This window comes from Thermobia domestica, chromosome 8, assembly GCF_964235325.1.
Source record: "Thermobia domestica chromosome 8, izTheDome1.hap1.1, whole genome shotgun sequence".
Classification (NCBI taxonomy): Eukaryota; Metazoa; Arthropoda; class Insecta; order Zygentoma; family Lepismatidae; genus Thermobia; species Thermobia domestica.
The window spans coordinates 205,493,505-205,781,862 of NC_137461.1; the positions used below are offsets into that span (position 1 = coordinate 205,493,505).

Here is a 288,358-nt window from a genome sequence, read left to right on the forward strand (position 1 = left end):
GGGCACAGTCCTGCGATGAGACATCTAAATTTTCTTCATTAGAACTGAGCCAAGGTTTGGCCCGTGGCAACAGTCGTCACCCTCGCGCATAATGGCTTGGGGAAATGTATATCAGAAGAAAACGAGATTCTTCGTGAGAGACGAAGTAGCATATGGGGAGTATATAAAATTAGCTTAAGGTGAGAATCAAGTAAATATCAAATTTAGATTGAAAATGAAGTACTACATCACTACATCATAAGCTAGAAATAAAATTTTGAAATGTACTTATAGTTGGGAATAATATCATTTTATAATCAACAACAAAAGGTTTGATACAGTTTACAGAAATTGCTACAGAAATTTATAAGAATACAGTAGATTACAATTGATTCATTTCCGATTATTTCTCCTTTTCTTCGATTATTTAAATGCTTTTATATTATTTTACTCGGCATGGAATACAGTAGGAACAGAGTACTATTATCTATCAGGTAGCATTTTAATTCAGTTGTTTAGTATAAAAAATCCATTATTTTATGTACTTATTTACTTATTTATTTATATTTCTTCTTTAATTCCAGGTTTTGGTGCAGATTTTCCACGACGTTTCCATTGAAGATCTCATTACATAAATGGTAAGTATACGACTTCCATACTTTTACTTATTTCTTTATTTTTAATTACGTTTTATTTTCCCTTTTCCATTTATATTAATTATATTACTCTCTCTTTTCTCTCTCTCTCTCTATACATAAATCATATATTATTTAATCTATACTTACAATTATTCTTTTTCTTACAATATTAACTAATATCCTTTTTCTTAATTGTAGGTTAGTCGGCGTTCCACTAAATTAGTAACTGAGTATTTCCTGGTCAAAACAACAACTAATGTGGATATTGATACTTCTAGGTAACTTGTTTTATACAACTATCATGATCCTCAACAATAAAATAAATTGATTTTCTTCAGTTTACTTTTCGATTAATAACTTAATTATATACCAAAAGTCCTACTATACATTCCTGTCTTGATATTCAATAAAATTTATTGAAATTCCACTGTCGTTTTATTGTATATTCAGCATATTTAGGATTCAGAGTGTGAAGATTTGATTTAGATGTAAAATTTAAGAAGTTTAGTTATACTTTATATTTCAATTTTCATATTTCACGGTACTAGATGCTTTACGAAAAAAAGTCTCTCCCGACCTAAAATGTGAAATTAGTGCCTCATTTTAATTACTTCTTACTTCTTCCACTTACATGTATTACCTGTCGTAGTTTACTGCTTGAAATCTCTATTAAACAGGTTTTATTATACTAGGACTTACAATAATATATATTTATTTAATTCAAACACACTTAATCTTGAAACTTTCTTAAAATGTTTATTCTGTTCTAATTTTCGATTCGATAAATTTAGTTGCAATTTAGATTTAAACCATAAGGTACAGACGAGAATGCAAATCGCCACCTTCCAAAATATAGTGTAATGTAATGCGGCGTACGGCGCATTACAAACATGCTCGCTGACTACTGTTGGGTGTTAACACGAGATAGGCCTGAGATTGAACATAAAAGAAGAACTTTAAAAAGGAGTTTCACCTCAAAGAGAAGTTTCAAAGGAAATAGAGTGTGTACTTAGAAAAGACACTTTTGGTTGTTTTGTTTTATCTTGTATTTTGATCAGTGTAAAAATTGTTTCAAACTTTCATGTACACATTTGCTACTCTTGGTCAATAGTCTATCTTATGCAAGTTACCTTAATATAATAAAATTACAATTATATGTTGGTGATCTTTTAGAAACTGCACCGTAATTTGATGTTAAAAGTTTAAACTCAAGGAAACTTTTTGTTTTTCTCTATACCAAAGGTGGCTCGTGCGGTCTGGCAACAGTGGTTTTCATCCATTTTACCCTATCATACAAAGGTAACCAAGAAAGTTCTGTTGCTTTTTCAACCACTATCTTCGAACATCGACATGCCACCTAAGAGGTACCTCGAAGATCAAACATAATCCCCTTCAGCATCGGTGACCTTCTGCCAACGTTCTGGAAGGTCATGGATTCCATCGCGGTAGAACTTCGTGGGCCGTGAAGCGAAAAAGGTATCAAGTGCATTTTGCACCTTTACTAGGGATTTGAACTGGTGTCATCTAAAGTAATACGCTGCTGAGAATTTTACTGGACGCAGCCATATTGGTTACAAATAATCTGTTGCCAAGGTAGTTGCTGAGGCAGTTTCAATGGCGTTGTATGTGGCAGCTGTAAGTCTTGTGAAAGACAAGCTTAAAATTATGGGAAAAGGCTACATTTCACGAAGAGCAGTGAATATATTTACTTTATGCGTATAGGAAGGCTATATTTATCATAATATGAAACAAAATTACTCTACATTTTAATTCCTTCAATCGCCAATAATTTGCTGGAAAACAAGTGAGTGAGAATCCCAAGCATGTACATGAACATCCCTTAATAATAATTTTAGATTGAGTTTAATTAAAATTATTGAAAATTGTTATGCTATATACTTCTGTCATATTGTTTGTTTAGCTTCAGTGAAAATGTTTAATATGGAAGAAACTTGATTTTTATAAAATAGTGATCAGATATTCGGAACAAAGGAGTACAGCGCTAGAATAATCAATGCATTTTAAAGCACATAATTACGAATACATAATTTCAGAAACTTAGCATCTTCGTGGAAATAACTTCCTAATTTACCCTTCATTCTTTTGTTAGCGGGTGTTCATTCTTTGCTTGGCACTGGTAAAGTTGAAATACGCCACCAGAAATAATTAAATAATTTAAAAGGTATAACTCTCTTAACTATCCTATATAATGTCCTAATGTTATCTGAATTATTTTCTTTGCGTCTACCACAAACGACGTACAGATTTGTAACATGCCAGTATATACATGTATTAAATTTCATGAGCAGAACACATACCAACTTCACGCAACACCTATGATGATTAAGGGCAGCTTGAAGCTCGAGGGCATGTCAGGATTCATCTATATGGAGCAGGCGGATCAGCGAAAATAGGTATGCGTGAAAGAAAGACAGGTACGAAAAGCGTACACTAGCCAAAGCTAGTAATCACTACAAGTGGATTTGCATTTCAATTTCTTAGTAACCATGACACATTTTTAACGCTGTTTCTATGTTCTCGCTCTACATAAATAATTTTCTTGCACGAAAGTATTTTTGTGGATTAGACAAGTTTTACACATAAATTTTCAAATAATGATCCCGTATTTTTCATGCGTGCTTAGCGTAGAATTTTACGTCAAACGGGATGAGACAAATTAACAAGTTCGGTTTAAACTTTACTATATTGCCTGTACTATATTCTTACCAAAATTCATATGCGGTAAGGTATGGTTAGGTTAGCTTGTGATTACTTAAATGCGGTTGTCTTACATATATGTGCAATGCCGATTTACCAATTTTAAAATCATCCATTGCCTGCAAATCTCAATTGTATCAAGCAGTGAGACGGTATGCGGTGGTATGCCATACCACCTCTGGTTTTTCAATGATCAAAACATACCGTCACTGGAAAGTGGATGCTAATATACCTTTAATATATCCATTTTTATACACAGTAAATCACGAAGAGCCTTGCGCATGAAGATTTAAGGGATTTCTTTTGTGCCTACAATGATAAAGAAATACATAACTAAGTCCGATATTTAAGAGGAAAAATACAATTTATGCAATCAAAAAATCTGTTGTTTTAATCAAAAAGTATTTTTGCATCTTTCTAATAATTGGATAACACTGTGAATACGTGTGCGGTGATTGTCGGTATGCGTGAGTTTATCCCTAACATCTAGCTCTTTGTGACGATTGCTTTCAATTCAATCTGATATTTTTACTTAATGGAAGTTTTCAATATGGAGAAATTTAAAATAAAAAAGCAGCTCTCTTACATGCTTTCCCAATAAATTTATTTGTCGGAAAGTTAATCCTCATGACATGAATTTCGATGCATTTTCTGATTATCTTACTGAAGCACAAGGAGAAGCCAAATTTAAAGAACATACGGGGAATGGCGGATTTGGTGCAGGTGCGAAGGAAACTTTGGGTGTATTCAAATCTAAAAATTTGAGCATGGGCGGATTTAAGGGTTGTCTGCTCTAGAGGAGGCGAACCTTCCGCGGCTCTGAAATACCCGTCAGTCGAGTGGGGACCCGGGAGTTGTACAGGAAAAATTGTTTATATATTTTCGTGTATAATTCTCTAAAATACAACACAAGGGGAATTTTTAATTTTTTTTCCTCAAGAAGTTAAAAGCGGGGGCAAAGCTATTCCATGCTCCCTTTTCCCGTAGCTACGGAGAAACTCTTCCATGGTTTTGAGTCATTACGTAAAATGCAATCTTTTAGGCAACATACCCTCACTGTATTTCAACATTTAGATAGCCGTTATGTCGAGACAAAATTGTAATAAAACATACCGCCTCCCCTTTTTTTCCACTTCGAACACTGGTATCAAGAGTTTCAAATTTTTACACATACATGTAATTACAAAGGTAAAATTGAAGACTTTGGGGCAAAAACTCGTTAACTTCAAAAAGTGAAAGTATAAAGGAGGTAGCTTCACAAGGGAAAAAAAAATGCATGTACCTCTTAAACTGTTACGGTTATATCCGAAAGCGAAACAAACCATTTTCATAGACGAGTATCATGTAAACTTATTCATATAAACCGCTCAAAGCTGGTTTGTTTCTAACCAGCTGGCTGAACAGGAAGCGGAAATGATGTTTACTTCACCAGCGTATTATCCAAGGAATGGAACACGTGATAATCGGATGGTGCAATGTCCGGGAAGTATAGCGGATGCAATAGTATTCCCCGGGTCATTCAAGGCGTAGAATGGTGTCCCGGGTCATTCTAGCTACGTGGGGCTCAGCGTTGTCCTGCAGCAGGAGGACCAAGTGCTGGCTTCAGAGTTTTGAGTTTTTCTTGAACACGGCTCAACTGCTGACAGTACACAGTTGCATTGATGTTCTGACCAGATGGTAACAGTTCTCGATTTCTCGATGCACGATGCCACGAGCAGTCCACGAAACACACAGGAGGATTTCTTCTAGTGCAGTGCTGCTTTCGACTGTTTTGGAACCTGTTCATCGGATGTTAACCAATGATGATGGCGCTGTGGAGCTTCGTATGGGACCCACTTCTCATCACATGTCAACACCCTATCCAGAAATGGCTCCTTCCTCAGATAAATCAGCAAAGAAACACAGATGTCTACTCACGTTGCCTTGTGGCTCAGAGTCAAATCATGTGGGACCCATCGACCCAACTTGTAGTGCTTCCCAAGTTGATAAAGTGCTGCCAAATTGTTTCTCCACTCACACTGAATTGTAGTCCCAGTTCTTCACATGTCTGGTCACTGTTCGCCACAATTGCTGTCTGAAGGTCTTCATTTTGTACAATCCGCGGCAAAAAACCTGCAACATGAGCATATAAGTTTATTGTGAAATGACGAAGTCTTTTGCTCCAAAATAAGTGTCCACCAGGAGGAGGCCGAGGTTTATTCTGGCGTGATTCGTTCCACTTAGACGTTATGTTCATTCCGTGTGCTGTTGGCGTAGTTTCACAATAAACTTACATCCTCATGTTGCAGGTTTTTTGCCGCGGATTGTACATGTGTTTGTCTTCCGGCACATAGTGCGTTTTCGAGTGTTTCGTTACCGTCCTTAAACTTGTTAAACCACCGCTGCACTGTCCGCGTAGTCACGACACCCTCACCAGAGACCTGACATATCTTCCGCCCCGCTGTAGCGGCGTTTGATTCCCGTTGAATCCGTACGTTATACACGCCTTTATGTTTCTCTGTGGTGGTCCCATGTTCACTCTGTCCTTGTGCAAGTTCACGGTGTAACTGAACTGCCACAACCAGGTAGTGTGTTGGATATAACCACACCAACAACTGACCTTCGCTTTATGTCCATTCGCATTTAACTCATGGTGTGAGGGCCAATTGAACACAGACCTCTACAAAAAGCGACAAAAGTTTCTTGGTTAATTATATGATAAATCAATTGCTGACAAATGAATTTGCCTCAATTGAATTGTTTATTTTACATAGATTTAAATGGATAAAAACCATTGTTGCCAGATAGTACATGCAAGATTGGGACGTTGTTAGAGAGAATTTCTTTTCAAATAGGATTTTAGCAAAAATATTGATATCGATTTTACAAAAAATCCTGACATGATGGACAAAAATGGAGGTCATTTTCGAAATCAGATCACATACAACTCAGCGAAAACTCTTGAATTTTTCAAAAAGTCAATTTCGCAGTTCTGTGCTATTGTTACACGTCCAACAGTGTAATTTCAGATTTTGCTTGGTAGTGGAAGGGAACAAGGTTTTTCATCAAAATAAGAATTTCACTTATTTTATTAGTATATTAGTATACAATTCATTAAAAAAAATATGTATGCCGCAAACTCATGAGGGCAATTGCCTTTCTCAAACGACGTCCCTGTTCGTGAATATTTTTATGAAAAAAAAAGTGAAGTTAACAGTGCCAGAAAAACAAGCAGCTCACCGAAAGTTTGGGACCTTCATAGAGAATTTGTAGGTAAAAGTGTGAAATATGTGTATTAGAGGGAACTATCTTCGCACTTTGCAACCGGAGGTACAGTGGTAAATGAATAAGACAAAAATAAATATATTATTTACATATTTTATTATGTAACTTAATACCTAACGAATCTAAAACTACACTAACTTTCAACTTATCTTTGGCCGTTATCAATCGAAGCGTTTGATGCTTTGAAAAAAAATAAGTAGGAAATTACAATAATTACAATAATAATAATTAGCATTAATGAGTGGCTTCATGTGTGAAGTTATGACATGGAAAATGAATCAAAGCCTTGACAAAATCCATTATGTTCATTCGTCAGGAAGCAGCATCTTTAATGGAAATTGTTGCGTCACTTTATTGCTAATTCCTTGGAAAATCTGGGCTATTGCTTGTTCCACCACTGGTCTGATCTCTGGTTGTAGCTCATGGAAGTGTTCATTGAAAAATTTATTCATGGACTCTCCTGAAAAGATGCAATGAAAAATTTGTATAAATATCAACTTCAAAACATTAATATATTATTAAAGTTTAGTGCGACTCTTTAGATACAAATTCAGCTCCCAAGTGTGGGTAAGACTCTCTAACACACCCAGGGGGTAGGAGGGGTGACAAAAATGATCGAAACTACTTACAAAACTACGTACAAATAAATTACACGGATTGACTGCTATGTTACTGGCGCCTATATCCTTACACGAAATAGCTCATCATTATAAAATAATAACGCATATTTTACTATAATCTTTATATATATATATATATATATATATATATATATATATATATATGGATGTATTGTGTGTTTGTGTGTTCCAGCATAACACTGGAATGCTTGGATCAATTTTTAAAAAATTACACATTTTACTAATTTGTAAGCAATTTGGTACACATATTACTTACAGTCTGGAAAACAGTGTTGTTAGGGTAAGATCTTCTAGCACAACTAAGTGGGAGTGGAAGGGGGAAGACACAAAAGTCATCCAATATAACTGATATTGGTGAAAGTTCCGAGGTCTTTTAGTTTCAAGTTCAGCTCCCAAGTGATGGTAAGACTCTCTAACACACCCAGGTGGTACGAGGAATGACAAAAATGATCGAAAACGGCCGATATCGGTGTTCAATCTGTAGTTTTCGGGGTCCATAAGTTAATTGGTGGCAGTTCCGATTATAATGTTATTCTACACTCTAAAATACGAATCGGAAGAAGTTCCAGTGTTGCTATCCATAGAAATTACAGTGTGACCAGAATTTGAATTACCCAAAAATCTAGGTTAAGGCAGCGATTAGAAAAATGAGCTCAACGGTAATTGATGACTTATCATGTTGTCTTGGTTCCTTGTTATCTGCATTTTAAATAATATTTGTATTTATTGTGTAATAACTTATTTATTTTGCATTTTATTTTGTATTAACTTATGTAAGTTATCACAAATAAATACAAATATTATTTTAAAAGTAATTAACAAGGAACAAAGACAACATGATAACTCATCAATTACCGCTAAGTCCATTTTTCTAGTCGCTGCCTTAATCTAGATTTGTGGGTAATTGAAATTCTGGTTACACTGTATTTTCTATGGATGGCAATACTGGAACTTCTTCCGATTCGTATTTTAGGGTGTAGAATAACATTATCTATTATTGTGGTAAGTTATATTTCATTATCTTTTTTCACTTACGAAAAACGGGCAAAAGAAAAATTGTTAGCTTTCGAAAAATATTTAGTAGTCCGTCCCTTTAAGTTCAAGCTCAGCCTCCAGTAAGGTAAGACCTCCTAGTACACCTAGGGTCGCTGAGAAATAACGACACTCCCGATGCTGTTTCAATCCAAGTTCAGCTTCCATTAGTACCCTTGGGGGGAATGATGATATGAAAAATATAATCTAAAACTACTAATATTAGTGTTGAATTCATAGTTTTCAGGATCCCTAAGTTGATTGGTAACATTCCCTAAACCATTTAAGTCTACATTTAATCCCCATTAGCACTCTTAGTGTGGGAGGAATTCGTTGACATATAAAAATAATCGAAAATGACCGATATTAGTGTCGAATCCACAGTTCTCGATATCGCTGAGATTAATAATCACACTCCCGATAACGTTAAAGTTCAAGTTCAGCTCCGATCGGTATGGGGAATGAGAAGGGGTGAAAAATAAAATCTGAAATGACTGGGATAAATGTCGAACCCATAGTTTGTGTTCGTCAAGCTTTTAGCTTACAATCGTGATGACATTTAATCCCAACTTTAGATATGAAAGGACATGATAGCTAGATTGGGAATTTAGGGGCAACGCCGAGGGTGTTGCTTGCGCATCTATACATATTTGAACGTATGTGTATGAATGTGGGCCTATATTCCAGCGTAACTCTGGAACGTTCGGAGCGATTTAACCAAACTGAAAGACAGAACTTTCAATCTGAATATTTCTCTCTCTCATATATATATTGCTAAAATTTTAAAAATAGGTTTGTAAATTATTTTAAACGTGATTGGTTTTGTGATGTAAAAGATAATTAGAAATTTTTGGAGGCATGATGAATGGAGACTTTTTGTTTGGGTTGCGAATTTTAAATAATTTTTATATATGAAAACTATTGAATGGCTTTAACATTTATTTAGTTTTTGTAAGAAGTAATTTAAATTAATGCAAGTTTTGGGGGTGTAGATAGCGTAGCTTAAAATTAATTAGAAATATGGGAGTAGAATTTTAAAGATAAAATTTGATAATACAGAAAAAATTTAGAATAAGAATTTAATGAATTGATTTTGAATGATTGAATAATTATAGAGCATGATGCGGACTGGTATGATTTAAAGATTAGAGAAGACAATGCATAATTATTTATTTTTGGTAATGATGGCGAGCAGAATTTTTGATGGATAGAATGACGGAGTAACAAAATTAATTGTGAATAATTTGATTTGCAGAGTTTTGATGTTAAAATAGAATTTTTTATATTTGGAAGAGAATTTGGTAGTATTTATATGATTTTTTTGTTATGTTAATATTTTTGTATATTTTTGTATATTATTTTGAGTTTTTTAGTTTTAAAAGTTATAGCCGGTTATTTGAATTGTAGAAGTTAAGGTACTTTAAATTTTTTTATTGGATTATGAATTTTAAAGAATATTTAAACTGCTTCCACTTCATACATTGCCTAGTTTATACACATTTTTAAAATTTAATTAAATATTTTGTTTTATTATATTGTGGTACACAATAATATATATATATATATATATATATATATATATATATATATATATATATATATATATATATATATATATCAGTGGCGTATTTAGGGGGGCTTCTTTTTTAAGCCACCCCCCCCCCCGAAATCTTACTTACTATAATAAAGTATATGAAATATCTTGCAGAATTTTCACATTTTCAGGTAAAGCCTCTCCGAATGTTAGCAAAGCCCCCCCGAAACAAAATCGTAAATACGCCACTGATATATATATATATATATATATATATATATATATATATATATATATATATTGAAAATAAGGCACCAAAAAGGATGTAAGTTGAAAGTAGTGACATGTAAAACGATGTAAAATGACTGATATAATGTATAATCTATAATTTTCGGGATTGCTGAAATAAATAATGTCGCTCCTAATACCATTAAACATTAAAGTCCAAGTTCATTACCATGGGCAGAGGATAAAGGGAGGGAGGTGAAAAATATAATGTCAAAAATGACTGAGATTTGTGTCGTATTCATAGTTTTCTGGATTGGAAAAACGTCTGACCCGTTTGAAATGTCTTTTTGAAAGATAGTACCCACTTAAGGCTGAGTTTTTTTAATAATATCAATTTGATTAAAGGTATATTCTGTGGAGATAAGATGTTTCAGTATTATGTCGAAAGTAGAACATCCTCTGCATTTTTATCATTATACTTCAATTAAAATAAATGTTCTAAGGGAAAGATGATTCAAATATTTCCTATAAAATAGATCAGGTAGTTTTATATAAAATATCCTTTAGAGAAAACTAAGGAAGTATGATAAGAGACAATCATAAGATAGAAATCACTAAATAAATACTGTAATCGATTATGCTTAACGAAATAGTAAAAATGTTACGTACGAGCATGCACGATGATAGATTTTGTGGTGACGCCAGTTTATCTATGTGGATATGTGTTTTGAGAAGATAATTGATTTCCGGTTGTACAAGTTTTGTGCTGAACCAAAACCATGTGAGTTGTTTAACGTACTAATGAAATGTTCTTGTGCTGTAAGTATTTATCACTATAATCCACGGGCGTCTCTGGCGGGGGCACGAGGGGGACGCGTTCCCCCAACATTTTGAAGTGCAAAATACTCAATATTTTATTCTAATTTAATTTAGTTACTAACGACAGAATATCATATAAATAATAATAATTATATTTATTTGGAATATAATATTTAGGCTGTGAAACGATTGTAATCGAGTTCTTGATATACCTTAGGGGGTCCGTGAAGGTAAGCAGAAAGGTAACAAATAGAATCGAAGTTAATAAACAAGTTGGGCTAGGTAGTACCATTTAAATCACTTTCTTTGATGTCCCCCTCCCCCAAATTTTACATTCCAGAGACGCCAGTGCTATAATCAGTGGTTGCTTAGGATATTTTAAGAAGTAAAGATAACCATTGTTTCACAAAGCACTGCAACTTTCTGCTGTATGTTCTCTACATAAGGCAAACTCGTTCAAAAACATGTGTACAATTTGCTTGTCTTTCTGGGAATGGAGCATCACTAAACAATCAGTTTTTATGTGTGTGGGTGTGCGTGAGTAGTTGCAAATAGTTTTGTTTGTTTCCGTTTAAAAGTAAGAGGGCATAAAGACTAGTGTACGTTTGTAGTACAAACAACTACATTAATCAATTTCTTTGTATTTCATTTCCCAAATCATTATATGTTATTGAGAGGTCCAAAACAATAAAGTACTATGATTTAGTTTCAAGCGTAATTACATTGTTGACGTCATAAAGAAGTCTGACTGAAATACCTCGGCCCGTCTCTATAAAAAGTCAGCAGTTAGTGCAGTGGCGGATCCAGGGGGGTGATCGGGGCGATCCCTCCAGAAGAGGACACTTTCTTATTTTATATATATAAATAAAACTCATTCCAGAATTTGAAGCTGTTTAAAGTAGCTCTAAGTAACAATATGACAACCTACCGCCCCCCCCAGAAGTCAGTCCTGGCTCCGCCCCTGAGTTAGTGTAACCAATTTTGTTGTAAAGTTTGGTCAAATTAAACAAAGAGAGTTTCTTGTTTTCTGTTTATACATATCAAAGCCCTTACATTTACTATTCTCTCTAAGCACGAAGGAATTTCACCACGTTATAAGCTTAAGAGCTTCACATACTAAAAATAATTTTAAAAATACCATTTTTCTTTCGCTTGTTTATTCATAAGTGAAAGAAAATAATTTAAATAGCATTATTTAAAAAAAATTAACATCTATATGTTAAAACTATTTTGTTTGTTACAACTAAATACAACTATTATTTAAAAAGTAGTTCACAGAATACCAAAACAACAGGATATGTAATCAAATGCAGGTTGAGTTCGTTCCTCTAGTTGCTCCCTTAAATTAGATTTTGGGGGAATTGTTATTCTGGCAACACTGTAATTTCTATGGATAGTAACACTGAAAATTCTTCAGATTCACATGTTCTGTTGTAAATAACATAATCTATGATTATGCTAAAATGCACTTCAATATCTCCTTTCACTTATGAAAAATAAGCAAAAGAAAAATGATAAATTTTGTATTATTTCTAGTATGTCAGATTCTTAAGAAAACATTTTCAGCAAAGTAAAAAAAGGAACAAGATAAAAAGAATCATAAATTTGCTTTTGTATCTCACATCTTACACATTTTAGAAATTGTGGGAAAATACTTCCAAAAAATGAGAGATTAAACTGTATCGCTCAATGTCCAGTCCGGGAAGATTGATAGCCAGTCATCTTTAGCATCGATTAATTCCTTTATTTCTAACTGAAATTAACTTCTCTCTTCTTTGAAGTTCAATCATACTTCCTATATTTTTTATTTATTTTTACTAGAGATACTGAACATGAATCTTCATACGCTTTGTTTTATTTTCAGAAATTTGTATATTCCCGACAAGGATCTTGATATGAAAGAAATGCTATAGCCCCTATAGATTAATTTTCAAAGATTTTTTTTTTTTTTTTTTTTTTGAGATTTCAGAAAAATATTTTACTTATATCTCCTACAATATCTCAGAATCCGTTATGTATATATCATTAATAATTTGTGATTTTTAAAATTTCAAGGTTTCACTATTTTATTCCAAGGTTATCCTATTTTATTTCAAGATTGTTCTAATTTATTCTAATGTATTCTCATTTATTTAAAGAATATTCTATTTTATCTCAAAGCTATTCTATTTTATTTCAAAGTTATTCTATTTTAATCCAAGGTTATTCTATTTTATTTCAAGGTTATCCTATTGTATTCCAAGGTTATCCTAATATATTCTAAGGCTACCCTATTTCATTCCTAGATTATCTTATTTTATTCTAAAGTTATTCTATTTTATCTCAAAGTTATTCTGTTTTATTCCAAGATTCTAAGTTAGAATCTTATAGAACTATTTTATTCTAAGTTTATTCTATTTTATTCGAAGATTATCCTGTATTAATACAAGATTAAGCTATTTTATTCCAAGATTATCTACTTGTTTACCAGCCTCTTTTGTGTACTTTTTTATTACCTAAAGCTTTGTTGCCATTAAAGAGATTTCCAAAATAAACTGTTCCGTTTCCAACATAGAAGTCAATGTTTATTTCTGTCACATTCATGTAGGTTTCTCCATTCTTTTCAAACGGTTGTCCTTTCATAACAGTGTTGCTAGTAACATTATCTGAAATAGAAAGAGAAAAAAAGTTGTTTTAAATTTATTTAATTTCTAAATTACACGTTAAAAATTGAAAAGCAGAAAGTGAGGAATTAAATGATTTCCTGTAAATCAAATACAGGGTGTCCATTATTATTACTCTGATTAAGGCATGCAATATACAAGACATGGCAATCTAATTCCCAGAATGAGCCGTCAGCTATGGCCATAGGCAGCTCTACCAAAAAAAAAAAAAAAAGATCAAGTTTTGCCTTTGAAGTATTCCTCTAATGTACCTACATAATAGTTTACACAATATTCTCAGTTTTGGAAACAGGTTTTATGGAATACTTTTTGTGTCATTACGTTGTTAGATATCATCGTCAGAAAATTTTCGGACTTCAAGTAGGAAAACCTTAGGAAATCGGCAGGACTTACCGGGGACTAAATTGGATAAATATACCTAATTCACTAATATAAATGCGAGAGCCGTCTGGAAAATAGTATTCGTTCGTGTGTGTGCAGTGTTAGCGGCTCGACAGCTGCTATTTAGGATCAAGTGGACTCAGACGTCTCTCTGCTCATTGTGTGAGGAATATGTTATGTTATGAATGTTTCACCTGTTTCAGTGAGTGTTCGAAATGTTTTAAAAATTGACAATCTTCGACTCGGATTCTGAAGGTAAGAAATATGCGACCATGTCATTTTCATCGTAAAATTAAATTAGCGCCATGTTCCTCCAGAATGTCAGAAGTCATGTTATAATTATAAAACACGACATCCTCTTTAACACTTACAGTGAGAATTTTTTGATCATCTATCCCAAATCCCTACTTCTGATTTTCATCTATGTATGAACTAGGAATGAACCTGAAAGAAGATAACTTCTTTTCTGAAGAAAATAATGCCAAAGAATATCATATTGGGAAGTAAAACAAATGTTCCACAGACTTTGTATGAGATGATAATTTAGAATTTTAAAGCAATTTAGAGTGTTATTTTAGACAAATACAACGAGGAAAAAATCATAATTTAACAAAAGCTAACTAATGTATGATTTTAAAAACACAAACACTTGTATATATATATATATATATATGTATATATATATATATATATATATATATATATATATATATATATATATATATATATATATATATATATATATATATATATATATATATATATATATAAATGTCTCTCTCTCTGTGTGTGTGTGTGTGTGTGTGTGTGTTCACTATGATTATGTTTCATTGAGGAAATAAGTCCAGAGAGAGTAGTCAAGGTTTACCTCCCCCTCAATACGATATAAGTCTAAAAATACAGCATGGATTCAGAAACTCATTAACGAATTGACAAGTGTTTGAATTTACATGGTGACTAAATAGTGAAGTAGTGTAAAGCATGTTGTAAGATATAAAGTTTTTTCCTTTTTTAAAAAAAAATTTACTTGGTTAGTATTTAATTATGATACAGGTACTAGTTTTCGAACGAAAGTTAGATATCCATTCTGTGGAAGTTAAGCAACTGCGATCATATTATATCACTGTTTTTACATTACATTCAAGTTGAGAATTATTAGTATACCCCAACTTTATTAAGAGGAAAAATGGACTTTTACTAGTAATAGAATAAAATATTTCGCGAAAGCAATTTTTATTTAACATCACTAAATATTACTTTGCCCTAATAACATCGCATAAAGAGTGTGATAAGAATTAAAGAAAAGGCTAAGACTTTAATACCTTACATTGTAAAAAGAGTTTTAGAAGTTTAAAATTTTTGTTCTCTATCTCATTCGTTGTAGGAAAAAAAAAAGCTCATAATTTTCACTTATTCCTTCAATCTTTCATCAAGATTCCTTTCTAAAACATTCAATCCATCTGACGCCAACTTCATTTTTCTATACATCTCACAATCCTGAGCATCTACTTTACCCTTTACAAATCGATACAATCGTGCTTCCTGTCTACACTTCTTGTTGAAAAAAAAAAAAAAAAAGCAGGTGCCAAAGTAGGTTTATGCCTCTTTCCCACAACACATTTCGTATCTCAACATCATCAGATCCTACTACTTTTCCACTTTCAACATCTTTGTTATTTTCAATATTTTTTTTTTTCATAAACTCAAAAAAAGTGTTCTAGATAGAGAAAATATTTAGTCTTATATTTAGTGAGCAATAAGTCCAATTGAAACATAATTAAAACCAATGATGTAAATTACACTTCATAAAATTAACAAGAGCTGCAAAATATGCTTTCAGATAATGATTCTTTTGAAAGTTCAGTCAATAGTCTATACTTGGTATTAAGTATTTTTGATGGATACTTTTATTGGGTGCTAGTTACAACTTATCAATGAAACTTGGCTGAATTTATTATTTTTTAGTACGAATATGTCCAAGATAGCCTCTCAAATATAACATGAAATTTCACAGTATTAATAAAACACAACTGGCCAAAGCACCAAATATATACAGGGTGGCTCATAATTACGTATATGTTTTTGGATTGACTGTAGTATTTGTAATTCTGGACAAAAGGTTTCGATATGACAGTCTCAGAGCCTGTGTCTTCTAGTCTGAGCCACTGTGTAGCCTGAGAGTCGGAATAACGGCCACTAGACCTACTGGGGATAACGGCCAGACAGGATGAACGAAACATTTCCGAACCGCTGGATCGGTCGACGTGGGTCTGTGGAATGGCCAGCTCGATCTCCCAACTTGTAACCAACTAACTTTTTCTTATTTTTTTTTTAAGAACAAAGTGTATCAACATCGCATACGCAATTTGACCGAACTACAGGAAACTGTCGCAGAAGAGTTCCACAGGATAACAGTACAGGTCTTTCAAACTGTTTATGACAACATTGCTCTTCGTCTCCAGGCAAGTATTGACTTTGATGGTGCATTAGTGGAGAAATGCAATGGAGAACAGGAAAGATATGAAAGTAATGTGATTATGTTCAGTTTTATGTTCAAGTTATGTTGCTATTTCTTTTTACCACAGTCTTTGAAACACCGTATACATAATTATGGGATTTATAATACTTTGTAACAGTTTCGGCAATATAACATCGCCATCATGAGTCACGTTATGAAAGACTAATCCAAGAATAACAACTTTAATATAAACTCTTTAACACATATCTATTTTATTAGTACTGTGGAATATTTTCAAAGCTTTAATGAACAAGATACAAGATGAAATTTTCAGCAGACGATTTCTTAAACCAGAAGCTCTCAACCTATTTCATATCACGATCCTCTTTTATCACATCCTCTTGCCAGCAAGTCCCTTAACTAATTACCGGTTTGTATGATTATTGCTGCTTATAGTTTGCTATTGTATACTGTATATATTGTAATGTATCATGTGTTTGTGTTTACAAATACCCAACATGTGCTTGTGTTTACATACATTCTACAGGTGCTCCTATTTCTAAACAACAACCACGTGAACCATACTATGGAGTACTACAGTTGCAGACGACGGAGACAACAACAACATCACAAGCCCCATGGCGACAAGGGAATAGCAGTGTCATTGCCTCACCCGGAACGCCTATATAACCGAGAGCATTCCATGGACAGCTATCAGTCTAGACTGATGAATCCCTCCTTTAGTTTACCCGGAGCTCTAGAAAATACAGAACCCAAAGTCTTTAGTTCCCTTCGGAACTCTAGGCTTTCCTTCCTCTCGCTTAGCTTGCTCAGAGCCCTATGACTCTTAACCTTCTCTCTGCTTGCTTCGGAGCATTCGTGATTCCTAATCCACTCCACCTAGCTTGCTTCGGAGCTCTGTGAACATCCTGCCCTAGGCTGCTCGGATCTTGGGTTGACTTTCTCTACCTAATTAGAGAAGTTACATATTTCTATAAAATACTGTTTTCAGAGTATTTTTTATAATAAAAACCAGTAGTGAGAGACTATTGCGGACTATAATTTAGTCTAGAAACTTTATCTACCCGTACATAGGGAGAACTTTACAATATGTATGTAGCCTTCATTTTGAATTGTATTTCAATCTGCAGTTTTTGTTGTATATTTGTAGTTTTCTCGTATGACAATCTGCAGTTTTTCATAAGTTTCATTCTTCTCTTATTCAAGTTGTTTTTCAAATGATTCTTTAATAATTTAAAATTTTGTTTGATACGTTTTGCTGTATTTGACAATCAATTTGGACATAAAAATCAGGGGCGTCATTTGGGGGGGCAGGGAGTGGCATTTGACCCCTCCTGAGTTTGAGATATGCATATAGACTTTATTAGTAGAATAGTAGTAAATCAGTGAAAAACGCGAAATTTTACTTATATCAAGGGGTCTTGCTCCCCAAGCAAAATCCGAAATGACGCTTCTGATAAAAATACGCCCTTCAAAATAAATAATAAAAGAAATCTTTAAAATATATATTTTCCTGCTACTAGATCCCAACCATATTTATCATTTTCATCTCGTTTGTGACCATCAGGTTGAGAAACCGTATCTTATAACAAATAATAATAACATAAGAAATAAAATGTACCATTCAGAGCTATTGATACCGAAAGTGGTAAAAATAAAAAGTTTTAAAAGTAATGTGGACAGGAAAATATAAATTAAATTAAATTTATAGTTTAATGTGCTACAATTATGCCCTTTTGGGCTAAATGAGACAGACAATTAATGAAAGTTCATGACTGGGAAAGAATTAGTGGCATGAGAATGTGGATGGAAACGGAACAAACTCGAGAAAACCCACGGACACGATATTGTTTACCACGAAACTACTTGGTCTGAGATCGAACCAACAGACTCCTAACATTACGATACTATAACAGTTAAACTTATCTATACAGGATTTTACAAAAATTTCCGCAATATTTTTGGAATAGAAACTCATATCAAAATAGGAAAAAGAAATTTCATATGGACCTGTGGTTGGAAGTGCATAGTTTCGTAGTTACAGGATGCTGAAAATGTGAAAAAATGAACTTTAAAGGTCCATAGTTCCACTACTATAGGACCAATCGTAGTCAGGTCAAGACATCACTGATGAACTAGTAAGTGAACTATCCAAATATCCATCTTTCACAACTTCCGGTACGTGCACAATCATTTTTTTAGAGAGGCTGTTTGTGTTTGGGTGTATTTGATCGTTCTCCACCTACCTATCTAAAAAATTGGTGCGCAAGTACTGGAGCATTCTTAAACATAGATATTTGGATAGTTCACATACCAGTTCGTCAGTGATGTTTTGATCCAACTACGATAGATCTCATAATAGTGGAGCTATGAATTTTCGAAGTTCACTTGTTTCACGTTTCCCGCACCCTATAACTCCGAAACTATCCACTTTTGAGCACAAGTTCATATGAACATTTTTTTTTTTTCTGATTTTGATGTAACACATTTTTGTAACACATTTTTGTATAAGTGCAAGAAATCATAACCTTGTAGATAGCTATGAAAACCTGTGTAAGGATATCTGTTTGCGAACCTAAAGATACCGATACAACGAATTTATAAGACAAATATGTGACGTTCAGATTACAAGGGGTTCAAAGCCCAATTATCAAATTTGTGAGTAAAAAAGACAAAATTTGTACGTTCTGTTCAAATACATGGAAAAGTAATGACTGATTTTTAAAATACGACTTATTTACAATATTTGAACATAAATCTTTTAAGTATCTAAAGAAGCGTCAAGCAGGACCAATAGCAGACTTGAATTCTTTGTGAACTGAGTGTCCCTAGTTTTATGTGTAACATGTAACAATCCTTCCTATACCCAAATATATTCATTTTCGAACAATATATAATTCTGAAAGATAGGTGTTTAAAGTAACGGTACATGTACAGAGGGTGTGCAGCCTACGTTTGGCCGATTTCGTTCCTTCCCCCTCCCGGGAAGAATGGACTCACCCGACCTGACTCGTGGCGTCCTGCAGTGTTGTGCAGTGGCTTCCTGGGAACGGAGTTGTTTTTAAGCACGGGCGACAATAACGCACAAAACAGGACCATTGTTGTAAGTGTTGTGTTAAATTTGTTTCCAAGTGTGTGGGTTTCTGCTCTATGACCAAAATGCAGGCCAAACTAAGCCGGTTTTGGGAAGGCTATGTTGCGGCTCTTTATGACGCCCACTTTAGTGTTTCTGTCATTAGAAAACAGTGCAAGAAGAATGGTTGCAACATCAGTTTAAGTGGAATAAAAATGTTTTTAAAAAGTACAAGGGCAACGGAGTTCCACCATTTGGATCACCAATGAAGTTGCCTAGGAAGCGGAAATACACCAAGGCCATCTCCACCATGCAAAATGGCAGTGCAAGAAAATCCGCCAACACAAAGGTATATCGCTAATCGTCTTGACGTGTCTTTGGGGACTGTGAGCCGGACCTTACACCATCAACCCAAGCTGGAAAAAGTCATGAAAGCTCGCGGCCATCTTCTCACGGAGGCGCACCAAAAGGAACTAGGGATGGCCAGATCCGGATATTTTTGGATCCGGATATCCGGACACTGGATCCGGATCCGAGATTTCGGATCTTGGATCCGGATCCGAAAATCCGGATCTTAGATCCGGATCCGAAAAACCGGATCTTGGATCCGGATCCGAAAAACCGGATCTTGGATCCGGATGCGAAAAACCGGATCTTGGATCCGGATCCGAAATTTCGGATCTTGGATCCGGATTCGAAACTCCGTGTCAGAAAATTCGGGTGTTCCGAATCAGCAACATTTTCGAAATTATTGACAAAGTGATTTTCATTCCTATGCTTAAAATAAGATTTTAAGACACTTTTGGTATCTGATCGTGTGACAGCCTTGCGTTCTCTTCATTCTGTTGATATTTGGTTTTCGTGCCTTAATATGTCACAATTACTCCAAATTTGATTGAGTAAAACTGTCGAGTTAGGTGAGAGCAATCTCATTGTCAGATTCGATTCTAGTGGAAATACTTGACCGAAAAGGTAGTAAATCTTTTTTAAAGCGGTCGTCCTGATTGAAATTTGTCCTTTGTTTTCTGTAACACTAGTCAAATGCTGGGATGAAACCTTAGTCTCAAGCCCAAGCTTCTTCATTAGACTCAGGCTGCTTACTTTTCTAATTCTTTCTGAGTTATTGTGGTCACTGAATGAGGCCATTTCCTAGTCGTGATGGGCTAGGCCATTGCTAATAGAACAGCCCATAAAATATAGATCAAATCAAATTAAGGAGCAACTTCCTTTTCTTGCTCTTGATGAGCTTTTATTCTTTCTTTAAAAATACGTTTCTCTGTGACCGTACCACTCCAGTTAGAATTAAGAATTGTAGTAGAGATGAAGTTCTAAATGGCAATTAATGTATCAAAATCAATGTATTAATGTACTGTATGTGTATACAAAATACCATATGGAGCCTCGAGCAGTAACACGTATCTTTGTACAGTAATTAGTAATCCACTACTATTAACTCTGCATAGGTTGTATAAGGAGCTATATCATTCATGTAAACACATAGGCGGATGCAGGGGAGGGCGAAAAGTCGTTCGCCCCTACCCAGCGCCACCATTAACAGTGTACTTTAGTAGTAATTTGTGGCAACTTCAGATCATCTAAGTAATTTTTCACTGCTAGCATCCCCAACCGCCCCCTAAGAATCCATCCGCCCCCTCCAGGAGTCCGTTCTGGATTCGCCCCTGCGCAAACATAATTTTATACAACTCATTCAAGAGTACATTTTGATAGCTTTTTAAAATTTTTATCTTAAAGGATTGTCATTTCTCGTGGCTACTTATGCAATTTTGTCCACAGGCATACATGCAATTTCCAGTCATTACGCAAATACATGTATATACTTAATAGACCTCGGCTAGTTGGGGGCTTCGCCACTAGACCCCCGTTACTAGGCCTCGCACCACAACAGCCTCTAATCATAATCAATTTAAAAAGAAATGTCTGGGGATTTGCCCTTAGACCCTCTGATATCTCATTTGATCGGCCTATGACCTCGTACCTCGTAAACCTACAACCATACCGAATCTCAGTTCAAATATCAAATTGTATGTAATAACATTCCGGTATCCCGAGACATACCGAATTTCAGTGCGAGTCCCTGGTTCGATCCCAGCTCGCACCGTGTGGACTTTGTGGTGGACAAACACCGTGCTCGTGGGTTTTCTCGGGGTTTTCCCGTTTCCTCCCACTTTCTTCATTTCATTTATTTCTCATAATCACCGTCTCCTTTAGCCTAACCGGCATAAACGTGGGATGTAAAACTCAAGCATTTCATTTCATAACGAAGTTTTGTTCAAATAACAAGTTTCATTTCTCTAACATTCCAGTATTCCGAGATATAAAAGTCTTTTCTCCCCGCCCCTTTGCTTCCCCTCTAAGACATACATCAAAAAACGCTTAAGTACATACCTAATTATTTCAAATGTAAAGTCCAAATACCAAATTCTATGCTCCTAACCTTCAGAGGTTCCCAGATATCGACATGTTATTATAATAATTACAATCCCCACCCTCTTTCCTTTCCTTCTCTTTTCTTTTCCTTTTTACTAAAACGTCAAAAAACACTGAAACACATGTCAAATTATTTTCAATGAAAAATGCAAATACCAAATTTCAAGTCTCTAACCTTAAAGGATATAACATATTAATTCAATAATTGTAATCCCCACTTAATTTTTTTCTCGCCCTTTTTCTTCCCTTCTGGGCCACACATAAAAAAAACGTTGAAATACGTATCTAATTCTTTTAAGTGAGAAGTCCAAATACAAAATTCCATGTTTCTAACCCTTTAAGTTTCCGAGATATAGGCATATTATTATACTAATTGCAAAATTGCAATTACCACCCGTTCTTTTACTTTCTACATCTTCCCTGCCCCTTCTAATGTAAATATCAAAAAGCACTTAAACAAGTATCAAATTATTTTCAATGAGAAACCCAAATACCAAATTTGAAGTATCTAACGTCAAGAATCATCAATATTTTCCACCTCATTTCCCCCCTTTCTCGTCGAATTTCCCAAAGTCCTTCCTTAGTGGTATCCTACGTCACAAAGCCTATAAACTGTCCAAATTTCAAGTTTGTAGCTTAAGCGATTTGGTCTGTACGGTGATTTGTCACTCACTCACTCAGTCACTCAGGACTTTGCCCTTTTTATATAGAGATATTTAAGATTTTATGGGAAAGCCATGGATTTTGTCCTAAGGCCGCCAGTGTCTTAGAAATGTAATAGCTTTGCTATAAACTTTAAGCAATCAACTGACTGATCTGCGTCTATATGTATTATGTAAAATACCGCTTATGATATTTATTTTGCTTGTGTAGAGACTTTTATTGTGAGTTTGTATCATTGTCATTATATTTGCATAACGTTTCTCTTTTGTTTTTAACAGTTAGTGTGTGTGTGTGAGTGTCAGCAAGTTGGGCACCAAGAGATCCATACAAGACGGTCCTCCGGAATTCGTAAAAAAGACAATATAACAGTAAGTTGTAAGTGTTTCAGTTGTTGTGTAGTTAGTGCAAATAAACATGTATTCATTTATCATAATTAAGCTGTTTTGTGAACATTTATTCATCAAAAGACAGAACATTGGTCAGCTCCGACCGGATCACAGTGAACTAGCGTGTGATACAAACTGTGAATGTGTATGTGAACAATTGTTACATTGCTCTTTGTTTAGTTCTGTTTATGTGTGCAGTGACGTTTATTAATTCTTCTGGAAACTATGTGAATAGACATAAGTGAGAACACGTTCATCAGTGTGGACTTGTGTTTATTAGTTAGTGTGGACTTACAATATTTTTCAAGATGGAGGACTCGGACAGAAGCAAGTTAGTGAAACAACGTGGTGTGTGCAAAAGTCAACTGACAAGAATTCAAAACTACGTAAGTAATATTAATTCAACAACTACAATTAGTCAGGTGAAAGTACGTAAGACTGCAATGATTGAGTTGTATAAAAAGTTCGATGAAGTACAATCACAGTTAGAAATAAATTACGAACAAGTAGATTACGATGCATATAGGGAGGAGTTTGAAACCAGTTACTATGATGTATTAGTGCAACTAGAGGATTTTATTATTCAGCGTAGCCAGGAATCTCATTCAAACAATTCCTCAAAAAATGAGAATCAGGTGTCAAATGATCAATTAAAATTGCCTCGTGTTGAATTGCCATCATTTGAAGGACGATACGAAAATTGGCTTTCATTTTCAGACAATTTTAAAGTTATGATTCATAATAACGATAACGTGTCAGTGTTGCAAAAGTTCCATTACCTTAGAAGTGCATTGAGAGGGGAGGCGTATGATTTAATAGCGAATCTGCAAGTTACAGAAGCTAATTATAAAATTGCATGGCAATTATTGAAAGACAGATATGAAAATAAGCGTTTGATTGCAGCTACTCATGTCCGTAATTTGTTACATATTAAATGTATCACAAAGGAAACTACATCAGAATTAAGAGAATTTATTAATACAGCTACTAGTAACTTGAATGCATTACGAGCTTTAGATTTGCAGACACCACTAGAAGAGGTTTTGTTAGTTCAACATTTCGTTTCTCAATTAGACAGTAACACTAGGCGTGCGTGGGAGTTACAAATCACAGATCATTCTTTCCCTCCCTTATTAGAGTTCTTTGCTTTCTTGGAACGTAGGTGTCAAGCATTTGAAACTATAAAAAATACACCATCGCAGGAAGTAGTGTCAAGGTCAAGGGGCGATAAAAATAGACAGAGTGCTGAACCAAAACAAAAAGAAAAAACAACCAAATCATACGTGACAACAACTCAGTCTTTCTGTAACTTTTGTAAACAAAACCTAATACATCAGTTGTTTAAATGTCCTGCATTTTTAAACGCTGAAGCAAAAGAAAGACAAGACTATGTTCGAGATAATTTATTGTGTTTCAATTGTCTCAAAAAAGAATGTAAAGTAAAGACGTGCAGATCAGGTGGCTGTAAACGCTGTTCCAAAAGGCATAATACCTTGCTGCATTATGACGTAATGTCAAAAGCAGATGAGAAATCCAGTGTTGCTAATTCACAATCAAGAAATTTTTTGAGTCATTCTAATACGAATAGGGAAAATATGACACAAGGTTCTTATTGCATTTTCAAGGGAAAACCAAATGTTACTGTTCTGTTATCTACTGCTATAGTAAATGTACGAGATGCAAATGGTAAATTACATCCATGTAGAGTATTATTAGATTCTGCCAGTCAAAGTAATTTTGTGACAGAAGATTTAGTTCAAAGGTTGCGTCTACCTAAAAATAAACACCGAGTTCCAATTCAAGGTATTAATAGTGTGATTAGTGAAACAAAGCATTGTGTAGATGTACATATAGAATCAAGAATTCGTGAATTTGCAATTGATGTAAACTGTTTAGTTTTGCTCAAAATAACAGATAACATTCCAAGTAGGCCAATAGATCATGCTGATTGGAACTTGCCGACAGACATAGTGTATGCAGATCCTAACTTTCACCAACCAGATACTATTGACATTTTGTTAGGCGCGGAAGTGTTTTTGGACATTTTGCGATCACATAAACTGACTAGACCAGGGAATTATCCAGTAGTACAAGAGACTGAATTTGGGTACATTTTGGCGGGTAAAGTTCCTACAACAAGAGATTCTAGTATACCACAAGTGTCATTTTTTGTGCAAGAAAGTAACCTTGATAGACAGTTACAGGCATTTTGGGAGCTCGAAACTATACATTCAACAGTCATGACTCAAGAAGAAAGGCAATGTGAACGACACTTTGAGGAAAACACTACCAGAGATAGAAGTGGTCGATTCGTTGTACGTCTGCCAATTAAGCTAAACCATAAACCATTAGGAGAATCATATAATTTAGCTCTTCGTAGATTTTACCAGCTAGAAAGACGGTTGCAGCAGTGTCCAGAAATTAACGAGCAGTACTGTAACTTTATGAGGGAATATGAAGAATTAGATCATATGAAACCAGTGAAAGAAAAACATGAAGATAGTGGTATGAAATGTTACCTGCCACATCATGCAGTATTGAAACCATCCAGTACCACAACAAAGCTAAGAGTGGTTTTCGACGCTTCTGCAAAGACTTCAACGGGGGTTTCATTAAACGACATACTTATGACAGGACCAACAATCCAGCAAGATTTACATTCAATTGTCACGAGATTTCGAACCTTTCCTGTTGCTTTTACGGCGGATATTCAGTCAATGTATCGAATGATTAAAGTTCATGAAGATGACATTGGACTTCAAAGAATTCTGTGGAGATATTCATCAGTGGAACCAGTCAAGATTTATGAGTTGCAGCGGGTCGCATATGGTGAAGCATCATCATCATATTTGGCGACTGCGTGTCTTCGAAGGTTAGCGGAAGAAGAAAGATGTAAATATCCTCAAGCAGCGATAGTATTGGAACGCGATTTTTATATGGATGATGTAAGCTCAGGATGCCATAACGTTGAACAGGCGTTAAAGCTTCAGCAAGAACTTATTCAATTATTGCAAAGCGGTGGGTTTACTTTAAGAAAATGGTGTTCGAACGAGCCAGCATTGTTGGAAGCAGTGCCAGAAGAACATAGGGAAATTAACTTACCGTTTGAATTTGAGTCCGATTCAGGTGTTTCAACATTGGGTTTATCGTGGAATCCTACATCAGATAAGCTTCTCATCACCAACAAGTCAGTTAAAGAATGTCTCACGACCAACATACCAACCAAACGTCAAGTGACTTCGACCATAGCAAAAATATTTGATCCTTTAGGACTTATAAGCCCTGTAGTTACTCCGTTCAAGATTTTCTTACAACAAATGTGGATCCATAAGATCAATTGGGATGATCAAATACCATCAGAGCTCTACCAGCAATGGTTAGACATGTGTCATCATCTTCCAAGTGTTAACGAAATACAAATGGATAGATGTGTAGTATTGAAGAATTATGTTCATGTCGAGATACATGGATTTGCTGACAGCAGTCAACTTGCGTACGGCTGTTGCATATATGTTAAAACTGTAGACATTTCAGGCAAAACTACTGTTAAACTTTTGGGTTCTAAATCGAGAATAGCTCCTATTAAAAAGGTAACGTTACCAAGACTTGAACTTTGTGCGGCAGTACTTTTGAGCAGGCTGTATCGAAAAATAATTCCGATATTAAACATTTCAGTGAATAGTACTTACTTCTGGACCGATTCAAAAATAGTGCTTGCATGGATATCATCTCCAGCTGCCAGATGGAAGGAGTTCGTGGCAAACAGGGTTGCAGAGATACAGGAGATCACATCAGTCAACCAGTGGCATCATGTGTCGTCAATGGACAATCCAGCCGACATTATTACACGGGGAATGGATCCGAAACAGTTGAAGGAAGCAGATATTTGGTGGCATGGACCCGCATGGCTTGAATCATCTGCATGGCCCGAACAATCAGAAGTGGTAGACGAAAATGTTCCAGAAGAAAGGAAAGTAACGAGCATATCTTTAGTCAGTTATGAAGGTGACATAAGCTTTCTGGAAAAATTTTCATCATTGTGGAAACTATTGCGAGTTATTTGTTTGTGTCGTCGTTTTATTTACAATTGTAAAAATCACAACGAGAAGAAAGTAGGAACTATTTCCACTACTGAAATTGGTGATACTTTACAACAATGCATTAAGTTAATTCAACAGATCAGTTATTCGCAAGAATTCAAGGACTTAGCTTCATCAGGCCAAGTTTCATCCCAAAGTGAACTTAAATCTTTGTATCCATTTATAGATAATGAACAGTTGCTACGAGTGGGAGGACGACTAAAAAACTCCGACTTACCGTATGATAGCCGACATCAGATCATCTTACCACCTAAAGAGCATCTCACCAAATTGATAATTGAAGCGGAACATAGAAGATTGTTACATGCTGGACCGCAGTTATTGATTTCATCATTGAGGCAAAAATATTGGATCCCACGAGCTAAACAAGTCGTTCGATCTATCATTCATCAGTGTCTAGTTTGTTTTAAATTGAAAGCGTCAGCCTCAGAACAACTCATGGGTCAATTACTATCAGCACGAGTACAGCCAGCTCGAGCTTTTATTCACGTAGGGGTGGATTTCGCCGGTCCCCTAATGATTAAGCAAGGAACTAGATCTCGTAAAGTGACAAAGGCGTATGTTGCAATATTTGTGTGCTTAGCAACCAAAGCGATTCATATGGAGTTAGTGAGTGATTTGAGTAGCCAAGCATTTTTAGCAGCTCTTCGAAGATTTGTATCAAGAAGAGGTAAATTTGCGAACATCTATAGTGACAACGGAACCAATTTCGTTGGAGCGCAGCGAGAACTTAAGGAGCTTCAACAACTACTCAGTTCACAACAATTTCAAAACTCAATTCAAGATGTTGCAGTGCAAGAAGGATTTACATGGCATTGCATTCCACCCAGAGCAAGTCATTTTGCAGGCATTTGGGAAAGTGCAGTGAAGTCATTTAAGTTTCATTTAAGAAGAATAGTAGGTTGCACGATTTTGACATTTGAAGAACTCAACACAGTCATAACACAAATAGAAGCCTGTTTGAATTCAAGACCAATCACGGTTCTATCCAATGATCCCGATGATCCTTCATTTTTGTCACCAGGACATTTCCTTATTGGTGAACCTTTGATGAGCATTCCTGAACCAGATCTAGTGGACATTCCGACCAACCGATTATCAAGATGGAATCACCTTCAGAAGATGAAGCAGCATTTTTGGAAAAGATGGTCTCAGGATTATCTACATGAACTACAGCAGAGAAGAAAATGGACAACAAAACAAACTAATATTTCTATTGGAGATGTGGTTCTAATCAAAGAAGACAATTCTCCTCCATTGTCATGGAAATTAGGCGTTATTCAACAAGTGTTTCCGGGAAAAGATGGACTAGTGAGAGTAGTGAGTGTAAAGTGTAAGACAGGGACTGTTAAGAGACCAATTACTAAAATTGTACCTTTACCAAAAAATGATCATGTGGATTGTGTGTAAGTTGATTGACTTGGTTCAATCAAGAGAGGGGAGAATGTAGAGACTTTTATTGTGAGTTTGTATCATTGTCATTATATTTGCATAACGTTTCTCTTTTGTTTTTAACAGTTAGTGTGTGTGTGTGAGTGTCAGCAAGTTGGGCACCAAGAGATCCATACAAGACGGTCCTCCGGAATTCGTAAAAAAGACAATATAACAGTAAGTTGTAAGTGTTTCAGTTGTTGTGTAGTTAGTGCAAATAAACATGTATTCATTTATCATAATTAAGCTGTTTTGTGAACATTTATTCATCAAAAGACAGAACAGCTTGTAATAAAAAAAAAATAGAAATGATGCCGAAAATTCAAAAACATCCATGATTTTAGCGTAATGCTGCAGGAGTTCAGATCATTGATTTAATCATAAGAGCCGATTGTATAAGATAGACTACATTAAATTCCAATGTGGCACAAAGAAAATATGCAGCATTACTATGCAGTTTTTCAACGTTATAACTCATTCTGAAAATATTATCATAGGTCTCACAAACAATCGAATTTTAATCCTAACTCGATTAATATATAAAAAAGGCAGATGTATACAACTACTGACTTCAGATAAAAGTGGCATACTTGTAGTACGTTTAAAGATATACTAAACACTAAATGATGGGGTGTGCGGAACAATGGTCTAACCCCGAAAAATGTGAAAATGAGAGTTTCATGTAATCTTTTGTCATTTAAATTGAATTGTCTTCCCACTGAGTTAGATAAAATTCCCCTAGTAAATTTTATACATATGGATATTTTAGTTCTGGGTCTCAATCTAAGGCCTAAAATATTCAAAACAGGAGTACGAATCTGAACTTCGAAATTTCGGGTGTGGATCCAGGAACCGGATATCCGGATCCGGGTCCAAGATCCGAAATTCCGGATCCGGATCCAAGATCCGAAATTTCGGATCCGGATCCAGGAACCGGATATCCGGATCCGGATCCAAGATCCGAAATTCCGGATCCGGATCCAAGATCCGAAATTCCGGATCCGGATCCAAGATCCGAAATTTCGGATCCGGATCCGAGATCCGGATCCGTCTGGCCATCCCTAAAAGGAACGAAAGCGTAACGCCCGGAGGCTGTACGAACGGCATCTGGTAAAACAAAGGTGGATGTACGTCGTAACGCTCGATGAAGCATGGATTTACCTTTCCGACTGCGGCAAACCTAGAGAAATCATGTACCGAGAGAAAGGCGCCAAGAACTTCAGAAAGTGGGTCTGTGTCTGTAAAGAATCCATCCCAAAAGGGTTCATTGTCGTTACTGGCTACTGTTACCGAGGTAAACTGAAGATTCGTAGGGTGGCGAAGAACTGCAAAATAAATTCACAGTATTTTCAGGAGCAGATCATGCGGCCGATCTACGAGCATGAGATTTCAAGAATGTACGGAAATGACGCCAATCTGGTGCGCATTCACATGGACAAGGCCTCATCACATACCTCACGCTCGTCCCTCGCATTCTACAGGGAGATGGAGGAGGCAAGTGGTATACAGGTGATACCTTTCAAAGGGTTACCTGTTAAATCTTCAGATGCAAATCCTATGGACTATTGTGGATTTGGATTGCTGAAGCGGGCTTTGGGAAAACGGCGTGTGACGACTGTAGAAGGACTTTGGAAAGCTGTGCAAAGGGAATGGGACAAGATGCCCGTCCCAGTTCTTCAGAGAAGCCTATTACAGTGGAAATTACGTTGTCGGGCTATTGTTAGGAACCAAGGGAAGCACATCGAGCGCTTACGGATCTGACGCCATGGATTCTTCTAAATTTTTAGGTAAGTCGAAATTGGCCAAATGTAGACTGAACAACCTCTGTATCGCTTTAGGATTAGCATTCTCGTTTTTATGGAAGATGCTGGTTTAATTCCCGATGGAAGTGATGTAGTTTTGAATTCCATGTGAAATTGTAGGAAACAAATGTATTTAAAATCTACTAAATAGAGACTTATAAGAGTAAATATGTTTACTTACAATAGATAGAATGAGCTTTTCCCCTTCCTCTCACGGGAAGCAATAACACTTTACCATCAACATCGTAGAATGATGACATCTCCAAGTAAGGGATGAACAACTCAAATGCTATGGTAAAGTTGTCTATGTTAGCTCTAAAAATGAAAAATTACCAAGATTGAAACAAATAAATTATAAATGAAACGTTTCATAATATTACAATTAGCATATATGTACAGTTAGAAACAACATTAAGTATAGGTTGGAGGTATAATTAATGACAGCTCCAACCTATACTTAATATTGTTTCTTACTGTACTATGTAGCCTATCCCTATAAAATCCACATCCAGCAGGAATTTGTTACTATTTCATTCTTAAAAGTTATCAAAATTATGAAAACTATTCTTCTCAACCATTTTACTCCGTAAAGTAACCATATTCCCGTGTAATTCAAAATCTTTTTGCTTAACTTTGTGAATGAAAATTAGTTCTTTTAAGCTTAATATATAGAAAATCGAACTTTGCTACGAGAAGTAAGAGATAATTTTATACGTTTTTTTTTTTTAATTCATTACCAAATGAATATTCCCTACAAATATTGCCCAGATTAGCTGAATCGCTTTCTAGCATCCCATACCAAGAAAATCGTTACACACCCTTCCGCAGTGAACTTTCCCAAATTAGTTTCTAAATAACTTCTTCTATAATCACTTCTAGACTAGTTTCTCGAAAGTCGAGATCTTTCCAAAAATCTCTTTCTCACGTCTCAAAGTAGATTTATGAAAATTGTTTGGCTAGTTTAAATGATATAATTTACAACCAATCAACCCATAATTGTTCGATACACAATGTTTTCTCAAAGTATATGTATCCTTTAAAGAAGACTTCCCTTATCTTAGGTTAAACACTACTTTTCTTAAATATTAGTCAAATGGAAAATAACATATCTTTCTATGTATAATTAGTTCGTTGGAAAAAAGTAAAAGAAGAAAAAAAAATTGAAACAGAACTTACGTTTTTCTTTTCAGGTATAAATTACTGTACAAAAATAATTTTCAAACTTTTAGATCTATACCTCAAAAAGATTATTTTCGATTTACTATCATTAATGCTGCTCATGAGACAAGACGAGAGGAGAAGGTTTTCTCGTCTCGTAAATGTTTGTAGAAGTCTTGTCTCGTCATGTAAATGTATATACAGTAGACCCTCGACTATTCGGCCTAGTATGACGGGAGAGAAGACCGGATAACAAAAAAAAAAAAAAAAAAAAAAGCCAAATAACCCGAATTTCTATAATTACTTATTTCATGCCCCATCCTTATCATTTAAAGCACACTTTTCATACCAAATGATGCTCTCATAAATATTTTCTGATCTCTTAGTACTTTATAAGTATTTCTTATGTATTATACTGTATGTATATTATATATATATATATATTGCAGATAAAGTAAGTCAAAGAATAAAAATATTGTATAGTGTGGTTCAGAGACTTTGACATTATGGAAGTTAGAGAATAAATGTTTAGAGAGCTTCGAAATGGTGTGTGGGAAGAAGGTGGAGAAAATAAAAGGGACGGAGAGAGTAACAAACAAAGATATTTTAAAACGAGTAGGAAAGAAGAAGACACTTTAAGTGAGCATCTTCGCAAAGGCCAATTGGATTGGCAACATTTTACGAAGAAATTACCTTTTTCATACCACCATACAGGGAAAGATGGAAGAGAAGTGAAAAGTAGGAAGAACATAACTGATCAATGGTTTGAAAAATAGAAGAAAATACTGGGAGTTAAAAGAGGAAGCTAAAGATCGAGAAACGTGGAAGAAACATTTCTAAGCCTGGCCTTAAGAAAAAAAAAAAAATTAGTCCCAGGATTTGCCAACAGGCAGCATATGTAATAATGATACATTTTAAGATAAATTTAATTTAATTGCAGGAAATATTAAATAATGTAAACCAGGGGTTCTCAGCGTTCTCAGGAAGAAAGTAAACCAGGTTCTCACTGGCGTACTACCCAGCAGAACCACAGATACACAGGTTGAGAAAATATGATATACATTGTGCGTAGGTACAATTTTAAAATAACAACGTTAATGTTGATAAATGATTACACAAATGTGAAAAGGTAAGTCTGAAAGAGTCAAAACTTACAGCTTTTAGTTTTAGAAAATGTCCTTGATCAATGGCTGCTTCACCTTGGCACGGTTGCGTTGTTTCAAAAGTGTTACAAGTCGAGTAGATCGTTTAAACAATTTCATATTACTGAGTTTTTTCTCTCTTTCTCTTTAAATATATATAAAACTAGGTCGAATAGTTTCGAGCCAGATACTCGATACTTTACAGTACTTCGCTTCTGGAAATAATGCGAACACATAGTTACTAAACTAACCACTAGACTCGTAATACAAGAGTGACTTTGAAAATAATACGTCGTCGAATTAAAACTGTCACTAAACATGATAACGCGCCATTCTTCCTCCATTTACTACTTTCGTGATACCATTGGAGGCGTAAGGAGTCTGATGAGCAGCACTTGTGATGTAGACATGCGTCCAGAAAACTGATACATGTTGCAGCTGACACCCTGGATATGACACTAGTCCTAATCTACGATGTGGTTAACGTGAGCTGCGCTATGACAACTTGTCTAATGCTGATGCCTAAGGATGTATCCGTATGCCAATGGTGTTTATAGCGGGAGGCCAGGTAGGGACGGGCTTACCCAAAAAAATTGAAACATATATAAACGCTAAAAGATACAATAAATACTGTAGTAAATATATTTTCCACTATTTATATTAATGGTAGATAATTATTGAACAAATAGCATCAACCATACTGTAAAAGTAATTTCCTACTGTCATTAATCAATCAAATGTGTATATGTTTCGATAAGCGAGGGAGCGGGCCTACCCAAAATTAAAATCCTAAAGCCGCCCCTGCCGTATGAAGGTCGGAACCAGAGGCAGACAGGCCATTTTCTGGAGGAGAGATTTCTGGTCGTAATCCGACTTTTTTAACTTTTTGTTGTCGACATATCTGATGTGGAACTGCAGTTGTCGCACTGACCTACGGACAGTGAGCGTTAAGCGCACCATCCTCAGCCCAATAGTGCCAATGTTCATTCACAATGGATATTTTCCATGAACTTGCATGGTTCTGCCGAATGACCATCTTCACCTTAGTGAACACTGCGTTAACTGCACAAACTGAGTTTCCTTACACCATCTTAGCCTGTTTTCAGGGTTCAGAACCAATTTCAAACGCAGTGTGACGCGGGAAACAATCAACCACTACTTTTGTACGTCTACCACTGCTTATGAGCTCTTAAGTTTCCATGGCCAATATTCGGTATCTACTGCATCCATAGCGAGGCACTGTTGATCATAGCATTCATTGCCCTCTACCGGTAATCTACGTGAATATAACATCACCTCTTTGTAGGTATTCATTATCCCTTTTCTATCGGTGTATTTTGGACTAAATTAAAATTTTTCCTCCTGTAAATAAGAGATTTACAAAAAAGATCTAACTTTCCCGATGTCCCGTGTAATTTCTAGGAAGCTGTGATATTTTCTTCCCTTCGACATCTACATTTGTAACACCTTCCTTTTTTTCTAATCGCAATCGTAAACATTTTTTAAAATTTTATTTATTTTCATCCCATACTCTCCACAGCTTTCTCACAAGCGCTCTAATATATTAATTTTTAATTAAAATTCAGCAACGCAACAAGAATCTTAAAATGTATAAGGATAATATATACAACACATCTACATTCTTCCTAATGTACTATATCCTAACTAAACTATTCTTCACTATTTCTTCCACTTAAATAATGCTGGTGACAGGCAACATATTTTCAATATCCATTCCAATTAATGTCTTTATAATTACACCCTGCTTACATTTTTCTTTTAATCCTGTTACTTTTAGCTGATACACAATTTTACGAACCTTCGATCCTAACATTCCGTCTCAACCTTCTTAGCCCCTATGAAAACTTCCAGCTTATTCGCTTGAAATCTTTTTCTACATCAGTGATCGCCAAACTGTCTATCGCGAACTGGTAGCTCGCGGGGACATTTTTGGTAGATCGTGTTAACGCTTCGTTTGGTTGACCTTGATTCCTCCACTGAGTTGACGCTAACGAGAGGAGGTGCTGACAACAACAACTGCTTGTTTCTTCCGCGCAACTGCCATTGTCAGCCTCATGTCACAGTTGATTGTATACGCTGGGCTTGTGCACGTTATGTTTTTCGTTTGTATATTAGACATTTGCTAACTTGGATAGTTTGATTTCATATATATATATATATATATATATATATATGCGAGGGCTCGAAAGAAAAAGTGGCAACACTGTCCCATCCCCGCACAGGGAATTTTGAGCGAGCTGCAGTTGGCAACACTTGTAGCGGGTGGGTGGAGCTATACAACGCAGGTGGTGGCGCTAGTGTAGGCGCGGCAGTGATCGTAGTGAAGTGTGTTGAATGCAGGTTGGCAAAGCACACAGCTCTAAAGGCGATGCTTTCCAAGTTAGAACAACGTTTATGGATAAAGATTGAAGTGGCCCGTGGTATTAAAAAAAAAAAAAAAAAAAAAAAAAAAAAAAAAAAAAAAAAACCACGGAATGTCACTCCGGACTACGTGAAGCATGCGGGAACGACACATTGCCGTATCGGACTGTGGAACGTTGGGTAGCAGCGTTTAGTGCAGGATGTGGCAGTGTGCAACAGGAACCAGGTAGAGGACGCCATGTGGTCGACAACCGAGTCGTTGAATTGATGCAATCGTTGCTGCATGTGGACAGGAGATGGACTGCGAGGGAATGGGCGAACAAGGTAGGAACATCCCATACCACAGTGTTGAATGTGTCGCACAATGTCCTTGGGTACCGAAAAATTGCATCTCGGTGGGCACCGCACCAACTTACAGACGTTCAGAAATGACTGAGATACGCCCTCGCAGGTGATCATTTGGCACGGTATAGACGGGAAAGTCGCGCGTTCCTAGACAGGATTATCGCACTTGACGAAACATGGGCGCGCTCGTATGAGCCAGAACTGAAGCGCATGTCAAATGAATGGCGCCACACATCATCTCCCTGACCCAAGAAGTTGCGTCAGGAACCTGGGAATGTGAAGGTAATGCTGATAGTGGCATACGATGCACAGGGTGTCATTTTACGGCATGCAGTTTCTCTGAACCAAACCGTCAATGCAGTGTACTACCGCAGGTTTCTGGAAGAACATATTCGTCCTGCACTCGGCAGGAAATAACCCAACTTCATCAGGGATCTATCCATTGTTTTGCATGACAACGCCCGTTGTCACAACGCAGGTGTTGTGAGGGACATGTTTCCACGATGGGGGTGGGAGGTTCTAGAGCATCCATCCTATTCACCGGACATGAGTCTACGTGACTTTCATGTGTTCCCTTTGATGAAAGAACCACTGCGATGGATGCGTTTCCGCAGCAGAGATGCATACTTCGAGCTATAGGGCGCTCTCTTTCAGAAATCAACAAACAGGGCACCGCTGCTGGTATCCTGCGACTTCCCCACATTTGGCAACGGGTGCAACATGCTGCAGGGGATTACATTGAAGGAATGTAGAAGATTCATGATTGTCGAATAATGGGTTCGTGAATGATTTATCTGTTGCGACTTTCGTCTTGGTCTGAGGCCTAGACCAAGGTACCGTGACCAAATTTTTGTAACTTGGTCCGCTTGTCTGGTCCCCAGGCTGCACATAGACACAAAGACAACAAACTTACAAACAAACTCTATTTTATTTATATTAGATTCTTCGCTCAATAATTGTAGATACGGCAAGTACAATATCAATATTAGATAAATCATTGTTATCTCCTAAAACTAAATTGTCACAGGAGATTACGAAAGTTGTTGGTGTTTCATGTGAACCTATAGAGCTGAAACACACAGCCATAAAACATTTCTACTTACCTTTATATAAAGAAGAAAAGTAAACGCATTTGAATCAAGATTTCTTCAGATGGCTTTACACCTTTAAGTATAATATATAGCTACTTATGATTATTATTTTTAAATATTAGCTCTAATAAAAAAGAATAATTACTCGTACTTACTTTATACTTTTTATATCAAAACCGCTTCCTCCAATAGCTGTAACATTTCTAAATGTTGCCTGGAAATTAACTGCTGATGTTCCCTGTTGCTTCAACTCTACCTCCGGTATTATTAAAGGATCATACGGAGGAATGTCTAATTCTGGAATTCCTGGGAAGAAAAGAGAAAATTCATTGTTGTCAATACTTTACTATGGTAATAGGTACTATTTTGAAATTAAATTTATGGTTATGTGTTGAGTAATGTCAAACTTGTAATTGCTTTGTCCTCTTACATAGTTTAGTCTAGTTTACCGTATAAGATATTTTCTTTATATGGGGTGTGTTCAAAAAGTATCGGACCTTTGGTTGGCAAAACTACATTTATTGATTTGGAAATCCGGAACACTAATCCTCTTCGAAGTAGTCCCCTTGGTAATAGTCACACTTCTCCCAGCGCAGTTGCTGGAAACACTTCTGAAACCTAGTTTTTTGGAATGGTGAGCAACTATGCCGTCGCATTCCGCAAGTCTTCTCTTGATTCAAATCGAATCCCTTTTAGTGGGATTTTCAGCTTGGAAAATAACCAAAAGTCACACGGAGCCATATCAGGTGAGTAGGGAGCCTGACGACACACAGGAATGTTGTATTTGGTAATGAAAGAATGCATCAAATTTCATGGACACTCTCCTTATGCCCAAATTCTTGCTCAAACTTGAATGTACCGATCCGATTAAATGGTTTCCACTTGAGTATCGCCACACTTTTGGCAAAATTTGATGCAATGTCGTTGCTTAGGTTTTTCTGTCATTAAAAAAAAACTGAAATCCGATGACCACTCACTACACGTCTTAACTCGTCAGCCGACTGCCAGTGACTGACGCTTTCTGCGAGCAAAAAAAAAAAAAAAAAAAAAGAAAATCATGACTGCGCATGAGTGTCCGTTCTACATCTTCATTGAAGAAAGTGCTCCGCGCTTCATTTATTTACACGGGAAAAAATAAGGCTTGATACTTCTTGAACACACCTCGTATGTACAAATATATGCTGCAGATATTGTGTGTACACTCATGTCCAAAATGATTGTCGCATATCTATAACTGTCTTCTTGTAAGAATATAATTTGATAATGATTTTTGTAGAATACTTTCAATACTGATACTATGTGTATAATCGGGAAATGTATATTTGTGGTAAATTTCATAGGAAAAGAATTATAAATACGAAAATTAGAATGAGTAAAACAGAATGTTGCTAAATGGACAAGAAAGTTTTATTTTCGTTCTATTGTTCTTATTTACTGCTCTTTTGACATGAAATTTTCCACACACATGTCTTTGGCGATTATACAAATACTAACATTATAAGAAATAGCGAGCGAATTCGTTATCAAATTATATTCCTACCATAGCATATTTATAGACATGCGACAATAATTTTGGACATGAGTGTACATAGGATTTCATCTCTACTAGAATAGAATAAATATTAAAGAGTGATTATTTTCTCTCTTTCTCTCCATCTTTTCTCATTTATTTGGGGTGGACGTTTCTGATGAATCTTCTCCATCAAATCTTGTTCAGGGATCCTTCCCCTTTTCCCCTGAAATCATTTCTAACCATATCCATCCATTTCCTTCTTAATCTCGCTTTACCTCTCCTCTGACTAGATAGTTCTTTGTTCATCTCATTAGATGGCTACACCATTGCTATCCTTTACCTTGGATCTTAGATATTCTACTATCTTAGTTGTTCCCTTAGTCTCTTAATCTCATACTGTATTATGAGTAATTCATATAATCAAGGTCGTACCAAAAGATCAACAACTTAAGAACACAGTTAAGCCTATTCTGTTGATCGGTAATTGAGCTCATAAATTCTTGAGTTCTGTCCATAAAGATTACAATTTTCGTCAAAGTAAAATACAGTTCTTCCAACGGAATTAATTTTTAAATCATTACTGTTACTACCACTAAATTATTATTATTATTATTATTATTATTATTATTATTATTATTATTATTATTATTATTATTATTATTATAAACTCAAACACTAAGAATTGGGGATGGAATAGAAATTCTGACCTGAGCAAGTAAACTTATTTTGTTTTTAAAATATTAGTTTGAGAACTCTAAGTATTTTTATTATCTTTTTCTTTAATATCGAATATTAAAAATACATATTTCAAATTATTAAGAAAATTGAATCTGATATATTTCCATTTCTTCTCTTCTTCAAAATATGGAGATAAAATCAGGAAAGATAAAACTTACATACAGTACTAACAATAGATCGTTGTAATCGGGGTTCGAAATCTTTGTCGGTGAACAGTCTTCTAGACAAAATTATATCCTACTAAAGTATGCAACGAAGCAAGGTAATTCAAATTAGGTAATTACGTTTGTATACGAGAAGTGACCAGAGAGTAAGGTTACAAAGCCTGCAGTGAAACGTGTAATATATCATTTCATACAACCAATACAGCCAACAGATAGTGCATACATTAGGTTATATTCCGAGATAGTATCCATATCGGTTGAGGCACTTGTCGTGTCGTGGGATAAGTTTCAAAATTCCCTCCTGGTAAAAATAAATAAATAAATAAAATAAAATAAAATAAAATAAATAAATAAAATAAATAAATAAATAAAATAAATAAAATAAAAATAAAATGTCCTTGCGTGCTCAGCCTCGTTGTCACGAAGTGTTTCACCTCCTCGTCTGAAAAGAAGAGACGCCTGGTAGGTGCTCCTTCCGGTCACTTGGAACGAGGTCCGGGATGTAGGGAGGGTGGTCGATAATGTCCCAGGGAAACTGCTTCAACAACATGATGGTGTTCTAGACTGTACGCGGTGACGTTTTCTCCACCAGCCGCAAAATTTCGTCAGTATGCTGCGACATGTTGACGAGACATTACAGACTCTTTGTAAATCTCTACCAGCTGCTGGTGAATTTCAGCCGCGGTTACATGTTTCGCCCACAGAAATCGAATAACTGAGCGGACTTCTTCGCGAGATCAATTTTCCAAACAAGTCGCCATTTGTGTTTACCTATAATTAGCGCCGTAGGTTGTGAGTGGCTGAAACTCTCCACAGTTGCCAACTCCATGTATTAAAATTACGGCACACTCCTCATTTCTCTATAACAGAACTCAAGAAATATCGACCTTGTAACCTTAGTTTCTGACTCACCCTCATACTTTTATATGCGAATTAATTACAATAAAGTATATTATGTAATTAACATGTATTTCTTATGTAATTAACCTGGTGGTAAACACTCGATCGAAAAAGTGTAAAAAGTTTTTTCAGGCAAGCCATCCTGAATGGGGTTTTCCTGGGTTTTCCTCATTCACACCAGGCAAATGCCGAGGTGGTATCTAATATATAGGTCCCAGGCCGCTTCCTTACTTCCTTCCCTTTCCCCGGATACTGTGTTCACCGAGGGATGTTATCGCTCATACGTGACGGGCTAAATGGCCATAGATGCCGAGAGTCCAGAAATCTAAATCCTAAATCTTATATAAAGTGTAGTAGTGATTAGCGATATCCGTAATCTTGCATAATTTAATAACTATGGATATTCAAATATCTTAGCTCTCTATGTCGAAACGTTTTAGTACGAAGTTTTTAAATAATAATAATAATAATAATAATAATAATAATAATAATAATAATAATAATAATAATAATAATAATAATAATAATAATAATAATAATAAAACAATTATTTTCTATAACTCACCATTCTCCACTTCAATTTATGATTTTGCATCTAGGGATGCGCACGAGACAAGATTTGTGGCTGTCTCGTCTCAAAAATGTGCTGTAAAAGTGATGTCTCGACTCGAAAAATGTATATTTTTCTATTGGAAGAGCCGTGTCTCGACTCGAATTTTTTCAAGAAAATCCTGTCTCGACACGTCTCGTGCGCATCCCTATTTGCATCCTGCCCGGATACCACATGAAAATTTACATTGTCACAAAAAGTGAGTGACAGAGAGTATATTATTCCTATTAATTGAATATCAGTGATTAATAAAAGTGGTAATTAAGTGTCACAGGAATAATATTAACTTGAAGAAAAAACAAAACATTTGAAGTTCTGAACAATTTTTGGAGGTACAGAAAATGTAACTCCTGAACTTTCTCCACTAAAGCGGGACATCTGTGGGTCCTATTCAACGGCCGTCATTGCTTCCAATCCAAATAGCCTCGCTGCTAATATCCCCATTAAACTTACCAATCACTTTACTATCAAATATAAGGATAGGTTACCGTAACGTGAAAAATGAAAAACTGGGATTTTCTAAACAACAGAAAGATTATATTTTATAAAATAATTAAGATTTCTAAAAGCTTACCATACAGCATAGGCCTAATTCATGTTTATTATTAGTAGTAGAGCAAACCAAAAGCATAAAAAGTAAAATAGCAATTTACACATATGGTTGGTACTTTCAACAAAGTTATGGCTGTCTAAGGGCCCAGAAGAAACTAATTTTAAAAGCATAATAAAGCATAATTTTATAAAATAAAGCATAATTTTAAATATACAGCACAATTCTTGGAAAATGCTGTTGAATATTTTTTTAAACCAATATTTACAATGCAAAATCATTGAGAATACAGTATAACAATGCAACAATGAAAAGCTTATTTTTATTTGTGTAAACTTTCCGGTGTAATCCTTTGAAGTGCAGAAAAGAAAAAGAATAAAAAAAAAACTTTCCGCCAACAATGAATAAACAATAGTTTTCTTCTAAGGGCGGGGAGATTTGCTGTGGGGAAAATAACCTCTCGTTTTTAGTAAAACACTAGGTATTTTCCCCCGAGGTATTTTTGCGAAAACCCAGGGTTTTTCAGTGAAGAGATTTGCTCATTATCAACTGTGGGGTGAAATACCCAGAGTTTTTCTTGAAATCCACCAACTTGCTGTACATGTGACTGAAAAGTATTATTTTCCCTGTCTGTCTAATCGAATAGAACCCAGCGAACGTTTCTTGCTTTCCTGTGAGCATGGTTATATCTTTCGTCTGCGACGTTTTTAGGATTTGGAATAGGCGTTAACATGTAGATTGTACAAGCATAACCACCGTCAGCTATCAATAATCCAGGAAGGTTTCTTTCTTCGGCTATGACTCTCAGGGAACAGTTCCTCCAAACTGTTGAATCATGGGTGGAGCCAGGCCAACGTGCAACGATATTTAATATTTTCATATTAGAATCACAAATTAGCTGTGTATTGATACTATGTACCCCTTTTCTGTTTCTGTACAACTCTGTAGTTGGACCAGAGGGTGACAGAATTGGACTATGTGTGCAATCAATTGCTCCAATTGCACCAGGGAATTGTGAGTCCTCATAGAACTTCAGTTTCACTGCAGGCACTTCTGTCCCTGCAGGCATTTTTATGAACTGGGGCCTTCTTCTAGCTATAATTCCAACTACACTGTGAAATATTTTTCCTGCAGTTGTGCGATGCACATTTACCAAATCACCACCAACTCGTTAATAAGTGCCTGTGCGAATGCGTAATGTAATCAATATCTGTAAATCTGCGGAGCAGTCCTGCATACGTACTGGTTTGTGTAGATCTTCTTCAATCAAATGCATTAATGTTCGGGAAGTTTCTTTGGTATAGCCAAAACTATCTCCAAATTCTTCATTACTGTAGACTGCCAAAGGATCTACTCTGCCACTTATTGTATAATTTCTTTGGTGTGGCTGGTTCTCAATAACATCACCCATGTAATCGATGTGGTCTATTTCGCCCAGGTTGATTACAGGAAATTATTCCTTCTAAAAAAAACACTCCTACCAGTAGGATAAATTTCCCCAGTAAAGTGCTAGGTATTTAAACCTTGGGTTTTTTCACTGTAGACCAAATATCTTCATTTTTAAAAACCCTAAGGGCGGGGAGATTTGGTTAGTGGTTTTCAAATCCCCTGGGTTTTCTCATTTAGGTTTTTAAAATTGGAGAGATTTGGCTTGTGTGTGTCAAGAAAACCCGAGGTTTTTGCCCCCTTGGTTTTGGTAAAAAACACCAGCAAAACACCAGTGGTTTTTCGTCTGGAGAGTTAAATATCTCTGGGTTTTTAAAAATGGAGATATTTGGTCTACAGTGAAAAAACCCAAGGTTTAAATACCTAGCACTTTACTGGGGGAAATGTATCCTACTGGTAGGAGTGTTTTTTCAGACGGAATACTTTCCTGTAATCAACCTGGACGAAATAGACCACATCGATTACGTGAGTGGCGTTATTGAGAACCAGCTACACCAAAGAAATTACACAATACCTTGCAGAGTAGATACTTTGGCAGTCTTCAGTAATGAAGAATTTTGAGATCGTTTTGGCTATAGCAAAGAAACTTTCCGAGCATTAATGCATTTGATTGAAGAAGATCTACACAAACCAGTACGTAAGCATGACTGCTTACAACGAAATGAATGTGTTGTTGTTGTTATCACCAAGACGACATATTTAGTTATTGCTATGGTGACAGAAGTAAAATAAGATTTAATTACCTTGTAAGAATTATAACGTTTATATGAAAAGAAGATATACAATAAACGACATTTTGCATTATGTCAATTTAGTGTACTCATTGTGTGCTCAAATAACAACGATAAAATAATATCGTTAAGGATCAGGAGGTGGTATATCAGTTATATAATATATATGGTGCCGAAACCCGGGAGACCTTGTGTATCGCTCCGAAGTTTTAGTAAGATGATCACAATTGAGCCAAATATTAATTTCACTATTTTGAAAAAATGAAATGAAATCTTTAGTTTCACGTCCCACGGTTATGCCGGTTAGGCTAAAGGAGACGGTTTCACTATTTTGAGAAGTGGCACAAAAATAGATAGAAGTGCCAAGATGATCGATATTGAACACGAAGTGGTTGATAACAGTACGAATGAGACTGAAACAAATCGTACTAAGAGTATGATGGATCTATTCAAACAAATTACGGATGAACTCTCTGAACAGCGACAACAACGTAAGGATGAGCTACAGCAACGTAAGGATGAATTTTCTCAACTTAAGAATGAACTCTCTCAACAGCAACAACAACACATTCATTTATTTAATACATTGACTTTATAATATATCTTTTTTTTTCTTCTTCTTAATCCAGCTGGCTAGTGCATATTTTATATACAAGATCAGACATTTTGCCCAAAGAATATAATTAAAAATACAACATATCGTTGTATGCTCCGCAGATTTACAGGTATTGATTACATTACGCATTCTCCGCACAGGCACTTTTCAACGAGTTGGTGGTGATTTGGTAAATGTGCATCGCACAACTGCAGGAAAAATATTTCACAGTGTAGTTGGAATTATAGCTAGAAGAAGGCCCCAGTTCATAAAAATGCATGCAGGAACAGAAGTGCCTGCAGTGAAACTGAAATTCTATGAGGACTCACAATTCCCTGGTACAATTGGAGCAATTGATTGCACGCATATTCCAGTTCTGTCATCCTTTGATCCAACTGCAGAGTTGTACAGAAACAGGAAAGGGGTACATAGTATCAATACACAGCTAATTTGTGATTCTAATATGAAAATATTGAATATCGTTGCACGTTGGCCTGGCTCCACCCATGATTCAACAGTTTGGAGGAACTGTTCCCTGAGAGTCATAGCCGAAGAAAGAAACCTTCCTGGATTATTAAAAGCAGACGGTGGTTATGCTTGTACAAGCTACATGTTAACGCCTATTCCAAATCCTAAAAACGCTGCAGAAGAAAGATATAACCATGCTCACAGGAAAGCAGAAAGCATGTTCGCTGGGTTCGATTCGATTAGACAGACAGGGAAAATAATACTTTTCAGTCACATGTACAGCAAGTCGGTGGATTTCAAGAAAAACCCTGGGTATTTCACCCCACGGTTGATAATGAGCAAATCTCTTCACTGAAAAACCCCGGGTTTTCGCAAAAATACCTCGGGGGCAAATACCTAGTGTTTTACTAAAAACCAGAGGTTATTTTCCCCACGGCAAATCTCCCCGCCCTAAGTGTAACTGCGCAGTTATGTATGGTGATTCGAAATGTGCAAGAAGTGCACAAAAACTCCACACTATATTGTTATGTGTACCTCTTGAACTTGAACACTTTCTGTACTTTTTGGTGCATCTTTTACTTTTTCCTTTCTGTATATATGCACCTCTAAGGCGCACAGAAGTGATCAAAAAACTGATTCGAGTAAAGCATATCTCTTTACAGTGCATTAAGTAGAAAGTTCATTAAATATGAAAGAAACTGGTTGCATGAAATACTTATAAATAGATAATATATTTAGAATATTTCATGTATAGTAAATATTATACATTATATACGATTAATGTAAAACAATGATTGAAATTAACAATAAAGCATAATAAAGCATAATCTGTAAGAAAATAAAGCATAATATGGGTTGCTCTAATTATTAGTTTAAATGTTAGAAAGAGTTATGATGTGTTTTGTAACAATAATTTTCTAGAAAATAACTATAATAATTTTCTTGATATTTTAAGAATAAAAATTTTATTATTAACCCTAGAATACAGAATAATTAATTCGTTTCTAAAGAACCGATAAAGGGTGCCTTACCTTTAAGTAAGTTTCTTTAAGACTAAGTTATACAAAAACCTCCACTACAATTTTGTATACAAAATGAAGACGGCATTTCAGTGCGGGGTAGAATGATTAGGTCTATACGCTTTGCAGATGATATAGCGCTTGTTGCAAAATCTGAAGAGAAAGATCAATAAGATGTTAGAAAACTTGAGAAAAGGCTGTGAAGAATATGGAATGAAAATAATTCATGGTGATTGGAACGAAGCGGTCGGTGTTAAATATAAAAGTACAATGGGAGAAAATAGAACAGGTGACTAGTTTTCGATACTCGGGTAGTATTATTAGTAATGATATGAAATGTGAACATGAAATAAAAGCAAGAATTGAAATGGCGAAAGAAGCCTTTAAGAGGAAGAAAATTCTATTTTGTGGGACCTTGAATAAAGAGTTGAAAAAAAGACTCGTAAAATGCTTCGTGTGGCGTATTGTACTGTATTGGTCAGTAACATGGACATTACACAAAAATGATACAAAACTACTGGAAGCTTTCGAAATGTTGATGTCGAGAAGAATGGAGAGAATTAGCTGGGTCAAGCAGAAAACGAATAAGAGTGTGTTAGAAATGGTGAGGGAGAAAGAACAATTTTAGATATTGTTAAGAAGAGAAAGAGAAACTGGTTGGGACATTCTAACATGAGAGATGTGCTAGAAGGTATGGTAGCAGGAAAGGAAAGGAGGGGACTAAGGAGACTACAATTAATGGACGATATCAAGAGGAAATTCGTATGTGAAGACGAAGAGCTTAGCGGAAGGTAGTGGAGCATGGAAGCTTCTCAGTTAGAGCAAGCGACCTGCCAATAATGGCTGTATTCCTATGATGATGATGATGTTGATAAGTTTGTACAAATTTTATAAATAAATACCTATTTTATGCAATGATTTATGATTTAATTTTAGAAATGGGATCAAGAAAATTTAATAGAATGCTTCGTATCTTTTTATTTGAACAATCCGATGAAGTGGCCGGTGGGCCTAGGCCTGCCCAGTTTTTTTGAGTGAAAAAATAACTGGAATTATTATTTATATACAGGGTGGTAGGTAACTCAACCGAAAAACTTTGGGAGGCGGTTCCTAATACAAAATGAAAGAAAAAAATTCTAATAAACATGGACCGAAAAACGTCTCCTTTCAGAGTTATGAACTACAAAAAATTCGAAATATCACATTCCAAAACGCCCTGGCTTAGAAACTTTAGGGCCTATCCCAAGCGGTTTAAGGAATTACACAGGAACTGGTATACTCTCTATCTAAATATCTGTTTCAGAATTCACCGATACCAGCGAAACGAACGCACCATTATCCCTATACCTCAACTTCCTTTTTACAGTTCCGTGGCTAAGCGGTTAGCGTACGCGCCTTTGGCGTGGGAGACCCGGGTTCGATTCCCGGCGGGAGCTCATGTGGTTCGGATTCCACGTTAATCAGTAGGTCCACGTCTCATATAGCCTCGTTGCTGAAAGGGACGCTAAACTAAAATCAACTCAACTCAACTCCTTTTTACAGTTCCTTTCAACGATAACGGAGGATGATAAAACATGGATATTTAGATAGTTCATGTGTAACTCCTTAAACCGCCTGGAATAGGTCCTATAGTTTCTAAGTTAGGGAGTTTTGAAAATTAATTTTTCGAATTTTCAATGGATCATAACTTTGAAAAGAGAAGCTTTTCGGCCCATGCTTATTAGAACTTTTTCCTTTCATTTCGTATAAGGAATCGCCTCCCAAAGTTTTTCGATGGAGTTGCCTACCATCCTGCATATTCGAAAGTTTATAGTAAACTCTGTATAGTATGGGATCTGGCTGCCCCTCCCCCCCCCCAGATTTTATCTTCTAGATTCTCCACTGGTTCGATGGACTTTAGAAGGTTATGTCTTCACTTTATCCAGTGATGAGTAGAAACTGAGATCAAAATCTGTGGTTTTAATTTGTATTTGCTGAACGTGGGAAGTAGAACTAATTTGTATCACAGATAGCGATATGCTCTTTTAATTATAATTAAACTTTTAAAACATTTTAGTTGTTTCATACAGGTACCAATGTTAATAGTGAGAATAGAATATCCCACAATTTTAATCGTAGGAGCTTGGAATTCCGTCTGTGCGTGCTTAAAATTTACATGCCTTAAAAAAGAAATTTTAAAAAGGTCTCTCTGAGATCATATCGAGCACGTGGAAAAATCGTATGAATCAATTCAGTCTGTAAATCACAAATGTACTATTTGACACAAATAAGGAGAAAGTTCTTCCAAAAATACGATATATCTAAAAAATATAAATTACCTTGAAATAGTTGTAAATACCTACCTCTTAGTAAATACGGCCGTAGTTCGTTGACGGAATTTTTAATGCAGTCTGAGATGTCGGGATCATTGCGCTTGCATACTTTTATGTAACTGGCTGTAACAAAAGAAAGAAAACGAAAGTTAAAATAAAATTAAATTGATTGGAGTTAATTGAAGACCTATCACTCTCACATGATGTAACATTTATTTAAGAAATTTAAAATAAAAAAGTAGAGAATGTAAATGAAAGTAATCCAACAGCGTGCATTACGACACTTTCTGATTGATTTATGTCACTATATAATGTTCTATTTGCAATCGTTATAAAGTTTTTTTTTTCCCTTGAGATATTCTACATTGATCTGTGTCGATGTTTAAAGATATCAAATATTCTAAAGTGAAAAGTTCTTGAATAGTATTTTAGTTATGGTAGGTCCCGGTGTAAGCATACGGGAGGCTTATAGTTTTACTCCGGATGTATTCACGTATATGGTGTGTCTGATACTTTATTTCTCGATAACTACCGGCCTAATCTAAACTAAATTTGGTGTACAAGTAGCCCATCGTCAAAGAAATAAGGCTCGCTATTCTTGCTGATCGAGTTCGTCCATAGGGTAAACTTCAGGCTTGGCTTGGCTCGGCTCGGCTCGCCTATCCTTTGTATGTGGTATTTTATTTCTTGGTAACTACTGACCGGAACGAAATTCGGTGGACAAGTAGCCTATAAAGATCGCTACATTTTGTGGTCGGAATTTAGCGAGTTCATGATTTAAGGAATAAAAATTGCTATATTTGGTGGTTGAGTTTGGCCACGGACAGATTCAGATAGGGTTCGGCTCACCTTATATCTGCTACTTTGTTTCTTGGTAACTACTGACCGAATCTGATCAAAATTTGGTGGGCAAGTAGCAATTGTCTAAGAAATAAAAATCATTATATTTGGTGGCCGGGCCCGGCAAGGGATAGGCTTGCCTCGACTTGCCTTGTGTGTACTAATTTATTTCTCTAAATTTGTTGGGCGAGAAGCCAAAGCTCTAAGAAATTAAAATTGCTCTATTTGGTGGCAAGGACAAGCTCAGCTCGACAAGAAATACTGTGTTCCACAGCTTTGCATGTCGCTAGCTTTTGAGTTCATTTCACCCCGGCTTGAATTTTTAATCTTGAATTTGGGATTAGCGATTTTCATGAAATATGTGTGACAAAAGGATTTAGTTTAGTCTTGACTAAGAATAGTAAACGTAAAAATAAATTTAAAAAATGAAAAGCAAAGCTTTATTTCATAAAATACGTAAAAAAGTATAAATATTTTTGGATTGAATAAAATGCAGAAATGGGACTAATATATATATATATATATATATATATATATATATATATATATATATATATATATGGAAAAGCGCTTTAATTGATTCGCTATAATCCATTATAATCATTTACATCCAAACTTTTACAGTCTTAGTCCCATCTCTTCACTTTAGCACATAAAAAATCTCATATTTGTACATGTTATAGAATCATTATTTTAAAAGTACTTTTACAGTTATATATAAGTTTTTGTATAGATATTTTTACATTCAGGGCACAGTGGCTCAGTAGTAAAGCTTTCACCTCCGTTACGTTGGGTACCTGGTTCGATCCCAGGTCACGCCAAGTGAAGTTTGTGGTGGATCATGTGTTTTGTCGGATTTCTCCCGTTTCCTTCCACTTTATTCATTCCACCATTCCATTCATTTCTCATAATCACCGTCTCCTTTAGCCTACACGCATGAGCGTGGGACGTAAAACTTCAAGAGTTCATTTCACATTTATTCACATTCCATCAGTTCTTTATGTATGACTTCACACTAGATCCTGTGATCCACTCCCGTCAGCTGCAGCTTTACATTGTCTTAAATGTACGCCTTCACACACGCGCTTCGGTACAAGTAAGCCGCAGCACTGAGCTGTTATGAAGATCACCCCGCCAGTAGCCGGCTAGAGCGGGCTGCTGGCGGGGAAGAAAATAACACGCTGTCTTATGAGAGCCCTTCACACGTGAGCGGCTCACAAGATCTAGTGTGAAGGCGCACTACATATATTTGAAGTAGCATTTACACTACATATACTACACATTACATATGAAAATTTTCTCATTTTGGTGTTACTCTGATGAAATGCACATACATATAAAGAAGAAGAAAATAATATAATGTCATGGATAATGTTATTTTGTAGATGTTATATTGTCAGTCGATAGATATCAATGTTTGTTGTTCGTAAGGACAATAGTGCGGTTACTATGATAACAGTTCCGTTGCCAGATTTGTTTATCTATGATTGTTAAAAATGTAATGTAAGAGGACGCCATGTTATTATCCAGAAGTGTACTGAATCGTTGTGAAACAAATAGCAAGTATTCTGAAATATAATATATTACATTTAAATGATTGCAAATAGTGTGTAATCAATATATACTTACTGTAGTAAGTACGAGTGATATTTTTATATGAGTTATACTACAAAAGTAAAATCGAACTGAAGCAAAATATAACACTTGCTATACTGTAAAATGAATTATTTCAGTCTTGATCGATTTATAGGATGTATCCTCATTGTTGTATATCTTGTTTTTTTCTTTTTTCTTGCAATTTATCGCCAAGATAGGGCCGCAGCTTCATCTAGCTCTAGCATGGCAGCAATTTTGATATCACGATCTTTTGAGCAGCTCAGAAGTATTCAATGCCTTCACACTACAGGTTCACATGAGCGACTCAGAAGATCTAGTGTGAAGGCGCCTTAAATCTATCGTAGTATCTGAATGTGTAACATAATTCACGAAGATCGCCTGGATGTTATACTGCACATACTAACTCTACAGCATGTTTGGTTGCATAACAAAATGGATATATAACTACTAGAAAATAAAATAAAATTTTTCAGTTCTACGTCCCACCTGCATATGCCGTGTAGGCTAAAGGCATATCTGTGGGATGAGTGAAATGGAGGATGATGATGAGGGATGAATAAAATGGCAGAATGAAGAAAGTGGAAAGAAACGGGAGAACTCCGAGAAAACCCACGAACACGGTGTGTGTCCACCATAACACCCACTTGGTCCGAACTGAGATCAAATCAGGGAATATACTAGCTAGTAGAGAAAATTCAATAATAATTAATTTTATAGCAGAACAATAAATTATAGCGAAAATTATGTGAAAAGTGTAAATGTAATGTGGTTCGATTCTGCCCTAAGGTAACTAGGAGTGAGCATACGGGGCCCTGGCGTACCCAAAATGTTTGCCATGCGCCCCGCAATGCTAGAATATTGAATTTATATGAATAATGCTTTAATAGGTGAAAGTTTTGAAAGCAATTAAAAAAGGGGTTAAATTTTGAATAACATCTCCGTCTCACACTGACATAAAATTTCCGTTCGATATAGTAAAGAAACAAATACATATGCACAAAGAAATATCTGATATAACTTTCACTTTCCTTATATTGTCGACAGGTCAATAATTATGACATATTTGTTTAATTCTTATTTTGGTCTACTGTGCATGTTAAAATATTGTTTATTATTGTTTCCTGAAACAGTTATAACTTAATTCTACCTTTGAAATAAAATTCACGTTTATTCTTATTAATAGTATTATTACGTTGCCGCATTAAATGCTCCGAAATAATCTAAAATAAAGAAATAATCCAAAGGGTGAGGAAGTTATGATTAAACGTATTGTAGGAATGTGCCACGCCTCGATCTACTTTCCTTTCGCAGGTATTTATATGACCTGAGGCTGTGTGTGACATTCGTACAAGTCTTAATGATACATAAAATAGCACATTAGCAACAAGTATACACAGCATTCATTGATTTCACTATAAATATGCGAAATTTAAAGGAAATAGCAACAAAAATATGGCGCTGTTGTGTAGATATTGTAGTTAATTGCCGCTAGATATATATTACTCAATTCATTACCGTCTTTAGTAAGACAGAAAAAAATGTTTAGCTATAGTACTACTGTTACATCGGGGCTGACTTACTTTCTCGCGAAGTTAAGTCGGTCTCTAGTGAGAGCCAGAAATCCAATCTTGTGATATATAGAAAGTGTTCTAATACGTCTACCACCGAAACTTTTTTTTTTAGTTATTTAGCTTATATGTGAAGTAATTTAAAGCAAAATTATGGAAATTTCATGTGGCCACCTTAAAGTAAGTTACGTCTTCCCAACAAAAATATCCTTGTTGAAGCCGTTGATAATAATTTACCATTTTTAAGTACAAGATAGCGTATTATTAGCTATTTCTCGACGCTGAGGAAACATAAAAGTGCGACTTCGAGAGAACTCATTTTCTATGTGGACTAACGATAAGGAAAATTGTTTAAAAAAAGAAAGAACAATTAGGAACAAGTTTGTCTCACTTTAAAGAACGAAGTGTGAGAGCAAGGGCGCATTGACGGGGGGATCTGCTTAGTCCGGACTCCTACCAAAATTTCCTAACTCAACATAAATTTGTACACTTTCTCAATAAACCTACACAGAGAAAAATCCGTTCTCCGGACAGCGGTATATTGTACAAATATACGGTATCCTCTTGCTTACTATAGAAATCAGTACGGAGCATACGTTATCCGTATGATACATAGGCACTGTCCTTAGATGTTACATCATGCCGTTGCAGGATGTCTGGCATCTAACAGTTTTCCGTAGATCACATGCATATACTTATGTTACCTTCGTCCCATTTGTATGTGAGATCCTGACCGCCTATATTGTTTCATACGGAAAGCACGTATAGATGGAACAGTTATACAGAAAGTATTATAAAACATGCGTTTTTAGTTATACGTCTGCTGTACGTTAAGTCCAAAAACTACAGGAATTACGCATGTAACCTATCTTTTAAAGTACTCCACCTACAATTTTTTTTCTCAGTGTATACTTGTTTAACAGGGAAATTACTGATGTGGCATGAAAATTTGATCTTACACTTCATCTGTACTCGTTCTCTTATTTTTAAAAAAATGATCTAGTTTCATTTATATATATATATATATATATATATATATATATATATATATATATATATATATATATATATATATATATAAAGGCCTTGTGTCCATCTTAAACATAAATTAAACATAACTTTCTTACAAGGCTGTCTGTATTCTTTATTATAAATTAACGAGAAATGTAACAGTTTCGGAAGTATATCACTTCCTTCTTCAGACTACTATTTCAACTGAAATCCTTGAATTCAGTTGAAATAGTAGTCTGAAGAAGGAAGTGATATACTTCCGAAACTGTTACATTTCTCGTTAATTTATAATAAAGAATACAGACAGCCTTGTAAGAAAGTTATGTTTAATTTCATTTTTTCTGAAAATATAGGTAGAAGTATTTTACAATTACTTATCGTCTTTTCGGGTACAGATGAACACCTATTCAGTACTACATAGACATAGTGGCATATACTATTGGATCATCCCGCCTCAAAACTTAGGCCCATCTCAAGAAAAACTTCTGGATGGGCGCCTGTATGAGACGCATTCATTTTAAAATAAACTGAGAACAGAACTCTCCACTGGTCTAGTGGCCAGTGCGGGTCTTTGGTTGATGGGATTCTGGCTTCGATTCCAGATGGGAGAGCCTTGAAATTAGAATACTATTACAGTGGTTCGGTTTTCAATTTAAACTGTAGGTCTGTGTCATGCAGCCTTGGCTAACAAAGGATGCTCAAATTCAATCCAATTAACGAACCTTCTCTGTACAGAAACAGAAAGGAACTAAACTAACATTCACGTTTTAACAGAAACTTTTAAATACTGCATGTTTCCCACCAGGAATCGACCCCAGATCTATAACAAGGAAAGGGAAAGTGTTCAGCATTTAGTAACAATATAGATGAATCAACTAGTTAAGTTACGTAGATTGACGGTGTATTACATATTTGGAAAACTGGTTTTGGTATTTGGAAAATTCTTCCTGTTAGCTGTAGAACTTGTAGTGAATTTATTTCTTTTATATTTTGACCTTGTATTTTTTTGACGTAAACAAAAGGTGTCAGTGACCGATATGATAGAGAACCCACTCATATAGCATTCTTTGAGAATATAATCACAAAGTTATTACGAGATGGGAGACCTTGATTGGTATTCATAACTTTTTTTTTTTTTTTTGTTCCTTCTGTAAAGATTACACTTTCGTTATACAATTTTCTTTCAAGCTTCTTTTCCTTAGGTTGCGTAATAGTTCATTCACCACGCAACATCTGTTCATTGACTCTCTAAAGGGTTCTTTTGTTTCCAAACTGACTAAAATAGCTTGAAAGTTCTCAACTTGTTCATTTACAGCAACAATTTTGACCTTCAATTGTAAAACTTGAGAGACTGTTTAGAAGAAAATTGTTGGAAGCCTATAAGTAAACAACAACATTACAAGATGACAAGGAACAATGTGTCTCGAAATACCAAATACATTAGATGCCCTGACTTACAATGATGATGACAAATGATGAGTTTAAAATCGTAAATAAGTATACACATTTTTCTACCTCACTCCTTAAAAATTCTGTGTATTATAAAAGCAAATACATTTATTATTCAAATTGTGTCCTTGAAGTAATCACGTGCTTCAAGTGTATTTCCATTCAAAGTCGGTAGAAAAAAGTATTGATAAAAGGTTGTCCTTTAAAATAAAAAGGAGGGAGGGGGCCTTCCGCGATGATGCTATGTGTAAGTAATGAAAGTCTTATAATATGGCAATGACCTTTGTCTATTGACAGGTATCAGAAGATACAGTTTCTTCACATGTACTACGAAACGTCCCGAGAATAGGTTCTATTTCCGTCTTTATCCCTGTTCCATTTGGAAGTGATAGAATTTCCGGTTCCAATGTTCATCACAATAGAGCAACAACATCAGTGGCGGATCTAGAAGGTAAAAACTGGGGGGGGGGGCAGCCAGAACCCAGACCATGATAGGTATATCATGAGTTTACAATAAACTATCAAAAATATATAGTTTAAATTATTTTTATCGCTCAAAAAACTGGGCTCCTAGGCCCCCCCGGTCCCGGTCTAGATCCGCCTCTGAACAACGTTAAAAAATAGTGAGATAAGAGTGATTTACCAAAGCTCCTTTTACGTAGTTAAACTGTCTGTCTGTCCGTGCGGGAGAGAAAAATCTCAAGAACCACTCCATTAATTTTGGTTAGGTTAGATTAGGTTAGGTTAGGTTATGGTCAAAATGTAGGAACTGGTTTCTTTAATGAAGGTAATCCATCCAGCGGAAGTGCTAGAAATCAATCATTTCCGGAGTTCAGTTGATCACTACAGAGTAAAAACAGTAATAGATAGCAAGAAGCTCTTTCATGTAGGTCATTAAGCGTCCCACGTAAATGTTTGATCTCCATCCTTAACTCCATACTAAAACCGGAAGTCATAGAAATCCGGTACAACTTCCTATTTCAAAATTGATTTACATATACAGCAAAAAACGATAACAGAGAGCGAGAAGCGTTTTTATTAATTTTTCGGAATCGATTCAGCGTTTTAAGAATTGGTATCATCTTCTATTTTAAACTTATATTAAAACCGGAAGTGGCGCAAATGAATCACTTCCGATTTCAACGTTGATCGCTGTATAGTAAACCAGTAATAGATAGAGAGGAGTGGTTTTCTGCAATCAATTACACTTCCTAAGAATACATTCTGTCTTCATTATAAGCTATCTACAAAAACAGGAAATGGTAGAAATTAACTACCACTTGCAGTTTCAACATTGATTGAGAAAAATATCGAGCCATTGAAACCAAATATCTTCACTTGATGTTCACTTGACACTGCTACTCGTTCTGATCTTAATTTAGTGTAACAAAAATAGGTTCAATCTCGGCTCTAATCCCTCTATTACAATCGGAAGTTGCAAAAAGCTAACATTTTTTGTTTCAATATTGATCGGTACAGACGAGGAACCTTAACAGATAAAGAAAAACTGTTTTAATATATGGATTCTACAAGGCATCCCTAATAGCACAAGATGTGCTAGGCATGTGCCATTTAGGTGTTCCAGCTACTTTTTAGGTACCCGACACTTGGCACATATGATATTCATGTGCTAAGTATGTACTTCAACTAGCTACAGTTTTAGGTACTTGTTACACCTAATTGATATTTGCAACTATGTACCACAATCTGTAACAGTCATTTGTTTTTATGTCGTCACTTGGGACATATATCTGTCATGTTCTAGGTACGTCCTTTAAGTACAAATCGTTTCATGTACCCTAACAGCACAGAATATGCTAGGGATGCGACATTCAGTTGTTCTAAATTCATCTGCCACATTTGATGCATTTGTTGCTTCTTTTTCTAAGCGATTGTGTACTAGAAGCAACTAAGGCATCAACTTTATTAGATGGTAACTGTCGCCGATCATTTGAAAGTGCATATGGAAGAACCATGAAATAAAGTACATAGATACTCGTCAATTTGTTATAAAATTACATGGTGAGCAGATTTTATTTGATCCCAAACGGTTATAGTCGAATATATGCGATTAAAAGAGCACTCGGATTAGCCGAATGCAAAAGACTTCAATAATGTGTCCCTCCACAAGCGACGTTCTCTTCATCGCCTCTGTGGCCAAGTCGGAAGAGCACGCGGCTACTAATCCAAAGGTTGGTGGTTCGCGTCCATCTAAGGGTAGTCCCCCCTTTTTTTTTTACGTGTTTAAAGTGTTGTTTAGACTCACCTTCATGTAAACACATTACGCATATAGGCGATTTAACATATTTTGGAGGAGTACTTTTGTGGTTCATTGACGTTTACGGCATGGGGAACATACTAGGCACGTTCCCCAGGCACATGTCAGTCATGTGCCCAGGGGCGGACATAGACTGTGATTATCACTTGCCATCCAAGTGATTTCTTTCTCAAAAGTATATAAGGCACATATTGGACACATTCCCATGTACCTGAGAGAACATTATGGGCATATGCCTGCTCTGTAATTGTGCTGTTAGGGACATTCGAAAACTAACCTCCGTTGGTCGCTTTGTGTGAAGTGGTGAGGACAGCGCTACCATCTTTGCATAGACGTGTGCTGTAGATCAGTCTGCATCCAACCGTGGAAGAGCGAAGGTTGTCTGATCATTAGTTTAACTTTTTTTGTAGCGTCTCAAAATGTGTGCTACAATAGAAAATCCTGCCAAGTGCAAGGTGCGAGCTGTTATACGTTTTCTTACGGCAAAACAATATTCAGCACCAGCTATTCATCGGGAACTTTGTGCCGTGTATGGATCAAGTGTGATGAGTGAAGAAGTTGTTTGTTCATTTAAAAGTGGACGAACAAACTTATGACGAAGAGAGGTATGTCAGACCACCACTGGTCACTGATAAACTCTTTCAGAAAATTGATGGAAAAATTGCCCATCCCAAATTTGGCACCCAGCAATTGTCATCTCTTAATGCATATGAAGAAGTGGCTTGGATCTCAGCGCTTTGGTGATGATGAGGAGCTGAAACATGTGGTCACAGGCTGGCTCAAGTCACAGGCGGGAGATTTTAATGCTGATCGAATTTCTAAGCTAGTGTGCACTGAAAAAAGTTTTGTAATTAAATTGCCAAACATCAATGTAAAATGATTTATCCTTCATTTTGTAAGTTGATTCACATTTCCTTAGATTAAATTACAAAATTTGCTGTTGTTTTTACAAATTTACACTAAATTTATAAGAAAATATATTTTTATTGATAAAAATGTAATTTTACACTATTTCACATTAGTAATTTTACTTTATAGGTGTAAATTGATTTACACATAGGAGTGGCAAACAGATTGCCACCATTTTTTGTAAATTTACCTATGAATTTTCTTCAGTGTAGATATGATAAAGTAGTAGTGGTCCCGTTATGTCCAGCCGAGTCAGCAAAAATTTTTGTGACGTCATAGGTCAAAGGTCAATGACCTTGGCCCGGGGTCAATGACCTAGGGGTACCTAGGACCACCCCCTCTAAATTTTGGCAGGGGTACAATGGCCCACCCCCTAAATTTTGGCAGGGGTACATAGGATCACCCCCCTTAAATTTTGAAAATTGTCAAATCTAAAAATTTGGTATGGTAGCCTAGGACCATAGTATGTACCTCTATCAGTATTGGGTGTCTATGTCGTTCCCTTTCATGGGTAAAAAATTGCCAAAAATTCAAATTTCGGAGGTTTTTGACCTAATTTATCCCCTTTGATGAGGTGTTATTACCCTATATAGTTATATGGGCGTATACAGGGGTCCATTACCTTTCATAAGACATGTGAATATTAATGCACCCCTTTAAAAATTTGGGAGGGGTACCTTGGCCCACCCCTTCATTTTTAGAAATTGCCCAATTTAAACATTTGGTATTATAGTATAGGACGCTAATATGGATCACTATAAATTTGGGTGGTCCACCTCGTTCCCTTTTAGGGGTACAAAATTGCCAAAATATAAACGTAAGCAATACGTTGTACCACGTGTTTGGTTTTCGACCTAATTTATCTCCTTGGATGAGGTCCTATTACCTTATATGATTATATGGTCATGTATAGGGGTCCATTCCTTTCATAAGACATAGGTACATTTGTGCACCCTTTAAATTTTTGGATGGCCCACCCTCTAAATTTTGGCAGGGGTACATAGGACCCCCCCTTAAATTTTGGAAATTGCCAAATCTAAAAATTTGGTATGGTAGCCTAGGACCATAGTATGTACCTCTATCAGTATTGGGTGTCTATGTCGTTCCCTTTCATGGGTAAAAAATTGCCAAAAATTCAAATTTCGGGGTTTTTTGACCTAATTTATCCCCTTGGATGAGGTGTTATTACCTTATATAGTTATATGGGCGTATACAGGGGTCCATTACCTTTCATAAGATATGAGTATATTTGTGCACTCCTTTAAAAATTTGGGAGGGGTACCTTGGCCCACCCCTTAAATTTTGGAAATTGACCAATTTAAACATTGGGTATTATAGCACAGGACCCTAATATGTATCGTGATAAATTTGGGCGGTCCACCTCATTCCCTTCTAGGGGTACAAAATTGCCAAAATATAAACGTAAGCAATACGTTATACCACGTGTTTGGTTTTTGGTCGATTTTATTCCCTTTGATGATGTGTTATTATCCTATATAGTTATATGGTCATGTATAGGGGTCCATTACCTTTCATAAGATATGGGTATATTTGTGCACTCCTTTAAAAATTTGGGAGGCGTACTTTGGCCCACCCCTTAAATTTTAGAAATTGCTCATTTTATATATTTGGTATTATAGTACTGGACCCTAACATGTATTATGATAAAATTTGGGTGGTCCACCTCGTTCCCTTTTAGGGGTACAAAATTGCCAAAATATAAACGTAAGCAATACGTTGTACCACGTGTTTGGTCTTTTGGCCCAATTTATCCTCTTGGATGAGGTTCTATTACCTTATATGGTTATATGGTTATGTATAGGGGTCTATTCCCTATCATAAGACATAGGTACATTTGTGCACTCCTTTAAAAATTTGGGAGGGGTACTTTGGCCCACCCCTTTAATTTTGGAAATTGCCCCTTTTACATGTTTGGTATTATAGTATAGAACCCTAATATATATTACTATAAATTTGGGTGGTTCACCACGTTTCCTTTGATGGGTACGAAATTGCCAAATTTTAGTACAACCACGTGTTTGGTTTCGGCTCAATTTATCCCCTTGGATGAGGTCCTATTACCTTATATGGTTATATGATCATGTATAGGGGTCCATTCCATATCCCCTTAAATTTTGGAAATTTTCCAATTTAAGCATTCGGTATCATAGTACATGACCTCAACATGTATCATGATAAATTTGGGTGGTCCATCTTGTTCCCTTTCATGGGTAAAAATTATTAAAATATAAACATAAGCAATATGTTGTACCATGCGTTTGGTTTTTGGCCCAATTTCTTACCTTTGATGGGGTTCTATTACCTTATATTGTTATATGGTCATGTATATGGGTTCATTTCCTATCATAAGACATGGGTACATTGACGCACCCCTTGAAAAATTTGGGAGGGGTATCTTGGCTCATCCACTCGGTTTTAGAAATTGTTTTAATATAAGCATTTGGTATCATAGTACAGGACTTCAATATGTACCACTATAAATTTGGATGGTCCACATCGTTCCCTTTCATGGGTAAAGAACTACCAAAAATCGAATTTCGGAGGTTATTGACACCTATTTAGCACGTTATATGGTTTATTACCTTTATATGTTTATGTTCCCTTTTAAATTTGGGAATTATCAAATAACAAAATTCGGTAAACGTTTTCTAGGACCCGTTGGTATTCCTCTTATGGCCAAATATTCAAAATTTAAATGTTATTGACCGGCTTTATTATTGAATAAGTACAGGATTTATTACTTTTTTCATAAGACACAGGTGTATTTGTGTACCAATCTTAAATTTTGGGAGGGGGTACATTTCTTATTGTCATATCAATAATTGGTAATTGTTCTTTGGGTAAATCATTGTGATCACGTGATCAGTTATTGACATATGATGGGATTAGGAGTCCAGGACATTGGTACATTGAAACTTTGTAGGATAATTTGAGAATGCGTCATTGGTATTGATTATTACAGCCAAATATAAACGTAAGCAAGACGTTGTACCACGTGATTGACCTTGAGTTTTAGAAATCTGATAGCTAACCTTATTGAAACTTATGACTCATAGTCTTAAGGGAATACATGCTACAACACTGGCAAAGTTATTGTTGATGCAATTTGATTGGCTGATCACTATCTTTCCTGCAATCTGATTGGCTGATCACTATCTTTCGTGCAATCTGATTGGTTGATGAGTTTCAAATCTTTGCTGAATTCAGTTTTGTTTTAACATTTAAAAAGTTTTTGAATTTTTTGTTTGAAACTTTGGTTTGACATTTTTTCGTGTGATATTTTTAGTTTAAAAATTTTTGTTTCGAAAGTTTTGTTTGAAAATTTTGTTTCAAAATTTTGTTTGAAACTTTTCGTTTGAAATTTTTGTTTGAAAAAATTTTTGTTTGAAATTTTTTTCAAAATTTTGTTTGAATTTTTTTTGCTTGAAACATTTTGTTTGAAAATTCTTGCTTTCAAATTTTTTGTTTGAATTTTTTGTTTCAGAATTTTGTTTGAAATTTTTTTTGACAACTTTTGTTTCAAATTTTTTTGTTTAAAATTTTTTTGTTTGAAATTTTTTCGTTTCAAAATTTTGTTTAAAATTTTTGTTTGAAATTTTTCGTTTCCAAATTTTTTTTTGTTTAAATTTTTTTAAGTTTGTGCACTCATTAGTGAAGAACCGAAACTGCTTAAAAGAAAATTTGGTTTGAAATTTTTTCGTTTAAAAAATTTTGTTTCAAAATTTTGGTTTGACATTTTTAAAAGTTTGTGCGCTTATTAGTAAAGAACCGGAACTGTTTAGAACAAAAACCTTTGTCAATATTTGTTTTCATGATGCAATAGTACACGTCAGAACATGTGGTTTGTTCTTGAAATGAAAAAACACAATTCATTGAAATGGATCATTTTATTACACTCCACATACATCCATACCAGATAGTGGTTCTGGATATTGTCGATACAATGTATTTTGAACTTCTTGCACTAGTTTGTCTTTAGCATATAATTTTAATTCCAATTGAAGTCTTTTAAGGTCTAATGCAATATCAATTGGTGGAAACTCAATGCCCATTTGATCACAAATAAACTGTTTATCAATACAGGTATGCACCCACGAACGATGTTGACAACCATCACAATATCTAGATACATGTTGTACAATATGCATAACACATTTTTCAAAATAGTACTTTTTCAGGAATATACTAGTTTTGATGCAGACTTCCACTGCATGTTTCACACACTGAAATACGCTGATGAATTTGTTTCATTCAGTTTGTGTTAGATACACCATGTTGCGAGGGACATGGAATGTACTCTTTTTACGTAACAGCACCATCTTCTCTTCGAGGACTGTACGCAGCACCACTTCATGATTTGAGCCTAATGATTTGACTATGGTCACATTTAGCTCATCATGAAAATAATCGTTCATTTGGTCGATTCGTGAACATAATATTTGCCATTCTTCACAGGTCAGTTGTACACCAAATTGTTCTGCTTTGCCCAATCGAATCACAGGTTCAAATGTTCTAGCACTGATACCAATCATCACATGTTTTGTTTGAAATATATTTATTGGATAATAGCTTGCGAAGATGAATTCTTTATCGTTAGAAGTACACATCTTTCCTCCTGAAAAGCACTTGCTCAAATGATTTCGTGGGATGACACTGTATTTGCTGGTTTATAGTTATTGCTGACGTCATTGGTAAGGAATGTGCTGACGTTTGAATTCATGATTTCATCACAGTTGCTGACGTCATGCCGACCAACCAAATTCATACAACTACAGCTGACGTCATTGGAAAGAAATGTGCTGACGTTTGAATTCATGATTTTGCTGACGAATCTGGCTGTGTACTAAATTCAAGTTGATGACTTCGACTCAAAAATCCTTTGTAACATAAAGATACAGATCCAGTATTTAAGAAACGTAACAGTTCTTCTTGTTTTGATGCTTCCATGGGTAAATATCTTGCTGGTAAAATTATATTCTTATCATTTTCAAGCTTCACTACGATTCTTAATCCAAACTTTGTAGGGATCATTTGGCTAGCTAAGATTCTATAAGGTACATTCTGTTGTAAATCAGTAATCTTGGTAAATGATTTCATCACATCACGTGTGTTTAGAAACTGCAGACAAGTAGCCATGATGATGTTATCATGAATACTAACTCGAACGATGATGCAAAACTGATGACGTTGCATTATCATGTTCTGACGTGCACCACAACGTTGCCAGATGTTTTTGTTCTAAACAGTTCCGGCTAGTGCATACCTGTATTGATAAACAGTTTATTTGTGATCAAATGGACATTGAGTTTCCACCAATTGATATTGCATTAGACCTTAAAAGACTTCAACTGGAATTAAAATTATATGCTAAAGACAAACTAGTGCAAGAAGTTCAAAATACATTGTATCGACAATATCCAGAACCACTATCTGGTATGGATGTATGTGGAGTGTAATAAAATGATCCATTTCAATGAATTGTGTTTTTTCATTTCAAGTACAACCCCAGGTTCTGACGTGTACTATTGCATCATGAAAACAAATGTTGTCAAAGGTTTTTGTTCTAAACAGTTCCAGTTCTTTACTAATAAGTGCACAAACTTTTAAAAATGTCAACTCAAACTTTGAAACAAAAATTTCAAACAAAAATCTTTGAAACAAAATTTTGAAACGAAAAAAAATTCAAACAAAAAATTTCAAACGAAACAAATTCAAACAAAATTTTGAAGCGAAAAAAAAATTGAAACAAAAAATTTGGAAACGAAAAATTTTAAACAAAAAATTTTAAACAAAATTTTCGAACAAAAATTTTCAAACAAAAAATTTCAAACGAAAAAAATTTCAAACAAAAATTTCAAACGAAAAAATCTCAAACAAAATTTTGAAACAAAAAAAATTTGGAAACGAAAAAATTTTCAAACAAAAAATTTCAAACTAAAAAAATTTTACGTTTCACGGTTAACCGTCAAACTTTATCCGGTTTTTAACTATTCGATTAACAAATAAACGGTTTTGATCATATTTATCAGTGAGTGCAAAATGTTGAACGAAACCAAGATTTTTAAATGTTAAACAAAACTTAAAACTGAATACAGCAAAGATTTGAAAATCATCAACCAATCAGATTGCACGAAAGATAGTGATCAACCAATCAGATTGCACGAAAGATAGTGATCAACCAATCAAATTGCATCAACAATAACTTTGTCAGTGTTGTAGCATGTATTCCCTTAAGACTATGAGTCATAAGAATCAATAAGGTTAGCTATGTATCCCTGTACACTACCTCATCAAGGTCAATCACGTGGTACATCGTATTGCTTACGTTTATATTTGGCGGGAATAACCAAAACCAATAACGCAATTCTCAAATTATCCTACAAAGTTTCAATGTTCCAATGTCCTGGACTCCTAATTCCATCATAGGTCAATAACTGATTACGTGATCATACTCATATTTCACAATGATTTACCCAATGAATGAGATACTATCCAATTTTAAGAACCATTACCAATTATTGATATGACAATAAGAAATGTACCCCTCCCAAAATTTAAGATTGGTACACAAATACACCTGTGTGTTATGAAAAAGTAATAAATCCTGTACTTATTCAATAATAAAGCCGGTCAATAACCTTTAAATTTTGAATATTTGGCCATAAGAGGAACACCAACATCTACAATGGGTCCTAGAAAAAGGTTTACCGAATTTTGTTATTTGATAATTCCCCAGATTTAAAAAGGGAACATAAACATATAAAGGTAATAAACCTCTGTACATACCCATATAACATGTACCCATGAAAGAGAAACGAGGTAAACCACCCAAATTTATCATAATACATGTTAGGGTCCAGTACTATAATACCAAATATATAAAATGAGCAATTTCTAAAATTTAAGGGATGGGCCAAGGTACCCCTCCCGGGGTGCACAAATGTACCTATGTCTTATGATAGGGAATAGACCCCTATACATAACCATATAACCATATAAGGTAATAGGACCTCATCCAAGAGATAAATTGGGTCAAAATGTCAAACACGTGGTACAACGTATTGCTTACGTTTATATTTTGGCAATTTCGTACCCATGAAAGTGGACGATGTGGACCATCCAAATTTATCATGATACATATTAAGGTCCTGTACTATAATACCGAATGCTTAAATCAAAAAAATTCCAAAAATTTAAGGGGCGGGCCAAGGTACGTACCTCTCCTAAAATTGAAAGGGATGCACCAATGTACCTATGTCTTATGATAGGAAATGAATACCTATACATTACAATATAACCATATAAGGTAATAGGACCTCATCCAAGGAGATAAATTAGGTCAAAAACCAAACACGTGGTACAACGTATTGCTTACGTTTATATTTTGGCAATTTTGTACCCCTAAAAAGGGAACGAGGTGGACCACCCAAATTTATAGTGATCCATATTAGGGTCCTATACTGTAATACCAAATGTTTAAATTGAACAATTTCCAAAATTAAAGGGGTGGGCGAAGGTACCTCTCCCAAAAAATTTAAAGGCGTGCAAAAATGTACCTATGTCTTATGATAGGAAATGGACCCCTATACATGACCATATAACCATATAAGGTAATAGGACCTCATCCAAGGGAATAAATTAAATCAAAAACCAAACACGTGGTTGTACCTAAATTTGGCAATTTCGTACCCATGAAAGGGAACGAGATGGACCATCCAAATTTATCATACATAATGAGGTCCTGTACTATAATACCAAATATATAAAATGAGCAATTTCTAAAATTTAAGGGATGGGCCAGGGTACCCCCTCCTAAAAATTTAAAGGGGTGCACCAATGTACCTATGTCTTATGATAGGGAATGAACACCTATACATGACCATATAACCATATAAGGTAATAGGACCTCATCCAAGGAGATAAATTAGGTTAAAAACCAAACACGTGGTTGTACTAAAATTTGGCAATTTTGTACCCCTAAAAGGGAACGAGGTGGACCACCCAAATTTATAGTGATCCATATTAGCGTCCTATACTATAATGCCAAATGTTTAAATTGGGCAATTTCTAAAAATGAAGGGGTGGGCCAAGGTACCCCTCCCAAATTTTTCAAGGGGTGCACCAATATACCCATGTCTTATGAAAGGGAATGGACCCCTGTATACGCCTATATAACTATATAAGGTAATAACACCTCATCAAAGGGGATAAATTAGGTCAAAAACCCCCGAAATTTGAATTTTTGGCAATTTTTTACCCATGAAAGGGAACGACATAGACCCCCAATACTGATAGAGGTACATACTATGGTCCTACCCTACCATACCAAATTTTTAGATTTGGCAATTTCCAAAATTTAAGGGGGGTGGTCCTATGTACCCCTGCCAAAATTTAGGGGGTGGGCCATTGTACCCCTGCCAAAATTTAGAGGGGGTGGTCCTAGGTACCCCTAGGTCATTGACCCCGGGCCAAGGTCATTGACCTTTGACCTATGACGTCACAAAAATTTTTGCTGACTCGGCGCAATATACGTCGGGGACTACTACTGATAAGCACTTGAATGTTTATGGAAAATATGTTGAAAAATAGAGCAAAGAAGTTATTTTAAGATGTATATAATATATTCTTCGTATTGACTTTGGTGTTTCTTTTTTAACGAACCGGAGGTTACTTTTCGAAAGGCCCTCGTACATTCTGAGATCATATCTTATGTTTGCCAATAATATTCTGTTGGAACCGGGAGTGGTTGACATTTACTACAATTTCCGGTTTCAGTATTGATCCGCATGAAGCAAAAATGGTAAGTTATTTGCTGGCATAGATTTAGCATCCCGAGAATAGATTATTCTTCCCCTTATTTGTCTACTGAAATCAGAACTTACAAATCTGTTATTTTTGGTTAGAATATTGAATCCATATATTTCGGAAGTCTGCCATAGTTTCATAACGGAAACAAAACTCACTTGTTCTTGTAATGAATACGTGTATATAAATAAAGTTGGTAAACACGTGATTGAAAGTCTGGAATGATCATCATTGGGTCGCTCCCGCAAAGTGACATGCTTCAGTGCAAAACTCTTCGTTCTGACATAAGACCTGATTCCTTTAATACCATTCATCCACTGCAATGTTCTTTCTTTTCTCTTTCTTTTACCTTCTATCACATTCCTACTAAAACAGTTTCTTCGCAAACAATGTTCCGTCAATGATTTAGTTTGAAAAAAAAAATTACCGGAAGGGATGCAGAAGTCTTGCTGAACATAATCTCGTGAGAACAGGATATTATTATTATTATTATTATTATTATTATTATTATTATTATTAGTAGTAGTAGTAGTAGTAGTAGTAGTAGTAGTAGTAGTAGTAGTAGTAGTAGTAGAAGTAGTAGTAGTAGTAGTAGTAAAAATCTGAGAATTCAAAGCTATATATATCTGAATTCGCAGAAGAGTTCAGCCAAAAACCAAATATCACTAACGAGCAAAAAGTACTGGGGACGGGGCGTGAAATTTGCAAGGCTTATAAAGGGGCGCTAGGTAAACAAAGTTGAGAACCACTGGAAAAGAGAATTAACGAACGGAGAAGATAAAATCTACTCATGGGACGATGAATCGATTGCAAAAATCGCATTTCGATATAACTTACATTTTTTGTTCTGATACCTATCAACAGACGGACGGGACAAACCCTTCCTATGTATAAGACTTCTGGTACTTACGTATAGTATATATATCACAGCGTTATCTTTTCAGACTTCCAAACTATATTATGCGTAAGTGTCAGAAATCTTATAGAAAGCCTTTGTCTGTATTAAGCATTATGTGGCATTACATAACTGGCCTGGGAAGGTCACAAATAAAGTGTTGGAAGCAGACTTGGCAAAGTAATTTCCTCGCCATGTGTTTTTTACGTAAATTACGCGTAACTTACTCACAATTAACGTCTCGTAGAAAACCAGCCTTTTACGCAGATGCAAAAAAATATTAAAAATTAAAAAGTTAAAACTACTCAAAAGCAGGACACAGTCAAGAATAGTACACAAAATACAATTTCTTCAAACTTGCTAGCATCAATTGAAGCGAAGTTTTACTTTCAGACTAAAACTTCCCGGGCAAAATCTTCGGCTTGGAATTTCTTACGGGACAAAGTGTCGCGTGGCCAAGAACCTCGTGGAACGAAATCTCGCCTAGGATAAAACCTCGCCGTCTAAAATCTAGCGGTACAAAATTTCGGCATAGCGATTTCTGCAGTGTGTTCAAAATATTGTTGATGTATATACACTGAAAATAGCTTGACCCTTTGTGGTCCAAGCAATGAAGTTATGAAGAGAAAGAAAAGCTTTTATGAAATGTGTTTATTATGATACTAAAAGAAAGAATATTTCAATAAAATCTTGGATAAATAATTACAGTGTTGCCAAATACCGTGTTTTTTTTTAGTCTGAAACCACTGGGCAATAACTGTTATTACATTTTTACTCTACTACATGGTAAACATTTTGCTAAGTATTTGATGATACTAATATAATAGCAATAATATCACAATAATGTATATATTGGGGCAAAATGTACAGGGTTGCTAAATGTCTCGGTTCATATTGCAATCACCAGACCTATCTAGCATAACACTTTCTTACAGTGGTACTGATAAAAACAGTTCTTATGGTAGTATTTGGTATACAGAATGCAATATTGAAGATATTCCACGTTGTTCGCGTTCGAAAATGTATGAATTCTAATAAAAATGCTACAACCTGCGGGAAACAATGTGTGCTGTAACATGTCATTGTTGTCCGATGGTTTCAATTTGAAACCACATATATTTTCAGAAGAATATAACATATTTAGGATAGCTAATGTTCCTATGTTCCAACTGTACATGCACCTAAACAACGGTTATCCATAAGACTCCCTATATGACCTCAATAATTTATACAACATTGATAAATGGATATGAAGTAAAACAGGAATCAATATCAAATAGCTAGAATTTGTCCAAGTATATATATATATATATATATATATATATATATATATATATATATATATATATATATATATATATATATATATATATATATATATATATACTTCGACAGACAATTATTAGCTTCCTAGATGGGTTTCTGACTACGTCACTGGACTGACATGAGTAACAACGGGACAAATTGTTCCTTAAATTCTGGGATCTGAGCTGCGACTAGAACAGTCAAGAGAGGAATTCGACGGAGTAGGTCATAGGTGCCGCTTGACATCCATACAACTTCAGAAAATCGGTCATATAAGCCACATGACACATATGGTATTGATCATAGATGCCAATGGTCACTGCAGTCACAGAAATAATGGGTATAACTCTAACTAAAAAACTAACTCTATGGCCTATGGAGACCGGAGGTTCAACGCCGCGTTCACAAAAGCTCTCTACTGGCTTCTATCCTTAGCCAACTGGATTCAGTTTCTACTTTGTATTACTATCTCTGCGAGATCCATCTCAATATTGTCCTCCCATCTGCGTTTTCCGATTGGTCTTTTCAAGTCAAGACTTTGAAAGCGTTTCTACTTTCTTCCATCCTGGCTACATGACCTGACCACCTAAGCCTCCTAGACTTGATGACCCTAACAATGTTTGGTAAACCGTATAAATTAAGTAGTTCCTCGTTATGAAGTTTCCGCCATTGCCCATTCCCGTTTCTCTTGGGTCCGAATATTCGTCTTAAGATCTTGTTCTAAAATACTTTCAGTCTATGTTCTTCCCTCAGAGTAAGCGACCATGTTCAGCAACCATACAGAACTACAGGCATGATTATCGTTTTATATATTGTAAGCTTCAAATTCCTCGACAAAATTCGGGACAACAAGAGATTTTGAACTGAATAATAACACGAATTCCCTGCTTTTAGTCGACATTTAATTTCTTCGTGAATATGATTTTCGTCTGTTAATATTGATTCTAGATATTTGAAAGTATCCACTTTATCAAGGGTATTATTTAATATTTTAATGCATGCATCCATAATTTGCTGTATTACGATCCCGACGCTAAAAATGTTATCAAATCATAACTATATATATATTCAATATTATTATTAGTTTTCTACGATGTTCTGTGTTATATATCTGTAGCTATGTAGGTTGATCGCTTGATTAATTAATTGGAGCTTAATATCCTCAAAAATCCTCATGTAAAATATCCTCATTAAACACTTCGTTATGTACTACCAAGACAGCAATACATAATGTAAGTTTGTTTGATGAGATATGGCAATTACTCAATTATAATTAACAATTATTATTAACTCGTAAAATTTAATTTCTGTTTTAACTAAAATATTGTTCAAAGGAAAGGCATATATCAAATCTATATCCAATCATATCCATGTCTAGCCGATGAATAGCATCAAGCTGAACGAACTAATATGCTTGAGAGTGCATTCTTATGTGTAGTTTTGTGTAGTTTTTGAAAAAAGCGAACTTTTGTGGTGCTAAGAAGTACTGTATATTATTCGTTGCCATAATAATGGACAGTTTTTATTTTGGTGGAAAGAAATAGTTAATTGTGTGTTGTACATTATGTAGCTAAATACAATATTAACCAGGATTGTATACAGAGGTGATACATGCATACCGTCCTTTCCTAAGTGACACATACACACTCCTTTACGCACATGCACTATCGCCAATTGTGGAATATTAGAAAAGAAAAAAACGATGTATTATTTTAAACCTGTACAAAAACCGTATTTTGCGTCACAATTTCCAACAGACGATTAAACTGGCATTCCAGCACTCCATTTTATGGCATCATTAAGACAATGAATTGAGTTCTCACACTAGACAAGAACTTTTCTCAGCTTACGACAAAGGAGCAGAAATTGTTTGCTTTAGGATTTAAAAAAAAAATCATTTAAACATCGTTTGGTTGTAAAGTACACATTATCATTGAGTGTGTTCTACAGTACATTTACATGGATCTTTATTGTAGACGAATTTATTGTAGAAATTAACAAGATGCAAGTGTTATATTAATGATGGAGATGGGGATGATTATAGTTATTGAGGAAAGATTCAGATTGCTTACCTTCGGGAATATACGTGTTGCTTCGAACTTCACGTCTCATATATTCAGTACTGAACAGGAATGTTAAACCTCAAACGATCAAAGAAATAGGTTAACATTTGGAGTATTGATCAAGTAATCCATCCTCACCTAAACCAGAATTGATTTCATTTGAGTTTAGCGTCCGAGCCTATATCAGACGTTCGCCTACAGATTAATTTTGGATCTGAACCACATGAGCGCGTGCCGAGAATTAAACGTTCTTTCTTTCCAAAGATGCGTGCACTATAACTACGTGCAGCTGAAAACCTCAACTGAGATAACACTATTTTGCTAATATGTCGTCTAAAATGAACACTCTAATATGTAGTCTAATCGCTTATAAAAGATACGTGCTTCAGGAAATATTTTCTGAGACGAACATTTTGTTAACAACATACAAATGATCTTGAATTTCTTCTTTAACACTTTAAGCCCTAGTATTATATATCTCAAATGTTCCTAGTCCTGATCATTATTTTTTTCTAATATTAATATTTTATTTATTAACGTTTCATAACAAAACTTCTTCGGTTATTTCTCCTTACCTTAATCGATTTCCATATGCATACATTCACTACTGGAGTGTTTTCTGTAAAGCTACATCAAAAGACAGTGTATTTACAAATGAAATAAAACCTGACTTTAGTGAAAACAAACGGGACACGCAGAAATTTCCGCTATATATATAGGATGTTTCAAAATAACACCGACAACATTTGGGTGATTCCTGACACCATCATAAGATCAAAAGTATAGACCAACCTGGGTGCACAAACAAATGCTTCCTTTCGGAGTTATAGGGTGCCAAAAACGAAACAAATTAACTTAAAAGGTCCAAAGCTCCAATACTATGAGACCTACCGTAATCGGGTCAAGATTTCACTTAGGAACTAGTATGTGCCCTATCCAAATATCCAAGTTTCACAATCCTGCGATACTTCTACAACATTTTTATAGAGGTGGTTGATGAGTAGTTCCGATTATATGCCAAACTCCCTGTTGCGTGAGTACCTTAGGATTCTGAAACATGTATTTTTGGATAGCGCACATATTAGCTCCTAAGTGAAGTCTTGACCCGACTACGGTAGGTCCCATAGTTTTGGAGCTATGGACCTTTAAAGTTTATTTTTTATGTTTTTGGTAGGCTATAGCTCCGAAAGAAAACATTTGTATTGGTCTATACTTTTTGCCTTATCTTGGTGTCAGGAATCACCTCCTAAACGTTGTCAGTGTTGTTTTGAAACACTCTGTATATTGATAGAATTGTTTACTTTAAAAAAGTATTGAATACATATAAAATATGTAAATCAAAAATGTTTTCCCATTTCTTAATTCTACTTTACAAGTTCAAAAATAAAAATGTAAGTAGCGAAAGGTGAGGTATCCATTAAACAGATGAAGAAAAATTCTAAAACCAGACAAGAAATTAGAATATGGAAACACCTACGCATATATTAAAAAAAAAAAAAAAGAGCTAAATATCCCTCATGTATTTGAAATTTGTTTCATTTAAAAGGCAGAGAAAGGTTGAAAACAACTAAAGAAAATCATAAAACAATGATACTGGTGACATTAAACTTTTTTTTTTAAAAAAAAAGATAAGTAAATATGCATAGCTAGGAACTTAAGCTTTGCGGGGATTGATATACATCGAAAAGATCAGTGTTTTAAAAAATGTGGAGATAGATCAATCTTGCTCTCCTCCGTATAATATACTATATAATAATTTGACTATCTCTTTTCCCTACTCGTGAACCTAATATTATTAATAGACGTATTCTAGCTATGAAGTATCTTGAAGTAAACGATGTGAATTAAGTACATGTCTTACCACACAGGAAATCCCATGAATGGTTATTATGTAACCAAAGATATAACCCAATTATCGGCATTTTTTTCTGGATTCTTGTCTTGGGAAATACGTTACCTTTAGGGAAGGTATCATTAATTACGATGATATGAACAATTAATCTTTCTGTTCATTTTTTGATAAAAGGTCGATATGTTGTCAAGGGGAGCATGTTTGTATGTGGCTTTAAGATTATGCATTTTTTAATGTAGTAGGTACGTCATTTCAGTGTATAATATATGATTGTTGATAATCAAGGTGAACCAGACGCGTCACGATCGTCACTGCTTAACATTCTAGTCGACGATTTCTTACATAACGCTCGAATTAATATTCTGTATTAACTTGCTTAATTCAGTTGTTTCAGAATTAGAACTTACCAGTTACATGACATGATGACAGCCTTGTTTTGAAGATCGAAAAAATACACAAATGTCAGAAAATGGAAAATTTTCCTGTGTGGAACACCAACATGATTTTTCCGTGAAAGATGTTTCAATTTGACACACACATCAGATCAAAATAAATCAGTCGGTTATGAAATTTTCAATAAAGTATGAATTGTATGCCCATGCATGAACCTGCACCAAATTTTGATGTCAGACTTTTTTCTTTATTTCACTCCTAGTTTAACAGTGTTATTACTATGAGTAATGTAACCTCCTGTGATATGCTATAATTAAATATTTTGAGTTCTTTTCTAAAGTATAGCACTAATTTTATGTACCGGATCTTTTTTATGGACCTCTATGTATTTATTACGAATTGAGAATATTATTTGTATTAGCCTTGCATATTATCATCATCCTTCAAATTTGTACTATAACAGGTATATCCCATTGAAATCCAAGGAATGTCCGGTGGATATTTCCACCATCCTTAAGCTTTATTGTGTGACAAACACATCCCATCGAAACTCAAGGGAAATCCTATGGATATTTCCACTAGCATTAAAGTTTACACTGAGACAGGTATATCCCATTGAAATCCAAGGAAAATCCCGTGGATATTTCCACCATCCTTAAACTTTATTGTGTGACAAACACATCCCATTGAAACTCAAGGGAAATCCTATGGATATTTCCACTAGCATTAAAGTTTACACTGAGACAGGTATATCCCATTGAAATCCAAGGAAAATCCCGTGGATATTTCCACCATCCTTAAGCTTTATTGTGTGACAAACACATCCCATTGAAACTCAAGGGAAATCCTATGGATATTTCCACTAGCATTAAAGTTTACACTGAGACAGGTATATCCCATTGAAATCCAAGGAAAATCCCGTGGATATTTCCACCATCCTTAAACTTTATTGTGTGACAAACACATCCCATTGAAACTCAAGGGAAATTCTATGGATATTTCCACTAGCATTAAAGTTTACACTGAGACAGGTATATCCCATTGAAATCCAAGGAAAATCCCGTGGATATTACCACCATCCTTAAACTTTATTGTGTGACAAACACATCCCATTGAAACTCAAGGGAAATCCTATGGATATTTCCACTAGCATTAAAGTTTACACTGAGACAGGTATATCCCATTGAAATCCAAGGAAAATCCCGTGGATATTTCCACCATCCTTAAACTTTATTGTGTGACAAACACATCCCATTGAAACTCAAGGGAAATCCTATGGATATTTCCACTAGCATTAAAGTTTACACTGAGACAGGTATATCCCATTGAAATCCAAGGAAAATCCCGTGGATATTTCCACCATCCTTAAGCTTTATTGTGTGTCAAACACATCCCATTGAAACTCAAGGGAAATCCTATGGATATTTCCACTAGCATTAAAGTTTACACTGAGACAGATATATCCCATTGAAATCCAAGGAAAATCCCGTGGATATTTCCACCATCCTTAAACTTTATTGTGTGACAAACACATCCCATTGAAACTCAAGGGAAATCCTATGGATATTTCCACTAGCATTAAAGTTTACACTGAGACAGATATATCCCATTGAAATCCAAGGAAAATCCCGTGGATATTTCCACCATCCTTAAACTTTATTGTGTGACAAACACATCCCATTGAAACTCAAGGGAAATCCTATGGATATTTCCACTAGCATTAAAGTTTACACTGAGACAGGTATATCTAATTGAAATCCAAGGAAAATCCCGTGGATATTTCCACCATCCTTAAACTTTATTGTGTGACAAACACATCCCATTGAAACTCAAGGGAAATCCTATGGATATTTCCACTAGCATTAAAGTTTACACTGAGACAGGTATATCCCATTGAAATCCAAGGAAAATCCCGTGGATATTTCCACCATCCTTAAACTTTATTGTGTGACAAACACATCCCATTGAAACTCAAGGGAAATCCTATGGATATTTCCACTAGCATTAAAGTTTACACTGAGACAGGTATATCCCATTGAAATCCAAGGAAAATCCCGTGGATATTTCCACCATCCTTAAACTTTATTGTGTGACAAACACATCCCATTGAAACTCAAGGGAAATCCTATGGATATTTCCACTAGCATTAAAGTTTACACTGAGACAGGTATATCTAATTGAAATCCAAGGAAAATCCCGTGGATATTTCCACCATCCTTAAACTTTATTGTGTGACAAACACATCCCATTGAAACTCAAGGGAAATCCTATGGATATTTCCACTAGCATTAAAGTTTACACTGAGACAGGTATATCCCATTGAAATCCAAGGAAAATCCCGTGGATATTTCCACCATCCTTAAACTTTATTGTGTGACAAACACATCCCATTGAAACTCAAGGGAAATCCTATGGATATTTCCACTAGCATTAAAGTTTACACTGAGACAGGTATATCTAATTGAAATCCAAGGAAAATCCCGTGGATATTACCACCATCCTTAAACTTTATTTTGTGACAAACAAATCCCATTGAAACTTAAGGGAAATCCGTGGATATTTCCACTATCATTAAAGTTTACACTGAGACAGGTACAGATGGTGATCAGAACAATGGAAACACCTATAGTTGGCAACACTTCAGATGTATGGGTTGGCAGTGGTGTCGTGGCGCCCGCAGCGCCGTACCCATGGTGGTGGTGTCCATAGGTCGGTCTCCATACTACGTCAGGCGCAGTGGAACAGCAGTGACCAGTGGCTGCAGCAGACGGAGGTAGTGTAAAATGGAAGATCTCTCAGATTTTCAAAGAGGGCAAATTGTTGGTGCTCGGTTATGTGGAGTGAGAGTGACGGCAGTGGCTACTGTGTTAGGTGTGTCGCGTGGGACAGTGTCGAAGGTGATGACGGCCTACACAAAACACGGGAAACCCACATCGGGAAAGCGGAACAGTGGGCGGAAGAAAATCATGAGTGACAGGTCACGCCGGGTATTAAAGCGCATTGTCACGCAGAATCGTCGTGCCACTGCGGAGCAAGTGACGGAGGAACTCAATCAGCACCTCCCCCACACAGTTTCGACAATCACAGTCCGCCGCGAATTACATGACATGAACTTACGGGGTCGTGTTGCACGGGCCAAACCGCTCATCACGCTTTCGCACGCCGCAAATGGTGCCGCGACCATGCCACTTGGACCGTTGAGGCCTGGAAACGTGTGATATGGTCGGATGAGTCATCCTTCACCCTATTCCCAACCACGGGCCGTGTTTATGTGTGAAGAACGCCCAAAGAAGCTTATGATCTGCAGTGTCTCCGCCCAACTGTGAAACATGGCGGCGGCTCGGTGATGCTGTGGGCCGCCATATCATGGTTTTCATTGGGTCCTGTGGTCACACTTATCGGACGAATCACTGCCAACGATTATGTCGCAATTTTAGGAGACCACGTGCATCCTATGGTCCGGATGTTGTTCCCGCCAATGACACCATCTTCCAGGATGATAATGCACTCATTCACCCAGCTGGCGTTGTTGCAGCGTGGTTTGAGGAACATCGGGATGAAGTTCAACACCTCCCCTGGCCCGCCCAATCCCCGGATCTCAACATAATTGAACATCTGTGGTCCGTCTTGGAAACACGACTCCGGCGACGATTTCCACCTCCATCCTCTCTCACAGAACTGGTCGATGCCCTGCATGAGGAATGGTGTAAAATTCCACTTGCTACCATTCACGACCTCCATGCCTCCATCCCAAGTCGCATCAAGGCTGTTGTGAAGGCGAAAGGTGGCCCGACACCATTTTAATCTGGTAAGTTGCAATTTCGTTCAGGTGTTTCCATTTTTCTGATCACTATCTGTATATCTCATTGAAATCCAAGGAAAATCCCGTGGATATTTCCACCATCCTTAAACTTTATTGTGTGACAAACACATCTCATTGAAACTCAAGGGAAATCTTTGGATATTTCCACTATCATTTTACACTGAGACAGGTATATCTCATTGAAATCCAAGGAAAATGCCGTGGAAATTTATATTGTCCATAAACTTTCTACTATTAGTGTGACTGTTCCAGGACATGTCTGGCAACTGTGGGACAGTCAAAGGATGTTCCGTTGTCCGTTGAATATGTTGTTGTCGACATGGCAGAAACGTATTTATTTTGAAATGACACTATCAGGTTACTATTAACAATGCCCGCATAACAGTGAACAAAATACACATCTCTCACATAAGACAACACTGTACATTTTGAGAGAACAACAATTACACAAATTGTTCATTCCTCGATGATGGCAAAATATTATACATAAGTGATGCCTAGAGGTCTTAGTGAAAGTAATTTTGAAGAGGATTATCCTATTTTGACTTTCAAAGATATTCAGATCGACTGAATTGTTTGCTATGTATAAAGACACGAATTTCAATAATTTTGTAAATATTTCAAGCAGACTGTTCCGAACTTGTATTATTGTACGCGTGCTTAGAAAGTTTTTATTTGGTGCACGCGCATTAACAGATTTCAATATTCCGATCAGAACTACCTGCATCAAGATCAATATATTTTTTGACGCATTTGGCAATCATGATCAAGGAGTAAAGAATCTGTTCTCTAGTTTTTTCTTCTCAAAGTTTATAGTTTTGCTTCCAGTAAAAGAAAGATTTTGTTCATCGTTGTACAGCCATCCTATATATGTAATAACTTTTACCTACTGTCGTTTCAAAACAAGTAAGGTTCTATCGACTTATCAACACTGCATTACTTAAAATATTTTAGCGATGATATAATGTATTAGTGTGTTTAAATATCGAGTGCATCAAAAAATGTATACATACTGTACGTTGAACTGTCATAAAAAAAAAATCATCCTACAAGGTTAAATTTATGAGAGACCTCTCTCGTGGCTACGCGGTCAGCGTACGCGCCTATAGCATGGGAGATCCGGATTTGATTCACGGCAGGAGCTCATGTGGTTAAGGTGTAAGTACATGTCTGATATAGCCTCTCTGCTGAAAGAGACGCTAAACTGAAAAACAACAACAAATTTATGGGAAGAAGTAACCTTATGTTCGCAGAAGTAACGCAGAATCATTGCTCTAACTGCGCAAGCTACCTATTGCGAAGAGAGTAACATCATTATGACAGACAGACGTTTGAGCTTTGAAGAGCGGAAAGAGTTTAGTAAGTAGTATTGGAAGTTTGCGAACGTTGTTCAGAGACAGTGGAAACATGAGCACAGGACTGATCCACCTTCAAGAGTAACAATTACATGTCTATGAGACATATTCGAGGCTCATGGAACAATGTGTGGATGCGTAGAAAGACTGATCAGGGCTACAAATGATGACCCGTCAATTCCGGTGCTCGAGCTGTTTCAGCGTTCACCACCAAAATCTTCATGGCAAGGTTCACGTGAGAGCACTAGTAATGTTGGACATACTGAAGAAACGCAACTTGGGTGTGTAAATTTCAAGGCTGATTCAACAGCAAAGTGTCGATGACCCAGGACATAGGATGCAGTTTTGTGAATTGGTTCAGACGATGGTTATCCGTGAACCGGAATTTATAGGTAGCATTGTTTAATGAAGCACAACTCAAACTTAATGGAATTGTCAATAGGTATAATTGCTTGTACTGGGCTGCAGATATTCCCAAAATTACTGTTAAAAAGGCTGCGAATTTACCTGGTGTAAAAGTGTGGTGTGCTTTGTCTCCTAGAGGATTCATTGGACCTTTCCGTTTTGACGATACTGTAGCTGGAGAAAACTACCTAGCAATGTTTGCTAATTCAATTTTCCCTGCCATTTGTGCAGTGTACGGTAGTGACAAATTTTATTACCAACAAGATAGCGCCCCGCCTCACTAGCATAAGTATATGCGAACATACCTGGAACAAAATGTACCAGGGGACCAATTGAGTTTCCTGCACACTCTTCAGACCTTATACCGTTCGGTTCTTTCTTATTAGGCACAGCAAAAGGTGAGATGTGCTGTCGTAAACCACATAACCCAGACACACTTTGGGATGAGATTCAAACGCGCAAAAATCACATTAGACATTTGATGCAAAGTACGGAAGCAGTCGCGACTAGTACTCAGAAATGTATCGCTGCTGAAGGCCACCATTTTGAACATTTATTTTAACTGCCATATGAAACATTCAGATTAACAAAAAAGTACTCTTATTTTTTAAATTGGATTAGTCTTACTTTTTACAGAAACTTAAACTTGTAGGTTGGAAAATGAATTTTCTATAATAGTTCAAAGAGTTTTTTTTTTTTTTTTTTTTTTGCATGCACCCAGTATAAAGTTTATCAACGAACATTATTACTATCTAGATTCAATTCTCACAGCTTTATTGATGAAACTTTAGTTATCTATAGTAGGTACAGACTTGGAAGGAAAACAGATCTTTAATTGGTCTATTAAATTCACTTTTTAGATTTTATAATCCCATTTTCACTTACGAACCATTCCTCGTAAGAGGGAATACTTAAGATTTTATCCGACACACCCCTCTTCCTTTCCAATATATACAAGGTGTCCCAGAAGGAAGGAGCAATACTTCGGAAAATGGTAGTATGGATGATTCTCAGCAAAAAAAAAAAAAAAAAAAAAAAAAAGTTCATATGAACATGGATCCTAATCTCAATGGTTTAAGACCTACAGGTAGTGAACCATTTTTGACTTTATATTGCATATTGCTCATCCTGTAGTTTTTCTACAGAGATAAGACATAGCGGATTACAAAGGTGATGGAATAGTCTTTCCAACAGTATGCAATATGTGGCAGTGGTGTCTGTGGAACATAAGTTATTGAGGGATATTTGGGAATCTGTGTTGCCATCCAATTTCTTCAAATAATCTTAACTTTCCCAAATTTCCCTCAATAGCTTTCCTTCCAAAAACAACACTACCACATGTTACCGTTGGAAAGGTCATTCCATCACCCTTCAAATCCGCTATGTTTCACCTCTATAGAATAAATACAGGTTAAGCAACAAGCAACATAACGTCAAAAGTAGTTTAGAACATGTAGCTCTCAAACAGTTGAGATTAGAACCCATGTTCATATGAACCTTTTTGCTTAGAATCACCCATACTACCATTTCCCAAAATATTGCCCCTTCCTCCTGGGACACCCTATATATTAAAATCTTTCTCGTCATCCCCACATGGTCAAGGAGTAAAGCAACCACTATATTACAAAAACGAAAGTAAAAAGCTAATTACCAACTTATTCCCGTTCAGTTGTGATATTTTTACCGTATTGTACGTAGCTTCATCTTCGATAGTAATCGAGGCTGCACCAAATAAATTACCATTAATTGAAACTATTAAAACAACCTTGAAATTTAAGCAATCATTTAAACAACATATATTGATCACAGAGAAACATTATTTTGAACAAAATCAATACGCAAGCAAGGTAATAACTTTCATTAGCATTTTTATTCTTCAATTGACCTTTAAACAACTGTTATTAAATACAGTTATTATGTTTGGAACCGTCCCATCAGCGTACAAAGAAGTTAAAAAAAAATATTTTGGAAATTAATCACATTTTGAAACCATCAGCAGCGTGTGAATCCATTACTGACCTAGATTCGTTTCGTGTCAGTAGCCATTACTCGTGTGTTATGATCAATAAAGACATTATTCTAAATTACATGTTTGGTAATCAATTTAAATCTAAAATGCATAACGTATAGTAAATCCAATGTCAACATTAAATTTTCATTTATAATCTTTATATGTGAAAGTATGAAATAACGTTTTGGTGAATCATACATAATGACCTTGACATCAATTGCTCTATATTGGAGTTAGCCTTTTTTTATGTTCATAGAGGATTGCCAGAGGAGATCAGTAGTAGATTACATGCAAGGGCGCACATCAGGGGGGGGCAAGGGGGGGCGCTTGCCTCTCCCCTAAGAGGAAATCGTACTTGGGAATATCGAAAGCCCAATAAAATTTTTACATTAGTTATAGCAAAATTTGAAACTATATTTGAAACCTCGCTTATATCCCCCCCCCTGGAAACCACAACATGGGTGCCCTTGATTACATGTGATCTGATGGAAAAATTGCTATAGGCCATTGCAGGGTTATGTACGTTTGTTTCTGAATCAGTAGCCGTTTTTTTTTTTTAATCAATTTTTCGTATTGTGATTTTTTCCTGGTTCGATCCCAAGCCATTTGAGTTTGTGGTGGACAACATCGTGTCTATGTTCTTTTTTGGGAAGGGGGGTTCTCTCATTACCTCCCACATTCTCATTTCGCAAATTATTTCATAATAATACACTTTCAAATCACCTTTTTTCCTTAAACTTAAAGAGCATATACGTTAAAACGAAATATATAAAAATACTTCGCTTTAGCCCTGATTCGTTTTACGTATCTTTAAATTATCATGTTATTATAATAAACATATCAGCTACTAATTACTAACCATAAATTGCATCCAGATATCGTCGATTTATTCTTCTGTTTTATTCGTACATTAAATATCAACAGCAACCATATCTTTCGTATACGTATCCTCTAATTTCGTGTGTATATCTCCGTAAAGAGCTTTCCCATAGCAACTAATAATCTCGACAATAACAACATGTTCTATCAATAACAAACTAATAATCTTACTCATGACAACATGTCCTGTCAATAACCGCGTTCTTTCTTTTAATTATATCTAAGCTATATGCTTAATTATTGCGCCTCTGATCAATGTTGATAATATAGGTACAGATTAATTATAATAGGGATATATCGCTGTAGATGTCGCCCAGAACGGGAATTCCGTAACAGTATTACAGAGAAGGAAAGAACCCTGTATATTTTCAAAACATTCACTTTTTGAATAGCCCTCGTACTAATTATTATTACATCAATCCTCGTATTAATTATTATTATTACATCAATATAAATATTTTTCTTTTCTCTTCTTTCTCCATATATATATCAATTCATTTATAACAACATTTTTCTTTTATTACTAATTACGTATCATAAAACGTCGATTCATTATAAATATCATTTATGGATCTATTCAAAATTATAACTAATTGATGACTTACGCAGAGTTACTAGTTAGTTGTTCCTCTTTTACATTGAACGATAACATCCATATACAAACAACATTATTTATAATTAAGATCGTCATCTTACCAAAACAACAACAAGATCAGAAGGCAATAATTACATTTAAAGGCTTCAATTTAAAATCAATGTCATAGATTTCAAGTTAACATAATCAAATCTCTTTTGAACATGTAAAGTAAAATAAAGGTAAACATAACACTCAAAGTTAATACAAAGATAAAATAAATTAATCACATCATAACATGTTGCAGAAATATAAAGTCCAAATGAAGTATTCACAACACAACTCGTAACATCTGAGAGAATAAATTAAGAATTGTTATCCAAATTTAATTTAGTTAACATATCAGGGTTGAAATTTTAACCAACTTTAGCCGTTTACCTGCTCCAGCTTTTCATATCTAAATTATATTTATCATCAATATTATTCACAAATAAATTAATAGACGAATTTTGCGTCGAATAACCGTGGGAACCTTCGGCTGGTATGGGATTAACCCCAACCATATCAGCGGGTTTTAGTTTAAATTATGATTAACAAATGGGTCAATCAAAGTACATTGAACACCACAATCTTGGTTATTTTCACTTGATCCATTTCCTGTTTCATTTATTACTTCGGTCCTATTCCGACAGTTCCTGCCATCTCGAGATCTCCAATTGAATCTGTTTTGGGTCACACTGGTATGCATGACATTGTTACTGTAATTACGTCTTCCACGAAAGTTTCTTCCGTTCGTCCAACTGTTCCTCGGATTATTATAATTCGTTCCATTTCTACCGCTAGAATTGAATCTTCCATTAGCTCCAGTTCCAGTACGTATAACAGATCTTTCACTAATTCCAATGCCAGTATTGTCACGTGACCTCTCATCGCTGCGAAGATTTTCGGTATTTTCATTAGTTATATTCAGGTTTCTGACAGGAATTGGATTGGGTGGATTACGATTACTTCCGCTAGGGTTCGGGAATTGATTCTCGAAGTTTTGAACTAAAATTATCAGATGATTGAAGTTTACGCATTGAGCAGACAACAGAATCTGTTGTAATTTATACGGCAATAAAATGCGTACGGAAGCGATTATTCTGGATTCTGGCTGAAACGGATTGACGAGTTTAAGTTCATTATATGCATTGATTGTAAAATCCGTAAGAGATTTATCGACCCGAGGTGAATAGTGTCGGGTTCGCACCATCGCATCACGGTTAGCTAACAAGAAATCATTTTCGTAATTAGCCAACAGGGCCCGTTTAAATTCTTCGTAGGATTTTATATGGTCGCGAATAGCTTTAAACCACAAGGAACAAGGAGGAAGTAACAGATGTGGTAACAACTTCATAAATTTAGATTGATCTACACCCATAATCTCGCACTCTGCTTCAAATTTTTCTAAGAACGAGCTTGCGGTTTCGTCACACTTACCGCTGAATTTAGTCATGGCCTTAATTTCACTGACCTTAACGTTTATTTTGCTATAGTTATGTTTTTGTTGGCGTTGATAATGGTCTGGAACCCTTTTGTACTTATTTATCTCCTTTCTTCTTTTGCGATCTGGACTTTGGAATCGCCTACTGTGGTTTTCCACAACTAAACCATCATCAGTAGAACTCTTAGAAGAAGATATCCCGTCAGTTTCTATTAATGGAGTTCTCGGGCAGTTATGCAATGTTTCCTGTTGAAGATGCAATGTTCCCTGTTGATGATGCAATGTTTCCTGTTGATTGGGAGTACCCAAAGCCTCCTTATACATAGGATTATTGTAGTCACATTCCCTCTCTTGTAACGATCTGATTTCCTCTTGTATGTTGGATATCAGTATGCTATGTGAATTGACCTGGGCAGTAATATTCACTATCTGATTTTTTTGTTGGGCTGTCGTCGATTCCACGGCTTCAACGGCTTTCTTTATCGACTCTGTTTCTAGAGCTAGTTGATCCTGTCTATCTTGCCATTTGTTACTAAATTGTTGAAACCTAGTATCAACTTCTCGCGTCATATCATTTGTAATTTTGTTGGTAACTTCATCAGCTAATACTTGCAAATTTTCTTTCAAATTGTATTGCAAGCGATCAAAATTTTCTTGCACACCTTGTACTTTATCTGAAAGAGATTTATGCTGCGCTAGTATCTGTTCTAGCTTTTGATCGTTCAATTTCTGCATCTGTTCTAACTTTTCATCATTCAATTTTTGTTGTTGATCCAATTTAGTTTGTTGTTGATCAAATTTAGTATCAAGTAGTTGACTAAACATATCAATAAGGTTAGAATAGGAATGTTCAGACAGAGTTACGGCATTTCCAGGTATGGTTTCATTTGAAATGCTGGGTACTTCTTCAATCTCGGAATTCTGCATATTAGCAATTCTTTGTATTCTCTTCCCACTTCTCAAAGTAGTGAAACTCATAAAAAGGCATATATACGTATGCACATAAACTCAGTTCTTACTATTCTTCGGAACTAAATAGTATAGTATAGTCCCGTGTCTTCGGCACCAGATAAAACGAAATATATATAAATACTTCGCTTTAGCCCTGATTCGTTTTACGTATCTTTAAATTATCATGTTATTATAATAAACATATCAGCTACTAATTACTAACCATAAATTGCATCCAGATATCGTCGATTTATTCTTCTGTTTTATTCGTACATTAAATATCAACAGCAACCATATCTTTCGTATACGTATCCTCTAATTTCGTGTGTATATCTCCGTAAAGAGCTTTCCCATAGCAACTAATAATCTCGACAATAACAACATGTTCTATCAATAACAAACTAATAATCTTACTCATGACAACATGTCCTGTCAATAACCGCGTTCTTTCTTTTAATTATATCTAAGCTATATGCTTAATTATTGCGCCTCTGATCAATGTTGATAATATAGGTACAGATTAATTATAATAGGGATATATCGCTGTAACGTGGAACGTTTAATTAGAGATTTCATTTTATATTTTTGCTACTATGATTTCTATCAATGGATTAATTATTGATACAATGATATCACATGATTAGGACTACACCAATGTGACTTAGAAGATTGTAATAATAGTATGTCCGTACTTCTGCTACTCCACACGATAACTCTTGAACATTTTTGAATTCTGTTTTTTTTTTTTTTTTTTTTTTTTTGAATAGCTATAGAACAAATTATCTCGGCCAAATTTATTAATGGAGTTAATCCCCTAATATATTCATGGGTAACGGTGACTTTAACGAGCCTATTCATATCCTATTTTGTACTATTGAAACAAAGGTGCATAATGGTAGGAATGCTGTAAATTACACATCACACTGTTAGATGACAGCAAAATTCCTTGATGTTAGATGTCAGCGATTGACATTGACCAGATGAAATTGAAACTTCTACGCATGATTCTCTTTACTGTCTTAGTAGAGTTTATCTCGCTTATGTCATATTTACGTATATTAGTAATTGCCTCCAAAGCATTTATTATCGTAGAAATCTTCAACTTAATTGTAATATTGTTTTGTTGTTTATACATATATTTTTACATCATGCTTATATAATCATTAATATGTGCATCTATGTCCCTCAACAGAAACGTAGGGTACAGCATATGTCAATTATGTTATCATTATTCTAATTTAATATTAAAAAAATATCATAGATAATGCAGTGCATAAGGCGTCTCCATACTAATGGGAGGGCTGGGTTTGATCCCGGCAGGTTCATATTTCCTCGTTCTGCTCTCGTTCCAATACAGCTCAGGTGTGCTTCCAGCTTCTGTAAAATGAATAGGTGGAGAATGGAGGGGGTAAGTGCAAGTAGAATGTGGTGCCAAAGTCTATTAATGCACCCAGCCCTTCAGCTTACTATGGTTTATCCCGAACAAAATACCATTCTTTACTTGGCTTTATCTTTACTCTCCAAAGAGTTATCACATTCTCATAGGTTACCGGCTCACATGCAGGTAACAGTGGTTACATAATAATAGTAGTAGTATCATAGGCGGATCCACGGTAAATGAAGTTTTCCCTTTTAAATATCATGCCAACATACTGTAGTCTCTCCGTTTTAAGTAACATATTCTAACAACAGGCAAGCAGGTAACGGTGCTTCTGAAGAAAAACACGTATATAGAAATAGGTAGGCGATTAATCAGAATTCCCGTGCATGCTTTGCTTGCGGAATATCTACTGTAGCTCACGCCAAGTGAACTTTGTGGTGGACAAACACCGTGTGCATGGATTTTCTCGGGGTTCTTCCGTTTCCTCCCGCTTTATTCGTTCCATCCATTTATCATCACCACCGTCTCCTTTAGCCTAGCCAGCATAATTTTGGGACGTAAAACTCAAAGATTCCATTTCATATCTACTGTATCTGTTGCGTAAATAGTTTGAGCTCAACAAATCCATAAGCTAAGTGCGTTGTGCATTGCAGATGCTGTGAGGCGTTATTGCAACTCAGACTCAAAGTGTACAGTTTGAGCAAGTAAGAAAAATTACTTTTTGGTTTACGATAACTGATCTAAAATTTCGTGTTGATGAATTCGTTCCAAAGTTACAAAAGAATACTTATATAAAATTTTTCGGTAACTGATATAAAATTACGTATTTACGAATTCGTTTCCAAGTTACTCGGAAAAGAATAGTTATAGGAAGGATATGTATATTTTCTATATCAATGTTTTTTAAACAATATTGTATTGCAATTTGCTACACCAAATCATAGAAATGCAATGCAAATAAAAAAAATTGTATAGCAAAATGCGATGCATATATGACCATAATGTACTACCACAATTAATGTTAAAAAACAGCATTTTTTTTCTCACATGACAAGATGGATCTGTTTCAATCTCCGATGCTCCCTTGAAAACCACACGGTTTCCTTTAGAATTCTTTTCCTTTCTTAATAACGCAAACCAATTCACTACTAACTACACACCATATTACTGGACACTGGTTGCAGAATTGACGAAAAAGAAACCGTGTGCACTTCGATATTTTATTGCTTCAAGAAAAAAATTCACTTCTAGGTCTTTCGGGATGCAAGTGTCAGCTTACTTTTCGGCAACTAGGTATAAGCAGCAAAAACACGCGACTTGAGCAGTATATTCTCTTCTGTTCTTTTATCATTTCATACTTGTTTTAAGTTCAGTTAAGAGATTCGTATATGACACATCTTTGTTATTTTGACTTATATATTCTTTTTGCTATATTCTCTCGTTTTTTGTTGAAATGACGAAAGAGGTGTAGTGTACATTAGAAAATGTAAAAACGAACCGGATCTGAATATCATTTGGCCACACAACGAGTTACACAATGAACATTTGTGCTCAGTTAATGCGCTTTGTCATAAAAATGAAGGTTCATTTTGTGGATTGCGTAATTCAATTCCTTGTTGCTTGACAGCATTATAGAAATCAGCGAGGAAAAATAGAAAATAAAACTACACATAATCACATTCAAAACAAATGCCAGCTTAGACACTTGTAGAATGATGAAGTTACGACTTTTGTTTCAGTATAATTGTTTTTACCTTTCTCTACCTGACTTTCAATTATTATGTTTGTGTGTAATATACAATAATTGTTTATTTTTATCGTTTCGTGTTCGCGTAAAACAGTAAAATAAACATTAATGATTTCCTTCGGAAATGTTATATAAAACTTGTAAAAGCTGTGCAAAAATATTCGCAAAAAATTCACTACGCAAAAACCAAATCTAAATATAAATAATAAAAAAGCGCTACTTTGTAACTTTCTTTGAGGACTGTATGAGTAGTGTATAATTAGGCTTAAATGAAATTAACTTAATAGATTGAAGATTCTGATGTACAAACATGTGAGACACAAACTCATCTAAACTGTCACTTTCAAATGGAGATACTTATCGTGTGATCTTAAATTAGGTTTTAGGTACAAATAAAATGCGTACCCATTAATTCCGTTCTGGGACAGAGAAATTAAAGAGACAGGGAAAGTAGAGCTTAAAAATTAAAATTAAAAAAAAGAAACCACACATGTAATACAATAATAAAATACATAACCTACTTGCAACAAAAGAAAGAACTGCCTACATGTATCTAAATCTATTTCGAGCAATACTCTAGTCTTACATTCAGCTGACCTTCTAAAAGAACGCTGCATGCCTGAACAAGTTTTTCACACATATGTCGGAGGAGAAAATATCTTACGTAACAAATTACATATGTTCAACATTGTTTGATTGCTAATAAATTGGATTAATTAATTTTTGGTGTCTCAAGTCAATAAGTATCTTCAGTGGCGGCGATTGGAAGTTAAAAGTGTGGGGGCAAGACATGATCTGAATATTTGCACATCAGTGTTAGTTTCCCTGGTTGCTTCTAACACTTTGCTTGACGAAAGGTTGTATTACTAAGAGGGAACTATCTTTTTCAGTTAAAGTACCGTATATCGTATTTCATATTTAAAGTAAATTGACAAGAGCAACGCAAATAGGTACTACTTCTTTGTACTCTTAAACAACGAAAATGTAAGAAAAGATTTGATTCCTTGCTTATGAACATCTTAAAATCCTGTCTGGAAAATTATGTGATCAGATTATTTAATAACAAGTTTGCAAAACAAATAAAAGTTTACTGAGGTGCATAATTTTAGTTGCAAACACTATTCAAGAGCTGTTTCTTTGTGGGTATATTGGTTGGTTAGCACGTTAATGTATTTTCGGGAAATTCGCTTTCTCTTAGTTCGTCTGATGCATTCCAGAAAAAGACATGATGTGTGCTTCGAAGAAACAAGAACATTGTTAAGTTTCACAGAAATATTTTATTAAGTAATCCCCTCTTCTCTTTTGTTTTGTATACAATTCTCCAGTATATGTTGTTATCACATAAAACTCATCCCAAGTGATAAAGATGTCTTTCCGTCCATTAGTATGGAGTACAGTAATGAAAAACTAAAATAGTGTAATCCTTGTTCTTTTGCAAAATATTGAAAATGGTCCTCCTGATAATGCAGTTTTAGGTATTTTTGAATGAAAATGGATCTTTTGTTTGTTTTGCACTTTTTTCCGCAGTTGATAATATATATTCTTGAATGAGAGAATGGCGTTGTAACCAGGGAGCTTCTAGTTAAGCCGTTCTGAATGCCAACCATTTGTGATGTAAGAAGTGTGAGAAATTTTAGCTGAAAATAGTATGAAGAAACGCTCGTTCATTTTGTCACTTAAAAGAACTTCAGTGCCACAATTCCGGAATTTACGTGTTTTCATCCGTGGTAAAGTCTCCCCAAACTTTATATCTATCCCTTTCTTTCCAATTTATGAAAACATTGGGTTCTACAATTATTTGAGAAATACAGTGAAATATTAGAATTATTTTCTCTTTTCTTTCTTTCTTTTCCTTTTCTCTTTCTTATTTTCTTGTCTCCTTTTATGTGGATGCTTAGCACTCGCATAAAGATTCTCGGGGATGCTCGAGCACCGGAGGATCCCCGGAGTTAGTACTCCTTGACTGTGTTTCTTACTTTTCTAGATATTTTGTTCATTGCTTCTACTTACAGCTACAGTAGGCCTACTAGCGTTGAGTTACAGCTGAATAGTTCACGATTGAAGTAATACACTATATATACGTAGTATGATTGAAAAGTTTGAAGACTGGGCTTGTAATTTAAAGATGACAATACTTACAGGATATTGCAATGGATCTTCTTCAAAGTAGTCCCCTGCTGCTTGAACACATCTATTCCAGCAGTTTTTCCACTTCTGGAAGAATTCCTGAAAATTATCTTTCGTAAGGATGTTAAGAACTCTCTCCGTGTTTGCCTGAATGTCTTCACTTTAGTTAAATCTACTCTCTTTCAGCGACAGTTTTAATTTTGGGAATAGGTAGAAGTCAGCAGAGGCCAAACCAGGGGAAGAGGGGGTTGCGGAAGCATAGGAATGTTGAATTTGGTCAGAAATTCCTGGAACGATGACGCATAATGCACCGGTGCGTTGACGTGGTGGAGAATCAATTCTTGTTTTTCCAGAGGGCAGGCCTTTTCCCCCGCAAATTTTCACGCAAAAACTGAAGGACACTTTTGTAGTACTCCTGGTTGACTGTCTGCCCCCTAGGGGCAAATTCAAGATGCACGATACCCGCAGAAACGAAAAATCACCAACATTGTCTTCACATTCGACAGACTTTGTCGCGCCTTCTTCGGTCGTGGTGAATCTGGGACTTTCTTTCTAGGTCATACCCATAAATCCATGTTTCATCCATCACCTGTTATTACCCTACTTAACAATTCTGGGTCCGTTTCAGTCCGAAGTTTTAAGCAGGTCTTGGGACACTTCAGGTTGGTGTTGTTTCTGCTCGTCTGTCAACTATTTCGGAATGAATTTCACAGACACTCGATGCATGTTCAAATCGTTAGTTAAGATTGACTGAACCGCTTAGAAACTTAAATTCAGGTCGTCAGCCATATCCTTAACCCTTTCACAGAGGGAGTCGACTTTTGTCGACAGAAACAAAATTTCCTTAACTTGCGAATGTCGACTATAGTCGACGTGTTAAAATTTGTTTGTCCGTATCTTGCCTTTGTCGTGAGTAGTCGCCAAAGTTGTACCGTTCATTTTTTTTTTTTTGTGTTCTATTGTTTTCGATAAACAATAGAAATCACACAGAAAACCTTTGGCGACTACAATCGACGAAACCAAGATACAGACAAATTTTAACACGTCGACTATAGTCGACATTCGCAGGTTAGGGAAATTTTTTTCCGTCGCCTTCCACAGTGAAAGGGTTAATTGAAAGTCTGTGGTCCAAGCGCACTAAATCGCGAACTTTCACAGTGTTTTCCTTGGTTTTTGACGTGGGAGACCCGGGTTCGATTCCCGGCGGGAGCTCATGTGGTTCGGATTCCACGTTAAGCAGTAGGTCCACGTCTCATATAGCCTCGCTGCTGAAAGGGACGCTAAACTAAAAAATCAATCAATCAATCCTTGGTTTTTGACGTAGAAGGCTACCGAACGGACAGGGGGTCATCTTCCACTGAGTCTCGGCCATCTTTGAATCTGTTAAAACCAGATAAACACGTTTGGCCTGCTGAGACATTTATCTCCAAAAGCTGTTTTTAAGATGTCGCAAGTCTCTGAAGCAGATTTCCGTTTTTCTAAAACAAAATTTCACACAAACGAGTACACTGAAGTTTTGTATCGGGGGGGGGGGGGAGCATTGGCATACTCTGTGATACTACCGGGCTAACAGTGTTGCCAACCCATTATAAAGGTGCATTTTTTTAAAAGCACTACCTCAGGTACATATTTCAAATCTACGTGTAATAAAATATACAGTATAATAACACATTTGTTATGCAATGTTGCAAACTAAGGACGTTACAGTATCACAACAATCATTCAAAATGTGATGGCATCTACGGCAGTAATAACGCAAATGAGAGAAGTGGGGCAATGCAAATTTAAAGTACTTTAGAGTCTAATACTATGATCATGCTATGACGGATTTCGAATCAATACTAAGAAAGTTATAAGGGATTGAAAATTTGACTTTCTTCAAAAAATTCATTTCGAAAAACTGCTTAGTTAAGTACTTCATTCAATTGCATAGTTGGCTTTTAATACATGTGAAGAGCGTAATTCCGTTTACACCAATTTGATATATTAAATCGTTCTGAAGATATAGGAGAAACTGTTAAAGTTTGCAACACTGTTTAAAATTATGTAATTCCAAAAATGTATTGTGATTGCATGTACCAAAAAGTATTGTTGTAAAGCTATAGAAGCAAAGTAAATAAAAAAACTGCTTTAAAAAGTTCCCAGAAATATGCCATTGTAAGTAATATATCAAATTTTACATTTTTCTTTTTTTCATATTTCACGAATGACTTGGAATATAAAATTGCCACAAACGGCATGATGACCTTTATGTTTATTTACATACAACCATTAGTAATCCAATCTAATCTTACCTGAAGAGAATTTTGAAGTTAAGTTCTTTGAAGAAAAAAGTAAAGTTTTCAATTCTTTGTAATTTTATTTCTACTTGCTCGAAATACATCATATGAGGACCGCAGTATTCAACTTTAAAGTACTTTGGATGCGCGTTATCCCCCCCCCCCGGTTTCACTTGCGTTATTACTATTGTAGAACCCTCCTAAATTTGCCATTTTTCGATATTTGTGATACTGTAGCGTCCTTAGCTTGCAACACTGCATGGCAAGTGTGGTACTGTAAGTTTTCGGTTTACATGTAGATTTGAAATATGTAATCGAAAAACGAGTTTAGTTCATATATTCGAGAAATGAATTGTTCGAATTTTAACGGCATTATTGAGTACCCTTTATGGAAAATTGTAGACCATGCATATTTAGTAAGTATGAAGATGTGTTCTAAGTAACCAAATTATGTTATGAAAACCTTTTCATTGATTTTAGAAAGGCTTATGACTCTGTTAGGAGAGAAATATTGTATAATTTGGAATACCGAAAAAGCTAATTAGATTAATTAAATATGTTTAAATGATTTCCAAAGTAGAGTCCGGATAGGAAAATTCTTGTCCACACGAGCTTTCAGGTCGGGAATGGCCTGAAATAAGATGCGTTGTCGCCATTACTATTCAACTTTGTCCTGGAGTACACACGCCATAAGGAAAGTCAAAGATAGCAAACAGGGCCTAGAGCTGAATGCTATTCACCAGATTATGCCGCGTGCTAATGTAAATTTAATAGAAGATTACGGAAGAACAATAGAAAGAAATGGAGAGGTCTTATTAAACTCTTGCAGAGAAATGGGTTTAGAAGTGAATGCAGAGAAAACTAAATACATGGAAGTTCTTCGAGATCGTAACACACTGCAAATTATGGATGCGTTAATATGTCAAATAATACTTTCGATAAAGCGGGCATTTTCAAGTTTCTAGGATTAATATTAATGGGCCAAAACCATTATTATAAAGAAATTAAATGTCGAATAAAAGCTAGGAATTCGTATTACTATTCAGTTCAAAATCTTTTGTAGTCGCAAATTTTGTCGAGGAATTTGAAGCTTAAAATATATATAATGCCTAACGATAATCATGCTTATTGTTCTGTATGGTTGCGAAACATGGTCAGTTACTTTAAAGGAAGAACGTAGACTGAAAGTATTTGAGAACAAGATCCTGAGATGAATGTTCGGACCCAAGAGGAATGGGAATGGTGAATAGCGTAAACTTCATAACGAGGAACTACATAATTTATATGGTTTACTAAACTTTGTTAGGGTCATTAAGTATAGGAGGCTCAGGTTGACGGGCCATGTAGCCAGAATGGAAGAAAGTAGGAAAACACTCAAAGTTTTAACTGGAAGTCCAATGGGAAAACGACCATTAGGAAGACCTAGGTGCAGATGGGAGGACAATATTAAGATAAATATTGTAGAAATACGATTACAAAGTAGAAACTAGGTGCAGTTAGCTAAGAATAGAAGTCAATGGAGAAGTTTTGTGAACGCAGCATTAAACCTCCGGGTTCCATAGGCCATTGAATTAGTTAGTTATGAAACCCTTGATTATATCATAATCAAATGCTAAGTGGAACAAAGTTGGATTAATATGTAGAATTTTATAACATAAATATACGAGTAATATGAATAGTGGCTTGTATGAAGTTGTAATTCAAAAGGACAACTGTAATGTTACGAGTATTATAATTTCTAGGAAGGTAGAAAATAATGAGTGTGGTGCGAAAAGAGTAGATTTTATGTTTCTTTCAGCTGGTAATGTGGTTCAACTATAGTTACAGCAAGAAGATATAAACATCTTTAGAAAACGGCATTGACTGCTACTATATTTAGTCAGATGATGAAAATGAAAGTACCTAACCTTGCCTTACTGGGTTACAAGTTTTAAACAGAACAGGGTCCATGAAAATAGATATGCCACTGAAATTTTAAGATGAGAAACAATTCTTGAAACATTTCAACTAACTACAGCAAAAAAATAAAAAAAAATGTGTTGTAAGTGTAAACATTTTTTAATTATGGATAGGGGCAAAGGGTATTGCAATTCCAAACCATTAGGTAAGATTAACTGGCTCAGCCTTTCAACACAAAGACAATACATATTGACGCAGCTGATAGACAAGAGCGTAGTAAGCAAACGTTGTTGACATTACAAATACGTTCAAATGATCGGAGTAAATTGTATGTGGTTTATGCCATGTAATGGTACGTGCGAACATACCGTGGAATAAATTAAATAATGAACATTCTTGTAGTTTTTTACAGAAATACTGAAAATAGAGCATTCCGCAAGATTCCATTTCCCATAAATACAACTTCGACGAATGTTATAGCAATCGAAGAGAGTCGGAAGAAATTTGACAATTGTTACATATGAGGGGGGGGAGGGAGTTTTGTATGCGAAATCTCAGTCGTTTGCTGTCGATATGCTGCAAACATAGTCATTGGGAAGCTCTGCGAAAATAAGCCCGGTACGCCTTATCTTATTGCATCGCAAGCTGTAGATGGCTCATTTTATCAATCGATCTTTGAAAATTTTGTAGGCAACACGTTCCCGTAGAGATGAAACGTTTCTTCAGTTTTTCGTCCCACGGTTATGCCGGCTAGGCTAAATGAGACGGTGATGATGAGAGATGAGTGAAATGGTGGAATGAAGAAAGTGGGAGGAAACGGGAGAATACCGAAGAAACCCACGTACACGGTGTTTGTCCACCAGAAAGTTCACTTGGCGGGAGCAGGGTTTGAACCCGGGACCCCAAGCACCAGAGGTGAACGCTCTACCACTGACCCACCTCGGCCCCAAAGGAAAAAAAGAGAGGGAAAATTACTTCGAATATGTGTATGGGACCATCATCTTATACTCTCGCCCCGGGCGCTGATTTTCCACGGCACAGCATTCAAAGACGCTTTCAATTGTTAAGATGTGATAATGGTAAAGATTCATTTTAAGATCGTGTCGACATCAATTAGAAGTTAGAGATGCGGGGGATGCTACTCAGTGAATGTTTAGCTATACTTGATTAAGTTAGCACAAGCCCCTAGAGAATACGGACGCTCTGCAGAGAAGAAATTGAGGCTATTCTTGTGAGAAACTCCTACTACGAAACAATTGAAGCCATGAGAAAATACCTTCAAAGGTTAAATTCCAACTTGCCAGAATATATATATATAAACTTGCTCCTCTCTGTAAATATTATGCGGCAAGGTCTATTGATGTTGAGAGGTTATTTTCTGGACAGAAACTTATTCTAACGGATAAACGTCACAGATACCAGAAAATATAGAAAAGTATCTCTATATATTTTAACGCTTATTACGAGAAGAAATGAACCTACAAAAGCACTTCTTTTTGTACAGTGGAGATATATAGAAAAGAAACTAGTGTTATTTCGTGTAAAGTAAAGAAAAAAAACACAAAAATACACTTGTAAGGCCTACCGCTCACTGGCAACATTTTGTCGGGCAACTATCTTGTTGCTCTGGCTAAATGCATTGAGTCTTATGGGAGTCCGCTCACTGAGGCGACAGCGACAGAAAAGTTGCCGAGGTGTCGCCAAGCAGGGCAACAGCTCGGCGACGGAACAGTTGCGCAACATCTAAAAATGCATTGAGTCTTATGGGAGTCCGCTCACTGAGGCGACGGCGACAGAAAAGTTGCCGAGGTATCCTCCAAATAGAAAGGTAAAAAATAAATGTTTTCTACAGTTCGTTCCGTGTGTAGCGCGTGAAAAGAAGTGTTCGCGATGGAAACTAATACATTCTTTGATTAGTGACTAGCATGTCTTTAGTGATAAAGAATATGAAAAATTAATTGAGGATATAAAGAAACGCTCAGCGTTAAAGAAGAAATATATATAAAGAAGAAATTATGGAAGGAAGTGTGTTTCGCTGTTATAAGAAACTAGAATGAGCTTTCCAGCCAAGAAAAAACAACACAGGTAGGTACATTTTTCGATAATGACATATCACTGTCATACTACACACTACTACTTTCATTAATTTCCCACAACTAGAAAAAAATACAGATATAATTATCATTTTCAAGTTTCTTTCCATTTCAAATATAAAAAAGAAAAAAATGTACTGTATAAAAATGGCAGATTTTAACACGTGAAGAATACGCGGGAAGAACGAAAAAAGCCAATTTTTATTTTATGGCTACACGTAGAACATTGATAGTACAGTTACTGTACAGTGTTGTCGGATTGCCGCTTTTGTTAGTTTCGTTCTGTTAGTTATTTCCAGTCGTTTTATATTTTCGTTGTTCTTGTTATCTTTTGATTCGAATAATTGTTCCCGTTGATATTAGCTCACACAATGCTGTTATTTTTGTCACTCATTGACGTTCAGGGACGTCATTTAGGGGAGGCAGAAGGTGCAATTGTTCCCCAAGAGTTTGAGGAATATATATACTTTAATCAATTGTCTACTAATATACTAGTACAAAACATGAAAGTCTTATATCGGTGGTGCTCTTGCCCCCTCAAGTTGTCTGAAATAACGCCCCTGTTGACGCTACCTTCGAAAGTTTATTTAAATTTATTTATTTAAACATTGGAATGGGCGGTAGTTTTTTAATGTCCGAAACCAGCGATTATGCAAACTGTTCCGGTTGCCGATTATGTAAATTGTGATATAAAATGCTCGGCAACTTTTCTGTTGCCATCGCCAGTGAGCGAGGGTATGGCAACAAAACTGTTTTGTCTCCGTGAAGTTGCTGACTGCAGGCGACAGCGACGAGATAGTTGCGCAACTGTTTTGTCGCCAGTGAGCGGTAGGTCTAAAGTAAAACTAGATACAGATCGTGTTCTCAAATCACTTTGTTTATTTCAATCTCATAATCTATGTGTATTTTTTAATCAAGAGTACATACATTTTAAACATCACAATAATGAATTCAGAGGTAAAATAACTTTAGATCTTATATTTCACTTACAAAACTCTTATCACAACTTTGTTGCATTTTTCAAAAATGCTCTTTTATTGTATTGTTAATGTATATTGAGTGCATATTTTAACACATTTAACAGCATAGTTACACGTACAGGGCAATTCAAAGAAACGGGAAATTTTAAAAGTCGTGTTGGCAACAGTGGACGTTTGGAGAGGGCACGTAGAGAATTCCGCCATCATTTTAATTTAAGATGCCACGATCGTGTTCCATCAGCACATGCAATTAAAACATGGAAATGTAATTTCGAGCAAACTGGTTCAGCAATTAAAAAAGGCCGTATGCGAATCGCTCGTACATCAAACAATATCCAAGCCGTTCGAGATGCTGTCATAAGAAGTTCACGTCGGTCAATCCGTCGTTACGCATCTTTACAGTTGCATAGTTCAAGTATTCGAAGAATATTAGTACAAGACTTGTAATGCCATCCATACAAGTTGCAGATCGTTCAGGAACTGAAACCCAACGATCATGTTATGAGACGACAATTTTGTGAATTAATGCTTCAAAACATAAAAGAGGGCGAGGAGTTCTGGAGGGTCATCTTAAAAGCAAGTGTTTCCTAGTCGACCTGCTACAATGGAAGAATTGAAAGCCAAAATTCGAGAAGCAATTGCCGAAATTCCAGTTGAGATGTTACATCAAGCCATGAACAATGTAGTGAAGAGACTGCAGGAATGTTTTCGTAGAGGAGCTCACTTGGAAGATACTATCTTCAAAAAATAAATTGTACTGTATGTGTTCTAAAAGGGCATTATTTTTACTGTTAAATGAAATAAATAATTTTAAAAAATCTTTATGAAATTATTTAATTTTCAAAATTTCCCGTTTTTTAAATCACCCTGTATATTTCATGAGTTTAAGTGCACAAAAATCCGATGTCTACTTACTACATAGTAGTGAAAATGGTCACTTTTAATCTCAACTAATTATTTTGAAGTTAATTTGAATTTTATTTTGAAGTTAATTTGAATTTTATTTTGAAGTTAACTTGAATTTTAACCGTTACTTTTTTCTAGCGTTATTTTTTTAATCAAGTATTTTTTCATAGTCTTAGTTTCTAATTTGAATCCAGTAAGATCTCTATTAATTTTTCCAACTATACATACTCTTATTGTTGGATTTTAACGCATACGAAATTACTAGGGATGGCCAGAACCGGTTCCTAGTGGAACCGGTTTTCGGGTCTGAACGGATCCGGTTCTAGAAGATCCGGTTTTTCGGATCCAGGTCTGGAACCGGTTTTTCGGATCCAGGTCTGGAACCGGTTCTTCGGATCCAGGTCTGGAACCGGTTTTTCGGATCCAGGTCTAGAACCGGTTCTTCGGATCCAGGTCTGGAACCGGTTCTTCGGATCCAGGTCTGGAACCGGTTCTTCGGATCCAGGTCTGGAACCGGTTCTGACACAGAACCGGTTCCGCTGGAACCGAAACTTTGTGACCATCCCTACGCTAAACCCGAGCTGCTGGCAAGATTTGAACAGTATGCTAGATGAAATGGTGGAAGCGACAGGCAGGCGCCCAGGCGGCGGCAGCTTGTCTCATTTGGCTAAATAAACTGGGTAACTGGCAAACTCATTGGTTAAACAGGCAAACTGGCCAACTCATTTGGCTAAACACCCACTGGTGGACCAAATTTTTTTTTTCTGGGGGCACAAGCCCGAGGAAGGCAGAAGCGCATGGTCCTCTTTGCATTATTTTTGAAGGTGAACTTTATGCCTCCTTTACGGGTCTTTGGGGGCTTTCGGATCCAGGTCTGGAACCGGTTCCTAAGATCCGGTTCTGGAACCGGGTTTTCAGATCCAGATCTGGAACCGGTTCCTAAGATCCGGTTCTGGAACCGGGTTTTCGGATCCAGATCTGGAACCGGTTCCTAAGATCCGGTTCTGGAACCGGGTTTTCGGATCCAGGTCTGGAACCGGTTCCTAAGATCCGGTTCTGGAACCGGGTTTTCGGATCCAGGTCCGGAACCGGTTCCAGAACCGGTTCTGAAAACCGGATCTCCAAGAACCGGTTCCTCCCGGAACCGGTTCCGCCGGAACCGGAACTTTGTGGCCATCCCTAGAAATTACGTGATGGGCTTGAGACCTCAATGACGGCAATGTCCAGAAATATGCATAAATATATCACGTATATCAAGTTCGAAGTAACTGGCTCTTCTTCATAGTAAATAACTATTCGTCCTTCTTACTGTACATTAGTAATACAAATATGGTGTGGTCAGAGAAGAAATATGTAGCTTGAAAACAGTAAAGTCTCATGGAAATCCAGTTCTGCGACATTACCATGTCTTCTTCAATCATCCATTATTAACTTTCTCCCCTCTAGAGGCAAAGTGTCTTTGGTACTCTATGTCGTTCTCCTTGGTCACTTTCACTGCTTTCCCTTGAATCAAACAACTACGAAAAATGTTGCTTTTATATTATGATGTAGAGTTGAAATTGGTTGCGCTTACGATAACGTGTGAAGTTTCAGCGAGTTTTGTATTCAAATTAATTACGATTTAAGCGTAGTTACATGCTTATTTTAACGCTCATGTGCGGAAATAATCTTTCTGGAACTGAAATGATATCACTTCGACGATCTTAATTGTTCTTCTCAAAGGGAAACATAGCTACTCAATGATAGAGCTCTCACCTTTGGTGTGAGGCGTCTCCGGTTGAATCCCAGACTATGTGAGTTTGTGGTGGATAACACTGTCTCAATGGATTTTCTAAAGGTTCTTCCATTTCTTCCGTCAAAGTCATTCCATCAATTCTTAGATAACACAGCCACATTCAAGAAAACAAAAGTTCTCTGCAGCGGACCCCAAAGTATCGTTTCCATGTATTTTGTTATACAGAATCCAAATTTCAAAATCACAGGACGATTGACCGTATCAATGTTTTGTTACGGGCGAAAATTTTGAGATATTTTGGATAGGAAGAACACACGTTTTCCGCCCAGAAAACAAAATTGAGACGATCAATCGTTCTAGGATTTCCAAATTTGGATTCTATGTAACAAAATACATCGAACCCGTACCTTTGGGTCTTTCATTTTTTTTTTTAATTATCCATCTCATTTAGCCTATAGTGTATAATTGTGGGAAGTAAAACAACAAAAAAAGTTTTCAATAATGAATAATTGTTCATGTTCTTACAGTACATATTACTATAAAGTACAAAATTAATTGTGAAGGCTATCAAAATATTTTTTTTTTAAGAAGTAATGTTAAGTACATTTTAATCCTATAACCTATTGAAAAAACAGAATTATACAACATCATGACCACATATATACACAGGATGGCGTGTCAAGGTATTTTCAAACATCAACAGATGATTGATCTAATAGACAACGAAAACGTATATATCAACATATACGTGATACCGCATCACTCCGGTGATATACAGGGCATACTAAAGACACGATACAAGCTGGAGACTATGGATGTATAGGTGAACATGTCATCGGTAAGCCAGAGAGACATTTTAGTATGCTGGAATCATTGGAAACAGTCATCTGCGTACCGTAGGCAAGGGTAAGGGACGAGCGACGACGACGAGTACTAGGAACAACATTTATTTAATAAAACCTTGCAAATGCACATTTGTCTACGGAGGAGGAAGGGACATGGTCCCACATTATGCACATCGTTGCTAGAGGAATTGTTTAAAATACGATATGTGCAGAGAAAGACATGAATGCAACACATCATGGATGCACACACATATTTAGAGACCTAGCGTTACTCGAATGGTGTTGCATTCTCGAACGATGCGCTCCTCTAGATCAGGGATCAGCACGCGATCAGCAAAATTTTGCTCATCCAAGCAATGTTAACTTTCGGTGCGGGCAAACTGTGCAATAGTCAGTAATGAACTCAGTGTTACCAAACAATCAAACGTAAAATATGCTTGTAGTCGTTCAAATTTCCGATCGAGGTAACTGAGTGAAGCTAGGAACAGCGTGTGTTTTTATCTCGCTTCCTCTATCTAAATTTGCGTTAAGACATACGACCAAACGAGTAGCGAATATTCTACTATATTGAAGTATGTTTGCAATGGCTGATCAAAGTGAATCCAGCAAAACGAGAAATTTGGAAACCCAACCAATTAGTCCATGAGAAGACAAATATCTTGCAACAGTAAGTAATGTGCTTCATGTCTGTTGCGTAATGAACCTTATGAACCGAAAAAATATATTATTGGAATACATTATAAATCTAAAGTAGCGGGTGAATGTGATGCTGAGTGACGAAGAACGTTAAAAAAATTTAAAAACTTCAAGATAAGTGAAAAGATACATTACATTGATATTTAATTTTTTTGCTATCAATGTTGTCATTCAAAATAGCTAACAATGAGATCAGTGAATAAATAATATTAATACTGCTATTATTTGATATTGAAACTGCAACATAAAACTTCAGCACTCTGCTCGTATAATGATTAATATTACATTTTAAAGCTTTGGATGAGGTACCAAACTTTTAAGCACTCTGCTTTATTACTACATGCTGAAATCTAATTCTTCGTCACGATGTCCCAAAGGTTATCTGTCGATTCAAATTGGGAATATAAAGTCAGCACATCGCACTCTTCCCCAACCCCACTCATTCATTTCTAAGTTTTAAATCGAAATTCGATACTTTTCAAACACAAATACCTGCAAATTCCCTCATAATACTTACAACAGCAGTAGGCGAGTTTGCAATCAAGAAAAGTTGACCTAATTAGTGCACTCGACAGAGCTAAGGAAAACTAATCTCGATTCGGTTTTTGAGAAACTCGCTCTCAAACATTTTCTGCAATTGTGACTGGAGCAGTGCTTATATTCCTTTCAAATCATCTATTAACGAATAATCCATCTGTTGTTTGGATTTAATTTTGGCTATGAAAACTGTATTAACTGTAATATCATTGTATTCATCCAATGTTCTGGGTGCAAACACAAATTTTGTTCCTCGTTATTTTAACCAATGGAACACAGTTTTCATTACTGCAAAAATTGTGTTAAGACACTGAGTCACACAAGGTCTGTCTCGAAACATAGCTTACATACATTTTAAGGGGTCAGACTACTAAAACTGTTACAAAAGCTAACCATTTTTCTTTTGCCCATTATTCGTAAGTGAAAAGAGAGGATGAAATGCAACTTACCACAGTGATAGATAATGTTATTCTACACCCAAAAATACGAATCAAGATAATTTTCAGTGTCGCTATCCATAGAAACGACAGTGTGACCAGAATATGAATGATCCAAAAATCTAGGTTAAAGCAGCGACTAGAAAAATGAACTCAACGGTAATTGATGACTCATCATGTTGTCTTGAAAGATAATTTTAATAACTTTCCATTTACTACAAAATAAATACAAATATTATTTAAAAAGTAGTTAACAAGGAGCCAAGACAACATGATAAGTCATCAATCGTCGTTGAGTTCATTTTTCTAGTCACTGCCTTAATCTAGATTTTTGGGTAATTCATATTCTGGTCACACTCATTTCTAAGGATGGCAACACTGAAAATTCTTTCGATTCATATTTTCGGGTGTAGAATAACATTATCTACTACTGTGGTAAGTTATATTTCATTATCTCTTTTCACTTACGAAAAACGGGCAAAAGAAAAAGTGGTTAGCTTTCGTATCATTTTTAGTAGTTTGCTTCCTTAAGCTCATTTACTACATTAACCGTCAAACGGATAACAATACCATTTACTATGAATAGCAACTGCTTTCATACTGAAATACTGAAGTGTTTCAACGTGTTTCAAATGTTGCTACGAAGTGTAGCTTTCGAATTTTGCTATTTCGAGAATTGTCTTTGTACCAAGAACATTGGATGAATGCAATGCTATTGCAGTTAATACAGTTTTCATTGCCAAATTTAAATTCGAAGTTAAAAGGTGATTCGAACAGAATATAGTCAAATGTCCCGTTCCAGTTGTGGAAAATATATGGGAGCATTAAAAAAATATACAATCGATATTATTTTTTTCTTTTACAACAAGTTATATAGCTTCATTAACTCAATCGAATATACTAATTAGTTCCACTCATCTTAGTGGCTAATTGATTTGCTGTCCTTGTTAGCCACGCCAGGAAATATGTACCCCACCAGAGAAGGAAACTGGAACTACGACTATCATACATGTTCTGGCTATTTTGTAAGACATCAAAGATATAGTGAGTGATACACTGTGCAAATATTTTATTAAAAAATCTCCAGAGCTTCTAACGCAAAATCATGTTGTGATACCACAAACATAGGTCCAATTATTTTAATAGAGTTGCGAAACCAAAAAGGATATATGTAGACGTAGGATTATGTTTTCAAGGCCTCGTCCTGTCAATGTTCAGGGCCTGGGGTAAAACTAAATTGCGGGGCAACATTATAGTTGACAATTTCATGTCTAGCATTAATAAGATATTTTGTGCCGATTTTGACTTCTATATATTAAAGATAGTGACATCCCACTGTGAATGCACTTCGCAGGTCTTACAAGTTAATCAGGGGTAAAAGTGAGAGGGAACACGGGAGGACGCCGTCGCCCTACGTCCAAAAAAATATATATGGCGTCCCCTCACTTCCTTAAAAAAAAAAAAAAAATCAATGGGCAAAGATAGGCACGGGGGACGGCGTGACATCCGTTCCCCTACCTTTCCAGATCCACTTTTATCTCTGAAGTTAATGATTCATAAGCTTTAAATATTTTAAATCCCAAGAATGAATTAAAAATACTAATTTATTAGTTTTCCTGAAGAGCCTATTTTTTCATTCTATGGCGCGGAATGCCAGGAGCATGAGACCTAAGGCGACTGACTGTCTCACCCACAGAATGATCCAGTTCGTTTTTAAAACAAAATATTTCAAACTCAAGCAATTGTGTGAAAATCATTTCAATAAAATAATTTTAAAATTATATTTATATGCATTTCTGTAATTATTTGTCACAGGAAAAATGTCATAGCAGAATATTCTCCAACACGGAATTCAGCACTAAGATTCATATATACTACTTCATTCAGTTTCCCTTCCTTGTATAACCCCTTATTCTTACTGAAAGCAATATCACTAACTGCGTTAGAGCAGTAAAGCCTTCTATCCCGTTAATCAAAGCTAAAGTTTTTTTTTTTTTTAATATTTTTTAAAGAGAGGAATTGGGAATAATCAGACCCCTCTCAAATTGAGAAGCTTACACGTAATAAAATAGTAAAATTTAAGATTTTTTGATGATCTAATCCAGATTTGACAGACATATTCACCCGTAACGTTTCTGTGGTAGGTATGACTTTAATATTTCATTGTAACATTTTTGGGAGCCGAGCTGACTGACATCCAATGAAAAACAAGAATAATACTTCCGCTGTCTCGAGAACTTAACAACTTAAACGGAAATTTTCAGACGTTTTACGATAAACTGCGGCATCTTTGTTGCAATATATACATTCTTTGCATATGTTCATTCTTTGTTTCAGAAATATACTAGGAAAAACAAATCGCACTTTCGTGGTCTCCTAACTTCTATGAACGTTATACCTCTGACGATATCAATATAAATTCTTCTAGGGATGGCCACATTTTTTTCGAGAAATGGCTTTTTCGAAAACGAAAAACGAAAAATTTTTCGAAAAAGCGAAAAACGAAAAGACGAAAAAAGAAATTTCTGAAAATCGAAAAACAGATTTTTCGAAAAAGACCATCCCTAAATTCTTCATCTATTGTATTTATTTATTGAATATCTACGAAAGCGTAGTTTGCCGTAAAGGTGTTATCAATTTACAAGCTTGGGATTCGAATACTACCGTCGGCCATCTTAGCTGAAATTGTCCTACGCTTCTTCTTCTTATGACCAGATAAATACCAGGAAAGCGCCTTTGGACACATTTCAGTTAACTAAGAAGATGGAAAGATAGTATGTAGACGGAATCATGATTGGATTGCATGACTCGAAACTTTTGAATAGACTTCTGTATCTCTGGCGATGAGACTTTGGATACCTTAAAGGCATCTATGACGTCCACGAGGAAGGTTGTTTTGTTATTACTTTCGTTTCTCTCGAATTTATAGTACTTTTCTATGTATTTTGACTACTGAGTATTTTAGTGTAAACTAAATTTTACATTTTTTAAGCTTCACTGTTCTTGTCTTCGTGCATTATATTCAATTTAATTTATGACACGTAAATCAACTTTTGTTTCATTTACGTATTGCTCTAGTTGAGGATTTTTTTGATAAACCATCTGTTGATTCATGATTCTTATAATATTAATTATTTATGTTTCTCAATAATTCAATGTAGATGCGCTATCAGGTTTATAATATCATAATCACAACTCAGCACGAACCTAGAAATATAAACAAGCTAACAATGGCATGACTAATATACAAAATAAATGATAATGTAAAATAATAAGAAGATTCTTTCTTGCTCTTTGTGTTGTAATGTTCTGACACGTTGAAGCCCATCGTCAATTTACGTGGTTATGGTTTCAGAAACAAATCTATATCTTGTTCTTATCATTACAGAATATTATCTGATGATAACGCTTTTCTGGATTCAACAAGTAAAATTATGCTAGTTTCATTGATAATGAAATTTTTACTACCAGAAACATTTCAAAATAGCATTATTATACTAGGATTGGCATCATTGAAATGTGAATAAAAATATTAGTAGAAGGAGTAACCGTCATTTGCGATGTGCGTGCACGGGGCAATCCTATAGCGCCCGACCACGAAATAGGTCTTGATTGAACATCCTTGACAGGTGACGGAATAGATAAGAACGGTTCCGGACCTACCCCTAAACTTCCTAACTTAACTTTCACAATAAAACTATATTTGTTTAGCAGGGAAATGATGTAGGATGAACATTTGATCATACACTTCATCTGTACTCTTTCTCTTCTAAAAACAATCTAGTTCTATCATTTTTTTCTGAAAACATAGGTGAATTATAGTGTTGGACCCCAAAAGCTTGGTCCCCTTCAACAAAAATTTTTGAGTGTGCGCCTATTTTGACATGCCCAAAAGTAAAATTTCTCCACGATATGCGCGCGCCCTAACGTCTAATGAGCATACTCTGTATATAGCAAAAATGTGTATTTTCGCGGGACATCTTAGAGAATCTAAATATTTGTTAATAATTGTCTCTCCTGGTTTTGGCCTCACAGAGTTCAGATTATCGTCAAATAAATGAAGTTAGTTTCTATCTGGCATTGTGGAATCAGGATCAGAATATACATTTGACACTCAACCGAGAGAGAGATGCTTGCAAGATTTCCCCAGGGCAAGGGAAGCTAAAAGACGATCACATATGCATATTCGCGAATCCACACACATCTTGATACACGCTTGCAAACTTTATGTAAAATATCAGTTATTTATGCACATTGCATAATTTTATTATATAACTGCAATAAATATGTTATATTACTATAGAATTTAAAATAATATTAAGTGCTATAGCATGTGAGTAAACAAATCTAGTACATTTTGATATGTATTTCGAAGAACTAAACCTCATTCGAAAATCTCGAAGTGGGCAATTGTCTTCTCTTGCCCCACCTTGCGGCTGGCCATGCACCTAGCGTTGGCATTTCGGGAAATTTTCCTTTTTCTTTTAGGAGAAATTCCTGAGGAAAACATCTATTCCTTCAAATTTCTTTTATGCTTTCACACATCCTTCAACTTGTTGACTCAAATTCAATAACAGCCAATATTTACTTAGATTCCCCAATCTATCTATCTCTCTTTTTCTTTACACCCATGCCAAAATTCACTTTCTTACAACTCTCTGATTTATTTCAGATCTCTCTTTTAAGAAGAATTTTTAAAATGCCTTACTACCCCGTTAACTGTCATTTTTTTTTTTTTTCATTTTTATAATTATGTGGATAAATATTTAGTACTAGATTAGAAATTGTATTTTACTGTGCTCTTATTTGGAAACTTTTCGTGCTATCTTCACAAATGAATTATTTGCCCAAAGTCCCATTTAGAGATCGTAATAATTCCCAAAGTCGAAGTACAATATGTGTTCATATAGGTTATTAACAATTGACATGTTCATGATAACAGATACTTCCAGTCCTTTTATATTGGCCTTATCTTCCTGTTATCCTTCATAAAGTTCAGCATGGAGGTAACACATCGCCTATTGCCTGAATCCGAATATTATACACACATGTCCTCTGCGTGACACCTATTGATCACCTCGTAAACTAATACATAATCTAGAAGAATTTTGTAGTTACAGAAACACACAAATACGGATGATTGAGTTGTTTTATAATTATAATACTTTGCAAACCAGCCACGATCTTCAAATGGGAATGTCGTTTGAAACTACAATGGACTAAATAATACAGAATAGAGTGATAGTGTCATGTTGTTTTCCACCCTGCAATACCCGCTGTTAAAGTCAGCCTAAGCATGCCTGGGACTAATGTCAAAATAACCGTACCAATCACTATGATTTTCGCCAGTTTGGCTACTGTTTGAACTGCTGCCTTCTCCCTATATACTGTTTGTCTGGCTGCACCATTCAGAGCAAATCGTATATGTTTCCTTTCTGGTAGTGCATTACTGTTGAAACATAGCTCCAAATTTCACAATAACACGCAATCCTCACCACACAACACACAAAAATGTTCATAAATATGGTGTTTATCGAGGAAGATTGGGACTCTAAAGATTCCTTTCTCTGTGGTGTTCATCGGCGCCGTGAGAACAGTTGGAGAGTTATTTGAACGAGATAAATAGCGAGTCCATTCAGTAAACCGCCATTTATTTTTCTAAGTCAAGACGAGCATTACACCCTAGAATTTGGTAATCAATATCCTTCAAACACTAATAACAAAGTAAGTTCATATACACTGCCCTCCGTCCTCTTTGTATTAAGGTCTAAGGAATTTAATTATTTTCTTGTTTTCTTTCTTATTTTGTTTCTAAAGTACAATCTTAAATTATTTGGTATGTGACTACGGATCAAATCGTCTTGTCCGCGTATTGAAAGCAGAAATACAGAAATCTATAAAACTGCTACCAGAGTAATTAACCAAGACCCTAGAAGCTTCATAAGCACAAATTGTATGTTCCTAAAACTGAATCATAACTACTTTCTGTTTTAAAACCAGTGAATTATGCCCAGAAATGAGAAGTACTAAGCTCTGCTTAAAGACAGCAAAGGGGATCATGCAAAAGGTATATTTATTTCTATTCCTAGAAATTTCCATTTTCCCATTACATGTCAGGAGCTGGAGGATGTTTGCTGCCATCTAATGCGTGATGTGTAACTTCCACCATTCTACTCTTATACAGGTTTGTTTCAATAGTAGAAACGGGTTGTGCATAGCCACCGTTAAAATTAGCACTATCCGTAAAGATGTTAACGGATTTACTTCATTAACAAACTCGGTCGAGATAATCGCTTTAGCTGTCTATTGCAAATAAATAAATAAATAAATAAATAAATAAATAAATAAATAAATAAATAAATAAATAAATAAATAGGGGCTTAATAAAATTTGAAAGTTCGTTTTTGTACAAGATTTATCCTGTGCAGCAACGGACGTACTAACATTACAATCTTATACGGTTCGGGGCACGGTAACTCAGTGTCAGAGAGCTTACCCTGATACGTGGGGTCCCTGGTTCAATTCCCGGTGAAGTTTGTGGTGGACAACATCGTGTCCGTGGGTTTTTACGGGATACTCATATTTCCTCCCACATAATCACTCCACCAATTCTTCCGCCAACATTCACTTGCCTTAATCATCTGTCTCCGTTAGCTTAAAGGGCATAATCGTGGAACATTAAACTCAAGGATTTCGTTTCATTTCATTCAACTAGTATGATCCTAATAAAGAATATAGGAACCTAAAATGAACGATTGAGGAGTGAATTTGATATAATAGCGTAATGTGTAATAGTATAATAGCACATATAGTTCGGATACAATATTAAGCTGTATATCCACGTCTCATATAGCCCCGGTGCTTAAAAGTGACGTTAAACTTGAAAACAATCAATTAAATTAAAGAAAAGAGATGAAATTTCTAGGAACGGAATACAATAGATCGTATAGGATCTGATTTGCCCTTGTACTCTTCAATAAGAAAGATGCGGAAGGATCTGTATTCATCCGAAATATCACAGTCATCCTCAAATAAGTTTTTCTTTTTTTAAATTTGGTTCATAGTTAACTCACTGTTTCGAGTTAAAGATTCACTCCGTCTCTCCGAAATCAAAATGAATGGATATGATCGTTTTCTACACAACTACACAACTAAATAACCTAGAATTGTTAATCTTACAGTTAGTTCAGAGCTGGCCAATTTGCAGTAAATTGAGTATCATTTTTATGTGTGAAGTTTTCAGCGTACGAGTATAGTGAAGAAAATATAAACATTAGTACTGTAGTTTTAACTCCTCGTTCGCCTTTCTTCTTTAGCGCGTTGGCTGCCATGTGTATGGATTTCCATACACACGGCTCCTTCATGCAGCGCCTCGTGTATGGTTTTCCATACACACAAATATATATTGCACTTTTTCACGTTCACTCTATAGGTGTGTATGCTATTACATACATATGGCATAGAAGTCAAAATTTAATATATACGCCGCGTGTATGCAAAACCATACACAAAGAAAATTATACATTTATGGGATAAAAATAAAGGCGAAAACAAAGTATTAGTGGAGGATTGTTGCCCGTGGCGCACAGATGAGAAAGGTAAAATATATAATGGCGGTCAACGTGCTAGTTTGGTAAAAAGGAACACGGAAAGGACAAATTGTGATTCTATAAAGAGAACTTGTTTTGCTAATTGAGTGGAATACTTCTTTCTAAACTTCAGGACAAAATATAATTACGTGCAAAGTTTCCGCGTACCCAGTAATGATATTCAGCAGGTTCATACCGATTCATCTCAACCCGTTATTAAACTTTATTAGATTTAATGATGTGAGACGATTGTCAAAGTAATTCTTTACTTCTAGATCCAGTACTTACAAAAAAGAAAAGTTCATTATTATTATTTTTGAAAATCAATGTACACTCATGTCCAAAATATTTGTCGCATATCTATAACTGTCTTCTTATAAGAATATAATTTGATAACGATTTTGCACGGTACTTTTAATACCGATACTATGTGTATAATCAGGAAATGTATATTTGTGGTAAATTTCATAGGGAAAGAATTATAAATACGAAAATTAGAATGAGTAAAAGAAAATGCTGCTAAGTGGACAAAAAAGTTTTGTTTTCGTTTTATTGTTCTTATTTACTGCTCTTTTGACATGAAATTTGTCACACGCATGTCTTTGCCGATTATACACATATTAACGTTATAAGAAATACCGGCCGAATTCGTTACATTCCTACCGTTCAAATTACATTCCTACAGCAGCACATTTATAGACATGCGACAATAATTTTGGACATGAGTGTACATAATATCAATATAAAGATGTACATGACTTAATCCTAGTCACTAGTAGTAGTATAATTAGAAAAATAATAATATAAATATTAAGCCAACTAACAATACCGATCAAGAACCGGTTGTTAAATGGTTTGGATGACACCGCTGCGTGTACAACGTCTAAAATATCCTCATGCCACAATGGCACGCTGACCGTTGGTTATTCGCCGTTGTTTCATTTTCTTGCCCCAAAAAGTTTTGTGTTCTTTGACAAACGTTTAATTAAATTTCATTAACAACTGAAAAACGTACTAATTAATGCAGCAGAACAATAAGCCGAAAACCCGTGTTCGAACTCCTGCCCAGTCACAGAGTTCCATCTTCTTTAAATTTCATTGTATCTATAGGTCTACAAATAATTTTCTATAAAATATATTGATTGCTTTCTCTGTCTCAACGTAAGATCAAATCAATTAATTGGTTTTATAGTATGAGTAATTTCTGATGGTCGGAAAATACCTACTAGGAAGAAATAAAAATTTGCAAGGTCAATTAGTTGTTTTGTTTGGAGGCAGTAGCCTCGTCTCGAGTGCAATGTACACAAACGTATACAGTAGATGTCACTGTCAACATTCAATGGCATCACGGTCAGCACGGTAGAGGAAGGAAATGTAGTTGAAGGGCGAAAGTAAAGCAGATATACAACAAAAGGATAAGTAGCCTTCAAGCAATTTTAAATTGAAGAAAGAAAAACATTTGTAAAATACCACACGACTTACGATCATAAATCAATTAAGCTTAAAAAATAGATTAAATTCTAATGTCTACGGTGAATGATAAATTTTAAATGAAAATGTTAATTTCACTGTTAAGGTTCATACAAATTAAAATAATAATAATAATAATAATAATAATAATAATAATAATAATAATAATAATAATAATAATAATAAATAAATAAAATGTCTTTTATCAGATGTCAGGATATATTAATTTCACAGGAAAATTTCAGATATATATGTATTTGTTATACAGATAATAACTGTAAAGTTAAATTTAGAAAAAAAGGAAAGTAAAAAAAGTAAATATGTGTTTTAACCTTTGACAAGTGTTCTTTCATTAATAGAATGAACTTTTTAGTTTTTGGGGGGGCCGCGGTGGCTCACTGGTAGAGCGTTCACCTCTGGTGCTTGGGGTCCCAGGTTCGATCCTAGCCCCGCCAAGTGAACTTTGTGGTGGACAAACACCGTGTGCGTGGGTTTTCTCGCGGTTCTCCCGTTTCCTCCCACTTTCTTCATTCCACCATTTCATTCATTTCTCATGATCACCGTCTCCTTTAGCCTTACCGGCATAACCGTGGGACGTAAAACTCAAAGATTTCATTTCATTTCATTTCATTCTAGTTTTACGTCCCATAATTGCCCTTTAGGCAAAAGGAGATGAATTAGTAACAAAAGTGAATACTAATGAAGTAATTCGTGAAACATTAATGTGACAGGAAACGCAAGTATCCGCAGAAACAAACCGATGCGATGTTGTCCATCACAAACTCACATGAGCTGGGATCGAACCAGCGACCGAACCGAACAATTAAGATGATGACAAAATAAAGTTTATGCTTAGCGGAACTATAGTCTATCAAAATTTGTTTGAAACATCATTAATACGATCTCGTACATTTTACGTTGTATTGTCATTAACTCTGCGTTAAGCGTAAACTGTATACCTAGGTACAATGGAAGTACATGATAGTGCTTCCTGTAATTTCATCATAAATTGCTCGTAGTAAAACCTTGTATAAGCTTAATGTTACAGAAAATATATGAACATGCAAAATCCAAATACAAAGAGGAAAGTAATTTTACATTGGGCACTGAACACTGATATACAAGCGAAAACCAGAGTGCAAAACACTGAAAATATACAACATAATAGAACAATTAAATCAGGGATCAGGAAATACTGTATTTTGTGTTCAGGCGCCTTCGGATTACGTCCTACACGCACGGAGCAAATAGCACATTTTTTGTCACGTAGTTTCATTTCCATTTCAACATTGCCAATCCTAGTAAATATATGCTACTTTGAAATGTCCTATCACTGATGATTTCAGTACTACCGTTATTGATGAAATTTACTTGTTGAATCCATCTGATAACATTCTTTAATGATAACGATTAGATATAAACTTGTTTCAATAAGAATAATCACGATAACGTGTCTGTAAATTGGCGGCAGGTTTCGACATATAAAAACATTATAACATAAAGGGCAATAATGCATTTCCATAAATTATTCATAAAACCGTATCTTTTATATTATAATTTATTTTGTGTAGTGGTCACGCAGATGTTCACTGCAAAAACAATACTTCAGTCTTTCTTCTTTATTCTCTATTTTCTTCCATCATTATTAGATTATTCATATGTCTAGGTTGTGATTGTGGTATTGTTAATTTGATAGCGCACGTACACCTACATTAATGAGTTAAAACAAAAACATTGTAAGAAGTACAAATCCAGAGCACAAAATTTTCACACGTAAATGAAATAAATAGTTGATCTTAGCATCACAAATTAAACTGAATGTACTTAATAAAGAGAAGAACAGTAAGTATTGTGGTTTACTAAAGTGCATAGAAGTGAAGATACATAGAAAAGTCCATAAATTAGAAAGCATTAGCTGAAATGTCCTTTCTTCGCACGGGAAAAGAGTATTATGGAAAGTATCTGAACCCCTCCCCATAAGATACGTATTTTAATGTAAGATTTATTACAAAGTTCGTAATGTCGCCTTCTTTTCACACACAACCCTCACTCCTTCTCACTTCCATGCCGATGGGGGCTGAAGTTGCACTTTTCATGTGAAGACTCCGAAAAATATGGATTGGACACTACTATACGTCGTTTTCGATTATTTTTAAATATCACCCAACTTTCACATTCACCCCTTACACCCGATGACAATAGGAATAAATTTGACCTTGAACAGCTTGGAAGTGTTCATCTCAGTGACTCCAAAAACTCGATTGTTTTTACGTCATCCTCTGACACACTATGCCAAAAAGTGAGCAACTCGGACGAATAAAATGGTAAGAATTGTTATTAGGTGGAATGAGTTGGGATTAGGTAGATTAATTTCGAAAATGTGCCTGCAGATGGTGTGTGTCAATGCACTGAATTGCATGGGAATGATGAACCTTCCTTCCCAGTTGACTCGAAAGTTAGAAAATGTTACATACCATTGTGTTTTACCGACCCGCTCAATTATTAATGTAATATCATAAGATCATTTCGAGGCCGAAGGTTGATAATCACGCTAAATATTACTGTAATTGGTTTAGTAGTTAATGTGTAGTGAAGTCACTCACAACTCACATTTTACATGTGATTACAGATACAATGAAAATTATAATAATACTTAATTTGTTTAGTTAAAAGACGCACGTTTAACTGATTGAGTCAAAGGATCAGTTCCCGACATCATTCTGTGATTTTCTGATCCGTAGTTAGCTTTATTTCTAAATTTAATTCGATTACCTCTCAATTCCTTCATGACACTTAGTCAACATAGAAAGTTATATCCGTTTGCTAGGAAATGAACTCAGAATCACAGGCACAAAAGACACACACATTAATTATTATAATGTGTGTGTGGGGGGGAGAGAGTATAGGATCCTTTATTGTCCTCAAAATAAATAAATAAATAGTAATTATTAGGATTAGAATTAGGAAGTAGATTTCTGGGCTTTCGGCATCTATGGTCATGTTAGCCCGTCACGTATGAGCAATGAAGTCTCTATCCGACCACAGTGTCCGAGGAGAGGGAAGGAAGGAAGGAAGAAAGCGGCCTTGGACCTTACGTTAGATACCATCCCGCATTTGCATAGTGTAAATGAGGAAACCCTCATTCAAGATGGCTGGTCTGAAAAAACTTTTATACTTTTTGAACGGATTGTTCCCACCATAATTATTATTAGATGGAAAAGTCTGGTTAGTATAACTTACACCTTTGTTTCTTCTGGAGAGCAGCACGAACGATGTCTATATAAAGACAAAGAATTGTCTTGTCTGTCCTGTTTATATTGAATCAAATTGAAGCAAATTCTAGCTAGAATGAACTTCTAACTAATTAGAAATTAAAATCTAGCGCTACAGCACACGAAGAGGTATATTGAAGTGGGTGTTCGGCTATTGCGCAGATCCATGCGTTATTATTTCCGGCTATCTATATTGTAGTTCGATATATGTATTTTAATTCATTTAACTTCCCAATTGCCTCGTGATGCTGGATCAATGTCGAAAAATTTTACCTCTACCAAGAATTGAAACCCGGATGACATGCAGACTACTAGCTGGAACACTGACAGAGAAAAACCGAATTAATATTTTGTGGAGGGTTATGCTATTACGTGTTAAGAATAAAAGAAAAGCATTTGATATGCTTTGAACAATTAACACAGTTTAGTAACAGCTTCCGAAAATTAAAAATTGATTACAAAATTAATACCGTACTAGTTCTATCAAGTGAATATAGCCTACAGCGTGCCTGCCTGCAGAAAACAAAACTATCTGGAATTTTGATGAAAAGAAAAAAGGAAATACTAGGACAGCCAGATTAACAATGCAACTTTCACCTTTCGAAGAAACATTTGAATCTGTGCAAACAAGAAATGGCTAAATGTATCCTTTCTTTAGTTATGCAATATTGTGAAGTCAATAAAAACAGAAGCTTCCACGAGCCAGACATACTAAAATTTTAAACTGGGTTTTCTATACCTCCCCGCAACCAAATCGGAGGTTTTATTTGTATGTTTGATAGTTTGCCTCTTTCATCTCCAAGAAAGTAAGGAATAAAAATTTATTGACTCTTTATCCTTTGAACATATATTTATCTAAACAAACAACTCAAACTAGATGAATCTCATTTCCTTGTAGATACGGACCTGCTGACATGAATTAGTAGGGTTGTCAGACATATGTATTTTGAACGGAGAGTTTGTATTTTAAGACTTGTGTCCGTGCTAATACCTAATCTTTAAAAAGTGACTAAATATCATACTTTGCTTCTCGGAAAATAGATTGATTTGTTATTTCCTTACCACTGCACCGATCACACATTCATCAAGGAAAATAGTGTGAGTTCTGTACTCTTTCGTTTCAAAGGTGCACTAGCCTTCGGCTAGCTGAGGACTTCGCCCTTACAGCCTCGTATTTACTCAGCCTACCGACCTCGTATTATTTACTGTATCCCTAAGATATGCCTAATCTTAAGGGATTTCGAGATATGGCCATGTTATTTTAACAACTACAACTTCCATCGTTTTTTTCCTTCCCTTGTAAGGGAAAATATCAAACAAACGCTTAAACACGTTCTTAATGATCTAAATACCAAATTTCATACCTCTAACCTTAACAAATTTTGAGATATGGAAATTCAATTATAACAATTCTAACTCTACCCCCTTTTTTTTTTTTTTTTTTCCTGCATTTTTAGTCCTCTTGTAGGACAAGTATTAAAAAACGGTAAAACACGGATCTAATCATTTGAAATGAGAAGTCCATATACCAAATTTAGAATCCAACCTTCAGAAATTTCGAGGTATGGGCATTTTTTAAGAATAATTGCCACCCCTCTTTCCACAATCTTCGTCGAATTTTCAAAAAGCCTCTCCTTAGGGGGATCTTAAATCACAAATCCTGTCCTAATTTCAAATTTCCAGCTGAAGTAAGAAATAGTAATAAATTTTAACTCCATTTTTAGAGCCATCTAGTGAGTGAGGTGTGAACCAATAAAGTAATTAGATAACTATTGCTGAACAGTTATAAGTATCATGTGAGTAGTTACGAATATGTGTTATTGGTAAGGGTAATGTGTATGTCATTATAAGGAAAAGACAAATAACACGAGATTCAATATGATAGTTAACGGTGTATATTCCCTTACGTATGAATATAGAGTACGTAAATATATAAACAATAAAAACTACCAATTGAGAGCGGCAACAAATGTTTACATTTTTAGCGCCATAAGAATTAATTTCCTTTGATTTTCTCGAAATCTACTCATGAGAATTTACCCTCAAGCATGTCATTTTGTTCAGCTTAATCTCCTATTACGGCTGATACATAGGGTGTTTCAAAACAACACCAACAACGTTTGGGAGGTGATTCCTCACAACAATTTAAGACAAAAAGTATAGACAAATTTGAGTGCCGAAATCCGTCATAGCTCAAATACTATGGGACATGCCATAGTCGGGTCAACACTTCACTCAGGAACTAGTATGTGCCCTATCCAAATATCCATGTTTCGGGATCATGCGGTACTTCCGCAACAATTTTTATAGAGGTAGTTCATGAGCACTTCAAATTATATGCCCGTAGCCGAACTTTCCCTATAAAAATTGTTGCGGAAGTGCCACAGGATTCTGAAACATGTATTTTTGGATAGTGCACATATTATTTCCTAAGTAAAGTCTTGACCCAACTACAGTAGATTCCATAGTATTAAAGCTGTGGACCTTTAAAGTTATATTTTTCATGTTTTCGGCAGCCTATATTTCTAACTCCGAAATGATGGGTTTCTGCACCCAGATTGGTCTGTACCTTTTGTCTTATCTTGGTGTCAGGAATCACCTCCCAAACGTTGTCGGTGTTGTTTTGAAACACCCTGTATATGTATCAATTTCGGATATTATTTTAGTTAAACACATTTTACAGTTTACGAGTTAATCATAATTTTAGACCTTATCTAATTAATCAGAATGCTTTATATGGTCGTTTTAGTAATATCATAATGAAGAGCTGCATATGTGTGTACTTTAGTATCATTTCCGCCTTAATACATGCTATGGTTCTTGTGCAGCATCAAATTTTAGGTTTACAATGTTTTTCCTTCTTAATTTTCTCGAAAACTACGCATGATATTTTACACTCACCCATATATTTTTTTAAAGCTCAATAGGATATATCTATTGCTATCTCTCTCTCTCATTTTTTTTTTGACATTTTCGTGGTTAAACGCTAGTAATATTTTAAAACTATTTAAAAAAATTACCAGCCGCGTTGTAAGAATATAATATGTTCCGTATGCGACTTATAGAGCATATTATGTGGGTCGTTCAGTATATAAGTTTTCATAAGCTGTAAAAATTTTATTTTTAAATATACATTTGTAAACTACACATACATGTCTGTGCTAGTCCCTTCTCACCTCTCCACATAGTTCCCATTGAGATTCATGCATTTGTCTCACCGTTGCAGCAATTTGTTTAAACCCTTTGCAAAAAAAAAAAAAAAAAAAAAAAAAAACTCAGGGCTCTGGCTATTTAGAACTTTCCTTACATTTCCATTTAGCACTTCACTTCTTCATCACCAGTTGACAAGAGATCAAGTCGCTTATGTCGAACCTGAACTCTTCTTCAAGGAAACTCAAATCGACATAAGCGACCTGGTTTTTTATTCTTGACGATAACGCCCACCACCACTTAGCACGCAACAAGACACAATATTGAAGAGTTAGGGTGGAAACGGTTGGCCCCCCTCTCCATACAACCTGAATTTAGCGCCGAGTTACTTCCATCTTTTTTCGGTGTTAAAAGTCTGCATTGTAAGATGAACGTTTCGAAACATATAAACTGAGTATAATTAACTTCCTGCACTATTACTGAACTCTTTAAAGAAAAATGTGATAAATCTTATGTTATGGTAGAAGTCCGACTTATGTACGTAAAAGCCCTGGAATGACCTATCTACATACGTCGAGGAACTATGCGTCTTTCTCTGTTTTTTTTCTTTGTTTAGTTTAAAATAAAGTCACAAAAAGAAGGAAAGTCTAGTGGGTAGTGCACGTGCCTTAAGTGCGCGAGGTCCCAGATTTGATTTCCGGTGGCAGAGCATCAAATCTAATACTATGGTTGAGATTCTATCCTTTAAACTGCAGATCTCGTTCTATATAGCCCCACTGCTGACGAAGGACATTAAATAATAATTGATCAACTTTCCAAAGAATAGTATGCCCAAATGTTCTACCTTCATGTGGGTATATACTTAATACATGCTGATACCTCTAAAAACGGCAAGGTTTTGTAAATTAATTATAATTTTTGTCATATGTATTGTAGAATTAAGAAAAAAATCTAAAGCTTGAAGAAATCTACTGTGTAACTCAAAAGAATGTACTAAAAATTGAAATCACAATTGTTCTTCAACCAGTCTGTTCCTAAGGCACCTTTCACTGTTGCTCAGCGATGGAGAAAGATCTAATTGAATTATTGTGTTTCGTGTTAATTATACAACACGAAGGTTATAAAGAACAGTATTTAAATTAACGTTGGATTCTAATCACGACCAGGACTTAAATCAGGTGTATTTGGTGGGTGCATAGTAGACTGTATCCCTCAAGTGTAAACCGTTTTCCATTATACTTTCTCGCTTGCTAGACTATAGAACCACGCCGTCCTTTCCGGCTGAGAAAGTCTAATATTCATAGTGAAGATATCTCAGTGTGAGAAAAAGCCGATTTACGAATTCACCACAACAAACCAATTTTAAAAAGTACCCCGTTCATAGTAAATAGTTGGGACTAAGGGAATATCTCACCCAATATTCAGATAATAACAAAGAAAGTTGAAATGAAAAAAAAAACATTTATTTTGATAGACCTGGGTTCGATTCCAGACGAGAGCTCATGTGGTTCGGATTCTATGTTAATCAGTGTGCCTACGTCTCATATAGCCTCGCTGCTGAACGGCGCGTTAAATTCAAAATCAATCAACTTTTATTTTGAGCTACAGCAGAAGATAAGAACCCAGATCATCATACAGAAATAGGTGCTTAGTCGTGACTAAATTCTTATAACTTTCCTTCAATTGTAATGAGAGGCCCAGGTTCGATTCCCAGTCTCATCCCTCGTTACATCGTAGGTTAGCATCTCATAGTAGCCTCAATGGTTTTTAAAAAAGAGTTAAATTCCAAACAAGCAAATTGTATTCTAAAATATACACAGTTTATAATGGATATCACGATCAAATACTGCAACAAATAATGGTAAAAATGTAGAAGAAGAAGAAGAAGAATCTACTTACGAAGTCGTCTGTTGATCTTTCCAAACGCATTGTGGAGAACCGCTAAAAGCGAAAGGACAAGAAAATACAGGTAAAGGCAATTCATTGTTCAGGAATGTTCTTAAAAATCAAGTAAGTATCTCTTTCTTTTGTATCAAATTGAAAAGTGGTCACACTACTTAATTAAGACAAAACCAGAAAATGAATGTCTCTAAGCACTATTCCACACATGTAACTGCACTTGCCGTGTTTGGATCAAGTCTGAGCCATAGCACAGTCGCTCCAGCGCTTAAAAACGGATTGGCCTCTCAGCTGGAGAACCGACTTGATGACTCAGGGATGTGGGTGCGTGTGTTGTGTTGTGTTTTGCAGATCTGCGAAGGAACAGGTTCCGTCCGGTCAAGGACATTTCTCGCTCTTGCTTGGATAGCGAAAGTGCAATACTATTAGTGGACCACATCTCTATAGGAGGAAACAGTTAAAACAGAATGACCTCTCTAGCAGAAGCTCTGTAATTAATTCGTAATAGCTATGATTTCCCCATATCCACGTGTTTTTTAAGGGAGAGGAGGGGGTATTTTTCAAATGAAAGAAAAAAGAGAAACCATTTTAAATGTGTTTTCCCAGATTTTTTCACATTGTTCTTTCAAAATTATTTCTTATATCATTTTTCCTTGTAGTAATATAATTACATCCCATGATCGTCTTTAAGATGACCTTCTCTATATCATAACCTTAACCATGAGTCTTGTACGGTAGATTATTGCCAAGGATTATTTCTCCTGGAATAGAATATAGTCGATTGTGTCTTCAAGCGTGACACTAATTTTGGTGTTGCGTAACTATACACTTATAATGAAACAAATTTTCCGCTGACAGGGAAAATTGTGTTTGTGATTCACGAAGTTCACATGCCAAACATAAATTCTTTCTTCTTTTTCTTCCGCTTCGAAGGAATATTAATCTGAAAAGAAGTTAAACAGCTAGACACCGCGAGCTCTCCTTATAATTAAAGTTTTAACACCTAATCACGGGTTTTACACTTTTGCTCCAGAGCTCATATAAGTATGGAAATTCCAGTTTCCTGTCGGCTTAGTGTATTTTTAAAATATGTATATACATAAATCACGTCGTTAAGAAAAAAGATAGGCATGTGAAATACATGAAAAATAAATCTTTAAACATTCTATTTTAATTGGTTGTTAGTTTGTCTGGAGTTTAACGTCCTTTTTAGCACCAAGGCCATGTGAGACGTGGACCTACAGCTTAACGAGAAACTTGAACAACATCAGCTCCCACTGGGAATCGAACCCAGTCTCAGGCGTCGAAGGCGTGTACGATAACCTTATAGTCACGAGGAAATTCATTTATTGGTGTTGCTAGCTGGAATTGCTACAATATTATTTCAAACAAATACTCTTTCACTTACATGAAATAAATCACCCAATTATTTTTACGACAGAGATTTAGCCAACATTAACAATGAAGCACTCTTGCGTGATGCTGCGTTATTGCCTTGGCATCTAATAAGTTCTTTTCCTTCTGTGGATGACCAACTATCTTATTTCAATGAGTTAATATTTTATCTTCTGAACATTCATGCCCCCTTGAGAGAAAAACGTGTTACTCGTTCTCCTTCGCCCTGGATTACAGATGAAATTCGAAGTTTAATGGCTTGTCGCAACAGAGCGTATAGCAAATTTAAGAAAGCACGTAAATTGAATCTACCCAACTTTAATGACAAATTTGAGGAATATAAGATCCTTAGAAATAGATGTAATCAAGCCGTGCGTAATGCGAAATTAAAATTTTCCTACACCCTGTTTGAGAACAAGAATCCCTCCCATCTTTCGAGAAATTTGAAGCTACTTGGCATTCGTAGCAGCAAAAGAGTCAATCCGGATGTAGCTGCTCCTTTCTCTGCCGATTATCTTAACAATTATTTTTGTAGAATTGATAGTTCTAGCTCACAGATAAATGCAAGATCTGATAATACGGGACAAATCCCTAATTTTGAAGAAAATGTTTTCTCTTTCACTTGTGTTACCCCACAGGATGTAATGAAAGCGATTAAGAGGATAAAATCCACTGCTATAGGTGCTGATGAAATAAGCATTAAATTGATCAAAAAAATATTACCTTTCGTCCTCTCCCCAATTACCAATTTATTTAATCTTTCCCTTACTACCGGAACATTCCCAGTCTTGTGGAAGACAGCACGAGTCCTGCCTCTCCCTAAGACTAAGGATGTAAGGTCAGCAGAACACTTAAGGCATATTCCAATATTACCTGCCCTATTTAAAGCTCTTGAATATATTGTAAGTGATCAAATATGTGAGCACCTTCGAGCTTATAACCTTTTAGACACTTTTCAATCCGGGTTTCGCAAACATTGCAGCACTTCTACAGCTCTTACCAGTATTACTGATGATATACGTTCTGCTTTGGACAAGAGAGAGATAACCATACTTACCTTACTGGATTATAGCAAAGCATTCCAGTCAGTAAACCATGACATTTTGCTACAGAAACTTGTACAAAAATTTAGTTTCTCTACTTCAGCTACTAAGTGGGTCCAAAATTACTTGTGCCACCGAAAACAGTATGTGGTGGTTGCCAACTCAGTTTCTGGTCAGCGTAACCTCCCTTGTGGGGTTCCTCAAGGTAGTGTTTTAGGGCCTCTTCTTTTCTTTTTTATATTAATGACTTAGCACAATCTCTAAAACACTGTAAGTATCACATGTATGCGGACGATGTTCAATTGTATCTATCTTCTTCACCAAAGCAAATAGATACTTGTATAACAAAGATGAACGAAGACTTGAGTAATTTGGCTAAATGGTCACCAAATAATTGTTTGATTATAAATCCAGTCAAATCAAAGTCAATTTTAATTACTTCCAAACGTGCAACGACGTTAATAGATGCTTCACTTGTTCCCAATATAACTTTAGAAGGCGTAAATATTCCCTTCTCTTCCTCTGTGAAAAATCTTGGCGTCATACTTAACAAATATTTAACTTGGTCCGATCAAATTAACGCATCATGCAAGAAGGCTTTTGGAATTCTTCATTCTCTCAGCAAATTAAAAAACTTTTTACCAACACAGTTGAAAAAAACTCTTGTTCAAACCCTAGTAGTACCACATTTGGAGTACTGTGACACCGCCTTAAGGGTCTTCACTACAGAGAAATTAAACTATCGTTAATTTTATAGTTTTTCTGTAATATCTTCAAAACAAATAATAATATTCGAAAAGCAGAAACGTAGTGAACTAGACAATGCGATTTTGCATATGATACCTTTACTACAATTCACCTATCTGCTTTTGGTATGCCGCTATTGACAGAACCCGTAAAAAATGCTAAATCTATCTACAGTTGCAAATCAAAAGCAGATAGATGAGTTGTGATAACGGTATCAGATGTAAAATCGCATTGTCTAGTTCACTACGTTTCTGCTTTTCGAATATTTTTATTTGTTTTCAAAATATTACAGAAAAACTCTAAAATTAGCGGTAGTTTAATTTAGCTGTAGTGAAGACCCTTAACTGACGCTGATATACATTTACAAAAGCGTTTGCAGCGAGTACAAAATGCTTGTATACGTTTTATTTTTAACTTAAAATTCTCAAATCATGTAACGCCATTCTTTAAAAAGCTGCAATGGCTGAAGATGCAGCAACGGCGAAAATTGCACTCGTTGGTGGTTGTACTGGCTGTATAAAACACTTACTTTTACAGAACCTTCTTATCTTCTAAAACACCTTAATTTTTAAAGCGATTTCCATGAGAGGGACACAAGATCACGTTTTAATAGCCAACTTGCAATTCCTTTTCATAGATCAACTTATTCCTCCAAATCATATATAATTTCAACGTGTCATGATTGGAATACTTTGCCAACCTCGGTACGTGAGTCAAAATCTTTAGCATCTTTTAAAAGAGCAGTTTATAATTTATTGTTATCCAAGCAGGTTGAATGGACACAGAGACAGAAAAGCCAATAGGGAAGCTTGTCATAGAGATATGAAACTCAACATTTATTACATATTGTAAGATGTATGTACTTTCGTGTAGCACTATATTATATTTGTGTGTGTTATGTGTGTGTGTGTGTGTGTTCAAGTGCCGTCTGTTTCTTGTTTTTTTTTAACTTTCTAACTTTTTTTTCTTTTGCTATTGTTAGGTATATTCTTTGATTTTTCAATTTTGTGTCATGTTTAGGTGGTAGATAAGGCTACATATAGCCTTAACCTCGACATGTAAAATAAGTCGAAATAAATAATGTGAAAAAGATGGAAAACTTACTTATTATTATCATTGGGACAAACTGCTATAAACTTCGCTATTTGTTTTTCATCCATTTAGATTTATTCATGTATTACTACAGAAAAACACAGTAAAACGATTTTAGTACAAAACTTAGCTATGCTTAGCATAGTCTATGCTTAGCATAGTTCGGCCAAATTAGGCATATTTTGAGTAAACTAGACTTCGAAAGCAACTGGAATATGTACTATTATTTACATCATTTTCTCGCAAAAATAAACAAATAAAATAAATAATCCACAAGAATTCTGTTGTGGGCTTTCAACCTATGACATCATCAATATGACTAACTCAAAATTGATAGTGAACTCTCTAAACGGATACAACTTTTTACATAATGAAGCCAAACAATTCGCTCTTATGACAAAATGAAAATAATGGTTTGCAGTTTTGTGGAATAAACTACAATTGAACGTTTCCTTTGAAATGTTTCCACATAAATGATCTTTTTCTTTTTAATATAGAGTATGCATATTTTGAATTTTGAACATAAGTATCTTCTGACTATAGGGTACAAGCAATGCTTCTGCATTAATATTATAGACCATTCTAGTCATTTTTAAACGATTTCTGTTTTATATCTTTATTACAAAAAATAAGAGAGTTATTTTATGTTTTGGAGGATGCTGAATGAGGTATCGTTTACGTCTGTTTTAGACTTGAAGATCAAATCCTTTTCACAACTGCTTCAAATTACAGTGAATCCAAAAATAATATAAACAATTCTAAACCTTATAAATAACATAAATTAGCGCAGGTAAGGTAATAGACTAAATATCGACCATATATGATACCTGTACAAGAACTGTAGTTTTCAATCTCATTTTGTGGCTGGTAGATCAACATGTCTCCACTGTTGCATTTATAAATAACACACTTAGAAAAAAATTGTAGGTGGCGCACTTAAAAAGATAGGTTACATGCTTAATTCCTGTAGTTTTTGGATTTAATGTACAGCAGACGTATAACTGAAAACGCATGTTTTATAATACTTTTCGTATAAGTGTTCCATCTGTACATACTTTCTGTATGAAACAATATAGGCGGTCAGGATCTCACATACAAATGGACGTATATAACATAGAGCTGACGAAGGTAACATACATATATGTATGCAATATAAGGAAGACTGTTAGATATCAGACATCCTGCAACGGCATGATGTAACACCTAAGGGCAGTGCATATGTAGCATACGGATAACGTATGCTCCATACTGATTTCTGTAGTTAGGAAGAGGATTCCATTTATTTGTACAATATACCGCTGTCCGGAGAACGGATTTTTCTCAGTGTAGATATAAGAAAAAGAATTTGCACTATTGGCACAGGTACGAGGCATTTTCTTCTTCCGAATGACCACAACACTCAAATGTCACTAACCTAGAACAACATGCAGCCACTTTCCACGCTATCAGAATGCTGCGACACAGGTGGCAAGAATCACAAGGCAATTCTATATGATCAATATGGCTCACCGACAATGCTGCAAAACGTCACTCATCTCCTGGAGTATGTTCCTTGACTTCAATTGCATGCATCGGAATTTCTTGCACTATTCTCGATTTTATCTCACTTTCTCTCAACTTTATTTCAATCAAAAAATCTGCAAGTTACTTAAATTCAATCATGGCAGAATAAACCATATGAAGCGTTTTTACCGATTTTCAAGGATTTCAATGAGGTTGGAGTAGCTTATTACAAGAAAACTGAGCCCGATAGACAAAAACTGATTTCATTTTCGAACACTATTCAGATACCTTGTGACGAAAACCTTGTTGACCAGTGTAATTATATAAAATCTACATTCTAATATACATTAGAATATATCAATTGGGTATAATATATACATTCATACGATCATTGCAGGATAATCATTATGTTTAAAATTAAATATCTTACCAGTTAGATATGGTGGGTTTTTGACATAATGTTGGTATATACATTATATGTGAATGTTAAATACAAATTAAGTTTCCACAATAGCAGGAATCAAAACATTTTCAAATTAAAATTTAAAAACAAAAGTGTTTAAACCGTGAACAATATTTTAAAACTTTTCAGAAGCTTTTGAAGAGTTTTAAACAGTGATTTAAAAGTGATCAACCAATCAGATAGCACCAATAATAACTTGTCACCAATGATTTTAGGCTATTAATTGTAAGTATAGTTCGAAGTGTGAAATTGTTGTTGCATATCAGTTGGTTTTAATAATTACCTATCAGGTACTACAAAACTTTCAGTTTGAAAGCTCAGCTACATTCCGTGCGAAACAAAGATTGACAAGTAGAAATATTGTGATAAGAAAAGCGTTTCACGGTTAACTGTCAAAAATTTATTAGATTTTCAATTAATCAATTAACAAATAAATTGTTTTCAACTCTTCGACTTATTCTGTGAACTTAGACTATAAGATAAATCCTAAGGTTCAAAGTGTGAATACACTGAGAAAAAAAGGACTAGGATTTCCGTGTGGATACATCGTATTTACGCGGGTGCGCTCCTTAAGTAATGTAATTTCATGTATAAAAGTACAGCAAGTGGGAACACCATGCCAAGTCTGGAGTTCGGCGTCGAACTAGACTCGCTGTGATTGGATAATTTTATTCACATGATTGGTTTCGTGTTGAAAACTATTACTCTCGTAAGGTAGGGAGTCACAGATTTAGAAAGAAGCAGGAGGGAACAATCGTAGGAAGGTGGTAACAACATTATATACGTAAGTTACCACCGTCGGAATGGGTATGGCGTTAATTCTAGATTTGAAATGGTGGTCCTACAATACAAAATTTTCGCTGGACGGTGGTGTAGACAGTACTACGGATGAAACAACATTACTTAATGAGGTGACGCGCGTAACCTGGTAAAAACAGCATTTACATGCCGACTGGAGTATGCATTTCTCTCAGTGTAGAAATCAACCAATCAGATTTTACCAAAGCTATCTTTCCAGAAACGATCTTGGTGCTACGCCTACAAGACCTAATGTAAAATTGCTTTTACTGCATACCAATTGTTTTTAATGATTACCCATCAGGTTTCAAGTTTATGGGATTTACTTTGGGGAGAAATATGTTATATGGCGTCAGATCGCATGACTCAGATTAATCCTGAGCCTAATTGCCCGTGTTAATGACCTATTTGGCTGCCTAGTGCCTACACGCTGGCACCTTATCTTCCCCGGTAGAGGATCTTCATCACCACCTCCACTTTATGTCCATCACCTTTTAGTAGAACATTTACCTTTGTAAGGTGATGTTTTAATTTTCCACAAGATTATGATAGATAGGATTGCATGTAAGGAAATCTGTTACTTAAAGAGGAAATTCTTTCTCTTGGGGTCTCTTCCCCTTTCTCAGCACGGACTTGGGATGGGCCATGGCTGAGTTTGATTAAGGAGTAATGAAGAATACTAAAAATAATGATAAAATATTCAAAATACTGCATTAAGAATATCAAACTTCTCTAAGTAGCAAAGGGCTTCATGTCACTGTTTTCCATAGGTTTTAATTTTTATTTTCCGTTCGGAACCTGTACCATTTGGAACTCTCTCGTAGCTATTTGATTAGCATGCACTAATTGACAGTTCCAATGATTAAGGGATCAGTGGTGTTTTATATTAGTATTCTTTTCTATTGTCCCATGTAACCTTTATCAGGATCTAAAGATAATCTTCGGAGTTAGATCATGAAACTTCTCAATGGCAGACAGTGTTCATGTGTATGATCACGCATAACTTCGATGTAGATGCACCGATTTTGATTATTATTTTTTTATTTGTTTCTTTGAAAGAGTATTCTTTCCTTTTGGTTCTATGTAAACAGTAACATCAGGTTCCTATTAACCTCTGGCAATGGAATTTTCATATAGAATCTCAAAACAAAATACAGCCGAATCTTCAATTCAAGATTCGCCTGACGTGAAATTATGTTGGTAACACTGGCAAGAAATTACACAAAAAATTATATTTTTTAAAGTACGAATGTATGTGCAGTTATATAACTAGCTAGGCTTGACACATCAAAATTTATAAAATACAGTTGACATAAACCATAAAATAAAGTTCAATAAATAAAGTTCAAGTGAACCATAAAGTTCATAAACCATAAAATAAATCCTACTCAAATCATCAAGGAAATACGGTAGCTCAGTGGTAAAGCGAACACCTATGGTGCGACGGATTCCTGTTTCGATCTCAGGCAATGTGAGGTTGTGGGACGACATCTTCCATCGGTTTTCTCGAAGTTGTCCCGTTTCCTTTCACATTTTCCTATCCCAGTTCTTCAATAATAATTAACACTAATCATCCGTTTTCTTTAGCCTTAGGGACATACTAGCTCGACTCAAAACTACACTTTTCATTTCATTTCATTTATAAATAACCAAAAACTGCTAATCATGTAAATGAAAGGCAGTCAGACACTGCATTACTTCTTTTCAGTTCCACAATATGCTAATTAAGACAACACTACTTTTCTTTCAGTAACTGGTCTTGAGGCAAGTCCTAATTCTTGTTAGGACATTAGAAATTTACTACTCTTAGCTTATAAAGAGAAAACATTAATTTTTTACCGATGTGTACTCTCAGAATTCGCTTTCTTTGATTTAGCGATTTGCTTCATAGAAGTTGATCCAATGCCATTTTATTCTCTAGTTGCCTCTGCTTTAAAAGATTTGTAAATCTATACATGTTCAGGTGTAGGTTTCCTGCTCTGTTCTTAATTTTCTAATACAACACTTCAGCCCGATTTGTCACCTTATACATTGTTATCGTGTTAATTCCACAGTCTTCTCCTCTTCTTCTAAGTCTTTTATTCAGTTAGCTAGGGTAGGTTTTTGGATCACTATCCTTCACCTGTTTCTATTTTGTGTCATATGCTCTGTGACATCACACTGCACAATATTGTACTTAATACAATCTTCCCACTTCTTAGGTTGGCCTCGGGCTCGTTTCCCATTCACATCTAAAGCATCAACTCTGTGAGCTACGTATCCTATCTTCTTATACGCACAAAATCATCTCACAAGCAACTCCTTGAGTGCGAGATCGTAAGTGCAATCTCTTTGTGAGTCTAATTTGAAAGTGTAGTGTGAACAATGATGACAGGAAAAATATTAGCTGCTAATGACTCACCATGTGCATCAGGAGGGCGACAGAAAATACGTGTCCGGGAGGTGCAGAGATCAACCTTCTATGGAATATATGTATTACACTTCACAAAATGAACATTGTCGACATTCACGAAATGTTGAAAACAAACTATTAAGTTACACCATGAACACCAAATGAAATATGACTTACCACAGTGATCACAAACGTTCACACCATCAAGATCGAAGGCAAACTTCTTGGGAGTTACAAACCGTTCTTGGGAGTTCTTGGGAGTAGGACTTTCAGCTAGGTATCCACTTTTAACAGATGTATATAGAATCATATTAGTATAACAGGGAGATAAGAAATGATGGAATGTGATTGCACCCGTTACACCAATATGATTCTATATGCATTCTTTAAAAATGGATACCTTGCTGAACGCTCTAAACGATTTGTAACTCCCAAGGAGTTCGCCTTCCATCTTGATGGTGTGAAAGTTTGTGATCGCTGTGGCGCGTCATTTGTTCATAGTGCAAGTTAGTAGTTTTACGTCCCACGCTTATGCCGGCAAGACTAAAGGATAAGAGCTTCAAATCTTGTTTCGTGCGCATCCTTAAGCTTAAAGAAATGTATTGTTATTAATCTTAGTATTTTATAGTGTATTCTTAAGCTTAAAGTAATGTATAGTTAAATTTTGGGTTCAGTTAACATGTTTTGTTTCTAAAATCGCTTTAAAAAGTATGAATATTTTTATTTTCATTCTTGAGTGCTTAAAGTAAAATATAGTTATGACATTTTTTATATTATACTTTCAAGATTAAAGTGATATACAGTTAACTTTTTAATTCAGTTAATATTTTTCTTTCTACAATTGCTTTTAAACTCTGTAAAAATATTTTATTTGCTTTCTTGAGTTCAAAAGTGATGTACAGTTCTTAAACTTAGTATTCGATACTCTATTCTTAACCTTAAACTGATCAACTGTTAGTTTTTTTTTTTTAAATAAATTATGTCAACTTATGTGAGTGACGGACATTGGCACAAAACCCTGACGACTACTGGAACAATTCGATTTTGAGGTGACGGATACTGGTGCAAAACAAGGGATATAAAAATATATGATCTTTTCTTCAACGGCTATTCGACTTTGAATTGTAACTACATGGTCATGTATAGTAAGAATTAATGTTTCCAACTATGGTACAGCTCCAAAAGATGCTCACAAAAGTGACAAAAGATTAATATTTCAACATTAAAGTGACGGGCATTGGTACTTTTACAATAATTGCTATATACCAAAACTGTTATAAAATATGACAAAAAAGACAAGTGAAAAAAAATCTTGGTTATTGGGTGACACAGAATACATAGTTTCATGGAGGTGTAGATCACCAAGGTAATAATATACACAGAGGAATGCTTGTTGAGTAAAGTCTTCTTAGTGTAGGGTTAGAATAAGAGAGTTGTGTACTAAACGTCATTTTAGTATAGGTTCGAATCCTATTTACATTTTTTGAACAAATATTCTATGTTCTATTCCAAAAGAGTATGGATGTAAGACAATTATATCTAAATACGTCACAGCTGTGTAATGTAGTACATTACATCTTATATATTAAACCAAATCATAAAGCCTTCTCCTTTTGTCCCTAATGTATATTCTTGAGGCGAAAGTTACATAGAAAATGTTAATCTAGTTCTTCAGTATTTCGCGCAAAGGGAATCATTATGTAAGAAAACAAACGGTCACTAAACTATATCCATAGTTTTAACTGTAACCAATCAAATAATCTGATTGGCCTGTAGAAAACACATCCTCTGATTCAAAAGCAAGAATACGTTTAATTTTTAAAGAATATTCCAAATGGAATAGTTTCTAATGTAACATAACAGATTTGATTTATCGTATCGAAATATTTGAATTATAGACGCCAAAGAATATCATAATGAATTAAAGAAAATAATGATCAAAGAATCAAGCAAGGAAGAGAAAGCAACGGGAAATTCACTAATAGGAATTGTGTTTACTACTTTGCTGCATAATCAAGTGGTTAGCGTAACGAGTTACCACGTTCTAGATAAGAGTTGGAATCTTATTCTCTTTACTATTTTTTTAAAGTTTGTTTTTTCCATTCAACTAAAACATTGTTGTAGAACAGTCAAAATCTTCATACCCATGCGAAATATTGACAACTATTAACATCAAGCAAATAGTGTCAAATTAAAGTAATCCGTGGAGAGAGGTAAAGTATGAAGAAACACAAGAAAATATGAAAATCGAAAGTCCAAAATATGAAAATATAGGTTTACACAATTATTTCAATAAAAGCTGAAATTAATAAATTTAAACAAAATTTCTAGTTTGATTCCATGATTATGCTCTTTAGATTATTAATAATAACTTGTGCAAAGTAATAATCCGGAAAGTGAAGTCGGAAAAAATTCTGATTTCGGAAAAAAATTGAGAAATCCTGAAAGTGAGATTTCTGATTCCCGAAAATAAATTTTCCGGAATCCGTATTCTGGAAAAATTTGGCCATCCTTAATATATATATATATATATATATATATATATATAAAGAAGGATCTATATCTACCTATCTGTCTTTATATATATATATATATATATATATATATATATATATATATATATATATATATATATATATATATATATATAAGATGTATCAAAAGTGTGGACACGAAAAAATGGGAAAAGAGGAAAGTTGTTCCAAATAGATTTTTTTACATCTAAAATGGTGGATTTTTTCTAAACGCATAAGTCATTTAGGCTACGTACTGGTAAGGTACTCTATGATAAATGAAGAAGAATTGCCCTTTGTTTGGAAACGGATTCGAGATACTCCAGATTACGTCACATTGAAACCAACTATATAATCGAAATATTACTGTCCACTGAAATAGAATATAGAATAACGTCTTTAATAACATCAGTTTGTAACTATAGAAAGATGTGGAAAAATAATAGTGAAAACATTATGGGCTTTTGAAGATAAGTTTTCCCATAGGAAAATAATGAACGACTATATTAATTAGAGCAATTTTACTTTCTTTCAGTAAAGCAAATGGGAAATCCATATAACAACAAAACAATTTATTTCACTTGGAATTCACAGTTCTTTACACACCGGATACATTACATCATACTTACGTATCCGCTGTTTTTTAGATAAACTGATCAGAAAAACTTATGGAATCTACCAGATGTTCATCGAAGGACACAGGAAAGGTATGCATCAAAAACGTTATTTTATTAAGTACAACGTTTACAAGGCTTCGAGTACTATTATTTTTAACCTCTTGTTTTAACGTATGTAAGTTGTTACAGAATAAATTCAAATATTATTTTGTAATAACATATGTAAGTTATTAGAGAATAAATTCAAACATTATTTAAAAAGTAGTTAACAAGAAACACAGACAGCATGATAAGTCATCAATTACCGTTGAGTTCATTGTTCTAGTCGTTGCCTTAACCTAGATTTTTGAGTAATTCAAATTCTGGTTACACTGTAATTTCTATGGATGGCAACACTTAAAATTCTTCCGATTCGTATTTTCGGGTGTAGAATAACATTATCTATTACTGAGGTAAGTTACGTTTAATTATCTCTTTTTATTTACGAAAAACTGGTAAAAGAAAAATTGTTAGCTTTTGAGAAAATATTTAGTAGTCTGCCCTCATAAGCTTATAATAAAATGATTACATTCTATGTCTATATCATAGGAACTTTAATTTTTGAATTATATAATCAGATTTAACGTTTGTTTTCCTCTTGCATGATTCCCAAAATATGTTTCTGGTACGTAGTAGTTTTATCTTGCATCAATAAACGTGACTAATTAAACGTAACCAATAAACAAAAATTATTGTAACAAGAAAAATATATACAGTATAACCCGGTTAACACGAACTCGCTTAAGCCGAACACTCGGTTAGGACGAACAAAATTTCGGTCCCGGCATCGCTGTACGTTATCTTATAGGAAGTTTTATCGGTTAACACGAATTTCGGTTAGCACGAATTACGAACTAATTTTTAGTCCCTTGAGTCAGTAAATGTTTCCATTTAACACGAACTTTCAATCCTTTGTTTTTTAGATCATTTTTCTTATTTTAGATTCCAATCCAGATCAGTTTTTGTCATACAGTATTTATACACACGAGAATTGCCTTGTAAATAAGAGAAAAACGGGTATCTTTCTACTCTTATGAGGTGTTGATTCTGTCCTCCATCAAGCGCTGAGCATGCAGGTGCTTGGCAGACGAGCTGGCGACAGATCGAGACAAAAACATCTTTTCTCCCCTGTGACTCCAAACTGGTGACAGCAGTCATAAATACCTTTCCGTTACTAGCGGTACCCATCCTGCTCGCGGAGTTGTCAATTTTATAATTTGACCTTGATTTTCTGCGTGGAAATTCCATTTGCGGAGGGCGCTTATGCTCGCTGTTTCCACCACTTGACCTTTCGGGAGTGGGTAGTTTTGGCGCTATTTTTTCCAAGTCGTACCCTTGGAATAAAAGAAGACAAGTGTCATGGTGGAGGGCGCAGTAAACAACGTTTGACTGTTGTCCTTGTATGTAATGCAGACGGCAGTGACAAACACCGTCCTTGGGTGATCGGTAAGTCCGAGAAATCACGCTGTTTTAAGAACATACACGTTGATTCTTTACCTTGCATCTATTCTCACCATAAGAAAACTTGGATTGACAGCTCATCATTTCGTAAGTGGCTTCTTCGTTTCAACAATCGAATGGTGGCTCAGAATAGGCATGTTCCTCTGACATTAGATAGGTGTACAGCTCATAACATACATGATCTTAACTTAACGAATGTCAAGGTTCACTTCTTCCCCCCAAATGCAACGAGTCGTCTTCAGCCTTTGGATCAAGGCATCATTGCCCTTATGAAGAGGTCCTATCGAAAGCGACTTGTGAGAGCTGCAATTCACGCTGTTGAAAAGGATATGGAAACTCCAACTTGGAGTGTGCTTGATGTAGTGAAAGCTATCGCCGCTGTTTTACAAGAGCCTGGAGACATACAGACGCTAATCCTGTTGACGATTTAGAGGGTGACAACGACAATACTTTAAATGACGAATGGAATACTCTACAAGATGTTGCGAACCCTGGAGTTAGTTTTGACGAGTCTGTTAGTGCAGACGATGATGTTCACGTGTGTGCTCCAGTGGAGTCTGGTGTACAAGCAGTTGTGTCTGAGGTGCAAGAAATGTCATCAGAAGAAAGTGAGGAGGACAATATCATTCCTCCTACACGCCAGGATGTGCTACACGCCAGGATGTGCTACACGCCAGGATGTGCTACACGCCTTGGAAACTTTAGAACGTTTTGCTGCAACATCCGAAGTGACCGCGAATTTTACGGAAGCTATGAGTACAGTTGGCCGTGAGGTTACCAGACATTTTCGTTCCCGTCTGCGACAGATGAATATCCAGGAATTTTTCACCAGAAAATGATTAGTGAGTACATTTTTTCAAGCTGCAATATAGTTATAGTCAGTATTGGAGTATTATTGAAATGTAAAACCTTTTATCCTCAAGTGAATTTTCTGTGTTGTTGCAAACTGATGTCATAAAGAGGATTGATGGACGTAGTAGGAATGTAAACTTTTTTTTTAAATCTTCTAAGATAGGATAATAAACTTGCTGTAGTGTTTTCACTTTTCAGAGGATGGTACCGAGACCGAAACTAGTCTCGATCTCAATCTCGTCTCGAATTTGAGACCGAGCCGTGCTTTTCGAAATCGAGACGAGACCGAAACTGTCTCTCAGTCTCGTCTCAATACCATTCTGTGGATGGTATCAAGACGAAGAATAGTCTTGGTTTCGTCTCGAATTTGGAACTGAGACGTGCTTTTCGAAATCGAGACGAGACCGAGACTACTCAGTCTCGTCTTGATCCATCTCTAGTGTTTTGTATGACATATATAATATACTGTAGTGGTATGTATAGTCTGTATACTGTAGTGCGTATGTATGGAGAAAATGTATTCGAATAATAAAATTTAGATCCCCGGTTAACACGAATTTTTTTAAGACGAACTCCTGATTTTTCAGTCCCTTGGAATTCGTGTTAACGAGGGTTTACTGTAAATCATTACTACAAAGTAAATCGAGTCACAAAAACTGATCTAAGATGAATATGTATTGAACTAACCACGCACTCCCAATCTCAAATATGCACTTCTCACCTGTGATAAGTTAATATAAGCGATCAACACTCCTACAGCGTGAAACATCCCATTTTCTACTAAACAATAACATTGAATCAGAGTACCAAAGAATTGGTACGTTCTGTTTCAATGTTTTGCAGCATCTTATCACGATTCAAATCTTTGATGACAACAACTCTGTTCTTAGTAGGGATGGCCACAAAGTTCCGGTTCCGGCGGAACCGGTTCCGCGAGGAACCGGTTCTCGGAGATCCGGTTTCCAGAACCGGTTCTGGAACCGGTTCCGGACCTGGATCCGAAAACCCGGTTCCAGAACCGGATCTTAGGAACCGGTTCCAGACCTGGATCCGAAAACCCGGTTCCAGAACCGGATCTTAAGAACCGGTTCCAGATCTGGATCTGAAAACCCGGTTCCAGAACCGGATCTTAGGAACCGGTTCCAGACCTGGATCTGAAAGCCCCCAAAGACCCGTAAAGGAAGCACAAAGTTCACCTTCAAAAATAATGCAAAGAGGACCATTCACTTGTGCCTTTCCCGCCCAGACCCGCTTGTGCCCCCAGAAAAAAATTTTGGTCCACCAGTGGGTGTTTAGCCAAATGAGTTGGTCAGTTTGCCTGTTTAGCCAATGAGTTTGCCAGTTACCCACTTTATTTAGCCAAATGAGACAAGCTGCCGCCGCCTGGCGCCTGCCTGTCGTCTACCATTTCATCTAGCATACTGTTCACAGCTTGCCAGCAGCTTGCGTTTAGCGTAGGGATGGTAACAAAGTTTCGGTTCCAGCGGAACCGGTTCCGCGAGGAACCGGTTCTGTTTCCAGAACCGGTTCCAGATCTGGACCCGAAGAACCGGTTCCAGACCTGGATCCGAAGAACCGGTTCTAGACCTGGATCCGAAGAACCGGTTCTAGATCTGGATCCGAAGAACCGGTTCCAGACCTGGATCCGGAAAACCGGTTCCGGAACCGGATCTCCAAGAACCGGATCCGTTCAGACCCGAAAACCGGTTCCACCAGGAACCGGTTCTGGCCATCTCTAGTTCTTAGCAGAGGTAGAGTAGGTTTATGGAAAATATTTGGATCTCCTTCCTCTTTTGTATACGCATTTCATTGAGAGAGTAATGATAAAAATCCATAAGGTACTCTACTTTTAGCATAATTTTAAAAAACACTCTACGTCCCTAAAATGCACCCTTTAATCAACATGACATGACAAAGAAAAACTTTCTTAAGGCAAGTAGTAGATTCCAAAAAATATTTCAAATTGGTCAGCCGTTTTCCAGACTCCAGAAATAATGGATTTCACACTAATCTAAGCCATTTTGGACATTTTATTTTTAATCTCTTTGCACTCTTATCAGGAAGGGGCCTATACTTGAACTTAAACGGAATCGAAAGTGTCACTATTTATCTCAATAACTCCAAAAACTATGGGTTCGACACTAATATTGGTCATTTATGATTATCTTTACATGCCTTCCCAACCCTGCTACTAATATTTTATCCCCACTAAGAGCTGAACTTGCACCTAGATGTCATCAATTGGTCGGTCGTTTTCGATTATTTTTACATGTCATCCCTTTACATCTCCAACTGTAGGGGTAATAGAGTATCTTGTCTCCCAGTATCTTTTCTTCAGATCGTAAATCGTATGTGTACCAAGTTTAGTGAAAATTCCTCCAGTCTTGAGTTAAATGCCATCAAAACTGTCATTAATGAGCTCGATAACTCCGAAACTGTAGATTCGACACTAATTTCGGTCATTTTGGACATCTTATTTCTCATCTCTTATGCCAATCGAGGTACAACTTGGGCCAGAACGGCATCGGCTTGTCACTATTCTTCTCACAAGAAAATGCAAAACATACACTGACACAGAAAGAACTTCAAAACGATTAAAGTAATCAAAATTACATTTACACAACAGTATAGTAAACAAACATTGTACCCGCAGACATGCTCAATAACATATATAATGCAGTGTTTCCAACTGACAAGGGAACCTTCCGAAAATGATAGTTGCAGTGAAAGATGTAGCCTATGCCAATTGAAAGAGCTGTAACAGAGATGTTCATTCCCAAAAAATTAGCTGCCCATAGCAATAGGTTCAAGAAATATAAGGGGTTGAAGTTCGGGAAACAGCAAGGTTGGACAAGGGGGGAAAGTGCAAATTCCGCAAAAAGGGGGGCAGGGCAAAGTACAATGCTGACAAGTGATGTATAGAAAGAGACTTGCCACAATAGGGAACAAATGAAGGCCACCAGTGGGGATAACAGTGTTGCCAACTGCAATGAAAAGTACATGTTTTGCAAAGAGCACTATATGAAGTGCGTGCAATATTCAGTGTCATGTAGAACATAAGATATAACGTGTATAATCAGTGGTACAATCTAACAAAAGAGAATAGAAAAACAGAAGTACGAAAAATGTGGAAAAGACGAAGTTGGCCATAATGCGCCACATTTGATCACGAGCTGTGCATATTAGAATGAACAAAACAAGAAAGCACCAACTATGCAGGAAACCGACGTACCTAGAGTCGAAAAGAAAAACGAGTTCCAAAGTTGGCAACACTGGCCATGAAAATCCAGTCAAGTCTAATATAGTTAGGCCACTCCCTTCACAAAAAGAAAATTCCGGCAAGAGGCATCACTCGGAATGCATCAATACTAGAGTGATTGACGCAATGTCAAGTCGGGGAAAATGAAATGGTTGGGTTGAGCCAACAACCGATAATAGAAGTAAACATTATGTCATGGTTGGGTCGTATGTGGGAATATACAGGGTGTCCCACCAAACTTTGTGACCTGAAAGAATTGCGAAATGAACTAAAATGTGACGGATCCAGTTGTGCAGGAATGTACCAATGTCAGGAGGTGATAAAAGTCTGTGAGAAGTAAGTGCCCCCAGAATCCCCATCATAGGGCCCCAGGAGCCAGCTTCAAACTTTCAAATGGCAACAGAAGCCAAGTGATACCTCTTTCGATAGATCATGGAATGTGCAACTACATATATAGGGAACATTTGCTATATGAAGCACGGGTTTCAAAATGGCCGCCAAAAATGCACGTTGTTCTTGTCACCGAGCAGATATTTTTGGTGGCCATTTTCAAATCCCATATAGTAAATATTTCTGATATGCGTTGTTGCATATTCCAAGATATATTGAAAGAAATGTAACTCGACCGATGGTGCTATTTGAAATTTTGAAGTTGGCCCCTGATACCCTATGATGGGGGACTTGGAGGCACTTGCGTCTCCCAGAAGTTTGTCGCCCGCTGACATGGGTGCATTCCTTCACAACTGGATGTGTCATATTTTTTTTCGCTTTGAAACTATTTCAGTCGCAGAGTTAAGTGGGACACTCTGGATATATCATATAGGCGGTGATAGTACTACAGACAGCAACACACAGCAGATCAAGCTTTTGATTATGTTTGCTTTCTACAGGTGTGGATATGTGCCAGAAAGACCACCAAAGGTTCCGACACTTCTAGAGTACTGTTTCGAGACATTCACAGGCGATCATTGTACCATGTTTGACGGATTGGCAGTATTCTGCTGTCCTCACTCCAAATGTGTCTTCTGTTTGGACCATTGTCTCATCGAACAATTGCACGTACAATGTGGACGAGCATGTACAAATGATGCGAAGGCTAATGCCTCTTGCCGGGATTTTCTCCGTGTGAAGCGAGTGGCCTAACTATATTAGACTTGACTGGATTTTCATGGCCAGTGTTGCCAACTTTGGAACTCGTTTTTCTTTTCGACTCTAGGTACGTCGGTTTCCTGCATAGTTGGTGCTTTCTTGTTTTGTTCATTCTAATATGCACAGCTCGTGATCAAATGTGGCGCATTATGGCCAACTTCGTCTTTTCCACATTTTTCGTACTTCTGTTTTTCTATTCTCTTTTGTTAGATTGTACCACTGATTATACACGTTATATCTTATGTTCTACATGACACTGAATATTGCACGCACTTCATATAGTGCTCTTTGCAAAACATGTACTTTTCATTGCAGTTGGCAACACTGTTATCCCCACTGGTGGCCTTCATTTGTTCCCTATTGTGGCAAGTCTCTTTCTATACATCACTTGTCAGCATTGTATGTTGCCGTGCCCCGCTTTTTTGCGGAATTTGCACTTTCCCCCCTTGTCCAACCTTGCTGTTTCCCGAACTTCCAACCCTTATATTTCTTGAACCTATTGCTATGGGCAGCTAATTTTTTGGGAATGAACATCTCTGTTATAGCTCTTTCAATTGGCATAGGTCACATCTTTCACTGCAACTATCATTTTGGGAAGGTTCCCTTGTGAGCATAAAATGAAGTTTTGTTAAATAGCACAGAACACAAATTATAACATTTAGAAAATCTAATTAAGAGTAGAACCACACCTGTGAAGTCTTGATGTACAGTGTTGCCAACGTTTGAGGATAGGCCTATATGAATTCCTATATGAATCTTGGATGTAGAAGAGTACATACAGTACACGACTCGAAGTAGTTGGAACCAAAATATGAGGCCACAAACAAGAATATAATCACTGAAGTACGAAAATAACAGACGAAGCACAGTGTCGAAGTAGATTTGCGCAAGTGGAAAAGCAGAATAGTATCAAAATAACACACAAAACTGAAATGATGCATGCTCTTGAATTGACTATTTATAAGCAGGCTCACTTTTCTGATGCACTTAATATTGTATCACCTCACACATTATTGGTAGTCAGTTTTGCAGCGTTGCTGTTGATAAAGCGCACCGCAATAGGTTGGTCCCTAAGAGGAGAGGGTCGCTTAAAAAGAGCGATAAACTTACAGAAAGTACATTAGTAAGCCAGGATGGTCTCCCTGATATTGAATACTAATAACAATAAAGGCGTAAAAAGTAGCTAGCGTATTTTGCTTTTGGAATATTGTCTTAATGGGGGATTCTAACTACTACTATGTTGAAGAACGCTCCAATCGGAAATCAAACATTTGCACCAGCAGCGAGCCTGCGGAACACTTTGTCTTTCATGGGCATGGGTAATTTTAGCTTATGTGTTGTATTTTGGTACTATTCTGACATTTTAGTTTGGCAAAAGGGCTTCGACACTGTGCTTCGTCCGTTATTTTCGTACTTCAGTGATTATGTTCTTGTTTATGGTCTCATATTTTGGTTTCAACTACTTCGAATCGTGTACTGTATGCACTCTTCTACATCCAAGATTCATATAGAAATTCATATAGGCCTATCCTCAAACGTTGGCAGCACTGTACATCAAGACTTCACAGGTATGATTCTACTCCTAACTAGATTTTCTAGATGTTATAATTTGTGTTCCGTGCTATTTAACAAAACTTCATTTTGTGCTCAGTTGGAAACACTGCATTACATATGATGTTATTGACCATGTCCGTGGGTACAATGTTTGCTTACTATACTGTTGTGTAAATGTAATTTTGATTACTTTAATCATTTTGAAGTTCTTTCTGTGTTAGTGTATCTTTTGCATTACTATCTTCACATGATCTCCATCTTTCTTTCCTCTGTACCTCTTGTGTTTCTGGGTGTCGGCCCGTAAAACTTTGGATTTCTCACTTTTCTTCACTCCTTTACTCATTTTGACTTTTCTCGCCTTCTGCTGATGACGGCATTCTTCACCATAGTGCTGCTGTGAGTGGTAAGACAGTGAGTCACAACTAGAGGAAAGAAAGGAGCGTGAGAGCCTTGACTGCACTAGCCATTCATCCTACTTTATTTTATTTTACAACAACGAATTTCCAGTTGAATTTGTGAACAAAACACCTCCTACAGTATGATGTCATTCCTTAATACATTGACCTCCTTCTTGTACAAAAACACAAAACCCTCTTTGTTGTGTGTTATGGTATGCTAAAGGAGTAACTACTGTATTCCCAAAATTTCAGATGTTTTTATCCAGGCCCATTAGAGATATTAGACAGTGAAATATGTCAAATTGGCGTAATTCCCCAAATTTGCGATATTGTTTCAAGCCTTTGGGAGCAGCTACAGGTCTGCAAATTTTTAGTATAAATGTATGACCTCGGACTACAAGCACACAGAAATTCAGACCTCTACGGCAGTTACTTCCTCTTCCAAAACATGTCTTCATTGTCCAAAAATGTTGCTACTGTAGGACCTGATTTCATCCCTTTGAAGTGGTTTTAGGCAAAAATGTTAAGAGGACAAAGTTTTAACTCTCTACAAGTTGGGCAAGACCAGCAATTTTCAATTTGCTAGGACAAATACATGCTGAGATATTCAAAACAACGTAAATACCTGAAATCTAGAAAACGCAAAATGGCAGCAGAAGCTGCGTCGCTACGAGATGTTTTAAAAACTAATCAATTGTGGTTTTGAAGTACCCTGATATAGTATAAACATTCATGAAAAAATTAGATGTTTTTGGAGATGGTCGAGCAGCGCGTGCTTGATCACAGAATGGATTGACTCGATAATGAAGTAACTTGACATGATTAGCCCTGAGATACTTCACTGTTTGCTTTGCAGTGTGTGATGAGGTATTATCGTGGTGGAAGATTTAATTTTCAGTGAGCAAAGTGGCTGGATTTTTAGTGATATAAGCACTTAGGGTAAACACACTGTTGTGTACTACTTTGCTGTCTGCGATTAAAGGAATGCTTCGGAAAAACACAATGTACATGACTTTCTTCATTGATCATTGGTTTTTCACAGTTGTTGGTGTCAAATAATCTTCATGAATGCATATGCGGCTTTCCTGGTGAATGAATCAGAAATAAAATGGTATATAGATTTGATTACTTCCATCAATTTTAGAAGTAATCTGGTATCCACCTGGTTAATATATCAAAGGTTTCACATGCAATTCTGACCCTCTCTGTGTGATACCCACTGAGGAACTAGCTTCTGAGTTGCAGATATTCCTTTAAAATTGTGTGTACTGACGAGGATCCAATGCCTAAAGCATCCTCTATCATTGCATAGATACATCTTGGATCTTAGAAGACAATGTCTTGCACAACAGCCACTAATTCCGGCATTGCTGAACATTTAGATCTTTCTTCACGGGCTTCATTCTACAACGATTTCCAACTCCTTTGAAAATTCTTGTACCATCTAAATACTGCCGTATATGGTGAAGTAGCATCACCAGACGATTACAGTGTTTCTTTCGTAGACGAACGCAAAATTCAAAGTAAACTGTTGTTCGGAATGCTTCACGTGACAAGATCCGTTTCAATTTTATACAATGTACATATTAGCTACGTATGAAGGCAAAATGCTTCCCCAGATTCTGGCTTCGTAATACACTTTCTCCTCCTGAAGTATTTGTTTCTCGGCGGAATCTACAACTTCATTCTACGGACTTGCCTTCTCCAAGCAGATTGGAGACATTCCAAACTACACTCTTTCATAACTATAAAAAATGCCTTTTTGAATTTAATCTTACAGTCCAATTATTCTAGCACTTTTAATAAAATATATAAGCACAGATTAGTCCTTCGTCTTTATGCCCACTTTTATATATACTATTTTCTATTCCTCAAATTGGCTTTCCTCTCAATTTGCTACATTGAATCAGTTACTGTGTCAGCGTAGAAACTTATAATCAATTCCTCATGTAACTTACATCCATCATGTGAAACTTCTGATCTTGAGAAGTGTTTTATTTTTTTCCCTCATGCGATCAATCTATTACTTTCTTATTAGTCAAATAGATCACATTTCTATCAATAGTGATTTTCCAATCTCCTTAAAAGGAGTTACAGACAATCATCATTATTACTCTTTTCATTACTCAGTTTTCTATTAATCTTGTTTCCCTTGAAAGGAGTGAACCATAGACACTAGCACACAATCCACTTTGGATGCATTCATTCAGCGGTGTACTACCTGATTACTTTAAATCAACTCTACTAGAACGTAAGCATTATAGTTCTTCTACCTTCTGAAAACTATCTCGAGTATTTCGTAATTTCAACCGTTTATAACGCTCAGTAACCAGATCATGTAGGATTATAATTTATCTTCATATTGTTTTTTTTTTTAATGTAAAACTTGTTTTGGATTCCTTAGCTTCTCAAAACCATATCCTAACCCGCAATCGAACAGGGAGCAGATCAGAATAGCTTTGATTTGATAACTGCAATCAAATGAACTCGTCATAACCTCTCGATCGAACCTAAAATAAAAACATCAATGACTAGAAACATCTTGTTTCACGCTGACCAATTTTACCACAAATGTTACGAAAAATGTAAAAGTAACACCTACAGGAAGTAGACAACTGCTTTACATGTAATTTCACTGAGATTTTATCAATATGTATGATGTATTTACTCGAAATCATCACCTTGAAGTTACCAAGCTGGAACATTGCATCAAACACCTTAATCTCGGCAAACGATTAAAAAACTGGTTTCACATTTGAATTACCATAACAAAATATGATTTATTGATGCTACACCATACACTTGCAGTTAGTAAAATTAGTAGAAAGATGCATACCGAAGTTAGTTAAATCACTTTCGATGACGAAATGCTTCAAACAATAGGCGTTTCTGCACCAGAATCATCGTATACTAGCAAGCGACCCACATAATACCATTACTGAAACCTAAACTTCACAGGGTTCACTAACAGGATATACCCGTCACGTGTCCGATATCCTACCTGGCAGTACTGAAACAAGCCAATGCACCGGGAAGACCTAAATTGGTTGTGCATGATTGACTGAAGCCAAGTTTGTCTCTGTTTGGAAATCCCTCATCGTCAATTTCAAATGGTGTTGAAGAGTGAACATGTAGTTCTTTTACGATTCAAATCCAAAAATATTCCACGGCTACATTAGTCTGGTCGGCTCAACAATGTCTCTTTTATATCAGCTTCAAATGCCTCGTTTATATCAGTCTTGTCAGAGAACGGATCCACTGATCAAGTAGCTAAAGCTTCTCATGCTCCGGATTCGCTGCTCCAGCAAAAATCTCTTACTTGATTAGACATGTGTCTTTCATTATATCCTATTATGAGGGGTCGGAAACTAGATTCAGTGCTTTCGACATACTTATATTTTGCGGTTTGCCAAACAATAGGCCTAAGTTTCCGACTGAACTTTTGATAAGTAATAACTAGTGAACAAATTTGACTTTCTTTCTTTCCAGAACAGAAACCACATGAGAACAGAAACCACACAGCTGAGAACAAATGCATGATTTTGTGTGCATATATAGGATGTTACAAGATGATCAGATGATCATGAAGTTTTGAGTAAAAAAAAATCTTTAAACTTTGTCACCGTTAAACGGTGTGTTCTAGGTCGATTCGAATTTTTACTTTGGGTTCGTTCCAAAGCTCATGACAAGTTTTTTCGATGTAATTATCCTGAAATGCTTTGTTGGCACGTCGTAGATTATCAAAAGTCAAATACCCGTTAAAATCATAAAAATTTTATGAGGCTAGATGTATGACCATACTTCACACCCTCTGTTCCGCCGAAAGCTCTACCAGAAATAGCTTTACCTCTCTGTTTATATACAACTACTTCACTTCATGAGACTTCTCTACAACAGAATAGATTTTCTAGCATTTTGCTTGAACTTTTAGACTAGAAACCACACTATAACTCCAAAGCAGTGTATTTTATAATATGGCCTTAAATTAACTATGGCACTTCTTTACAATATGTTATGGTATTGTATGAAATACACAAAAAATTAAAAAGTTCAATTTCATTTGGAATAATAGAGTAACAAAATCCATAGCTTTCTATTGGTAAAGAAGTGAGTTTCGTTTCACAGTGTGAAACTACCGTATATTTCCAAACTATGAGAATTCAATACTTAATCTTGAAGTACACTAGTACATCTATGACTACTTTTTGCAATAGAGTAATAAGATGAAAAATAGATCCAGTTTCTTGGATGCTGAATCCACACCAAAAGCCATTTCTCGCTGTACCTTACTGTTTTTGTTCTCAGCTATTAAAGGTTGAATCCAGAAATCGTTAATTTGAATCAATTTAGGATTGAATAGATGGTTAACGGAAAAGACAGCATCTACTCCTGGGAAGCTGGATCTATTGCAAAAAACTGCATCTCGGTATCTCTTACCGTTTTCGCTCTACGAAAATCAGTATGGAAAGCAGAAATAGTAGATAATTTCTACGACTTCGGTTTTCGTAGAGTATTACGACTTTATATGGTATGGTACTTCAACCGATATGGCCCGGGTCCCTAATATGGCCCACCCACCTTATCTCTGCAGATTTACGTTGGTGCTACTAGATGACAATATAAACTATGTCCTCTGAGCTGCGCAAATATGTTTACGCTTGTCATGAGGACACAGTTTATACTATCATCTAGTAGCACCAACGTAAATCTGCAGAGATATGATGGGTGGGCCATATTAGGGACCCGGGCCATAATCGGTACAAGTATCATATGTTTTCGCAGAAAACCGCTTGTCACTATATATTACCACTTTTGTTCTATGGTCAAACATGTTCAAACTGGAAATGGTTAACTTAAACCACTTCCGGTTTGAGTGTACCTATAGGTTTAAAGAAGTATTCAGAACCAATTCTTGGGAAGCTGAATCAATTGTATAAAACTGCACCTCGATATCTCTTAACGCTTCTGCTATATAGAATCAGTATTGAATCAGTATTATTAATCTGAACCACTTCCGGTTTAAATAGATAGTTAGTTTAAGAGATGGGTCATATTATTAGGACGGTGAATCGATTACAAAAAGGCTCACCTCCATATCTCTTACTGTTATATCTCTGTGGAAGTCAGTATTGAAAATGGAAGTTCTCGTAGCATAAAATTTAAACCAATTCCGATTTTGGTAGAATCTTCGGGATAGTTATGGTATGTTGTTTTGAGTCTGAATCGTTTACAAGAAACTGCTTCTCGCTATTGATTTTTGACAAGCTCTATCAATGTTTATTTACAATAGGTGGTCGAAACTGAGTCATCTCTAGCTATTGATTTTCTCATTTGGCTCTGTGACTGTTACGGTATATTTAGCTATAGTTCCTACGCGTCTGGCGATCAAGTCATTCTTATCTGTTTATAGCAGCGTTTCCTAACCTTTTTCAACTTGCGGCACACTACGAGTCTAACTTGAATTCTCGCGGCACACTAATAATAATAATAATAATAATAATAATAATAATAATAATAATAATAATAATAATAATAATAATAATAATATAATTATTATTATTATTTGTAAATATAAAAACCGTGATAAATTTGTGTGTGTGTGTGTGTGATTACTGATCATCTCCTCACAGAGAAGAAAGTTGATCACTGTTTTTTCCCCGTGGTAGATCATTATGCTTATTTTTAGTTCTAATTTAAAAGCAGAAAACAATTGCAATGAATTATAGGACTCAGCTTTTAAAAATAAACTTTCATTTTTCGAAAACTATAACCAACCTTTCACTAAGAAGGGAGATCATTAAAAAACGAACGAACAAACAAATATCTTATAATTTAAAACGCAAATGTAGGTAATTTGAATGCATGTTTGCTTCGCCGAAAGGATTGAATGATATTTTAAAATTTCAAGTTTCGATATAGTCTGCAACAATAAAGAGGCAATAATGGTCATAAAGATAACAAATACTTTTTTCAACATTAAAAATGCACAGAAAAGTAGCGTAGTATGAAACTTAAAATGTATTAAAACGGTTAATATATGTTACATTTTTTAAATATTATATGAAGGTTAGAATTCTTCAATAATATTAGTAATGTAACAATTTTTCAATAATATCTATTGAAGGTTACAATTGTTTAATAATAATGTATGAATGTTACAATTTTTCAAAAATAAGTAAAACAAGTTGGGGGGGTTCAGCGGTGACCTCGTTAATGACAACATCTCTTGGAGTGTTGTGGAGAAGAGGAAGTGATTACAGTGATAAGTGTTCATCTTACATTTAACATACACATACACATTTACTCATAAACACATATACCTTCATCCACAACTATTCTTTTCATCTATATTTAATTTATTTTCACTTTTTTCAACTTTTACATCCTGATCAACTGGGTAGCTGTCCCTTTTCGTCCCGTTGGACCTCCTCTTCGATTTTGACTTTGATATTTCCCTATGACAATTTTATACTTCTCCTGATTTTGGCATACTACACACTTCACGATTATACTGAATTTAATTTTTTAACTCATTTAAATTTTTAACAATATAAATCAGGCAATTCGACTCTCAAGTCGGCCAATAATTGCAAATGGCGGCGTCCGCCATTTGTAAATTTTTTATACAATTAATTCTATATAAATAATTCGTTTCTACACAAATAATTCTCTATTTCTACATTTTTAGCACATAAAACCTTAGTTGTTAGTGCATAAAATAATTCAACATAATTTATGGTGATGAAGACAAAACAAGACAAGTTGGTGCACGAAGCAAAATTAATGTGCAACATGAGCTTGATGTTCTTTCATAATCTAGTTCAATTCTGGAATGATAATTGATAAACACACCCTTATATCGTGTTCCGGAGTTAATAGTTATGATCTGTTCCTACACTTAATTGTGTTCGTTGCAGAAAATCCTGTTTTACTTAAGTAGGATGTAGAAAAGGGAATATGAACTTTCTAGAAATAGCTGGATATTCTCTCCGAAGAGAAATCCAAAATGATGCCATGCCTTGCTGTGAGTACTTGAACTTCAAACCTCGGTCATTCCTCACATCGACCAATTCCCTTTCTTCCTGGACATTTAATTCTGCTGACTGTAGAACAGAAGGCGCGAAAGGGTCCCTCACCCAGTCAAATTAAGTCAACTGAAGCATCAACATTGATGTGTGTGAAGCTCCGACAATTAAAATTCTGTTTCCGAAATACTGTCTCCTACACAGTAATGTATGTACAATAATGTGTTACAGTTACCGTATTTTTTTTTTTTTTTTTTTTTTTTTTTTTTACGTTGTGGAAGTTAATAGCAATGTGAAATATTAATATACACTTTTTTCCTATGTCTTGCAATTTGGTTGCTATAGAATTAGTAATTTTGTTTCGATTTCCTCGCGGCACACCAGCGGCTCATTCGCGGCACACCGGTTGGGAAACGCTGGTCTATAGGCATGAATAGATAAGATTTGAAAGATCTCTATTGCACCCAATATATAGTTTTTACAAGGAAGAAATTAGTTAACATACAAAATCTGCAGGAAAATAGGGGACTATCAAAATTTTCCTATCTTTTGCACGTGGCTGTGTATTTGCGCGTCCGTTTTCGAAGAAGGAAAAGTAAAATACTAAAATGAAGGTGAGACGTTTTGTACGTGTATAATGCATTTCTGCGAAACACGTTCTTTAATTGCATTACAATGAACGTTTCGTACAGGAAATGTATATAAAATGAATTATGCACGTGTTACCGCTGTCGATGATTTCTGACAGAACTTCCTCAACGAATTATGGGCGTCATGGACATAATGAACGCAGATTCGCTCACCCATTCTTTTTAAAGATATAATTAACTCGACGACAATTTTTTTTTTCTGTATTTAGCTTGCATATATGTGTGGATAACCTCATTTATGTCAATTTATGTTATATTATTGTAGTGTATTTCAATTAAGCCTGCATTAAATATTGTTCCAATAAATTTCAGAACAGCGTTCGTAGGTTTCCTTAAGAAACTTTCAGTCGACTGACGCAAAATTTCCACTTTTATTACCAAATTTTCCCTAATTTGTTTAGTATTCGACTCCTATGATAAAGGTTATGTGATAAGAATAATTTAGCTATATTAAAGGAAGTATCAATCACATTTGTTTTATCATTTGCTTCTTCTTCTTCTTCTTTTTTTTTTACTTTTTCCTTCACTTTTTCACAAAAAATACCAACAATAGACGCAAATTATGCTATATTATAGTATATTCGTCATTACTACAATATATTTTGTTTGAAATTGATCAAATGCTTTATTACCGTTTCACATATTCGTGTTAATTGACACTTTATAACACGAACTTCCTGAAATTTGTGGTGGGAGCTACGACACTTATCTTTGCTATGTGTGGTCTCGGGTTGGATTACCAAACAATTTAGTTTTAAAGTCCAATTAGCTATTGCTAATGTATTGGTGTATTTCTGAAGAACAGCATTTATATTGGTCAATCAATCAGCACGAGAATTTCATTGGGTTTTCACGTTTTATCAACAACAACAACAACAACAAAAAATCCCTTTTATATCTTTTCGCTAAATTTACCTACGACATTTCCCTAGATAAAGAAAATTTTCCTCAAACTACGAATACTGTTGCAGAATGATTCAGTTCTGTCCGAGCTGTTCATGTAGCACCTTTAACGGAAAAGTTAGGAACTATTGTTTTCTACTAGTGTTCTTTCACATACTATGCACCAGTAGCGGATTTAAAGAGGGGGCTTTGGGGCTGAATCCCCAAAATATCAGAACAAGTGGAATTTGAGGTCATTCAAACTAAAAATGCTGAGCATTTTGTTAAAGTGATAAATAAATGTTCATCTGAATTATGGAAATGGATGATGGAGGCTTCCTCTTGAGTTTGGAATTAGATGTTAACTACTGGCTTTTGAAATTACGAGTGTCGGTAGCCTTAACTAGGGATGGTATCGAGACGAAACGAGACGAGACATTGTACAGTCTCGGTCTCGTCTCGGTTAATAAATAGCGATCTCGATCTTGGTCTCGTCTCGAGTCAAAGGTCCCTGTCTCGGTCTCGGTCTCGTCTCGGTCAACAGATGCTTGTCTCGATTTCGGTTTCGGTCTCGAGGACCAAGTCTCGGTCTCGTCTCGAAAGTCTCGAAATAAATAGTGTGAAATTAAATTGTGAAAGTATTATTATCGTACAATCTGTCGTTTCCGCTTCTTATTTTGTGCCTTCCATTTTTGACTTGGAATTATGGTATGGCGTACCTTTTCATAGCTAATTTGCTAGCGCTAATGCATTCCATGCGTGTGTCCAGGTTCGGTCATCAGTGGGTATATCATACCTGGGATAACACCCTAATAGTAACCCATATTTCACTTTCAGTAATCGACTTTGTCTCATATAACCTCAGTACTGTCTATACAATTAGACTGTATTAAATTACCTCCAGTATAGTGCGACACAAATGACGTTATGTCTGAACACCAATTTCTGCGTGGCGCTAGGGTCAGTTACGCACTCTGTGTACTCCCCACTTTCTCTCTGACAAGGCGGTGTTGCCATGTTCTCACCCTACCCTCCTTCTCCAACCTTCGCTCTTCCTTTTACACAAACGCCAAAAATTGGAAGGGTGAAAGATTCTGTTCATCCAGGATCATTTGATATTGTGTTTGTAGTGGATACAAAATTTAATTTCAGTTTGTTTTGTAAAACTGCAAATTACATGTGTCTGTTAGTATCTAGGATCTGTATGAGTTTTTTGCACATTAAGGATATATACCGGCACATTTACGTATACATTCTGCTATTCTTTTATTATAATAATGAATTTAAATTCTCATGCACTTTGATTCCTTAACACAATAATCATTGAAGATAAAATACTACGAAAGACTTACTAACGATACAATAAACTGGGCTTTCTCATCTCATTTTATATCACGACCCCTTTTATCACATCCTCTTGCCTGTAATCCCCATAATTAATTTCCGGTTTCCAATAAGTTTTTCATTATTGCTGCCAATCGCTTACAGTTGTAAGTTGTATTTTTTTGCTTCTGGTGTTTCAATTTGCAGTTTCTCACCAGTTTCTCCTTCTTTTATTCCAAATGTTTTTTTTAACTAATCTTTATTTGTTTAATATTCTTTGCTGTATTTGGTAACAAAGTATAGAAATAAAAATATGTCTATCAAAATAAGAAGTTTAACATATATATATTTTTAAAATACATATTTTTCTGCTACTAGGTCCTAATTACAAGTATCGTTTTCATTTCCCTTCGCGATCCCAAGTTGAGAAACCCCCCAAGGGACAAAGTGGACAATTTATTGCGAAAAAAAGGATGAGTTTTTTAGTTTAACGTCACACACCTATGCCCTTTAGGCTAAAAGAAACAGATGATTGATTAAAATAAATATTTGACAAATTATTTTTTTGCCGTCCCACCGGAAATGGAACCAAAGGCTACGTGCACCAAAGCCATACGCGCTAACCACTAGACCACCGGGAAAGGCTAATTTGTGATATAAAGAAAAATGAATTATGTTTGCAAAATAACTTTCAAAAGGCATAGCCCTATTTGTTTAGTTTATGTAGTGGTGATAAAGAATCGATCTGAGGAAAGAATGGAGAAATAGTTACTTTAGGGCAACACAATATGGATGTCGATTTGCTTCATATAATATAATATCATCGCACGCCTTGATTTTTATTAATATTAACGTGTTACAAGAAAAATGCAGTCGACCAATGTTTTTGTAAAAAAAAAAAAGTTTTGTTTTAAAAAAAAAGTAGTAGTACGGAAAACAAATGTTATAATATTACTCCACCACGAAAACAACAAATATTACGAAAACACTTCTAACTTTTCTAACCTCTATTTACACACTGGTCTGTCTAGATCAAAATGCAAGGGGGGAACTCCTGAGGAATTTTCTCTGTGGAAGCAAAGTTCTGGACTAAATTTTGAACACTGGAATTAATAATACGGAAGAAATAATACATATGCATACATACATGAAATACCTTATCTTGCTCTAGGAAAAATGTTTCAATGATTTTATCATTGGTTTTAGACATAATTCGGTCCTTATCATGTGGGACCAGTGACGTACACAGAATTTCATTAACGACGTCCAAACTTAAATAGTTTCAACTTTCAAAATACGCGCGTTTTTGTATGCCTAAGTACATATCTTGATATGGTATATATTTTTTCATATGATCTAGTTGAGGTGAGGGTTAAAATTGGAGAATAACCTTAAGCCACTGTATGCGACTGAGCAAGAACATTGAAAATGACTCGTATGATCGATCTGCGTTTCAAATCAGAGTTTATGAATAGTGCGATCCTTTGTCCTCCCGAATCATAGAAATTTACTTTATTGCTACAAAGATATGAAAATATGAACATGAAATCAAATCATGCCTTACCTTGGTTGATATTATTCCGTCGGTAAAGGGCTGATGCCTGACATATCACATCCTGATTCATCTTCTTCATCATCTTCTGTGGAACTCGCACTCACTTCGGAATCAGCACCAAGTTCAATTACAAAATTTTCGACGGCTTCTTCAACTAGTCCATCTCGTTCCCAGTATTCGTCTTCAAGTTTCCTCACGTGGCTGCATTGTTTTCTCCACTCATCTGGTGTAATGGACTTAAACACATCTTCCGTTATATCTTTAATATTTGCACCCGATTGTTCAACGTTTCTTTCCGCCACTCGTCTTTTCACCAAACTCCAAATTAATTCGATTGGTGACAAGTCACAGTGGTACGGTGGCAATCGAAGAACAGTATGTCCGTGTTCTTTCAAGACATTGTCAATCACATATTCTGGTTCCCGGCGGTAACACTTCACTAAATTCAATAGTTCACTTTTTCGAAAATCACTTTCAAAGGCAATGGTATTTGCCTTTAACCAATTTTGAATATCAGCTTTAAGAGCAGATGATGTTGGAGGTTTGTTTGTTTGCACTGAATGGTATGACGCATTGTCAAAGCAGACTATACTGTGAGGCGGTAAGCCTGGAATCAACTGCTCACGAACCCATCTAAGAAAATTCTGTCCATTCATTTCATCGTGGTAATCGCCGGATTTAGTTCTTGCTTTGAATATGCAGAGAGCGCCCGGCACAAATCCGCTTTCTCCTCCAGCATGTATAATGACCCACCTTTGGCCAACACGTTCAGTGGTGTAAATGCCATTTACATCATCTGATTGCCAGCATTTCTTAACTGTGTAGTTTGGATGAATGTATGTCTCATCCAAGTACACAACTGGCTTTCCGATTGCTCCATTAGCTCTCATTTGCCTAAGAAAGTATGCTCTTTTGGCAACTATGTCCTCCCTTTCTATAAGCAAGTGCCTGTTCTTTTTGCACTTAGCGAACCGTAATCCTATCTCTTTGAGAAGTCTTCGTAGAGTTTCTTTGCTTCCAGTAAACCCAATAGCTTCTCGAACAACAGGAAGCAATGATCGTAAGGTCGGCACAGTTTTACGGAAAACATAAAACTCGTGCACTTTTCTCCTTATGATGCATTTGTCCATATCATCTAATTGGATTTTTTCAGGCTTACCTCTGCTTGATTTTCCCGGAGTTGATAACTTTTCACCGGTTACTTCGGCTTTTCGTCCTTCCGCTCTTATTCTTTGAATTGTTCCTTCGGATTTTCCAGTCGCTGCTGCAGCACGTTTCGTAGCCTGATTTATTGTGAAAAGCCAGTGACCCGCTTTTTTCTCCTCGTCACAAAATTTAATTACGTTATTAATTATTTGTCTTCCTTTGGAATGAATTACAGGCTTTTTCTTACTTGCCATTACATATAGTAAACGCGCGCGGGCGCGCACACACACACACAAAAAAAAACAGCACTTAGCACTTACACAAACAAAATAAACTGCTTCAACATCAGTTGTTAAGATACTGTACTAAAGCCGGCCAAAGAGCAAACACCGGAAATGTTTCCAGAGGTCATGAACCACGCCTCTGTTTTAAGCGAATGGAATGTCCAGAAACAGCAGGGGTTGTCGAAATGCCCCATATGTTCTCTGGACCAAGAGATGTGGTGGAGGTTACCAAAACGTCAAAAATTTGAAGGGGGAAAGAATCATAGGAGAGGACATAGGGTACGCAAATAGGGAAAAATAGGAACATAAACTTTACAAAGCAGAAATGTCCCGATGATGTAGATAAATACGCGGCATGCTTTGTTCACCTCATGTATTTAGGTTTCTTAGACAAATGATAAATAAAGATCGATCAGGATTTTGTATTTTGTTAATTTCATCGAGAAGTTATTAGAACCCTTCTGCGTTACAAGAGGTCAACAAAGAGTGTGATATAACAACATTTCTAATTTTAATATAATGATTTGTATATATTTGAACGTTGGTAAATGTTCTTCACTATATTCGCACAGTAACTTTAAAAATGTATAGTTTTTATACTATAAATCATGTAACACTAAAACAATTTTTGCGATCTAAGCCTTGGGTGAACTAGTTTCCCCATTACATTTGAAAGATCTTCATAACGATACAAGGATCATTACTTGCATGTTTCTTGTCTCCTCTCTAATTTGAAAATGCACTCGTCTTGTGCGCAACACAGGCCCCCAACCAGCCTCAGAGGTTTGGGGGGGCATGAATATGTTAGGGGGGCCAAGTCATTAAAAAATCTGTTACACATAACTAAATTGTTTTTTTTTTTTTTTTTTGTATTAATAATAGCATTTGGTGTTAAGGTCTAGGGGGCCACGAAAAGTTTGGGGGGAAGGTTCCTTAGCCCCCCTCTAGTTGTGGGCCTGGCGCAACACTACTTACAGTCCTACATAAAACTGCCATATCGATACAATTGATATGATAAGGTTACATTTAAAGAGTTATGTAACACGAAAGAACACTAATTTTGCACTAAAGGATGTCGAAAAACTTTGTTCTGATGCAATAGGCAAAGTTGACAATTTATTCTGGAATAATGTAATGAAACATGAATGGGACTTAATACAAAAGGCTTGGACAACGCGAGGAATTTTTAAAAATTGTCAACAAACGTGTCACACTGTTAGGAAACAGTGACAGCAGCAATGATGATGATGATGATTAATATTAGCTCTCCATTTTGGAAAAGGCGATGATGATTAATATGTACTGCACATCAAGTGAGTTTGTCGCCACGGCATTTTATTTTTCATTTCTCAATAATAAAAAAATGTCGTTTGTTAAAATTGCATGTTCATTTGTATATCATTTTAAAACACTATGTTCAAATGATGATAGTAAAAAGTTTAAATTAATATTCTTGGCGAAAGGGTATTTGTGGTTACGGAGTACTCCGCCTCTCTGCCCATTTTTTCTTTTCCTCTTTTCTTTTCATCTGTTGAGAAGAGCGCGAGGTAAATCAGCCCGCTCGAATCTTAAAAAATGAAGCAGAGTGAAGTCGAAGGAGATGTGTAAGCATGGCAACTCAGCTCTGTTGACAGTCGCTCTGGGGGTGTGTAATGTGTTTACAACCCCTATTGGTTGAAACTTTCTTGTCGTCTTGAAGAAGAGCGTTGCAATAACTGAGAACATTTCACTACTCTGATATAGAGTGATACTGACAAAGCTACAAATTTACGATGAATTTCATAGTACATTTAAACACTGACCGGTATTTTAACAAAACTTCTTATTTACTCATATAATCTTTATCAAATCGAAAAAGGACTATTATTTTCAATATAGGCCTATTTTAATTTCAAACAACTTTTGTACTTATAATGTGTTTCGGGTAGTAAGGACAAACATTATTGGGTCTGCTTTTTTATTTACTCAAAATGAAAGGAAATAAAATCTTTGAGTTTAACGTCCCACGATTAAGCCTGTTAGGCTAAGGAAGACTATGATTAAAGGAAATGAATAATGGAAGAATTGGTTGAATGAGAAAATAGGAGGAAACGGGAGTACCCCGAGAAAACCCAAGAGCACGATGTTGTTCACCACAAGCTTACTTGCCCTAGCATCGAACCAGGGACCTCACACACTATAAGTAAGCGCTCTACCACTGAGCCACCGTTCCCATCTTGTTTACTCAAAGAATTAATAAAAACAGAACTTAAACAATACTATTAACTATTTGGCGCGGTAGATCTGGATTCGATTCTCGTGGAAGCTCATGTAATATTGATCCTATGCTAAATTCTAGGTTCACGTTTCACTTAACTTTGGTGCTGAAAAGGACGCTAAACTCAAATCACCACCAATAATAATAACTAATTGATCGCTGAACATTTTGTTGAATATGCTCTTATGAAAACATTTTAAAATGCGCTTTCACCAAAGTAAATTTTTGTTGAGTTGACCATAACACCTCATATCTTTTTGCATACATTGAGATTATATCGAACACTAATGTTTATTTATATACTTAATCAAGTTCCTGATACATTCTGAGACGGTCATTTATACTGGAAAAAAGCAACAATCAACAGCATAAAACGACGTGGAAGAAAGTTGGTCACTACTTACTGAAACGTTTCATTCGTCTAATGAAGCTTGAAGAAAACATCTTGAAAAATCTCAGACACGATAAACGGACTTGAACATGGGATCATCAGATAAAGAACCAAGAATGCTAATATATATATATATATATATAGGAAACGGTGGTTTAGACAAGTGAATAACGATAGAAGAATTGGTGGAATGAGAATCTGGGAGGAAACGGGAGTACTCCGACAAAACCCACGGACACGATGTTGTCCACCACAAACTTACTTGGCCGGGAATCGGAAAAGGGACTGACGTCGCCAACGCTCGCTCAGTTCCCTCTCTAGCAACTGAGTTACGAATCAAATCTTGTTCAAACATACTAAGCGAAATTAAAAAAAAAAAGTGATTAATAGATCAAGAGATTTTAAATAGACAAGGAATTAATTTTATTCATAACTCACTCTATTTATACTCCTTATATGACATATGGGCCTGCAGATCGTTCAACCGAAAAGTAAAAGGATATATTTCTCGAGTACAACTCGACAATGAAGCGGAAGGGAATAACATGAACAACAAAATTGAACATCTTTTTTCTTTCTGCATTAATAGCACAATATAATTCTTATAACAACAGTAACTACTAGAGTTCATAAATTTGCAACACTGTTTTTAGTTCGCATATTTTCCGTCGAATTTGTCATCTGTGTCGCAATATACTATTCAGAAGTTTATTTCCTTCCTTTGAATCAGAATTGTTCAACACCTTTTAACGGATAACACAACACACAGCAACACGAATGTATTTAATCGTACCAAAATTGAAAGTACCAAAATTTCTCATTTATTATCCAATATATTCTGATTTGACTGTCATTTTAAAAACAGAATTAACGTTCATTATCCTAACAAATAGGGTAAATTATTACTACAATATATTTTGTTTGAAATTGATCAAATGCTTTATTACCGTTTTACATATACGTGTTTAATTGACACTTTATAACACGAACTTTCTGAACCTTGTGGTGGGAGCTATGACACTCATCTTTGCTATGTGTGGTCTCGGGTTGGATTACCAAAGAGTTAGTTTCAAAGTCCGATGTTTCGCATAATCGCGTCTCATTAAGTACATTCTGTTTCTTATAGAAGTTCATAAGGTCGTAATGCATTACATAAGCATATATCCAGTGCTGTAACATAGATTAAGCTTATTCCTGAGCTCTCACTGGTCCATGCGATCATTATTCGAGAAAACTTTATTGTGCGTTAATTACGTTGAAATTTTATATTGATTGAATATTACTTGTGAAACATACAGCGATCTCGTAACTGTTCTGTGAATTACTTCCATTTTTGTCTTGTAGCTATTTTGGGCAACGGTGCTTAAAAGTGGACAATCTGTTGTGAAAAAGAAGAAGAAAGATATAATATGTTGTTGATTTTAAATGTAGAATGAAAGATTACTCTCAGTGGCATTGAATATATGATGATTTTATAAAGTTAATCTGTAATTGTAGGGACCGTACCCATAGATAGTTGTTTGTTTAGAGTTGCTATGACAACCGAACATAAATAAATGGAGATTTTGAAAAATAAAAGGTAATTGTGAGACAGGGGACTCTTGATTCAGCTTTTCTACTCTCATTTTTCCCAGGATACTTTGAGGCCGGTGACGTCACGTGGAGGTATCGCTTTATATTTGAGCATAACAAGTGAAATCCTGGAGAAACAATTACGCTACTGTTTAAAGATGTGTAAAAACCATTTTAATTGCGCAGCAGCTCATTTTAATAACAGAGGAAGCAATATAAATGAAATAATGTTCCATCGATTCCCTAGAAATGATGAACTTCGAAGAAGATGGATTTGCCATTGTAAGCAAAAGAATACTTTTAATATGGATAAAGCACGAATATGTTCTGCTCACCTTTCATCACAGGATTATCAAAGGGTTTGAAAAATGAGCTTCTAGATTTCCCGCAAAAGTAGTGTTTAAGATCTGACGCTGTTCCTTCATTGTTGATACCAAACTGGCATGAGGAAAAAATAGATTAGACGTTAGTCAAGTTGAAAACAGATGTGTGACAACATTAATTTATTTTACTTTATTGACATTTGTTTCTGAGGGCCTGAAACTTAAGGAGTTTATGTACGTAAAGCGAGGTGGAAGGGGGTAACAAGAATATAAATGCATACTCTCATATATTATTTAGTTTAAATTATATGCTTAAGTTTTGTTGAGTATCTGTATCATTATTCTGGCAAAGTGCTCAAAGTACACTTGAAGCAGAACATTCATAGGAACCTATTACGAACCGAACTTAACTTACCTAATCTAATCTTGTCTGAACGAAGCGTACTTGTTACGTAAAAAATACCTTGATTTTATTCCATCTTCAATGCCACTTCGTATGATAAAATCACTTGTTCTGCTCAAAGTGCACTCTAACCATTATTCATATAATTGAAGGGCTGACCGACAGAGGGGGATAAGCTACGAAAACTAAATGCCAAGAAATCGAAGGGTAGAGCGCAGGACGAATAACTGCAAATTTTCCCCTGTGAAGGTGGTTCTTTTATGTACGTATACCACTCTATAGATATCTGTGCAACTTGTAACCTGTAATACATAGTGTAACGTGTGTTGTATTGAGTAATAAACAAATATTAATAAATGTAAAGGAAATATTTTGCAGTGACGATATCTGACAGTTTGATTAATACAGACTAAATACAAAAGGTTAGGTTAGGTTTCTAATTTAACCTAACCAAATTAAGTTAAGTTAGGTTCGGTTATGTTAGGTTAGGGTAGATTAGATTTCTAATGTAACCTAACCTATCCTAACACAACCTGACCTAATTTGTTATTACATACCCGGAATCTCTGAATACTTTAACTTATTTTTGCTTAAGGTAGATTAGATTTCTAACGTAACCTAACCTATCCCAACACAACCTAACCTATCCTAACACAACCTAACCTAACTTGTTATTACATACCTGGAACCGAATCTCTGAATAATTTGAATTATATTTGCTTTATGTATTTTACTACCTGAAATGCTCTCATGGAGAGGATTAGTTTATGGAAAGTATTTGAACTCCTTCCCCCCCCCCATCATAGAATTCACGTTTCAAATGAAAGTGTAATGACAAAATTCTATAATGTCACCCCTTTCCCACGCCCAAAGAGGATGAATTTGGATTTAAATCGTATTGGGTGGGGTCACTTTTTATTTCAGTGATCATAAAAATTATGGTCTGGACACTGATTTAGGATTTTTCGATTATTTGTAGTGTACTTCGTATCTCCTGTCACACCCGAGCCGAAAAATGATAAGATTCTAAGTTAGGTCTGGGCAGGGGCGGATTTAGGATTTTAATTTTGGATAGGCCCGCTTCCTCACTGATGGATATATATACACATTTGATTGATTAATGACAGTAGGAAATTACTTTTACAGTAGTGGTTGATGCTGTTTATTAAACAATTATCTATCATTAATATAAATAGTGGAAAATATATTTACTCTTTAGTGTATCTTTTAGCGTTTATATACCGAGTTTCATCTTCCTAACTTAATAGGTTTGTGAGATACTGTATTTTAGGCATATATTTTGAACCTTTTCTAGACACTTAAGATTTGCCCTTTACTCAAAATAATGTGATAAAAATCTTAGGCCAGGTCAACTCATGTACTAAAAATTATAAAAATCGGTCCAAAGATCTAGGAAAAGTTAGCGACCAAACATTATATTAATTTTTATTTGTAAAGATAATTAATCATTATTGACGGTATTTATTTATTTATTATATAATATTGTGTCATCTGTGAGTAGAAAAAGACTCATTCTTTGCATTTGGTGAGACAAGGAAATTTATAATTATATTGTTTTGAATCCAGCTTTACGAGTAAAGCGCGAAGTGTTACAAGCAGGCAAGCGAAAAAATCTTCACCGATATCTCCACATGACGTCACGGACAGGGAGCCAATCAGAACGCTAATCACGAACTGGGGCTATATACCTTGATTGTGAGATATATATGTGATATGTCTAATTTTCTGGTTATGCAATCATTAATTATTGCGAATTTTCGTGTTAATTAAGTGTAGTTAAACATATCTAAATATTCGAACTGTGGGCAATAAATGTAGCGAAAGAGAAATACGTAAAAATAACGTTACATTTATAGATGGTGTTTGCCGACCGGGATCCTTGAGATTGATTTCAAGTTGAGTAAGCAATCTCATAACTTTCAACACGGAGTTTACTATACTAAGGAGCATGGGCGTCTCTGGCGGGGGGGACGAGGGGGACGCGTCCCCCTCAATATTTTGAAGTACAAAATATTCAATATTTTATTCTAATTTATTTACTAACGACAGAATCATGGGCGGCGATTAGGGGGGCAGTTGCCCCCTCACTTTATTGAAGTGACCTATTATTGTATATCATTTGGAAATGTAAAGTTATTGTATGTATTACTGGTTCATAGAAAAAATGATGCCATATAATATTTGCCGTTACGTGAGTACGTATTGGTTGTCTTCCAGTGGAGTTATGAAAGCTGCACGAATTACGTTTTAATTGCCATGGAAAATGGCCCAAAATTAACCTATTTTAGATCCACAATTCCAGTGTACTTTCATTTCTTCTTACAAGGGCTCGATATGTTAGTCAGCCGCTTTGAAACTAATTGAGATATCATTTCGAAAAAAGAAAGAAAGAAAAAAAGGAAACGTTTTTCACAAGTCATTCTTTAATTGCACAAAAATTGATAGTTCCTGAAATGTCTTTTCTTCTTTCTAATAGTAAGGAATATTGATTAAAAAGAGAATAACAAGAAACAACTTCTATCTTTTGTATTGTTTTGCAGTGTGATATACTACTGAAGTGACGTGTTTAGGGGTGTACGAGTGTATAAACAACTAAATTTAGTGAATTCAACAGAATTCTAGATTTTAGGATTATTTTGTATAATTGGAGTGTGGAGTAATTCTAAGATTGTTGAGTTTAGATGTATTCCAAGAAAGTGAAAACTGCACCTAATGGCAACGAACATGTTTCGGGAAGCTGCAAATGTATTTATTTAAATGTCGTAGCATATGCTTGTAGTATTTACTGTCTTTCTAAGAGTAATAACATACATTTAACAGCACGTGTAGAATTAAAAATATAAGATGCTCATTAATCTCCAGTTTCAATATAACTTTTGCAAAACAAGGCTCATTATTCATTATTGTGATTAATATTATCCTTTATATTTACTTGTTTTGCAAATTTGTTAATAAATAATTAGGTCATACAATTTTCCAGACAGAATTTTAAGATGTTTATGAGTAATGAATCAAATTTCTTCTTATACCTTCGTTGTATGAGTACAAAGGGCTAGTACCTACTTGCGTTTCTCTTGTCAATTTACTGAAGAAGATAGTATCCTATTAGTTATACAACCTTTCGTCAAACGAAGTGTTAGCATCAACCAGGAAATCCAACATTGATATACAAATATTCAGATCATGCCTTGCCCCCCACTTTTAACGTCCAATCGTCTCCACTGGACAGAATAACATATAAATAATAATTACGCTATTTGGAATATAATATTCAGGCTATGAAAGTATTATAAGGATTATAACAGACTAGTTGATATACCTCAGGGGGTCCGTGAAGGTAAGTAGAAAGCTAACAAATGGAATCGAAGATAATAAACAGGTTGGGCTTGGTAGTACCGTTTAAATCACTTTCCTTGATGTCCCCCCCAAATTTTACATGCCAGAGACGCCAGTGCTAAGGAGTAAAAAGAAAATTTATAGAAACATTAAAATGGATGTTTCCAGAAGTGAAAATATAAATGAGGATATTGGTGATGTTGCAATATCAGGTACTGACACATCAACGAACTTGGCTGATCTTAGTATAAGACAGCTTGGTCAGCAAATGTCGCAGCAACTGAAGCAGATGTCACAACAAATGACAGAAATAAAACAGCAGATGGATGCTAAGTTTCAGCAAATAGATGCCAAGTTTGAGCAAATAACTTAACAGATGGACATTAAAATGGATAATACATTAGAACAAATAACTCAACAAATACACTCTAAACTAGAACAAACCGATGGTAAGATGGAACAGATTTTGAACCGATTCACGGATGTATACACAAAGTTCAGTAGAAGGTGTTGAAACTAGTGAATGAACATACTAGTCAAATTAAGGAATTACAACAAGAAATAAATACCATCACAGAAAAGTTTAGTATTACTAATGGTGATCCAGTTCCAGCTATCAATACAGAACATGTGACATATCAACCCGGAGTAGCTGTAGAAGATAATGATTCACATGAAGGATATTCAAAGAAGGGTGATATTGATGCTAGTATCAGAAAAGAAGAAAGAGCACCTCAATTTTCACATCGTAGAAAAAACCAACACGTAAATTCTAAACGCTTAAAGTATGCTAGTAATAACCATTTTAGATTTAGTGAGATTAGATCTTTAACAAAATTTAGCGGAAGGTCGGAAGACATATCGGCCAGCACATTCTTAGAAAAGTTCGAGGAAGAATGTGTTTTGATTGACAAATCTAAATTTTTGAAAATTCTTCCACACGTTTTACTACCACCTTGTACCGTATGGTTCAAAGCGATCAGAGGTAGTTTACGCAATTATTTAGATTTTAAAAATGCCTTACTTTCTAATTTTGAAAACGATTTCATGTTGGCCAATAGAGACGCCTTAGTTTGAAATAGACATTATAACCCAAAATTGGACAAGAGTCTCACTGATTTTGTGATATCTGCATATAATGAATTGAAGTTAATTAATCCATACCAACAAGAATCAAGAGTAATAGCATCAATTCGAATCTTGTTATCTTTTAAGTTGCAACAAATGCTGATTTCTGCTCAATGCGTTAATTTCAATCACCTTATTATGATAGTGCAAAATTTTGAAAGTCAATCTATGTTGCAGGCTAATAGTAATAGAAATCAAGCCAATCCTAATCTAAATCAAGCTAATTATGTACCTGTTCGAAACATCAATGACAGGGAAGAAAGTGATCTTACTGTGAGAAGTAATGATAGATTCAATTATACCGGTAATAGAACCGAACCCAATTTTCCCGTTAATAGAACCGAATCCAATTTTAGGAGAAACAGGAACAATAATCGTAATACATTTTGGAATCAAGCGAGCAATAAGTTTAATTATCCTCGAAATAGATTTCGTAATAGGTTTATAGATGGTAGAAATGCTAGAAACAGAAATCAAAGTACTGTTGAAATACATAATAGGCAGACCATACACAAGATTGTGGCGTGCAATGTAACATAACTGAATCGTTTGGTAATGGAAATTTAAACTAGATGTGGCTGACGTGGGATGGGTTGAAGCCACGTCAGCATATGATTCACAAAAATGTTTTTCTGTAAATGAAACTCATCTTAAGACTTTGGATCTTAATAGTAATTACCAATTCGATTCCCGGTGGGAGTTAAGTTGAACGATCGAAGTGCTTCGGATTCCACTATAATCAGTAGCTCCACGTCTTCTTTAGCCATCCCCATCATAATCGTGGGACGTTAAACTAAACCAAACCATATAAAAAATGAACACAATCTGTACTACTAACTGTAAGTCCTTGAATAATTGCATATAGCTATATGATGGGGCCTCCCCGATAAACACCACCTTTACGAAGACATTTATGTGTCGGGTGGGGAGGATTGCGTGCTACAGTGAAATTTAGAGCTGTGTCGGTGGTAGTTCACTACCAGAAGGGCCACCCCTACCGAATTGGTCTAAATGGAGTAGCCAGACGAAGAGTGTTCTGGGAGAAGGCAGCAGTTCTCCAGTAGCCAAGTTGGCGGAAATCATAGTGATTGGTACGGCAACTTGGACATTAGTCCCAGGCGTGGTCAGAGTGACTTTAACGGCTGGGATACTGCGGGGTGGAAGGCAACAGGAAACCACCACTCTATTTTCCCTAGTTTGCTGATAGAAAAAATAGAACATATGAACAATGGTCTTTCACATGTCAAAATGTAGTTCCGGAGGTAAAATATCCCCCCATTCGGATCTCCGGGAGGGGGATGGCTTGGGAAGGACTATTGGACGAGAAAGTAACAATGGGAGGAAGACAGACAGAGAAAGAAATACAGGGAAGAGCAAAAGGGTTAGGATAGGGACATGGAACGTACGTACTATGTTACAGGGAGGAAAATTAGAAAATCTTAAAGAAGAAATGAAGCAAAATAATTTAGATTTGGTAGGCGTTTGTGAAGTTAGATGGGTAGGTAATGGGGTATTGAACAGCGAAGGATATAGAATGTTTTACTCAGGTAATGAAAAGGGCGGTCATAATGGCGTAGGAATAATTCTTGGAAAGCGCTTAAAGGAGAAGGTAGTGAAAGTAGAATTTATTGATGATAGAGTTATGATGTTAAGACTTAAAGAGAAAACGAAGGGTCTAGTAGTGATACAGACATATGCACCGACGACTTTGCATGCAAATGAAGAAGTAGAGGAAAATTATGAGAAAATAGAAGAAATTATAGATAGGGAGAAGAAGGGTGCATGCATAATTCTAATGGGAGATTTCAATGCAGTTGTGGGAGAAAAACAGGAAGGTAGTATCGTAAATTTAGGCGAAATAAATGAAAGAGGAGAGGGATTGGTGAATTTCTGTAGACAGAATTCACTAGTAACTGGGAACACTTGGTTCAATCAGCACAAGAGAAGAAGATATACATGGAAAACACCAATAGACGGCGGAAGATATCAGATAGACTATGTTATGATTCAGGACAGGTATCGGAATAGCTTAAAGAACGCGAAGACCCTTCCCGGGGCTGATATTTTCTCTGATCACAATCTTGTGCTGGCCGAAGTAGATATTCAACTGAAAAATGTAGGCAGAAGAAAAGTAGGTAACAAAGTGTTGAATACTGGAAAGTTGAAAAACGAGGAAATAAGAAATCTTTTCGCTGAAAAATTCGAACAAAAATGTTCAAACGAGGAAAGGATAGGCGCAGGTAGTAACGCACGGTGGGAACATATTAAACGTTGCTTACAGCAGGCTGCAGAAGGAGCAGTAGGTTATCGCGAACACAAAACTGTTAAGAAACCATGGGTTACAGAGCAGATGTTGCAGAAAATGAGGGAGAGGAAGATGTGGAAACAGGTTGATACAGAAGAGGGCAGAAAGATGTACAGAAAGTTAAATAATGAATTACGAAGAGAAACAGACAGAGCGAGGGAAGAGTTTTACAAAAGAAAATGCGAGGACATAGAAGAATTAGAAAGAGTTGGGAAATATGAGGAAATGTACAAGGAGGTGAAATCTATGGAATTTCGGAGGAAACAAAGGGGTATTATGATGGCAGTAGAAAATAAGAATGGGAAGGTAGTCAGCGAGAGAAATGAGGTCATAGGAAGGTGGAAAGAATACATTGAAGACTTATATGAGAGTAGGGATAGACCGTGTAGCCTAAATGTTGAAGGGAAAAATGAAGTAGGCGAGGTTGATAAAGGATATAGTATTCTTCGGGATGAGTTTGAAAAGGCTATATCCGAGATTAGAAATGGAAAGGCAACCGGAATAGATAACAAACCAATCGAATTCATTAAAAATATAGGAGACAAGGGAAAGAAAGAATTGTGGCGAGTATGCAATGAAATATATGAAACAGGAGAATGGCCAAAAGACTTTCTGAAAACGATCATGATACCGATGGCTAAGAAATCGAACCCAAAGAGATATGAGGATTATAGAACTATTAGTCTCATATCTCATGCAGTTAAAATTCTGCTCCGAATACTGAACAGAAGGTTATATGGAAGAACAAATAAAGATGTTGAGGAGGAGCAGTTCGGGTTCAGAAGAGGCAATGGCACAAGAGATGCTATTGAATTATTAAGGGTGATCGGTGAAAGATTTATAGAAAAGGGGAAAGAGATGTATGTTGTATTTATTGATCTAGAAAAGGCTTTTGACCGCGTGAATTGGGAATTGTTGTTGGGAGTTCTAACAAAGATAGGGTTGGAATGGAAAGATAGAAGACTCATAAGAAACTTATACATGAACCAACAAGTAAGTGTTAGGATAGGGGAAGAACTGACGGAAGAGAGTGCAATTGGAAGGGGAGTTCGACAAGGATGCTGCCTCTCGCCAACACTATTTAATGTCTATCTAGAAGAGATAGTGAAAAAGAGTTTACATGATGATGATGGCATTTCGGTAGGAGGTAGAATGATTAGATGCATAAGATTTGCAGACGATATGGCGCTTGTTGCAGAATCTGAAAAGAAAATCAATAAAATGATAGAAAAAATGAGAAAGGGCTTTGAAAAATATGGGATGAAAATAAATGTTAGAAAGACAAAAGCCATGGCGATTGGAACGAAGGGGTCTGTGTCAAATATAAAAGTAGGAGGGGAGAAAATAGAACAAGTGAATAGTTTTCGATACCTCGGTAGTATTCTTAGTAATGACATGAAATGCGAACGTGAAATAAAAGCAGGGATAGGAATGGCGAAAGAAGCCTTTAAAAGAAAGAAAAGTATGTTTTGTGGGACCTTGAACAAAGAGTTGAGAAAAAGACTCATAAAATGCTTCGTGTGGAGTGTTGTACCGTATGGGGCGGAAACGTGGACTTTACGTAAAGGTGACGAAAATCAACTGGAATCCTTCGAAATGTGGGTGTGGAGAAGAATGGAAAGAATTAGTTGGGTCGAGCGGAAAACGAATGAGAGAGTGTTAGAAATGGTGGGTGAGAAAAGAACACTTTTAGATATTATTAGGAAGAGGAAGAGAAACTGGTTGGGACATTGCATAAGAAGAAATTGTATCATGAGGGACGTCCTAGAGGGTATGGTGGCGGGAAGGAGAGGGAGGGGGCGAAGGAGACTACAATTAATGGATGATATTAAAACAGAAAGATCATACGCGAAGACGAAAAGGTTAGCGGAAGACCGTGAAGCATAGAAGCTTCTTAGCTGCGGCAAGTGACCTGCCAATAAAGGCAGAATACCTATGATGATGATATGATGGGGTGGGTCTTTGAATAATTGCATATAGCTATATGGATCGAGTTTGAAGTGGTCGGTGGTCAAACTAAAGCAAGTGAAGTTTAATTAGAACTTATAATTAACGGTTTTAATCTAAAGTGTAGACCAGGCCAAAGACTTAGGAGGAACAACGAGTGTTACTGAAAATTTACCAGTTTCATTTAATTTCAGTTACAATTTGCATTTACGTGTAGCTATTGCTGGAACGAAAACTTTGACATTAACATTATAAGTAGGCCAAATACTATGAAAAACGCCATCTTTTGAAAACATTCTTGCATCATAAAATAAATTACTAGTAATTTAAAAATATTTTGCAGTTTAGCTCGTTATTTGCACTATATTTAGAATAATATTTGCAGTTTAGAATAATACTTGCAATATTTAGCGATTTATTTAAGTGGGCAACACTGCTTAAAAATAATAACTGCGACTTCTTGTAATTAAAACCACCACACACTTTTCTTGTAATGTCATAGAAGCAAAGAAAAGCAACAATCATAATAAAAATCTAACATAAATACGTAATTTTAAGCAGTATAACAATCACTACCAATGTGTTTGGTATCTCTGAAACGGTTTGAAATAGCAATTGTTGTAAATGGCATTATGGTCGTTTAAGTCTTTTGGAATCATCTACATGATGAGACGTGATATGTCAGCACGTTTTCGAAGTAAAGTCTTTAGAAAAATTTTAATTTTACATTTCTTGTAACTTTGTTTCTTCATTCATTCGAAATACATTACACCATAATCATAGTATTTGACGCTATGCGTTACCAACACTGCTTGTTTATTTACTGGTACTGCAAAGTATCTAGAAGAATTTCCTCTTCAATATTTTACACAACTTGGTACAAAATTTCAGCATTTTTAATATACATATATCGCGGATGCAAGGGGAAGGCTATAGGGGCTATTGCCCCCCTTCACGCTCAGGTATACACTCGATAAAATGGATGGGAGGTCCAGGTTCGGATTCCACGTTAATCAGTAGGTCCCGTCCCATATAGACTCGCTGCTGCAAGTAACGTTAAACTTACAATCAATTTAACTCGATAAAATGGACTTCAATCCTACTTGCTTAACACTGGATAAAGCGGCAAACTATGGTTTAGCCCTTCCCTTGATCATATCTTGAATCCGTAGCTGTATATACAGGGCCAGATCAGGATTTCTTGAACGGGGTTGCACCAATAACTACTACTACATTTGATTTAAATTTTTAAGTTTTTAAATGCCTTTAGGCATATGTGGGTTAATGAGGAACATTACTTTGTTCAGTGAATCCTTTTCCTTCAACCTTCAGAAAATTGCTTTTGCAAAACTAAGCTTTCTTTTAAGCCACAAACTGACACATAACAGCAGAAAGTTTTCGAAAATGTTGCTTATTCACTGCTAGGTTCTCACTTTAGATAGTATATATTTACAGTGAAGGGGAATGCATTTATAACATTCGGGACATGTATAAGGGAATCAGCGAATTTAAGAAATGCTATCAATCTCATGCTTATATATTAAAGAAAGCTGACGGTACAGTTCTCACTGATACGGATAGCATCTTAAATAGATGGAAAGATTTCTTTGACGATCTGCTGAACACGCAGCTAAAAACTAATTAATGTGCGTGGAGAAAAAGAGATACACACCGCAGAACCGTATATTCCAGAACCCAACCGAATAGAAGTAGAAACCGCTATAAAGAAACTAAAGAAACACAAATCTCCGGGTGTAGATGAAATTCCGGCTGAGTTAATTTTAGCTGGAGGAGAAAAATTGTGTAACAAGATACACAAACTCATTCTCCTTATCTGGAACAAGGAAGAATTGCCACAAGAGTGGAAAGAATCAATCATTGTTCCAATTCACAAGAAAGGCGACAAAACTGACTGTAATAATTATCGAGGCATTTCTCTTCTGTCAACATCCTATAAAATCCTTTCAAATATTCTATTAGCAAGACTGACCCCATACGCAAATGAAATTATTGGAGATTATCAGTGCGGATTTAGACGAAATCGGTCAACTATCGACCAAATATTTACCATTCGCCAAATACTCGAAAAAATTGGGAATACAATACCCCGGTACATCAACTATTTATTGATTTTAGAAAGGCGCACGACTCGGTTAGGAGAGAAACATTATGCATCGTTCTTACAGAACTTGGAATACCGAGAAAGCTAATTAGATTAATTAAGGTATGTTTAAATGAACCCCAAAGTAAAGTCCTGGTAGGAAATTTTTTGTCCACAGGCTTTCATTAAAAAAAATGGCCTGAAACAAGGAGATGCGTTGTCGCCATTATTATTTAACTTTGTTCTGGAATTCGCTATAAGGAAAATCAAAGCTAGCAACCAGGGCCAAGAGTTGTACGGTATTCACCAGGTTATGGCATATGCTGATGATGTAAATTTAATAGGGAATGATAGGAGAACAATAGAAAGGAATGCAGAGATCTTATTAAACGCTTGCAGGGACATGGGTTTAGAAGTAAATGCAGAGAAAACTAAATACATGGAAGTGCGTCGGGACCGTAATACGGCAAATTGTGGATGCGTTAAAATATTAAATAATACTTTTGATAAAGTGGATAGTTTCAAATATCTAGGATCAGTATTAACAGACGAAAATCATATTCACGAAGAAATTAAATGTCAACTAAAATCAGGGAATTCGTGTTACTATTCGGTTCAAAATCTCTTGTCGTCGCGAATTCTGTCGAGAAATTTGAAGCTTAAAATATACAAAACGATAATCATGCCTGTTGTTCTGTATGGTTGCGAAACATGGTCGCTTACTCTGAGGGAAGAACATAGACTGAAAGTATTTGAGAACAAGATCCTGAAACGAATATTCGGACCCAAGAGGAACGGGAATGGGGAATGGCGGAAACTTCATAACGAGGAACTACATAATTTATACGGTTTACCCAACATTGTTAGGGTCGTCAAGTCTAGGAGGCTTAGGTGGGCAGGTCATGTAGCTAGAATGGGAGAAAGAAGAAACGCTTTCAAAGTCTTGACTAGAAGACCAATCTGAAAACGACCATTAGGAAGACCTAGCCACAGGTGGGAGGACAATATTAAGATGGATCTCGCAGAAATAGGAATACAAAGTAGAAACTGGATCCAATTGGCTAAGGATAGAAGTCAGTGGAGAGCTTTTGTGAACGCGGCATTGAACCTCCGCGAGAGAGAGAGAGAGGGAGAGAGAGAGAGAGAGAGAGAGAAGGCTGTATCTATCAGTAGTGGACTTTGTTTTGGAAGAGCCTTGAGGAACGAGAAAGTAACATTTGTGTTGCATGTACAATGAAAAAAAAAAAAAAAAAAAGATCACTAATTTATTTCGGGACGAGTTTGAGCCCGATAACCACCACCTAAATACGCCATTGTATATCGGTCAACCGTTCCCGTATTATCTAATACAGCAGAAAAACAAATTTCGAGTAAAGGCAATTTTAATAGCTACCAGTATCAATATTAGATACGAGACAGAGACTTTCGAGACTGACCTAGGTCTCGTCTCGATTTATAAAGGCCTGTCTCGGTGTCGGTCTCGTGTCGGTATATCCTCTTCAGTCCTGAAAGCAGTATGAAAGGATTAATTATATTTTTCTTACATAACTTTAATCTTTGGAGCCTATGATACAAAAATTTAGTGTTTCTTTTAGTGTAAGTGTGTAGGTGGCGCTGAAGGAATATGTCCACATATGTGGACATTAGGTCATTATTACTATGAATATTAATGTCCACATCTGTGGACAAATGAAGAATTTATCTTCTTTTGAGAAAACAATGAATTTTTAAACCTTATGCTTTTATTCTTTCAAAACGTACATTTAGTGTTTTCTTTATTAAAAGAAACTAAAAGAAAAACTGCTAAAATAAAAAAAAATATACATGAATAGGGACAATGCAAAATAATCTTTTTCTTCAATAACAAAAAAATCAAGGAACACACTTATTATAAACCTTCACACATTTCAACATGCAGATTTTTTCCTTAACTTCAACTATAATGAAATTCTAGGGAACAGTTCTGTTCTTTTAGAATGCGTAACTATATTTTGCAAGAAGTACACATAAGTCTACCTCTTCTAGTTTCCTCTTCACTTCTCATTTCTGCAACGATTTGCATTTGGTATGTCCATAACTTTAGGTAAGTGAAGATTTTCAACTTTTCTTGCGTCAGGTAGGCAAGTGCACGTTTCCAGGATGTCCTACTGGTACTTATCTTGGAAGTTCTTCGTCTTGCTCTAAGAAATGTATTGGTGTATGAGAATTGTCAACATAATGAATCAAAGATTGGGTTACGCGAAACAGGAAGTAGTGAAGATCAAGAATATTTTGTTCTCTGACACCAAGTACCTTGCAGTCATCTTTGTACTGCAACCAACTGTTTACGATAGTAGCGTCAAAGAAATATTCCAAAACACGAACAGTCCATTTATTCTTCGATGATAAGAACGGTAATGCGAGATAAGACAGTGATCAAATTCACACGTCCCATGTTTTCATTGTATTATCAGTGGCGTTGAGTTCGTGATCTGTACATACTGTCTATCTTTGTTGGAATATTCGGAAAAGTGCTCTAAGGATCCCCAATCCTTCCTATCCTCTTGATTTCTCTCTGGATAATTAAATTTAGGAAAATAGTTCTTTTAGAGTCTTATCACTCCAACCTCCATGGATAGGTCGTGTGCTTCCAACATTCTTACCCCTTTTTAGTCCCACAACGTTCTTTCATCTGGCGGGGTTTACTGTAAGACACAGTTTGTGGAGAATGTTACAATGTCTGTAGATCACAAATATTTGTGGCACCATCCTGCTGTAGAAGCATCTTCGTGTAGACCTAATGAGGTTAATTCCCATAAATTATCACTACTTCCATAACTGGAAGCATTGGTGTCAGATAAATGGTTCATAGTCATTGTGCTTGTCTGAGATACCCCTAATAAGATCGAAATTACTATCTGAATCCTGTCATCTTACACTTTCAAAAATTCTTCAGTGGGTTGTCCGTGTTCAAAAACATTCAGCAAGAACATTCAGGAAGATCCTGCAACAAATAATGGTAAGAATGATAAGTATTGCAGAATAGCATTTTTCTACACTAATAAATACTTATTGCACTAAATGGTAATAATAAGTTTCACTAGAATTTTTAATGCTAATTCATTTGAATTTAGGAAAAAAAACTGCTTAAAATAGTTGGTCTAGGTTCCATGCAAGACAAACATTTCCGAAACAGAAAACACAACTCAGACCTAATGTCCACATACGTGGACATACTGCCTCCTTGAAGAATAATAATACAGTCCCAATGTCCACACTTGTGGACATATTTATTTCATTTGCTACAGCTTGTCAATAGTTGAATTGAATGTATTTATTTTAGGAAAAATATCCTCTGACATGATCATTTTAATATTTAAATACAATAGAAACCATTAAAAAAGAAATTCAAGCAAAATATCAAACAATAATTACCTGGAGGTTGGAAATATGATCGTGTTATTCTCTTCATTGTATTGTCCATTGTTGTAGTTCATTCCATAGACGTGCAAAGTTGCTTGATTTTCTCCCTTGCGTTGTGTGATCTATAGATATTACAATAAGACAAGCAGTAGTACCAACTGCGAATTGTTGTGTCTAGAAAACACTAAAATAATTTGTCCACAGATGTGGACATTAGGACGGTAGAGGATATAAAAGTCCGTCTAGGTATCGGTCTCGTCTCGGTATATAAAAGCCCGTCTAGGTATCCGTCTCGTTTCGATAATTCGAGACGAGACCGAGACTAATCTCGGGCTCGATACCATCCCTACTTAACAGCCAAATCGCTTACTAAATTGTAAATTGTTACCCACAAAGTAGCAGTGGAGAACTTTTGTTTGGTGATTTTAACTGAAGAATTTTTTTACTGTCCCAAAGTACATCGAGCGATTCTTCGAACTTCCATTCTGTACTAGGAATGGCCATACCTTAATATCCGAAACCCTCATGCAAGAAATTTGAAGAAATCCTCTTTCACACACTTTATTGTGTAGTCAAATAACAATTGTTTCGATTTCTCTTTACCCTTCCTTTAATTCTGAAGAGACTGATGTAGTTCCTGAATTGTATTTGATACGTACAGTTGGACTTGTAAACAGGGTTGTTTTCGTGAACCCAGAAAACAAATTCACTCCTACGCAGGGATTTATTTGTAGCCAGGGAAGCCTGGGAATTTCCCCCCTTCTAAGTTTTGGTTTCCTTGTCTTTAGGTTTAATTCAATCTTCCCAGCCTGGGAAGATATTTTACACCTTTCTTCGGTTATACAATCTGTTTTCAAATACAATAATTCAACTCCATATTTTAGTAACAATTCTTTACTTTTTTAGTATATTTATTGTCGCGAGCTATGCTGGTCTTGTTTATAGAATTGTTTTCCGAAGAAAAATCTTGCAACTGATACCACTGATTATCATACTTCATCTGAGTAGCACAGTAATAATAATAATAATAATAATAATAATAATAATAATAATAATAATAATAATAATAATAATAATAATAATAATAATAATCTTTTCAGTTATCAGTGAGCAGTCACTGCTGTTGTGAATTGGTAGTTTCTTTGTTGACAAGCACCTTTAAAAGAACATCAGGAAATGGATATTAGACTATATTTTAATAAAAGAAAAGCTCCTGACGATTAAAAGGCAAGTAATTTCGGTACACAAAGTAAGAGACTTTCGTGTTAATTGTGAATGAAGTTCGTGTTAAGAAGACAACTGTGATATTTAGAACTGTCTATGTTATTGCCCAAAATTGTCTGTCGTTTACCGTGCATCTTATTAAATAGTAAGAAATAAATGGAATGAACCTCGAACAAGTTCTCTACTCTAATGTTACGTGTCCAAATATTATTGACTTTGTAGCTACAGAAATGAACGAAAAATGACCCAGTATCTTGCGAATTCCGATGAACCCTTCGCGCTAATGATGGACGAATCCTCCACTATGTCTCATAAATCTGTTCTCATTGTGTATATCCGTACTGTAGTTAATCAGGTGTGTAACAATATATTTTTAGGTTTATTTGAGTTATAGGTAACAACAGGCAGAGGGGTTTGTGATTCCATAGTTAAAATATGTGAAAGTATGAATCTTTCCAAAATGATATTACGGGAAAGACTTACAGTAGTTTGTGTTGATGGCGCAAATAACATGCAAGGCAAAATAAATGGTGCTGTTTCTTTACTCCAGCGAGAATTGGACACCAATTTATACGTGTTTTACTGCATGAGTCATAAGCTGGAACTGGCTGTTCACAACGTTGCAAATACGATTTCAGATATGGTTCATTTTCAAAGCCTTGTAGAGCGATTGCACAGTGTTTACTCAATGTCCCCGAAGAACAGGAGAGAATCGAATTAATATCATGAGAACTAAGTATTAGGTTCTATAATATTACTGAAGTTTTTGGTCCTACCCTGCGCTAGTGGCACACTTTCGAGAAGCTTCTACAAATTTGCAGAGAAGCTTTCAGCAGCGTGCAATATTTTCAGACCTGTACGTAAAATTCTCTAAGTGGAATTTTGTTTATGAAATGTCCATGATCCGAGATGCGCTGGAACCTCTACATATCCTTAGCCTGTTTCTACAAGAAAGGTCTGCATCCCTTGTACAGGTAATAAGCAAAATTTAAAAAAAAAAAACTGTAAATGGTCTAGAAGCGTTGAAAGAAAAATGGGCATATCCATGGAACAATTACGTCAGTTTGAAGACTGTTCAGTTTTGTGGAGTCTCACTGGCAAAACCCTTAGACAATTCTCTTGAGAAGTACCAGAAAATAAAATTGCAAGGGTCTAGCAGATAACATACGCTCGAAACATTCAGTGGGGCCGAAGTTTTGCTACAATCTAATTGGCGAGAAGAATTGTCTGCAAGAAAGTTAAACGGCAACAAAGAAGTAATGCAAATTTCGAAAATAAAATAAAATAAAAAATAAAAGAATTAAAATTTTCCTCTGATGATTCAGCCAAAATTCTGCAGTAATTTCGAGAGCATAAGATCATGCTTCAGCTTAACCCTGTTTTTGTTCAATTCTGGATTCATTTTAATGCCAATATGTTTTGTTGGCCAAAAGTTTACTTTAGCAGAACATTGATAGGCGCACACACCCCTGAATCTAATTTTATTAAGTACAAGGAGCAAAATGGTACTAAAAGTTATTTATGATAATGAGGAATAGCGTCTTTCTCCTTCTATTTAATAAAATTAGGCTCTAGTATATGTGCACCTATCACTGTTCTGCCCAAAGTAAACTCTTACCTTTTGTTGTATTTATTGTTCGGGCGAGGAATTTGGTCTTCAAGGACCAAATTAGAAAAGACTAAAGAATTACTTGTCATAGCAAAACCGTTTTACGTAGGAGTGTGACACTTGTTATGACAAGGTGTGCAGATTGCAATGCAACTATAAAGCTTTTACTGGATGCTCTACACTTGTCCTTAGCAGTAGGACAAAAAGTAGTAAGGTAACTAACGCATGCAATATAATCTATCTAACTAAATCTCATCTAACGTACCTATCCGCATTTATCATAATTTTTTTTTAAATAAAAATTATGAACTTGGGGGTCTCCTATCAAACTAGTACCATAATTTCAATGTAGGTAGGTTTAAAAATAACGTCCCAACTCCACTTTAAAGTTGTTCTGTTATACAGAACACAATCTTGCATAAATATCCCCCCTTCTACAAAATCCACAAATAAATCACTGCTCCTACGTGAAAGGGGCTGTAGCCAGTATTGTTTCAATACAATCTACATGACCAAACATAAAACGACTGCTACATTTCTACCGGTAACAACATATTCTACAGAAAGAAGTTTTTGTACTTTAAAATTGGTAAAATCCTATCTGAGAACAACGATGGATCAAGACAGACTTACTGGGCTAGCTCTAATGAATATTCACAAAGATATTCCAATTGATGTGGCTGAAGTAGTAGATCTATTAGCCCAGAAACATTCTAGAAGATTGAAATTTCTGTATGATTGAAGCAAAAATATATAAATTTTGAATGTTTTAGTTCTGTTTTGTCGTGAAGTTTGTGATATGTATTCTTTATTACAAAATATTTTATGTATCTCCTAATTTTTTTAAAATCCTAGCTCATTAAGAATACATAATAAATATTACAGTGAGATGCATTGAACAATGTAACAATATTAAAAAAAATAAACCTTTTAAATAGATGAGGTATAATATCAGGTAACGCCACTTCTTTGGTTCCATGAACTAACCTATTTATAACTATATGCAAGTATATTATATATTACTATCAAATTTGAACAGTAAAAATGAATTCCACTGGTTTTCTAAATTATTTGGTTCCACCCCCTCAAAAACAATTTCTGTATCCGCTACTGTTATGCACATCAAAAATCCGGGATCATAGTAGGCCAACTCTATTATCAGTAAAGATATGGGGAAAAAATAGGAAGGTTTTGCAAATAAGTGTTTGTGAATCTAAAATGATGGAATTTTTCCATGTGCACCAGCTAAACACTGGGAAAGTGCCCAATGTTAAATGAAAAAGCAACGTTTCCGGTTCAACAGACTGTTAGAACGGAACGTTAGTGCATGCAGAAATGACAGGGAACGTGCACATTGTTGTGTGAGGAATGTAGAACATTTTGAGTCCGTTTCCCAACAATGCTATATTGTTGGAATGGTCAGGGCCGAACGGAATAGCCTACTGAACTAAAGTGACCGTGATAACTAGTGAAGCCTGGACTCTGCACAAACCATAGAAATACTTTCCCACCAGTAACGTACGCAGAAACTTATTTCGGGGTGGGTCCAAACTCAATATGAGGGTATTTTATATTAAAATTTTAAAATTGCCCCTAACATTAGGCTAAATTTACACAAAAGTCGAAATTTCGGGGGGTCCGGACCCCCAGGACCCACCCCCTGCATACATCCCTATTTTCCACACGTGTGATGCATGTTAAGAATTAGGTAAGATTCATGGAGCTGCTTTCTGAACGCACACATGACATAAAAGTGAAATAGCAGAGGTATACCAACAACCTTGTCAAACTTACAAGACATGGCGAAAGACGAGAAAACAACACTTAAAGAACTATAATACAAACTCTAACAATTACACTGGTCGTCATGAAAGTCCTCCCACGAGGGTGAAAGAGTGTACCGGATAGATTTCGAAACGCTGATTACGAATATCTCATCGAGAAAGTTCCAGCACGTAAGTTTCTTTTTCTTTTCTTTTTTTCTTTTTTTCTTTTTTTTTTTTTTGGCGGGGTGCTGTTTCCATAATTGACAGAAAAATCGTATTTTTCGTATTTAATATGTGTTTTCCGTGTCAGGAGTACATAATTCTGAATTTTTATCTTAATCCAAGAACTGTTACTAGGCTATATCCCAGGAACATTCTTTTCTCTAGCTCGCGACCAACCGGAAACGTACCCCCTCCCCTTGGGTTGCAAAGATTTATTGTCGTTCCACACTGCATACACTAAAACCTAGGCGTTATTGACGGAGAAAGGTTTCGTAATCAATTTACGATCATTCGTCAGCTCCCTTTTGTCTAGACGACAGAGTGTTGAAAGAAAGGCGCCAAGACATACCACGTTGTCGCGTGAAACAAATATTTCAGTTTCGAGTTGATCTTCGTGTTAGAAAGTGGTGTTACGCTGTGTCTGTGCATACCGTAGGAGAAAATTATTTCTGCGTGAAATATTGACGTGTCTGTTAAACGAACATGCAGAGAACTTGCAACAATTCAACTGATTCATATGCGGGGAAGTTTATGTAGCACATACATTTGCTACATATGTGGGGAAGTGATTTTCAAGGAACAAAGTAGGCCATTGTCATCGTTCCTGAAGACAGCCTACCATCTGTATTTCGGGTGTAAAATCGGCGACCAGGATCGCGTTTGAGCTCCGAAACAAAGTTGTAACTCGTGTGCGCGTACTCTCACAGCATGGTTGAAAGGTACATATAAATCGATGTCGTTCACCGTACCTATGGTTTGGTGCGAGCCCCGTGATCATGTTTCAGACTGTTACTTCTGCCTGACTAATATAAAAGGTTTCTCAAAAAAAAAAAAAAAAAAATGAAGCATAAAATACAGTATCCTAACTTGGATTCCACGAAGAGACCTGTGAAACATGATGTTTGTCTGCCTGTACCCGTACCACCAGGCTCATACACCCTGTTCAGTGTTTCATCCGATGAAAAACCTGCTGCTTGTGAGGATGTTGCACAATCTTCGAGTACACAGTCAGATCCCAATTACACTCCAGTGCTTGACACTAATGAACCACATGTGATAAGTCAGGAAGAGCTGAATGATCTGATCAGAGACTTAAGCCTTCCCAAGTCTAAGGCCCTGTTGCTTGTATCACGACTTCAACAATGGAATCTACTAAACCAAGATCTGAATATATCGATGTATAGGAAAAGAGAGGTGAGCCTAGTTCCTAATTTTACAAAGGATAGTGATTTAGTGTATTGCAGTGACATTCCCTCGTTTATGGGACAACTGAAGTTGAACTACAACACTGAAGATTGGAGGCTATACGTAGATTCCTCTAGGATAAGTCTCAAGGCAGTGTTACTAGACAATGGCAATGAAAAGCCAGCCATCCCTATTGCTCATGCTGTACATATAAAAGAAACATAGGAGACAATGCGAAACCTATTGCAGAAAATAAAGTACGAACAGTTCCAGTGGTCTAGATGCGCTGACCTTAAGGTTATTGCCATCCTCACCGGTTTACAAGGAGGTTACACAAAGCACTGCTGCTTCTTGTATCATTGGGATAGTCGAGCCAAAGATCAGTACACCATCACACAAAAATTGGCAGCCAAGGAAGCAACTGGTCCCAGGGGAAATGAACATGGATAATGAACGTCTTTTGGATCCGGAGAAAATATTCTTACCACCCCTTCATATCAAATTAGGGCTCATGAAGGTCTTCGTTAAGGCCCTGAACCGGGATGGTGAAGCATTTAATCATCTCAGAAAACTATTCCCAAGACTCAGCAAGGCCAAGGTGAAAGAAGGTGTTTTTACGGGACTTCAAATCAGAGACGTTTTTAAGGATACTACATTTTCTTCTTCACTTTTAATGAAGTGAAAAGTGAGGCTTGGGAGGCCTTTCGAGGAGTGAGCAGTAAGTTTCTAGGGAATCATAAGTCACCTGATTACAAAGACACTGTGGGCAGGTTAATTACTTCATTTCGTAACATGGGATGTAATATATCCCTAAAGTTACACTTCCTGCATTGCCACCTGGACTTCTTCCCTGAAATTTACAGCTTGGGGGAGGTCTCTGACGAACACGGGGAAAGGTTTCACCAGCAAATAGCTACCATGGAGAGCCTCTACAGTGGTAAATGGAATGTGAATATGTTGGCAGACTTCTGTTGAAATGTGACACGCAAGACACCCTGTAGAAATTACAAGAGGAGTAGGAAAACGAAGTGACACGTAAGTGTTAAACGGTAACTTTTTCATGCAATTTTATCTGCATAATTTATATTGATATTTAAATTATAACGTGCAAATTATTATGGGTGGAGAATAGCATCTTTGGGCGGATATTGAAACATCCCCCTCCTTCCTGAAAACTGGTACGTCCTGGAGATAAACGGGTTACGGATTCGAACTCAGGAGCTTGAAACCTATAGGAATCACCTATTTTCGTTCGTGGGAGCGGAAAAAAAAGTTTCATTTTGCCGACCAGTGTTATTCGAATTAAACGACAACAACAATAGCAAGAATATAAAACAACGTAAATAATAAACAAAACGAATCTTAACGGTAACCCGACAACTCTCAGGAGATGTTTCCCGTAAAGCGAGAGAAACACTTGCAAAATTTCACGGGTGGGGGTTGACGACCGGGACACACCTTTGCGGGAGCACTACCTATAGTATTTGGGTAGTGCAATTGGTAATAAATCTACGTCAAGTTTCCCGTGTCCTCATGATCACTATAGTAACATGCTTTTTCACTAAACATAGGGAACTTTACTAGAGCGAAGCCCAAAACAGCTGGTGCAGTTCCACCATTTTAAGTGAAAACTACCTGTTTCCAACAACTGTCCTCTCTTCCCATTTCTTCTATCTTAGCTCATAACGAAGATCACCTATGGTTTCGAATAGTTGGTACAACCTCTATATATTTTATTTCAAAGATTTTCAATGAATTCTTCTCAGTCTTGTAAAATATTCTTGGAAATTAAAACATGTAAGCTCACATACTGAAATCAAATAACATTTTAAAGTTAAGGAAGTTAAGATTAAGTAATTGATTACTAAAGACTAAAAAATAAAAAAAGAAAAAAAAGAGCAGCTCGGGCGAACTTAATGGTATGTAACATTTTCTAACTTTCGAGTAGACTGAAAAAGAAGGTTAACTATTCCAATCAAGGATCTTATAAAATAGAGGATCTGCCCATATGTATCTTCATCCTATTAAATCAATGAAGCCAAAAAACAACCGAGAATCGGCACGTCTAATTGGCTACTTTCATTTATGCCATCGTCTGATTGACTACTTTCGTTTCCGCCATGATTGTTGGCTCAAAACGTTGTGATCCTATTGGGCGGAGTGGGCAGAGTAGGGGTGGCGAAACTGTGACGTATGGCTTCAAGATTTTGTTGTAAGGGCAGATCCTCTAATTTATAAGATCCTTGATTCCCATGCAAACAAACTTCTCCTGTCATCTGTTCGTACAATTCGGAAATTAAATTATCTACATAATATTCTGTGGTTCGATCATAGCCTATTCTACGTAATAATCAATTTCACCAGAAATGGTGCTTGTCATTATGTTCGCCTGAGCCACTCAATTATAATTGAAAACTTTTAAAGACACACAAAATTCATTGTTATGTACGTATATACCTATAAAAGCATTAGATGCAAGCGAGTTTTGGTTTTCATTTAAGTTTAGCATTCCCTTCAGTAGTTCAGACTTGAACCTACAGCTCAATGAGTGATCCGAACCACATGAGCTTCCACTGGGAATTGAGTCCCAGCGCGTAAGGAGCATGGCAACCAGTCCCTTGAGTTCGGAAATCATGAAATGAACTAGATTCACGAAATAATAATAAAAAATAGAAAAGAAAGAAAGAAAAAACAGCAGTCCACTTCGTGGTAAAATCGACGAACATCTTGAAACCATTCAGACCAGCTCCATCCAAACCCTCGTAATTTCTGGAAATTAGCTAACTCCAATATTTTTATTTATTTATTTAACATAGAGTCGTACTACAACATTTGTTCTTCATCATTTTATAAATCTTAATAGATTGTTTATATTTCTATTTGTTGATTAATCGGTACTACGACTTTCTCTTATGTTGCATAGTACTACACAGGTTTCATATTGTATCGTAATTAAGGAGTTTGGCGTAGCATAAACTCATTTATCTATTGCATATACTCTGTCTGTTCGCATGTCCATCTGAAAGACACAAAATCTCAAGAACAACTTGGTATGGATCTCCATTTATTTTGGCCAGGAAATAGCTCGTCAAAAGTTACGAATCATGTTCGTTGTTGGAGGTCATTCATTCACCGGAAGTGGTAAATAAAATCCATTTCTTGTTTTAACTTTGATCGCTTTACAACGAAAAGGATAATAGATAGTTACAGACAACCAGTTTTCTGTAACTGATTAAACATCTCAAGAAACATTTCGTCTCCATCCTTAACTCTACTAAAATAGCAAGTGACATAAATCCACTAAAACTTCTGGTTTCATTATTAATCTACTTAGACAAAAGCGATAGGAGATAGTGGCTTTTCTAAGAATCGATTTAGCATTCTAAGAATAGATATACTCTTCTCTCTTAATTCCCTATTCAAACCGGAAGTGCTTAAAACCAGGAATGACAGGAGTAGTAGAATGGTTTAATGTTGATCACTATAGAATAATAAACGGTAATAGATTGCAAGAAGCTGTTTTCTGGAATCAATTAAACGCTCCAGAACTATATTCCGTCCCCACTTTAATTTCCTTATTAAAACTGGAATAGTAGAAACTTATTGTCTCTTCCGGTTTCAATATTAATTGAGAAAGTGTCACGTCATTGGTAAATCTTCATTTAATGGAACTCGGTACCAATGGAAACACTGAAGTATTCAAATGGGGAATGGAGGGAGAGGAGACCGGAAATGAGTTGTTGAGAGGAGACAGGAGAACACACACAGTCTCCTCTCAAGTACATCATAGTTTTTGTGTGAGAAATGATGAGCAGAGAGAAATGTGATGAATTCTTGAGGACATATGGCTTCAGGAAAACTTCCATTGTTCCATTCACGTTCTGTACACTATGACAAAAACCAAACTGCTTTACGTAGTGTAAAAACTTGAGAAAATTCTTGGTTTTCAATCTTCATGTTATGCAATATTCCTTATGACACGTGATAAGCTAGAGTCTACCTTCTCTTTTCATCTCTAAACCGTATGATGTGTTGCCTAACGAAATATTAAACATTGAAATCTTCATGAATATGATGTAAGAAAAATACGGATAGAAGTATTAACGTTTTTTTAATGTTGAAGAAAGATCTGAAAATTAAGTGTGTTAAGAAAAGCTATTAAGGAGATGTTCGTGCGATAGGAAGTCAACAACTTATTTAATGCTGATTAAAGCTTGCGTTCCTTGTTTGCGAAAGTTATTTTATAGTACTTTCGAAATTATCCCGGCTTTGAATCTTGAAAAAAACAATATTTACGGGAATTATCATTAATATTCATACTTTTGGCCATTTATTGCAAAGATAATGTTCGATAAACAGTGACCTGGCTAATCACATCATGGTTAAGAAACTCATCTAGAAAACATTTCCCATGACTATATGTAATGTTTCCTTCACTTGAACCAAACACTCAAAGAATTAGTGCATAATATCTAGTCACGATGGTCAGCTGTCCCACCATTACCATTTTACAATTCAAAATATTGCGACAGTCAAAAAGTAAAAGAGGGAAGAAGGAGAATATGGAATTATGAGGACAATAGTTATGAAATAACAAAGTACCTTTTCTGCTTTGGATTATACTTTTATGGAGACGGTAAACTGCACACGAAATCATAAGATGGAGATTCTTTTGTTGGAGCTATGAAAAAGCTGGTGAGAAAACTTAAGTAGTGAACGTTTCAGAAATTTTCACAAATATTTTTTTCATTATTTAATGAGTATATGTATCTTACGACAAGAATGAACATATGAACATATTACTTTATTCCAATTTATACTTAAGGTTCAAAGTAATCAAATGGTTGTTCGTGATATTGTCGATATTTGCCTGTGTAAGAGACACACACACATATTAAAAAGTTACTGTTGGAGGATGTTAGTGAATTCATTACTTCTCAGGTATTCTGCAACCCCACTGGTTCTAGAACTTCACAATTCCACTGAGGGGAAACGCAGTGTGTGTCACTGTATTCTCAATCACCTAATAACGAAGCAAAATGAAAATTTATTGCAGCACCAAATTTTGTGAAGATGTTGGATGAAACATGAATGCTATTTTCAGTGTGATAAGTGTGTGGGGACTCATGATGAGTGTTCTGCTTATGAGAGGGATGCTAATGTTTATGTCTTTTGTTAATAATTGTAATTTGAGTTGGACTGAATACTACAAATAGTTTAGTGGAAGTAGGACAAATATGAACCATTAATGTCATAAATTGAAACTACTAGTCCGCAAACCTATATATCAGAACCTATTCAATTCTTCGTAAGTCTATAATAGAAGTAATTATTTCACTTAACTAGTCTTTCTATTTCAACTGTACTCCTGCTGACGCTGCTCCCGATGTGTGTTTTCCGTACCTCCCACGAAAGAGGAGGGACAAGTTGTTGTGGATGAGATCCTTCAATTGTTGGACTCGGACAGGGTTGCCACAATGAAACATTCCGAATTATTTCACGGACTCCGCTGTGCACTGTCTTGTTAGCCATTCTAAGTAGCCTACGATCTTCACTCACCAAGACCAAACGACTGAATGACAAACTGGCAACACAGCCAAGGTCATTCATTTTTCCCCCCTTCAAATCAAAGGTAAGGATTCCTCCGTAAGAGGGCAGCGAAAGTGAGACCGAAGTATGTTTCGCATATTTTCCTAGAGCACACTTGAAATAGAACAGCTCTAATTACTAAGTTATTCTATTGGTGCCATTGAAATGTCCGCTTGACGTGTGTAACTTTCAAATGGCAAAAATTGAAAATTACAATATCTGTTTACTGAAAAATACGTAGTCTCCACCCGCAACCACGAACTTTTGACATCACTCAACCAACGAGTGGATACAATGACTAAAGAAGTCTGTATTCTGGATGTGGAGAAGTCCTCAACCGCATGTTGCGTGAGCGGTTATCAGGGAAGTTCTTTCCTACCAAGAAGTAATCGAGAAGCTAAAAAAGATGGTAGTCGGTGGGAGAGACGTCAGGAGAACATGATGAGTGAGAAAGGGCTTCATATTGCAACTCGTGGAAGGTCTGCACCGATCTTTGAGAAACATGTGTATGTGTTTCTTGTATAACACGTGGAAACCATCTCTGCTGACCATTTCTGGATGCTTGTGGACAAGTTTAAGGTAAATTTCATAGAGTTCGATACTAGCGATCCACAGTGATGGCTTTCTGTCGATGAGGACAGATATAATGGATCACTCTCACCATATACCAACATACTAGCAACAACATTTGAGGGAGGAAGGATTGTTTTGGAAATGGTTGTGGACGTTCTTCGCAATCCAACCACTTTTAGACCGTTTATAATTGTTGACGAAGATCCATTTTCAATCAGAAGTTACAGTCCGATGCGTAAAACCTTCCCAGTTATTCCGATCATTGAACTGCACATCTACAAACGGCAATCTTTGTTGCCCCATATCAACACATGTGGCATCCATAAGTCCAGCTATTCCATTTTGCCGATTTCGTGGAGTCGCCTTATGGCAGGGGCATGATCTATCTCTGATTCCTCAGCAACTGCACGAATAAGTTCCGAGAGTGCTTTCAAAATGCTCCACTATTTTTGAAGAGCTTGTTAGAAGATGATGTTGGTCGGTGGTTGCAGGACTCATACTTTAATGTTGTGTCATCGGCAGTAAATTTTATCACGTTTCAACAATTAATTTATTTACAAATCAACAGGGCGTGGTGTTTTCATTCATCGTTCCTGATTCAAATATACTGTTGATATTCTTCACAGTTAGATCAGCAAAATGTTCTAGTTTGAATTCGTAAATGAAAATCACTTACAATTGTCTGTTATCCATGGTGCACCGTGTTTAACAACACTGCTTCCTAACTGACTGAACACCCTAGCCTGTTTTCTAAACATGTACGAAGTTTGTGATGCCCTATACTGAAAAAAAATGTAATTAAATTGCCAAACATCAATGTAAAATCATTTAGCTTTCATTTTATAAGTTGATATACATTGCCTTATATTAAATTACAAAATTTGCTCTCCCTCCCTCTCTCTGTCTCTCTATCTTTTTTTTTTTTTTTTTTACAAATTTACAGTAAATTTATAAGAAAAATATTTTTATTGATAAAAATGTAATTTTACACCATTTCATACTAGTAATTTTACTTAATAGCTGTAAATTGATTTACATAGAGGTGTGGCAAACAGATTGCCACCGTTTTTGTTTTGTACTAAATTTATCTATGAAATTTTTTAGTGTACGTGTGACCTTTGTCCATCTAATGGTTGCTTTACAGATGCTGGTTTCCCACTATATGTAAAATAGACATTTCTATCGCTCTAACCCAATAATTGTACAAAAGATTATATAAGTTGAGTTCAGTTTGCGTTTAACGTCCCTTCCAGCAGCGAGGCTATATGAGACGTGGGCCTACTGATTAACATAGAATCCGAATCACATGAGCTCCGCCGGAAATCGACTTCCAGCCAAGGGCACGTACGCTCACTGCTTAGCCACGAAGGAGCTCAAGATGATATTTCATAACCACATCCTTTAATCTATTAATGTTTATCTACGTAATTATTTATCACTTGGATAACATTACTTAGTGAGATTGTCGATTCATTTCTTACTCTAGAGTAATACTTTTTAAATCAATGATGTTAGGCTTAGACAACGAACTAAGTAAGAATGAAAACCATCTCAAAAACATTAGTTAGTATACTAAATGGTATTTTGCATCATGACTCTCCTATACATCACATTATTTTTGTTTATCTTCCAGATATCAAATAATAATGTCAAAATGTTTTCTTTAATCGTGTTCCTTGTCGAGTGAAAAAAGGTCACTTTGACACGTACCATGATATTTCATTAACTCATATTGTTTATATTTCATTAACAATCTTATAGTGTGGCGCAAACCATTTCGTCTCGAAAGATTATAATAGATCTCGACCAAATTTTCAACATAGATGAAGTTCGTACTTCGGATGCTTTTCATCATTTGACTTTGACGGTGCAACTTAGGCGAGGGGGAGGGGAGGTATTTAAAATGGATTGAAATTGACTGATATTAGTATCGAATCCATAATTTTCGGGGTCGCTGAGATGAACAGTAACACTTCCAATGCTGTTTAAATCCAAATTCATCTCTTTATGTCCATATTGAAACATATTCTCCCCATGCGAAGTACGGGTATTCTGTTAATGTATGATAAATAAATATTTCGATAATAGTCCTACAATATAGTATAAGAAACGTCTCCTGAAAAAAGATCTACAGAATAACTTTTTTAAAGGAGAATGAATTATAGTCCAAGTTTTAAGATATAGAAATTAAATTTCCAGATATGGAAATAAAATATCTGAAAAATCTTAACTTTCGAATTCATGAATACAATTAAGTGTAAACGGTAAACGCAAATAATTTCGGCAATTAAAAGTAACAGATTTCTCGTAATCGACCATGAGGGAAGACCTTGAATTGCTCTGACATGTAGAGCAGGAAGTTTTTTTATGTTAACGTACTAAATAACAGTTATTAGTTTAGTGAAGAAGGAAAACAGGCTGTAATGAATATTTTTACCAAAGTAAACATTATCATCCAACTATGATACTTTATATTACGGGTCTCAAGATATACGGCAATACGGAAACAAGAGATTCTCATATTGTATGGCGTTGTAATCTATGTGAAATAAGTTCTTTCCAAATGATTTACTGTAACTTACAGTTTGGTTTAAATAAATGTTTTTTCTTCTTTTCTTTCATTTCGTAACTGATATAAATAGTTAACACTTGGAGGTATATAAATTCCTTGAACTTTTTCCTTCATAACAAATTAAATAATGAAATTAGAAGAAAAAAGAAAATTAGAGTTAGGGACGGAAATTCAATCTTCCGTTCACAACGCCAGATTAAAATAAGTAGAGGCTAATAATTCTATTTTCAAAACCTAGGATAGCCACGGGCACCCAAAGGTGGGGGCAGGGAGACCGGGACCCCCTGGCTCACGAAAAGAACTCAAATTTCTTTAGATTTTCTTAATACAAATAAAAAATATCAAACGTAATATAGCAAGCAGGGAGATGCCCCCCTAGAAAATTTTCTTCAGGCGCAAATGGCAGAGCTGATATAGGTTACAAATAGACCAATATAATAATAATATTAATAATAACGTATTGAAAGATTATTAGCACCACCGATCTTATGAGATTGTAATATCAATACGTCCGTCCTTTACTCCTAACGAAAGCAAATGTCTGCATTCTATCTTTTGCAATAGACAGCCAGAACAACTATATCGTTACAATTTTCACGGATAACGGTGGCTTCAAGTGTGACTATTCGTATCCCACACATAAAAATGTGCTGAGGTTGAAAGTTTATTTTAGATTAAAAGTGTTTGATGTTAACATTTGATGACTTTAAAATATCACACACTTAGGATATAAAAGAGTATATAAAACGTATAGTATAACTGTTGTCCAAACTAGTATCCAACAGATGTGCTTCCCAGGGGTTAAAAGACCTTTTAGTTAAACCTCAAATATACAGGGTTTGTCCGCAAACTAACAGGACTCAGTCGATTTTTAAAAAAATTATTGAACCAATCGTTACAATTCTTTAAAAACTTTCAAAATAGGCTCCTTCTGCGTCGATGCAGCGCTGCCAGCGCGATTTCCAAGCATTGAAGGCGTCACGGAAGTCACTCTCCGGAATAGCCTTGAGAGCCGCGGTGCAAGCTGTTTGGATCCCCTCTGTCGTCTCAAAATGCTTGCCTTTCATCGGGCGTTTCAGGCGAGGAAACAAAAAGAAGTCAGGGGGAGCACATTTGGGCTGTAGGGCGGCTGCGGAAGCGTTGGGATGCTGGCCTTGGTCAGGTAGCTGTTCACAAGAAAGGCGGTGTGAGCTGGGGCGTTGTCGTGGTGCAGCTTCCAGTCGGCTCCGATGACCCGATTGACAATTCGTTTGAGTCTCTTGAGCACTTTCACGTAAAACTTGGCGTTGACGGTTTGTCCAGGAGGAACAAATTCATGGTGGACGATGCCTTTGATGTCAAAAAAGACAATGAGCATCGTTTTCACTTTGGATTTGCTCATTCTTCCCTTTTTTGGGCGAGGAGACGCCGGCGTGTGCCACTCGGAAGATTGCCTCTTTGTCTCGGGATCATACTCAAAGATCCATGATTCGTCACCTGTGATTACGTTATTGAAAAATTGGGGGTCACTTTCACACATGTTCAAATTTTCTTGGCACAATTCCACTCGCCGCAATTTCTGGTCGTCAGTGAGCACTTTTGGGACAATCTTCGCGCACACCTTGCGCATGTTCAAATGCTCCGTCACAATTTCATGAACCACAGTTCTTGGTAAATTTAACATCTGGGCAATTAAACGAATAGTTATTCGACGGTCTGAGTTCAAAACTTAGCGCACACGAGTCACATTGTCGGTGTTTGTCGAAGTCGAAGGTCTTCCAGCACGGTCTTCATCGGCGACCTCTTCCCGGACCTCCGAAAAGGTCTTGTGCCACCGAAACACACCACTTCTTGCTAAAGCATCATCTGGGTAAGCCTGCTTGATTATATCAAACGCCTCTGTCGCAGATTTACCGAGTTTAACACATAATTTAATCGCGTACCTCTGCTCTAACGAACGCTGCATTTTCGGCTTGCACCACTCACAGAAACACGTCGCGCGAAAAAGCCTTCCTGACTCTCCGTGTGCTCGGAGACAACTGACCAGTCGTTCGTTCGTTAGCTAGGAGCGCCCTCTACCGGATCCAGTCGGTGCGCGCACGCTCCGAAGTACAGTCATGGCGGAATAAAATCAGTTCTATTACTTCCCGGACAAACCCTATATATATATATATATATATATATATATATATATATATATATATATATATATATATATATATATATATATATATATATATATATATATATTGGTAAGGTTAAAACCTCACATATTTAGGGCATGGGAGTTCATATAATACTGACCGCTTCAACTGCTAGCGTAGATTATTTCATAAATGAACTTTTGCGTAATCCATTTTAATCTCTATGCCAGTTTATTTAACATTATGCTCCGAGGCACTCAGGTTATGGTGAACTAAATCTAATGTATTTTTACATATATACTAGCAGCATATTCGTTCTTCACACGGGAAAAATACGTTCCATTTTGGACTTAAACGGCTGAATTTGGATTTAAACGACATCGGAAGTGTCACTGTTCGTCTTAGCGACCCCGGTATGGATTCGATCTTTGCTTTGTTGATCATAAAGAAGAAATTCACTAAATAAGTTGTACTACAAGTATTATACATACTTAAACATATTGCATTATTACTTAGTCATACACTGTAAAAAAGTGAGGTGTAAGCAACACAAAATGACTACCACTTTAGCGTGTTACTTGTGTGTTAATTCAGCACCAAGCACATCGCCTTCCGAGCATATCAGAAATAACCCGTTATTACCTGAGAGAATTTGCATTGGTATTTATTGTTTAATATGAGCAAAGCTACGTGAAATATACTTGGCACTTATGCCAAGAAACAAGTAATTCTATGTTTTCTGTGATCGATCACAATAATATTGTTGTAAACCTGTGAATCTTCTGACAACAGTTACGTAAGCAACAGTTCTGCCATCTTTTGTTCATATGTGCTAAGACACAAGAATAACAAATAAAGAAAACAGATGGAAGCACTGCTACCTATGAAACTCTTGTCAGATGATTCACAGGTTTACAACAATATTATTGTGACTGATTGCAGAAAACATAAAATGTTAGTTACTTGCCATAAATGTGAAATATATTTCGCAAAGCTTTGCTTATAACAAACAATAAAAAAGGGTGCAAATACTCACAGCCAGTAACTAGGTATTTCTGATATGCTCGGAAGGCGAAGTGCTTGGTGTTCACATACCTTACCAAGAAACCTAACCTCTCTTGTGTCTGTTATTGTGTTTGCGAGGACCAGGTATTGCAACACGTACCTGTGAGCAAAACACAAATACTACACTTAGAGGATTGACGAAAGTTGTCACTTTCGAAGGGTTCCTTGTTTTTTGAATTTCATCTAATCATCTTTTCATCTTCTTTCATATTCGTTTGGGCTTCTGCCCTAGTACTCCTCATCCTTATGGCGGACTCAGGCAATGCTCACGGACAATCGAATCTTATTCACATATCTCCGTTAAATATTGGCCCACATGGTCGGCAAAAAACGCAACCGCGAATTGTTACTGATACTACACGTCTAGTACAATCTGCCACAACTGTTCCTACAAGTTATGCATCATGTGTAACTAATGGACAACGAATTCGTTCGAGATTTCTTTCCGATGGTGAGCAAACATTAGACCCAAAGAAACAACGACTTACACCCATCGCAGATCCTATTGCTGCTAATAGTGCCAGCACTAATATGGATTGGGCATCCACTTCTTCTGAACATCAATCAATGTCACACCAAGAAATAATTTATAACTTCTTGTTAACCGATTATGATACAAAATACGACTCAGTACGTGCTGTATTTCAACAACTAGTAAAGTACGTTCCTCGTCCAGAAATACGAGAAATCATCAACACACGTCGACGCATCATTCTCAAATCGACCAATCCAAACTTCGTCACACACGTCCGGAACAAAGCCACTTACGAAATTTTTGGAGTGAAAGCAAAAATATCAACTTTAAGTTCGAGCGGACGGGAAACAGCACCTCCATCACGACGTCCTCTAATGTTATCTGTTGTCATTCGTGGCGTAGAACCCAACTTCACCGATGAAGAAATTTACTCTGAATTGCATCAAGAAAGACTACCTGTCAAACGTTGTATACGTATTAAAAACAACCAGGGTCCAACATACATAGTCCGCGTACTTACTGATCAACAACAGTTGATCGACCACCTTCTTCTCAACGGTGCATATCTATACCGGCGTCGTTTCAAGGTTGAATCATCTCGCACACCAGCACCTCTACCTGTTAGATGAGAGAAATGTCAACAATACAATTCTCATCCGACATCTGAGTGTCCAAATACCATCAAATGTGGCTACTGTTCACTTGAACATTCTACAAAAACTTGTCCAAATCTTAAGGAACCACCACATTGTGACCGATGTTCTGAAAGACATCCTACTTATAGCTACAAGTGTAAAGCTAAGCCTAAACCCGACCCAGCTAAGCCAGAGCTTGTTGTACCGATCCGTTCCGTTGACACTCCAACTCCGCCAGCAAATTCGTTACGCCATCCAATAACAGTTGAAGACCTATTACGCTTCCTTACTCTTTCTTTACAAAACATTCACCCTTTCGATCGCAACCACATCCTGAACCAGACCATATATGCAGCCAAATTACTGTTTAACTTACAACTTCATGCTACCTATTCCGGACCTACAGTTCACTTTCAAATTCAACCACTAGAAGTCTACGTTTAACATGGATACTTCTACATACACTTGTATACTACATATAATTATGGCTTATAGCTTACTTTTTCTTAACATTCGATCAGTCTTAACACACCACGTGCTCTTTACGCAGCTTCTTCAAGAAGAAAATATTGCAGCCTTTGCACTTAACGAAACGTACTTCGCACCACATCTCCAATGTTACTTCCCGAAATATCACTTACTCCGACATGATGCTCATCTGGTCCACGAGTCTATGGAGGAACAGCTATAGGTGTAAGCCAACGCCTTCCTTATCGAGCAGTCACGGTTCCATTAACGCTCACACTCCACCTACCTGAGCATAATGTCTGGACTATTTATTTTCGTGGCCGCACTGTCACCTTTGTCACCATATATTTTCGTCCAGGTAAAGCACTCAACTACTCTTTCGATACATCGATTCTACCTTTAGGCACTATATGATCATGGCAGATCTAAACATTCATAGTCGGTCACAGCGTGACAAAAATAACTTTCTCGACTTTCTGCACACTGAAACAGTTGCTGAGTTCCATGTTCTATCGAAACCTACACGCCCCGTTAGCAATACTACTCCTGATGTTGTCATCACATTAACATCTCTCTCGCAGAGTATTCATATCGATGTGCTTGATTCAATTGGTAGTGATCATGTGCCTATCAAACTTACACTTCACTGTTCTCCTCGCTCTCAATCTCAACTACCTCCTCAGAAAGTGTTCTGCTACAAACGAGCCAATTGGGAACAATATCGCTCCGATTTGGACACTGCTCTTAATAAATTGCTCATGCCTACTACACAATACGATCTTGATCACACAATTGCTAATCTTACTGAATCTATTCAAGAAGCAGCACAACGTTCCATTGCAACAACAGAAATACAATTGCATAAACCAAAATTGCCTCCCCATTATTTACCTTTCATATCTGCTTCTCGTAGAGCACGTCGCGAATATCTCGCTACAGGTAATCTTGAAGCGCTTCGGCTTCATCGCCAATACCTTAGGATTACGCATAACTATATATTGTTGCACATAAGAAACGCCATTGGATTCAAACTTGTAACACACTTGCAAGTGAATCACATCCTAGTAAATATTGGTGCAAATTTCATCAACTCACAGGGACAGTTTCTCGCACACCATACCCCATTGTTCAAAATAATCAGGCAGTCATCACTGATACGGATAAAGCTAATATATTTGCTTCATTTTTTAAGATATTTTTACACCTCTTCCAGGTTGTCATACACCGCAACGCCTACAAAAGTCAATAAACCGACTTACAGATCCCTCTTCTGATTTTCTGCGACCATCTATCAGCTACTCTTTGGAACCCAATAATCAACTAACTACTCCAATCCAACCGGACGACATTCGCCAAACATTGTTCCGTAAACGCAACACTGCCCCAGGATTTGATTCTGTTACGTATGTACTCATCAGGCAAGCTCCACCTTCTTTTCTTCTTTTCCTCAGCACCATATATACTTTCATCCTCCGAACTGGATTTTTTCCGATCGACTGGAAATACTCAAAAGTTCTTCTCTTCCCGAAACCTAAGAAACCTCCGTCTGACGTCCAGTCTTATGGCCCTATTAACCTCACTAGTTGCCTCTGTAAAATTTTGGAACGAATTCTAGTCCGCCGCATGCACGTTCACCTTGCAACTCATAACCTACTTCCTATTCACCGAGCCGGTTTTCGACCTCATTTCAGTACGCTGGATCAACTATTACGCCTATCCACGGCTATTTATAATCAATACAACACAGATTTTCCTTCTTGTCTGGTAGCCTTTGATCTAGGTAAAGCTTTCGGTAAAGTCTGGCACCCTTGGTTTACTTTACAAACTCCATAACTATCTACTACCTTCTTCATATATCAGGTTCATACATTCCTTCTTATTAGGGAGGCTAGCATATATCTCTATTAACGGAACACTCATCTGATCTTCCTACAATCTGGCGTTCCTCTAGGTTCGTCACTGTCTCCTCTATTATACTTATTGTATGTTGCCGACCTTGTTGTTCCACACAACATAAGCATATTTCAGTTTGCTGACGACACCGCCTTCTTCACGGCGGCCCGCACAGTGCAATCAATCAGTAAAACCATGCAAACGGCAATTGACGCATTCGTTCACTGGTATAATATATGGCGGTTAAGTATTAATTCTACGAAAACTCATGCTATTGTTTTCCTGCCACGTAGACGCCGTTCACGAATATACAGGAATCCAAGTTGATTAAACCTTCAAGTAGATCATACACCTGTACTGGCATCAAATACTCTGACTTATCTTGGTGTCATATTTGACTCCAAACTTACCTGGAATCCACACCTCACCAAGATCGTACGCCAAGCACAAAACCGGCTCAACCTACTCAAGCGCTTAGTCGGTACAACCTGGGGGCTAAAAGCTTTAACAGTACTTAATACTTACAAGGTCTTTATGCGCAGCACATTAACATATGGATACACTGCCTGGACATCCGCACCGCAAAAATTTTATCAGAAGTTGGCTATCCTAGAGCGTCATGTTCTACGCCTAGCACATCGCATCAGCTTACCGCATTCGACACGGTTACTTTACGAGCTGATTGATTTTCCACCTTTATTGCATCATCTCGAACAGCTTCGTACTCGGTACGTTTACAAGCGAATTGACCAGCAGCATCCCATGTTACTTGATATCCTACGGTACGATCGGGATCACGACGCACCTCCAACTTACGTCGATACTCCTCTCCAGCATTTCATGACCTTCTATCATTTACAACTAGATGATGCTGCAATGGATCCCGAAATCTTTCATATCTATTAACCACGTGAGCTTTCATCATTCATCTACCCATCATATGCACCGTAACTACCTATTAACATGGGCTTCCTCTGTCTTCATCAGTTCCTGAATCGCCCCAGGAACAGAAGATAACTTGCATTCGTCAGTACTAACAAAACCCTGTGATGTGGCGTCCAGAGCACTGCACTCCATCTTAATCTACTTCTCTGCCCACTGCATCCTGCACTAAAATCATTCAGTTTTGCTTCGCCATAATTCAGCACGGCATGCTAATAAATGTATTATTTTCTACAATATTATTGTGGCACACTTGGCCTCCCATCATATTATGTTTGATCCTCATTATATGTTATTTTCCACCCTTCAATCACCTCTATGTATGTATGTGTACTCAATAAATGAATAAATATTAAATATGTACAACTCTTAGACCAACCACATTAAAGTGCAATCAACTTTTCTACCTATGAAGCACTTACCCGAAGAAAGGGCAAAACCCTTTAAACGTGACGACGGACAAAAAAAATGCTTGGTGTTTGTTGTACTAACAGGGCTCCTCTGTCTTCATTGATGCCTAACGCCGCCCCTAGGCGAGAAGATAAGCTGCATTGGTTCAACTAACGGAACTTATGTGTTGTAGTGAGTTTCGCATTTCATTTCATCTTCTCATCTCATATCATTTTACAGGTATGCTTTTCCTTCACTGAAGCTTATGTATTTCCCTTACCTCATGATTATGGTTAAAGTCCATAATGACCATCACAATTTGAACAATAAAGTTTTATGTATCAACCCATAAGCCAACCACTCTTCCTGAACAGCACGATCTATTAAACATCTCTTCCCCTACAGAGGGCGTAACCCTCTTCGGGTAGTAGCTAGCGTCGGCTAGCTGGCAAAAAAAAAAGCTTAGTGTTGAATTGACACACAAGTAACAGGCTAAAGTGGTAGTCATTCTGTGTTGTTTCATCACCTCCATTTCTGCTGTGTATATAGATACTTTTTCTTAATAAAAAGTATTTAAAAATTAGTTTAAAAAGTGCTATTAGAAATGTATCCAAGTATGTGGCACTATTACTATTGGCATCAGCGATACTTCAAAGAATCCAACTCTGAACTTATTTTTGTCATCACACCATATGGACGAATAGGTTTCAAAATAGTTTCTTTGGATTCAGTATCCTCAAAGTAGAATATAGAATACAAATAGAAATTTATCCAAATGTGCACAGTAAAAAATTGTTGTGTTAATTCAACTCAATTTTAACACAGGGCAGTGGTTCCAGCGTGACTACCACTATGCGGTGTTAGTTCAACACATACCCCGCGGTGTTGGCGTTTAACACAGGGGGTGTGTTACGTCTTTAACACAACCAGTGTTGAGCCGTACCGTAAGCGTTAATGAACCACAAAATTACTCTCCCAAAATATGTTAAATCGCCTATATGCGTAATGTGTTTACATTATGCTGAGTATAAAAACACTTTAAACAAATAAAAAAAATATACTCCAATGGCGGAGGGGGTTGCACGAACCACCAACTTTTCAATTACTTGCCGCGTGCTCTTCCGACTTAGCCACGGAAGCAATAAGAAAACGTCGCTTGTAGAGGGATAAATTGTTGATTTCTTTTGAATTTGGCTAATCAGAGAGCTCCTTTAAGCCGCGTATATTCGACGATAACCGTTCGGGATAAGATAAAATCTGCTCGCCATGTAGACCTAATTTTATAACAAAATGACGACTGTCTATTTACTTTATTTTATAGTTCTTCCATATTTACTTTCAAATGATCGGCGACAGTTGCCATCTAATAAAGTTGATGCGTTTGTTGCTTCTAGTACATAATCGCTTAGAAAAAGAAGCAATAAATGCATCAAATGTGGGAGATGAATTTAGACCACCTAAATGGCACATGCCTAGCACTTCTTGTGCTGTTAGGGTTTTTTCAGCAACATTACATAAAACAATTGAAAACACATCGCGCGGTTTGCATTTTGAAATTTTGCGTATACCTGGATTTGTTTAAGTATTTCTTTCTACTGTGTTTGTCTGTAGCTTCAATTCATAAGTCTTTATAATTAGATGCCCAACATATTTAGCAATCACGCAGAAAACGACACCGAAGATTCTACACTTGTGTTAATTTAACACACAGGCTGTTGTGTTTTCAACTACCGGCATTTGACACACAACTCCAAATGGAGAGTGAGTTGTTCAACCACTTGTTTGTGTTATATTTTAACACAATCGTGTTACAACGATAACGTTGTATGTAGCATTAGAAACCTGTGCCTATTTACAGAAAGGGATCAGAGGCGAATTATGTGAGCAGTATAATGTATAAAGAAAAGAAAGATATATAGAGATTTCGAGATTATTATTTTGTAATCGGCAACAAAAATATGAGTTGTTGTTACTATAGCAACGACATAAATAATTGTACATATACGTAGACATCTCAACGAGTAGATAAGTGTGTATGAAGATCTATATATATTTTATTATATGTGCAGAAAAGTTAATTATATATACTTATCATGGTCAAATATTAAAAGCCAATTAAGAAAGTGATAAAACGCGTTGAATTATTTAGAAGATTTACTTTATAATACGAACCAGGCCCTTATAAAAATTGGTGCCTCACCACGGGAATTGTATAAGTGTCGTTCCGAAGGTCTAGTAAAAACGGCAAGCTGTCAACGCGACCTTAACATCACTATTTTGCGAAGTGGAAAAATAATTAAACGAAATATGGCCATGAGTACGGAAAATGCGAATATGATTGATGGACAAAGTGTGAATCCAGAATTGACTTCGAGTGACAATTTGGCAGGCATTCTAAAAGATTTGGCTCAACAGATAAGAAACCAGTCAGAGCAGATTCAAGAAAAATTGGACCAGCAAAGGCAACATGTGGATGAAAAATTGGACCAGAAATTAAATCAATTAGCCAATGACTTTGATGAAAAAATAATGAAATTGAACCAACGTAATGAAGATAGATGGGAGCATGTGCAACATCAACTAAATCAAATGAACCTACAGGTGGTGGAAAATTTCGGGAAATACGAAGGAAAAATAGAAAAGGTTGTACAAAGAAGCACAGAAATACAAGAGTCCATGGATGTTTTAAAATCGACAATCAACGCCCATGAAAACCACATTAGAGTACTGCAAGATGAACTTAATTTCATCAAAGAAAGATGCTTTCCCGGAACTTCATTCCAGGATACTGAAGGCATGAGTCGTCCTGTAGCCACAGGCTGGGTACCTGATCATCATCCAAGAACAGCATTGGAATTTGATGGATCATCAAGTGGTGCAGAGAGTAGTGGCGGAGAAGAACAAGTGAGGCAAACATCCAAGCGGAGACGCATCTCCAGTAGAGGTATGAAGACATCTACAGGTAATTAGTTTCGGGTTAGGGAAGTAAAGTCGCTTACAAAGTTTAGTGGTGTGCCAGGAGATATACCCGTCAGGGCATTTCTCGAAAAATTCCAGGATGAATGTGAGCTTATTGGTGTAAATGAGTCTCAATTCTTAAAAATATTACCGCATATTTTGTTGCCACCTTGCTTAACAGGGTTTAAGAATGCTCTTTTGTCGAATTATGGTAGCAAATAGAGATGCTGTTTTACGAACGAACCACTACAATCCAAAGTTACACCGTAGTATTACTGAATTTGTAGTATCAACATATCACGAGCTAAGATCATTAAATCCGAACCATCCGGAATCTCGAATTATAGCTTCAATTAGGATCTTACTGCCATTTAGATTACAACAGTTGTTAATGTCGGCTCAGTGCTTTAATTTCAATCATTTAATAATGCTCATTCAGAGTTATGACAGTCAATCTGCATTTCAAAATAACAATAAGATGCAGGATAGAGGTCAGGGTAATTATGCACGTAATCAAACACAAGATGCTCCTGTTTGTAATGTAGATATACAACCTGAAAATGATTCTAATGTTTGTAGTTTCAATAATAGAATGAGTAGTTATAATGGTACCGGAAATCAAACGCAACCTAACTATAGAAACGGAGCTAGGAATTTTAGAAATAACAGCAGGAATTTCCGTAGGAGTAATAGCTACCGCATATCTTCACAAAATCAATTTGCAGATGGCAGGAATTTTGCAAATAGGAGTCAAAATATGGTATCATCCTATGAAAGACAAGCACGTACACAATATTGTGCTATACAATGTTCCTTAAATGAACCCTTCGAACATATAACTTGAACTGACAAAAAGGCGTCCGATGGATTTGTATTAAATTGACCTTTGCTTACGTCTATGGTTAATATGTTCTTCAGCCTATTTATTATTAAAATGTACGTTGAAAGCATATGTAATTATGAAATGTCTTGTTAAATATGTAAAAAGCAAACATTTATGGAATATTGACGAAGTTAATTTATGGCAGTTAACTGAAAATATTATTGATTTGTTCCTTATAGTTTTGTTGCAATTTCCTTTTATAGCACTAATTGAAGAAATGATAATTTGTTTCTTGTCTTTTGCAAAGTTATCTCATAATTATTTATACGAATATTATGAATATTTAAAAATAGAAAATCATAATTTTAATGTAAACCTATGAAAGTAATGACAGATATATCAAATAGATGCACCTTATTATATGGAAAGAGTAAGAATAATGAATATCGAATCTCTTAATTTTTTAAAGTTTATTAATGTATTAAATGATGATCATCAATACGTTTATATGTTCCAACTTTGTTGACTTCTGATCCTATCAATATTTAATATTACGAAGATCTTTGTTTGTAAATAGTGTCGTTTGTATATGAAGAAATAGTTAATTTTGTACCCTAGAAGGAAACTACCAGTTAGGTTTAATTCTTGAATAGCCTTACTTATGATAATTGTAATTCGTCGTTATTAATACTGAGATATATTGACAAATATAAGAATGTGTAATGTTATAATATATTATATATAAATGGAAAAGTAGAATATGTGTATTAAAGGTGATATTATATATATGAGGGATATTCAAAAGGTAAATGTTTCATGGTATTTAACCCAGGGTTCTTTCCTTCATAGTAAAACTATTCTGGAAGTCCCGTTCGAGGCGACATCTACAACAATAACGTTGTATGTAGCATTAGCAATCTGTGAATATTTACAGAAAGGGATCAGAGGCGAATTATGTGAGCAGTATAATGTATAAAGAAAAGAAAGATATATAGAGATTTCGAGATTATTATTTTGTAATCGGCAACAAAAATATGAGTTGTTGTTACTATAGCAACAACATAAATAATTGTGCATATACGTAGACATCTTAACGAGTAGATAAGTGTGTATGAAGATCTATATATATTTTATTATATGTGCAGAAAAGTTAATTATATATAGGCTACTTATCATGGTCAAATATTAACCCATTACCCGCCAAAACTCTTGTATCGTTGTTAATGTCATAAAATGTGTTTACTTATAACTGTGTGAGATATAAAGACGCAAAATTAGTGTTAAAATAGAAATAGCCGATATAGTTCAGGAAATACAACCCGTCCCATTTTTGGGACAATGGCAGAATACGTAAGCATTTTATATTTGTATTTCACAAACGTCCTTGAAATTGGGAAATTTATGAAATTGTTCCAAATGAATACACATTTGCACACTTATTTGTTTTACATACATGTAATTCTAAATTACTTTATTGTTATCCTAAAGGAGTTTGTACACTTATATTGCACTTACATTTATGCATTTGTTAGTTCATCTCCATTATGACTCCGTTTCACAATGAGAATTTCATTTTCTTTATCAATTCTATGGTATATGAAACCACGTTTTGTTTCTTTCTCCATCTGATTGCTGTTCATCAAAAATCAGGGGTCGATCTCATCACTATCTTACTTTTCTAATAAATTCACAATTTCACCCACTGTGAGGGCAGGCTTATACAATGTCAGTGTTCCACGAAATACAACCTTCGTTACTTACCACCAGCATCTAATAATATCTTTAGAATTACCAATATTGGATAAGACTAAACTATAACTCACATAGGAAACAATACTAATGTAATCAACCAATGTCCCAATTTTGGGACGCTCGAAATAAATATATGAGCAATTTAACTATATGCACTTATGTTGCATAGCAGACGACCATATTACTTTGAGATACATGTTGTCATAGAACAAACGTTATTTTATTGAATATGCGGTACAAATATTACGCTAAAACGGAAAAAAGTTTGCACAGCTGAAAAATGCAAATTCGACATAACGTGGCGCCGGGCGCCATATCTTGGCCATCGTATTATTAAAAGTTTGCAAGTAACTTCTGTATCATGCAGAAGAGACTGTAAACAAATGAAAGGAAATGAAATATTGGAAGAATATCTTTCCAAACACTTTTAAAAAATAGTAAAAAAGAACCGTCCCAAAAAAGGGACAATGGCTGATAATGGGTTAAAAGCCAATTAAGAAAGTGATAAAACGCGTTGAGTTATTTAGAAGATTAACTTTATAATACGAACCAGGCCCTTATAGTGTTAACACATAGGCATGTCGTTGAACTAACACAACGATTTTTTACAGTGTGGGAAGTTTTACTAGTGCATAATCAGTTGTTCTTTAGGAAGAGGTACTAGGCATTCCTCCCCAAATTTGAGAAGGTGGACCAATGTACCGACACTAAAATAGAGATGGTGTGTTCCTATGTAACCAGAAGGACTTGGGCACAAAAGCTAGAACAAGTGCACCACGTACTAGTTATCTGTACAATCTGCTAGTTACCAGCTCATATATTGCACATAAATGAATAAAAACTACCATATATTAATGACAACGAACGATGTGTTTTTTAGCTCTTAATTTTTTTATCACTCGAAAACTAAGCGTGATAATTTACTTTAAAACATGCCATTTTGTTCCGCTTCACGTGGTCTATGTATTGATATATGTCGCAGTCAGTATTTAAGTTAGATATTGTAAAATACTGTCTTCTAAGATAGAGCTTTAAATGGTAGCAGGGAGCTGTGGACTCTCCCAATCGTCTTTTATTTTAAAAGGTTTCTCCTCTGTACAGTAATAAATAGGACTCGGAAGTTGAAGACCTAAAAATTGCTTAAAAAAGAACCTATAAAAAGACCTAAAATTATCTATAAAAGGACCTAAAAACTGGAAACAATGACGTAAAAATAAGACCCAATTTAATTAGAATTACATATTTAATGAATATAATGCTCAAGAAATACAAGTTTCTAGTACGGTAGTATACAATATATAGTTTAAAGAAATTTTATCAATGAAATGCTTTGCTTTGTCGGTCAATTTGAATTTTTGTTATCTTGTTTCTGTTGTCAAAGTTAAATCCTACATTTTGAACACTTTTGGAGGAAAACTAGAAGCCGGACATTGTTGCCAGACCTACTGATTTTACAGGAGATCTCCTGCTTTTTCTACGTTCTACTGATCTACTGCGAAAGGAAATAGAAAGTGAATCATCTCGTGATTTTTCCTTGCTTCGAGAAGTTGAAGAATTATTAATATTGAATTTTTATTTTTTTCTTTTATAAAAAGATTAAATTTCTCTCTATGCATACACAAAGCTCTGTGTACCACATAGTTACAGTTTTGCTGTATAATATGAATGCAAGGATACAACTGTAAAGTACGGGACAAGAATATACAACCAAAAAATCAATTAGTTTTAATGACATTTTTGTTCGTCTATTCTAGTCCCCTACTTTACTTCATCGTCTATGCATGATGGTTGGCGATCTTTATGACTTACTGTAAGATTTAGGAGTACAGTAGATTGTTCTTTAGATTGAGACTTGGGTTGGAAGAGTAGTTTAGATCACCTCCCCACGATCGTCAGCGAAAAATCGTCTTACATCATGATCACGTGTGACTGTATCATATAGCTATACTATCCTTAGGTGCGTGATAAGACAATTTCCCACCCCACTTTGCTCTATCACTACGTCTTGCAAACATTATCAATATAAAGGGGGCATTACGGTTTTTCTACCTCCGAAAGATTACCTAGATATTGGAAAACATTTTCTTTATGAAACTTAATTTTGGAGTAATTAAAATTCTAATTTATGTTTTCTATGTAGACCTATTGTTTAATTTTGAAATGAAAGTAATAATGAATTATGGACTGCTTGTTTTGACCAGTGTTCTCTTACTAATGACACATTTTTTGGTAGCTCTGGATTTGCACTCAAATACAGCCACTTTATATGTATACTGCCTAGTTCTGTTTTTTTTTTTTTTTTTTTTATCTTCGAGTCTTCTGCTTTTCCAACTGATAGGTCTGGCAACACTGAAGCCGGACACTTTTGGAGAAGGCCAGGACATCACATTGACCTGTAACACTCTCAAAATATAATTGATTTGTGTATCAGTTGGCACATAGTAAAAAATATTTAAATATTTTGTTTTAAATTGTAGGTAAAGAACAAAATTACTTCCCCGCCGGACGTGAATTCGGCAGCCTTGAGCAGCAAGTCGTACGAAAATAAATTTTTATTAGACCTTTTCCAGGAGCAGCTCAAGGCAAAATTTTCACCTGGGCAAATAGGTTTGTTACTACTTTCCTAGTCCTAACCTATGGTTTATATTTTATTGCAGTGATTTTAATAATTTAGAAGCCACTTTTCTGAAGCAGGTAGGGTGATTTCTAATGTGATTCTGATTTGCAATAAAATCTCAAGCAGCTAGTGGCGTATTTAAAATTTTGTTTCGAGGGGATATGCACTACACAGGTCACAAAATATCAATTTGCAGATGCAAGAAAATGATGATAAAAAAGTAATTCTAGGAGGGCTTCAACACAATATTCCTCCTGAATACGCCACTCCAAACAGCCTTACAGTCCGCGTGATATTCCCGCCATTCAGCTCTACCATGCTATAGTGCTACAATTTTGTTTTTTTTTTTTTTTTTTTTTTTTTTGTGGTGGAAAAGATCAGCAATTGTCCAGAAAAAGTACAAAACTTTTTAATGTTTTTGTTCCTTTCGCCCTGATGAGTTTGTCCCAGGCAACCTCCCTGGTCTTTCTGTATAATACATTATATATATATATATATATATATATATATATATATATATATATATATATATATATATATATATATATATATCAGTGGTGCCCACCCCCCTCATGTCCATGACGCACCCCTCAATTGTCTATCCGTCGGTTTTCTTCCATGAAAAAAAAAACTTTTCGATTAATTTTTACACCCCCTCAAACATATTTATATAGATTTTTAGCCCCCCCCAATATTTCAATGACGCAGTTTGCGTCATAGCCCCCCTTGTGGGCACCCCTGTATATATATATATATATATATATATATATATATATATATATATATATATATATATATATATATATATATATATATATATATATATATATATATATATATAAAGAGAGAGAGAGAGAGATCCAAATTCAGACACAAGTTGACGCAAAAAGTAGGTTTTGTTAGGCTTAATTTTAGGCAGGTTAATGGTCTGTCTTTCCTCCACAAACTGAAATCCACATTACAATAAGAATACTTCCCACCCTTACTGCCCTGTTGGAGGACATTGTTACGCCTCCTTATGTGACTTGTAATTGTTGCAGATCTGGCCTTATCAGTACATTCGTTGAAGAATGTCTTATCTTTTGAATTTTCTTTACTAAAGAAAGGATATTTAAAGAGTTGGTGGTGATGCGAGTTAATGGGTAAGTTATTGTCGAGACATGAAGTGCAAAAGAAAAAAGACAAATAAAATCCACCATTTACTGGCCTACAATGACCCAAAATGAACATATATTACGTTAAACCTCGTCTTCGGGCACTCGTGAAAAAGGGGATTTTTCCTTAACTTCTGAGCCATAGTAATAAGTAATTACAGTTCTAATATTAAGTTTCTCTTAGATATTTGATGGTTTGTTGGTGAGTTTGTAGGAACCCAGGGTGACAGGACCCAAGGCTCTTGAGGCCAAGGAGTATGTATTGATACCTCTCAGAAACCGAACGTCCTAGAGAGGAAGATAAAACTCAGAAACCAGGCGTCCTAGCAAAGGAGCTTTCAGAGACCAGGAGTCTAAAGAGAGTGGTAAGGATAATGCGAGGATCAAACGTCTAATAGTAAGCGAAGAAGCTCCTAGAGACCAGGCATCCTGGTGATGATGCCTTCTGCGGTGTTCTTGCTCCTTTTATCCAGAAATGTTGCTGACTTCATTAATCCTCGTTACTTGATGATTGTTGATGATGATTCACGACGTCTTCTTCGTAGTTGAGGTCTGAAATTAACAGCCAGCATGTGGTATACAGTGTATATATAATCTTTGGACATATTATTTTTCGCTATACACTAATAATATGGTAGATTTTACAAATATTTTGAGTCAGAAGTATGCTTATCATTGTTAGGAGTGTCACCGTTACGAGGCGACAAACAATAAAATATACAAATATGCTGTTTAACGGTGTATTTCTTTTCCACATACAGTGCATAAACAAACAATTTGATCCAGCAGGATAGCAACTACCAGTTTAGCAAAGAACGACACACATTTAAGCGCAATAAAAGTTATTTTTTCTCGAATTCCTCTAAAACTATACATGAAAATTTACCTTCAACCTGTGATACTGCTAGAATTATCGATAGGTTCACTTTCCATCTCCATGACATCCTTGATTTAGTGTGAGCATACGCTGATATATATGCCGTGTAACGTGGGTTCCTGTCACCACGGCATGGCGCGTCCTCAGGTTGCGGATCGAGTAGAAGGCCTCTAGATATAGAGGTTAGTTGCGAATATACTGAATAAGCAGTCGCGGACAGCCGACTAGGAGTGGTCCTCCAGCTTGGGGGTTTGGGTAGGGCTAACAACCTCATCCTGTAAAAAAAAAGCACTTGTTCAGAAATATTCACAAAAGCCTCGGACAAGGACTGATAACTTGGCACGACCTCAGCAAAAGAAAATGGACATGAGATTTGGAACATGGACTATTAGGAGTCTTTATAGGGCAGGCGTGTTAAAATCCGTAACGAGTGAGTTAGAGAAATACAGGATGGACGTAGTAGGAGTTCAGGAAGTTAGGTGGGATGGAAATGGATCTGTGAATTCCGGAAATTTTACGTTCTTTTACGGGGAAGGAAATAAAAATCACCAGTTAGGAATAGGGTTTTTCGTTCATAAACGCATATTACCAGCAATTAAACGGGTTGAATTTGTTACTGACAGACTTTCTTTTATTACTCTTAAAGGACGGTAGTGTGATATTATTGTTTTAAATGTACTTGCCCCAACTGAAGATAAGGATGACAATATAAAAGACAGTTTTTACGAAGAAGTGGAACGGATATTTGACCAACTCCCGCGGTACCATATGAAAATTCTATTAGGGGATTTCAATGCGAAGGTAGGACGAGAGGATATTTTCAAACCGACTATAGGGAACGAAAGTCTGCATAAGGAAAGTAATGACAACGGTGTTAGACTCGTGAACTTTGAAACATCCAAAAACCTAATCGTGGAGAGTACAAAATTCCCACATCGCGACATTGATAAATACACTTGGACATCACCAGACGGGAAAACACATAATCAAATTGATCACGTTTTAGTAGATAGAAGAAGGCAATCTATCATAATTGATGTCCGGTCGTTTAGAGGGGCTGATTGTGACACTGACCACTACCTGGTAGCAGCAATAATACGAGAGAGGTTATCGTTGAATAAAGGTAATATTCATTGTCCGAAAACGGAGAGATTCAATTTAAAGAAATTAGAAGAGAGCCAGGTAAGAGAGAAATACCAGATTGAAGTTTCGAATAGATTCTCGGCTTTAGAAGATTCGGAGTGCACTAGTGTTGAGGATACCTGGATTGAAATTAGAGATAGCATTAAAATCTCACCAAAAGAAAAATTGGAACACGCGGAAATACGTAGCAACAAACCATGGTTCGACCAGGAATGCATAAAACTAGCAGAGAAGAGAAAACAGGTAAAATTACGCTGGCTACAAAATCCGAATGAAACAACTACACAAAATTTTGCAGATATCAGGCGGGAAACTTCCAAAACTTTTAGAACAATGAAACCTCGAATTTCTGCAAGCTAAAATTAAGGGACTTGAAGATAATAGTAAAAATAAAAACGCCCGGGACATGTATAAGGGAATCAACGAATTTATCAGTGAATCCTTTTCCTTCAACCTTCAGAAAATCGACTTAAACTATTGCTTTTGCAAAACTCAGCTTTCTTTTAAGCCTCAAACAGACATATGGCAGCAGAAAGTTTCCGAAAATGTTGCTTATTAACTGCTAGGTTCTCACTATACATAGTATATATACACTGAAGGGGGATGCATTATAACATTCGGGACATGTATAAGGGGATCAGCGAATTTAAGAAAGGCTATCAACCTCGTGCTTATATATTAAAGAAATCTGACGGTACATTTCTCACTGACACGGATAGCATCTTAAAGAGATGGAAAGATTTCTTCGACGATTTGCTTAACACGCAACCAAAAACTAGTGTGCATGGAGAAAAGGAGATACACGCCGCAGAACCGTATATTCCAGAACCCAACCGAATAGAAGTAGAAACCGCTATAAAGAAATTAAAGAAACACAAATCTCCGGATGTAGATGAAATTCCGGATGAGTTAATTTTAGCTGGTGGCGAAAGATTGTGTAACAAGATACACAAACTCATTCTCCTTATCTGGAACAAGGAAGAATTGCCACAAGGGTGGAAAGAATCAAACATTGTTCCAATTCACAAGAAAGGCGACAAAACTGACTGTAATAATTATCGAGGCATTTCTCTTCTGTCAACATCCTATAAAATCCTTTCAAATATTTTATTAGCAAGACTGACCCCATACGCAGATAAAATGATTGGAGATTATCAGTGCGGATTTAGACGAAATCGATCAACTATCGACCAAATATTTACCATTCGCCAAATACTCGAAAAAATTGGGAATACAATACCCCGGTACATCAACTATTTATTGATTTTAGAAAGGCGTACGACTCGGTTAGGAGAGAAACATTATGCAACGTTCTTACAGAACTTGGAATACCGAGAAAGCTAATTAGATTAATTAAGGTATGTTTAAATGAATCCCAAAGAAAAGTCCGTATAGGAAAATTTTTGTCTACGAGCTTTCACGTCGAAAATGGCCTAAAACAAGGAGATGCGTTGTCTCCATTATTATTTAACTTTGTTCTGGAATACGCTATAAGGAAAATCAAAGATAGCAACCAGGGCCTAGAGTTGAACGGTATTGACCAGGTTATGGCATATGCTGATGATGTAAATTTAATAGGGGATGATAGGAGAACAATAGAAAAAAATACAGAGATCTTATTAAACGCTTGTAGGGACATGGGTTTAGAAGTAAATGCAGAGAAAACTAAATGCATGGAAGTGCGTCGGGACCGTAATACAACAAATTATGGATGCGTTAAAATATTAAATAATACTTTTGATAAAGTCGATAGCTTCAAATATCTAGGATCAGTATTAACAGACGAAAATCATATTCACGAAGAAATTAAATGTCGACCAAAAGCAGGCAAATCGTGTTACTATTCGGTTCAAAATCTCTTGTCGTCGCGAATTCTGTCGAGGAATTTGAAGCTTAAAATACACAAAAAAAAATAATCATGCCTGTTGTTCTGTATGGTTGGGAAACATGGTCGCTTACTTGGAAGGAAGAACATAGACTGAAAGTATTTGAGAACAAGATCCTGAGACGAATATTCGGACCCAAGAGGAACGGGAATGGGGAATGGCGGAAACTTCATAACGAGGAACTACATAATTTATACGGTTTACCCAACATTGTTAGGGTCGTCAAGTCTAGGAGACTTAGGTGGGCGGGTCATGTAGCTACGATGGAAGAAAGTAGAAACACTTTCAAAGTCTTGACTGGAAAACCAATCGAAAAACGACCATTAGGAAGACCTAGGCGCAGATGGGAGGACAATAAGATGGATCTCGCAGAGATTGGAATACAAAGTAGAAACTGGATGCAGTTAGCTAAGGGTAGAAGTCAGTGGAGAGCTTTTGTGAACGCGGCACTGAACCTCCGGGTTCCATAGGCCATAGAGTTTTATATATATATATATATATATATATATATATATATAATAGGTAGGTATACACCGTATACGTTCTATTACATCCCTGCCCTCAAGTATGTCGTTTTGTTCTATTCCATTTTATCTATTAATTGCTATACTCGAAGTGCTATACTCGAAGATGTGACCATGAGGGAATGGAGGCTCAATCTTCAACCACTACCAAACGGAGTTCGTCTGTTAATTGTTAATTTAAACATGTTTACTACAGTAAATGAAGTATGCTTGTAATAGGAAAGTACGAATGCCCGTTCTTCGTACAGAAAAATAGGGTTCAATGAGTATAAAACCAGCAGTTTGAATATTGTAAAAATTGCCCCTCTTTTCCCCCTTTAAAAGCGGAGTTTCCAAAAATGCTGGAACACATATTCACTCAATTTTGATTATGGGGCTCGGTAGCAATGGTAGAGCGTTCAGTGGTAGACCGTTTACCTCTGATGTGTGGGGCCCCTAGTTCGATCCCAACTCGCACCAAATGAGCTTTATGGTCGACAAACACCGTGTTCGTGGGTTTTCTCGGGGTTCTCCCGTTTCCTTTCACTTTATTCATTCCACCATTGTGTTCATTTCTCATCATCGCTGTCTCCTTTAGCCTAGCCGGCATAACCGTGGGACGAAAAAATTGAAAAATTTCATTTCATTTGAATTTTAATTTTGATTATAAGTTTATATCGAATTTCACACCTTCAAACGAGCACTAAATAGCATTTCCCTAAACGGATAATAAAAGATATCGTTCGTAATTAAAATAATACCCAATTTCACTAAAAACAATATTCAATAATTCCAATAGAAGCCAACTCTAATATATTCAGGTTCATTATATGGCTCCAGACCTCCCCTTCTCCGCTTCCGGACTTTGTTCACACTTACAAAACCGGTCTTATAACTTAACAACAACAAGAACCTTTCTCTGTTCTTATTAATATCATTATAATAACCAGAACTATTCTCCATCGGCCTAACTGGCCTGGAGCCACTCCTTCACACTAACTATTCAAAAAATTCCAGACATTACAATTAACAAATACAAAACACAAAAATAATAATATAAAAAACAAAAAAAAAACAATCAAAAATAGAACAAAAGTGACACACGGATTCCTTATACATTCTTTTCTTGACTTAGACTTTTTCCTTCCTTTTCTCTTCTTGTCCTCAATTTTAGCCAATAAATCTACTTTTCCTTTTCTTTTTTCTTAATTACTTTACAATATATTTTACATTCTTTACATTGTTTTTTATTGTGATATGCTTATTTTGTTTTTTCCCTCATACTTTAACAATAAAACAACCACAAATATAACATGTACACCTTGTCTCAAAAAGGTTGAGCGCATTCTTTATTGGTGTTTTGAGGCAAAAATTTTCTAAGTCCAGCTTCGGGTATCTTCGGAAAAAAGTAAGCCAGGTTCGAACCTCCAGGCCAGCCTTTGCAATCGGGAAAAAGTTTGCAGATGTGTTTTTCTTCTTTTAAATATAATAAGACTTGTTACCAAGTGTTTAAAAAAGCAACATTGATTGAAATACTTAATGATACAATATTTCGAAACCTTTTATTAATGTCACCATATGCTTGCTTGTCATTTAGCTTTCTATACGTAATGGAACATTTAAATACGTTAAAGAATCTTTCCATATGTAAAAGAATGCTCAAAGTTAAGAAATAGAACATAATTATCGCCTGAGTACTAAAATAAAAGTCAAAGTAGAACAGAAACAGCGTTTGTAATGGATATGAATGTCATAATTATCTTGAGATCCGATATACATCGCTAGAAGCTTAGTTCTAGAAGTCCTTGTATTAGCTCATTGGTAAGCTGTCGGATTTCAAATCATAAGGTTGAGAGTTCGAATCCCATCTGGGTCAATACTTTTTTAAAAATTATATTTTCCGCAATGCATGAAAAATTATATAAAATAATTACATTAAAATACATAAGTTGTTTATATATAACATAATAATTGCAGAACATAGTAATTATTATGTTTAAAATATAACATCTGAGATAATTTTCACAGTAGGTCGGTATTATATATGAGGATGTAAATACAAGTTAAGAAACTCGTTCAATAGCAATAAATAAATCATGTAGTGAATTTATTTGCAGCTATTTGTCATATAGAGAGTAATTCTCAACATTCATAATATAGAATGTCATTTATGTTCTTGAAAAGTTATTCGATGCATAAACAGAGGGTATAAACAGAGAATCCAAAGTCGGAACGCTCGCCAAAAAATTCATGAACCCCAAAGGTCACGTGAGCAGACTGGAATTGTCCTTATGAAGCATGCCACAGCAGAAAGTCTTTACATAGATTTTCAATTCAATTCCTGATATATGTTTTTGCAATGTGGAAGTTGTGATGCCTTGAGTCGCCCTCTCTCTCTCGCTCGCTCGCTCACTCTCTCTCTATTTATACAGAATATAAAAGTGGATTTATGTGTGTGTTTCAACATAATTCTGATATATCTAGAGCAATTTTAACTATATTTCTTACAGTCTGGAAAAAGAGTACTGTCGGGATACATATCAAAAATGCTAGAAACGGGTCGATATTATTATTGAATCCATAGTTTCGTGGTCGCTTAGGTGAATAGCTCTACTTTCAATTCAAGTCCAATTAAGCTCCCATTAGCACCCAGGGTGGTTACGTAGCGACATAAAGATATCAAAATCAACCGATATTAGAATCGAATCGTAAGTTTTCAGCGCCGCTAACAGTGCAGCATTTCCCATTAGTCCACATTAGTCCCATTGCCTAGAGGGCAACATATTTGCAGAGTGCAAATTTTAAAACTTGAATAATATTTTAATTTTTTTCGTATGAAAAAGTTAAAAATCATGAGCAAATATACTATTTCACGAACAATCCTCTTTTACTATTCTAATATGTTTAATAATAGCGTAAGAAATGTAATAGTAATTCAGAACAAGTTTCACAGTTGTTATTTTTTCTTACATAGTTGTAGCTGTAGCATGTAGTGAGCGGAATTTAACTGTAATAAATTCACTAATTAACCATATTCGAATTAAGTTTTATTTTTTAAGTTCGGAATGAAGGGGCGGAGAAATATGGAGTTATTGGGGGCACCGAGCTTTTCTACATTTTACTTTCAAGATCTCCATTTTTCTTTTGTCATTTGTTCCTAATAAAAAAAGTTCAGTCACTTTTGGATTGTCATAGGATAGTAGGAGTTGGATTTTGGGATGCAGCCTGTGAGATTCTAGAGGAGCTAACTGCTTGAAAAAATATTTTTGAATCATCTGTAACATATGAAATAAGGATATGTATCATAAAAAATTGAAAGTAACTATGTCTGCGTAATCATCACGGTCAAATTGCAAAGTCAAATGAATTGACGTTTGGTATATAATCAGGCTCCAATCCCAACTGGGAAGTTATCATACGCGTGTCACTTTCATTATAATACATACCCTTAGGGGGAGTAGAAGTCCGAATTTTTGCGAAAAATTTAGTATCTCACAAGCCGTTCAACTGAGAGCTGAAATTCAGCATATAACTCTTTATTAAAAATAAAGAGAATATGCCCTGGCATTTTTTAAAATTGTCTTTTATGAGCGGGGGGACGGGGGTGCATTTTCTATATATTGGAAATTGGTAGTGGGTTGATTTGTAAAAATAATCGAAAACGATTGATATTAGTTGAGAAAAAAAGTGAGTAATGCAAACTAAAGTTCTTTTTGAATTTTATACCCACTGCTTTCTATTTATAATTGCTGAAGCTGGTGTTTAATATATGGAGCGTTCCGAACATAAGGCAATCAAGCCATAAAGTTAGAGAAAAATGGCCATAAAATTTGTATTCTAAACTTAATTACATTGGCATTTTCAATTAGCACGGCATGCTTAATTATATAGAAAATTAGTTTCTCTCTTTTTTTTTTTTTTTTTTTTTTTTACGTTGGTCTACTTTTCCTTGATTCGAAACTTTTAAATTTCACCCTATTTTCTACTGAAATGTGTCTGTAAGGCAAGAAAGAAATAATTACATATTATAAATTTAAATTCATTTTAATTCGGAAGATGAGAAACACTTTGCCATTATACATATATCGTAAAGGTCAGACCCACCAGTATTGTAACTAAGAGGTGCTTGAGCCAATGACGGTAGAAATTCAAACTCCGATAAGTGATAATTTCACAGTCTTGTTTTATTACAAGTGTAATCTCTTTAGTCAATGGAGAGGAGGACGTGGGTCATCGGTCAGAGTTGATGTCGATGGGTTTTGGTGGGTCGGAGTTGGTCGCAATGCTTCAGACTGGTTCATAGTTGGTGGTGGGTCAGAGTGGATCACGATGGTTGATGGGTCAGAGTGGGCCAATGGGTCATTTGGGTGGTGGGTCATAGTGGGTCATGGTGGGTCGTGGATCAAATTTTCATTGACCCACACCATCTCTGGTTAAAATTGTACTAAAGATAAGAGGCACCGAAGATGCATGTCAGCTATTATGCTCAAATTTTGCGCATGGATAGTACTCCACCAGAAAGCAATAAATCTGAAACGGTTCACGGTATGACCTCCTAGAACTCGAGATGTAGGGGTTTGTCTGATTGGCTAAATTAAGACGTCAATGATTTATCCTTCAACAACCAAGCTTTTTATGATCGTTTCCGTGGGGAAGTCAGAAGAACACGTGCCTAGTAATCGTAATATTGATAGTTCGCGTCCACCCCGGGGTATTTGTTTTGTGTTTTTTTGTTTCACCTAAATATAAACAAATCACACATATAGGCATTTTAACATATTTTGGGAGAGTAATTTTGTGGTTCGTTGGCGTTTCATCGCGTCTCTGCCGCTGGTAGTAAAGTTTTCAAAATGGAACTTGGGCCATCACGGATCGTCGCTGCGAGGCCACCAATTTCTGGCGAGAGGTTGATAGTTGACCATCTGTAGTCCACCGACGCTTACAGCTTAGGGTAATGAACGATGTCCTTGCCTTGTAGACTTCATGACTACCGACGTCGGCAGTCAACTAGCTTTTAGTATTCCTTTACTAACCATCTATCGTTCATGTTTGTACACGGTGTTGTCATAATAATAATAATAATAATAATAATAATAATAATAATAATAATAATAATAATAATAATAATAATAATAATAATATTAATAATAATAATAATAATAATAATAATAATAATAATAATTATTATTATTATTATTATTATTATTATTATTATTTGTAGTAACAGTAGTATAATTGATGATAGAATAATTATTGTCTATGTATTGTCTAGGTAGGACTACACACAGGATTTGGCTCGTTTTGGTTCGACTTGGCTCTAATCCGAGTCGAGTTGGAAGATATTTTTCGCGCCGAGTCCAAGAGTAGACCTCAAAGATGTCTGTTTCGAGTCGAGTCGAGTTTCAAAGAAAAGTCGTTCGTGCCCATCCCTACTAATGAGAGCTTAATCGGAGTTAAGCGAAATTGAAAGTCTCACTATTTATCTAAGCGACCCCGAATACTATGAATCTAATATCGATCATTTTCTAGCAATCTTTTATATGTATCCCCCTCCCATTCACCATAGGTAACCCGACAGCACTCTTTTTGAAACTATAAGAAATGTGGTTAAAATTACTCTAGGCCAGTGGTTCTCAATCTAATTCCTATCACGATCCCCTTTTATCACACGCTCTTGCCAGCGACCCTTTTATAATTTGTTTTATAATAAGCTTGTGTGGGATTTTTAACATACCTATTTCTATAATAGTAGAATCCATTTTTTTTTTTGTTTATAGTGAACAGTGCCATGGAAAATCATTGCCCGGGGCGAGAGTATAGTACGATGTCACCGTATATATGAGTGACGTCGACAGACTAGCTACGAAGCGCCACCATGGTTGGCACGAAGCTCAATAACATTTTCAAAATAAACCCTACCTTTCCTTAATTTTGAGCACATTTTATTACGTTTTTCCTTCTATTTTACACATGTGCACATGCACTTTCCTAACTTGAGTAACACACTTCCTCCGAAATGTGTGGCCCCTCTTTTCGGCGCCCGGCACTGACAGTGGATACAGTAACTGTAATACCTATATTCCCAACGACGAAGGTGCTGGTTCAAGATGGATGTTAAACTCCTTCATTGAAGAGGCCATTAACGTATCCGATCTAAGCCCACAACTTCTTGACCAAATAATAGAATGATCATGCGACAAGTCTTTGCAACTGGTTTTCTGTAACGAAGACTTGGACAAGTTCTGCCTGATGAGGAGAGAAGAATATCCTGGTCTGGTGATTGCTGCTTTAAAAGTAATAATTCCATTTGCTATATCGTACTTGTGCGAAAGTGTTTTTTTTTTTTATGGTAAACATTAAAACAAAGATAAGAAATCGCTTATCAGTTGAAAATGGCTTGATAATATTCGTCATGAAGATTGAACCGGGCATTGCTGCACTAGTGAAATTACACCATGCTTAGGTATCTCATTAGGTTTTAATTTTAATTGTATTTCAATGTGCAGGTTTTGTTTCATGTGTATTTTTCTAGTATTTCTATATACAGTTCTCATTAGTTTTATATCATACCTCTTTGATTTAAACTCATTTTTAAACAACTCTACTAACTAACTAACTCTATGGCCTATGGAACCCGGAGGTTCAATGCCGCGTTCACAAAAGCTCTACACTGACTTCTATCCTTAGCCAATTGGATCCAGTTTCTACTTTGTATTCTTATCTCAGCGAGATCCATCTTAATATTGTCCTCCCATCTGCCCCTAGGTCTTCCTAATGGTCGTTTTCCGTTTGGTCTTCCAGTCAAGACTTTCAAAGCGTTTCTACTTTCTTCCATTCTAGCTACCTGACCTGCCCACCTAAGCCTCCTAGACTTGACGACCCTAACAATGTTGGGTAACCGTATAAATTATGTAGTTCCTCGTTATGAAGTTTCCGCCCTTCCCCATTCCCGTTCCTCTTGGGTCCGAATATTCGTCTAAGGATCTTGTTCTCAAATACTTTCAGTCTATGTTCTTCCCTCAGAGTAAGCGACCATGTTTCGCAACCATACAGAACAACAGGCATGATTATCGTTTTGTATATTTTAAGCTTCAAATTTCTCGACAGAATTCGCGACGACAAGAGACTTTGAACCGAATAGTAACACGAATTCTACACCCTTTGAAAATGTTCAGTAGACTTATTTTTTATTGTTCTTTACAGTGTGTATAAAAAATAAAAGTATGGCTATCAGAACAAAATTAAAAATAATATTTAAAAATAATTTCTGGTATTAGATTCTAACTATATTTATCTCTTCCGCCTATCTTCGCGATCCCCTAGGGGCCGCGACTCCCAGGTTGAGAAACCCTTCTCTAGGCATACATGAGTTATGATGGAACATACATACATACACTTTTATATGTATAAATGCAGATAAGAGAGAGTTGAGAGAGAGCGATTAAGGAATTACCGCTCTCAATCTCTTCACTTTACTTTTGCGATTCGTGAATTTCTTACGTGACAGTTTGGGTTAGCTAGTTTTTTTTGTCTTGAACCACGATCCGATTTTCAATATGCTCTACCTAAATGCTGTAATGCGAATATTGAGAAGTTATCTGCGATGAAAGTAGCTGCAAATAAATACATTACATAACTTATTTATTGCTATTACACGATTTTTTAAATTTGTATTCAATATTCACACATAACACACCGACGTTCTGTCAATACCTCAGATGTTATATTTTAAAGATAAGAATGACTTATGTCGTATTCAACTGATATATACAACTGATGATACGAATATATATATTCAACTCATATATACAACTGATGATATGAAAATATATATACAACTGATGAATTGTAATGTAACTATTTTACATAATTTTCATGCATTGAGGAAAGTAGAATATCATAAAAGAATCTCACCTGAACGGGTGTCGAACTCACGATTTAAACGCTCGGTGGTGTATCACTGAGCTAACATGACCGCTTTTCGGAAGCTGCTTCTGAAATATAACTGAGCTCATATGTATGGAAATCACAATGACGAAACGAGAGTGTGAATACATAGTCTCGAAATATTGTATAATTAAGTATTTCAATCAATGTTACTGTTTTCTACACTTAATACCATTTTAACATGTCTTATTATATTTAACAGAAGGAAAAACATATCTGTACATCTTTTCCCGATTACTAAGGTTGGCTTTGGAGGTTCGAACCAGCAGCTTTAGTTTACTGTTTTCCGAAGATACCCGAAGTTGGACTTCGAAAGTGTTCGTCTCAAAACAGCTATCATCATATCGCTCAATCTGTTTGGTATATGGTATATGTTTTTATACGTGTAAAGTCAGTATAACAATTCATTCTTTAAACAGCTTTTCGTATGTATTAATATTCCTTTATAAAAACTGTTTTTAATGTTATTATTACGGCGCACCATTTCAGATTTCTTTCGCGAGTCGTTGAATGCTCGGAATTATTCCAAAACCTGATCGAACTTATGCTAGATTCGGTCAAATTATGCTAGATTCTCATAATTACTAATTCAGTAGTTTAAAAAAACGAAGTTGAGATACGATAACGTAACTTAAAATACACAGAGAACAAGAATGCATGGATAGAACTCAATACTTCACGCACCAAAATTTTAACTCAACTAAATTACTGGAGTCGTAGCCAGACTCAATGGCGTATATATCGTATAAATGATTGCAAAGTTTTTGTTTACATATTTTGAAAGAAAATTACTTCGCAGCATAAGCGGAGTTGGGAATCGTCTGCTGGGGGGGGGCGGACTTTTGGTCGGTCTCGGAGCTGTCATTTAAGGAATAAATATGATCATGAAGTCAGAAATAAAGATGGTGAAGTTGTCAAAAAGTTGGGGGGAGAATGGCCCCCATAGCTCCGCCCATGCCTCGGAGTTAAAGGATTAGAAAACCCTGGGTGGAGCCACAAAAAAAAAAAAAAAAAACCAAAGCCGTTTCGAACTTACTTCGGAAAATAAGACTGCCTGTATGGTTTACCGACTGTATGAATCAATGGAAGAGGATACATTTCTGCCGTTCTTTTTCTTCCCACGACTAACTTCTTTCTCATCTCCAGGTTTTACGGCTTTTTGATAAACTTGCTGAAATTGTGCTAGATTTGGGCAAGATGCTAAAAGCACGATGCTAGATGCTAGAGACATGCAAATTATGCTAGATCTAGCATCATTATGCTAGATCTGGCAATGCTGTTCCCCACAATAGGCGTGTCGTGCAAGTAACCAATCACACGTCAAGTACTAGCTTTTACCTATTGCTTCCTTCTCACAGCTCAGAACATTGGTAACTATGGATAGACGTACAGCCATAATTGCTTTATGGGAGTTGGAAGGTTATTCTGCAACTGCAGCTAGCAAGCGAGTAGGTGTCCCGGCCTCTACAGGAAGGCGATGGATTCGGAAATATGGTGCTACAGGTCAGACTGGTAATTTACGATCTCCTGGTCGTCCGCATGTGTCAACCGAAGCCAAAGATGCGAGATTAGTAAACGAAGCCCGGTTAGACCTACTAAGGACGTCTAGACAGCTAAGGGAAGCTTCTCTCTTTCCTGGTAGTAAGCATACAGCTCTGCGAAGGCTTCGTCATGCTGGGTTACGTGGCCGTGTTGCTGCCGTGAAGGAAAACTCTCAGACGACCACAAAATTTACCGTCTCGCGTTTGCACAGGCGAATGTGGGTCTCAATTGGGAAACGTAGTTTTCTCAGATGAATCCATATTCACAACATCAAAGGAGGGACGACGTTTTGTGTGTCGTCCGAGAGGCACCCGATATGACCATGGATATATGGCTGCTTGTAATCACAGTGGCCATGTATCTATTTTATGTTGGGGTTGGATTTCCAGTCGCGGAGCAGGACAGCTCCATAGAATTGAAGGACATCTGGACAATGCTCAGTACTTAGACATTATCAGTAATATCATGGTGCCATCTGTACGAGTATTTCAGCCTGATGGTGTAATTCAGTTCCAGCAATACCAGTCGCCAATATATACTTCCCGTGTGGTTCAGGAATGGTTCGCAGGGCACCCTGAGATTGATTTAATCGACTGGCCGCCTCGTGGAGCAGACCTCAATCTCATGGAAAATATGTAGGCAGAAGTGAACTAAGGGAAAGTTGGCCTGAGGCAGATCCACCAAGAACTCAGGATGACCTGTGGCATCTTGTTTCCGAAGCATGGCTGGAGGTAGGTGAAGGAGATAGATTTGTCACCCATATAATAGATTCCATGCCCAGAAGAATGGAGCGTGTAATAAATTCAGAAGGGTCTTGGACACAATATTAATGTCCCCGCCTTAACTCCCGAAAACAGCCCTTTTCAGGTCTACCTAAACGCTTCTGAAAATATTTCTAGAAGTAAACCACTCCTTTTATCCGCTCTGGTGCTTGGGGTCCCGGGTTCGATCCCCGCCCCCGCCAAGTGAACTTTGTGGTGGACAAACACCGTGTGCGTGGGTTTTCTCGGGGTCCTCCCGTTTCTTCCCACTTTCTTCATTCCACTATTTCATTCATTATTCATCATCACCGTCTCCTTTAGCCTAACCGGCATAACCGTGGGACGTAAAACTCAAAGATTTCATTTCATTTTCATTTTCCTTTTATCCGATTTCTGTGCAATCCTACTAACAAAAGAATGATAATTAGCTGTAGGCTTTGAACGCAAGACCTCTTCATTGGCAAGTCCGTACTCTACCAGTGAGCTAACATGAACACGCAAACCCAATCTGAAGAAACACGACTTTCAATTTCTGGTATTCGATGACAATGATGCTCATATACTTTGCAAATGTTATATTCAACTTGGGATATTCCGCAACACACACACACATAAACAAAGCGAAAGAGGGAGAGAGAGAGAGAGAGAGAGAGAGAGAGAGAGAGAGATGAATATACAAAAGCATATTCAACGTATTCGAATGAGACTCTAAGTAACGACATTCCGTTCTAAAGAGAATTTGTGTTTCTTCCCGTGACGTAAAGGGGATCGGGAAAAGTTATGTGTCTTGAAGCAGGATACGACTTTGGATACTCTGTTTATACACTTTCTATATCCGTAGGAATATACTGTATTTCACGAATGTAAATGACATGCTGTAATGAGAATATTGAGAAGTTACATCTGTATGACAAATAGCTGCAAATAAATACACTACATAGTTTCTTTATTGCTATTAAACGATTTTCCTAACTTGCATTTAACATTCTCATATATAATACCAACCTACTGTGAAAATTATCTCAGATGTTATATTTTAAACATAATAATTACTATGTTCTGCAATTATTATGTTATATATACACAACTTATGTATTTTAATGTAATTATTTTATATAATTTTTCATGCATTGCGGAAAATATAATTTTCAAAAAAGTATTAACCTAGACGAGACTCGAACTCTCAACCTCATGATTTGAAATCCGACAGCTTACCAATGAGCTAACACAAGGACTTCTGGAGCCATGCTTCTAGCGATGTATAACGGATCTCAAGATAATTATGACATTCATATCCATTACAAACGCTGTTTCTGTTCTATTTTGACTTTTATTTTAGTACTCAGGCGATAATTATGTTCTATTTCTTAACTTTGAGCATTATTTTACATATGGAAAGATTCTTTAACGTATTTAAATGTTCCATTACGTATGGAGAGTTAAATGACAAGCAAGCATATGGTGACATTAATAAAAGGTTTCGAAATATTGTATCATTAAGTATTTCAATCAATGTTGCTTTTTTAAACACTTGGTAACAAGTCTTATTATATTTAAAAGAAGAAAAACACATCTGCAAACTTTTTCCCGATTGCAAAGGCTGGCTTGGAGGTTCGAACCTGGCTTACTTTTTCCCGAAGATACCCGAAGCTGGACTTAGAAAATTTTTGCCTCAAAACACCAATAAAGAATGCGCTCAACCTTTTTGAGACAAGGTGTACATACATAAAATAAACAAATTAATATATAACATCAATCATTCATGCAGTAAAATATCATAATATAATTACAAATCTAAGCAAAACCAATTTTGACATTCCAATTATTAATCTTCAATTACTGTAATCTAAATGTATGTTTAATATGTTTAAGGATGACTTTAAAACGTAATTATCCATTTTTTTTCTAAGGATTGCAAACTTGCGCAGCATTGATAATAATAACTTAATAACACCTCCTCTAGATCCAAATAATAATTGCCATCATTTCCAATTTTTTACCATCAGTAAAATAACTTCTTAAATGCTCACGCTTTTTTTTTTCTTTGATTGCGTTACTCTCCATTTCTCTTTTCTAAAACCTAATTGTCAAATCCAGGACAAACCTATTGTTGCCTTTCTCAGTGATTAGGTCAGGCTTTAATTTCCAACAGACGTTTTAATATCCGTTCCTTAGGTGTTTTGAAGCCATTGACTTGAAAATGCTTAATAAACATGTCAACAACACTCTCATGCCTTGAAACATGACGAGGAGAATGGAGAATACATTTGCCGATAGCATGGGCCATACTTTCCAAAAGGGTGCTGGCACAAACAGCATTCCTTACAGATAGCAGGATTATCGCTGGCGCAATTCGAACACTGTATATGTTTGTTCTCACCTTAATAGCATCTATGAATATATTATCATAAAGCGTGTCATCATACAAAAAGATATTACTGACCGTACTGTTTCGAAAATATTTCACACTTTTTCTTTATGATCCTTTGCCTGCCTAATCTTCAAATTACACTTGTTATAACAATTGTTTCTTCTTACAAAAGACCTTAAGATTGTAAGGCTTGGATATCTGCAATTTATTATCAATCCTATCTTCAATTACATTAATTCCGCTGTTCACTAAAATATCTCTCAAAAACTCGTCCCTCTTGTAAGTTCTAAGCGAATGGATAAATTTTAAATAAGTGGTAATAGCGCTAGCACTGGCGCTTCTGGCTGGGGATAGGGGAGACGCCCCCCCCAATATTTTGTGGAGCATATGAAATGGATTAATGCTGAAAGTTCTATATAGAAGAAATAAAGACAAGCAGAAGAAATAGAAATTCGTATGCTGTTAAGTATTGATATTGTGTGATTGAAATCCAACTGGCGTGTGCTACTTTCAAAGAAAGACATTTAAAAACAATTTTACACTTTTTTGGTTAGTCAAAGTAATCTCATTGCAGCCGCATATTTTTCTCATTGGTGAACCAGCAACAGTTGGATTCAATGACAAAGAAAGTGTCGCAGTTCCAGCACCCGAGCGGAAGGTACTTTACAATTCTTAACTTCAGGATTATATCAGTGCGCGAACGGTCATACATGAATAAACAACAAACATATAAAGTCTCTCTTAATCTTTAACTGCAGACAGATCCATAAGGATAGCAAGTACTTGAAATAGAGACAATTAAGCTAGCCCAGCGTATTTGTAAAATCAAGTTTAAAAGAAGTTGCAAAGTTACAGTTCGGAAAGAAAGTTGACCGATGTACTTCTTTCGTATAGCACGACGAGCGTCTACCAAGTTACAGCAGTTTTTGGAGACACATCACATTTACCCTGTATATTAAATGTAAAAAAACGTAACTAGTTTCTGTAACTTACGTCAGATCTTGATTATTTTGAACTTTGGTCACCAATGTTAAGTTTCCATATACACCCTTTTGGGCACCCGCACTACAGATACGTGCGCACTAAACTCTAAGTGTTTTCACTTTTCGTACACATTTTTTGTTGTATTAAGAACAACACATATTGATATTCAGTGCTTACATCCTCATCATGTCTAAGACCTAATGACCGTTTCCTAACAAACATCTTTAAAATTCTGTTTCATATCTTGTTCTAAATTACCCCTGTGACTTTGTCTCATCCTTGGAGTTTCCTCTACATTACACAATGTTAATAGGAATTTTCCATTGAGAATATGCTATGATTGGGATTTAAGAACTACGAAATAAACCAAAATATACATAGGCCTATATACAATGTATACACTTGGTAACTTCTCAATTAAGAGGGGGAGACCGATCGTCTTTTTTACATCCCATAGCATAATTAAATACCAACAACAAGAATCACATAAGATTCAATAAAAGACAAGAAAAAGAAAAATACAACAATAGTATGTTCGGCTGTTATAGAAGACTGTAGAAGGGAAATACAATAGATATAAAGTTGATCTGCAAATTAATAAAGGAAATTACAGAGACAGGGAAATCTAATATAAATAAAATAAAGAGTTTGTTTGTGTGTTTGTCTGTCTGTGTGCGGCCTGGGGACCAGACGAGTGGACCGAGAGTTACTAAAATTTTGTCACGGCTACCTTGGTCTAGGCCTCAGATTCAGACGAAGAGTTTATTTCAAATTTCGAACCATGGGGTCTAAGGAAGGGGCGTTTACCGGGACATGTAAAAGTAATCCAAGATAACCGATGTTAGTGTTAAATCCATAGTTTTAGCGGTCGCTGAGATCAATGCTGACACTTCCATTAACTATGACTTACAAGTTCAGCTAACATTATATGCAGGCTGGCGGTCAGCGGGGGAGGGGGGAGGAGATATAGAGACATGTAAAAATTGCTCAAAATAGCCTATATTAGTGTCAGATCCATAGCTTTTGCGGTTGCTGAAATGAAAGGTGATACTCCCACAGGTGTTGACTTCCAAATACAGCCCTCATGCGAAGAATGGGTATATTTAGCTAGTATACAATAAATGTAAAGGTGACAATAAAAATTAAAAAGAATAAAGAAACTTGAATAATGCATATGAAGGTAAATTTCATGGAAATAGAAAGATAGCAACGGAGAACTACTATGACATACAAACTAAAAATGGAAATCATCTTTTAGTAAGTAAATTGCAATTTGAGCAACATGGAAAGCATACATTGAGAAGTCGGATGTTAGAAAAAGTAAACTTTACATTTTAGACATTAAAACTGAAAATGAAATAAACGAGGGGCAAAGGAATTGCGATGCCGAGGACAAGTTCAAAAATACATAGCGAAATGAAGAACGAAAAGGTAGACAATATAGGTTATGATTTTATTAAAATACAGAGGAAGAAGGAAAATGAAATATTCGAAATTTGTAACGAAATTAAGAGCGTCGTGATAAGACTTCTTTTATAGAGTTAAAATTTTGTTAGCTAAAAAGATCGAAATATGTCTGAGGACAATAAAACTATGCTATTGCAAATATGCTTCAGAACACTGGTAGGAATTCGCAGGTTCGACCCAAAGTTGTTCACAAGAAGAAAGTGATTTTAGGTGATACCGTTTCTAACATGACACCCATGGGACATCCTGAATGGTACACAGACTATTCAAAAACATACAACATTCGTCTTAATAGCACAAATAACTACTCTGAACAATCACGCAAGCAACAGTTCAGATACGTAGCTGGTCGTTACATACATATCTGTCTGTGTGAGAGATAGTCATTGCCGAAACCTGATTGGTAGACAGGTGCCGTCCCATCATGTCCCACAGTGTTTGGTAAGGCTTAGGATTGGAAACCTAGCAGGTCAGGGAAAAGGAGTGTTTCAGTTAGAGTGTGATGGATTTACTTATCAATTCACTTGGGGACACGTATTGTGCTAATTAAAATAATTGTCCATGTAAGCTCTAAGGGAGGTATTGAAAACATCACGAAGGTGCGACATACTAGTGATGTTCTGAAGGAAGGTGGATATACAACTTAGCTTATTTTATCTCCTCCTCTAAACTATTATCATCACCGAATATACCACAATCTTCCATTTACCTTGCTCCTGCAGTCTCTCGCGATACTATTGAAGACGTTCTTGGTGATGTACAGCTGTCAGGAGTAATTGTGCGAAAGGAATGCAGGGTGGTAGATCAATCTTCAACAATTGATCGGGCAATGTTCGTATTATCACATGGAAACCATGGGAGGTCTTATTGAGTTGCTGGTAGTTCTGTCAGTTAGAGAAACCTAAATTATCCTTCCTTCCAGGTGTATATCGGATATGACAACCCTCTGTCGCGATCGTGTATACTATCGATGGATCACTGAGATGTCATGACTCATGCTAGTGACAGTTCAATGGAACTTTACCCGTCCTCTCATAATATCAGTTTACGGCTACGGCTACGCTCGAAGGTTCTTAATACAATAGGCGTTAACTGGCGTCGTTCTAGGATTGCAGACACACAATGGGAAACCTCAATGCTCCCTCAACTACGCTCATTTTGCCCAAGCACTAACACGTGGCCAAATCCAAACGTAAAAATACTTGGACAGTACAGTAAATAGCTACATTTGAATCGCTGATTTGAGAAACGTCATAAGTCAGTCATATGCCGAAAATGAGTTTATATGAAGCTTTGATTCTTGAAAGGTAGCTACACCGTTGGGTTGTGATATGTCAGAAGTCACGCTAATATTTCGTGCAATATCGGGCTGCAACAAGTGTTCCTCAGTTGAGAAAGGTCAGAAAACTTTGACGTACGGCATTATTGACATTATTGACTTATAACGATTCTCAAATCAGCGATTCATTTGTAGTAGTAAAATTTTCTGCTGTTGTTAAAGACAACCTATCTAATGTTATCAGCAAACGCTCAAGGTTAGTTAAATAAAATTTATTTTCCACTCCATGAACTGTATAAGCATAACCCAGAAAAGTAAAAGATTCAACCACCTCCATTCGCTTAATTTCAAAGTTATTAGTAAAAAGCTGGAATGGTTTAACAAGCCAAGATTTCATCTACAGTTGTATTCCGAAACATATTTCAACAGCTATCCTCATACTCATATTTGCATACCCAAAATTATCTACCTATTTCTATCAATCATTTTCATTATTACTTATGAGAGCATCACCCGCATAGGCCTGGAGAGAAATTTGATAACCTCCAATCTTATATCCTAACTCAATCGTAATCAATTTCCGAACAGCTAAATCTAATATTAAATTAAAAACGAATGGAATAAAAGGATCAACCTTGGAGAACTCCTTGTTTAACTTTCAGTAATATGTCTATGTCTATATTGCTAAACTCTGTGCTGTTATTATTATAAAGATTACCAATTATATTCCTGTAATTTAAGGGAACAGATCTCTTTTGAAGGGCTCGAAGAATTGCTATAAGTGGCATTGAATCGAAACCTTCTCGACATCTATGAGTATCTTATATAACGCTCTTTTAGTTTTCCAAGTTTAATAAGCGTATATAATCTGAAACTAAAAAATAAAGTACTATTATCTTCTTTATTTACTATATATAAAACTACATGAGCTGTCATAAATTATTGAGCACTTCCTGTAGGGCTACAAGGATTAAATTTGGCATGATTGTAGCTTTCCGGAACTAACCGACAGGAAAATTGCCAAAAGTGAATATTTTTAATTTTTAGGGGGTCTAAAGAGGGGATGAAGAATTTCTCCATGTTATTTAAATGGGTCTTTTTTTTTGGACCTATAATTTCATGTGTTAGGTACTTAGAATTGGAATAAAAACTTGAAATTCGGTATGTTAGCACGTTTTCATTAGCGTTACCTAAGTGAATCATCAGAAATAAAAATTTCCTTATGGGGAACTGAAAAATCTTTCCCATGTTATTTATATGGGACGTCTTCTGCACCAAAAATGTTTAGGCACTTTTGGCAAGATTAGAATCATGAAATTTGGCATGATTATAGCCTTCCAGGACTAAGCAACAGGAAAATTACCAAAAGTAAATATTTTTAATTTTTTTAGGGATCTAAAGGGAGATGAAGAAATTCCCATGCTATTTAAAAGGCGTTTTCTTGAGATACAAAATCTTATCTTTTAGATAGTTAAAATAGGAAAAGGAACGATAGAATTGTGGGTTCAAGAGATCGAGCAAAGACAGTGTGTGAGAGCGAAGCTCCCGGATGGGCAAATTCAGGAAATATGAAGAGCAAGTTCACGAAATTCAATGTTGATTCCAAGGACCGATAGGTAAGAAATGCGAGGCCGTAGGCCGAGCAAACTCGGGGGTCTGAGGGCGGAGCCCCCACCTAGCCAAAGGCTAGTCTTGAATAAAACCTTTTTGGCCTTATGGCAATCCAGAACTTCTGGCAACCTTTCTCCAGTTATTTCCTAAAACACACTACAAATTATTGAAGAAATACTAATGGGTCTCCAATTTGAGATCGTATCTAAATCTTCCCCTGGCTTTGGAATAAGGATGATCCTACTGCGACACCATGTAGTTGGAACATATAATTTACAAAGAAGATTATATTGCTTCCAGTTTATTAATATGATGTTTTTCCAGACCATCATGTCCTGCTCCGAAGCCACTTGAAATTTTCTTAAGAGACCTCATCACAGCGAAATTAAAATACCGCTAATTTTACAGTAATTATGTGATATCTTCAAATAGATAAAAGATAATCGAAATGTGGAACAAGAGTGCCTAGACAATATTATTTAATATGATACCGTTATCACGACTCACTTATCTGCTTTCGATTTCCAGCCAGTTTGAAATTCGGCATTTATTTTCGCGTTTCTAAGTGACTGCAAACGGAAAGCTACTAGGTGACTCGTGAAACGGTACCTCATGCAAAATAATATTGTCTAGGGCGCTCTGGTTCCACTTTTCGATTATCTTTTATCTATTTAAAAATATCACATAATTACTGTAAAATTAGCGGTATTTTAATTTCACTGTGATGAGGCCTCTTAACCCTTTTTATCACTTCTTGAAAGGTCTTGCATTTTTCTAACTGTACCAACGTTTAGATTTTGTTTATACAAATCTTTTATACAAGTCACTTCCGTTCCGCAGAAATCATTATAGTAACGATAAATATAATCAGTCTTTAATTTCCCCATTTCTTTAGGTTAGTATTAAACATGTAGGCCTATATTCGCATATCTCTCTTCCAACATTTCTTCTAATTTTACAGACACCAATACCAACATTTCTTCTAATTTTATCATTGTTGTTCCTTTTTTTATTAAAAGTCACCTAAATTTCTTTGACACATCAGTTTTAAAGAAAATTCTGACATTACGCATTTTCTGATTAAAGAATCGAAAATTTTATTATTGAAATTGCCTCTGTTAGTTTAAATGAATACTGACTTTTTGTTTGTAATATAAAGAATAAGAAATATGAATATTATAGAAATTTCTCTCTTTCTTTATTAGAAGTGAAATCGTCGAAAATATCGAAATATGTATTTTCTTATTTTTAATTAAGAGTTTAAATACTAAATTCCACATCTCTAATTTGAGTGAATCCTTACCTTTGGCAATTTCACAATAAAGTCGAAATTTGTAATATATAAATCGCCCCATTTTCTTTACTTAAGAACAGAATTTTCGAAAAATGCTGATGTAGTGCTATTTTATACCTACTGGGAAGCTTATATGGAAAGTTTCATGTTCTTAATGTGAAATACTTTATTCTTGGAAAACAAGGCCGGATCAAGGCAAAATTTTCACCCTGGCAAAGTGACTTTCTGCCCCCTCCCGGAAGTCCTAATCTATGTTTTACTTTTTATTACAGTGATTTTAGCTTTTTAAACCCATTTTTCAAAAAAAAATTTAATACTCAAGTACAGATATATTTAATACTTAAAAATATTGTAAAGTTCCGCATGTCTACACGTCATGCAATAACCACGTGTGAACTACATGTGTTAATAGTAAATAAAAACAAAGAGACGACGGTCCCGAAGAGGAGTCGCTCACCATCGCCAACAGTCGGAAGGACGAGAATCAACGAAGGAAGCCGACAATACAGGATAAAAGGAAACTGCACGCCTCGACCAACATCAATTTGCCCAGATTGATCGAAACACCTAAAACCCCTCTCACGACGCACAGTCACCGAGAGTACCTCACCTCAAAGCCCACGACGCTTGGTCACCGGGTTCCTATCTTAATCTTACCCTAGTAAATATTAGAGGAATTACTTATTATAATTTTGTATATAAGAAGACGTTTTATAATAAAAAGGTGAAGGAAAAGTCCAAATCCCGAGCACATTTTATTGCTCTACCCAAGAAATTTTACATAGTGGAGAAGCTGGGTACCTCTCGGTGATCAAGCGTCGTGGGTTTAAGGATGGGTAGATATGGTATCAATTACATTGTGTTTATTATTATTATTATTATTATTATTATTATTATTATTATTATTATTATTATTATTATTATTATTATTATTATTATTATTATTTCTGTACCGATATATGTAAACAAAAACAATACCGAACAGCATTTATTGAATACTACTAATAGTGACAAGATTACTGCTAAATTGTACATTGTTTTGTTATATAAATAACATCAGGAGTCATTCTATCATAGGCCTATATCTATGTAACAATCTATTCTAATATCATGAAATACCAATAAATACATTTCACATAGGTTGAGCGTGTTTTTCGCACAGTAATATAAACAACCCTTTTTATGCAGGTCCTAAAGTACGGAAGGTATAACGTTGTTGGCTTCCCGTGAAAAGTTGTAGTGAGGTTTATGGGAAGTGGCCAGCTTGGTTACTCGTGGCTCGCTGAGCGCTGTAGTCAGTTAGTGGTAATTGGCTACCCTCTTACCACACCCCCAGTGACGAGCAGGTAAAAGCGCGGGAAGGCAACGACGTTATACCTTCTGGACTGTAGTAGATGAAATCCATTGCATTCATAAAACGTATATCATGAATTTATACAAAGGCTAAACTCTTTTACAAGACTAAAGCTTAATAATAGTTTATATCGGATTAGAAATCCTCTAACTTTTCTTAAGTTTGATAAGTAAGTAAACCATATCAAAGTCAATTTAGGGAACCTTGTAAGAAAGTGTCCGTATCTTATTCTTCCATAAAAACAGTTCGTTAAATTCTAGAATAATTTACACAAATTGTTTTCCAAATTTTGCAAGTTTTGGCCTCAGGTTTCATAAGTAATAGCATAACAAAACTTAAGAAAAACTAAATAAAAAGTTAAATTCCTTTACTAATGGAAATTAGCAGCAAATTGAACAATTTTAAATACATGTTTTCAGCACCTCATAACAATTCAATGTAACTTTCTGAATTTTTTCGCGTGCAAAATCTCTGACAATGACGAAGTATATCGAACTCAATCGACATCATGGCGAGTCCAACAAGGCGCTCCTGGCACATGGTAGATCTCAAACAATTTTGAATTAATTTTAATTTTGAGAACCTCCTTTCGCCTGAAGCTATAGGAAAATTTTCTGTCAGCTGGTTACTCGTCAAATATTTTAATGCTTCAAGGGGACTTTTAGCATTTTCTTCTGTTAGTAGGGAGAGTAAAACCAATAGTTCCTATTGAAGTTGGAAATCCTCAACATCACAATGCTTTTCATTCATTAAAGCCAGTGAAGGTCAGTACATTTGTTTATCAGGGAATCCTTGTCTTCATTTTTGAACCTCTATAAAAATCCAACATCATGTCCAAAACATGAAAATAAAATTTGAAAGAAATTTTGGGATCCGCAATGCGCTCATCATAGGCTTCATATTCAAACTGAAGTTTGGTTTCCCGTGGTCGTATTGTAACTCACTTGGAAATAGGGGATCGATTTTGAGAGTCTCTGCAATTTCTCTTGCATCCACTAGTAGCTCTTCAAACCCTCTATCGGTTCGCACTGCTTCAAAATGACTTTTCACTTTTGTGATCATTTCAGTTGCTTTTGAAATGTTCATTTCTTGTTTTTGATGCATTTTGCTTATAAGATTGATTCTGAACAACCGGAAATAACATGTGCTGTTGGTAGGAAGGATTCAAAGGTAGTCCTGATTTTTTTTTTTTTTTTTTTTCGTAGTGCTACTTCTAACCCTCTCCTATGCTGTTGCAGAGTGGTATATTCGATTTCACAAACACTGTCGAAATGAATGATTCGGCAAGCACTGTACATAGCGAAACAACAGCATCTCCTAGACACTACTTTCAACTAAGGCCGGCAGTTTGTCGTGGCGGCGTCGCTTCTAAGAAATCAAAAGTAAATGCTAGATATACTGTTCCCCTTCACTACCACTTTAAAGAGTAACATATTTAGAATCCAATAACATTCATTGCCTGGGAAAAGTTCACAAAGAACATAGTTTGCTATAAACAATACTAACTCGCCATCCACTCTTTCTTCTACATGCCATGTCTCTATTTGTCGATACGGCCAATGGTGCTATTCAGCCGGTTGTTAAAATATTTCGAGTTTGCAGAACCGTTTGTTGCAGCAAATCACACACACACACACACACACACACACACACACGCGCGCTGCTGGAAGGGAGAGATTGTTGGATACAAATTTTTCACAAAGACAATTGACCTATTTGAAGAACCTTGCTTTGCTCTTAGTCGGACAGATTTGGGGGGAATCGTACCATGTGGCATAAAGCTTTTTCTTTGCTTTTTATTATAAAATATAATGTCCTTTTGCAGATTCCGATTGATGCCACCTTGGCATCCTTGGGAAATTTTCAATATTACATCATATATGACGTCACTGTTGCACACCTCTAATTTACGCAGTAAACTCTGATGGACGAGTAAAATCTCAGTAACACAGCAACTATACACAATAAAAAGACAATTTTTGGCAGAATGCATGTAGTCAAACCTTTCTACAGTTTGGAACATTTTGGTGACAATTTCTGGTATGGAAACAATATAGTGACGTCACAATTTTGGAAAAATATTCATTTAAAACTGCGCTTTAATAATTCACTGTCAACAAAATGTTTAAACAAATTGGACCAAACTAAAAGAGGTAACAAGGAGAAATATGTAGTATATGTCTCTTGCGTTTAAGAGTCTTGATAGACTGTGGCTTATACAGGGTGGCTCAAAAGTAGGTATACAGTCCCGTACTGTATTTTATATTATTTCTTATTGTTATCAAACACTAAGGTAGACTAAGTTTCTTTATTATTTGTTCTTAACGCCTTTTCACTTGTATCTTAAGCCCGGAACAGTCGAAACAATTAACGTAGAATGTTATATTTGATCAAGGCAGGGGTGTATACCTACTTTTGGGCCACTCTGTATTTATCACACACAACAATGATATCATGTTCTCTACTACAATAATGAGTGAAATTTCTGTACAGATCATATACGTTTCCTTTGTTAGACTACTGTATGTGATACAACATCGCATTCCCATCAATTAACTCAACATCTGGAGATATGGCCTCGGAAGACAGCATAGACAGTTTCTTCATAAGAACATTTTATCGCCTTTCCTCATGTTCCCATACTTACCGAAAAACTAAATGGCAAAGGAGATAGTTCAAAAATTGAAAATATATGAGAGATCCATTTGCTTCTTCTGTGATATAACTAATAAGTGGATGTACACTTTTTCAATACCATATCCTTACTTCTTTCCAAGTTTGACTTTTTTCAATGACGAAATGTTATTCACTGTTTTCCTTAGGCTATGTTGGAATCCATGCATCAAATTATTTTTGAATCTGAAACCATTTTATCAGATGAGGTGAGGTGATTTTGAGTTTTTACGTCCCGTTCAGCAGCGAGGCTATATGAGACGTGGACCTACTGATTAACGTGGAATCCGAACCACATGAGCTCTCGCCGGGAATCGAACCCGGGTCTCCTACGCCAAAGGCGCGTACGCTAACCGCTTAGCCAAGAAGGAGCTCACCATTTTATCAGAAATCCCCAGCGCATCTTGTACATTTACATTAACGTTGTAATGTACCATTACAGTTGAGAGTAATGGCAATTATTTTTTACTCGCCCTGTACCTAGTGAATTTTTTTAAAATTCGATTTCGGTTTCATTACACGATGTATTTAACCTCTTTACTTCAAATTAATGTAATGAATCGAAAGGTCTCATTAGGAATCATATTTTCACGGAATAACATATTTATTTATATTTTGATTAATTGTAAATTCCATTTTCGCATATACAAGTTGAATAGTTACAAGGTTTACCATTCTGACATCATACCGAAACATAGTTCCGCCATTGGATATAAATTTTCTTAATTTCTGACCAATGTAGAATTTGGCCAGGTAACTAAACCTTCCCTCACTCCCTCTCACTAGTCCATAGTCACTTTCAGATCCGGTTATATCTGGATTTCACCCATTTCTATTTGCTTTGTAATTTCCGCGGCTAAAAGATTTCGCCCTGATTGGTAGAATACTCCTATCCCTGTCGTTTTCGGCGCAATGTTATCATTCTTACCGTGGACGCTTCAGGAAGCACAAATTGTAACATTGAATACCACATCTCTTCTTCAACTCCTATCGTGAATAAAACTGAAAAGGGGGTCGTGACTGGGAATTCTATTTATAATAAATACGGCCATGTATTTATTTTATTTTATTTTATTTTTCTTCAGAAGTCCGATATAAAAGTTTTCTCATTTTAGTTGAACCTTGTATGTTCGAAATTAAGAAATGGATAATACACCCTCCATTCCAAAAGAAACCGAACGTTTTAAAAAACAAAAAAAGCAATGTATATTTTGGAACAAATCATTTTTATTAATCAATGTATTCCCCTTATGCATCGATACACATATTTGCACGCTCCAACAAGTTGTCAAACGACTTCTCCCTGTCCTTTATTGGAATGGTCTTTAGGACGGCGGTCGTCGCCTTCTCAATGGCATCAATCGATGCGTGCCACTTTCCTTTCATCGCCAAATGCAGTTTCGGGAACAGATAGAAATCGCACGGAGCGAGATCTGGTGAATAGGGCGGATGATGCAACCGAATAATGTGATTTTTGACCAAAAATTCAGTTACAAGTCGCGAACGATGTGATGGTGCATTATCGTCCGAAAGAGTCCAACTGCCGATTTCGCGATATTCGGGCCGAATACGACGAATTCTTGCCAGCAAACGCTTCATGACACCCAAGTAAAACTCTCCAGTGACTGTCTGGCCGGGCTGAACAAATTCTTTGTGGATAATTCCTTATGAATCGTAAAAACAAATCAGCATCACTTCAACTTTTGACTTCACCAAGCAAATTTTTTGGGTGTTCCTTCATCCGGCGCTCTCCATTCAGCACTTTGCCGCCTTGTTTTGAGCTCATATTCAAAACACCACGTCTCGTCACTAGTTACAATCGATTTCAAGAAGTTTCGATCCTGCCGAGCACTTTTAACGATGTCTTTGCAATGCGCAATTCGATCAACTTTTTGGTCTTCGGTGAGTTTGTGTGGTACAAACCTTCCTAAGGCCCAAAACTTCGGTCAAAATGCGGTATGCGGTTGTTTGAGGAATGCCTAATTCCATTTCAATAACTTTCACCGACGATTTTTTGTTATATTTGATGAATTCACGCACTTCTTCGATGTTTTCTTCCGATAATCCGGTTCTGGGACGGCCTGATCTTTCGTCATTATCCAGCGTCTCTCTACACGATTTGAATCGCCTGAGCCACTCGTAAACTTGCGTACGGGATAGACACTCATCACCATATGCATTTTGTAGCATTTGGTGCGTTTCACTAAAAGTTTTACCCAGTTTAACACAAAACTCAATTGCAGCTCGTTGTTTGAAACTCATTTTCCGACCGATGTACACAACACACTGACAGTTGAAACGCAATAACTTTGTTGCCGTGCATCCAAATGTCATGACATTTATACCAGTTGTCAATGAGGGACTACGCCATCTACCGTTAAAATATTACAACAGATGGCACTAGTGGTACTATTTGTTTTCAAAAGTTCGGTTTCTTTTGGAATGGAGGGTGTATATTCATATATAATTAGACATAAGCCGATAGCTTCATTAATACCCCACCAGGGGTGGTGGGGTGCTGACTGCCACGGGTGCTGACTACCACAACCAATTATTGGTGCTGATTGCCAAGACTGGCGCTGATTGCCAAAATCAAGGTGCTGACTGCCACGATGGCGTGCTGACTGCCACGAGCCCGAGAGAAAGTTGCTAGACGTAACATTACCGGACGCCAAGAAGCATGAAAGAAACTAGATGATCCTTAGGATTGTGTTGTTTAGACCAACACCTAACAAAGGTAAACAGGTCTCTGTATGTATACTCATGTCCAAAATTGTCACACGATTATAAATATGTTGTTCTAGTAATATAATTTGATAACGAATTCGTCCGGTATTTCTTATAATGTTAGTATGTGTATAATCGGCAAAGACAAGTATGTGGTAAATTTCATGTCAAAAGAGCAGTAAATAAGAACAATAAAACGAAAATAAAATTTTCTTATCCATTTAGTTACATTTTATTTTACTCATTATGATTTTCGTATTTATAATTATTTTCCTATGAGATTTATCACAAATATAAATTTCCTGATTATACACATAATATAAGTATTAAAAGTACTCTGCAAAATTATCAAATTATATTCTTACAAGAATACAGTTATAGATATGCGACAATAATTTTGGACATGAGTGTACTTTCAGTTTTGTCAGGGAGCGGTGCGCACAAAATTGGTACAATTTAGGTATTCTCACTTGAACTCCTTATGTCAGCATGAACTGTGTACAGCTGTGCAAATTGTTTCGAGCAGCTCTTGAAAGTTCCATCAAAAAAGCACTGCTGGCTGTACCTAACAAGAGAAGTTCAGGAGAAAGCACTCGCCTGCAGAGAAACTAAGCATGCCATTTGAAGTCCCAATTCATGCTGATTATAACAAGCTAATAAAATTCCTGTACGGTTGAGAACGGTTCGAGATATTCAACTTGGAAGTTTATATGAGAAAATGAGGGTATACGTATTTATACGCGTAAAGTACAACATAATTAGCAAAGAATATTGACATACGAATTGAAAGCTATCGGAAGTAATAGAAAAAAAAGTATTTCGCAATAACTAACAGGTTTGTTAGATACAATTAGTCATTACATTGTTCACAATAATCATAGGTTAGAGATGAAAATTGATTACTGTTGTTCTTCTGTTTTATGTAGAGATGACGCAGGCAAAATACTCCCTTGCACCATGAACATTTTATATGTGCAATTGCGTTGCATCCGTCAAGAGAACAGTTCGCAGAACCAAAGCAAAAAGCAAATTCGACAAGTGATTCAAAAGTTATAGGCCTATAATTTGTTCGTAACCTGCCTTGCAGAATGCAAACTGAAACAATCCAATGTATCGCGGAAGTGATTCGTATGGACACGAACTTTATTTGATTATTTCGTTGGTACATTATAACGTTTAGATGAAGAAGATTCATACTATGTACAAATCTCCTGCCATAATCTTTGATTGATCGGAATCAAAACACATCAAATGGTTGCACAAATCGTGTGCAATTCTTTGGTATCTTCTCAACCATTAGGTATTTGCTATCCGTCATGGAACTTGTAATGGATAATTTATCTGTGAATGTACCCCAGTGCTCAAGCAATAGCAAGTTCAAACCATGAGGCTTCGCCATGGGTGAGAATACTTAACGCATTGAAACATGCATCCACTCATTTTTTCATATAAATTTCCAAGCTGAATATCTCGAACAGTTCTCAACGTACAGAAGTTTTATTACCTGTTGTAATCAGCATGAATTGGTCCTTCAAATGACATGCTTATTTTTATGTAGGCGAGTGCTTCTCCCAAACTTCCCTTGTCAGCTGGCTTCAGACCATCATATCCATTAAATAATACAATAAAACAATTAATATAAACAATTAAATGTGCAAATTGTACATATAACAGAAAAGACAATCCCTTTATAAACATCCAAGTGTATGTCGTTCCACTTAGTGAGCAACTTTGTAACTTATAGGATGCCACGTAGATTTGCTGTGATGATTACTAAATTAATCCCTACTAAATTAATTAATAATCATAAATTTAGTATGAGGGATTAATTCCTCTCTTTCCAAATACAGTTTCTCCCAGGCTCCCAGGCTCTTGGCAGTCAGCACCTTCATATTTGCAATCAGCGACAGTCGTGGCAGTCAGCACCAATAATTGGCTGTGGCAGTCAGCACCCGTGGCAATCAGCACCTATCCCCAGGGGTGGAGGGTTCCCACTCAAGACTTATTCCCATGCATCTAATTTGCACAATACAGGGCGCCCCCTCTTTTGTTACGGAGCGAGCGGAGCTTTGTTTCTTTCTTTTTTTCCTCTTTCTTTCTTTCTCCCTTTTCAACGTCACCTGTCTGCCAGTACTTATGTTGACAATATTAATTTCAGTATTTAGTGGATGAATGCATTGTTGGAAAGCTTTTCTTATCTTCTTTTGGTCATTTTTATCAAGAACTATACGTCTGGATCCCTCTTCTTTATGAGAATTCTCTTTGAAATCCTCTTCCATCAGATCCATTGATATGGACGAGGTGCAGATATGGTGAGAAAGAATCCATCCGAAAACTTGATCTGGAGAGTCATCCCAATGAGATCTCCTTTTGCCTTCCCCTTTTTAATATAAATCTGTTTCCCAAACTGATCTACAGGAACATTATTAAAAGGTCCAGCTCTATGGTGGCAAACATTATGTCCTTTTAAGAGAGTGTCTTTAATCTCAGACGGGAGAGAGCATTTTCCATCTCAATAATATGCCACGTTATGAATCTCGCATAGTTGAAATGTGCAGCTTAAAAAAATGAACCATATGCTTTAGACAGTACAGCTCAATTAAACAGTCACCCTCTCTTTGTGATCTAATAAACAACTGAATAATGACAATAAGGTTGATTAACATGTCAACCCAGAAATGACTAGTTGGTTTTCCCTTGCTTTGTCAAGTCTACATTGTAGCTCTTCTACTGGTTACTCCCATTGTGAATAAAGTTCTCAAGAAGAATGGATGCCACCATGCGCAATCCTCTTACTGCTTTCACCCATATTTTTCCAGAAAGCATCTTGCTCACACCCCCAAATGCTGACTGTAGGAAATTCTCCAAACTGCTTCCTCTCATAAGATATTCAATGGATCCAATGAACGACATTAGTGTGTGCATCATACCTGCTCTAGCAGCAAGATGATGCCAGCGCTCAATACCAGACTACTTGATTTTCGTTATGACTTTGTATATTAGCACGTCTCCTGTGATACGTATATAGGGATATTATTTCATGACAACTTCTTTCACATAACACAACTTTTTAAGAACAGTGTCTGGATGGCACGAGAATCAATAAATGGCCCAAACATATAACGTGTCCGAGTTGACGTGTAGTTTGTCTGGCAAATTGTGTTCATTTACTCCGACCATTCTATATCGTCATCAGTCAGAATACTTCGTAACCACTGCATGTCTATTTCTAAGGCATAAAAAATATTCTCTGAAGTTTTGATGATATCAAGAGATGAACGTTTCCTGATAGCCACAAAGGGTGGGCACAGTTCCTTTGGACCGCGGTAAAGCATATGCGTTACTTGTAGCAAGTCACTGAGTTTGAGATTATTCAAAGATGAACCATCCATACGTGGTTAATCCATATGATCGTCTCGTATCATCGGGTATATATGATTCCTGTACACAGTACATATTTTAGCGTAACATGAACATATTTTAGCGTAACATTTTTGTTACCAGCTAGCCTACGCTAGCTACTACCCGAAGAGGGTTACGCCCTCTGTAGGGGAAGAGATGTTTTGTATATTGTGCTGTTCAGGAAGCAATGGTTGGGCTATGGGTAGGTACAGAAAACTTTATTATTCAAACTTTAACAGTTAAGCCTTTAACTATAATCATGAGGAAAGGTAAATACATAAACTCAGCGAGGGAAAACCATAACTGTAAGTGATATGATGTGGAATGATGAAATGAAGTGCGAAACTCACTACAACACATAGGTTCTGTTAGTTGAACAAATGCTGGTTATCTTCTCGCCTAAGGTCGGCGCTAGGCATCAATGAGGACAGAGGAGCCCTGTTAGTACAGAAGGTGTCACTGTGCATATGATGGCCATATGTGAGGTAGATGAGCGGCTGTAGTGTATGGCTCGTAGTAGTAGGCGGCGTCAGGGTGGTCTGGAGGTAGAGTGTAACGGTACAAAGTGAATAGTAATGAGAGCGGAGGGAACAGAGCGGCAACGGGGGAAGGTACTTCGGGCATGATCTCAAAAGTTTGCTGAAGAAGTGGATGATTGTTGTGCAGGCGCTGGGTGTTATATTTAGTGCGTAATGTTTCTAAATGATATAAGATATGCGGAAATGTAAGTCTATGATAGAGATCTTGACTGGGACTTGATAATTTGATACGATAAGCAATTCGCAAGGCATGACGTTCCAAGATGCATAATTTCTCATAGTATGAGGTCAGACCAGATATCCAAGCTGTAAATCCGTACGTCAGAATAGGGCGGAGGAAAACTTTGTACGTGTTAAGAAGTGTATGAGTATGGAGTCCCCAGGTAGTTCCAGCAAGACCTTTCAGAAGATTGAGGCTAGAGTACACTTTCTTGGAGATATCTTTCAGATGTGCTGTCCAGGTTAGTTGATGATCGAAGGTTACGCCTAGATATTTGACACTGCGAGTAGGTTTTAAAGGTACATCTTGTACAGAGAGGTTTAAGAGTGTTGGGTTGCGGTGTACACGTGAACGATGCTTCGGGGCAAGAAATACAATACATTGAGTTTTTGCTGGGTTTATTATCAGTCTCCAGTGGGAGCATCAATCAACAAAGGCATTGATAGCATCCTGGAGAGCCAGATTAAGATGATGAATTGTTTTGCCCGTCGCAAAAAGTGCAGTGTCATCAGCATACTGAAAGAGCTTAACAGTATCTGGGATTGCTGGGAAGTATGAAACGAATAGAATATATAGTAAGGGCGACAAAGCCGATCCTTGGGGAACTCCAGAATGAAGAAAAATAGAAAATGAAAAACTAGTGTTGATGCAGACATAAGCCAATCGACAGCTAAGAAAATTAAAGATGAATCTAAGGTAAGCAATAGGCAGGCGGAGCTGTTTGAGTTTATAGATGAGAGCGGGATGCCAGACCTTGTCGAAAGCCTTCTCGAGATCAAATAGGACCAAGCAGGAGAGGTTGCCTGTGTTAAAGTGAGTATAGATGGAATTTGAGAGGCGGAGCAATTGGTCATTAATGCTTGAAAAAGGTCTGAAACCAGCTTGCTCGAATGGAATGACGTCGTGATGTGCCAGGTATGAATGAAGACGTTTGACAATGATGCGTTCCAGTATTTTACTGAAGGTCGATGTTAGTTGAATAGGACGATAAAAGCTAGCAGAAGCAACAGGTTTATGTGGTTTGAGAAACATAAGAGTTTTCGAAGTTTTCCAGTCAGCAGGTACAAAGCCAGTGCGAAGAATAAAGGTAAAGATGTGACAAAGCAGATATAATACTACGTACGGACTTTCTTTAATGTGTCTATATGTAATAGAATCCATGCCAGGGACTGTATTACGTCTGTGAGCTACAACTGAATTGATGTCAGATATAGAGATCGGTGTAGTAAGATGATTGTTTTCAGGCAGAGTGTGATTAACATTAGGCTGTAGATGAGGAGAATCCAGATTGAGTTTGTCGACTGGATGAGAACGATGTGGAATTTCAGGTGCGAGAGGCGTAAAGATGTCCTGGAGATATCTTGCAAATGCATTGGCCTTCTCTGTATCAGTGTGCAGCGGAGTATTGTTGTCGATAAGAGGATAGGTTGTACGAGTATTTTGACCTGTAAGCTGTCGGAATCTTTTCCAATACTGAGTGGGATGTGAAAGTGAGCCGAGATTGTTGCAAGCTTTGACCCAGCATCGCAATTTGTAAGCCTTAAGATAGTTGTGCACCGTTCGTTGCAACTGCCTGTCATGATGAAGAGAGTCAAGGTTGCCAGTGGCAGCAAAATCTCTATAAAAGTGTCGGGACCGTTTGATCAGTGGTAAATATTGAGGAGGTAAAGAGGGTCGAAAAGTCGAAACTGTTGACTTAGAAATATATATGTCTGTGGCGTTATGGATAGCATTAACTAGAGAATCCAGAGTTTCAGAAAGTTCTGATTCTGTAGCTAGTGGATGTAAATGATGAAGATGATCCTGAAGATACGATCTGTAAGCTATCCAATTTGCTTTATTGTAACGATAGACACTACGGGGAGGAGAAGACTGAGAAGTGGTAGTTACACGAGTCTGGATGTCTAGTTTGATTGGAGCATGATCGCTACCAATGAGATCAAGAACGTTAACACAGCTACGATGTGATATGTTGTTCGAAACAATAACTATATCTGGAGTAGTCTGACTCGCGGGACGAGTCGGTTTTGGAAGTGGCAGAGTCACTCCAGTAGTATGACTGGTGATGTAGTTGAGGAAACGGTCCCGTTGCGTATGTGTCTGGCTATGTAAATTCACATCTGCCATAATTATGTATATGCGGAAGGTATTGGAGATATAGTGAAAGAAGCGGAACGGAATATCATGCCCAGGACGGATGTATATAGTTGCTACAGTCACATACAATCCCTGATAATATAATGATGTGATAAGGTATTCAGGAAGATTAGGCAGAGTCGGAGAGTGACTACGAAATGAGATAGAATGTGAGAACCCAATCGCTACTCCCCCGTTGGCTCGCCTAGCAGGGAAAGTGCTATCTTGGCGTAAAAGTTGGAAGCGAGGTATGCGGCATGACAATCTGGGTGTGAGATGTGTCTCATTAGGGATAAATGCATGGATTTTTTTCTTCGAGTAAACGTGCTTCGAAGAGCGGCTTATGCTGTGGTAAAGAACGGATGTTTAAGGACAAAAAGGAGAGCGCCATAATGCAGAGAATGGTGAGAGGATAGCTGTTAAACCTCCGTTTCGAGTACATTTGAGTGATAATAGACATTATTGCCGGAATATGTTGGACAGATATTGGCGTGGAAAATTGCCTTAGCTGCGATTTGAATTTGTTGGGCGATGTGATCTCGAAGGAATGGATGGATATTTTGTAGCGAGAAGATAAGAAATGTGAGAAGCTGATGGACAGTTACAGGTTGCTGTAAAGCTGGATTGGCGGGTAGTTGGATTTGGTCCGGTATGTGTAATGGTGCCACAGTCTCTGGCTTTGTTGGTTCAGAAGCTGGTTTGGATCGGCATTTGTAACTGTATATAGGGTGAGAATGATCTTGACATGTGGAGCAGGTTGGAGGTGATTGTAAATTTGTACAGCTTCTTGTAGGGTGAGGGCCGGAACAATAAGCACATTTGAACGGACTTTTACATTGGGAAGTAGAGTGCTGACCATAGACCTGACACCGATCACAGCGAATCGGTAAAGGAGCGGAGGTGCGTGATGATTCGAGACGATGGCGTTGTTTATAGATATAGACGCCACGGGTGAGTAACTCATCGATAGTCTGTTGAGAATTTGTGAGAAGCCGCACCATGTAGGTCAACCCATGGTTGTTTTTTTCATTCGGATACATTTTATGATATTGTGCACTTCCAGTTTAAGTTCTTCAAAGACCTGCTCATCACTATAACTAGGATCCACCCCGCGTATAACAGCAGACAATGTTGGTTATTTCCTCGGTGGTGGCAGCTGTTTCGGGCGTTGGTCGCTAAGCTTAGTCATCGTTGATTTGGGGCCAAAGATCTCAAAACTGCACTTGTTCCGTGTCGTACTTAGAAACTCTGGATCCGGCGTCTTAATAATCATGCAATTCCTAGTCTTGACTATTTGAGTGATGTTCGCCCGCGGCATGTATTTTGTGATCTGTACTAATAGTAGCTTTGGATTTGAAAATTTAGGATCGAAGTTCTGAAGCAAGAAAGAATGGATGGTTGGTCGACTAGGACGAGGCAGGGTTGGAAACTGGCGATCATCCTGAATGTCAATGATCATGGATGTCTCAGAGCTGGCATCGCTTAGCTTATGCTGACGTTTAGCGGGTGGCAGTTTTGTGGATGCAACAGGAGAACGTTGACGAGCTGACGAGCCCTGACTGCTAGAAATCCTTTCCAGAGAATGGCAACGTCGTCTAAGCGGTTTCCTGGAGGAGCAAGAAGGTTCCGGTGCTATAGGCGGCAAGCCAGAATGTTGTCCAATGACAGGGTGGGACGCCATAAGTCACGGTGAAGATAATGAGTGAAACAGTGTGATGAAATGAAAAGATGAAATGAATGAATGATGAAGCTAAGCTTCCAAAAATATGTACACTAATGTGTACAGTAACGCAGTCTCTACTCGAGCGAAACCCTTGATCTCTCCCACTCCTTCGCCCGTTGCTGAGACTTGCCGTACTTGCGTCCACAAATACGTAATAATCACAGCCTGGAATTGACACTGAAAAACAATGCTTCCAATGGGAAAGCTGGAAACCAGCGAAGTATGATGTAGCGTAACATTTTTTTTAACACAATGCTAGCATGCTGAAGGCTTGCTAGCCCCTTATAAGGGTTACGCCCTTTTCTCGGGAAGAGAAGGAATATTAATATAGAAAGGAGGCAGCAGGGATGGTCTAAGTGATTTAATAATTTATATTAACTTTATTGATCATAAATTATATAGTATGAAAGTACCATAGTAGACATTATGGCCTTTAGCCATAATCATTAGGATGGGTGATGAAATGGAGATGAGAGTGCACTGAACGCCACAACACAGTAAAGGGAAGGGTTAGTTAGACGAATGCATGATATCTTCCGATCCTGGGGCTGCTCAGGATCATGATGAGAGACACAATGAGCCCTGTTAGAAGAGATGGATTACTGTGCGTATGATGGGAAGATGTAGTGCGAATCTGAATGATTGCCAAAGGCAGCTGCGATGTCTTGATCTGGATGATTTGGTGGGAGCGAATAACGGTATAAAGTAAAGAGGAGGGAGAGCGCGGGTGGCGAACAGGATGTTGGGGAGCATAATCGATATCACTGTGTAGGATATCAAGGAAAAGGGGATGCTTCTGAGCCAGTCTATTGGTGATGTAGGAAAGTCGAAGCTTTTCAATGTGGTACAGGATGTGAGGAAAGGAGATGCGATCATACAGATCTTGTGTAGGGCTGGGTAGCTTTATACGATATGCAATACGCAGGGCGTGTCGTTCTAGGATCTTGAGCTTGTAAAAGGTTGAATGGGCAGCCACCCAAGCTGTGAACCCATAGATGAGGACGGGTCGTAGGAACACCTTATATGTTGTGAGAATGGTATCTGCTCGTAGGCCCCAGCTTGTGCCAGAAAGTCGGCGAAGAAGACTCAGTCTATTGTAGGCTTTAGTGATAATCTGAGCTAAGTGAGGTGAGTATCGAATGTAACGCCGAGGTACTTAACGTAGGAAGGTAGGTTTGATGGGAGTATCAAGAACAGTAAGGTTCAGGCGTGTTGGGTTTCTATGAACCCGGGACCGTCTCTTAGGGTCAAGAGAAACTATTGCTTGAGTCTTCTCAGAATTTAGGCGTAATCGCCATTTCGAGCACCAAGTAACAAAGATATCGATGGCAGATTGGAGTGCTGTGTTCAATTGATGGATCGTTTTGCCGAGAGCAAGAAATGCCGTGTCGTCTGCAAATTGGAAGAGATGTACATTTGAAGGAAGTGGAGGAAGATCGGCAACGAATAGCAGATACAAAAGTGGAGATAATGCTGAGCCCTGTGGAATTCCGGAATGAATAAAGACAGGATGTGATAAGGAGTTGTTTACAGATATGTATGTTATGCGACATGATAGAAAGTTGAAAATGAATCGGATGTAGCACATTGGTAGTTTACAGGACAGAAGCTTAAAGAAAAGCGCAAGATGCCATACCTTATCGAAAGCTTTCTCAAGGTCGAATAGAAGTAAACATGATGGCTGTGAGCGGTTAAAATGATTCGTAATGAGATTGGTAAGGCGTAAGAGCTGGTCATGAACACCAATGCGAGGACGGAAACCTGCTTCATGGAGTGGAATGATGCGATGGCGAGAGAAATGTGGATGAAGTCTGTTAACAAGAATGCGTTCGAGAATTTTGCAGAAAACAGTGGTTAATTGGATTGGACGGTAAGATGATACTGAGGTAGCTGGCTTGTTAGGTTTTAGAAACATTAAGGTCTTAGAGGTTTTCCAATTGACGGGAATGAAACCGGTACGTAAAATGAAAGTGAAAATATGGGCTAACAGGAGCAGTAAACAGAAAGAACTCTCTTTAATGTGACGGTAGGTGATAAGGTCCATGCCTCGAGCAGTGTTACGTTTGCGAGCTGTGACTTCACGAATTTCTGAAACTGTGATAGGGGTGGTAAGTTCGTGATGAGCTGGAAAGGTATGCTCTGTACTGGGTTGAAGATGACGAGAATCGACATTAAACGTATATGCAGGATGGCGTCCTTCAGATCTTTCAGGAGGAAATGGCGTGAAGATGGTTTGAAGGTGATTCGCAAAGGCATCAGCTTTGGCACTATCTGACGTGAGTGGATGATCACCGTCTATGAGAGGATAAGGTGTTCGAGTGAGTTTGCCAGTCAATGCATTAAATCTCTTCCAGTATTTGGTAGGATGTGAAGTTGCGTCCAGTGTATTGCATGTTTTGACCGAGTTTCTAAGTTTATAGGCTATAACGTAGTTACGAACCGTACGTTGGAGTTGTCGGTGATGGCGTAGAGCCTCTTCGTTCTTTGTGCGTACGTAATCTCGGTAAAATTGTCGAGAACGTCGGATGTACTTGCGAGGTAGGTATATTCTCGGCAGATGCTGTATGGATAGAAGAGGTGATAGTATCCAGCGCCGAGTATAGTTCATCCTCAGTATTTGGTGGCTCGAGATGTTCAAGCTTAGAAGTGAGATGAAGTCTGTAGTTATCCCAATTAGCTTTGTCAAATCTAGGGACCTCCCTCGGTGGGATGTTTACAGAATAGTGGTGGCGAAAGAACGTGGTCGCTGCCAAGAGGGTCTAAGACTTCGATATGGCATTTGCCGGCAAGGGTAGTTGAGGTGATGACAACATCCGGTGTGGTATCTGAGAGAGGGTGTGTTGATTTTGGAAGTTTATGCAGAATGCAAGGTATGCGTGTTGTAACGAAGTCCTGGAATTGAGCCTTCTGGTAAGCGGGTCTACTATGAATGTTAATATCGGGCATGATAATGAAGTGGCGAAAATTGTTTGCGATATACTGAAAAAAGGAGTATGGTATTGCATGGCCGGGGCGAACGTAGATGGTCGCCAAGGTTATGTATAAAGCTTTGAAATAGACGGTTGTGATAAGATATTCTGGAAGGTTGGAAATAGGAGCTTGGAAAGTACGATAAGGTAACTGAGAAGCTAATCCAATGAGTACGCCACCATTGGCACGGAGGTCTGCAAGATGAAATTGATTTCTCTTGGCTTTTCCATCTTTCAAAGTAAACTTCGTGCTGTAGTGCGGTTAGTAGTCTCATCAACATGTATTAATTCCACTTCCGCCACTTGGGCACAAATTGCAATAAATGCCAGAGGAGGATATGCCCCTCTCCTCATGTTGGAAAGTTATCTCAGCTGTAGGATACGGGCACAAATTCCGGGGAAATGGGGGGACATGTCCCCCCAACATTGGAATTGGGGGCTCTCCCAATAATCCGATTTAAAAAGTGTTTTTTTACAGATCAGTGTGATTATTTATGTCCGACTGCCACAAAGGAAAGTGAGATGAAATTGGTTTCTCTTGGCTTTTCCATTTTTAATGAAAATAAAGGTATGCGAGTGTGCGTGACGTAACCGCTTGTGAAATCTTATCTCCTCCTCTCCCCTAGGCCCTAGCGTACGACATAACCTGGTGAACACCGTTCAACTCTAGGCCTTGGTTGTTATCTTTGATTTTCCTTATAGCGTATACCAGAACAAAGTTGAATAATAATGGCGGCAATGCATCTCCTTGTTTCAGGCCATTCTCGACGTGAAAGCCCGTGGACAAAAATTTTCCTGCCCGGACTTTACTTTGGGATTCATTTAAACATACCTTAATTAATCTAATTAGCTTTTACGGTATTCCAAATTCTGTAAGAACGTTATACAATATTTCTCTCCTAACCGAGTCGTAAGCCTTTCTAAAATCAATAAATAGTTGATGTACCGGAGTATTGTATTCCCACTTCTTTTCGAGTATTTGGCGAATGGTAAATATTTGGTCGATAGTTGATCGATTTCGTCTAGATCCGCACTGATAACCCCCAATAATTTCATCTGCTTATTGGGTCAATCTTGCTAATAGAATGTTTGGAAGGATTTTTATGGGATGTTGGCAGAAGAGAGATGCCTCGATAATTATTAGCCAGTTTTGTCGCCTTTCTTGTGGAGTGGTGAAATGATTGATTCTTTCCACTCTTGTGGCAATTCTTCCTTGTTCCAGATAAGGAGGATGAGTTTGTGTGTCATTTTCCACAATTTTTCGCCTCCAGCTAAAATTAACTCAGCCGGAATTTCATATACACCCGGAGATTTGTGTTTCTTTAATTATTTCTTTATAGCGGTTTCTACTTCCATTTGGTTGGGTTCTGGAATATACGGTTCTGCAGTGTGTATCTCCCTTTCTCCACGCACATTAGTTTTTATCTGCTTGTTAAGCAAATCGTCAAAGAAATCTTTCCATCTATTTAAAATTCTATCTGTGTCAGTGAGGACTGTTCCGTCAGCTTTCTTTAATATAAGCACGAGGTTGATGGCCTTTCCTAAATTCGTTGGTCCCTTTATATTTGGCGACAACAGTGCCGACAACAACAGTTTGGCGTGTTTTGAGACGTCGATTGATTATGAAGCCGTAAAAGTTACAGCTGTTACAAGCTCTGTGTCCTGATGACAAACGTAAACGTGTGGCATTTTGTACCGAGATTCTGGATGCTATTGACAATGATAACACTTTTGCACAATGCATTGTGTTCAGTGATGAAGCGATTTTCCGTGTTAGTGGTCAGGTAAACAAATAAAATGTTCGAATTTGGGGCCTACAGAACCCACACGCAGTCATTGAACATGTACGAGATTCGCCCAAACTCAATGTTTTGTGCGATATCCCGATCATCTGTTTACGGCCCATTCTTCTTTAATGTATGTGTTGCGGGGCCGCGGTGGCTCAGTGGTAGAGCGTTCACCTCTGGTGCTAGGGGTCCCGGGTTCGATCCCAGCCCCCGCCAAGAGAACTTTGTGGTGGAAAAACACCGTGCTCGTGGGTTTTCTCGGGGTTCTCCCGTTTCCTCCCACTTTCTTCACTCCACCATTTCCTTCATTACTCATCATCACCGTCTCCTTTAGCCTAACCGGCATAAGCGTGGGACGTCAAACTCAAAGAGTTCATTTTTTTCTTCTTTAATGTAACAGGGTTAACAGTCAGCAGTATCTCGCTATGTTGCAAAACTGGTTGTTTCCGTGGCTGCACGAAGACAACTTCTTTTTTCAACAAGACGGGGCACCCCCTCGCTGGAGTCGCCAAGTGCGTGCATATATGAATGAAACTCTACCGAACCGTTGGATTGGTCGTCAAGGAGCTGGCGACTTAGCATGTCTCAGCTGGCCTCCACGTTCACCGCATTTGACACCCTGTGACTTCTTCCTGTGGGGTTTCGTTAAAGACAACGTTTATGTACCACCATTTCCACAGAACCTGGAAGAGTTGAAGAACCGGATCCGTACTTCCATAACATTAGTGACGCATTACATGCTTGCCCGAGTATAGGAGGACTTTGAGTATCGATGTGATATTGTTCGTGTCGCTGATGGAGAACATATTGAACATCTGTAATTTGAACTTGAGAGAATCGTAAATATGTGTGTAAAATTTCATATCCGTGTGTCTTAAAGTTTAATAAATATATGCATTCGAAATATTTATGTTTTTTTTAAACAGGGTATATATATATATATATATATATAGATAGATAGATAGATAGATAGATAGATAGATAGATATATAGATAGATAGATAGATAGATAGATAGATAGATAGATAGATAGATAGATAGATAGATAGATAGATAGATAGATATATAGTCTTACCCGTCCCCTCCAATGTTGAAGACAGATTTGCGCCGATAATCTTGTCTGTCTGTCAGTTGATAATAGTAGCACATTCGCCCTGAAATCCACATGTTCTCAGTTATTCTGAAGAAGAATGGCAAACAAAGCGGTCAGACTGACGATAATTGCAACAAGAAAAGGGATTGCTGTTGTGAAAAATCGAAAATTCTGTGTAATACTCTACGCATAAAACGAAACTGACACGAAGATGACAAATTTCATTGAAATAAGCTTCCATAAAAAATTCAGGTCTAACAACGAAGGGTCACGCAGTGGCTCCGCTGAGATCCAAACGAGACAATTGTGTTCGCATTTGACATGTTATAACTAGACGAATTCCAAAGTTACACGTGCCACCGTGCGGAATGTCGTGAGTTACAACATATTTTGTAATATAAAAGCTATAAAGCTGGCAGAATATTATGAACCGAGTCATTTGTAACTCGGTTGGGTAAATGGAAAACTCGGACAATACGTATCCCACCATTTTCAAGGGCACACTTTTTCGGATAAAAAAGTTTGCCCCAGGGTCCTCGCAGGGTCCCAGACGGGGTCCAACTCAAAATTTTCAAGTGGCAGCGGGGGGTTAATTAGCACATCGTTTGAAAGTTGTGAAATGAAAGAAAATGCAACAAGTCTCGACTCTCTGCAACAACCCTGTGCAAAATGGCGGTAGGTCAAAATGTAAACAAAAAGAATTGGAAAGTCTATGGTCACCCTTATAAATCGGAAACGGTGAGAGAAATGTGAAAATAGGAAAGGAAGTGTGGCATTATTTTCAAAGTACAACAATTTAAGTTAAAACACCTTGTCTCAGGGTCCCAGGTGGGGTCCAACTAAAAAAGTTTCAAATGGCAAGAGAGGTTAAGTAGCTCATCGTTTGCAAGATCTTCTTAAATGAAAATAGATGGAGCAAGTCTCGACTTTCTACGGCAACCCTGTCCAAAATTGTGGCGGGTCAAAATGTAAAAAAAGCTTATGGCCACCTTGAATCCAAGATGGCCGCTTAAAACCTATGTCATTCATAACAGTACAAATCTAAATCTCTATTTTTCTTTATTATGTATTTAGAAACAATATGAAGACAAAAGAACAATTGAATTTCAATTCACTTCAACTATTTTTTCATTCGGTAACAACATATACATGTTTTGTTCTCAATGCACGTTCGTCACAGTTCTCTCGACAACATTTACTTGAATATAACGAATATGCGATGAACTCTGACTTCCTACTCATATTGCTAAACAAAAGTTGAATACCTACGGGTATTTTTTTTCTGATTTTGCCATACGTAGGCCTAGTTCATGCATAAAGGACTTGCTGCACCAGTAGGCTGGGGGCTCTATTGTAACGCATTCGTGATGGTTACATTTATATGTCATTCGTTGATTTGATCGCAATACTTCAAGCAATACCAAATATACACACAAAAAAAAATGCAAGATGGGTGAGTAGTACCAAACCATGTGTAAGTCATTTCAGTATATCGAGCTGCGTCAAACTTTGTTGGTTTGGTCACAGTATTTCAAGAATATCTGCTATTAACCATAAACGTAAATATCACATTTCGCTTCTCCAACACCAGTGGTGTGAGTTAGACATGAGTTCGATACATAGTGCGGCATTTTGAACTCAAGATATCGCGTTTTTGAACATTTCGCATATTTTCGTCACCTACTAATCAACATTATTGCCAAATTTGGTTTTCCTAGCTTCAGCAGTTTGGTATGCTTATCCTTTCGATATAGGTTTTAAGCGGCCATCTTGGATTCAAGGTGGCCATAGATTTTCAATTAAACTTTTGTTTACATTTTGACCCGCCGCAAGTTTGGACAGGGTTGTCGTAGAAAGTCGAGACGTGCTCCATCTTCTTTCACTCAACGAACGATGTGCTACCTCTCTTGCCATTTGAAACTTTTTAGTTGGACCCCATCTGGGACCATCAGGGGACCCTGGGACAAGACGTTTTCACTTAAATCGCTGTACTTTGAAAGTAATGCCACACTTTCTTTCCTGTTTTCACATTTCACCGTTTCCGATTTATAGGGGTGACCATGGACTTTTCAATTAAGATTTTGTTTACACTTTGACCCGTCGCCATTTTGCACAGGGTTGTTGCAGAGAGTCGAGACTTGCTGCATTTTCTTTCATTCTACAACAGCTTTCAAATGATGTGCTACTTAATCCCCCTTGCCATTTGAAAATTTTGAGTTGGACCCCGTTTGAGACCCTGCGAGGACCCTGGTAAAAAGTTTTTACCCCCAAAAGTTTGTCGTTGAAAATGATGGGATACGTGTTGGCCGAGTTTTCCACTTACCCAACCGTTTCCGAACAAATGACTCGGTTCAAACTATTCTGCCGGTAATTTTTTATAGTTTTTACATTACAAAATACGTATGTTGTTACTCACGATATTCCGCCCGGTGGCAAGTATAACTTTGGAATTCATCTAGTTATAACATATCAAATGCAAACACAATTGTCTCGTTCGGATCTCAGCGGAGCCACTGCGTGACCCTTCCTTGTAAGAACTGCGGCAAGGGGCAATCCAAATAAAATCGACCAATCTCCAGGTAAAAGATTGCTGACAAAATTTAGTTTTTGATTTTTTAAACCTAAATTTGTACTATATTCTGGGAATTTAAAACTGGTATTCGTTTATTTTTTACTCGCGCAGGTTTTGTCGTAGCGGCCATTTTGAACAGGCGCGTGTGCGTATTTTGCACTTTTCAGAGGATTCCGTTAAACGCTGTAACTTTTTAGACTTTAAAGATAATGAGTTCAAATCAAAACCATATGAAAGATAATGGAATGAACAACATTCTGTGTTCTGTGGACATTGAGACGTACTTTAGAACGTCGGGGTAAACGCTCTGAACATTGATGTTGGAAACCTAAAAATGGCCGTTTTGAAATGCACATTTTGAAACGAAATAAATGAGACACACTTTCAATTTTTTGTATACATAGAGACTAGATAATAGACAACGTCTCAAATAAGTTTCAGATATTAGAACCATATACTTGATTTTTTGGAAATTTTTAAACATTGCGAATTTTCGAAAATCACATATTTTCACCATCAAATATCTCAGGAAGGACGCAAGTGAAAAATCTGAAATTTGCACAAAATATACTATAGTTGTTCAGTAATATGTGGTTAAAATTGCAGTTTATCTATGTTTCATCAGAAGAAGTGCAGTCAAACAGCAAGAAATTCGAGATTTGCTACTTGTAAAAGAATTATCAATACCAGATCATATCATAGATTTATACCCTGACGGAAACACAAATCACATGTTATGAAGTGTCACAACCAGATGAATTTACTGATTCCAGTACTTCAAATAATTCCATAACATAGCATGTTGTCATTTGCTCCTAATGATACCGTAGTCTGTATTTACGACGAGAAATGGTGGATTTGGAGAATTGAAGACATCAGTCAGGACGATCTTCTTGTTCACTTTTTCTATCACCATGGCTCAATGACCTCTTTTAAACTCTCAACGAATAACAATGTGTGGATGCCAATCACTAAGGTTCTCCGGAAACTCACACCCACAGAGTTCATAATTCCTACAGGTCGTATTTTCAATATTAGTGCCAAACCGTGTACACAAATTAGACAACTGTTTACCTCACTGATGTCTTAACAGCAGCGCTATAGGTAGAAAAGAAAAAGCAGGCGCGTTTCATTATTTTGTACAAGATATATTCATAAATTATGCATATTTTACCACTTTAACACTACATACTGTCGTGTTATTTTTACTCTTGCTACAAAATTTACATCCACGCCTCGTGGCGCTTCATGATATTAAGTCCCAGTGGAGAAACAAACTTATAACTCAGAAATCACTCAAGTCTCAGTGATGCAATTTTACCCACTTGTTCCTGCAGAACTATCCTGTATTTTCTGCAAATTTCAGATTTTTCACTTGCATCCTTTCTGAGATATTCGATGGTGAAAATATACGATTTTCGAAAATTCGCAATATTTAAAAATTTCCAAAAAATCAAGTATTGGTTCTCAGATCTGAAACTTGTTTGGGACGTTATTTATTATTTAGTCTCTATGCAGATAAAAAGTTGAAGGTGAGTCTCGTTTATTTCGTTTGAAAATGTACATTCCAAAGCGGCCATTTTCAGGTTTCCAACATCAATGTTCAGAGCTTTTTCCCCGACGTTCTAAAGTACGTCTCAATGCCCACAGAACACAGAACGTTGTCCATTCCACTATCTTTCATATGGCTTTCGTTTGAACTCATTATCTTTAAAACCTAAAAACTTACAACGTTTAACGGAATCCTCTGAAGAGTGCAAGATACGCACACGTGCCTATACAAAATGGCCGCTACCAGATAACCTGTGCGGGTAAAAAACAAATGAATACCCGTTTTCAACTCCCAGAATATGGTACAAACTTAGGTAAAAAAAAAATAATCAAAAACTACATTTTGTCAGCAACCATCATTGGTCGATTTATTTGGATTGACCCGCAAAAGAGTGATACTGCAAAACTACATTGCTTAACATCAATTTGTATCCAAATTCCTACAGAATACAACACAAACAAGCATGTTCTATCGCTGGGACTACCAAAGTTTCACAAAATTACCACGATTGCTAAGTGAGTCTGATGAATCATGTGTGGCGAAAAATTGTAGATAGTGGATAATTCAGCATATTTGGAGCGTATTGCTATACGACAGTATGTAGCAGACATCCTGTTTAACGAGGAGCAGTGTGTGTTTGGCCAGAAATAGAGATAATGGGATCACGAAAAAAGGATATGGGTGTTTCATGGGAAACTCTAATGACATGCGTCACTAGAATAGCTGAGCATGCCATTAAAGGAACATCTATTCGATAGGAAAATGAATCACTGCTGTTATAGATTCAAGAAGTGGGTTTCATAGCAGCCGAAATGAGGTACCACAACTTGTACCTGATCTAGGGTCGCCAACTGGCCGGTTTTTCACCAGCCTGGTCGCAAGCAATTTCATCTAGTTCAAAGTATAGATTTAAAAAGTAATTTTCATTCTGTAAATCCAAAACTGTCACCTTTCACCATCTATCAAAACTTAATATATTTTGTTCATCAGTTTAGATAATTTGAAAGAGATGACGGGGACTGCATCAGGGAAAATTTTAAAATTAACTTGTAAGGAATTTTATTCATTTATTGAGTGAAAAAAGGAATTCTTAAAGCAATTTCTTGTGGTTGAAGTGTTTAAAATACAGTGTGTGTTGAAGCTTTGGTCAGTGTTTCTTTTGTTTAATATTTTCTATTCGCAACCGCAGATTTGTAAAATTTAATGCATATGGCAAAGAAAAATAATTGAAAAATATGAAGAATACAATATAAACTAATCTGCTGAAATCTTGTGTAGGGTTAAAGGTAGAGCTTATAGCATAACCATGTAAATGGCTGCTATTTTTGTATGGTAAATGTACCTGTTACGAGCAACAAATCTAAACATACCCTTTAGTACCCTAATCTTTCCTAGGCTAGAAGACCTGTTCCTCATAGCGATGAAATTGCTGTTCCTATGTTCAGCACGATTGCAAGTTCCAGTGACGACGACGATTCTTGTGTCAACACAAATGTAGAAAGTAATGATGAGGAATTTGTGGTGTTAGACAATGAATCCAATTCGTGTATGCCTTTCGCTCAAGCAGAGTTGAACGATCTCATTTGTGATATTGAGCTACCAAGAGCATCAGCAGAATTACTAGTAACTAACTGGTTCATACTAGCTTTGCTATCTTAAGTAACTTAAACTAGAATTACAAACCACTAATCAAATCAAATAAAAACATACTGGGCCTTATACAGAGTCGTTTTGACATCTGATTAATACCTTACTACGAGTTTGACTAACGGATGGTTATCAAAAGTGTATTCAGAGTATCTGATTAGGACGTAGTAGTTGAGGAAGTTAATCACATGTGACTAATTAATCTAGAGAAGAGGATACCCTTTCAGCCACGGTTTAGCTTGTACGACACATTTCGGATTTCGGATTTCATGTATTTTCATCTTTACAGACTATGCATTCGTACATCTACATTCCGTAGTAGCCACATTTATTTTTCTCACCTGATGCATTGGGATTATATTAGTTAATCATACCCAAATCAATTTTTTAGTTGTACTCAAAGTAGACTCTGAATACCAAAAAGTACATTTCCTTCGTACCCATTTCACTAACTAGCCTGTAACTAACCATTGATTAACGAATTCTCTCTGAATACCGCCCATTGACTTCATCAGACACTGTAACAACTGTTGTGATGGTGTTACAGTGTCTGATGAAGCCAATATCTACAGTAAATTGACGAAACTATTACACATTTATTAATTTTAAATGAACGTGGCATTGTTCAGTGATTGGTAATTTTAGTTTAAGAATTACTAGATTCAAAATTAAAAGAAAGAAATACGTTAGTCCCTGAAACAACCTTTGTGTGTGAGAATAGAGGGAAACGTACTAAAATATTTTCAAAGGGACAAAGAACTCTTGTATTGTACAGATGTGACAGGACTAATTGAAGCTATGGCATGTAAATAGGTCTACAATGCAAAATACAAGCTCTTTATTGATGGCTCGAAGCTTACACTGTACTGAAGGGTACTGAAGGGTATGTTTAGATTTTGTTGTTCATACCAGGTACATTTACCATACAAAAATAGTAGTCATTTACGTGGTTATGCTGCTCTCGCTACACTTTTTTTTTTTTTTTTTTTTGTGCATGGACATATCTTTGTTATGTTTGTTCAATGGACTAGGTTTGATTCAGATGTCCGGATGACACATTCATGACCGTTCCGTGTTACCTTGATGTGTGTATTACTGCATAATGGTAACAAGTTAGCGTCAATTCCTGTTAGCTATTCAGTACACATAAAGGGAAGCTGCGAAACAATGAAACCACTGCTTGAAAAATTAAAGTATGAAAATTACAATTGGCTTGTGTGCGGAGATTTAAAGGTAATTTCAATGTTACTTGATCAACAAGCAGGTTATAAGAAATATCCATGCTTTTTTGTGTCTATGAGACAGCCGTGCGAAAAATGAAAATTGGATACGAAGATTATAGTCTGCCAGGAATATCTTCCCAGTCGGTTAACAAAACACCCAAGTCAAGTTGCTCGTTAATCCTAAGAAAGGTTACTTCCTTTTCTGCACATAAAGTTGGGATTAATGGAGCAGTACGTAAAAGCTCTGGATCAGAATGGGCTTGCTTCAAATATACTCGTATATGCTTGAAATTTCCTGCATTATCACATGAAAAAATAAAAGTTGGTATTTTTGACAGTCCTCACGTAAGGTTACTAATGAAAGATCAAGAATTCTTACAATTCCTGAATCTCACAGAGAAAAATGAATAGTGTGCTTTTTCTGATGTTCTTAAAAATTTTCTTGGAAACTTTAGGGCGCATAATTAAGAGGTTCTAATTGACACTTTGCTGGTGATTTTTCAGAAGTTACGAGTAAATATGAGCGTCAAGCTTCACTTCCTACACAGCCATATACGTAGATTTCTTTCAGACAAATCTCGGAGCCTAATCAAAGAACAGGGCGAACGCTTCCACCAGAACATAAAAGCCAAGGAGCATCGATATCGGGGAAGGTGAAACAAAAACATGATGACTGACTATTGTTGGTGCTTGCAGTGACGTTCCCGAGGCCAGTTGCTCCAGGAAATCAAAGAAACGAAAGTTTTTTTTTTTTTTGCCTAAGGAGGTATGCATTCTATTGTGAGTGTAGTAGTTTAGCATATTTTCTAAGTACAGGCATCAGTTGCTGGCGGTGTGTGGTCATGAGAAGAAATGAACAGTTTACCGGAATTCCCTGAATTTTTTGATAGTGAAGAACTCACTATTGAGAAAGAAATAATGTAACACATGATTCTAACAAGATTATCTAGAACGGAAAACTTCCAGCTATATATTATGTAATTAAAAATAGTTTTCTGTTTCCTTTGTTATGTAATTAGACAGTAATGCTCGATTTCATTTCATTTGTATATGTAAAGGAAATATATGGTACAGATATGAAACTTCTGTTAATGAGTATGATTAAATTGCGAAAAAATCTGACGTGATACACAAAAACCAACAACATACTTAAATCAGCGACCTCAATTTATGAAAAATCATTTCAAATATCTAAGTCAGCAGATAAAAAAGTTTTCATATGTAGGTCATATGTATTATATAATCATAGTTAAGAAAAAGAATAAAGTTTAAGAGTTCATCATAATCTTGGAGTGTATCTCACGCACTGTGCCATAATGTTTTGATAGTGTCATATGAAGAGCATCATGAGGGCATCCTCCAGTATCAGTCTTACCTTAATAAGTAGCGCGGTTTTCATTCAGCATTAATTTCTACGTTTACAAAATAATTAGTTTTTATGAATTTTCTCGAGAACTACGTATGAGGTTTTGTAGGGTTGCCAACTGGCCGGTATTTCACTGGCCTTCCCGGAAATGTTGCTGTTATTTTCTTTAAGGACAGTGACCGGTACAAACTTCTTTCCAACCCCTTTATAACCAGTAATTTGAAATCTGTAATCCAGAATAAAACATCCAACATCGAAATGCTGCAACAGTGCCTTTACAAATACAAAATTCCGTTGTATTATTCTTTAAGTTAAAATTTTTTGTTTTAATCAACGGCAGTTTTTTGATCAAAAAATCCAATATATTTCAGGAAAAAAATTCTTGTAGGCCTTATGTCTAGAGAACTACATATAGTGTAGCAAAACTCAAACTATCACTTAACTCAGTATGATGTGCGTATTCCGTAAAATAATAATAATAATAATAATAATAATAATAATAATAATAATAATAATAATAACGAGAACTCGATTTGGGGACCGTTCAAAAATTTTGTAGGCCCTGACCCAAAAAATCCAATATATTTCATTCAATTAAAAATTTTCTGTAGGCTTTATATCTGGAGAACTATATATAGTGTAGCCAAACCGAAACTATCACTTTAATTCAGTATGATATTATTATTCCGTAAAAAATACGAAAACTCAATATAGGGACAGTTCAAAAATGTTGTGGCCCGAGATCCAAAAAAACTCTATTATATTTCAATCAAAAATTCTTTTGTGCGCCTTTTATCTGAAGAATTACATATAGTGTAGCTAAACCCAAACTATCATTTTAATTCAGTATGATGCGATTATTTCGTTTTTTTTTTTTAAATACTAAAACTCGATTTAGGGGTCGTTCAAAAATTTTGTTGCCCCTGATCCAAAAACTTTAATATAGCCAATTTCAATCAAAAATTTTCTTGTACGCCTTATATCTGGAGAACTACATATAGTGTAGCCAAACCAAAACTATCACTTAGCTCATTATGATTTGGTTATTCCGTGAAAAAAAAAACAAAAAAAAAACAAAAAAAAAGAAAACGAAAACTTGATTTAATGGTCGTTCAAAAATGTTGTGGCCCCAGACCAAATAACTAATTATTGGTCAAGATCGCGCAATCTTTCGATGCATTTTTTGGATAATTCTTGGCTAAGATAACAATCTTTTGATCCTTTTTTTTTTTTTTTTGATCATTACTAAAATTCTTGTTTTCATTTAACAAGAAATTTGGAAACAATTAGATTTACTCTGAAACCTTTTTTCAACAATAGAGACAGAAGTATATAATTTATCACAATAGTGCATCATAAATATAACGATAAATTTGTATTGTCCATCAATTGTTGGCAAATAACTCTTAGGTAATCTTGTTAGTGCAATGTTCGTTGCATTGTTTAGTTTCACGTCACTAGCTGCTGCATATGATAATTTTCCTTAAACTTCCAGCTTCCTTCCTTAGGGCTTCTTAAAGTAATATTTTGTAGTTGCACACAGAGGCCGAAACGAATCAAAACGACTGAAAAATGCATGTCTTCAAATTTTGACGTTCTTGAATGTGTACAAATGAATTGCCTTCTAATGGTCGGTATAAGGAAATATATCGATTTTTTGACATTACGAATATGTCCGCCATGAACATAAAAATGTGTGCAATTATAGCATATCAAAATGATCTACTGGCTTGTTTTCATTGGTTTTGATGGATTAGTATGTTATGTTTTTGATCATTGGGGCCAGGGGTGCCCATCCCTTCAAAAGCTGATGGCGTACTTCCCCCAAAAACTAATAATCTCTTCCCTCCTCAAAACTCAAGTCCTCTAAAAACAATTGCCCAGTGTAGCAGTAGTTTTTATAGTACTAGTAATTGTTATTTTTGTTGTTGTTTTTATTTCCTGTAGTAGTATTATAGAATGCTTGTAGTAGTAGTAGGGGCAGTAGTAATTATAAAAATGGCATTAGTTTTATTAGTAGTCTTGGTAGTGTACAATACTAAATATGTTCTATAAGGATATTGAAGGGTATAAAAACTTCTACACACTGTGTATGGCACAGGTATTCTTTTTTTACAATTAGTAGTATTATTTTTTTCTTTACAAAATATTGATATAATTCCCTTGTACGTACATGAAAAGTAAGACGCAAGTTACAAGTTATTGAGTTTGATACCAAAAGAAAATGTTGTCCTCGAAATTAGCCTACAAAAAGAAGTGATATCCAACAAAAAACATTCCTGTAAAGGAGCCAAGTACGAGTGGCCTTAAAAAGAATTGAAATCACAAAAATAGGCGCCAAGTTCTGGTGGACAACAGTTACAAACACTCAAGGAATCACTTTCAAATTTAGACTTGAAACTTGGCTGTTGTCTGTATGGTTACCATTAGCTCACAATTATGTCAAACTACTTTATAATTTTCAACAGACAACATAGGCAAGTTTGAAATCTAAATTTGAAAGTGATTCCTTGAGTGTTTGTAACTGTTGTTCACCAGAACTTGGCGCCATCCTTTCATATAGCAACTTGCGCGGTACTTCATTCATAGAGTTTCTAAGCAGGGGGGAGGGGGATTCATTCTCGAGATTTAAAAAAAATCGCATCGTGTTCCAATGTTATTCTGACGACAGCAAAATTACTTATTCGACATTAGAGTAAAATTCTTCCCCAATTTTTTTATTCCCTCCAATTTTTTTCTCGATGGCACAACTTCCCTCCTGTGGGCGGCCCTTCTCTCTTAAAACAAATCAACCTTTCCTTTCATACGGCTACTTGCGCGGTACTTCATTCATCGAGTATCGAAGCAGGGGGTACGGGGGTTCACCCCGGAAAATTTTTGAAAATTAGCTTCTCAAAATCGTGTTTTAATGCTATTCCGACAGTAAAATTGCTAGTTCAAAAGTAGAGTAAAATCCCCCCCAAAATTTTTCTCAATGGCGCAGCTTGCGCCATACATCCCCCCTGTGGGCGGCCCTGATTGGGGCAATGTTTGAGATGATATACTTGTACGCGCGGAAATGTGAGGCGGTTGTCGTTTGTCTCTTGTTATCAGTGTTACCAATGTAGCACTTTGTCGCTTGATCTAGAAATTTTTAAGGATATTTTTATCAAAAACAATTGATTCATTTATCATTGTTAGAAAAAACATTAGCACCTTTTAAATGTTGTCTAGTGACTAAACAAACATTATTTCCCTAGCTTCTTCTTGCAGTGTGTTTAGCGACAGTATTATTCACGTTGTTTTCAGTGTGTTTAGTATCATTACAACATGTGTGTGTGCCCTATTACGGACAGGTTTGACATATTTTTATTCTATATCAACATACTTCGGGCTCTATATTTAAAGTGCGTGTAAGTTTAAAAGAGTAAAATTTCATGTTGTAAATCCAAAATTTACATGTAAGGATTAATATGCTTTTCTTCATCTGTTCCCATAATTGTAAAGAAGTACCAGTTACTGGTAAATACAATAAAATGATCAATATCGACTTCAATTTCTCATTTTTAACACAATGAATCTATTAAGCTTATTAGTGAATATACTAAGGATAAGCAGAATATAGTTGCTAATGCACTTTTGTTCACGATAGTACATTTCCTTCTCATGGATGGGTCCGAACAGAGATACTTCACACTTAGGCCTATATTATAGGGAATTTTGAGGGGTGCTGGTAATTTTATTTGCCAGTTGGGAACCCTACTACACTGTCGCATATCGTTTTGTTGTACTTAGTGAGATGTATCGAGTAGCCTGTGTCTCATCTTTGGGTAATTTTGTTTCGTTAAACGATAATAATATTGTATATTTTTCTTTGATCCCCCCTTTTTTCATAGGCCTATAGAGGCAAACTCAAACAAATGGACTTCCTAAAACAATTTTTCTGTGATTATGAATAGTTTATTGGCATGGTTCTAATAGTGTCAAAACTATGTTCCAATTTCAAATAATAATAATAATAATAATAATAATAATAATAATAATAATAATAATAATAATAATAATAATAATAATAATAATAATATGTAACATGCGTAAGTAAATGGATGGTGAGTTATTAATTCTTTAGCACCCTGAAACAAGACTTCCAGTTCACTTTCAGTAAGATATGTAATAGTCCGACCGCACCGAGGGAGTCATGTCCCCCCCACAAGAAAAACTTCCTTGTGCCCCTGCTATGTACATGTTTCTCATCTTTGGACAACGCTTTAGCTAAAGCGAAATTAAAATTTAAGTCAATCATAATTTAGAACTACGTCTTATTGGCCGTATTATATATTGTTATCTTGCTGGTCATAATAAACGGTTTGATGATGGTATGTTTTAGTATTACAGTTTTATCTCAATCAGTGGATGGTTCTCCTACTGCATTAATTTTTAAGTTTACAAAAAAAAAAAAGTCCTTTCTCTATTTTCCTGAAATCTACGCAAGAGGATCTAGTTCAACGTAATGAAATCTTTCGATTAATATGCCTTGTGTCTACTAATATTGCAGGATTTATTTATTTATTTATTTTACTGTTCGTGTTTTAAATTAATATGATCCTAAAACACGCAAACATAAAACTCTTAATACAAAATTTCACATTCAAAAATTACTGTGCCTTTCCATACACGCGATGAAATCACTACGAAGTGTAAGGAGACAGTTGTTGCCTTCTCTGTACGTGTGGATAAATCAGTTTTTAAATATTCCACTTGTGGCGCTTCGGTTAGCAGCGATGGAGGTGTCATCTATGAACTAAGAAATGCACTATATAATTTCTCTATCGTTGTTCTCTCTCACAAAGCAACTCGAACCAGCTACAGATCTTTATTTTAAATTTTGTTTTTATTTTCTTAGAGTCTTGCATCAATCAAGTCCTACTTACTCAAAAATTGTTGGTAATGGAACAATCTTAGTAGAATTCTGCTTAAAGGAACTTTTTAACCGTCTCGTCGTTACTTGAAAGTGGAGCCTATTAAATTATGAAAAATGATGTCTACTGAGCCTGAAAACACATTTATGTTGCTAATGTTACTGAAACGAAAGTAAACGAATTTCTATCATTAGTCATGATATGAATTTATTTGTCTTTCTATATTTAAGCAAATAACTTTCGTAAAATTTATATGATTTTTAATAAGAATCAAGAGCGTCATTTCAGACTTCGCTTGACAGGGGCAAGAGCATCACCGACATAAGACGTTCACGTTTTGTACTAGTATATTAATAGACAATCGATATGTATTCCTCAAACGCTTGGGGAGCAATTGCGCCCTCCTGCCTCCTCTAAATGACGCCCCTGGTGACAATTCATGTGTGTCTTTATTGAGGATTACCCAACAAGAAGTGGTGCTTGAGGTTGAAATAGGGCAAGAATAAGTGAGTAAGAAGAGAATAAAACAGTTCCGATATGGAAGTTTGCATATACTACCGTATAGTCCCATGATTATCAACCATAATTTTCGACGAAAGAATATTCGATTTTGATTAATATACTATCAGGCTCCTAGATGGTGACCAGGTGGTCTCACTCCTCCTGTTACCACTTTCACTTTCATTAGGTTACGCCAGAAAATAATAATAATAATAATAATAATAATAATAATAATAATAATAATAATAATAATAATAATAATAATAATAATAATAATAATAATAAGCCATCAAAAAGTTCCAATTGCAAGCAAAAAATGTTTCGATTTGATTGTGGGCACTGCCGTGATAAATTTATTCGGGATCCTTTGCAGGAGGGTAACTGTGGGCCTCCTCATCAGCGAGTTATTTTGAAGTTAGTTAACCTAGACATCCATAATAATGGACCCCTTTGATTGATTTTCATGTATACATAAATGTGTATGTGTGTGTGTTTGTGTGTGTGTAGTACCGAGGTTGGTTCTGAGGGTCTTCTCTCCTCGGGCCCCTTGTTTCAGCAATAGTTTTCTCCTGGCGCTCATCCAAAAATTGTGAAATAGGATGTTTTGGAGGTTCCAATACTACAAACCACTACGTCTATGTAGTATTGAACGGGTATTACTCTGCCCCGAAAAGACGATAAGTAATTGTAAAATACATCCACCAAAAAAAAAAAAAAAAAAAAAAATCCATGCTCCATCAATCATTTCCCTGTTAAACAAGTATAGTTTTATTGAGAAAGTGTACAAATGTATGTTGAGTTAGGAAGTGTTGGTGTTTCGGGTCTGGTTTAATCCCCCCTACCCCCGTGGGCAACCCTCTGTTTAGCTGTCTTCATATGATGAGTATGAACGACTAAAACAAAACAATCATTATAATAGATTAATCGATTTCAATAAAGACATATTATTGATAAATTTCTGATATCATAGTGATATATTAATGAATGGTTTGGGCGACGTTTCAATGACTCTTTTCCCATTCTGCACACAAGAGCTCAGCTTACAGTTAAAAAAAAAAAAAAAAAAAAAAAAAAAAAAAAGTGTTTGAACATGTTTTGGACGAGTTTTTGTAACTAGTTTTGGTCGTTGCGTGAGATATCAAAATGTGTATAACTTCCAGCAGTAGTTAATAAGAATTGCCGAAACAGTGTTCAAAAAGCACCTGAACTTTTGATGTGTCCAAAAGTTTGTAACCAGAGCAAATTCGCATGTGCTCACACATATTAATTTAATTAATGTATTTAATTTTATTACTTAGAGTTTGATTTTTCTTGAAATGAATCACATTGCGGTTTTTGAGGCACAGCGAAGATGTTTGAATCTTCTTTGTTCTATATAGTGGGAGTCGTACTTCCTCAGAAAATTCTAGGTATCTGAGTAGGACAGAGGTAAAAGGGAAGCTATTCACCTCTACCAATTAGTGCGAACGCTCCCCGAATATTTGCTGTTGTAGAATATCAAGGTTCACATGCTAGACTTTCTGAAGTCAATGTTGCCAAGTGTAGGTGGTTATTTCTTGTCAAGAGGGACATTTTATATTGGTGTGAAATCTGAGTTAGTTTATGCACACCAAAATTCTTCACAGAAAACTTTGAAAATTAGCTCTCCTAAAAATGTACTTTTAAGTATGTTCGAAAGATTTTTTTTTTCATCTTTTTTTCCACAGTGGAAAACATTTATTCTTGAATGAGAGTAAGGGGCGTAACCAGAGAAGTTCTATGGCTCTAAGGTTCTAACCTCCGATCTAAGTTCCCGTTACACCATTTTTAATATTGACCATTTGTGATATAAGAAGTTTTAAAAAATAACTGAAAATACCACAGAAAAACATTTCTTCAAATTGTCACTTAAAAAATTCTCAGAGGCACAATTCCGGAACTTAGCGTGTTTTCATCCTTGGTAAGTCTGCTCAAACTTTATGTCCCTTTTCTCCGCTCTATGAAAATATCGGGCCCTGCTAACTTACAAGTAATGCGGTGAAATAATTTTCTCTTTTACTTTTCTGTTTGTTTACCTAACTCCTCCGCTGGAGATGTTTACGCTATCCATATAGCCATGAGGGAACTCTATTTAAGAGTGCGTTTACGTCTGACGATTATTTTCAATTAGTTTTGTGAGAAAATTCTCTGTTATGTGTTGACTTAAAAGCTTGCGTGGTGACTTTTAGATTATTTTCCTTGTTCACATTGAAGTTCGTAGCAAACTAACGGCAGGCCAAAGCCACTCATAGGTTTAATTCAAATCCTACCTACGCTTTTCTGGTCAGGGCACATATTTTGACTGGTCTGACCAACTATGTGTCTTGAAATTTCTAAGATATGACTAACATTACACTAATTTTTCCTAAAAGTTAGATAATTCGGGAGTCAGGTTTGAACCGGAAGCCCCCTAAATACTTCCTACTTCCTTTCTTAGGATGATAGTTTCCCCCACAGAATTCACATAGTAACCACAAATCAACAACTTCATTGATAACAAAGAAATCAATTAGAGATACGAATATCACAGGTAAAAGGTAAACAATAAAGATATCTAAGTTAAGATAGTTTAGCATCGGCGCAAATTTGTCTTCAACATTGGGGGGGACGGATAAGACCGTTACCATATTATATATATATATATATATATATATATATATATATATATATATATATATATATATATATATATAAAGCGATGTTCAAAATATTTATGAAGTTGAAAACAATGCTGAAGGATACGGGGAGCAGATTGTCTTCAGTGGCGTATTTAGGAGGCTCTCGGGCTCAAGGCTCTCCTCCCGAAATAAATTTGTTAGTTTTTCGCATTCCACGTACAACAATAATCCTTCTTACCATTTCTAAGAATGTAATTGACTTTCCATTTACTTATGCTCTTTGTTCAGAAATAATACTGTATTTGTCAAATTGCATTCCATGTACGAACTGCGTCCTTTTGTTCTTTCTTTCGTCCTTTCTACTTTTCTTTTTCTTTTTCTTGACGTTACTTTCTTTCATTTCACCTATCATACTTTATTGACCGTTGTCACTTGTGATTCAAGTCGGCCGTCATCAGTAACACCAAAACTAAGAGGAGTTGATGAGGTCAGTTCCACACCAACTTGCGTGGATATCAACATGACAAGACTTTAGTTATTATAACAAAGGAAAAATTGTATCGTTTAGTTATTTTTAAAAGAAAGAAATGTTTGAATTAAAGAAAATCAAAACGGGGGAATAATTGCCCAAGGCCAAGAGGATGGTTCCATTTTCTTGTATGAATAGAATAAAGGGTTAAATTCACTCCTAAATTTTTGTATCATATATAGGATTTATCGGTCTGCAATTCTTGCCATTATAACTTCACTTTATGCATAAATTAAAATATTTATATATTTAATTCTCAAACTCAGATGGGCAATTGCCCACTTCCTTCTTTGTGTTGGGCATAGCCCCTCGAAACAAAATCCTAAATACACCTTATTCCATAGAAGGGAGATGAAATTCATATTACGGTAGATGAATCTGATCAACTATTGTAGAGTATATTATATAAAATAGGCGATGTGGATGAAGTAGTAGTACATATCAGTATTACAAATCAGTGCCGTGAACACATTCTGAAATCTGAATACATGCATATTTATAATTGGTATATTTCTAATTAGGCATCCACAAAGATCCACGTTAAAATTGTTTTATAATAGTATAATAATATAAATAATGACTTCCCCAAAACTATGAAGAAAGAATATCAATTATGTATGACGCAACAATACTCTTTGAGCAAAATGATGATAATCTCAATTACATTACAGGAATCGTTACAGAAATCTGACGCATGTCTATATTCTTTAGTTAACAGATGTAACTTAAGATTATGGAGAAAAATATTCAACAATTGAATTCTTTTCTTTGCTTACGAAGAATCCTCTCTCAAAAGAAAAATTGGGACACACGGAAGTAAGTAGAAATGGTACGTAGAAACTAGCAGAGAAGAGAAAACAGGCAAAATTACGTTGGCTACAAAATCCGAATGAAATAACTACACAAAATTTCGTACACATCAGGCGGGAAACTTCCAAAACTTTTAGAACAAGGAAACGCGATTTTTTGAAAGCTAAAATTTAGGAACTTGAAGATAATAGTAAAAATAAAAACATTCGGAACATATATAAAGGGATCAACGAATTTAAGGAAGGCTATCAACCTCGTGCTTTTATTAAAGAAAGATGATGGAACAGTTTTCACTGATACAGATAGCATTTTAAATAGATGGAAAGATTTCTTTGACGATTTGCTTAACACGCAGCCAAAAACTAATGTGCGTGGAGAAAAGGAGATACTCACCCCAGAACCATATATTCCAGAACCCAACCGAATAGAAGTAGAAACCGCTATAAAGAAATTAAAGAAACACAAATCTCCCGGTGTAAAAGAAATTCCGGTTGAGTTAATTTTAGCTGGGGGCGAAAAATTGTGGAACAAGATACACAAACTCATTCTCCTTATCTACAACAAGGAAGAATTGCCACAAGAGTGGAAAGAATCAATCATTGTTCCAATCCACGAGAAAGGCGACAAAACTGACTGTAATAATTATCGAGGCATCTCTCTTCTGTCAACATCCTATAAAATTCTTTTAAACATTCTGTTAGCAAGATTGACCCCATACGCAGATGAAATTATTGAAGATTATCAGTGTGGATTTGGATGAAATCGATCAATTATCGACCAAATATTTACCATTCGCCAAATACTCGAAAGGAAGTGGGAATACAGTAGACCGGTACATCAACTATTTATTGATTTTAGAAAGACTTACGACTCTGGAATACCGAAAAAGCTAATTAGATCAATTAAGGCATGTTTTAATGAATCCCAAAGTAAAGTCCGGGTAGGAAAATTTTTGGCCACGAGCTTTCACGTCGAGAATGGTCTGAAACAAGGAGATGCGTTGTCGTCATTATTATTCAACTTTGTCCTGGAATACGCTATAAGGAAAATCAAAGATAGCAATCAGAGCCTAGAGCTGAACCTTGTTCTCCAGGTTATGCGTACGCTGATGATGTAAATTTAATGGGTAATGATAGGAGAACAATAGAAATAAATGCAGAGGTCTTATTAAACGCTTGCAGGGACAAGGGTTTAGAAGTAAATCCAGAGAAAACTAAATACATGGAAGTGCGTCGGGACCGTAATACGGCAAATTATGAATGCGTTAAAATATTAAATAATACTTTGGTAGAGTGGATACTTTTAAATATCTAGGATCAATATTAAGAGACCAAAATCCTATTCACGAAGAAATTAAATGTTGACTAAAAACAGGGAATTCGTGTTATTATTCAGTTCAAAATCTCTTGTCGTCGCGAATTCTGTCGAGGAATTTGAAGCTTAAAATATATAAAACGATAATCATACCTGTTGTTCTGTATGGTTTCGAAACATGGTCGCTTACTCTAAGGGAAGAACATAGACTAAAAGTATTTGAGAACATGGTATTTAGAGTCATCAAGTCTAGGAGGCTTAGTTGGGCAGGACATACAGCCAAAATGGAAGAAAGTAGAAACACTTTCAAAGTGTTAGCGGTAAGACCAATCGGAAAACGGCTATTAGGAAGACCTAGGCGCAGATGGGAAGACAATATTAAGATGAATCTCGCAAAAATAGGAATACAAAGTAGAAACTGGATCCAGTTGGCTGAGGATAGAAGTTAGTGGAGATCTTCTGTGAACGCGGCATTGAACCTCCGGGTTCCATAGGCTATAGAGGTAGTTAGCTTTAGCTTACAAAGCATGAGTGGATGCGTAGCTGATACTACAAATAGATTAAATGCGCATTTACTGAAAAGATGGGTTCTACTGACATTGGATAGTCTATATATTCTTCGTGTGCTAGGGCCTAGGGGAGAGAAGGAGGTAAGATTTCATATCAGGTTACGTCACGCACAGTCGTACGCCTTCATTTTCATTAAAAAACGGAAAAACCAAGAGAAACAAATTTCATATCACTTTCCTTTGTGGCAGTCGGACACAAATCATCACACTTACCTGCAAAAAGCACTTTTGAAATCGGATTATTGGGAGAGCTTCCAGTTCCAATGTTGGAGGGGGGGGGGACATGTCTCCCCATTTCCCCGGAATTTGTGCCCGTACCTACAGCAGAGACAACTTTGCAGCATGAGGAGAGGGGCAAATTCTCCTCTGGTATTTATTGCAATTTTTGCCCAAGTAGCAGAAGTGGAATTAATACATATTGATGAGACTACTAAACGCACTACAGCACGAAGTTCAGTTTGAAATACTACAGAATACGATTATTTTTTAAAAATGGAAAAGCCAAGAGAAATCAATTTCATCTTGCATTCCTTTGTGGCAGTCGGACAAAAATCATCACACTTATCCCAAAAAGCACCTTTTAAGTCAGATTATTGGGGGATAGTCCCCCCCAGGTCCAAGATGGGGGGACATGTCCCTCTCGTCCCCCTGGAATTTGCGCCAGTGTAGTTTAGATAAGTTAAGATATCTAAGTTAACATACTCTCTTCTAGATAAGAGGAAAGAAGAGAGGAAAAATCGGGCATTTACTTGGAGATGTGCTGTTAGTGCAAACAATACGTCGATTCTCATGAATAGCATCAAATTTGTTGATGATGTCTTCTACATGCAGAGTCTTGGTAGTGTCTTCAACAGTCAAGACAGCTTAGTTACAAAGATATTGATGACTGATTCCGTTGCGCAAATAAGCTTTTAAGCGACGCATACATGAAAATGTGCATTCACAAGCCGCACTTGAAGCTGGTGTAACGATAGAAATGGTAGTAAGTTTATTTGTGAAATGAAAGTTTATATTTCTCAATGAAATCAACGAATTTGATTTTGTCATCAATTTAATATTTTTCTTTTTCAAAGCGTTCTTTTGTTTTGGGAATAAGCTTAACTTCAGCTTCCACACCATTTTCCTTACAGCCATAATACTTAACCAATGGACAAAGTTTCTCTAGATTCAGAGAAGAATTTTATTCTAGATGCAAACACAGCCTATCTGTTACAAGAGGATGGTTGACTGAATGTTCTCTGCAACTCAAGTAAGGTTTTATCAATAATGGAGGGAAAGCATGCTCGTGAAAATTGTTCTGTGAAGTAAGTACTTCGTCATAACAATGTTTTATCACAACATGCCAATTGTTCTGGGAGCCGACGCTTTCTTACCGTTGTAATCCTTCAATCCCATTTTCATCTTTCAATGAGCATGCCACTTGCTATATTTTATCTAAATGATCCTTGGAATTTCGAATTGTCCTAAGGCGGTCAATAGTGCTTTCCAACAGTAGGGGAAGTATGCTTGAGCGTCACAATCTTTGCTCTGTAACTTCCGAGAAACTACATTGATTTCTTTTAAAATATTTAAAATGCGGAATGGTACAAATAATTCCATATTTATTGAATTAAGTACTCCTAGTGCTTCTTGTGCTTCTGATGCTCTACCATCAAGTCTCATGCAACAAAAAGAAAAAATAATTTGGAGACAGCGCTCGTTTAACATCTTGGCAAACGGCGGATTGGTAAATCCATCTCACCTAAAGCCTTCAATAAGTGAGTTGAGTTTAACGTTCCTTTGGGCAGTGAGACTATATGAGATGGAACCTACTTATTAACATGAAATCCGAACATGAGCTCCCGCCGGGAATCGAACCTGGGTCTCCCACGCCAGAGACTCGTACGCTAACTCTTCAGCCATGAAGGAGCTCCTAAAATATAAATCTTTGTCGGAAAAGAAAAAAGTTTTCCGTACTTTGTATAGTTTTAGATACAACTACGAGTGTAAGAAGGTTAGTTAAGTCGATGATTTGTGCAGTCAGTATGTGCTGCTTGTGGAACTTCTTTCTTAAAAAGATACTGTACATCATTGATAGACCCCTCCATGGCACTAGCACCATAGTAAGTCTGTGCATACAATTTTTCATATTCACTTAAAGTTTCTTTTATGTATGAAAGTAGTGAACTTGCATCTGACTAAAGAGCTGGCCAAATACCTAAATCGTTTCATAAATATTATCATCGAAGTAAAAGCGAACAATAACTGATAATTGTTCGGTCTTACTGATGTCTTTAGTCTCATCAACAATCAAAGCGAAATAAATTGTTTCATATATCTGTTTTGCTATAACCCCTTGAGTAACATTAGCAAGAATATCTAAAATGTCGTTTAGAATAGATGGGCATTTTGGGAACCTTTCAGTCTTCTCTGCGCAATGTGGTTATTTTCTGAAACAAATTCTAAAAGTTCTAAAAAAAAAAAATTACACGATTTTCACTTTTTCTGACTCATCATGATCTCTCTGAGTAATGTCCTGTACCGCAGTAAACCTGAATATTTCAATAATTTGCTCCAACTACTTTCAATTTCCCGGTATTTCAGCAGGATATGCTTCACTTAACAAAGTTGATATCACTGTTTGTGAATCCGTTTTGCTTCATCCGCTGGTATTCTTCCCACTAGCCCAGCTTTTCTTGTGAACGTCAGCATTTTCATGTTTTCTGATTCCCAAATCGGGTAAAAGAGCCTTTTTCCAATTGACGTATCCATGACCTGTTACTAATGATCGGCGGTTACCATCAGTGCAGAAGAAACGATAATCGAAATAGTAAGCTGAATCATTAATAATGCTATACTTTAACCAAGCCTAACTTATAAAATCTTCAGGCTGAAAAGTCTTTTCTCTTATCCGCATTGTCTCTTAATCTCTTAGAATATTCGATCAACACTGGTTGCTGAAATCCATCTGATGTGAATTTCGCGATATCAGAAGGAAATTCAAAATCATCTTTCTCATTATACAAACTGTTACTATCTTCTATTACATCGTCATCAAAATATAGGGGAGACCGGGGCACATTTGCCAACTTTTTTAAATTGCATGTTTGGTATTTTATCTGAAACATATTTAGAGGTAAACAGGATATCATTTTCTTCCTTATACCTTTATGAACGAAGTGGAACAGGTATTTTTTCACAAAATGAATATTGAGTTTCACTACGTATGGTTAAGTGTGATCATGGGACGTTGGAAAATATGCCCCGTATGCGGAGCAAGTTGGCCAACCTACTAAAGCTATACAGGCGCAAGTGTTCCAACTACTTTGCATGCTAAAACACAGGTAATAAATCGTTGTTTTTACTGAAAATGTACCTTTTGTTTATTGCTTGGACAGTATAGAGAAGTGAGATTATGGTAGGACTAATCAACAAGTTAACAAAAGTCATCATTGTCTGAATCACAATGAACGCGAACAAAAAATACAACATCTCCCTTTGTACAGTTTTCGTGTGCCCAGTTGTTGCATTTTGTGTACCTGACCCACTTCTCCTTTGTCTGAGAGTTGGAAAAAGGTTCAAAGCAATAAATGCATAAACAATCTTCATCATCTTCATCATTCGAAAAGTTTTTTACACAATAGTCAATATAGTCAATAGCAAACACGTATTCAACATTGTTTTTTGTGGGAGGGATAGGGCCAGAGCCGCTTCGATATTTTGAGCGGCTCTCGTCATTTTGTAAAAACATGCTTGGGGTCCCGGGTTCGATCCCAGCCCCCGCCAAGTGAACTTTGTGGTGGACAAACACCGCGTGCGTGGGTTTTCTCGGGGTTCTCCCGTTTTCTCCCACTTTATTCATTCCACCATTTCATTCATTACTCATCATCACCGTCTCCTTTAGCCTAACCGGCATGACCATGGGACGTAAAACTCAAAGATTTCATTTCATTTTTTTTTCATTTTGTAGAAAGAAATGTCAGCATAGAATAACATTAGCTTTTTTTACGTTTCCCCTGGCTGCGTGCCTGGTCACGGGCTACGTATTGTGTACCATACATTGCTATTTCGGAGATTTCTTTACGCAGTAGGCCCTACATGCATTTGTTATAGTCCTACTAAAATTAGAGAAACTGACTAAGATCGGAAAAATATTGGAATACGTGCCCCGTATGTTGTTGGAAAACCTGCCCCATCGCCATTTTTGAACTTCAACATAACCTTGACGACTAATGATGTATATTATTTGCAAATCAAACACATCATTACGTAAAGGAAGAACACCATCTTTAGTACATGCAATGTCAATACAGGACGTTTAACACTAGTACATTTATTTTAAGTTTTAATGCAGACCTGCTACTTTACTTATTTCCGAAAAAAATGATTTCACAAGATCTCCTGCCTACGTCAACACAGCAACTCAACTGAAACTTGTGTAGATACGTGCCAAGCATTGCTGCTTCAGCCAGTCCACCCGCAGGAGCGATCTACCAGATCCTTTCAGAACTAAAGCCAATTGGAAACCGTGGCCCGGTCACCCCTATCGTGATACTTCGACGATCATTTACCTTTTTTGTTTGTCTGTTTGTTTTACAGATACTTTCTGGGAAAAAAATCCAAATTATGTTCTTTCTGACTACTACACGTTTTTAACTATTACACACACAGAGAGAGAGACAGAAAATCTTAACTACAGACAGGGTTCTTCTGGCACTAGAAGATTCACCGCGCAATTTATATGAGCACAGATAAACAAAAGCTTCAACTACCGATACCAATCATCGTATTGTTCACACTGTGAAGTCGTCTCATATAGCCTCGCAGTGACGACGCCAGCTTTAAGTTCTTTGGGGGGCAAAGGAGGGGCAGGTACATTTTTCAGGGGGGCGGCTATTTGCCATACCAAAAATGACATATTTATTACGTTTGACTTATTTTACATTACATTGTGTAATTTCGTTGCTGTTTTCATATTAGACCTATATGATTATAAATTAAACTTATTTCAAGTAAAATTTGTAACTAACAAATAAGTAACGTCTGCACATGAAATATTTTTCAATGAAACTTTTGAAGCCTAAACATAAACTGAATTACTTTCGCGTATCCTACAAGTAACACATTCGTCTAGTACTATATGCTATGCATATATCTTCTCTCTCTCTCTCTCTCTCTCTCTCTCTCTATATATATATATATATATATATATATATATATATATATATATATATATATATATATATATATATATATATAGAGAGAGAGAGAGAGAGAGAGAGAGAGAGAGAGAGAGAGAGAGAGAGAGGGAGAATTTACGATGAGCTGCTGAAAATGTCGTAGTCCAATCCAGAAGGAGTGTAAGTACTAGGTAGAAAAATTAAACCGTAGTTTAGAAAAACATATCTCTGTATGTACAAATACAAATTTTCATATTAATAATGAAATTCTTATTGTTTATCAGGCCTCTGAAGTGATTATGTGTGCCCAAACAGATAATTTCACGAACATCCAGATCCTAACTGTTACAATATTTTTGTTCCACCAAGGAAAGTCACCGAAGTAAATTAAATTAGGAAATCAGTGAAACACCACGGGACTCTCCTCCGTTATATACAGAGGTGGAGAAGGAAGTGGCTTAGTATAAACGTGGCGATTTCTCAACAAATTATGCTTTACATCCAGGATGATTAAAAGCAATGACTCTTCCCGAAATCATGGATGCAAATTGTGACATTATTCTTGAAAATTGCAGCATTTCAGCCAGTGGTGGATATAGCCCGGGGCCGGAGGGCCTAGGCCACCCTAGTTTTTGAGTCACAAAAAATAATTTAAGCTATTATTTATGTAGTTTTTAAAGTGTATAGTAAACTCACGATATACTTATTATAGTCTGAGGTCCGGCTGCACCCCGCTTTCTCAGTTTTTACCTTCTGAGCAAAACTTGTGTCAGAGATTCTGAGCATTTCCTTGGAACTCGTCGGTAGCATAATTCAGAATGACGTGGGTATGCTCAAGTTCTCGACATAATGGGTTTCCAAAAAAATCTGTCAGGAGAATAAAAGGGTGACGGCATTAAGAGTAGTCTTCTTCCAATTTGACCGTAATGCTGACCAATTTTGCTCACGAATAGTAACCATAGATGAAATATGATTGTACCACTATGATCCTGAGTCGAAGCGTCGAAACAACAGCCAATGGAGTAGTAGCACTCATTTTTCCATCGCCCCAAGAAGTTCAAAACACAGAAGAAGGCTGAGAAACTTTTTGCAACATTCTTCTGGGATAAGTATGGAGTGGTGCTCATATACTACCTCCGCAACGGTCAGATATTTAATCCAGTATCTCTACATTACTTACAAAACTGAAAGAAAAATTCAAAGTTCAACGCCACGGAAAATGAAAAGAAAGGAATTCTGTTCCTTCAGGAGAATACACCTGTCCATAGAGCCCCTGCGAACACAACTGATATTGCATAATCTAGGATTTCAATATCTAGATCATCATTCTTATTCCGCAGATTTAGCTCCGTGTAACTATTACGTGTACTTATTTCCCAAACTTAAATAACACTGAAAGGACGCCATTTTAGATCTCATAGGGGTAGTACTACGAACAGTGGTGCGAGGAAATATTCAGTTTTTTTTTTTTTTTTTTTTAACTTTTCTGCAAAAACTGGAACAGTGTACAAGGTAGTATATTGACTCTCGGAGGAAGTGAAGAAGAAGTAAAACTTCACCAATCCACGTGCACCCCTTCTGGGGTGGGCTACGAATTTTTCAGCAGTTCCTAGTCAATACGGTAGACGTCACATCAGTACTTTGAAAAAAAATAAGTAAGGGAGCACTAGTATAAACCAATTACTAACTAAAGATCAGCACTGTGACAATAAGTTACGTTTTATTGGGAATCAATTTAATTCCATAAATTTATTATTCACATTTGCAGGAAGGGAAAACACAACTCTTTTTATCCTCTTCAAAAAATTAAGCCCTGGTAGTTGCAAACTTTGCTGTTATAAGCACATCCTCTGAATATTGAAAGCCGAGAATAATGTTTCAGAAAAAAGAAGTACAGATCCTTTAAATAAAACAAAATATGAAACTGAAAACTTCAAACCTGGATAAATACAAACAAGTTACGTAACTGGTTTTACCTTTCTTTTGTTTCCAATCGAAGTTGATCCAATGAGATGAAAACAAGTCGACCAAATCTACTATTGTTCGCTAGGCACAATAATTAAAAATCATAAGAAAGAAGTACAGTATAACCTCGTTAACACGAACTCGCTTAAGCCGAACACTCGGTTAGGACGAACAAAATTTCGGTCCCGGCATCGCTGTACGTTATCTTATAGGAAGTTTTATCGGTTAACACGAATTTCGGTTAGCACGAATTACGAACTAATTTTTAGTCCCCTGAATCAGTAAAGGTTTTCATTTAACACGAATTTTCAATCCTTTTTTTTAGATCATTTTTCTTATTTCAGATTTCACTCCAGATCGGTTTTTGTCATACAGTATTTATACAGACGAAAATTGCCTTGTAAATATGAGAAAAACTAGAAACAGGTATCTTTCCTCTCTTATGAGGTGTTCATTCTGTCCTCCGTCAAGCGCTGAACATGCAGGAGCTTGGCAGACGAGCTGCTGGCAACAGCTCGAGACAAAACATCTTCTCTCCCCTGTAACTCCAAACTTGTGACAGCAGTCATAAGTACCTTTCCGTTACTAGCGTTACCCAACCTGCGAGCGGAATTATCAATTTTATAACTTGACCTGGATTTTCTGCGTGGAATCTATTTTTTTTTTTTTTTTTTATCTTCGAAGATAGGATAATAAGCTTACTGTAGTGTTTTCACTTTTCAGAGGACGGTACCGAGACCGAAACTAGTCTCGAACTCTATCTTAACTCGAATTTGAGACCGAGCCGTGCTTTTCGAAATCGAGACGAGACCGAAACTCTCAGCCTCGTCTCGATACAATTCTGTGGATGGTATCAAGATGGAAAAGAGTCTTGGTCTCGTGTCGAATTTGGAACCAAGACTACTCAATCTCGTCTCGAGACCATCTCTAGTGTTTTCTATGAGATACATCATATACTTTAGATGTATATATATATATATATATATTCGAATAATAAAATTTGGGTCCCCGGTTAACACGAATTTTTTTAACACGAACTCCTGATTTTTCAGTCCCTTGGAATTCGTGTTAACGAGGGTTTACTGTATAACTATAATTTACCTCAAAAGGCGCTAAATTAGAAAACAGAAATATGCGTGCATACCTAGACGCTTAAAGAAGAAAGCTTGAGGACTAATCTACCACATAGTAAATGCATGGAAAGTAGACTACAATTTGACAATGAGATTGTTTATGATACTCATATAAAATACTATATGTAGAATGTTTAAAGATTGTAGGAGTCTGGGGGGGCAGTCTAAGTGGCAGTCAGGGGGGCAGAAGTAGCTACTAGGGGGGCGCCCGCCCCCCTTGCCCCCCCTCTGGCGTCGTCACTGTAGCCTCGCTGCTGAAAAGGACGTTAAACTCAAAATAAACTCAGCTCAAAACTTTTTAAATAGAAAAACAAAGAACACCACGACAAAGCCGCAATGAAAACTTGGAAATGGAGATGATGATGATAATAATAATAATAATAATAATAATAATAATAATAATAATAATAATAATAATAATAATAATAATAATAATAGTAATAATAATAGAACAGATAGTTCGTAACTTATACTAGTCCCTAATCGTCAATACGTAGTTAGATTACATTGTACTTCGACACCACCGAGTACAGGAACTCGATTGATTTCACCGACACAAAAATCAACCATTTCGAAACAATGCGAGTTTTTATTTATACATATTTGTTTAGTTTCAGAATGAAATCTCTGTTATAATACTAAAAATCAAGGAAAAATATTAATTGTAACAGGACACAGTAAAAAAATAAATAAATAAATAAAATAAATAAAGAATATCTTAACTTTTTAAAAGAGACCATTACGCCATTTGCATTGTTCTGCAGTTCCAACTCACAACGCATACAAACGTACAGCCAAATAATTCGGTGAGCTTGCAAAGTCAGGTGACAACGGAATTGCTGTTTTTAAACTTCACCGTGAAGCATTCAAAAGAGTGTGATAGCTCAAAGTGAAACAATTACACGAGAAATATTTCCGTTTGTGCAATCTTTGACAATATAATTTGGAGGTTTCCTTATAATTTCAAAACCAAAATTTATGATGCTTTTGATCCTCACCTATATCAATTCAATTTTAGGGCTATCTTGATAAACTGAAAGTGCAGAGATCCACTCAGGAGGTGGCTCGCACCCTCTTGCACCTCCCAAACAACGCCTCTGCTTTTGAATTTCACCTTGGAGAATTTCGTCGAACTTGTGATTTTTGAATAGTTGCCTAATCTGTGGCCCTATAAAAACACCCTCTTTAACTTTGGCATAATCGAGGGAATTGTCCTCTTAGGTACTTATAGGCCTCATCCTCTTGGTTTATGCTCTTAACAAAACTTTCATAAGACCTAATTTAATATGTAGAGGGGGAAGAAAAATTCGGTTACGATCTACCAGTGGTTCATGCTGCACATTTTTCGGCTGAAGAGTTTCTCTGGTACTCCAATCACTTTTGCGGTAATGAGATCCACGATCTCTACTGTCCCATTCACATATAAAGCAACAATAATTTGTATACCCTAACTGCATACCTAGCAACAGTGCTATTACTTTAAGGTCACCACAAATGAGCCACTGAAAATCGTAATATTTAATGGCTTGAAGTAAACGTTTCTAGTTTTCACAAGATTCCTTCATATGAACTGCGTAACCTACAGGAATTGAAGGAAGTTCATTTCCAATATGTAAAAGCACTGCCTTTAAACTCATCTTGGACGAATCTATAAAGAGCCTCCACTCCGCAGGTTCGTAATTAATTTTAAGTGCCCTCATGAGACCATTTACATCTGTACACGCCACAAGTGTGTCTTCCATAGTAAAAAATGAAGTGAACATCTCCTCCCTATTCCGATACACTGAAATATTTACTTTTTCCTGCAATAAATTCCATTGCTTTAAGCGTGACGCTAAAATTTCGGTTTTGCTTTTCGAGAGGTCCAAGTCTCTGATTAGATCACTTAGTTCCTCTTGAGTAAGTCTATCTAGTTCACATGGAGGTTCTTCTACAACAAACGTAGGGTCCTTCGAAGTACTTGATTCAGGAGCTTCAACTTCTTGATCATCATCAGAAAAAAGATCGTATTCTTTAGGTGGGTCAGGAACAGGTAGTCCTTCTCCATGTGGAACAGGGCGCATTGCAGAAGGAATGTTAGGATAGATCAAGGCCCGCTTCTTCGTGGAAATTATCTTCTTGACGGAAGGAACCATACAAAAAGAACAGTCTCTGATGTGGTCGCTTGGCTCCCTCCAAATCATGGGCCCTGCAAAAGGCATTGAGCGCCCCTTCCCATTAATCCAATTTCTTAGATTGCTGGCACAAGTGTTACACACAATGTAGGGTGCCCAAGATTTATCTTGGTCTCCAATTTTACAACCAAAGTAATATTGATAGGCTTTTCTTATTAGTTGTGTTATAGTCTGCTTTTGTGAGGAAAATGTCACTTCCCCACACACGTAGCAGAAGCTATCCGCACTGTTTACACAATTTCGCGGCATTTTTTTTGTTGAAATCCTCAAAATGTCACTTTCCCGACAACTATTTAAAAATATACATTCGAAATACCAGTATTTTTGCGTACTTGTAGTTGTATTTTTATGTCCTGCACTACACAAACGTCACACCCAAAACGCTCATAACTGCACTAAACCTGCCTTTTCTAACAATAGCAGAACACTACTGAGATAAGGAACACAATGAAACCAAGCGTTCATATAGTTTCTCCAGTGTTGCCGGATCAGTGTAACATTTTACCCCAAACGAAGCGAATATATTTATTTTTAAAGCGTTATTATTAGACATGCCTGTAAAACGAAAAGTAGAGCTAATATTCAAAAATAACTTTCAAATTCGTGATCAGCACCACAAAATCAATAAGAATTAGCTGATTTTGTTCAAATTACGTTTCCGTTGTTGAACAGTGATACAGGGCAAAACGGGACTTATAGCCTCTCAAGACGGATTATATAACGTTTCAGATTGGCATCACTGACGGGCTCAGGCTCATTATCCATAAAGGGGCTCACTAGTTTCAATGAAGCTCATGAACCCGACGTTGTCTACTACGAAATTACTTGGTCGGGGATCGAATCAGGGACTTCATGCGCCAAAGTTAAGCGTCACCACGTCCCCGCTTCAAATATTCAAGTGTTTTATTGGGAGCATTACTTCATTTATTATACTAATCTGTCTGTTCCGGTGTTAAGTTTTTCTTTTCTGGAAAGCTCTAAATAGTTTTCTCTTCTGCTCCCAGGCATACTATATCTTCACATGATAGAATTACACCGTTGCCTGCCGGTTAATTATAGTTGCCGTTGCTGCAGGAAAAACAAGAGACAGAAAAAGAAGGTAGAAATTGGACTAACCGAAATAACTGGTGCAAACACTAAGTAGCATATGAAAATAAATAACATTTTGAAAGAAAAAAGCAAGAAACTATGAATTGAAAACACTTCACTCACGGTTATTCTAGCAGGAAAATTAGCAATAAATTCTAGCAACACCTTGAGCAACAATATTGCTACCATGAATTTCTCTGAAATCGGGCATTACAGTATAACATTACATACTTTCCTTGCTTCTCTATTCTATTCTAAGCCTATCATTTCTCCTCGTTTTTCATTGTAGACTATTTTTTTGGTCCCGTCATCATCTCTTCGATCTATTATCATGTTAAAGTTTGGAATGGGTGGTTGTGCAGAAGAAAAATAAATTTCTCTCTTTTGAAACTATCCAAACAAATTTCCACAGGTGACATTTCTTTGTTGAAGAAAGATTCGTGATTAGGGAGCATCTTAGAATTAGTAGTTCCTGTAATATGATACTAAATACTGGCTTTTTAATATTCGGTTTAGAAAGGATTTTTTTTTAAAAAGTCTACATTACTTGTGTGTAATTAACTCATAAATGTGTGTTTACTTTGTAATGTTAATTTCTTCCGTTACATTCCCTCGATTCCAAATATATCTTGAATATTTATACACTACGTAAGATTATGATAAAATCACACCACAAGTATACACTTCAGGATATATATATATATTACGTACTATATATCGAATTTGTCATTTCAAAGTAATTAACATTCACTCCTTACAAGATGGTTCTTCGTTCTATATATTTCTTAGTTAACTTGACAACGTCATCAACCAGATAAACAAGTTGTCATAGCAACGGAAAACAAGAAATATCTCGATATAATACAAATATTTAAATTATTTCTTTATATATTTTTTCTTCTTCTTAACTGGTTGTGCCTTTTAAATAGCACTTTTGCCCGTGAATAGAAACAATACTTAGAAAGTACATACAAAATATACATTATCGTTGTATGTATGGCTCCCGAACTATGGGACTTCTTAAATTGATTACAATTGAAGAAAGAACCCTGGACCGTTAAACATTTCATATGCATAGTTACCTTACTTTTTGAATAGCCTTTATATATAAAAATTACAATTCATGAAATAATATATTATTTTCATCTTATCTCAATATCATTCTTATATTTGTCCAATAATCAATTTTATTTTAATTTTATAAAATTATCGATTAGAAAGACATATTCAAAATGTGGTAAGTTTGTTGATTATTTTTAGGTCCTAAATAGATTCTTTAATTCAATACCATTTATATTTGTTAACAATAAAGTTGGTGTAAGTTAAAATATAACATATTTTATTTATCCGGGCGTAATTAGCATAAATTTGATAGACATTATTTGTATTGATGTATAGATGTGATTGCATAGAATGTGTACGAAGAACGAATTACAATGAAATCATAACAATATTCAAATTGAAACAAAACAAAAACTAATCGATATCACACAAAATAATCACACAATAAAAAAATTATTACACTAAGAATTAATCTGAAAACTCGACATTAATATAATTGTCCTTCAAACGAAAAAGGTGATTTATTATCACTTGAAGGATTTGAAGCATTGTTCTTATATTCTTGCGAATAAATTGCTAACGTGACTTTAACCCATTCCACGTCAACTACATTTAGGTTAAGTGACATTACCAAATGATTCGATTAAGTTGCATTGAATGACACAATCTTGAGTACAGTCCTGTATGTTATTTACTTCACCAGTTCTTTGTATTCTAGTTTGGAAATTTCTGCCACCTATGTAATTACTACGAAATCTGGGATTATGTGAAGAATGAGATCGATTATTTACTTTATTTCTAAAAACTGTATAATTATTATTTCCGTTTCTTCTAAAATTAGGTTCGGTCGTATTGCCATTACGAGAAAATCTAACATTACCTCTCGTATTACAATCTTCTCTAACATTAATATTTCAAACAGGAATATGGTTAGCTTGTTTTCTGTTATTATTACCTTGTAACCTAGATTGACTCTCATAATTTTGAACTATCATTATTAAGTGTTTAAAATTAATACACTGCAAAGAGATCAATACTTGCTGTAGCTTGAGTTGAGTTGAGTTGAATTTCAGTTTAGCGTCCCTTTCAGCACCGAGGCTATGTGAGACGTGGACCTACTGATTAACGTTGTAACGTATATTAGCGTTTCCGTCGAAGAAGAAAAAAAAGTAATTTTGATGGAATATAATTTTGTATATTGGATGTAAAGGTAGGAGTTAAGTAATACGGCTTCTACTCACTAGATGCCCTTCCACTTCACTTATAAGTGCTTGTTACGAGGAGTTCCCTCGAATCTCAAGAGATGGCAGCACTTGTGGCTGTAGCTGCTGGGTGGTTTGCCCAGCAACTCGGTCACTTGAAGATTGGAAATGGTAAGGGTTAGGTTTAAGGTCTGGGAAATTTATTAAATTCATTTTCGGTATGTTATAACATTGAAATTCCCTTTCGAAGAACAGGGTTTGGAATTACGTTATGGTTGGCTTAATACTACATGAATAATATTGCTTCAATTAGTGTGTTTTAAGAATATTTTGATTATTTGTATATGTAAAGAATTTCTTGTGTTTTTTGGTAAGTAGAGTGCTAATTTCTACTAAAGTTGAGTATTGGGTTTGTACTTAGTACTGTCCTGGGGAATAAAGTGAGGACGAATTATTTAACCTCTTTTGGCTGTAGAAGGAGATTCGAAATTTATTCGTCCTCTCGTTATTTTTCAGAGCAGTGCATGTGACTCCCAATTCTTGGGTTTGGATCCCATTATATATTGGTTCGGATCGCGCATGCTGGGTTCGGATCCCAATAAGCACATATTATGCCAACTCAAAAATTATTACTGGGAGAATATTTAAGTAGGAATTTTCATAAGAATAAACGAGTAAAAACCCGAGTGGACGTATTACTGGTAATTCCTAACCTAACCAAGAAACATTGTAAGTTTTGGGGAAAGAAAACGAAAAATTAATTCACACGTGGATCCGGATTGTCACTGAGTGCCGGAATGGTAGTAAATTTCAGTAAATGGAAATAGTAAATGTGTATACGGGTAATATTGTATCTTTTGAAATTATTAACATTTCTTTTTGATAAATTAATGTTCAAGGAATTTGATACTTTCGTAAACTTTGGAAAAATTAAATGTTAATCGTTCGAATTTTCATTTGTTGGAAAGTTTTTGAAGTAATTGCAGTATTTAATCGTTTTGCTACGGGGTTTGGAAGTTTCTTGTTGTTGTTATATATATATATATATTTTGTTTATAATAAATTGTTCAAGTTGAATTTTGAGAGTTTACATATATCTCCTAGTCTAAATAAGCTTGATTGCTACAAGAAAAAAAACATATTATTTTTCAGTGTTTTTACTCTGCAATTGCCAATACAAGAATCGGGGAAATCTAACTCGACTAGTGTGCTTGTGATTGATTTGTATGCAGGTAAAGGAAGGAATTGTGTCTGTTTATTGGGCAAGGTTTGACTTTTACCTGTGGACAAGTTGATCACGGGACCACGGTTGTATGTGTGAGCAAGCAACGTTTCAACTTTCCAATCTTCAAGTGGTACTTGTTTTGGCTATATACTTGTTTAAATTAGAATGTAATGTTAAAAATAATAAAGTGCAGAGTAATATACAGGAGATATATGGGAAGAAAATAAATTTGTGTGAGAAAATTTTTGAAGGTGCACCTAGCACAAGTTGGCACGAGTTGTTGCGCATTTGCTTGTTGTTTGTAAAAGGAGAAGAATTTACGGATAATTTTGAATTCTGGCTACAGGAAAGATGGATAATAGGCAGAATTATGAAAATATTGATAATTTTGAACGTAGTAGTTCGAGTAGTGAAGAAGGATTTGTAGGTTATGTAGCTTTTGAAAATCCTTGCTTTCGTAATGCTGAGTCAAATATTGATAGTAACTTTGTTGAACCAAATAGTGGGAGGCCACGGATACGTTCTTCCTCTGTTCCTGGCTTAGATAGACGAAATGTACACAGACATAATATGCGTTATGAGCATTTGAATTTTGATTTTAATAAATTAGCAACCGAAGGGGTGTATAAATTGTTATTGGCCGAGACTAATCAATTACCTTTGGTAGACGGTACAAATACAGAATTATCATTCCAATTCATTTTGAAACTTGACAAAATAATGCGTAGTAAAGATTTACCGTGTGATGTAATTTTAATAGCTAGTTTAGCGCGTACTAAAGGGGAATTTAATTACCTTTTACAGTCAATGATTGGTACAGGTTCAGTTTGGGGAGACATTTGTCGACAACTTGTCATTAAATTCATCTCACCTTTGGCTAGAACACAGTTTATGCGTTTAGAGTTTTACCGAGTTATGAGGGAAAATCAAACCTTGTATGAATTTGTGGAAGAGAAATTATCATTAATACATGTCTTGGATATGAACTTCGAAGAACCAGTTATTTGTAATTTAATTTGTAATATGGTTAGTCCAATGGTTCATAAATTTTTCAACTGTAGGGGGGTACCGATGACTTTTGAACAGCTTGAGGACGCAGCTTTACATTTTGATAATATGTATAGATACAGTAGCGATTATTACAAACTGAGAAATGCTGTCGGACCAGTAATGGGTAGTGTAAATAAAAATCCCCATAAGGGAATAACAAATAAAACAGCTATTTGTAATGTAATTAGTCAACCTAGTATTAATAGTAAACCGGTAAATTTGGTAGAAGGTAGATGTTTAGACGGAAATCCTGAACAAAATCAAAATGTAATAGTTTCTAGAAACAATACTCATACGTCATCAGGTAGTGAACAATTTCAAGGTAATACAGGTGTCATTAGGAAAAATATTGTGACTAGTTCTTCGGGTTCAAACAAACATTTTCGAAAAAGAAACAGTACTGTTGGTAGAAATTTTGAACATAGGTCATTGGTGAATGAATCTGGTTTCCAGACTATAAATTCTTCACAATATAATAAAAATAATAGAGATCTTCTGGTCGTGCCTGCATATATAAAAGGGAAATTAGTCAACACAATCCTGGATACAGGGAGTGAGTCCTGCTTTGTGAGTGAAACATTCTTTAGAAATCTGCAAAAACAGTGTAAAATCAGAGAAGTAGATGTTAGTTTACAAGTTGTAGGTCTTGGAGATCAACAAGTGACAGTTAAATCACGAGTTCGCTTATATTTTCGGATGGGTTTTCAACAGTTTTCTGAAAACTTTTATATAGTTCCATCTTCAGAGTTTGATCTCTTATTGGGAAATAGTTTCCATCGAAAATATCAAGCAGTGATAGATGTGTCCAACAGACTTTACAAAATCCAAGCTAGGAAGTTAATAATTCCTATAAATCCCCCATCTAACCTGCAACAGTCTACTCCTCGGACAAACTTTTTATCTTCTAGGGATAGCGTGGTCCATCCCACTCCAGCATGCTCGAATGGGGCTGAGGAGGCTGCTCGATTCCCTAGAACCTTACAAAATCAGACTTGCAGATCAGAACAGCAGGCGCTTGGAGAACAACAATTGGCTGCTGAATTGGAAACCTATGTGGATCATGAGGTGCTTCAGGTTACTGATTCTGGGCAGAATGCAGCACCTTCAGAAGGTAATTATAAAGTTTCCTCGGAACTTTTAGTTCAAGATCCAGAATTACAAAATTATGTAAATAATTTAGTAACTTCTTTTTCAGATGTTATTTCGAATCGTTTAGGATGTGTGAAGGATTTCTATTATCAAATTGAATTAATTGATAAAACTCCAGTTAAGTTACAACCATATAGTGTACCAAACTATAAACAAAAAGAATTAGATAATTTTATTCAAGATTTGGTAAAAGAGGGGGTGGTAGAAGAGATTAATGCTTCTCCATTTTCCAGTCCATGCTTTTTGGTCCAGAATAGGGACCACAGTAAGAGATTAGTCGTGGCTTACGGCTCTGTGAATAAGAAAATAATTACACGGAACTTTCCGTCACCCAATCTTGAAAATGTTATCTCGAGCATATCAAATAACCATATATTTTCAAAGATTGACCTCAAGAAAAGTTTTTACCAGTGCTTGCTCACTGAGGATAGTAAACAGGTAACCGCTTTGTAACTAAAAATAAGATGTATCAATTTCGACGTCTGCCAATGGGGTTATCAACTTCACCACATGTTTTGAGTTATTTGATGTCAAAAATATTAGACGGCTTAATTGGGGATAACTTAGAGATATTTTATGATGACGTGTTAATATTTACACCTGATTTAGAATCACATAAAAAACTGGTTGAGGAAGTTCTAAGTAGGTTCAGGGAAGCTGGGTTAACTGTATCACCTTCTAAAACTCTTTTGTTTCAAACTAGAATAAAATATCTAGGGTTTCAATTTGAACGTGGAACGATGACCATAGATGAGGACCGACTTGAAACTATTAAAAATCTACCAAAACCTAAGAATAGGAAAGGCTTGAATAGGGTGTGTGCATTTTTTCAATTCTTTTCAAAATTTGTACATAACTTTGCTGAACTCATTGCACCTTTACAGGAGATGCGTTCTGCAAAAGTTCAATTTAAATGGACCAAAGAACACGATGATGCTTTTCAAAAACTTAAAGATGCGTTTTGTGACGAGGTAATCCTTAAGGTCCCGGATATGAATTCAAGTTTTGTTATTCATTGTGATTCTTCCTTGAAAAACTACAGTGCTATATTATCTCAGTATAATAAAAACGGCGAATTAATGCCGGTACATATGTTTTCTAAGGCCATACCACCATCAGACTGGAGCAAGAATGTTTACGAGTTGGAGGCGAAGGCTTTATCTTTGGCGTTAGAACGTTTTGAATATTATTTGCATAATTTCTTTGTAGTTTACACGGATTCGAAGGCTTTATCTTGGTTACTACATAATCATAAACGGCAAAGGAAGTACGGTACTTTAATGGAGAAAATTTCCCAGTTTAAATTCAAAATTCTCCATATTAGGACGAGCTCTAACATAGCTGCAGATTTTCTGTCGCGAATAGGAAATCATGTAGAATTTTATACTAACGAACCTAATACAGCTGAGGTTATAAAAGATAATGGTAAAAATGTTAACTTAAGTTTTGTAAATTTTTGGAAATTGCCGTTGTTAAACGAACCCTTAAAAACACATCAACAGTCAGATAAAGATCTTCAAGAAATCATAGGTAAATTAAAAAAGAAAGAAAGAGTTGACTCTTATATGTTAAGAGATGGTATCTTGTTAAAGAAAACGAAGAGCCAGATTGGGGATGGTTATAGAGTAGTAGTTCCCCAAAGTTTAGTGCCAACTATACTAGACTATTTCCATTCTCAATTGATAAGTGGTGCTCATAGAGGAGTAAGAAAGACAACTGCCGCCATTGCTAGACGTATGACATGGCCGAATATGTTTAAGGATATCAATGAATTTGTGAGATCGTGTCCTAAATGTCAAAGGATTCGCGATAGGAACACCTTGCCTCAGGGGAATTATTATACGAGACAAGTAAAAGCTCCAAATAACACGTTTTTTATTGATATTGCCGGGAAATGGCCTAGTAGTCAGGGATATGAATATGTATTAGTTGTAGTAGACGCCTGTAGTAAGTTTATATTTCTAGAACCTTTAAGGAAACTCTCGAGTCAAGCTATATGTAAAAAGTTGATGGATATATTTTTAAGAACTGGGTTTGTCTCTAAGGTGGTTCATGATTGCGCGACATACTTCGTATCAGGGTACTTTACTCATTTCCTGTATAGCCTAGGGATACAGGACATAAAAACCTCGCCGTATAATCCATTACCGAACATTTGTGAGAGAACGATACGTAGTTTGAAAGGGATTCTGAAGGCGTACATTGATAAGAATCAAAGAAATTGGGCCCAATTATTATCTAAAATTGCTTTCTCTATCAATGTGAGTCTTAATGAAACTACGGGTCTCTCTCCATGTGATATCTACTATGGAAGAACCATGTATAGCCCGCTTGATGTCAAGTGGCTAGTAGATCTGGGTATATTAGACGAAGAAGTCGATAAGAATACGAAATATGAAATCATAAAAAGAAATTTAGAGAACGCCTGGAAAAGATGTGAAAAAACCTACTCTAAGAGGCATTTGCCAGTTAACTTTAAAGTTGGTGATCAAGTTTTGACCAAAAGATTCATGAAAGCATCATTAGAAAAACATTTTAACCCAAAACTTGCTGAAATTTGGGAGGGTCCTTATTTTGTAGTTGGTCAACCGACTATGAATACCTTGTGGTTGGAGAAGGTGGACAACCCCCAGGTCAAAATAAAAAGACATGTTCAGCATTGTAAACGGTATATTCTGCCAAGAATGCGCAACCCGTGAACCAGGTTGGAGATTAAAAGGTTTAGGTGTAAGGAAAAAAATTTTGTAAGGAAGATTATTTTATCTTGTTTATATATATATATATATATATATATATATATATATATATATATATATATATGTGACATGTTTGTGTGAATTGTTTGTGTCGCTTAATTTTTGTATCCTGCAGGAGCTCTCCGTGGTTTCGGTCCAAATGTCTTTTGTGGTTAT

At 36.2% G+C, this 288,358-nt stretch overlaps 3 protein-coding genes across 3 annotated transcripts in view; 1 reads left to right on the plus strand and 2 right to left on the minus strand.

Moving 5' to 3' along the window:
* Positions 1 to 6,676: 6,676 nt before the first annotated feature.
* Positions 6,677 to 119,270, minus strand: LOC145693415 (protein takeout-like). Its single transcript, XM_081769387.1, has 6 exons — positions 118,973 to 119,270; positions 47,474 to 47,566; positions 36,553 to 36,703; positions 30,461 to 30,594; positions 13,349 to 13,498; positions 6,677 to 7,059 (listed from the first exon to the last, which is right to left on the minus strand). The coding sequence occupies exons 1-6, from the start codon at positions 119,055 to 119,057 to the stop codon at positions 6,905 to 6,907; spliced, it is 768 nt and encodes a 255-aa protein (XP_081625513.1). The 5' UTR covers positions 119,058 to 119,270; the 3' UTR covers positions 6,677 to 6,904.
* Positions 119,271 to 151,702: 32,432 nt separating this feature from the next.
* Positions 151,703 to 153,082, minus strand: LOC145692434 (uncharacterized). Its single transcript, XM_081767743.1, has one exon. The coding sequence runs from the start codon at positions 153,080 to 153,082 to the stop codon at positions 151,703 to 151,705; it is 1,380 nt and encodes a 459-aa protein (XP_081623869.1).
* A 130,360-nt stretch (positions 153,083 to 283,442) lies between these two features.
* LOC145693418 (uncharacterized) overlaps positions 283,443 to 288,358 on the plus strand; it is a 6,338-nt gene continuing 1,422 nt past the window's right edge. The window contains exons 1-2 of the mRNA XM_081769388.1: positions 283,443 to 285,408; positions 288,318 to 288,358. The exon at positions 288,318 to 288,358 is cut by the window's right edge and continues 1,422 nt beyond it. Of these exons, the coding sequence (XP_081625514.1) occupies positions 283,599 to 285,408; positions 288,318 to 288,358 (1,851 nt within the window). The 5' untranslated portion in view covers positions 283,443 to 283,598. The remainder of the gene's footprint in view (positions 285,409 to 288,317) is intronic.

Excerpts from the sequence above, each read along its gene's own strand:
- LOC145693415 (XM_081769387.1), bottom strand. The coding sequence starts at position 119,057 with ATGAATTGCCTTTACCTGTATTTTCTTGTCCTTTCGCTTTTAGCGGTT. Across the intron at positions 36,704-47,473 it reads ACGGCCGTATTTACTAAGAG|GAATTCCAGAATTAGACATT; the intron begins GTAGGTATTTAC and ends TTTTCTTCCCAG. Across the intron at positions 13,499-30,460 it reads AAAAGCTCATTCTATCTATT|ATAATGTTACTAGCAACACT; the intron begins GTAAGTAAACAT and ends TTTCTATTTCAG.
- LOC145692434 (XM_081767743.1), bottom strand. The coding sequence starts at position 153,082 with ATGGCAAGTAAGAAAAAGCCTGTAATTCATTCCAAAGGAAGACAAATA.